We start from the raw sequence: 288,358 nt of genomic DNA on the forward strand, positions 1-288,358 counted from the left end.
TTTCATAGCTATTCCTAGTTACAAGGGAGTCTGGGATGGTGAATATTGTAGACTTCTAGTTTCCTCAGTTGAGGAAGGCAAGGGAGAAGGGGTTTGTCAATGGCTTTTGGAAGCCAATTTTCAATGTTTACTACAGAGCAGAGCTCACCTTGCCAATGGAGCCTTGATGTGAGGAAGGGGATGGAGGGACATGGCAGCGGAATATGATGCTCAGGAGGGCAACCTAACAGTGAGCAAAGAGCAGAGCTCTGGGCCCTGTATGACTTGGACCAAAACATCTTGGCTGTCCCCAGCCAAGGAGCCCAGCCCCAAGACTTGGCTTCTCAGAAAGTCAGCTCTAACCAGCTGCTGCCAAAGGGGTAAACACATTCCAAGTCCTTGAGTCCCTGCTGACTGTAACTGTGGTTAAGGCACACACACCCCCACCTCTACCCCATCTGGTCTCACGGAAAGTTCACCAGAGTCAAGTTGTTTTAGTGATGACTTGTGGTTATCTGTGCTCCTTCTCATTGATGGGGAATTGAATACTTACACACTAATGTTATCTAACTGTACAAGCAATTTGCATCTCATGTGTATCCTTTTTAAGTTCATTCTCCAATCCTTGGGATCCATAAGGGATAAAGCATTACACTCTTTTTTGCCACTCTGGAAGGATGGCCCTTAAACCAAGTGATTTCCCTAGACCCCTTCAGCTAGGTGGAGAAACAGACAACCATCAGAATCCAGACCTGAACACCTAGAAAACTCTACATGGATCATCACCCAGTGTGGGCACCATCTTCTTGCAGGCTCCTAGGAGTGTGAGGGAAACAGAGATCAAATACTTACCCTGAGGATGGTGCCAATTATGGAGGAGAGAGTGACTCTTGACTAAGGCCATTTCTAGTCCGGTCCAGGAGATGGATCACAATCACATTTAAGAAAAAAATTAAAAGCAATTTTTAAAGGTATGAATAAGAGCTATTGCAAACAGCTCAAACCCTGTATATAAGCAATGAAGTAAGATAAATTGACTGGCGCTGAGTTGGAAAAGCTATACAGAGGTAGGGAGTGTGGAACATAATTTAGTAAAAATAAACTTTTTTTTTTTTTTTTGCATACACACTCCCAAAGAAGAAATGGAAAAGTTGTTAGGGCGTGGACCAGGGCTTCTAATGAGCTGTTCTGGTCTGCCCGATTCGTCTTCTTTCTCGCCCTGGCACCTTCTGGAGGGTGCTTATTGTCTCATGAAGGGACACTTTGGGGGAAGGAGAGGGTATTCCGCAGCACCTGACTCCCAGCCAGCTCAGACCAGCCCTTTTTGCTCGTCGCCCAGGGAAAGAGCGAGGAGAAACCCACTGCCCAGGTGGCCACTTTGGCCTCCTTGACCCTTACATGTTTCCCAAACAGAGGGAGCCCTGAGAAGGCTCCTTGCCAAAGCTGGAAACAGCTACCCTCATTGTCTGCCTCGCCCTGCCGGCTGCGCTCTCCCTTCCTCTCTCCCCTCCTTTCTGTCTGAAAGTGTGAAAATTACAAATCCCAAGGAGCTGCAATCAGAACTCTACCTAGGGAAAATTCAGAGTATCCCTGCCATAAATATCCCGCTCCAAGACGCCTGACGTCAGAGGGGAGGGCGGGCGGCAGCGAGGCCGGGCCGGGAGGGGAGGCGGCGGCGGCGCTCCGGTTACAGCAGAGTGCAGAGCGGCGCGGGGAGAGCGGCCCGCGCGCGCCGCAGCCGGGGGTCCGGGCTGCAGGGACGGCGGACGCGCCATGGGGGCCTCGGAGTAAGTGCGCCTGCCCTGCCTCCTCTCTACCTCGGTCCGTGGGGTGGGCGCCGGCCGCGGGACGCTCTCTGGCGGCACTGCCACACTTTTCTCCCCCTCTGCTCTCTTTACAACGCTAAAGGGGATTGGGAAGGCAGCGACTCCGCAGGCTGGCTGTTTTGTTTCTCCAGAGTGTTTGCAGGAGCCGCGGATACTTGAGTGGGCTCCCAGGGCCTGTGTGCGTGTCTCTGTGCATGGGTGTGATTTGCGTGTGTGTGTGTTGTCTGTTTTGGCCCATCTTGACACAGGAAGTGTCTCTGGAAAACTTTAAAAAAATGTTTTTGTGTGGCTTTGAAATCTGATTCCTTGTTGTCACAAGTGGACAAACATAGCCGGTACCCCCCAAACGGACAACTTTGTGGTGGTGGCTTTTCCCGGTTCAGCTTGTGTCTTCATTCTGTGATTTAACTCTTCACAAACTCCCAGCTCCCACTTGCAAGCCTGGCCTCCAGCCAGCAGGCAAGGCAGTGGGAGCCTGAGGTTCTTGCTCTCGGTGGCAGTAGGACCTTGGGCCAGGGAAGCAGCATCCCAGGAGAGGGGTCCTGACTCTGGGGACCTCAGCATCTGGGGCCACTGCCCAGCCTCCTGCAGTGGCCCTGACATCGCCAGGTGATGGGACTTTGGCTTAACGGAGGAAGGAAGGATCTGGTGTGGAGGCAGGTAATTGTAAGGAAGATGAGGAGGAGGAGGTGGTGGCCGGGGCTGTGCGCCTCTGTGTCCAGCCCTGCCCGTGGAGTGGGATGGATGTGTCTGCCACATGTGCCCACGGTGGGGGCCGTGCCGGGTTCTCTGGGAGCACTGTGGTGCCCCAAACAAGATGCAAGCCCGTAACATAGAGAGACATGTCTGAGCTGTGGGGTGGAGGAGGGGGGCGGTGGGGGAGAGGGAGAGAGATTTTTATCAAAATTGAACACAGATTGCTGAGGTCTGGGCTTGATTTAACTCTTCTCTCTCTGCTTTGGCCATGTTTCCACAGTTCTGTGGTGGATTTGCCAAGTTCCTGGGAAGGTGGGAAGGAAAATCACACCTCTCTAGGAAAAAGTCCCTGGAGGTTCTCCTTGAAGTCTACATGGGAATGAAAACAACTTCCCATCTTTAAATAGTTTCAAGTTTTGTGTGTCCCTTCTTCTCCGTTTGGGTCAGTTTCTTGGATTTCTCTGAAAAGTTGGCTGATGGTGGGAATGGATTTTCCCTAGGACTCAGAGGGGGATTGTGCTCACGGAGTGTGGGAGGAAAGGGGGTGTGGGGCTCCGTGCACCCATCAGCCCTGGATTGCCCAATGCGCTGTGCTGGATGTCAATAGCTGGGGTCAACAAACGAGTGACCACAGAGTCCTTTCAGCCTTGCCCTCATCAGGTCTCTGGTTTTGCATTTTGCAATAGAGCCAACCTACAATGTTTGGGTGGGAGGAAGATTACTGGACTCTCCCTGTGTCCTAGACAAATGAGCGAATGAAGGGACAGGGAGGAAATGTGGATATAAAAACGGACCCACAGGAAGTTCGAGATTTGGGAAGGATTTTAGAAATTATACAAATAGACCCCTAGGGAAGCGCTATAAAAGATGGAGCAGACAGCAATGTCAGAAAGAGACTCATTTGACTTCAGGAGTCTGTCTTCAACTTGAGTGTAATAAAGATGAAGGAAATCACCGAGGGCAGTGTAAACAAAAGTGCCTGTAAGCAGGGGTAGCCGCGTACCGTGAGATGCGCGTGCAGGCGCATGTTTATGCCTTCGTGACCGTGACCGTAACCGTGTGGGGATGGTCGTGGCCTCAGGCGTGGAAGCATACACGGCCCGTTTCTCATCCGTGCTGGGAGCTGCATCCGACCCCCATTTCTTCTTTTCAAAAAAAAAAACAGCTGTGCTGTTATTGTCTTGCTGCCTGGTAGTTGCCGGCTCTGGCTCACAGCTCCTAGGCAAGTTTTCAGAGCTTCTCCTCCAGATGCTGGGGTGCTGAGGGAATACTCGTGCCCCCATCAGGAGAAAAAGAGGAGAGAAAAATCTCCTGGGCGTTAGAACTTAGAAGCGAGTCAGGAGTTCAGGAAAGGGAAGGCTGTGAGGGCAGGACCAGTAGGAAGGCCTGCAAATATTTTTTTTTCTGGCAAGTGTGGGGGGAGTTTGAAAGACTCCTTCTTTCTGTGGGAACATGTTCTCTCCCCAGTCTTCTTTCCCAAACCCCTGACCCCAAAGTTTTTGACGTAAAACAGGTTAAACTCTCCTCCTTACTGAAGAGCCTTGGATCCAGGGGTAAAGAAGAGGGCAAGTCTAAGTACAGGTGATTGGGAGGGTGCAAAGATAATCCACGAGGCTGAGGCTTGCTTCTTTGATTCCAGCGGAACCAATGGAAGTAGCGATTTTAAATGTTTCCACTCATTCCTGCTATTTACAAATAGAAGGCTGAATACCTGGGGACAGAGGGAACCCATCGGAGGTAGATCCCAGAAATGCTCTTGTGCCAGCACTGGACCTCAGGGAGAGCTGAGGGCAAGGACTGGGGTTTCAGCTCTTTCGGCCTGGAGGGTTTCTCTGGAGGGTCAGTGGAGTCCTGACCTTCTGGGTGTGTGCTGGGAGACATGTCACCAACTTCAGCCCCAGGACGAGTTCCCTGGGGCTGACTCTTGGGCTGATATTGAAGCCTTCTCCTCGCCCCTTCTATCAGCTCAGGCTTCTGGCCAGCTCTTCAGTTGTCTCTGAGATCAGAGTACTTAGAGAGGAGGCATTCTCACGCTCTCCTGAAGGTCCAAAGGGCAAATGCACTTGGCTGAAAGACCAACCTGGAGGGCGTCCTTGGCTTTGACAGCAGGTGACCCTCTAGATCTCCACAGCCAGAGTCTCTGTGCTCGGGAGCCTGTGTCCTTCAGCTCCGGACTTCCAGTGCAGCCTGGCACAACGGAGAGAGGGCTGGCTTCAGAGCAGACTGGCCTGGGAGAGAAATCGTAACCTGGGTTACATTACTGATTCCTTCTGAGCTGCAGCTTCCTCATCTGTAACATGAGGATAACATTTACCTCCCAAGGTTATCACGGTAATGATACTTCTGCAAAAGGACTAAAACAGAGCTGGGAGTGTTGTAGACCCTGAATAAAAGGAATATCATAATTTCATTTTTCAGTGTTTCAGCCATCAGGAGCCCATGTTGTTTGGAAGGGACCTCTCCCCAAATCTGGCTACGTGTTTTCCATTATTGATGGCCAATGGGTGGAGTCTCGAGGACTCAGGTCACCCTTACCTCCTCCCTCTAGAAAAGGTGGCCAGCGGGGATCATCCATGAGCAAGGCTGGTTCATTATCCGGAGGGGTGGGAGGAGGCACAGGCATCCTGCATATCTGGCCTGGAAACCACTCCTGTGTTTGCACTCTCTCAGAAGGGAGAAAGGCAGCAGAGCAGGTTGTATGTCTATGTTGGGGGTGGGGGGTGGGAAGGTGGGGGCGGAGCAGGGAGGCTGCCCCCTGGTTGATACACTGTCTTGGGAAGTGGCTATTCCATCTGATGCTGGAGAGAGCAGCTGCAGGTTCTCTTGGCCCATCTCAGAGCTTCTAAGTTATCCTTCAAGTTGACATTTAAGACTTTGAAGATCACATTTGTTTCTGTTTTGTTCAAGCTCTCTCTTGAACCATGGCCTGGGATAACTTTTCAGCTTTTAAGAGGCTCAGCCAGTGGCCAACTTCTCTGAGATGGCCCAGACTGGGGGTCAGTGAATTCCTCACTCCTGGCAATATCTATTTCTCCAACTCTCTTCACATTTTTTGGTTTGTTTGTTTTTTGTTTCATCATGAGGTTATAAAACTGTACGGCCAAGAGGCTGTGCAGGGGGGAAATGCCTTTTCTTTGGACCTGTGTATCATTATGCTAGTGCTGTGCAAGGCTTATCAGACTATGGGCATTAGCAGGTGTTGTGGGGTTCTTTCTGGGTCTCCCCCTCCAAAAAAAAATAAAATAAAATAGAAACCTGGAAAAAATAAACTTTAGGAAGTTTGGTATCCTTTTGAATCCTGGCTGAGGAGGAGCTGAATTATTTGTAGTGCACCCCAGTTCCGTGCAGAAAGCTTCAGAATCAAGTAGATCCAGGGTTGAGATCAGGCACCACCAGGTCACACGCTGTTTAACCTCTCTGAACCTTCTTCATCTGTTAACTGAGAACAATAATTTTCACTTCTCAGGATTGTTCTGAAGATGAAATGAGATAATACATGGGAAGGACCTAGCAAACTGCTCAGTGCTCAGCAAAATGTGAATGCCTTTCTTCTCTCTAGGTCTAAGCTCATAGAAGTACGTGGTTTTGAACATTTGTCCGTAAGTCAAAGTAAATAAGCCACTTATTCAAGGCTTAACGGCAGTGCCCCAAGGTCAGCTGTCTGGGCCTGGAGATGGAGACCTTTCATATGAAAGTGAGGCACAGCTCAGCACTCCCTGTGCCAAACAAATGGCAGCCCCGCATGATCCCCTCCTCCAACAAAAGAAAGGCCACCAGCTCACTTACCCATGAACCTGGGCTATTAGTGAGCTCTCTAGAGAGCTTATTTTAGAAATCCTAAACACCACCTTGATCCAAAGAATCAAAGTCAAAACTAGGGAGAGGGAAATCATTGAGGCAGTACCTAACATTAACATCTAATAATAATGGCACAATGACAACAGTACCTTACGTGTGTAGAAGCTCAAAGTCTGAGGGCTTGAGAGACTTACCCTACGTCACACAGGAGGTAAGCAGAAGAATTAGGAGGCAAACAGCTACCTAGGCAGTGGGTGGCAACCCTGTCTACACATTTAAAGCATCTGGGGAGCTTGTAACAGGGTCAATACTGGGCCCACCCCAGCCGATTAAATTAGAGCCTCTAGGGAGTGGGGCCCGGGCATTGATGGTTCTACAAGCTCTGGGGTGATCTGAAGTCTAAGCTGAGAGTCTAAGGGAAGAGTGAAGAGTGCCAAGGTTAGGACCCAGGGTATCAGGCCTGGGCAAAACAGCCAGGATTGCTAGGATTTAAGCTTCATGAGGGTGGAGACTTGTGTGGGTCTCTCTGTATCCCCAGCACCTAGAACAGTGCCAGGCACCAGGTAGACACTCAGTAAACGATAGTTAAATGAATGAGTGATTGACCAAACTGCTATAGTTTAGGAGCTCGCAATTCAAGAGCCAAATCCAGCCTGTCACCTTGTTTTGTAAGTAAAGTTTTATTATAACACAACCGTGCCATTTGTTTTTCTATTGTCTATGGCTGCTGTCAAGCTAAAGGGGCAGAGCTGAGTGTTGCTGTAGAGACTGTATGGCTTGCTGAGCCGAAGATATTTACTAGCTGGCCCTTTAACAGAAAAAGTTTGATGGCTACTGCTCTGGATGTCAGACAAGAGCAGAGCAAGCATAGCTTAGGGAGGGTCGTTACAGCATGGGGGTCAAGAATCTGGGTTCTAGAATCAGATAAACCTGTGTTTGAATTCTGGCTCCGCCACTTCCCTGTTGTAAGACCTTGTATATTATTTCACTTCTCTGAACCTCAGTTTTCTCATCTGAAAAATGGGGATGATAATAACTAACACCTCCCTCGAAGGATGGTTGTGAGGATTGTCAGCACTTGGCCTTGAGTAAGCACTCAACAAACGTGAACTATCACTATGATGGTTGCTGTTGTAGTTACTGGCAATTAACTAGATAGAAGGAGAACTAACTAGATTCAAGTCAAAATCTAAATCCAGTATCATGGACAGAATAAGGGATATGGTAGGAAAAAATAATCAGTTGGTAAGCTGGTGGGAGGAAGGAAAACTGATGTGAGGTTTCCGAGGTAAAGGATGTCTTTTTAAGACAACACAGGTCAGGCTGGGATGTGTAATGAGGTGCTCCTGCATGGCTGACTGCCATGTCGACCAGCAGTCCCCATCAGTCCTCAAGGGTTAACTTGGGTTTTATGGCACCGAGTCTAGTCACAAGCATGTCCCACCTCTCTACCCGTGTTTGTAGTTCTTTCTACATGGAAGGCCCTTCCTCAATCCTTATCTCTCTTCTACTTGTCCTGACAGGCTTGCTTAGGTGTCCTCTTCTCTCTCAAACTCCCTTTGCAAGGCTCCTCGTAATCATGCCTTCCTCCGCACGCCCATGAACTTGGCACACAGCTCTGTCATAACCTTTAACACACTGCACTTCGGTCAGGGAAGGACTGAGTCGTCTTCGTGCCTTCTCCATGTTTGGAGCTCATAAAAGTGAAATTGCACTGTAGAATCCACACCTGGTAGGCAAACAGGGTCAATTAGACCCTTGATTGAACTCAATGATATCTGAGTTAACTCTTAAGGAATGAGCAGGCCTCGCCCAGGTGCTGATGGGGTTGCAAGAGAAAATCCTCAGAGCCCACCAGATAGAGAAGAGCCACCCAGTTCATAGGCTGTGTGGACTCCTTATGTCCTCATCCCTCTGTTCTGTGGTGGCTCCTGCCCTCTGGAACACCTCTCCTAAGGGGTAGCCAGGGACAGGGAAAGATGGAAGCAACATTAAACCAGCTCTTTGACTTCTTGTCAGCAGATGTGGTGAAAAGTTGGGTTTTGGCTTCTCTGGGCTTTGCATGTATATGTGCCAAGATAATTGGGAGTTGGCTCGGTATGGTCAGCTTTCATGAGCATGGTAATAGAGAGAAGCATGGTCATGCATAATAGCAAACAGCAGATCGTTCACAGCATTGCCACTGGACTACAGAATGTGTTGCATCATTTTTATAGATTTTACTGGCAGATTTATTTTGGTGGCAGATATATATTTTGTGTGGAATAATATTAAGATAAAGTCCTCTTCTAATGATAAAGGGAGGGCACAGAAAAATCTTGGCCTTGAATTAAATATTCCTTTTGATCAACCCCACATGGACAACTAAGAGCTGCCTCCTAAGAGGAGAGGGAGGAGACGGAATGAAATACTACTTTTATATCAGTCCCCACTATGCACATGGTGCAACACTCATAATTTTTTAAAACATATTCTTTATTTGATATTTCCAAATTATGAAGGTAATTCTTCTTTGCTTAAACAAGTGAATCAATATCATGCAGAAATATGAAAAGACATGGAAAGAATGACATCTCTACCCACCCTCCACACCCTGGTAATTAATGTCAGTAGCCTAGATTTATATCCTTCCTTATCTTTTCCTTTGTTCATACAAACACTACAAGTTTGTATACAGGTCTAGTGGGGTCTTGTTGTTTGAGTGTGTTTTTTTCACTGAAATGGAATCTGCAGCATACTTTTCTTTCCCTTGACCGTATGGTAAGGTCACCCCTCCAATGGATCAAGCTTTTTTTTATTTTTCCTGATTTCTTTATGCCTAGACTCACACAGCTCTATATATCTCAGATCATGCCACTCTTGTAGGGGTGTTTATTTTCCCATCAGTCAGTTGTTCAATCTGGTTTCATCCTGGATGCCCACCGGTTTGGGTCCCTGATCTGATGCACCAAGCATCCATCACCCAGGAAGGCTTTGCTTTGGCACTAGCCTGGTGACCATCCTGGGTATCATGACATGTTATGTGTGGTCATAGGGAAGCTATTGAGCATCAGGCCCTGTGGCTGCCCCTACCCACTTCTCATCAGATTTAGCCTTCCCTCCTTGGGTCTCCTTAATCACTGAATATGCAGGAAATGCAGCAGGAAATATCCAAATGGATTGGAGAACAGTCCTGATGGAGTAAATCAGGCAGTGTAGGATAACGCTCAGTTGTGTGGACTCTGCATTCAGATTGCCTGGCTGGGTCCAAATCCCTGCATAGTGGACACTGGGCTGTGCCACCCAGACCTCCATTCCAGACTGACTCCCAGTGGAAGGCAGTGGTCAGCCGTCTTTGGAATTGCCTCAGCTAAAGAGAGTTGCCCTCCCCACAGTCACTCCTGCTGATGCTCCCCTCCTGGGTCACCTGCATCCAATGATTGGTGGGAGTGATGAAGGCCTGGCCCCTCTGTACAAATATGGGGAAATTCTAAAGGGTATCCCAGCTTCAGGGCTCCTCATGGGGTTGGCTGAGGCCTTCATAGAGGCTGCATGGCTGTTCTACTTCTCCCTCTGCCCAGCACTGCTTCCTCTCTGTCCCTCCCTCCCACAGGTGGTTGATTCCAAGAGCCCTTCCTAATAACCCCCCGCTTGCTCCAGAAATTTTGACTGTTTTATGTGACGTTGTTTTGGAGGAGTCCATTATTTTCTAGGTAATTATTGGTGGCCATGTTGGAATACGACAAAGTGTACTTTTATCCTGTGCTCTATTTTGTGTGTTTTCTAGGTGAGATCCAACTGATTTCTCTACAAACAGAGTATGTCATAACTTGGAAGACTGAGCAACTGTTTTGATTTTATTGCCAAATTTGTATTTACCCCTGCCCCCACAAACCCCAGTGCTAGGCTGAGGGGTGTGGGTGTATCTCAGTGGAAGTGTGACCAGATGGCTTTGTTGCCATCCTGCCTGGAGACAGGGGGCTGGACAATTTGACCTTTGGGAATTCCTCTTCATCTTACTAGTGCATATGTAATATAAAGGGAGTGGTCTCAGAGGACCCACTGCTGGCCCACTGGGAGCCACCTTCCTGCCTGCATAGGTACTCACATCGTGACTGCACGGGTCTCTGCCAGATCTGAGTCGTCCTGATGGGTGTTGTTTGTTACCGCTTTGTCCCGAGCATGGGCGGTCTTTGGCATTGTGTGTTGAACATTCCGCTTTTCAGGTTATGTACACTGATCGCCCGCCCGAGTGCCAGAGCAAAGCTTGCCTGTGTGATGGATGCTCGATGTGCCAGACTCGGGGACCCAGACTCACAGCTCTGTGTCTGACCACATTGCTGGGGGTCAGTGTCAACACTCCCTCCCTCACTGCCTCCTGGACACCACAGCCCCCGGCCTCAAGATCCCCTGACCAGGCAGCAAGAGAAGGGAGTGATTCCAGGTCAGTCAGTATTTCCACAGGGCCAGAGGCAGCTTTGAAGTTAGTTTGAAGCAAATTCAGAGTTTTTGTGGACTTTGGACAGTAGAGGGCCCAAGCCATTTTAACTCTTTTAATCTCTGTCAATATATTTATCAGTCTGTTCCCTATCATTTGGCATTGGGCTGGCAGCTGCCCAGAGACAGAGTTAGCAACTGCCTCTGCCTTTCCGAGACACAGGGTTGATAATTTACCGTCACTGCTGCCCTGAGCAGAGGTGGGGTTATTGAGGTCTGTGGCTGCCTACATGGAAGATGGGGCTGCCAGAGCTGATAAACAGATCAGATGTCTGAGTATAAGGCTTTGGTTCAGAGGACAGGCCCTGGCTTCAGATTCTCGCTCTACTTCTCGCTAGCTTTGTGGCCTCGCATGAATTACTTCCTCTCTCTATGCCTTGGTTTCCTCATCTGTAAAATGGATTTTTATGAAGATAAAGTTACTGCATGATTTGGTAAAAAGAAAAAATAAGTACTTGAAACCATGGCTGGCACATAGTAAACACTAGGAAGGTGTTAGGAATGATGGTGATGATGATGATGATGATGATGATGACGATGACAATGACGATGAGGATTGATGATGATAGAGTTGCTGATGGAGCACAGGGACCATGTCTTGTTAGCTCTGTTGGCCCAGCATCCTACTGCCTTTTGTGAAGTGTCTACTGCCTACTTAGTCTGCTCAACTCTCTACCGGAAATACAACTGTCTTACATTTAAAAATTTTATTTTGACTTTTTATTGAAGTTCAACATGATTCAGAAAAATACACAGTTTATAAGTATATAGTTCAATGGATTTTCACAAAGTGAACACACTTGTATAACTAGCATCCAGATCAAGAAACAGAACATTCCAAAGCCCCCCACCTCCCTCACCCCCAGAAGCCCCACATGCCCCCTTCTGGCTCCTACCCTTCAATAATCCTGACTTCTAACACCATAGATTAGTTTTGTCTGTTCTTGAACTTCACATAAATGGTATCGTACAGTGTGTACTTGTTTGTGTCTGGCTTCTTTTGCTCAGCGTGATGTTGTTGGGTAGGTCATTCATTCCCACTGTTGTGTAGTATTCCGTTATGTGACTATACACACTTTATTATCCACTCTTCTGTTGAGGGGCGTTTGGTTGGTTTCCAAGTTTGAGGCTGTTGTGAGTAGTCTTGCTGTGAACATTTGCGCACTTGTCCTTGGGTGAACATATGAATGCGTTTCTGTTGGTGTGTCCCAGGGGTGGAACTGCTGGGTCACGGGGAAGCATGTGTCCAGCTGTAGGAGACACTGCTGACCAGTTTTATGAAGTGGTTGTACTGTGTATTCCATTTTCTGTAAAGATGAAGAAGTAGTTCCAACTTGGTAGGGCAGGGGCTTGAGGCTTAATAATATGCTGGGGTTCCTGGGATGTTCATATCCTCCACATTCTTTGTGTCTTATCTGAGAGGTCACATGTTCTAGAAAGCCTGTGGGTGGTAAGCGGGTCCTCCATACCAGGCACTGTGCTAGGTGTTTTCACTTATACTACCTCACCAAGTCCTCACAGCAATCCCACGAGGTGAGATGAGTGTTGTCACCCCCTTTTACAGATGAGGAAACTGAGGCTCAGCAGGGTTGGGTGACTTGCCTAAGATCATACAGGAAGAAACTGTCAGGGTCAGGATATAAAACAGGTATGCTTGAATCTAAAGCCCGTGCACTTTGGGATCTGATGGTGAATAGTTTTGGCTTCAGTGCTAACGCTAGAGAGAAACACAGACACACATGTGGGAGTTGCCCCCCTAGAACCTGTGCCAGCTGTGGGGTGGTGGCTGTGAGGAGAAGCTCTTTAAAAAGGAGTAGAAATAAGGCAATTCAATGACCTTGGGAAGGCAGATTGTTTTCCTGCCCAGGGGCTGTTGGAGAAAGTCATAAATTTCCTGGAAGGCAAGGGCGAGCATATAATTTACTGTCTAAACCAAGACTCTTTCAAGAGTGAACAGGGCACTAACCGGATGGGACGGGGGGAAGCAGGCGTCAATTGGGACTGTCCCTGGGGACACTGGACAAATGCTCACCCTCTGGGAGTCGGAGTGGGCCTCACTCTCCTGGTCAGTGGGGCTGTACAGGTTCTTTTTACTGTGTGAGGAAGATTAGTCCTGAGCTAACATCTGTTGCCAGTCCTCCTCTTTTTGCTGAGGAAGACTGGCCCTGGGCTAACATCTGTGCCCACCTTCCTCCACTTTATATGGGACGCCGCCACAGCATGGCTGGACGAGCGGTGCATCGATGCGCGCCCGGGATCCGAACCTGCGAACCCCGGGCCGCTGAAGCGGAGCGCACGCACTTAACCACTGCACCACCGGGCCAGCCCCCTGTACAGGTTCTTTTTAACTCTTTCAGAACTCTGTCTGTCTGGAGTTTGCCCTGATGCGATGTACTTCTAGTCTCCTCTGTTTATGCTGCAACAGGGTCTGGCTTTCTTCTTCCCCCCTCCACACCACTCCCTACCCACATGGGGCTCTGACAAGGGGAGATTCCATGGACAGATCCGGTTACCACTGAGATGCATGTGCCAGTGGACTAGAAGCTCCTAGAAGGTTAGGGCCATGCCCTTGTCACTGTGGTATTTACGGCTCCTAGCCTGGTGATGGGCACAGGGTTAGCACTCAGGGAGTACTTGCTGACTATATGTCACTTATCCACATGCCCATTCATTCATTCATTCATAGCATAGGACAAGAGCTCAGTGTATATTCTTTCCTCTCCTTTTGATCTGACTCCTATTCCACTGGTCCAGAAGGAGAAGTCAGTTGTGTATGTGTGCATACATGCAATGGATAAAGAATAAAAGGGATCAACTTCACCAGGAGCAAAAGATGTATCATGAGATTTGGTGGCAGGATCTAGGTTTGAATTTCAGCCAACCACCACCTAGGTGAACTGCCTTCGACAAGCGAGTTAGCATTTCTGAGCCTTGGTTCTAGTCCTGTGTAGAACGGAAATGACAGTAATACCTGTGGAATAGGACTGCAGGGGGTCTCTTACGTAGGGTACGTGAAAAGTGCTCAGTACACTGCTGCATCATTGTGAGTTGTTAATGGTTATGGTGGCTCAACAACTATTTGAGACGCCCCGGTGTGTAATGCATTGTGTGCAGAGGCAGGTCCTGTGGAATGAATCTTGGTGAGCAAAATTCACTCCCCTCTGGGGCCTCTAGTCTCTGAAAGTGAGGCAGACAGTGATGTGTGGCTAGCCCATGTGACTGGGAGCTTTTATTAATAAATAAGGAAGAATCAGCAAATTCTTCAAGGCCTGAGGGATTGGATGTGGGTGTCAAAGATAAGGATGCAAAGGATAATGAATTTCTCATTAAGCCCACAGCTGCATTTTCACTAGAATAACAGCAGGAAGCATTTAAGGCTTATGTGTGTCCAGCAGTAGCTTTGGTATAGCATAGTGCTTCTACAGATTCTGGGGTCAAACTGCTGGGGTCCAAATTCACATTCCACCACTTACTAGAATTGTAGCCTTGGGCAAGTATTTATCCTTTCTGAGACTCAGTTTCCTTATCTGTAAAATGATGACAGTAATAGTACCTACCCCCAAAGGAAGACAAAATTAATACATGTAAAGTATTTAGAACAGTGCCTGGAACATAGTGTGTACTCTGTAAGTCTTTATTATTATTATTTGCCAAATAATTTGTTTTCCATGGGAATACTAGGTACTATGTAGTGCTGATGCAGTACATAGAGGAGGAAAGATCGTTTTGAGATGGGGGAAGTGGGGAAAGACTTCATGGAAAAGCATTCAAAGGTATTTTTTAGGTTTCTTTTACACCCTGAGCAAGAGGGTTTGTTTGTTTCCATGATTAGTCTGTTCTTAAAGCTCAGAAACTTCCGTATGGAAGAAATTCCTTCCCTTAAGAAACATAAGTCGAATGCCTCCTGGAACTTTGGCGTTGAATAAGATGTGGTCCCTGCCCTTATGCATTTCCAGACTAGTTCATCCATCCTGGTGCCGGGGACAGGGGTTATTAAGATGAATCCTCTAAGTACTCACAGTGTCGTTGGGGAAGGACCTAGAAGTGAAGAATACTATTCCATGTCATCAATGCTATGAGAAGGAGATGCTCAATGTTGAGAAATTTAGATTCCATTTAAGAGTGTTTGGGAATGTAAGGAAGTTATGGAATCTCCTTCTAGGTTGCTATTATTAGAGGAGCGATTTCATCTGTTGGGATGGTAAATACATGGTGTTTCCTGCAGCAGGAAGATGGACAAATGGTTCCTACAGTTCCTTCAGCCCATTTGTGCTGTCCATATAGTTGTGTCCATGTAGTTGTCTTAGAGGCAAAGGGCACAATGAAAACTTTCTGAATTATTCCTAGACAATGTTAACAAGGTCTTAAAAAATGTATTCCCCACATTGCCCAAGGATTGTTGGAATTTCTGCTTCACGTGCTTCGTCTCTAATGCTATGACTCGTTTTAAAAATCCCTGTCTCAAAGCAAGTATGCAAAAGGAAGTCTTCTCTTTACCTCCATCCACAGCTCTGCTTCCCTCTCCAAGTTTTCCAATGAAAGCCTGATGAAACACTCAACATGTTCAAATTTTTATAAATTAAAGGAAAAACTCTTCTGTTTTTTCAAAGCACACAAATGTAATTCTAACACTAAAATGATACTATAGAATAATAAACATACGAAAAGATGTTCAACCTTACTTGGAATCAGGGAAATACATAAATTGAAATCACAGGGAGACATCATTTCACACTCGTCAGATTGACAAAAAAATTATACTCATCAGATGGATGTAGAGCCAAAGATAACTCGCATTCACTAATGGTGGCAATTAAATTGGTATGAGCACTTGGGAGAGCAAATTGGTACTATCTAGTAAAACTGAAGATGCACTTACCCTATGACCCAGAAATTTCCCTCCTTGGTAAGTCTGGAGAAACTCTAATGCATATGAAAAGGAGATATGTTCAGGAAATTCACTATAGCATGGTTTTTAAGAGCTAGAAGGCAACCCAAATGTCTATCATCAACCAGAAGATTGGTTAAAGAATTTGATATGTGCATGCAGTGGAATACTATGGAACACAGTGGGAAAACAAAATGAAGGAACTAGATAGATTGTAATAGCAAGGTATAATCTCAGAAACAATAGTAAGTGGAAAAAGCGAGTTGCGGAAGGATGCCATTGCTGTTAAGTTTAAAATCGTACAAAATAATACTCTCTTTTATTTACAAGTACTTACATGTTTAATTAAAGTGTAAAAACAAGTTTGAAATAACCGCTAAACTCAGAGAAGTGGCTCTCTCTAGGGAGGCAGGAGGGAAGACCAAGGAGGGGTACACAGGGGCTCCATTTATATCTGTGATACTTTATTTCTTACATGGAGTGATGGGTACACATGTTTATTTTATTATTATCTACATTTGATAGATAACTAAAATATTTTTTAGTTTAAAAAAAGTTAACTTTTATAATGGGCACAAGCTCGTAGTCCATTTCCTCTGCCCATTGGCAAATAGACATGCCAAAGAATGGGTTTGAAGCTGCTCCCCATTTGCTCCAGGTCCATATGGGAAATTTTAGGTAGATGTGAGCATCTTCAAGTGCGCTGTTCTCCAGACATCTACACTGGACCCCATATGCACATGGTAATCACTGTTTTTGAACTAAAAGTCTTGACCTGTTTTTTTATGATTTGGGATTCATGGGGATCATATTTGATATGTTGGTGGAGATGCAAAACAGGGTCGTAGTAATAGAAACCACACAGCGACTTTCTGGCTCATTCTCCATATAGCATATTGCTGGAGACTTGTCTCGGCCCAGCCCTTCATCGGGAGTTATTGGGACTTTTTGCTAGTGCTGGCAAGGGACCACAGCCATCATCCTTTGATAAGGACAGGGGACCGACGTCTCAAGTATTTCTCATTGCCCAAGGGTGAGAGAATCTCCCTCTTCCCACCGTAACTGCCTGGTTTCGGTGAAGTTCTCCCTCCCTTCTGTCTTCCATGAATACAGCCACTGCTCTGTTCCTCTTGTGAACATCCTGCCCTGAAGCGGGAAAGCACCCACCGCTGGGAACTGCTTCACTGCCTTTTACTTGACAGTGGAGCCATGCTGACTTCTTCTCGGGATGTCTTAGTGAAATGCAGCTGATTCAGCTCTTTCACGTGTCTTATTCCTCATTACAGCCCCCTCTCCCTTGGAATCTGGCCCGAGCCCAATCCGAGTGACACACACTGTGTTGGCCGTGAGCGCCCTGTCCTCTATTGTGCAGCCTCTGCCCTTGACTGAGCCCTGAACCTCAACGCTCCCTTCCACAACAGGGAGCCCCTTCTCTGGCTGGCATGGTGCTTGCACTGGGGACTAGAGCTGGATTGGCTTTCCCCTCTGCCTCCTGCTCATCTGTATATTATATATTTCACCTTAATTAGGAGGAAGACAAATCACATGCAATTGGGACTTTTTGAAGCAAACTCTGGCATATGGGTGCTCTGAGAATGTACACTGTGGTCTGTATCAGTCAGGCTCTGGGCACGAAACAGTTGGCACTCGCAAAAGGGTTTAACTGAGAAGAATGTAATGGGAGGACTATTTGCAGAGAGATAAGGGACTAGAGGAGATGTTGAGGCACCCAGGGACGAGCAACAGCAGGAAGCTGTTAACACTCCTACACCTGGAGGGGTGAGGGGGAGGAATGGTACAGAGCCCTGTGCCAGCTGGAGCAGAGGAGGAAGGGCCACTCGGCAGAGGCTGTGGCCCTAGAGGAACACAGCGACTGCAAGACCCATGGCTTAGCGGAGAGACAATGGGGGAATAAACACCCTGAGGTCTCTCTCCTCCACCCGCCAATCACCTGCTGTTGCTTTCCACTGGTCGAATCCCACTGGGCACCAGAAGCCCAGGAATCTGGGTGATGCATTCTGGGAAGGTCAGCCCCGTGGGCAGGAGGGTGGCAGGGAAGGAGAGGGAGTGGAGGTAGAGAGGCAACAGGGAATAGTCAGCATCTGATATATTTCTACATGCATTCATCGTGGAACTGGAAAGACCAGGCGTGATGAGGAGTTCCCTTTGATTCAACCTGTAAGAGCTTTTGGGCAGTTTGGGCTATATTTTTGGACTGCTTGGCTCCAGGAGGCTTAGATGGGTAAGCCAGGAAGGGGTCTGGGAGGGAAAGGGACTGACATTAGTGATTATGGGCCTGGTACATTGTTCTATGCTTTGAAAAGGAGGACGTTTTGAATGAGACTTGGCGATTGGCTATTTGTTATGCCCTAAATACTTTGCAGTCCAGAGAATGGATGTGTCTACCTGAAGATGATTGAGCCTGGTGGTCTGAGGTGGCAAGATGAGGACTTGAGACCTGGTCCGGGCCCAATCCAAGTGACGCACACAACGTTGGTCTTGAGCGCCCTGGTGGATAAGCATGTGAAGCTGCGGATGCCCTTAGCTGGAGCTCATTTTTCCAGAGTTTTCCTCTTGACTCCACCTTCACCCACATCACTAATCACCCTCACCCTGAGTCTCACCTGAGCACATCTCGCCTCCTGTGAAGGCTGTGATCAATGTCAGGGAGGCAGCCTCCACCGGGTGGCCCTATGTTGTGGAGACCTGGTCTCTAAACACTGTGATAAGGTACAGAGGAAGGACAGACTAACATATCTGAACTCCTAGGGGTACAGGGCCTGCCCTTGAGGATTCTCAGTCCAGTATGTAAATCAGGATACACACAACAAAGGTAGGGGACACCTGGAAAACAGCATATCAAGAGAAAGTTCACCATATACAAATAAAATGTGTACTTGGCAAAGGAGAGTGGGGGAATGGACCCCTTGAAGTTGGGGGGCCTTGGGGGCAGAGTCCCTGTTCTATCATGTAGTAGCTGTGTGATCTCAATAGGCCTCGATTTCCTCATCTGTAAAATGGACAAACTTTTTCTAGTTTTCTAGAAACTGTATTTCTTATTAGGCAGTTGCAAGGATTGCAGGGGATCATCCCTGTAAAGCACGGTGCTGAGCACATCATAAATGCTCAATAAGCGTTGGCTATTATCAACACCATTATTATTCCTGGAGTGAATGCCAAGCACTGCTTGGAAAGAGGAGTGGGTACCCCCAAAATTCCAGAAGACTTGGCACCTCCTTGAGTCTTTTATCTAGTTCACCGCTCTTTTCTAACCAACCTCAAAGGCCCCAATTCTTTGCCTCAGACTCATGTCCCACGAAGGGTGAATGCTGAGGCTGCTGGGGGACCTGGCCTCCTGCTTGGTCCCCTCCAGCTGGGGCATCATGAAATGTGCAGGAAGAGGTCAGCTAGTCTAGTGTTTCCCAAACTGCGTTTGGTAAAACCCCAGGTTCTCACGACGACCCTCTAGGAAAAAAATTTCTGTGGCTAAAGAAATTTAAGCAACGGTCCCTCCTCCCCTATTCTTACCCTCACAGAGCCCCATGCTCAGAGAAGCACTGCAGTAAGAAACTGGTCTCCCATTGTTTAAACTAGTATTCTCTCAGTTTACTAAAGAGGACTTTTTCCATGGGACACCCCACAGAACTAGTGTTTTGAGGTGTATATCAGAATTTGTGTTCAGTGACGTAGTCAGAAACCCGACTAGAGTGGTTCTGTCAACAAGTCCAGCAGACACAGTCTTGAGTTGGCAGAGTGACACCACAGTGCCATCAGGGACCTGGGCTCCCTCTATCATTCTACTTCAGCCTTCCTTAGAATGAGACTTTTGTCTTTGTGCTCATTGCCTCATGGTTACAAGATAGCTGCATCACCTCTAGTTTTACATCTGCATTCCAGGCAGGAAAAAGGAGAAGCACAAAAGCACAAAAAGTGCATACCAGCTAATTCTCTCTTTCACAAACTTTTCTGAAAGCCCCCTCCAGAAACTGGCCAACACTGCGTTAAGGAGAGACCTCAAACTGCAGCAGAGTCTAGGGAGAAGCTGAAAATTTTAAATGGGCATGTTGCCTCAAACAAAAGCAGGGACCTGTTAGCGTGGAAGAAGGAGAGAAGAGAGATTAGGTGGGCAATTCGCAGTGTGTGCCCCGTTGATCAAACCTTTGCTTCTCTCTTCGGCAAGTCAATTATAAAAGCATTCCATGCAAAAGAAAATGAAAACAAAGCCAACAAACCCAGAAACCAACCCTTGTAATCAATAGAAAATACAAATTCTAAGCGACCAGGCCTTTGGGCTGCAGACCCCATATAGAAGTGGTTGTTGAAGCCCTGTGCGTGTCCCCGGCTGCTGGGGGTGCTTCAGCTAAATGCTGACCCCTGCCTGCACTGCCCTTGGGTCATTGAACCCCGTCGCCCAGAGGCACCTGGAGTTACACCATCTTGCCCTGCCCTCCCCCTGCATCCTGTGGTCAATGACTAATTGGAAAAAGGTACAAAATCCCCACTCCCCTGCCCCAAGGAGGGCCAGTGTGGCCGCAGACTTGCCCCCGCAGCTCCCCCCAGGATCAGGCTGAAGCTAGACCCCACTGAAACCACAGTCTTACCAGGTCCTTCCTCTGCCCTCTCTGGTTTCTCCTGAGAACCTGGCCTCAATAAATGACAGATGGGCTCTGTTCGTAGGGGACCCAAGCTGAGGTGTCCCGGCTCAAGCAGGGTGCTCTTTCCCTCCTTCTAAGGGAGTTGGTCTAAAACGCTTCCCCTCGGTCTTGTGTGCAGCCCTGGTGGGCTTCGACTTGGCCTGGGTGTTGTGGGGACAGCTCCACATCCACCCTGGTGACAGCTGCAGGACGGCTTCTTCCCAAGTCCCATCGGAACGTTTGAGGAGGCCTCAGTGCAAGACACTGAGCGAGGGGAGTCTAGCACTGCATCTTCTCAAGGCAGATAGATATTCTTAGAAACACTGATTTGCATTCTTAAGCCCATGAACTGTTTGAAGGGACTTGTCGAGTGTGTGTGTGTGTGTGTGATTTTCCAGCTTGTGGCAATGGCGGCTGGGTATTTATAGCTGGATCTACAGGGCTGTTCTCACGTGGCTAAAGAAAATGAAAACCTCATGTGGACTCTGTTTTGTTTTCCCTCTGCCTTTGCCATTGCAAACTCTCCGGTTCTAAAACCCTTGTTGTTTTAACTAGAGCCGCGCGGAGCATCGCTAAGATTGCGAGGTTATGTAAATTTACTATTTCAGGCAAAAGTGCCTGTTCTCCCTCAGTCAGGCCACAGGGTCTGAGGCGGGACTTTTGGGGAGAGCTTGTGGGTGACACGAGGTGGCAACCCTACCCATCACGGCTCTCTAGAAAGTCTCCCCGGATTAACCCTGTGGAATGTTGATTCCTCAGCTCGCCTCACGATCCCGCTGCATATATGAGCTCCTTTGAAAGAAAACGATTTTCTTTCCCCCTGTTTTTCTGTATTCTTAAAAGTCTTTCATGTCTGTGTTTTGCCTTCCCGGGTAGACTGAGAACACACCGGGGGCCTGGTCTGTTTGCCCAGGTTGCTGCAGCTCTTGGCAGGGGCTGTGTGTGGGGAGGTGGGGGTTGGGGGCGGCAGATGCTCAGGCCCCTGCTTTCTCCAGGATGGCTTCAGAGCTCATGGACTTCTCTGCACAGCGAGGTTGGGTGGTTTGCCTGATCTTTATGAGAGGCCAGTCTGCTTCCTGATCATTTTAAGCCGAGGAGACCAAGGGACCCAGGACCCCTGTAGACCCTCCACCATGTCATTCTGGTGATCTGGAACCCAAACGTTCTCACTTTGGATTATGCAGCTGAGGCTGCAGAGAGTCTGCAGCTGGGCCGTGGGGAAGGGTGGCGTGGCCCCAACCTGCCAGGATACACGAAGGGCCCTGGCGAGCACACGGAGGAGGGAGCTTACGTTTAGCTGCTGTTACCCCAGGGAGCTACGTCTTCTCACTGCCCGGCCCCAGGACTGTCTGCCCTTCTGCAGCTGGCCCACTACACAGAGGCTTTATAAACTCCTGCCCTTCCAACTCTCCAAACAATACCTGCCATCTGTTGAAGGCCTACTATGTGCCAGGGCCGGGCCAAACACTTGCTCAGTTCAGCACATCTCATTCTCACAATAGGCCTGCAAAGTGGGTGTCATCCCATCTTACAGAAGAGAAAACCGAGGTTCTGAGCACTTAGGCACCTTGCGTGAAGTCTCATAGCTAGTCAGAGACACGGAGGGCCTTGCAAAGAAGGTGTGTCTGACTCTAAGACCCACGCTCTCTGTGCGGCACCCTCAGATGTGGCAACTTTCTCCCTTTGAGATAAGCTCAACAGCTAATTTCCTGACTTCCACAGTGTTACAACTCTCTAGTCTCGACAAGCATTAATCAGTATCCCCCACCTCCCCACCCTGCCTGTGTCAGCCTTCTAGTCACAGAGTAGAAGGTGACTTCTGATGTGGGGGTCCATGGTGGCTTCCAGAGTGCCTATAGCTTGAACACTGTGATCCTACATCTCAATCCTGCCCCCTCCTCTCTGCCGTGAACACACCCGTACCCTCTTGTCCCGCCTCCTTCCTCCCCCAACTCCTGTGAGTTCTAGAGGGTTTCCAAACCTAGGGTAGAGCCAGCAATTCATTAGTCATTGTCCTGCTTCCAAGAATCCCAAATAGACAAGAATTCCTCCCTGAAAAGTCAAGCATTCTTGAGGAAAGTGTGTGTCACCAAGAGAGAGCGAGATGCCTCATATTGGGAAATGGGATCCTGGTCCGGTCCAGGAAAATAAGTGTGGATTTCAGAGCCAGATGGAAGTGGATTGGCTGTTCCTGACACGGCCCCCCCTCCTCAGCTACTCAGCCCCTCACAAACCACAACTGGGGAATTTGCCTTCCCAGTTCATCTGAGGGCACTAACCGGATGACATTTTCCTCAGGATACAGGAGGAACGAAGAGGCAGATTGGGGTGCGTGTGTGAGTGTGTGTGTGTGTGTGTGTGTGCGCGCGCACACAGTTCTCACCTGTGGTCTCTTTCTGTGCAGTTCCTCTTGGCATAAACCACTCACTTTATGAAGAACTTTCTAGTGAGTTTTCTGGGGGTGGGAGTGGATCCCAGGTCAGGGAATGGTAGGCAATGAGCCTGGCCACTCTTTTGTGGGAGGAAACATCTCCCACTTTGGGACAGCTCCACTTACTAGAGGGTCTTAGGCACAGGCATAGGACATCTGCTCAAGGATATTGAGAAAGCAGCCTCTCATGGCCACATACGCAAACTCATGGGCTGAAAATAGAAGACAAGATCCAAGAGGCAGTGTGTGTGTAGAGTGGGCATGGAGTGGGTTATAATCAAGAAAAGCTTTGGAAGGATATGATGGTGTAAAAACAAACAAACCAACTTTCCTTCCTTGATTGCAAGAGAAATGCAGGTTTATTATAGAAAATGTGGAAAATACACAGAAGCAGAAAGACAAAAATACAATTAGATTATAAGCCCATCACTGGGGGACTGAAAGGGGCTTGGATCTTTCTGTCCCTCCACCCCTGCCCCCCAACTTCCCACCTGGCCACAAAGCACACTTGGGGAACTTGCCTTCCCAGTTTGGTTAACATTGGGTAATTCACCTTCCAGTCTTTTCTCTCTGCATACATTTTTAAAGCAAGGTTGAGTACATGTTGCACGTGTAGATGTTAGACAGTTTTGTATTCGGATTTTGTCCACCCCGTTAGTGTTACCAACTTTGTAAATGAGACAAGTTCTGAGTGAGGTGTGGAAAGGGGTCATTGGGCATGGTTTGGTGGAGAGCAAGCTTAGAACTAGGGGAGGGCTCCAAAGCACTGGCGAGTGCCCATCGTGATGGAAAATCTTTTAAATGATAGAGAGCAGGGATGATCTGAAATTCATATTCCAGCTCCTGCATGGGCTGTGGGCAGCAACAAAGCAAGTCCCCGACTTTCCCTGGCTGCAGTGATAGCTCCAGTGCCATCATTGAGGCTTAGTGTAGGGTAGGCACTGCAATGAGCACTTCACATACCATTGGTTTGTACAACTTTGAGATTTAGGTTGTTAGTTGCTCCATTTTACAGATTTGGAAACTAAGGCTTAGAGCAGTTGAGTCTTGAGCAAGGTCCACACTACACAGCCGTAGAGCTGTGATTTGAACTTGTTCTTTTTCTTCTAACTACTGCCCTGCACAGCTTCCCAGTTCATGAAAGAAGGTGTCTCCTGGGCACACATTTCTTGCTCAGACTTTCTGGATGGACTTATCAAGAACAAGGGGGCACCCACCCAGCAGTTCCAGAGATTACGAGTAATCTGAATTAATTGCATTTCCCCTAGGGAAGGGTCGAATGCCTGAGCCCTGCTATCTGGAGTGTGCATCAAATCAGTGATCCCAGTGTGGCTTCTTCTCACCACTTGGCTCTTCCTCCAGGAAGTCTTCCAGGTTGAATTCCACTTGACATTATTCCCTCCCCTCCTCCATTCTCTTCAGTATTAGCCTTCTCCAATTCCCAGATACTCAGTGGGTGATCTTGTGCCCAGATGCCACCTGAGGAGCCCTGTCTTTGAGATTCAGAATAAAGTAGCTGAATCCAGCCCCCACAAACAGACAAAGCCTCGTATCCCTCCAAAGGAGCAGTGGTTCTCAAGGAGTGGTCCTCTGACCAGCAGAATCAGCATCACCTGGAACTTGTTAAAAATGCAAATCCTTGGGCCCTGCCCCAGGCTCAATAAATCAAGCTCTGGGGGGTGGGGGTGGGGTGCAGCCCAGCTGTTTGTGTTTTATCAAGCCAGCTAGGTGGTCCTGGTCAATGCTAAAGTCTGAGAACCACTGGTCTAGAGATTCTGAAGTGAGAAATGGTGGCTTCTAGTTTTCCTGTCACCTCCAGCTCTGAGTTCCTATTTCCATCCAGTTAGTCAAGATTGTTGGTTAGCGCTGGTCACAAGCAGAGTGTCCCAGAAGTTAAGAACATGGACTCTGGAGCCAGACCACTTGGATGTGAATTCTGCCTCTACCACTCACTCCTTGTGTGTCCCTGAGTGAGTGGCTTAAGTTCCCTCTGCCTCAGACTTCTTATCCCTAATATGGGATAGCAGTGGTTTCCTCCATAGGGCAGCTGTGAGCATCCAGCGAGACTGTAGGTTAAGTACTTGAACAGTGCCTGGCTCATAGTAGGCCTGCAGTAAAGGTTAACTGCTATTACTGGTTTCATGCAAGCAGACTCTCTTGTGCAGTTTGTTGACCCAGATGTGGAATTTAGTTCCCATACGCTGAATTACACACACACACACACACACACACACACACACACAGCATTGACCCAAGCGCTTTGTGAACATGGTAGACTTAATGAGGTTTGGGGAGACCAATGGTGTTTACATCACAACAGTGCAGACAATTTGAAATGGAGTGTTGGACAACCTTGTCCTAAAAAAGATTGATTGCCTGGCTTAAGGTCATGTTTGGCCTTCCTCCTCTCTTCCTTGGTGCTCACCAGCACCTCAAATAAGCGATTCTCCTCTTTAGTATGCTGAGTACTTCAGCTATCTTTATTTTCCAGCCCCACTCCTAAACTTTGCTCCTTGTCTCACATTCCAAATCTAAAGACAACTTCTAAATAATGGGCCTTCTTCTCAGATTCTCCTTCTGGCTTCCTCCCTCATCAGGGAGGAGAGAATAGCAATGCAATTTATTTCCCTACTGATATGAGCTATGCTACCTCTCGGAATGCTTTAGTGGTCCAGTCACTTTTGGTTTATCTATATAGGTATGTGAATATGTATATGGGTATGCATATCTGTATCTTTTTTCCCATTGGAGTTGCTCCATAAATGTTCTTCCTGCTCTTTGTTCTATACCTTCACACCCTCATAACTAAAGATTTAGTCTCAACCAGGGTTTCTCAACCTTGGTATTAGCCTGGATAAATCTTTGTTGGGGAGGGAGGGTGCTGCCCTGTGCGTTATAGGATGTTTAGCAGCATCCCTGGCCTCTACCTATTAAATGCAGTACATCCCCTAGTCGCAACAACCAAAAATGTCTCCATACATAGCCAAATGTCCTGGGGAACTGCCCCCATTTGAGAGCGACTGGTCTAAGCTAAGTTCTTTCTATAATATAGTTTAAATCTATTACATCTTAGTCTATCCCAGAGTTTATCTCTGTAGTGTATTTGAGGTCAAGATGATTGGATTTACCCATTGAGAAGAAAGATGCAGAGTCCCAGCAGCCTCTGGGTCTCCATTGATTCCTAAGGAGAATTGTCAACACTTTGTAATTGCATTTCCTCAAAGGCTCCACACTTAACCCATCTGCATTTGAGCCAAGGACATCGTGCTCCCTTTCCAGTACCCTCTCTAATCTGCTTGACTCTCCCCATACAGCAGGAAACCTCACAGGAACCAGAGAATAGCCTTTGGGTTTTGGCTTATAAATACTCATAGTCTCATTTTTCTTACTGAGAAAAAATTTTTTATCATGTTTAACATTCTTGTTGCCGTAGTGGAAACTTTTGTTCTTTGGAGAGTTTCCCATTCCAGGCCCAGGGTCAGATTCCTCAGCAGAACTCTGAACATTTTCTAGGGAAGTTGCTTTCAGCAGTGAGAGTGTACCTTTGATGCATTTACATGCCTCTGGATTCTGCTTTAAGATGTCCCAGGATCCCAAGATGGACAAGGAAGGAAGCTGTGCAGCTGGAGGAAGAACCGTGTGTCTGGGACTCAATGGTCAGCCAGGATCAGAATCCTTTTATGGTTCCATTACTTTTTTGGATTTCTTTCCTCACACTTAAGCATCTCAAATCTAGGATGAACAGCCGGTGCTTCAGTCAGTCTGAGTTAGATTTTGCTGTGGTAACACACACTCCCTAAATTTCAGTGACTTACAACAACAGAGGTTTATTTTTTACTCATGCTGCCTATTCGTAGTGGGTCAGCACAGGACCTCTGCTCGTTACAGCCACTGAGGAACCCAGGCTTGCAGAACAGGCACCTCCTTAAATGTTGATAATTGTCGTGCCAAAGGAAAGAGGATCTGGTCCTGCCGAATAAATACTCTAGACCACTAATTACACTTGTAGGAGGCAGGGTTCTCCAGAGAAACAGAACCAATAGGGTGTATCTCTATATATTGCTTCCTTCCTCCCCTCCTTCCCTCCTTCCTTCTTTCCTTCCTCTCATCTTTATCTATCTATCTATCTATCTATCTATCTATCTATCTATCTATCTATCTATCTATCTATCTATCTATCTAGATTTATGTTAATGAATTGGCTCACCTCACTGTGGAGGCTGGCAAATCCAAAATCTGCAGGGCAGCCCTGTAGGCTGGAGACCGAGGGAAGAGTTGATGTGGCAGCTCAAGTCCAAAGGCAATTTGGAGGCAGAATTCTCTCTCCCTCAGGAAATATCAGTCTTTTCTTTAAGACTTTCAAATGAGGAGATGAGGCACACCACATTATGGAGGGTAATCTGCCTTGCTCAGAGTCTACTGTTAAATGTTTATCTCATCTAAAAAATACCTTCACAGTAACATCTAGTTTGAACAAATATCTGGTACCATGGCTTAACCAAGTTGCCACATAAAATTAACCATCACAATACTCAGCTTCTACTCTTAGCTTTTGGGCCAGAATTAGTCACATGGCCCTACTCCAGCACAAGTGGCCAGGAAGTAAATCTGCTATGTGCCTGGGTGAGAGGTGGGGACCAGTGATATTTAACTAAGCACCAATAACTATCACAACTGTCAATAATGTTACCTGAGGATGAAAGAAAGTATCAGACTGTGGTAGCCCCATTTCAATGCCTTCTGATAAGTCAATGCAGAAATAATTTTAGACTGAGACCCACATGCCCCCTTTGCACATAGGAGAGGATATGGGTGGAGCGGGGCAGTGGTCATGACATGGCCTGGCCTCTAGGGGTACTAAATTTTATGACTGTTACCTTCCTCTGTTTTTTTCTGTACTGTTTTCTGTAAGTGTTTTCTGTGTGTGGTGTTGCATTCAAGAATCTTTGTATGTCTTGTACTTGAAGAAAGCCCTGCAGAATCATTTGGCCTTTGTGCTTTCCTTTTAGTGTAAACCCTCCAGGTTGTGTTTTTCTTGCTTGGGTCAGAAAGGGCTCAGGTGTCAGGCCTCAGTTTGCCACCATCTCATCTGTGCTTCTGACACGTTCCCTCCCCATTCTGGGTCCAGTTTTCCTGGCTGTCTAGAGGGGGGTTGAGCAATGGGATCTCTGTTTCCTTCTGGCTCTGACACTGTGCACCTTCGGTCCACGCCCTCTCCCAGTGACCCCCGATGCCAGAGTTTGTGGACTGGCTGCCTGGTTGGGTAGATCCAGGGCTGCATGACAGAGTTTTCCTCCGTGAAACTGGCAGGATCATTCTGGGTTCTCACTTGAAGCTCTGGCCTCATTAGTGCCCTGGCGGTCCTGCATTCACTAGCCCAGAGAGAATGTGTGCTACACACCAGCTAGGGAGCCTTGTCTCTGTGCCCACTGGCCCTCTGATGTCCCGCAGCCTGGCTGGTGGGGGAGTCTAGGGCAAGCATATGTGGGGATGGAGCACTGGGAAGCATGCAGAGAGCAGGGGCAGGAGATGGGAACAGTCTAGCCTAGCTGAAAGTGAGGTCGGGGAGCCAGGCCAGCCCTTCCAGGCCATCTGGGCAAACCTGACCCCCAAAGGGCAGAGTTTCAAGGACCTCAAGTACTATTGCTTCCTCCAGTGTCCACATTGGACACTTCTAACACCCACCCCAACCAGTTATTTTGAAGCTCAAATGAGATATTGTTGGAGGAAGTAGCTAGAAAACTGTACATGCTCTTCATAATAATTATTATTATCATGTGCTGCCTTATTCCACAGATATTTTGGTACTAGGTGTTAGGGATAGAAAAGTGAGCAAAGACACTAAATTAATTAGAATACAGTGTGATGTATAGCATGCTCTGGATGGGAAAACTTGTGGGAGCTCAGAGAAGGGAGCAATGAAATCTGCTTGTGGGGATAGAAGGCTCCATCAGAACAGTGACAATTAAGCTGAGTCTTGAAGGATGTCAAAGACTTTATAGGAGGAAGGAAAGGGCAGAAGGCACTGCATGAGCAAATGCCAGAGTGCTGGATAGGCTTAGGGAAACCGCTGGAAGTCTGGCCTGGCTGCCGGGTGGGGTGGGACAAAGAGAGGGGAAGCGGCAGAGGGGGTTGGTGATCAAATTATGAAGGGTCTGGAATAACATTTGACGAGTTGGGTCTTAACTGAGTTTTTTAAATTACTAGGTTAGAAAAACTTTTTATTTCAATTTTGGCTGAAAGAAAAAGCTATTGCTTTAATTTTATTGAAAATGTGTCTATAGATTTATAATGGGCAATACCTAACTCACGTAGATTTAACCACAGTATTGCTGCACTGTCCTGTGAATTTTGCTGTTCTCCTTCATCTTAGAACTTCTGTGTGGAATACATACATCTTCCTGCTCTAGTCTTGGCCATGTGAAATACTTGAGTGGGAGATAGGAAGTGGAATCTTTTTTTTTTTTCTCCTTATAAAAGGAATTACTGCTTATTTTAGAAAGTGTGGAAAATAAAGAAAACTGTAAAGATGAAAAAAAAGCACAAGTAATTCCACCCTCCAGACAAGTTTGGTGTTACCATTTGGGTGATTCCTTCCAGCGAGCGTTTTGAGGGCAGACACCTTGTCTTGCGTGTTGTCTTTTCCATGGCATGAACTTGACCCTGGGAGGGGCTCCATCTGCAATTGTTGATTGACATCGTGAGGCTCCTCTAGAACCTTTAGGGAAAGCTTAGTGGTTGAGCTCCAGTAGAACCACTACCTTCAAATGCTAATGTTTCCATTCATTACCTGTGAGACCTTGGCAATTTACTCTCTCTAGGCCTCAGTTTCCTCATCTGTAAAATGCGAACAACAATAACGGTACCTGCATCCTCAAGAGTGGGGACCAAATAAGTTCCTCTGTGCAAAGCACTTAGGAAAGGGCCTTGCACACAGTAAGTGATTAATATTTGTTATTGGTTATTGTAATTGTCCTGCAGTCTGGGTGAGTCCAGTCTCAAGGGGGGCTGCATTTCTGCCTCAGTGTCCCATACATCAGGAGAGGGGATGAGCCTGTCAAGTCCTCAGGAGTAGGCAAGCCCCAAGCCAGGGTCCTGGGGCTGGTTCACAGCTTTTCCACAGAGAAGCCTGGCTCATCCTTGCTAGCTCCTCCTGTCTAGTTTTTCCCCACAGGCTCTCTGGGTCAGGCTGTCCCTTTAAGAAAGGCAGCCACACACTGTGCTGCTCCACCGGGGGCCTGCCTCCCCTGCTGAGTGCCTGCTGGGCTGCAGCTGGGACCGTCCTGGGCTGGATTTGAGTGCCGGACCCTCCAGAGGAGGGGGGCTGCTTCGAATGAGGTGCACATCCCCCAGGAATCCATGCCCGAGGAAGGACTCCCTGTCCCCAGGCCCCCACTGTGGCCGGGGCTCCAGCCCCCAGCCCTGGCTGTGGGACATACGAGGATCATTCTTAAGGACTGAGCTCAGGATCTCTAAAAAGAAAGTTGGAAAATAGCTGGATGAGCTTGGTAAGTGAAAGAAACCCACATTGCATCCTCCTCCTTGGATTGTGGATCGCAGATTTGGGGTTGAGTTTGGTGATTCTTGCCTGATGGAATCTGATGGGCAAATGTGGGAAGGACACAACGGAGGTGGGGCTGGGATTCCCAGTGGGTAGTGAGCCTTGGACTTGGGGATAGCCCCTCACCTCCTCCTCCCGGTGGTTGTCACCCTTGAGGCAGGGAGCTGAGGGTTGACACCTCAAAATATCTGGAGTCTGGGCCAAGGGGCAAAGATCACGGAGGGGCCGATGTCAGATTTCTCTTTCATTCACGGGAAACAAAGCGTGGCCAGTGAGGTCTATTTATGACGATGCCTGGGGCCAAATGACATTTGCAGCCTGAGGGTGAAGTGGGTGACCCTCTGATCCCTCAGTGGGGGACTCGGGCCAAATTCCTCTTCCTCCTGGGGTGAGGGGACAGACCAGGCCCTGGGCGTGTTCTCCAGGCCCCAGAGAGGTCTGTGTTGGCCCCTTGGACTGGGGCAGCTGCCCGTGAGCAGCAGCGGGCGGTGCTGCAGTGGGAGGAGGCAGTTCTGCCAAGGGCAGGGAAGAATGGAGGGACTGTTGTTGGGAAGCTTGGGAACGCTGCACTGGGGGGAGGCCCACGCTGCCGGAGCTCAGTGTGAGAAGGAATGGGAGGAGAGGTCTGTGCAGCAGGCAGAAGGGGGCTGAGCTGGCATCCCCACCCTCTGCAGAGCAAATGGTCCCCCAGCCCCATTTCCTGTGCCATGGGCACAGGTGAGCTCCCTGGCCTTGAATGCCCAGGTGCGGTTTGCAGGGCTGGGGTCTGTGCCTGAGGAGTAGCCCCGTGCAAAGGAGGCAGGGTATGGTAGCAGCCTCAGCCCCTACACTTACCCGAGGCCGTGAGTTCTGGATCAGAGAAGCTTTCTGCTGAATTCTGCTCCAACAGCTCCTTCCTGTGCACCCACGTGTGCCAGGCTCTGGCTTGGTTTATGGAAACAAACAGGCCATGATGGAACTGGGAGGCTGTGTAGATCTGGAGAGATGTTTTGGACATGGGATTAAAGCCGTCTTTGAAAAGTAGCAATAATAGTTACCATTTATTCTGTACCTTAAATGTGCCATTCACTGTGCCAAGGGCTTTATGAGTACCATCTCATTTAATTCTCACAGTAATTCTTTGAGTCACGAATAATTTTGGAGATTTTACGGATGAAGAAATTGAAGCTCAGAGAGGTAAAGGACCTTACCTGAGGACAGAGAGCTGGTAAATTGCAGAACCAGGACTCAGACTTCATCATTCACTCATGGATTTGTTTAACAAAGTTGGGCTAATGGCCTACTATGTGCCAGATGTTCTGGTGGGCACTGAAGACAGGACTGGGCATAGGACTGGGGAAGGCTCCAGCCAACCTAACGCTACAGCCTGAGTCCTCAACCCCTGGCAGAGTCTTTCAGATGGGCCCAGAGACCCTTGTGGGAGAACTTGGAGTGTCTTGAGAACTCTGCTGGAGAATGTTCTTTTTCCTTAAGAAATGTTTTGTTTGTTTTCATTTTAATAATAATCTAAAAATTGAATGTATTCATCCTGAATCATCTGAACGGCCATCATATAACCCACTACTGGCATGAGATTTTAGTCCCAGAGTTTATGTTTCTGTGCAAGTTGGCACCAAGTGGTTTCCTAAAATGACTGTTTAACTTTTAACGCTTTGTTTCTTAAACTGGGTTCTACTTGTGTGCTTGGAAGGCCCAAAGTACCAGAGATTAAGAAGGGCTACACTGAGTCTACTGTAGGAAGGGAGAGGTGCAGTAGGGGTGTTGCAAGAGGAGATGGTTCCACATCCCCCTCTCCTCAGGGCAGAGTGACCTGGACTCAGCTGGGGCAAAGCAGCGTGGGAGTTCTGAGCTTCCAGCCTCCAGGTCCCCAGGATCAGGGTGGACTCAGTCCAGAGACTCAGAGAGGAATGTGCAAGTCAGGAAAGAGGAAAGCCCCAAATTAGGTCCTGGGAGCCCCTCTTGTGACATAGCATCTCTGACCCCCAGCAGATGGATGTTTCTCTCTGGGCCTTCACAGATGGGACGACTCATGTTGAGGCTGGGAAGTAGGAGTGCAGGGCCTCCCAGGAGTGCTGTGTGACTTCCTCTCAAAGAGAGGTGTTTTCTGCTTGTTCCAGAACTTCCAACCTCTGCTGGGATCCAGCTATTAGGTGAGAAGACCATGGCAGGATCCCTGATGTAGGGACCTGTGGGTGTGACTCAGGCCTCACCACCCTGAGGGCTCGCAGGCACATCACGCTGACCTGGAGCCTTGGCCCTTGGACGGGGCTGGGTGACCAACACGCTGTGTGGATCAGATATCCCACCAGTGCAGGTGACTAGAGACCAGAGACCCAAGACCCAGATCTCCTCTTCTTCCTCTCCCATCTCCCTCTCCTCCTCCTCCTGCTGAGGTTTTGGTCTTGCCATGAGGCACCTTGTGGTCATACCTACTTGTGAGTAATACTCCAGTGTATCTTCACTCTTAGCTTACCGTCCCTCTCCTGGATCCTGGGCAATCACTGTGGTCTTCCTTTCTCCAGACCCCTCTCTACCCTTGTCCATCTTCTATGTTAGGAGTTGGCAAATGTTTTCTGTAAAGGTCCTGAGAGCAAATATTTTGGCTTTGGGGGTCACAGGGTCTCTGTTGCAATCACTCCACTCAAACACCAAAGGAAACCCTAGACCATATGTAAATGAATGGGCGTGGCTTGTTCCAATGCCTTCATATTTACAAAAACTGGCAGTGGGCCAGATTTGGCCACCGCTGACCTGGATGGAGTTAGCCTCTACTGAAAAACATTTGCTAGTTCCCCATGGCCTGCTTGACTCCTTGACATGATGGGCCCCACCCCCTTCTACATCTCCAGGTGCATCTCAAGTCCTACTCACGCCCCGTTAAGCCCCACTCTAGCCACACCACCCTGCCTGCCCTTCCTTGAGCATGCTCTTCTCTTTCGTGCCTCCTAGCCTTTGCTTGTGCAGTCCCCTCCACCTGGAATGCTCCCCTCCCCCCCATGCATCCTATCTACTCCTAAGGCTTTGCTTCCTTGTTCAGGTCAGATGTTCCCTCTTCATGTCCTGCCATGACCCTCCACCCCTCCACCCTCTCCAACACAGTGAGTTCCTCCTCTCCTCTGTGACCTCGTCACTTTGTACGTGTCTTGGGAGTGACCCTTCTTATGCTACACTTTAGTAATTTGTTCCTAACTTTATCTCCTCAAGGGCAGGAATCAATAGGACTTGGCTATCTCTGCTGCCTCCTCCATCCCCAGCTCCGTGCCTGGCAGGCAGTAGACACTCAGGAAATAGTGTTGGCTTAAACACCCTCGACCTCTCCCTTTTCCCCCTACAGCCCCTGCCACAGCAGGTGGCTCTTTGGGGTCTAACCGAGCCATTTTGGGAAATCAAGATCTCATCACATGTTGGGCAGTGAAGAGTTTTGTAGCTAAATCCATCACTGCCCTGTAACCTGAGCCTGCCCGTTCCCTGGGCCTCATGATCGGGTGTCCCTGTTTATTTTGACATCCTGTGCGGGGCATGAGGAGGGCATGAGAGATCCAGATTTCAAAGCAAGAATTTTCTCTAGCAGCCGCTGAAGGCCAGGCCCCTGCCAGCTCTCGGGCTCCCATGTTAGCATTTTCAGTTAATTAAGAAAACAAGCCTGAAATCCCTGACAGAGATGGGTCTGCAGATTCAGGACAGAGGATTCATGTCAGCATGCAGGAGCAGGCAGGATGAGCTGGAAGAGGGGAATGTGTGAGCCGGAGAGGACCCACCGGTGCCTTCTCAGCAAGAGAAGCAATCATGGAAGTCAGATCATGGGGAGTCTGCTCCAGGCAGGGCCCAGAGAACGAATTTCTGCTCCTCCTTCCTCTTCCAGGGCGTTTTCTGAGTGGGGGGAATGTGGAGCAAGTCCAGCTGGGTGAGAGTAGGAGAGGAGGATACAGGAGACTGGGATTTGCCAGTCTTCTTCTCCAGAACCAGGTTATTCCAACTGCCTGGCTACTGGAGGACAGTGGTGAGAGGCGACCTGGGGATGGCTTCAGGTGGGGACAGGTAGCTGACCTGCCAAGGGAGAGCCCTAGTCAGGGATGCTGCTCTCCATACACAGCCTTGGTGTGACTTTAAATAGGGTGTTTTTCCTTAAGGGAAAAGTAGTTAACCGTGTTGCTGTAGAAGCAGTCCAGCCTGCCCTCTACCTGCCCACACACTCTCTGTGGTGCCCGGGAGAAGATGCTGGGCCTCCACCAGCACCGCGCCCTGACACGAGTGTCATATGGCAGGAGGGAGTTGGCATGGGCGTCTGGGAGGTGCAGAAGCACAGGTGGGCCTGGCCCCGCTGCACACAGGTGTTGGTGTTGAGTGTCCGGCCTGTTTTCTCCCAGGTGTGCATGCCCTGCAGGCGGGGTGTGTTCACATATCCACTTGCAAGTGGGATTCTCGGGCAGTTCACAGCCTGAACACCGCATGCAGTGGTCCTGGCGCCTCAGCCAGAATGCAGTGGGAGAGAGACCCAGTCCTGCTCTACCACTGCTGAATGGCCCGGGGCAAATTATTTGGCCTTTGTGAATCTCCAGTTTCCAGTGGGAAATGGGGATGAAGCTCACTTTTTATGTGTTAACCAAAAGTGCAGGTGTGTGGGTAAATACTGGATAAGGCATATACCATGCCTGGCTCGATGAACCTGGTTTCCTTCCACACTGCCTGCTGGCTCAATATCTGGCTGCCTTAAAAGATAAGAGGGGGAAATAACAGAAGTGATTAGCATCTGCTCAGCTGGGGGAGGAGTGTCCTGGGCAGGAAGTGGTTGTAGGGCCAGCTCTTGGTATCCAAATAACCGACAGTTGGTGGCAGATACTTTTTGACTTTTGAGAGCCTTCCTCTTATTCCCCTGGGAATCTCAGGGCTCCCTGCCTTCTGTAAGTCATTGCTTCATCACAGGACAAGGCCACATTCAGTAAACGGGGCCATTTCGGGAAAGCATCTCTCTGAGGCTCTAGAGCTGGAGAGAAGTCATTTGGGATTTTTTGGGAGTGTCAGATCTTTCTCTCTCTTTTTTATTTCCAATGGAATCCTCAAGTTATGTAGCTGATATGACCAATAGCTCTTATTTCCTGGAAAACATATCAAAATGCCACCTGATCCTCTTAAAATTTCTAGATCCCTGGACACGGGACTGATTTGTTTGCTTTCTGCTTCTGCTGCCGATTTTTCTCACTTCATCTTGGGACTATTTGCACACAAAAATTAAGGAAAATATACACAAAAATCAGGTGTGGAATATGAAAAAGCATACTAATGGTAGGCAAATAATGATAATCGTATGCACAGTCACAGGTTTCTGTAACTTCGACTTGGCACATCAGAGCATTTTGGACTGGCTGTTGGGAGCACTTTCCCTTTTTAAAAAAAGGATGTCTAAGTGTTCTCCAGGCTTCAAAGAGAAAATCTGAAGTAAAAACCAGGAGAAGTGGTGAATTTGTTTCTGGAATATTAGGGAACATCATCCAAAGAGAGAGCCCTGGGCCCTGGCAGGACCCATAATATTTAGGGAAATATTCACTAATGAATCTTGGCTAAGACTGTTGGAGGTTTTTGTGTGTCTGTGTGTGTTACATTTTTGTAGTTATTGTTTTTACTACATACACTATCTTCAGTAGAAACCATTTAGAAACCAAGAACCAAACCAGGGTTTGTCTGCCACTGTTCTAGAGGAAAGAAGGGTTCTGTGCTGAGAATTTGAGGATGGGGTTCTAGACATGGTCTGTCATGAGTTTGGTGTGTGTCCTCGGGCCTTGCTTCTTGATCCTCAGTTATCTCCCCTGTAAAATGGTCTTGATAATGATAGTCACCTCTGTTCTCAACAGCCTGTGCCTCTAAACAGCTGTGGGGGAGCCCCCGTGCAGGGCAGCCAGAGAAAGGGGTTGAGTTCATTCACACAGAGGCTGAGGGAATGACATTCCAAGAGAGGAGGTGGGGCCATGCAGGAGTACAATGTCTTTTCAAGTCAGATTTTTGCACCTGAGCTTGTGGAACAGTGCTTAGTTGCTGCAGAGAACGGCGGCCTCGTGCCTTGGCTCTCTGTGTGGGGAGTCCATTGAGGCGTCCCTGTGCCTGGTGGGCTGTGGCAATGGGGCCTGGCCTGCTGTTCAGGGCCTCTGTCTCTGTATGAAGTGTGCTTCCCCTTGACCTCCTTGGTCTGAGGATGGAGTCTCTGAATGGACCAAAGGAGAATGTGGAAAATCCCAAACCCAGTTTCAGACGCCAAGGAGGGTGGTTCCCTTCACAACCAAGCCCTGGACTACTTCTCGGGTCTGACCTCCTGCACTGGCTGAGCCCAGCTCCGCACACCCACCTCTCACAGTCTGTGTCTTAACTCTCGCTCTTCCCTCTGCCTAAAGGGTGGTACCTGGTGAATACCTAGCCAGCCTTCGAGACTCAGTTCAAACACTACCACTTCTGGAAGGTTTCTCCAACGCCTCCTCCCCCCAGTCTCCGGGAGGTGAGGTTCTCCTTCATCTCTGCCCCCTCTACCTGCTTCTGATGTATCACTTAGCACAGTGTGTGAAGACCTCTGTCCTGCCTGGCTCTCACTAGACTGTGAGCTTCCAGAACACAAGGCACCTGAGGGTCCAATTGTGGATTCCTAGTCCCAGTGGCAGGTCTAGTGTATAGTAGGTCCTTATTAAATATGGCTGAATGAAAAACAAGGGGAACCTGTGCTCTTTACAGTTTTCCACTGAGCAGCAAGGAAGAGTGGCTGGTGTTTGGGGCCGGCTTAATTCTGGTGCCTGAACAGAGCGCTCTCATGGGCACGTCCTCCTTGTATATCTTCCATGGTGGGGGCGGGGGAGCAGTGTGCAGATGGGCCTGCGTTGAGCCTGGACCAGTTGTGGGTGGCAACACCGTGCTGTCTTCTGTGGAGACTGAGGTATGGACATTGGTGCCAACTGTCTACTCTTTCTGGCCTTTGTCTAGAGTGGCCTTTGTCTAGCCCCTGGGCATGGCTGTGAGTGTGATTCTCACAGCCATGCCCAAGGCTACGGCAGGAATGTGACTGTGTGGGGACGCTGGTGGCTCTTTGGGAGTTGGACAGAATCCCACTGCTTGTGCCCATGAAGGGTGCTCATCTTGGAGGCTGAGGAGATGCCTTATTTGGCACCAGTTGGAGACTTACAGCGTGTGAAGCTTTTTATGCTTTACCAAGAGGAAATTGGGCAATAGAAATGTTTGTGAATGCCAGTGGGATGAGAGGGGAGCAAGGGTTCCCCAGGGTCAGTAATGATCTCACCTTCAGGGGGTTTATTTATTCACCGGCATATTCAGGCACATTCGCTGAGTGCCTCCCATGTGTGTGTCCATCACTGGTCTGAGCACTGAGGATGCAGACTGACCATGTCCCTGCCCTCAGAGGACTTACTCTCCAGTGAAAGTCCCCGAATACTGGGAGGATGGGAGCTGAGGCCAGTGTCCCTGCTGGAACAATTCTGAGCTGGCCCTTTGGGGAGGGGTATCATTTCTCCATTCATGAGCTCCCATGTTCTCCCACAAGACATTGCTTGCAGAAGCACGTTGGTCTCCCCCTTCCCTGATTCCTGGCTCTCCCTCCTTCCCCAGGCTGAGTCAGAGACCCTTCACCTAGACTCCCATCATGCCCTGTGCAGCTGTACCCCACATGGCTGCCCATCCCTGACCTGCTCGCCAGTTTACCCCTTCCCTGGTGGAGAGCATTTTTGATGACCAGGTCTGTTTGAGTCCCTGCCACATCCCTACAGTGTGTAGTGCCTGGCGCAGAGTGGAGGTTCCATACACCATTGTGGGATGGATGAATCCGTGGGACAAGCGCTGGGTTTCATTTACTCGTCTTCACCATCCACTAGGCTTGTGTGTCTATCTGTTTTCATCTCCTTCTGGGTCACCGGTCATGGAGAAGGACCCTTGGGGAAATTACTGGAAAGCTGGAGAATTGGGAGAAATGGGAGAAGAGCTTGGTTGGAGTCAGTTCTTCAGTATGTCCTCTCTGTGACTTGGCCACTTGAAGCTCATTTGCCTTTGAACACACTCCCTCCCCCAGGCTGGGAAGGCGAGTGGGCTTCAGGGCTGACAGGGCTGAGCTCTGAATCCTGACCTTCCTGGTGCTGAGGCCTGTGTCTTCCTCCTTGTGGGTGGGGACAAGGCGATGCTGAGGGACAGACCTGCCCCTACAGCCCTCAGGCTCAGTCAGCCCAGCTGGCCGGCAGGAGAGCAGGCCGCCTGGGAATGGCTGGGAAGCAAGTCCAGGCCTGGGGCCCACCTCCCCCAAGGCCAGGATGTGGCGTGGGACCCAGGCGGGCGGAGGTTCCCACCGCTCGGCTCCTGCACTGGCTCCCAAATGCTCCAGGCCCAGGCCGTGCCTCTCAGCAGGAGGGGGTGGGGAGAGACTCCAGCTGCCTGGGTCAAGACTGCATCAGGAGCAGGGAAGCTCTGCAGGCACCCACCTCTGACATTTATCCTCCACCTGCACTGCTGCCAGTGGAGGGTAGAAACTCTGGATGAGGGGGTGAGTCTCAAAGGCTGCATCTCCCCTGCCCTCCCCTCTTCACCAGCCTCCCTCGGCCCCACTAGGACTCAGATCTGAAACAAGTAGGATTCTTTCTTGCTCTATCCTCCTCTTCCCTCCCTTCATGTCGATCTGAGAATAATCTATTTAGTGATGATGATGATGATGGCAGCTAATATTTACTGAAGACTTAATGAAATGGGTGGTGAAAATGTATCCAACTCACAAGTGCAGGAAAAAGTAATTATTCCCTATAATTGATAACTTGCAATAAAAATCTTAGCTTAATAAACGAGGGCACTGTAGTCTCTTCTGATGTGAGACAGTGGCTCGCAAGTTCTAGTGAAGTCACAATTCAGACTCCCCGGGAGGGCGTTACCTCTGGCCCTCCTCTCCAGGTGGTCTGGTGGCAGGGAGGCTCCAGTATTCTCAAGGCTGTCGCCAGGGAGGGCCTTGGGGCTGCAGGGCCCCTGCTGATCTCCACTGACTTGTTTTGTGTTTCCTCTGCTTCTTGGGCCCCTGTGCTGAAATCCACTGAAGGGGCCAAGTCTGGTCCTGTCTCTGGGGCTTTTGAAGGGGGACCTGGCACCCACTTCCTCAGGCCCCCTGGCTCTCCCAAGACATCCACCTGCCCCTGGAGGGCCTGAGTGTCCAGCTGTTGCCTGGATGTGAGGGCTCTAGATGGGTGGGCCCCAGGGCAGCACCCAGTCCTTGCTAACCTGCCTCTGGCAGAGCCCTGTTGCTCTGAGCCCAGCTGAAGGCAGAGCTTCTCCTAGGGGCTTGGCATTTCCCAGGTGCGCATCCCTGTTCTGGGATTCTCCAAGTTGTTGGGTCATTTCTAATGATGTCCCTCCCCCACCCCACGTGGGGAAGGGATTGAAATCCTGGCCACTAACTTCCTTTCCCTCTTAGTCTTAGAAAGGTGTTTTATTCTCTCTTTCTGTCTGCAGAAAACAACATTACTTCTTAGCAACAATTCCCCTCTCTATGGACCTCTTTGTTCTGGGGGCTATCGATCTTCTTTGCCCTGGCGAAAATAACGTCATGGCTTAGCTCTGATATTAGAGGGTACAAGACAAAGAAAAAAAAAAAATTAAATACATGGATTTCCCAGAGGCAAAATATAATTGGAAATATTTTATTTTTTTATTTTTTATTTTTTTCTTTTCCCTTCTCAGATCAGATTGGAAATATTTTAAATATTTTTCTTGTAAAATACTCTGTATCACCCATTCAGGATTATTCCTGAATTGTCAGTTACTCCTCATGACTACATCATGAGGTATGTCCTGTCATTTTCTCTTTTTGTAGATAAAGAAAATAAGACTTCAAGAAGTTCACTTTCCCAAAGTCTGACAGCTAGTTAGTGGCAGAGCCAAGTTTAGAAGCTAAAATTCCAGATTCTCGGCCCCCTCCTATTCCTGAGGCCTTTGCTGCTTCTCAGGAGGCAGTCTTGGGGTCAAGGTTCTTTAGCTAGCTCTCAGTGACATAGAATAATGAAGAAGCCCCTAGAATAATGTATGAAGTGCCCAGAGAAAGGGGGATTGGCTTCAGTTGACTCGACCAGGGGTAAGATCAGGGCATTCCCCTTATGTTAGCCAGGGCTGTGGGTCTTCAAATTCTCTCCCATTCGTATGTATGTGAAAACTTTCATCTTTCTGTTCTTATTCAGTCTCGACACAAACAATGATTTTCACGACCTGTTTGGATGACTGTGCGTGACGAAAAGTGTGACACCCTCCTCCCCACTCTGCTTCCCTCGTTAAAGAGGCCTTTGACTCGCAGCTGTGGCTCCTTTTTGCAGAGCCTGGTACAGCCCTGACTCTCAGCCCTCAAGTTGGCCAAAGCCCTGCCTTTTTTGGTCTTCCAGGAGCTGTTTTCCAGCTATTAAGGGCCGTGGTGCAACGTTTGAAGACTCAGCTCTGGCCTTTGGTGGCACCGGAGCTGAAAGGCCAAGGCAGATGGCTGGGCACCACCTAAAAATAGCCAGGGGAAATAACCTCTTGCTTTATATATTTGGCTTATGTTACATAATTAGTTACTGGTGTTATAATATTAACTCTAAATAAAAGGAGGGGAAACATCCACCCACAATCACACCACATGCACGTAGATGCATTTTTCCAAAAGCCCCAGTGTCCTGGGCATTCTGAGATGGGGGACAAGGAAGGGAAGGGAGCGCAGTCAGTGAGAAGTGATGAAGATGACCTGAAATGGCAGGAGCCAAGCCAATGCACAGGCCCAATTTCAGATTCACTGCGCCTCTTCATTGCCTCCTCCAGGAAGCCTCCCCTGGTGTCCTCCTTGTCAACAACCAGGCTGTGTTAGATGCCTCTCTCTACTCACATCACGATGCCTTACCTGTGTACGTCTCATATTGTATTACGACTGTGTGTTTATGTGCATGGCTCTCCCACTAGACTGTGATCTCTAGGTGCTCAGGAATATATCTTATTCATCTCTATATCTCCATGTCTGGTACATCCAAGCAGGTCAATAAGTGTTGCTTGAGATGGTCATTAAGTTAAGATACAAGGTGTAGAGGTCGAGGTGGTTACTGAAGATGACACACACTGAGGCTCAGACAAGTTTCTAAAGTCTACAGGATGGAAAGCAACATGGAAGCATGATGTGTGTTATCCATGTCTGATACAGGTGTGTTTTCTTTGGTGTGTTTTGTGTGTGCAAGAGACAGAGGAGGAGGATTTGGCACATCCCACCAGTGGCTGGGAGGTCCCTTCTCATGTTAGAGAAGAGGAATGAAGCACATGAGCTTGAACTTGAAGAGCATGACAAGGCAGCCGCATTTTGTCCTCTGGGCTGTGTGAGCTCCAAATCTAGTGCTCTCTTCCTTAGCTTGCAGGAGGGTGGGGACTGTGTCTTTTTCATATCAGAATCCCTGCTGCCCGGCATGGTGCCTAGTCAGAGAGTAGATGCTCAGTGGACCTTTGTGGAATGAATGGGTGGATGGATGAAGGCACATATGGAGGAAGGAACTCATGCAGTCAAGTGAAGTTCATCAGGAAAGACTCCAGGGAGATAAGCATTGAGTCTAGCTATGAAAGAAGGCAGGGGGGCGTGGCTGCAGAGATGGCAGGGACCACTTTGTGGCAGGGACCAGGGAGGTCCACTGTTGGTGCCCCCGTTGGTGTAGCTACGTCTAACCAGATGCTGGCTCAGAATGGCCATCTCCTGGGGAGAGGAAGACTGGGGGCTTTGGGAAGCCATACAAGACACAGGTCTAGAGAGTGTATTTTCCCTTTTATTTTGCTTCTTTTCCTCTAGTGCTTAGAATTGGACACATTACTAAGATTCTTTAAGTCCTTAGGGCAGGGGTGGGGGTGCAGTGGGGGGGCAGTTCTAACAAATGAGTCTGGATAGAGGCATGTGGAGTGTGGCCCAGAGAGATGGCGCGCAGGGAGTAAATTGCGAGCTTGGAGAGAAGGAAATTCTATTTTGGGTGACTTTGAATCCAAGCCCCTCTCCCAGCCAGATCTGCAGCAGACCCCCACCCTCTGCACACAAATTGCTTGTCCACACTTATGTGCACTGGCTTCTGCTCCATTTCTAGCTCCCCTCCCTGCATCCTCTAAGACTTGGCAAATTCTCACCATGGTATTTTTGCCTGCATCCAAACCTCGTCCCAATCTTTTCAAAGATGCCATCCCTAAATAACATCTACAAATAGTAATCCCCATCTACCATTTATCCCCATTCCTACTATGTGCCTTGCACACACTAGGTGCTTTGTATGTCCTCGTTCAACTCTCACGTGAGGTCATTATTCCTGAGATCTCTATTTGGCAAATGAAGAAACAGCCTTAGAAAGGTTGAGTGAACCAGGCAGTGGCAGAGCCACAGCTAGAACTCAGACGTGCCCAACTCAAAAGCCTGTGCTCTTCTCACAGCTACACAGCCCTCTCTCTGAATCAGAAACTCTGGAGGGGGCCCCAGGGAGCTGCATTTAATCTCCTCCAGGAGATTCTAGAACTGCTGGGTTAGCTGATCTGACTCCAACCTGGCTGAGAAAACCTCCACGTCCACCCGAGATTTCAAGAAAGCTGATCCATTCACTGCCATTACTCATCCTTGCACTTCTGTCTGCTAGTTTGGGGCATAGGGCAGGATGCTCAAGGTTGCTGAGCTGTCATTTCTCTGGTTGTGAAATAGGCAACCCTTAGAAAGGAATGTCCCATTTTCTCGTTTCCAGGAGAGGATCTCCCAAGAGTGGTTACTCAATACTGTCGGCATCTTGGCGTCACTTGGGGAGCTTGTATAAATGATCAATACCCAGCTCCCTCCCCTGACTGGGTCAGCGGCTCTGGGGAGTGAGACCAGGGCATGACAGACTCTAATATGCACTGGGGTGGAGAACCCTGGCTGTCCACTTGCAGGCCTCTCCCTCCCCATCACTTCCTCAAGGGAAGAGGAGAGGCTTCTCTAACCAATCACTCTGGGAGGAGTTATGAGCTAGACCTGCCAACACTCCCTCCCCTCTCTAGGATCTGCCACCTGCAGGGTGGGTGCATCTGGCCAGCTCTGGTGGTAAGGTCAGGAGCCTGCTCCTATGGTGAGGTCCACGGTTGCCCTCCTATGCCAATGACTGGACGTGTGAGCTGGCTTCACTGGTGAGTAGAATATTTGGATGTCCTCTTCACCAGAGATATAAAGCTACATACTCCCACAGCTTTATCAGGAAGGTGGCTGATATTGTGACCTCCATCTGTCTGCTTCATGTATCTATTTCTCAACTGGTCCTGAACTCGAGCAAGAAGAGGAAAGTTTTATGTATGGACCCCACAAAACCCTGACACTTGACAGGGTTAGCGTTGAATTTAATGAGATGGCGTAAACAAGCCAGCTAGTTAGTTAGTGGTCAGTAACCATTTGTTGCATCTGAATCAAAACCAAGCCCCCTCTGATCACCTCTACACCTCCCTGGGGACTGACCTTCCAGTCTCAAACCACCTCCACCACCAAGCTCGTGCCTGACACTTAACTCCTTTATTCCCACTTTCCTCAAGTCGGTAAATGTCGATGGCTCTTGGTAGGGATTTGCAAAGGATCTGTCTGTAGCTGAGAGAAGAGGAAACTTTTTAGAATTGGCTCCATGTTTTTTTGACAAGTTCTCCGTTGTTGCTGATGCTGCTGGTCTAGGGACAAATTTTTGAGATCACTTGAGCTAAATGAAAACAAAAGGCAGGTAAGCTCTGGCTTTAGGGATGCTGGGGGAGTTGGCTGATTGTAGGAGGTATCTCTTGACCAGTGTTTTGCAAACTTGGCTGCAAATTAGAATCACCTGGAGAGATTTACAAGTGCCAGAGCTCAGTAGGGTGGACTGTTCTGGTTTTCCCAGGACTGAGGTTCCCTGGGATGTGGGACTTTCAGTAATAAAACTGGGACGATCCTGGGCAAACCAAGATGAGCTACTCACCCATGCCTACCCAGAGACTCTCGTTTAATTGGTCAGCATTGCTCTACGCATCACTGTTTTTCAAAATTCTCCGTGATTCTACTATGCAGCCGTGCATTAGAACCTGAGGGGTTTGATCATGACTCTGGAAAGAAGGGGTGCATGGTGAAAAAGGTTGTTACAGATGCTGGTGAAAGAGGAGTGAGGAGAACGAAGGGTGGATTAGACTACCTGCATCCCAGTCACTTGGGGAACTTGTTCAAAGATAGATTCCTGGGTCCTCACCCGAGATCTGCTGACCCAGAAGCTCTGAGAGCAGGGCCCTGCAATCTGCATCATTGAGGAGCCCCTTAGGATGCACTGTCATTGTAGATCTGCTCAAAGTGGGAAAACCAAGAGCTAAACTGGGGGAAGAGAGCTGGGAACCCAGGATATGGTCCAAGCGGGTAGCTTGTGGAGGGGTTTTGGCCTGAGGCCCAGAGGATGAGTGAGAGGGGGACAGATGGAGCCCAGAAGAAAGGGGTCAGCCCTAGCCTGGGCTGGAGATCAACCAAACTGGTAAGAAAGGATGGTGCTTTGAAGAAATGGTTCCAAGCCTGGAGCACGTACCAGCTCACTGAGTGAGCGTGAGGCGAGGCCAACGCCACCAGCCACACATGCAGGACTCGCACTGCTGGCCCCCTGACTCTGTGCCCACACAGCCATGCCGTGTGTGTCGGAGGGGGGCCTGAGTGTCCACACAGGAGAGCGCAGGGCTCGTGTAGGAAGCATTTCTGAGTAGAATCAACAGGGAGTGGAAACTGATTGGATAATTTGTAAAGGAGAGAACTGTGCGTGTGTGTGCTGAAGCATTGGGACAGGTGGCCAGATTTCACATTCTTCCGCAACACTATGAAGAGGGAGCGTGAAGAAAGGGTCTCTGGATGGGTGACGGGATGGAAGGAGGTGATATCCAGGAGTGCAGTTTCCAGGGTGAGGAGGGTCATGGGCCTCAATGACTGGGCACTGAGGAGGCAGACGATGGGGAGAAAATGAGTTGCCCTACTGGGTGGATAAAGCCCCTTCAGTAGAGAGAATCAGAGTGGAGCGTGCAGGCTGCCAGGATCAAAGAAAGTTGATTTAGAACTGGAGGAGTCCATGCCAGGACTGCTCCCAGGGCCTGGAACTGTTGGGTGGGACACCCAGGTTCTGAGAGGAAACCCGGCTCCTGCAGCCTGAAGTCCTGGAACCAGGGTCTCATTTCCCTTGGAGGAAACATCCCATCCCTCGAAGCACAGAGAGGAAAAATCTCTCTCATGCCTTTTATGTGCAAGATGCCTTTCATTTGCGGGGAGGAGGGGAAAGTAGAAACAGAAATGAAAATGCCCTGCATTTTATCTGGGAACGCCAAGATCTGGTTTAACCGTGCAGGTTTATAAAGGAGCGTGCCTTTGCCTCTTGCTGAGGATCACTTGAGACACTCCTTGAGGGTGTCTGGCCAAGGTCTGGATGCCTTTGACCTCTAGTGGGCTCTGAAGAAGAGAAAAGGTTGAAGGACCTGGGTTCACTGGGTTTGTCATGAAGATTTATCTCTGAGGAGTTAATAACTTTCCCCTCTCTTTCTACCCCCACCCCACCCACCACTATTAGATGCCTTTCATTCAGGAAGAGGACTGTTGCCTATGTGGCCCTGTGCTGGGTACTCTGTTGTCATGGGGCCCAGAGTCTAGATGGGGGAGAAGCTCATTGGTATAAAAAATATAAATGAAACAAGAAATAAAATAACATGAAGTGCCAAGAAGTAGTATATAATGAAGTGTCAATAAACTGAGCAGACAAAAAGCGCTCTGGGTTTGTCTGGGAGAACTCAGGTAGATGGGGTGGTCAGGAGGGCTGCTTGGAAGAGCTGGGATCTGCATAGGGGGTGGCGAGGGAGAGGAGGAAGCAGAGGTAGGCATGGGGAGGGGGTGGGGGATAATACTGTGAACTCAAATGTAGAATGAGCAGAGAATTCTGGGCATTCTTCACTACATTTCAAAGCTAAAACATTCTCCTGTCTTTACTCCTTATCCAATTGCAGAAGGATATACAGTCTTCGTGTATGAGTAATGTAATGTCATCACATTGATGATATGTCTTATAACCGATAGGGTCAAGAATTCAGGAAGTACTGCAATTTATTTAATTCATCCGCTCTTAGCGAGTTCCTGCTGCGTGTGCAGAAAGAGCCCCCTGGGGAGTTGGAGATAAAAGCCGAAGTGTCCGTGCCCTCTAGGAATTTCAATCCCTCGAGCAATGGTGTGTTTTGGGAGGAGTGAGTAGGACAATGTGGTCAGAAGCCAGGGAGCGTGGAGCGGAGGGGTGAGGTGGGATAGGAGGGGAGACCAGGGTGCGGAGCAGCCCAGCAGTTACTGAGTTGCCCGTCAAGGCCATTCGGGCAGGAAGCCACCCCAGATTAAAGTAACTTGTCTCTATTCCGTCCTGACCATTCAGGCAGGAAGCCACCCCAGATTAAAGTAACTTGTCTCTATTCCGTCCTGACCATTCAGGGACTGTGCGTAACATTTTTGGAAACACACAGGGAGTGGCTGGCTGGGCTGCTCTTCCTGGGAAAGACGGCCTGCACTGGCTGCCATAGAAGATGGGCAGGACCAGCTGCATGGTTTGCGGGGCCCAGTGCAAAATGGAAATGCGGGGCTCCTTGCTCAAAAATCATTAAAGATTTCAAGACGGTGAGCGCAGAGCCGTAAAACCAAGCAGGGGGCCCTTCTGAGGGTATCCAGCTCGCACGCCGAAGGGGCTGATTCAGAAGATGGGACAGCCTGGACCTTTCTGTGACTCAGTGTGTGTGGTAAGATGATGGGGCTGGGTTGCCGTCTGTGGCTGGGGGCAGGGTTTCTCTATACTAGTGCTGAGTTCTTCCCTGAGAGTCGCGATGGGGTGATGGGGAAGGGATGGGGCACCACAGGAGGCTGCCATGGCTGTGGGGGCGCCAACTGTTTACCATGACGCCGCCATTTACACGCTGCCATCTCTGTGCAGTGGGAAGGCTAGATCTGAGCTTTGGAATCAATCAGACCGAGGTTCACGTGTTTTATGAACTTGACTAACTTGGGCAAGTTGCTCAACTTCTCTAAGCCTTAATTTCCCTACATGTAAAAATGCAGATCATAATACCATCTTCTCAGGATATTGGTATAATTAAATGAAATAAAATATGTGACGGTTTGAGCCTGGCCTAGCTCTTAGTAAATGTTAATATCCTTCTTTCTAGAAACATATACGAACATCTGTCTTGTAAAGTGTGGAGCATGGAATAGTTTGGGGATACATTATCATCAGCAATTTGTTTTTCTCTATCTCAGGCTTGCTGGGGAAGCAGCTAAATACAACACCACAATTTCAAATAGCAGGGGCAGAGGGAGTGTATGCCCCATCATAATATACACCTAAGGGAAGCCCAGTTACTTCTGCTGGGCACACACATACACACAGGCACACGTGCACATGTACACACACACAGCTGAGTCGAAACTTGGTTGGAATGAGATGGTGTGTTACAGGAAAGAGCCCTAGTTTGGGTGTCATCTCCTGGTTTTGAACCTCAGTGTCCTCATCAGTCAAAAATCCTGACCTTACTGGGTTGTCTTGAGATTAACTGAGATGATGATGTGAATACTCACTCTCTGGTCCATGGCAGGTGCAAGCATCTTTTGAATAGGTCTCAGCTCCCACGCCATAGTGTGGTTCATGGGCAACTGAAGTCAAGACATTGCTTTCCCCACAGTAACATTTCCTAAATGTTATGCTTGGGCAGCTCCTTATAAACTAAGGGTGGGCTGATTTGAAATTGGCTTGGGGGCTGGTTTTCAGTGATATTACTGTTTCTTCTGCTCATATACTTTGGGGGGCTAGCTGGATCTTCTTTCTGCTGAGACTTGAAAGTCAGTAGAATCCTGTGTATTTGTTTCCTGGAGATGAACACACATATATACACACCACCCATACACACACCACCTACACATACATACCAGACCACATAGACTCATAAACACACTCTACACACAGCACACTATAAACACACACATACACACCACCCCACACATACACCTCCACGTCATAGAATCAAACCCTCTCACAGGCTGACACGCATTAATTTCTTCCCTCCTTCCGTCCCTCCCTTTCTTCTTGGGTCATTTCAGAGCACCTCCTACACTTGCTTGTCCAGGGCACAAGGGTCAGGTATGTCCCCCACCCCGCCCAACTCAGTCACATCCCTCCTGATGCCTTGTCCTGAAAACTCCATCATGGCCACCATTCTCATCCCCTGTACCATCTCACCTGCCTCTAACAAATTCCAGCACTATAACCCAGGCTGTGCGCACCCTTTTTTTACCCACCCTGAGGCCCTGGGCTGCTGTCATTTCAGCCCTACCCCCAGAGACCCAGATGGGACCAGGTTTGTGCCTGTTTGTGCTTCACTGGGCTCCTCACCCCTTCCTCACTTGGCTCCTGGGAGCCCTCAGCTTCCCTCATGCTTTGGTGGGCTGAGCCCTGAGCCTTAGCCACCACTGTAGGAGCCTGGGGCTGTGAGAGTGGAGGGAACTCAGTCTGAGGGCCTGTGATGTGCCTGGTCCTGTGCTGGCTCCTTAGTACTGCTCTTCATTTGGTGCTTACGGTAGCCCTGGGAGGTGGGCTTTGTCATCTGTGTGCCCATGAGGAAAATGAGGCTCCCGGGTACTAAGTCCCTTAGCCACAGGCTTCATATGAAAGCATACACCCTCTACGGTGTACCATCCCACCTCCTGAAGACGAGACCAGACCAGCTGAGCCTTGGGCCGGGGAGTATTGCTTGTTCCCCATCCCCCGCATCTGGACTATGGGGACTTTCCTAGAGTCTGTAGAATAGTTTATAATATTCGTAATCTTCTAGAGAGTAGCCAGTGGCAGTGGCCACAGCCTTTGGTGGTTTGTTATTGTGAGGCTATGAATAGACCTGTTTTGTTTGTTTTCAACAACTTTATTGAGATATAATTGACATACCATAAACTTTACATAGTTAAAGTACATAATTTGATACATTTTAACATAGGTATACACCTCTGAAATCATCACCACAATCAAGATCATGAACATGCTCATCATTCCCATAAGTTCCCCTGTGCCCTTTCATAATCCACCCCCTCCCTGCTCCCCCCAGTCCCCCCCAGGCAACCACCCACCTGGTTTTAGCCATTGTTGATAACTTGGCATTTTCTCAAAATTTAGATAAATGGAATCATATAATATGTACCCTTTTTTTCCTCTGGATTCTTTTACTTAGCATAGTTATTTTGAGCTCCAGTCACGTGTGGCATGTATCCATAGTTCATTCCTTTTTATTGCTGAGTAGTATTCTATCATGTGGATACACTATACAATTTGTTTGTTGATTCACCTGTTGATGGGCATTGGGTTGCTTCCAGTTTGGAGCTCTTACAAATAAAGCTGCTATGAACATTCATGAATAAGACTTTATAGGGACATATGCTTTCGTTTCTCTTGGGTAAATACCTGGGAGTGGAACAACCAGATCATACAGAGGTGTAGGTTTAAGTTTTTAAGAAATGGCCAAACTATTTTCCATTATGGGTGCACCATTTTACATTCCCGCCAGCAGTGAGGAGAGCTCCAGTTCTTCTGTGTCTTCACGAGCATGTAAGATGTAGATCTGATTTCAAGCCTTGGTTGGTATGGAATTTGTGAGCCTCACCAAATGGCCAAAGCTAAAAATTGAATCAGGTGGCTTTCATTCTGGACTGGGAACCCTGAGGGATGCTGAACCGAGGAGTGCAGAATCAGGTGCTCCTAGAAACATTATTCTAAGAGCTGTTTGCAGGACGCTGGGAAAGGAGAGAAAGGAGAGGTCAGTACTGGTCCCAGCATGAGGTCCTGTGGGGCTGGACCAGGTCTGGAGCTTGGTGTTTGGGAATGAAACAAATGCGCTTGAGGCATTTTGGAAAAGAGGTGGCAAGAACCATTAACAGGATGGGGCATTAGGGATGGAAGAAAAAGAGCAGGGGAAGGGGACCCCGAGTTGGGAGACTGTAGCTCTGTGAGGGAATGAACAAATGAGTGAATGATGAACTAATGGGAGCTCAGGGGATATGATTCCATTCAACCAGCATCCTTCAGCACCTCATGTATTCTATGGCACAGAGCCTAGTGTCAGGGGTGGAAGAAACTCGAGAGAGCGTGTGGTTTGACCTGCTCGTTTGCGGTCAAGGCTCAAAGAAATCATGCTGTCTCAAGGTCATTCCTCTCTCATCCAGGTAGCCTGCTAGGGCAGAGTTGGGCTCAATCCTCAGTCTCCTCAGTTTTAGTCTGAGTTTATCTTCTTTTTTAAAAAAATAACATTATCTTTTCTGATGAAAATAATAAATGCTCATAGTAGACAATTTGGAAAAATATAAGAAAAATAATCCTAAACTCCAGAAACCCAAAGATAATAATTCAGGCTGTCGTATTTGTGTGTGTGTAGATATGTCTCTATGTCTGTCTGTCTACCTATCTATCTAAGCAATCCCTATTAACCAATCCTTATGTTTTAGTATTTTGGGTGTTTTCAGCCTTTTGTAGTATTAGTAGCCCTGGGATGGATGTCTGGTCCTGAATCTTTGACAGCATCTCTGATTATTTCCCAGTGTTCCTCTCACTATACGATGCCCTCTCTAAACCCTGTGCCTGAGCAGAATGCTCAGGGTAGAATGGAACTCCCATTGGGAGGGAGTTCTGCAAACATTCCTCAGAATCAAACATTGTACCTCCCCAGTCATAACCATGTTTATGCTTTATTATGTTTATTTGCTTAATTGTCCTCCTTCCCCATGAAACTGAACTCTTGTTTACCGCTGTATTTTTCCAGCTCTTAGCACGGTACTTAGGTGTTCAACAAATATTTGTTAGAATGAATGAATGAATGGATGAAATTGTATGAACAAGAGTGAGGAGCAGATGAGAGGTCACCCTGGGTCTGCATTTTCAATCACATTTGCCTTCCAGAAGTCAGCTCAGCTCCCTTCCCCACCCCCTGCCCCAGCCCTTGTCTTCCCCCAGTCGGTCCACCCTGGAGAGATGGAATGAGCCTGCTGTCCAGTATTTATATCCAGCCAGGCTCTGAGGCACATGCAGGGCCTTTTCTGATGTGAATGCAGGGTGCTGAGAGAACCTAGCAGGACTGTAAGGAGGGCACTGGGTCTGGGGAAGACTCAGCTCAGGGTCCAGAATGTGACCGTGTGCACAGGCCCAGCTGGGGTCCCGGGCCCAGCTTGCTCTAACAGGACCTCAGGGTTCTGCCCTCACAGGTGACGGAGTGCCTTTGTCCTGGGAGTCCAGGAGGAGAGGACCAGGAGGAGTGGTCAGTAGGGAGCTTCTCCCAGCCCCGGGCTGCGTAGAATGGTGTGAGTTCTCAGCACACTGGGGTGCTCTGGTGGGAGACCTGGCTGGGGGCACAGGAGGAAGCTGTGGGCTGCCCCACCTTTTCCCCATCTGTGTGAACTGTGGGAGGGGCTTGGCTTCCAGGAAGCAGGAGGGGGTGGGACACCACGTTGTCACAGTGGGGTGGTTTCCCCTTGGCCAGCAGCCCCAGACCTCTGGCTCTAAAGGGTAGCAGAGACTTGGGTGTTGAAATTCCTTCTCTTCTTTTACTTCACAGCTGTTGCCTAAAGAGCTCCCCACCACTCCCTCTCATTCGCAGCCCAAGTCCTTGTTTTCCGTGCCCAGGACACGTCTTGCCAAAGCCTCCTCATCCGCACGCACACCCCTCAGGGACATCTCTGGCATCCATCCCCTTCTCTCTGCCCATTCTTGGCAGTGCAGGGCCTCGTTAACTCTTGCTCAGACAGACAGAGCTCCCTCCTAACTCTTGCCTCTTCTGTCTCTCTCTCCTGTCATCCACCAGATAGGGTGCCACCAGAATTGTCCCCCCAAATCCCAGCTCTAATCAGGCCTCACAAACTCTCTCCAACCAATTAGCCAATAAACCAACCAACCACCCATCCTTCAGTGGCTTCCTCCTCCTTGCCCGACATTCAAGGCCTTCCTTCGTCTGGCCCCAATCTTGTTTCCCACTGCACCTCTTTGAGCCCTGCATTCCAGCCTGGTAAAATGACTTCCCTTTGCTTCTCACTCACGTTGGGCTTTTCTTGACACCAGGTCCTCACTCTGGCGCACCTTTGTTGTCAATGCTTTCTTGGACCCACGCTGGCATGTACCAACATCCTTCTAATGAGACTCAGCTTCAAGGCTACTTCCTCTGGGGAATGTTCCAGATCACCCCCTCCAGAAGTCACTCTTCCCTCCCTACAGTCCTAGGGCCTGGAGCTGCACCTCCTCCCCTCCCTGCACCCTGGTTGGTTGTGCATGTCTATGCATATGCCTCCCCAGAAAGACTGTAAACCCTGTGAGGATAGGATGTGATGTTTGGTTCATCTCAAACACCCAGAAAATTGCTTTGTCCACGGCAGTCACTCAGGGGATGAATGGATGGGTGAATGAATGAGTGGATGCTTGACCCTAGCTTTGGAGAGCTATTATCTGCTTGTTTTCTGCCCTAGTGAGACAAAGAAGCCTATATTCTCTTTATCATTTCTCAAAATGAGAAAACCAATTGGAAAATCCACAATTTCCACACTCACCCCCAAGTCAGAGAAATGTCACTTTGGGGAATTTTCAGTTTCACTTTCCCAGCAAGACGCCCCTTTTTCTTCTTCTCCTTCTCCCCTCTGTGTCTCCCACCCCCCAGCCTGTACTGAGGGGACTCTGGGACTGAGAGCGTTTACTTTTGCTTTCTCTGTCTTTCTCAGAGCAGAGGGGAAACCATAATTTAGGCGGCTGCTAAAAATAGCTCCCCCAGTCCTGGAAAGAGAGCTTGCTTTTTTCTGAAAGTGCTCCCTGCCCCCTCCCCAGCACAGCCTGAGGCTCACAACTACAAGACAGATGATTCTGAGTCCTGTCCGGAGGCTGACAGGGAAGTCACAGCACTGGGCCCCAGCCCTGTCTGGGAGATAAACCGGCAGAGAAGCGGGGAGATGGGAGGTCTTTATGCTCTCCATTTCTTGTCCTGTTCAGAGATGAATCTCCCTCCCAGCAACCTCTTAGATAGCAGCCAGTGGGGACAGCGCAGCAGATATGGGGTCTGGAGACCTGGTTTGAGTCCTAGGCTCACACTTCACATCCTTCTGAGCCTCGTCTGTAGAAGGGGGCAGCCGTGATCATATTTACCTAGCAGGGGTGTGGCGAAAGTTTGAGATAAATCTTGAACATGGTAGGTGCTCTGAAAATGGTAATTATAACGTTGTTATGATTAGAATCACTGAATTTAAAACATAGAACTCTTGTTTTAATGAGAAAAACAGGACATGTGATGAACCAGTATGCTATACTCAATCGAACTATATGAAATTGATGATTTTGTAGATTAAACAGAATTGAATACTGTCAGTTACTTATGATTCAACCTAATAACACAGTGATCAGCAAGCTTTCTGTAAAGGGCCAGGTAGTAAATATTTTTGGCTTTATGAGCCGTGGGGTCTCTGTTGTGTGAAATCCGCGCTAGACAATACTTGAACGAATGGGTGTGACTGTGCTCCGATAAGACTGTATTTGCAAAAACAGGCTGTGGCTGGGTTTGGCCCCTGTAATATTTGCCAACCCCTGTACTAACATGTCAGATTCATTTGTATGTACAGAGAACCTTCTGCAATACATACAGTCAACATTCATGTATCTTCATAATTATAACAGTAGCTTATCTATATAGCTATTCATGGTGGTTAATTAGTACTAGGCACTATTCTAGGTGCTTTACAAATATTAACTAATTTAACCCTCTGGCAACCCTATGAATCATGTTCTATTGTTATTTCCTCAATTTATAGATAAAGAAACTGAGACTCAGAGAGGCTAAGTCACTTGTCTGAAGTCACATAGAGTTGAATAGAACTCAACCGACTTTGTAGAGTGGGGTGTTGGTAATTCAGGTAGCTTCAGGGTGGAAGCGGGTGTGGATAGGGTTGTGAGGGACCCCATGCCTGTCTGCTGCCCACAAAGCATGAGGGGATGGTCTTCAGAGGCTCAAAGTGGGAGCAGCTGTGCGGTAGATGGGCAGAGGGGAGATGGATGGGCAGAGGCCCAGGTAGGTTAGCCTGGGATGGAAAAGCATAGACTCTTCCTTGGGAAACCAGGTCCCGGGTAAGCCGGGCCTGGGGCCATTTCCTAGGTGACCCGGGGTGGTGCTTGAAGGGTCCATATATAGGGAGGAATCTCCAGCTTCTGGAGCAGGAAATTGTTTACATTCCTTCTGTTCCAGGCCCCATTCTCAGACCCGGGCCCCAGGGGGCCTGGTGGGAAGAGGAGGGCAAAGGAGCAGCCTCCTCAAGATCCCTGAGCTCTGCCGTCAAGCCAAGGTGCTTGTATACCCTGTCCGTTCCTTTTGCTTGTTAATTTAGCCACAAATTACTAGGTCATGGTCAGGACTCTGCTCTCGTGCACCCCATGCTGTCTCTCTCCACGCCTTTGCTGATGCTGTTCCCCTTTTCTTGGAAAGCCTTTTCCCACCTCTTGTACCCTTCCTTAATTCCCTCTCTTTCAAGACTGGCTCAATGTCACCTTCTCCAGGAAGCCTTCCTTGCCTTCCTCTCCCCCCACCAGGCCGGACCAGGTCCCCCTTCTCAGTGCTGCCAAAGCACCTGTCTCGCTAACCCTTCTGTGTTGTCACTGCCTCAACTCCCCTGGCTCCCCCACTAGAAGGGGACCTCCTTGAGGAAAGGAACCATGCCTTGTTTGCTTCTGTGGCTCTATCATCTAGACGAGTTAAAAGTATGTGTTTGAGTGTGACACGACTGTCCTCAAAACCCAGCCCCTCACCTATAGGATGTGGTCCTTGGGCAAGTCGCCTGACCCTTGAGTTTTCAGGTCATCATCCATAAGAAGGGATAGTGATGCTATTGGAAGGGTGCGGGGAATAAATGAGATAAAGCAGAGAGCTGTCAGCACAGGGCCTGGATCCCAGTAGGCACTTTGCAAGTGGCCAGGAGAGACCCAACAGCATATCCTTGCCCTATTACCCCGTGTATGGAGGTGGGGAAGGAGATGGGAGAAGGCAGTTTGAATACCCCAAAGCTGCAGCATTGGCCACAAGAGCTAAACGACAGGTTTATCACTCAGCTTTGGTTCTGTGATGAGAGCACTAGACCTGGAGTTGGAACATCTGGTTGTAAGTTCCAGCTCTGTCTCCTAGCAGCTGGGTGTCATTGACAAGCCATGTGACAGCTGCTGAAGGCTCAATATCAAAATCTGTAAGGGGGGATAATAGTAACAACCACTTCGCAAGGTCATTGTGAAGCTGAAATGAGATTGCAGAGCTATGGAAACATTGGCCCAGCTCACAGGAAATGCTCAATCATGAATTATTGAGTCTGAATCTATAGAACACTTGAGAAAGCTCTGAGCAGGGCTCAGCTTAGGGTGTTCCTTGGACACAAGCCCTATGGCTTAGTGGTTTACAGCTTTAGAGTCAGACAGTCATGGGTTTGAATCCTAGCTATGCCACTAACTAGCTGTGTGTCCTCAGGAAGTTGCTTAACCTCTCTGAACTATGGTTTGTTTTTTTTTAAACTTCCTTAAAATGATGCCACCTGTCTTAGAGAGTTATTGTGGAGATGAAAGGTAGGTAGAGCCCAGTGTCTGGCACTTAAAGTCTCAAGTATTAATAATATTCTGCTTTTACTTAAGACTTAGGAATAAGCACTAATGATATGGGGCTTTAGAAGTCCTAATGAATGCAAAAACTGGTGTATAGAGGGGCTAGGGACCAGAGTTTGGGGGTAAGGGTTAGGGTTTTCATCTTTATAGACCAAATGGGAATACTGAACTCAAGTACTAGGAAGTACTTCTTGGCTTGGAGGGGAATGTGGGAGGAGTGCTCAGTGCAGGCGAGGGAGAGCCCTCAGGGAAATCTTTGGGACTGGGATTGAGCCAGACAGTATGGAAGGTCAGGGCTCTCGGGGCCCTTGGAGGGCTTCAGACCTTGGAGGTCTTCTGCCGTTGCACGGAGAGGAATCCGAGGCCCAGAGAGGCCAACGCCATGGCCCCCTGGCCCACAGCTGGCTAGTGACAGAGCTAGGACTAGCCCTAGTCTCCTGAGCTAAAGAAATCTGTTTTCTCCACACGTGGAAGGACATGACAGTAAGGAGGTGAGGTCTGGTAGGAGGTAGAGGACTGGAGGAGACCCCTTCGAGGAGCTTTATTGGCCCAGGAGGGCTAACTGGTGGTGACCTGATGGTCTGGTGTCTTAGGCCAGTCACTCTGTGTTTAGGGACCAACAGTCCTTGGACCTTGTCCCCACAGGGAGAAGGGGAGGGGGCGAGGAGACAGGATGTGGAGGGAATGGAGCTGTTGGTCTTGGGCAGTTTCCATAGAGAGAAAGGTATGTGTGTGTGGCGGGGGCGGCGGGGGGCAGGTTATATCCCTTTGGCCCAAGTTCAAGTCACTGGGTTTTGCTCTGCTGATGCTTCCCGTTCTTCCATATCGCTTCTGAAGTCTCCTCTGAGGTGGGAACCTCTGTTGCTCCTCTTTCCAAAGGGATTTTCAGAAATGGATCACTCTGTTCACCTCCACCCTTCCCACTTCCTGCTCAGGGTCAGTGTCGAGGGTTCACCCTTCCAACCAGAGATGGCTCCGAGTCCGAGGAGAAGCACAGCTCCTCTGGTCCAGACTTCCCAGTTACTGACGACAAAGTTGGGCAGCTTCTTCCCAGCTTTGGGGCTGAGCAAGTCCCTACAATGCCAGGCTTGGTGGCCCCATCTGTGCCTGGAGCAGGGCTCGTGGTTGCAGGCTCTGGACAGGGCAGGTCTCCCCTTGTTGGTGATCATGATAACGAAGGGCCGGCAGCAGTGCTGGCTGCCTTTAGTGAGTGCCCAATGTGCTCCAGGCTTCTTACGTTACTTCATTCACTCTTCACGGAAACCCACGAAGGAAGGTGCTGTTATTGTCTTGGTCTCACAGATGAGGAACCTGGGGCTCTGAGAGGTTAAGACCTCATGCAACATGCTGAGGGTCCCCCAGCTGGGAAGGCAAAGCCCCGAGTCAAATCCCAGTCCGTCTGACTTGGAAGACTCTGCTGGGGTGAAGGGGTCACAGCAGGGCTGGGTGAGAAATCGGGGTGGTGAGAGGTGGAAGCAGCTCCTCCTGATGGAGGAGAAGCAGGGGGCCTTTGGGATCTCCATCACCTGGTCTAGGGGGGACCCCTGAGACTGGAGCTATTTCTAAACTAAGCTGTAGAGAATGGTCTTCTCTGGTGGAGGGAGGCTAGTGGAGGGCTGGAGCAAGATGGCAAAAAGGGCCATTGACATGGGAAGATGAGCTTGGTGGGGTAGTGACCAGACCACATTCTGAATGCTGCAGAGACCTGGGTTTCAGTCCCAGCTCTGTCCCTAGCTGTGTGGTCTCAGATAAGACGTTTCCTCTTTGCACCTCAGTTTTCTGATCTCTACCATGAAGCTAGAAGATTCCCAGCTGAGAGCCTGTGGTTTTAGTCTTGGATGTTCAGATGAGGCCCTAACAGACCTAAGAGGGGGTCATGGGGAGGAGGGTGTCCTCAGAAACATAAACACGCTGGGGAGCTGTCAAACAGGCCTCCCCTTAAAAGGGCAAATATGCAGCGCTCCCCCGGGGCTCAGGCCCTTCTCTGTGGGGACGGCACTTCCCGTTTGGAAGGCCTGTGTCTCCTTCATCCCTCCTCCCGAGGCCACTGCACCTCACTCCTCATACTCAGGGGAGAGAGACATTAAAGATATTTAGTGACAGGTATGGCATGGCACGGACCAATCAGAGCAGTCAGGGCTGCACACGGCTGGTGTAAGACTAGCAGGGGGTGCCAGCTGTAGGCCAGCCCTGCCCCTACCCCGATTCTCCCTGTAAAGCCTGGCTCAGGAGCTGAAGGGCAAAGATGGACAAGGAAGGAGATTGGGGAGCAAGAAGAAATTGAAGAGGTGAAGGCAAGAAGAGAGTTCACAGGTCCTCCCAGACGTTGACCGTCCCCCACTCCAGCCCCATCATGCAGTCCACCAGCCTCACCGTGGCCTCTGGGAGTCTCCTTCCCATGCTTTATGCCCTGAACAAGGCCTCTGAGAGTCTCCTTCCCATGCTTTATGCCCTGAACAAGGCAGTCTTGCCCACCAGCTGCAGCTGCATTTTGGAGGCTGATGAAATAAAAGGGACTTGGTCTATATTTTACATCATCATCCCAAACTTGACAATGGGAAGGGGACCCCGCAGGATAGTCCACCCCTACCTGCCTGCAGAATTAGTGCTTTACTAGGCCTCACAATTGGAGACCAGGGCTTTGTTTCACCCACTGTTGGCCACTGGCTGTCGTGTCCCATAGAAGACCCCAAAGCCTCCCTTCCTCTTGTTTTCCTGAGCCACCAGCCTATTTCAGGTCTTCACCACCATGTATCAGGATTACTGCATTAGCCCACTGGCTACTTCTCCTGCCCCCAGCCTCAGGACTGTCCCCTTGTTGTTCCCTACAAAGGTTTCTGATTGTGTGTCAGCTGCTAGGAGTCAGAGATCTCAGTCCATATTTCTCTTCCTCCTTTTCTATGAGTTCAGGTCATTTCCCAATTGACCAAGAAATATTTATTGAGCACCCACTAGGTACAAGGCATTTTACTAATCTTAGAAATGGGGGGACTGTCAAAGAAGCAGGAGGCATGGCCCCTGCCTTCAAGAAGCCTTCAGTATTGCTGTAGAGAGCTAATATGTAAACACAGAAAAGATAACCCATAACACAAGGCAACCTCAGATTGTGTATTTGAGGCTCTCCTGGGTCTGTTAAAAAATCTGTCACAAAGTTTATGAAGAAAGATAAAATGGAGCCAGTGAAAACGCTAGAATGACAATTAAAATGCATCATGACTTATATGAGAGGCCAGATCAGATCACACTGTTATTAGCTGGATTATTAGGGTTTAGGAAATAAAGCAGTATTCTCCAGAAGTTACGTTGGGTTCACTAGGAACAAGTTATGCCACAATTATCTTTTTTGATAAGGTTCTAGAGTTTGGTTCAAGGGAATTCCTTAGATTTGGCATATCTCAAGTTCCCCAAGGCTTTAGGAAAAGTCTTGTGTAGTGTCTTTATAGAAAAGAGGGCAAGATAAGAGCGTGGGTTCATGGAGTCAGAGCTGATTGAAGGACTGTCCCCTGAGAGTGTTGATGACCAGTTCTTTGGCATTCCCAGAAGAGATAGCTATGTCATCTGGTCTGTCTACATCCTTGTTGTGGTCAACATTTTGAGCAATGATGTGGGTAAAGACCATGGCGACATTCTGACCATTCTGTTAATGACCCAAATCTAGGAGAAACAGCTAAGAATCAAGACTCAAAAATATCTTGAAGCCAGCCCTGATGGCCTAGCGGTTAAGGTTCACTGCACTCCACTTCTGTGGCCAGGGTTCAATTCCCAGGCACAGAACCACCACTTGTCTGTCAGTAGCCATGCTGTGGCAGCGGCTCACGTGGAGGAACTAGAAGGATTTACAACTAGAATATACAACTATGGACTGGGGCTTTGGGGAGGGAAAAAAAAAAGAGGAAGATTGGCAACAGATGTTAGCTCAGAGCAAATCTTTCCCAGCAACAACAACAAAAAAATGTTGACCCCCTCTGGGTATATACACAAAAGAATTGAAAGCAGGGACAGAAACAGATATTTGTACATCCATGTTCATAGCACCATTATTCATAATAGCCAAAAGGAGGAGGCAACCCAAGTTGACGAACGACCAAGTGTTCGTCAAAAGATGAATGGATAAACCAAATGTGGTATATACATGCAATGGAATATTTTTCAGCCTTAAAAAGAAAGGAAATTCTGATACATACTGTGTCATGTTTGAATCTTGAGGGCATTATGCCAAGTGAAATAAGCTAGTCACAAAAGAACAAATACTGTATGATTCTATTCTTATGAAATACTTAGAGTAGTCAAATTCACAGAGACAGAAAGTAGAATGGTGGTTGCCAGGGGCTGGGGAGAGGAGGGAATGGGGAATTATTGCTTAATGAGTACAGAGTTTCTGTTTTGCAAGATGAAAAAAGTTCTGGAGATAGATGGTTGTGATGGTTGCACAACAATGTGATAAAGCCACTGAACTGTACACATAAAAATGGTTAAAATGGTATATTTTATGTTATGTATATTTACCAATTAAAAAAAAATCTTGACCCCAAACTTGTGATATAATATTCAACAGAGATAAAGGCAGAATCTTATTTATGTCTGAAAGTTTAAGATATATAAAGGATGAGGAGAATATGGCTGGGCAGCAGTGTGGTGGGTAAGCTATGATCTCTCTAGTGAACCCACCCAGAGTATCTGAAAGCCTGTTTAGGAACCAGTGGTCAAGGATGGTTTTACGCTTTGGGGAAGCCTATGTGCAGATAGTTGGGCTTAATCTATCTAGAAGCTGTGTGGCATCAATACCTAGGGCCAGTGTTCCTCCTCAAGCTGGACACCATTGAATGATGCTCTCCCAGCGGCAAGCCAAAGACTTAACCTTTTCTGCTCCACTGACCACCCAACTGTTGGGTGTCTGTCATTTCTGGTCTCTGGCCAGAGTAGTACCCTCTGTTCTTGGTTGATATGGAAAGGAGGGTTGACCAGATTTCCTTCAATATTGGTTGAGCACCATTCCAATGATCAGCCCCATTTCCTTAACCAGGGTTCACTCTAATGACTTCTCCGGGTCACCCTTCCTTCTAGATGGATGGGTGAACCTGTGCCCTGTTGATATTTCCCATCCATCCAGACATGCCTGGGCACAACAGATGGGGCAGAAAACTGTGCAAGCCTTCCATCTTCTACTCCCCTGGAGGCCCCTGCTCTAGGAGCCATGCCATATAATTAGCTCTGTGTCTCTCCTGCCAGCTTACTTCAACCCTTCCCTCCTCTTTGGATGAAACCTTTAAACCAGGCATCCACATACCCTAAAAGGAATCAAGTGAGTGTGTGAGCGCTGCTGGAAATGGCCAGAGGACAGGGAATAGGATTCCCATCTGCACAGTCATGGAGAGGATAAGACGAGTGCCAGCTCTGACCTCCTGGAAGTCGCATTCTGTGTCTATAGCCTTCCTCTCTTCTCTGGGGCAGGGAGGGAAAATCTGAAAGTGTTTGTGGCAGGAAACACGGGGAGCACATGGTACGGAGGACATGTAAATGGCTCCAGATGGAAGGTGCTGGAGGGAACAGGGAGAAGTTGTGGGCAAAGGGAGGGGGCCTTGGCTATTGAGTTGAGGGCTCCTGGCAGTTGGGCAAAGAAGTTATGGTGGCAGAGTGACCACTGCTCCTGCCCACCTGGCTGCCATGCCTGACCACTCTGTGCTCTCTGTTCTCCTGCCCAGTTCACGATGAGGACCTAGGGCATCTGCCTACTGACTGTCCCTCTGGCCTGCAGTGACCATGGCCCCCCGCAAGAGGAGCCGCCATGGCCTGGGTTTCCTGTGCTGCTTTGGGGGCAGCGACCTCCCCGAGATCAACCTCCGGGACAGCCACCCTCTGCAGTACATGGAGTTCTCCAGTCCTATCCCAAACCCAGAGGAGCTTAATGTCCGCTTCGCAGAGCTGGTGGTGAGTGAGGGGGCAGGGAAGGGAGGGCGTTGACAATGATGAGGCACGTGGCTGGAGCAGGCAGAGCAGGACAGAGGGTAGGGGCCCACGTGCTGGGGTCTCAGCTTGGGGCTGGGGTGGGCCCCCAAGGATATGTCAGCCGTGTGGGAGAAATAGAATCACTCACTGGGGTGGACACCATGAAATCTGTCCCCAGAAGAATGGACCTGCTTCCTCATATCTCCACTGGATTCTAGACCTCATGGGGCAGCAGTTAAGTCACCACGAAAGGAGCAGGACCAGGCTTTTGTGAAATAAGGCAGTGAGGAAACTCAAAGAACATCAGAACACTTGACACCTTTCTCTTCTACTCACTGGAATTTCCCTGGGATCCTTTTATCTCAGATACAGGAAGAAGGGACAGAGTGGGATTCCGTAGGCAGACACCAGGTACCTCAGAACAGAGAAGGATTGGCTAGAAATATGGAGGTAGAGATGCCTATATCACACCTGGAACACACTGGGAACCTGGGTCCGGGATGATTATATCCCGTGTCTACCCTGGGGTGTGTCATTCACACTAAGGTAGCAGCTCTTCCTTACTCTTTGTGGTGCCCATCCACCCGTCCAGACCAGAGCAGCTGTACGCCTTTGTGAGAACCCCTGTATCACAAAGAGGCAGGACGGGAAAGAAGCATGATTCCTCTCTTTGGAGGTCCGATGGTGAGACAAAGCCAAGGAAAGTTCAGATCAGGGATGCAGGACCCATGCCCAGGACTCAGGCCTGAACCCTGGCCTAGAGTGATGAGCACAAGTCCATATACCATTAGCTCTTGGTCACTCATTCTTGTGGTTGGCCAGTAGTCAAACCAGTAGAGAAACAATGCTGTGTGATTTGAAATGGGGTTTCATACTTATTCGATAATGGATGTATCTGACTAAGGTGGTCTAGCCCTTAAATAACAAGGCCACTATAAGATGAGACCACGCAGGTTATGTGAAAAAGTTGTCCACCTTCCTTCCTCATGACATCAGGTTCAGGAAAACTCATTGTTGTCCTGATTTATACCTTTCCTCAGGACAAGGCACAGGGTGGGAGAGAACAAAGTGTTTCCTAGTATAGAATAATGTTTTGATCCTGATGGGTGTTAACCAATACTACTAAGATCTGATTTTTACTTAGAATGCTGCTGACACCAAATATGTGGTGTCAATTCTCCGGTTCTCTGAGGTCACCAACTGGATGTCCTACAATTTAACTCAATTCTAACATGAACTACCCAGAGTTAGTGCAGACCCCATAGGTTAAGGGCTAAGACCCACAAGACTGCCCTCCACTTTAGACACCAATCACAAGTAGTAGGTCCCTAGGTTATCCACACTTCTGTCTGACTTGCCTACAAATCAGGGGTTCCCATGGTCCCCTCCTCAGGTTCGATAATTTACTAGAATGGCTCACAGAACTAGGGAAACACTTTACTTACTATTACCAGTTTATTAGAAAGGGTATTATAATGAATACAAATGAACAGCTAGATGAGGGGGTACATAGAGTAAGGTGCAGATGGTCCCGAGTGCAGGAGCTTTTGTCGCTGTGGAGTTTGGGGTGCACCACCCTCTCAGCATGTGAATGTGTTCTCCAACCCGGAAGCTCTCTGAGCTTTGCCATTTAGGGGCATTTATGGAGGTTCCATCATGTAGACAGGACAGATTTTTAACTCCATCTCCAGCTCCTCTTCTCTCCCTGGAGTTTGGGAAATGGGGCTGCAAGTTCTAGGCTTCTAATCAGGGCTTGATCTTTCTGGTGACCAGACTCCATCTGGAAGCTATTGAGGGCCCCACCAAGAGTTGCCTCACTAAAATAAAGAGGCTTCTATCACCCAGGAAATTCCAAGGGGTTTAGAAGCTCTGTGTCAGGAATAAAAGATGTTCCTACCACTTCTATCACTCATGAAATTCCAAGGGATTTAGGAGCTCTATGCTAGGAACTGAGAACAAAGATCAAAAATGTATTTCTTACATTATCACAGTCAGGGATGTTTTCTTGATCACAGCATGAGTTTTGAGAGAAGGATATGGCGAGAGGTATTCTTTCTTTGGCCCTTTTATTGAACAAGTATTTATTGAGCATCTTCAGTGGGCAGGGCTCCTTGCAAGGTACTTTGGCAAAAGCAAGGATGAGTCAGACAAGTCTTGTCTGCAAGGAGACTAGCATCAGGTATTGATCAAACAAATGAAAAATATTTCTTGAGAGATTGCTCTGTGCTGGACCCCTACGGGGGTCCCAAGGATTTAGGGAGGAACCAACAGGCATGGTCCCTGCCTCCAAGAACATGAAGTCTAATAGGAAGACTGATCTTAAACAGTAATGGCAAATGTGGGGAGTGTTTGGAAAGGGAACGTTCAGGGGCTGTGGGAGTGTCTAGCAGGGAGCTTTATTCTAGACTGGAGGTCACGATGGCCTCCCTGAACTGGTGACATTGCCACTGAGATCTGAAAGTAGAGTGATGATTAGATAAGTGAATGGGGGTGCAGAACCGTGACAGAGGGTCCCATGCAGAAGAAGCATATGTGAGAGTTTCAAGTCAGGAAAGAGCCAGGTCCTTTTGGAGGACACCATGAAGACAAGAATAAGGATTTTGGATTCAATCCTAAGGGAGATAGAAAGCCACTCACAGCTTTATGCAGGGGTTCGAGGTGATCCAGTCTGCTTTTCTGAAAGACCATTCAGGGTACTCTGTTAAAGAAGGATTCTGGCTAGACCAGTAGGAGGCTATTGGTGCAATCCAAGCTAGGGAGAGTGGTGGGTTGGACTGAAGTGTTAGCAGTGAGGATGGAGAGAAGTGGAAAGATTCAAGAGCTATTTAGGAGGAAAAATATTAGGACTTGGCAGGGTCGGTGAGTGAGTAGGAATCAAGGAACACTCAGGTTTCAGACCTGAGGAACTGGGTGGATGTTGAGCCCCTGTACAGGGCAGGATATGCCAGAGGAGACTCAGGTTAAGGGGGCTTGGGTGATGAACTCAATTTGCATATTCTCTCTGTGCATCGGTTTCCTCATCTGTAAAATGGGTTGTTGTAAGTTTTAAATAAATTAGTAAACATTAAGCACTTAGAACGGTGCCTGGCACATAGTAGCACTACATAAGTATGTGAGGTACCTGAGGGACATCAAAGTAAGTAGGTACAGGAGGCAGTTGGGTCCCAGGGTCTAGAGCTCAGAAAACTGGTGGGCTGGAAGTACAGGTTTGCAAGAGTTTGGGGTAATATCTGAGTCCTTGGGAATGGCTAAGAAGGCTTCACCCAGGGAAGCACAGGGAGGAGGGAAAAGGACCCAGGATGGTGCCCTGAGGGGCTTCAATATTTAATGGTGGGAGAGAAGAGGAGAGGTCATCAATGGAGCCCAAGAGGAACACAGAGGGACCACTCTCTGCCCAAGGGTGTGGTTGTCAAAGAAACCAGAGAAGAGAGATTCAGTAAGGAGTGAATGGTCAGCAGAGTAATAGGCAACCTGGGCTGAGAAAAATCACCACGAAATGTCCATTGATTTAGTGACAGAGGCCACTGGTGAGACAAGACAGTGCATAAATATCTAGAATACAAGGTTGAATGTCACTGCTCTGGAGTTCAGGAAGGGAGAGGTGTTCTTCCCTGGGAACAACACCTTTTCTATGGAAGGCTTGCTGGAGGAGGCTGACTTTGAGCTTGGGCATTAGACCAGGGTCCACGGGGTGGGTGAGAGGGCAGTCCAGGTGGAACTAACCGTGTAAGCAAAGCAGAAGAGATGCAGAGTTTGTGCTGGGAAATGTAAGGTGCACATAGCTCTACTTTTTCTTTTGCTTCTGAATCTTGACTGTGGAAAAAGAAATACTGCAGGAACCTCAAGCAGGGCTCTGGGAATTTTGATTGAGGATATTCCTGGGCTATGTAGAGGGTGGTTCTGGGGAAACCTTTGATTAACATCAGATCTGGAGAAGTCTTTATTTCTAAAAGCAGGTGAACTAATGGACATTGTTTCCAACTATCTTTGTGTGTGCTGGCCAAGATGGCGGCCACGGGTCACATGGGGATGCCAGACACTTGAAATTGGCTGGTCTGAACAGAGATGAGCTGTGAGGGTAAAATACACATCAGATTTGATGTAAAATATCTCACTGATAATTTTTTACATGGATTACATGTTGAAATGATCATATTTTAGATTTTTCGGATTAAATAAAATGTAGTGTTAAAATTAATTTCACCTATTTCTTAATTTTTTAATGTGACTGGAAAATTCTTCAAATGCATGTGGCTCACATTATATTTCTATTGGACAGTTCTGATCTAGGCGAAGGAAAGTCTTTAACGTTCTCCCTTGAATAAAAGTATAGGGACAAGAGTATAAATATTGGTATTTAAGACCCTTATACTTTCTTAGATATTACTTTCACTGTTTATCATTTTTAAAAATAAAAAGGTTAGTAATATTATGCGTTATTATCCTAATGTGAGTTCTGCTTTTGATTAAAAAACCCCTCACAGGGGCCGAACCCATGGGCTAGTGGTTAAGTTCGGTGCGCTCTGCTTTGGTGACCGGGGTTCAGTTCCCAGGCGCAGACCTACACTGCTCGTTGGCAGCCATGGTGTGGTGGTGACCCACATACAAAATAGAGGAAGACTGGCACAGATGTTAGCTCAGGGAGACTCTTCCTCAACAACAACAACAACAACAAAAACCCTCACAGTAATTGAGTTGAAAGCACTATGTTCCCCACGGCCCAATAACTATTTTCTTATTGAGCCTGAGCATCACTCATGAATCAAGAGAAGAAGCTTCAAGAAGAGAGATTTTTAGGGGCCATCCAGCACAGCCAAACCTATAAAGTCACCCCAAACTACCTATAGAGATACCCTAATTTTGATGACATCAGAAACTGCCCAGTTCTACTCCTTGGGAAGTGTGGGCTAGCCTGGTAGAGCCCCGAGTCGTGTGCATGCAGGCACACTTCCATGGGAAGCAGATCCGTACCTCCTTTAGTATGGCATGCCCTTCTTGCCAGGAGAGTTGCTCAGGTCCTCCTCTTCACCAGCTCCCCCTAGCCTGTGCTGGGATTCATACTGAGGTTGGGCAGCCAAAGAATTTCTAGTGGAGAGACTCAAAGGGCAGGGAGACTTGAAGGATGGGGGCGAGGACTGGGTCTGTAGACTGACTCCTTTCTTTGTTGGGCCTTGACTTATGGTGTTGACAAGCTGAAGAAGGACAAGGGATGGAAGACAAGAAACCACAGGCAAGAGGATTAGGGCTAAGCAGAGCAATGCAGGAGATGTGCAGGGAACAGGGGACCTGGAGGAGGTGGGTAGATTTGCAGAGCCAAGCTGGGCTGAACGGGAAGTAAGGAAAGCAGGGTAGAAGCAGTGCAGGCTTGGGTAGAAGCAGGGGGCTGAGGGTGTATTTCTAGCAGAAAAAGAATTGCCCTGTGGTATCTTTGATGCTCTTTGGAGGAAGATAGTAGGCTGGGAGATAGGTTTGGGGGAATTATAATTTCCTGTAGGGCTGAAGATCCTAATGTCAACCATCTCTGGGTTTCAGACATATTTCTTGTTGTCTTTGCAGGATGAATTGGATCTCACCGACAAAAACCGGGAGGCTGTGTTTGCACTGCCCCCTGAGAAGAAATGGCAGATCTACTGCAGCAAGAAGAAGGTGCCCTCTCTGACCCCTCCCACTGCCGTCTCAGGGTCCACGGCACGGGGCAGCTCTTGCCTCCATGCTCGCTCATTCATTCAACAGATATTTATTATACACCAGCACTGTTCTAGGTTTGGAGGAACAACAGTGAAAAAATCAGGAAAAAAAAATCCCTGCTCTCATGCAGCTTACATTTGGGGAAATGGGATTCTGTTTTTCAAAAACCCTTTAAGCAGGTACCCCCTGGGTTCTAGGAGTGGTGCTGGGTCAGGGAGATACACAGATGACAAGTCTAGACTCGCTTCTTGCGCCTGTGCCCATGCCTGGAGGGTGTGCTGCCCTGAGCCATTCCTGGGGCAGCTCTGTTGTAAGGACTCAGTTTAGGAGTTGGGAGGGGTGGTGTCTTCTGGATGTTTAGCCCCCGCCATGTCCCAGGCTCGGTCTTAGAGGGCAGCATGCACATCAGGGTCACCTGTCAGTCCCCGTTCTCCCCATCCTTTCCTGCCTCTCCTCCTCTCATTCATTAAAAGATGTCGTCAGCCTCCTGACTGTGGTCCTCCCTAGAAAGGATGTACCAAGCTCCACTCAGGGCTTAATTGGATTTTCTCTCCTCCCCTCTGCTTTCCCAGAGGCTGTGCTTTCTTCTCTCTTCCTCCGTCTTTCTTCATCTCTGTGTCTCTTTTGCTCATGGCTTTCTGTGCCTCTCTTGCTCCGTTTCTATTTTAGCCTGTTGCTTTCATTCTATTTTTCTTTTCTCTGCCCACCTTCCTCCTCTCCCCTCCACTCTCCCATTTTTCAGACTTGCAGCTTGTTCCTTTGACCTCAGAGACAGGTGTTTGAGAGGTGGAACCCAGTTATTCCTGCGCCTGGGGCTCAGGCCTCTCCCTCCTGGGAGAAGACAGGCAGGTCTGGGGCGGTGCTGAGTGGATTCTCCTTCATGCTCCCTGAAGCCCATTCAGGGCTCTTTTCTTACTCTTCTCGCCCAGGATATTTGTCCCATCCAGTGCTCCATACTGAACCAGACCAACCTTATAAAATTGGAGGATTAGAATCATACACATTCTAGAGTTGGAAGGAGCTGAGAAAGAACTCAGCCTAGTCCTGTATTCTACATATGAGGCAAGGACAACCTAGAGAGGCAATGGATTCACCCAGTCACCACCAGTTACTGCGAATGGCTGCACAGTTGCTAGAACCCCGGCCTGCTGGAGTCTGAGAACCTGTGATGAGATGCCTGGACTGCATACACTACAAGCCATTGTCTAGTAGACTCAATGCACATTTATTAAGTACCCACAGAATACTATGCTTGGTGTCCAGGAATCTCACTATGAGAAAAGCAGGTCTTTAAAAAGCTCAAGTTATGAAAGAGAGGAGGGGAAGAAGGAGAAAATAAATTTCAGGAGTAATTACTCATATCTCATGATTCTCCACTTTCCAAATTGATTTACTATGGAGTTCCCTTAAGTTGATCTCTTATACAGCTAAAATAAAAAAGTTATTAAAATGCAAGGACGTCTCTGATTTCCAAAAACAAAATGTGTGTAATTTGCCCTACACTTTCACACCCCCCTCCCTTCTCATATGGTACTTCTCTCTGTGACACCCTCCCACCTGTCTTGGCTTTACTAATCTTTAATAACTCATCCCGGTCCTTTCAGACGCTGGCCCCACCCCCCTCACAAGCTTTCTGTGTTAGATCCCCACCTTCCCCGGTTTCCATGGCTCACTATGGATAGTTCTGCCACAGAGCATTTATCACCCTGCCTCTGGCACTAGACTATTTGTTGGAGGCAGAGACTCGGACTCTGTGCTCTGTGCTTTCAGGGCTCAGTACAGTGACTGGCATTGAGTAGGTTCTCATTAAATGCATGTGGACTGGATAAGTGATGAGCCAGTGAAGGCAGGAAAGGATGTGTTGGCTGCTGCATTTGTCTTTGGTGCTGTGATCACCCCCCCACCCAAGGTAGAAGATAGAATTTGGGGGCTTCAGTCATGGAGATGTAACACATACAGTCACGTGAAGTCACAAAGACCAAATCAAGGCAGCCTTCCCACTGGTCTCAAATTTGAATTTTATGAAACAAAATCGTGAAGCCCGAGTGGATGGAGCTGAGAGATGCAGGGCAGAGTCCAGGCCAGCTGGCAGACAGCCGGTTGGTTAGGGAGGTTCTGGAGGAGGTAAGTTTTCATGCCGATTTGGAAGCTGGAGATGGGCAGAAAGCAGATGAAGAGGCACAAGCCAATGGGACAGGGACAGGAACGGGCAGGTTGTATGTGATGCCCAGAAGCAGATCCACTGGCCGGAGGAGAGGGCTGGATTTCCAATCAGCATTAATATTTATCCAATTCCCATCATTCTTGTCCATACTTGGGGAGGGGTTGAGGCTTTCTCTTGAGACCTGAGGGCTGGGCCATCGAGCTGCACAGACCCTTGTGAGGGGCTCCTAAGTCTTTCCAAAACCCAGGGTCTTGGGAGTTTCTATTTCCCTCTTTTTGTAAAGTTACTCTTTATTGAGCACCTACTTGTGCCAGGCATTGCACCAAATGCTTTATATCAGTGCTTCTCAAACTCTCTGAAAGAAAGAGTAAGTTTTTAAATTTCCCAACCATCACAGGCCAATATTTTTGTAAAATACAATGAGAATATTATCAGAAAAATAAAATTTGAAAAAACATGTATGAAATATAAGCACAAATTTTTATTAGATTCAACAGATATAAAATTATATTTTATTAGAGTCAGAACAAATATAACAGAGAAAAATATATTTTTAATTGTACATATTGTTCATTGAAAGTGTATATAGCTGCATGGTCTCTGAGCAGGTCATTGGCTGGTCATGAGAGTCAATGTTCGTTGTCTGCATTTTACCGAGGAAGAAAGGGAAGCCTGAGGGGATTTTGTAACCTCCTGGAAGTCACCCCGTCCAGGCGGGGCTGGGAAGTGAATCTCTCTGCTCACAAGGAATGAAGCTCAGGATCTCAGGCCATGGGTCTGTCTTGCCCGTTGGTCCATACAGTCTTTCTTCTTGTTCCAGGAGCAGGAGGACCCCAACAAGCTGGCGACCAGCTGGCCTGACTATTACATTGACCGCATCAACTCCATGGCTGCGGTGAGCAGCGCTCCTCTCCTGCCCTGCCCCCACCTGGAAAGGCGGTGGGGAGAGTGATCCTCCCTCATCGTCTCCTGCACCGCACATCCCGCTCCCCGGGGCTCAGCAGCTTTGCAGTTACTCTTGAGATTTTTTTGTAATCCCTCCCTCCTCGGTGTGGATTTAGAGTCCCCCAACCATTTAAATATTTATTAATCATTTGTATATCACACAGGCTTGGGAATTAGGCTGGGTCAATAATTCTCCCATTTTATAGATGAGGAAAATGAAGTCTGGGACCAGAACCTGGGTATTCTCAGAGTCTGACACTCTGTCTTAGTTAACCATCCCCTGAGGCCTCACCCTTCCTGAGGCAGGGGTGGCTCCTGGGTCACACCTGGGCTGGGGGTGTAGGGGGCTGGGAGACAGGCCATCCAGCCTGACCTCCACCCACTTCTACCTACCTCAGATGCAGAGTCTGTACGCATTTGACGAGGAGGAGACGGAGATGCGGAACCAAATCGTAGAAGACCTGAAGACAGCTCTTCGGACGCAGCCCATGAGGTGATTCACTATTTCCTCTTCCTCACTTCCTTCCATGTCCCTTCCCACCGTTGGTTCCTCTCCACTTCCTGAAGCTTCACACAGTGCGCTGCTCCCATCTCGTCCCCATGGCCAACACCACTCCCCAACATTCCCTGGAGTTCACTTCACTTCCAGCTCCTACCCCCTCTCTCTGAGGAGCTGGGAGGCTGCAAGCAGTGGGCATGTAGGAGGAGGAGAGATGAACACAGGAAAATGGAATAAACCACAGGTCCTGAAGAGCTATCTGAAGAGAAATTGAGGGCAGGTACTTGTTTTTCTTGGGAGGATAGAACAGGAGGGAGGATGGCCAAACAGACAAGGTATATAAGAAGAGCTTTCGAAGAATGAGGGGCTGGTGGGTGCCCCAGCCAGGAGGAGGGGACGGTGGGTGAGAAATACTCCAACCGCTAGGGGGAGGTGTGGTGTCTTTGGATGAGATTTCCCCATCTAGAGTGGGATCAATGCAGCCAAGAAGAAGGGGGAGATGTCTCAAAGGTCCTAGAAGAACCCCTCCCCCCTTCCCAGGCCACGCTGTGCAAAGGTCCAAAGAGGGAACAAGAGCCACAGGCTCTTCTTGTGTCTGGGAACCAGCTTGTAAGGGCCAACTGTTAAATTTTTGGCAGTTTGGCAAGTTGGTTGTTAAACAGAGTTATGATTAAAATGTAAATTATATAAACTTATGATTAAATAAATTATATCAAAAACAAAGGTAATAAATACTTGAAACTTATCACTCCCTAATTACCTAATGATTTTACTGCATCTTACCTTTATATATGCTCTTCACTATTATGTATGCTCTTGAGTTTACACCTGTTGTATACGCATGGTGGAAATACTATAAATGGTGTATCTGTTTGCAACTCCACGTTCAATGATGTCACATTGATAGCTTGAAATTGGCTTTGCTGGGAGTATTTATACCATGGAAATTGGCAAACAACAAAATAAAACCTTTTTTTTCTTTCTCCAGGGAACCGGTTGTTATAACATTTACCAGCACACACTGGTCTGCCTGCATATGTGTGTGTGTGTATGTGTGTGTGTGTGTGTTGTTTGGGCTGAGCTCTCTGCCCCAGGAGCCTGGAAATAGAGCATCAAGGAGAATGAGAGCACTCGAATCCCACTTTGTCACTCAGGGTGTGGGTGGAGGTCTGGTATAGGAAAGGGAAGCAGGAAGGATGAGGAAGTCAGGAAGTACAGGGTTGAGGGGAGGTTTGTCTCCCACCTCAATTTATTTTTCTTTCCCTTAACAAAATTCTGATCACAAAAGTTACACATGGTCATGGTGGAGATTTTGTGGAATACAGAAAAGCATATAATAGAAAAAAGTAAATAATAACTATTTTTAACAACTTGAGAGTATATTTTTCTAGTCATATTTGTATAATGGTATAGAAATACACACAAATACAGCTGGGATCAACTGCATTAATTATATGTAGTGGTTCTCTGAGCTCCATTTATGACATTACCTCAGATCATGAATTATTCTAAGACTATGTGAGTGCGCACACGCCATGGATGGCTTTGGCTCCCAGATCAAACCTATTGACTGCTTATCAGAGTGATGTTTTTAAATAATAAAATAAAATAGATAAAAATAGGTAGGATTTATAACCTATCTATTTTTATGACCTACCTAAAATAAAGCAATTACATTGAAATACAGTTACCAAATATTAAAAATTTGTGAGGTAGCAATAAATGTGCTTCTTTATGCCTTAAATAGCAAGAACTAGCAACCGCCATCATTTTGAAGTGCTAATGAGTGTAAATGATATTTTGATATACCTGCAACAACTGTAATGTGATATGAAAATAGCTGGGATTTCTTTGGGTGACAAAGTCACAGATTCTGCTCATACCACTGTCACTTATTGCCTACATTTATCATTGAAGGAAATGCTAAATGTCAGTTAGAGGTTACCAAAAATAAAAGTGTAATTTTCTTTTCATGGATCCCTAAATATTAGCCATAGACCTTTAGGGGAACTCAGGCTCCAGGTTAAGAACCCATGAACTAAATGGTTTTTAATGTTTTCTGCTAACATTCAAGATAAGTTGTTTTCTTAAGTATCCCTTAAAGAGTACCATCCCCAGCCTTGGTCCCTTGACTAAGTGACTCTGACGGCACCCCCGTCTGGAAGTCCTCCTTGTCTACTGACTGTAATTCTCTTAATTATATCCTCACTGGGGATGAGTCTTCAGGTTTAACAGCTGTAATAATTATCATGATCATCTCCTTCACAGACACACCATCATAGCTATGCAACTGACAGTCAATAACATGAAAATGATGGTATTTAAAATGCAAATAAGATGCAAGTTTCCTGTGAGGGTGTTAGGATTTCAGTGCTTTAAACTTTATAGATGAACCAAGTGGATACTGTAGATGAGGCAAGGTGGTACGCAGGTAATGGGGTAACTGTTTGCAGAATGTATAATACACAAATGCAGGATACGTTTTGCTAATCCTCTGGTCTGGGTAGGTTTGTGACTCGCTTCATTGAGCTGGAGGGCTTGACCTGTCTGCTGAATTTCCTCCGGAGCATGGACCACGCCACCTGTGAGAGCCGCATCCACACCTCCCTCATCGGCTGCATCAAGGCTCTGATGAACAACTCCCAGGGGCGGGCGCACGTGCTGGCACAGCCTGAGGCCATCAGCACCATCGCGCAGAGCCTGCGAACTGAAAACAGCAAGACCAAGGTGGCCGTGCTGGAGATCCTGGGCGCCGTGTGCCTCGTGCCTGGCGGCCACAAGAAGGTGCTGCAGGCCATGCTACACTACCAGGTGTATGCGGCCGAGAGGACGCGCTTCCAGGTGAGGAGCCTGCGGAGGGTGGGGCACCAGCTGGGGATGGGGCAGGAGCCTCATATCCTGGGGGTGAAGGACTGAAGATTCTTTGTAGCAGAAACTAGGGGGGAAGGGGAGGTTATGCAGGTTGCATGCCCTCTCCTGGAAGGTAATAGGCAGAGAATACTGGGAGCCAGAGGGTTTATCTAAAATGACTTGAGGGTCCTTAAGACATAAGTTTGGCTGGGAAGACAGACTCCTCACTAGAACGTGGGTTCTTTGAGGCTGGCATATTGCTCTGCTTCATTTTCGTGGCTCTACATATCTGAGCCCAGCGCCTAGCTCATAGGGGCTCAGTCAAGAATCATTGAATTGAATGCAATTGCTGGGATCAAGGTTTTAGACTCTATGCCTGGTCCAGTGCCTACTGTGTGGACACTAAGACAAGTCCTGGGAGCTCAGGCCTTGCTAATCTTGTTTCTTATCCTTGACCTGCCCCAGAGAAGTACTGAGATAGACAATAAGTATAAGGTGTCTTGGTACAGAGTAAGTCTCAATAGATGTGGGCTGTCATTGCAAACTCTGTGGTTTGTCCACCAGTATAGGTTATTTGTTTGTGCTGTCATCAAACACTTTTAAGTATCTACTCTGTGCAGAAAGTGGCCCCTGACCCTTTGCAGGAGATGCAAAGGGATACAAGGCAGTGAACATGTGTCAAGGAGCTGGGCAGGGATATGTATGAGCTGTAAACAGCTGTGAAGAGCTGAGCAGCACTTCCCACAGTATAAACCAACTCGGAGGGCTGAGTGGGGAGGAAATAAGGCAGGACTGAGACTGGAAAGGGTGAGTTTTAGAGGAGGTCCATGATAAGCTGGAGAGATTGGGTAGAGAGAATGGATGGGGCATTCTGGGTGTTTGGAATGGCAGGAGCAGAGGCGCAAGAGCTGGACTTGGATCCTGAGCCCTCCTCTCCATATCTGTCCTGGCTTTCCTTCCAGACACTGCTGAATGAGCTAGACCGAAGTCTGGGCCGATACCGGGATGAAGTGAACCTGAAAACGGCCATCATGTCCTTTATCAACGCGGTCCTCAACGCCGGAGCTGGGGAGGTGAGGCACCCCCACTTGCCCTTGCTGTGCTCTGACTTTCTAGACTTGGGGTAGAGTATATGAATACGTCCTGGGGAAGAGGCAAAGGGAAGGGGCCAGGGCATCTGGTTGGTGTGGCTGCCACCGCTATCATCTTCAGATGATCTTTATCACTTCTTGCCTCCTTTACTTGGGGCCAAGAAAGACTAGCTTGTTATGAACCTCACTGTCACGAGGGCAACACCACGTCAGCCAGAGCAGTGTTACATGTAACCCACATATATCTTATCTGTGGCTCTTCAAAGTTGTGGTGAGGGCTAATGCTGGCTCCGCTTCTCCACAAAATTCTTCTGGATTTTGTCTAAATCTGGGAGGGCTCCTAGGGAGTTTCTTACGTAGGTGGTGACATGCATTATGTGTGTTGTGGACAAACCCCGAGCTTGCTGGCTGATGATGGCTCAGGGTGGTGGGAGGTCATATATGGGAGGAGGGCAAGTGTTGGCCCTTCTTTCTAGAACTTTCTAAAGACCTGCTTCTGGAGTGGTTTCTGGGTTGGCTGGTCATGCTCTGCTAGCACCTTCTGTTAGGAGGTGTGGCTTCTGATTTCCATTCCTTTGGGGTGCAAATGGGATTCTCAGAGCATAAAAATAGCAATGATTGAAGAACTTCAAGAGCAGGTGAACTCCCCAAATTCTAAGACAATCAGTTGTCCCGGTCAAGGTCAGCTGGTTGAAGAACAAAAGGGGCAATCTAATGATCTCCACTTTTCCTTCTTTTCTGCCAGCATTCTATTTTTTTTTTTTTTTTGCATCCAGTCTTGATGACCTTGAGTTAGGTGAGCTGGATTGTGGGAATAATCTGTCCCTAAGATGCTGACAACGCCTTTGTCAGACTAGCCATTTATGGCTGACATCTGTTCTGATTAGTTGGTAGCCATACCTCATCAGGTAATTTTTATGAATATCAGTCCTGCAGGTAAGTCAGACCATGCCCATTTTACAGATGAGAAAACTAAGGCTTTCCCAAAGTCACAAAACTCGTAAGTGGCAGAGCAAGGATTTGAACCAAGATCTGTCTGATTCCAAAGCTTGTGTTCTATATCGCTCTACACCACTACTCTTTGATCCCAAAACCAGTAAGGGACTTAAAGGAAGTCAGGCAGAAGACCCAAAAGGAGTAAATAACAAGGTCAAAGGATGTCTCCTCTCGCTCATTCTTGGAACTGTGGGGCTTGAAGCAGCTCCAGATGAGTTTGCTGCAGGAGGTGTGGTGGGACAATGACTGGAGTGGCAATGAGGGGTCCACTGCGGACTCTTGTGGAAATCGAGACCAGCCAATGAGTGTGGTCCTCCCTTGGTGACCCCCAGGATAATCTGGAGTTCCGCCTACATCTACGGTACGAGTTCCTGATGCTAGGGATACAGCCTGTGATTGACAAACTCCGGCAGCACGAGAATGCCATCCTGGACAAGTAAGGCCCAAGCCACCCGTCCCCACTGCAAACCTCTGCCTCGCTTGAGGATTGTCAGGACCTTCGTGGAGGCTGTCCTTCCCACTGGAGACCACCTGCCATACCCAGCATCGATTCAGGATCAGCTGTGGGGGGAGGTGGACAGCTCTCCCACCCTCTTGTCCCACGTCTTACCTATGCCCCTGCCTGTCCTCTTTGCTGACCTGCCATCTTATCTCTGATATTAAAGACAGGTGGGCCCAGTAGTCCTCAACCATGGCAGTACTGCCCCCTAGGGGGCATTTGGAAACATGTAGGGGTGTTCTTTGTTTTCACACTGGCTGGTAGGGGGCACTACTGGTATTGGTTGTTGGGAGCCAGGAATACTGAATGTAGCTTTCAGATTTAGTCAGTGGGGGGCTTGAAGGGGCTGTAACCCTCAACCAGGGATGTCCTGGCTGTAATGTCTGTACTGTCTATACCCCATCCTATCTAGGCATTTAGACTTCTTCGAGATGGTCCGGAATGAGGATGACCTGGAGCTAGCCAGGAGGTTTGACATGGTGAGGAGCCGCAGGGCTGGGGGGACTGCAGTGGGGTCCCAGGTGGCCACTTCGCCTGATCCTCTGCTGGGGTAGGTCCAGTGCTGGCTGGGTTCCCTGGTAGGTGCCCCCATGGCCACGTCCTGCTTTGGACCCCTGGTAGTATGTTGGCTCTGATGAGCCTCACCTGGTGGGCCTCACCTGGTAGGGCATCTACCCCTAGGAGACTGCAACCCCCAAAGGAAAGAGAGCCAGTTCTTGTACATCATTAGTCTCACGTGCCTCTCCTGGGCTACTTTCCCCCTGTCTTCTAGCAGATTCCTGAGTCACCTCTCTCCATCACTAACTGGATCATGCTTAGCAAACAAATTCATATTTTTATTTTAGTCTTAGTAATCCTGAAAATACACAACTCTGCTGCTTAAATCTTGTATTATAGAATCCCTATCCAAATCGAAACCTACTTTGGGGCAGTGCTTCCGTCACCAAACACCATCCCATTCCACGCTCACAAAAGCCCTGGATTTATCGATAAGGAAGCTGACGCCAGTCAGGATAAGGAGCTTGCCTGTTGTCACACAACTCGACATAGACCTGGGATTTGAACCCAGGTTGTGGACCTATGCCACACGCTCCTTGAATCATCTATTCCCCTGCCTCCTTCCCTTCATTTGGATCAGAGGTTCTCAACCAGGGGTGATTTTGCGCCCCCTGCCCCTGGTGACATCTGCAATGTCTGGAGACATTTTTAGTTGTCACAGGTGTGGGGAAGACGCCACTGGCATCTGATAGGTGGAGGCCAGGGATGCTGCTAAAAACCCTGCAGGGAATAGGACAGCCCCCCACCACAAAGAATTATCCAGTCCAAGATGCCGGTAGAGCCAAGTATGGGAAACTCTGGTTTATAGAATTAGCACGTCTCCCTCCTCCTCTTCTCTCTCTCTTTAAGCCTGGGCCAGAGGCAAGGGAAGGAACGCTCTCCTAGGGGCCGGGGCTTAGTGGATGGAAACAGGGTCTTCTCTCCCCTGTTCTCCTCCGCTGCTTCCTCCCTCCGTATTCACTGCGCTCTCCGCTCCCCCAGGTCCACATTGACACCAAGAGTGCTTCCCAGATGTTTGAGCTGATCCACAAGAAACTGAAGCACACGGAGGCCTACCCCTGCCTGCTGTCTGTCCTGCACCACTGCCTGCAGATGCCCTGTGAGTAGCCCACACTCGCCGCTTCCCTCAGCCGGCCTGAGCCCTGGCCCGGGGCAGGTTGAGACAAGGCGTGGGGACCTCCCTGGGTTGGTGAGTGTGACCAAGTCTCCCTCTGCACACGCCCCCGGGAGGCCAGGCCGCAGGACTTGGGCCCCTGCTCTTTGCAGCCAGGCTTTGCAGACATGACCTTCTGCCTTGTAGGCGTGATGGTTTGACTTTGAGGTCAGGATCGATTGTACTGGCTGACCTCTCTTGGTGGTCAATAGAGACGAAGTGCTTGAGATCAAGAACCAAGGAAGAGGAGCTTGTGGCTGTCACAGGAAAAGAAAGTCCATGTCCAGCCAGACTATGATTAGAGGGGATGTGAGGGGGACCTTGTGAGACCAGGCACAACACAGCCTTTGCCTTCATAGTTCAGGGTCACCTTCACCAAGAAATCTGCCTGGATTCCATTACACTTCGCCAACTCATTCGATTCCCTCTCAGTGCATACCTGTAATTAGTTTCCATTCATCTTTCTCTGTAGAACAATAGCATAGATAATCCTAAAACCTTTTGTTTTTTCAAAATTTCCCTGGAGATGTCGTTATTCAGCATGTAATATTTTGGAGCAGATTTACTTTCTTAAAGGTGCTTTTTTTAGATAATGTAAAAAGCAATTTGCATTCCCAAGGCATAGGATGCTCTGGGTACCAACAGGGAAGAAAGGCAGCCAGAAAGCATTCCAGGGAGTAGAGAAATATGTCAAAAGAGTTGACACATTCATAGAAAGTCAGTTGCAGATAATCAAGAAATAACTGGATTTGTGAGTCTCTGTGATCAGCCACTGCGTTGCCTGTCCCATCAGACTGGGAGCTTGCCAAGGGGAGGAAGGGTGTGCCTTACCAGCCTGGGCCCAGACAGTGACTCTAGGATGGGGCCCCAGGGGTTCCAGGGCCCAGTAACGATGTGATAACCTGTTGTCCCTCAGACAAGCGGAATGGTGGCTACTTCCAGCAGTGGCAGCTCCTGGACCGCATCCTCCAGCAGATTGTCCTCCAGGATGAGAGGGGTGTGGACCCTGACCTGGCTCCCTTGGAGAACTTCAACGTCAAGAACATTGTCAACATGTGAGCAGTGGCCAGCCCTCACCTGTCTTCCTCCTCCCGCCTTGTCTCTTTCCTACTCGGGGCCTCACCAGGGAAACCTCAGCTCCCTCTCTCAAACCAGACACTCCAAATAGGTCTGAGCAGCAATGCCCAATAGAACTCGGTGAGATCACAGACCTGTTCCATGTCTGCCCTGTCCAAAGGTGGCTACTGAGCACTTGACGTTGGCTAGTGTGACTGAGGAACTGAATTTTAAATTTATTTCACTTTAGTTAAATTCAGTTATCCACATGACATATGGCTAGTGACTACCATATTGGACAGCACAGGTTTCTAGTGGGTGTATTCAACTCTGAAGGATCCACTGCACAGAGTGGATAGAGAAGGAATTTAAACACATTATCGCAGAGGAGGGATCAGCAAGCTATGGCCTGTGGGCTAACTCCAGTCCTCCAGCTTGTTTTTGTATGGACCATGAGATAAGAACAGTTTTCACACTTTAAAAGAGTTGTTAAAAACACACAAACACGAGAATATGCGACAGAGACTGTACATAGCATGTAAAACCTGAAATGTTTGTTCTGGCCCTTTACAGAAAGTTTGCCGGCCGTGACACAGAGCATGGCTGCCTAACCATGAGGCTGTTGGACAGGGGGTCAGAGTCTGCTCGCCTGGCTTATCATCTTTGACTGACCCCGGGTATAGAGAAACACAGAGAACTATATTTCAAGTCAATTAATAATCAGACCTTATATTAACACACTGATTTTTAATTTTAAACTTTTACTTAACTTTCAGTGTGAGTCTGAGCCAGTTGCCCTAAAGGAGGTAAATTGGCTCTCACTGATTCATTCTATTGCATTCCAAAGCCAAGCAGAAAATGATTGTTGAACTAGTCAGGCTACTATTTTCATTTGCACAAGTAGTTGGGTGTTGATGTAGTTAAAATCCTAGTTGGACAAGTACAACTAGTAAAGTAATCAAAATGCAGCTGTATTTTATTTTCTGCTAATTATTTACACTATTTAGTGCAGAAGCTTTTCCTCTTTTCCGGATGAAAACTCCTCAGGTGCAGTGAAGTTGCTGCTTCTTGGGCAATGGATGTCCTAAGATTGCTTTCAACTGCCCACGTAGTCCCAGACCTGCTACTAGAAGTGCTAGTCCCAGATGTGAATGATCATCCTAGATTTGATGTAACCTAAATCTCTCTCCTCCCTGGGCTGGGGCTGGGGCTGGGGCGGTGCAGTGGGAAGGGTGTGTGTGTGTGTGTGTGTGTGTGTGAGAGATGGTTGGCTTCTTTTCTCTGTTCTGTTTCTCTTCTAACCCCTTCTACCCACCTTTCCACTAGTAACCACTAGTATAGTTTAGACATATCCCTTTTCAGCCTCAACACACTCATTCTGTGTTGATGCGGTGGGTGATATCTCTTGCTCTTACACATCAGTCTTTGGAAGACTGGACCATGGTTGGGCCAATATTTTGATCTCTCTTGGGGGCGAAAATCTATTTTTACAAAGGGGTACAAGTCATTATGCAACTATAGGAAGTCTGAGGTTTAGTCCTAGTTCTACCATTAGTTAGCTGTTGTCTCCATCTCTGGTCTCAGGAGCTTCAACTGTGTTACAAGGAGTTGGATTACAAGGTATCTAAGGATCCTTTCAAGCTCTCGCCGTCCATGAGAGATATATAATGAGAGCTGGGCAGGGATGGGGACCTGGAGAGTTAAAATCTTAGCCTCAATGTGGCTGGATGAATTGGAGATATGGGCACCAATGTGGGGAATAAGAAGATGACATGTCTTCTGGGAGGCTGTGAGCCAGCTGTCAACTGTCACATTGCCCCTTCCTTCTGCTCCCCACCAGGCTCATCAATGAGAATGAAGTGAAACAGTGGCGAGACCAGGCAGAGAAGTTCCGGAAAGGTGAGGGGTTCTGCCTGAACCTGCTGCACGCTCCGCACACCGCCTCCCCTGCCCAGCCAATGACCCATCCCTTCCTTTGGAGAAGGACACACACATTCACATTCTCTTTTCTCATTCCCTCTCCTGTCCCACCCCTATTCCAGAACATACAGAACTGGTGAGCAGGCTGGAGAGGAAAGAGCGAGAATGTGAGACAAAGACATTGGAGAAGGAAGAGATGATGCGGACGCTGAACAAGATGAAGGACAAGCTGGCCCGCGAGTCCCAGGAGCTGCGCCAGGCTCGGGGACAAGTGGCAGAGCTGGTCGCCCAACTCAGTGAAATCTCAGTACGTGGCCATCCTCCTCTCCTTTGACATAGTTGAGCTGAGACCTTCAGGATAGGGTCGAAAGAGCAGGTGTGGGGAGGCGTCGAGGACCCCTGGATGAGGGAGAAGAGAGAGGGGATCTCGGGGCAGGATAAGGGGGACCCCTAAGGCTGTTTGTGTTAATTAGAAAAAATAATGCTCCTTCCTCTGAGTGACACTGTCCTGGGAAACACACCTTGGAAGCAGAGCACAGGTGGGATTTTGGCTCCCCTGCCCCTCTCTGCTGGATGCCCTTGTGCAGGCAGTAGCCTACATGACTGTGTGTACCAATCCTACTCTTGCAGCTCTTGTGATGACGATGACTTTGTCCAGTGTCTGTGTATGGGTGTTTGACTTACGTGTCTGTGTTGGATGTTTATAATACAGAGAGAGAAAATGAGGGGCTAACTGTGTGTGGGAGGCGAGAGCAAGATTTGGGGTCTAATGTAGTGGAGAATAGGGTAAGGAGTCGGGAGTGGGGGCGCTGACAGGCATCATTGCTGATGGCTCTGTTATTTTGATTTTCTGGTCTCCCACAGACAGGACCTGTATCTTCCCCACCTCCCCCTGGGGGCCCGCTTACCTTGTCTTCCTCGATGACAACCAACGACCTGCCTCCACCCCCACCCCCTCTACCATTTGCCTGCTGCCCCCCACCGCCACCACCACCCCTTCCACCTGGGGGGCCTCCCACTCCCCCTGGTGCCCCACCTTGCTTCAGCATGGGCCTGCCTCTCCCTCCAGACCCCTTCCCCAGCAGTGATATCCCACTCAGGAAGAAGTGTGTCCCCCAGCCTTCCCACCCACTGAAGTCCTTCAACTGGGTCAAGCTGAATGAGGTGAGTGACAAGGAGGAGGTCGGTGGATCCATTCTCCTACAGCCTGTGGCAGCTGGCCCCGTGGATTGACTGCCCATTGTCTGCAGATCTCCACCTGGGGTTCTTTCTTTGGTGGGGGTAGGGTAGACACAGTGGTTGCCGAAGATGGGGTTGCTGATGACGGGCAGCTCACTGTCCCCTGGAAAGAGCATCTACACTGGGAGGAGATGGCTTGGCATGTGGTGGTGCTTGCATTGGCAAAGCCATGTACAAATGGATATGTGTGTTCTGAGGGTTAATGGAGTAATAGAGATATGGGCATGGGCCAAGCAGGAATGCTTTCTAGCTAAGACAAGGGCTTGGCTAGAATTTTAAGGATAGAGTTGATTTGAGGGAAAGGGTGGAAGATGTGGGTAGAGGTCTTGGGCTAAGGTCTAGAGATGGTCAAGATCAGGGCAATGTGTACAAAGGATTGAAACAAAGAGGCCGTGACAGGGTTAACAAGGCGAGGGTGCTGAGGCACCCTTACAATGAAGAGTTTGAGGTCAAGATGTAGCCATTTTGGCATCCTCCCAGGGGGAAAGTGCACACATTGACTACTTTTCTAGACTTCTCAGCAGTGAGAGGCCCTCATGAATATTATCCACTGATAATCACCAATCCCAGGTCCATGGGTGGGAATTGATTCCTCTATTGGACTTTCGTGAACATAGAGTAGAGATGCTCTGGGTCACATTGGACCCCCAGTAACTGAAGGCCAGGTCCAGCCTGGGTCAAGCCCTGCCTCTTATTCTGTACTATGTCCTATTAAGAGGACCAGTGGCTTTGTTCTTGAGGTAAACACATACAAGGTAACTGAGTTCAGTTAGCCCGACCCATACTCAAACTTCAACAACAGTTTGAAGCTGGGACTAAAGGATCCCTCTGATCTTGTCGTATAGGCCTGTGGACTAACTCTTGGGGATTTCATAACTATACCATTCTATGTGAGCTTGAATTCGCTCATGGTGGCTTAAGTGGTAAGAGAGGCGAGATTCCTAAGTAGGTGGTCAGCTATTCGTTAGGTGCCTTCTCCTCATGGTAGACCAGCTAGCCCGTCAATCTGAGGTCTGCTTTGTGTAAAGCTTTTTCTAGGGGCTGTGACAGATGATAATAAAAGGTGAGACATGACATTGCCCTGTAAAAGCTTTGGATTTGGCAAATCAGGAAGTGTGTTCAAGGAAACACCTAGAGATACTGGGGATGGATTGAAGGAGATTTGGCTCTAACTAACTGTGTGACCTGCGGAAATCACTCATTTTGTCTCAGTTTGCTCATCTGTGAGATGACCTCTAAGATTCCTTCTACCTCTGGTTTCATAATCTAGGTAGAAAGATGAAGCATGAATACTCTGATAACATCTCCAATCTGAGTTATTAAAATTTTAGAGCCACCTGTTAATAGCACTTTGAAGCTACATTGTTAAAGTTTGTGACAACTGCACCGTTGTGCCCTGTGATGCTTCTCCATGGTCACAAGGCAAGCCAGAAAGGCCAACGGCACACGAGCAAAGAGCTCTGCAGAACCAAAGCCATAGGCTACGTGGAAACGTTCATTGTTCATGATCAGAAATAATATTTTTTATTGTAATAAAAAAGAAATTTTTTAGTCTCCTGTACTTATACCTTATCTTTAAGGTTTTAAAAATGTAATTAAAAGTTGATTAGGCACCTCAGCAATTAAGGAAGACAGACAAAGCAACTAATATTTTTGCAGCATTTTCATCATATTGTGCTTAGGATTTTCTCTGGGGTCCAGTGATAATAAAATCTATGTAAATTCCTCTGGGACCCAGAGCAGGGCAGAGTTTCATTCCTAGACTGGAAGGTATAGATTTGGTGGAATATGCAATGGGGAGCTTTTGTAGGAGTTGCAGACATTTCTCAGCAGAGTGGAGTGGAGGGGCATCAGGTAATATTTGAGAACCTGTTACCCAGACCAAAACTTTTAATTGTGTGGCTAGAGGCAAACCATTTCATCATTTGGGCTTTAGGTTTCTGATCTGTAAAATGGTGGTAACTATGATATCTGTATAAAGGATTGTTGTCAGGATTAATTGACTTAATACATATGAAGTGCTTGGAACAGTGACTGACACACAGAGAGCCTTAATAATATCAGATTAATTATTGGTGGCACTGCCACGTGTGCTTTAAAGTATGTTATCTCGCCGAATCCTCACTTCAGCTCAGTCAGGTAAGCATCACTGAGACTCAGTTTCCTTTTATGTGACATGGGAAAAGAACAGCACCCCACACATTGTCCAACAGTCCCACATCTTGACGAGGCCGGGAGAGTAAGCTGGCTAGGTCTGTCTGACCCCAAATGCCCTCTGAAGGACACAGAATGAAAAGTGTTTCTCAGAAAGATTTCCCCGGCATGTAAAGGTCGTCTCTAGAAGCAGAAGCCCCAGGAATCTAGACTGGAGGTGATGAGGTCTTGGCCAGAGAGAGAGGTGTAACAAATTTGAGAATTATTATACAAGGAGGGCACATCAGGAGGACTTGGTGATGTTTAGGATGTGGAGAGTACTAGGAATGATGTACCTCTCTCTGGCTCCAGACCTCAGCTACACCTCCATGAGGAGACCCGAGTCTTTCTGGCGAGTACGGGGAAAGGAGAGTGAGAAGAAGTGAGGGAGAGCCTGGATGTTCAGCCTCTTGTCTCATGGGAAATTCTTCCTGGTGCTGACCATCCAGCTCTCTCATTTCAGCCCTTTCTTCTTGTGCTGGCCTCCCCAGGAATGAAGAGCAGTGGGAAGCTCTACCTCTATGGGCATTCCCACTGCACCCACCTCCACCCCAGGCTTAGTTTTAGATGGGGAATGAATTAGAAGTTTCCCCTCCTTGCCTTCCCCAATTCAATTCCCCTTACCGTCTCCTCTCTGCCTCCCACGCACCCTATTCCAGGAGCCTAGCTCCTCTCCCCAGGCTCCTTCGCCGACCCCACGTGTGCTCCTGTGTACACACACACACACATACACATACACACACACACAGTGGTTATTTCTGCCATGAAAAGAATGCGTCTGTGTTGGGTTTGGCCAATTGCCTGTATCCCTTGCTGCTCCGAGCTTCCCAGCCCGGCATTCCACAAGAGGGTCCCTGGCCTTAGGAAGGCCACAGGAATGTCCCCACCCCCTGCTCTGGCCTAGCCTCCCCTTTCCAGAGTTTAAGAAAATAAAAGTGAGTGAAAGGTATGTTTCTCTCTCCAAGCCTTGCTGAGGGGGAGATGGAGGGAGGAGGCGGCGGCATTGGGAAGGTTCCCTGGCTGCCCTCCAGGAGGAGGAAGGTGGGGAGATTCTATTTTAGAAGACAGCAAAACTCTGGATGAGGTGAGGATTCCTGGGAGGAGAGGGGTGGAGCATCTTGGAGGGGACCCTGCTCTCTGTCCTCTAAGCCATTATCAAGGTGTTATAAGACCACTGGGGGATTCTGGGCTTGGCTAACAGCTCCTCCGCAGATCTCTGGGGTCAGGGTTCAATGCAAGGGTCCTACACAGAGGTGGGCGATGCCTAAGTTGAGGGACCTTGGAATAGAAACCCCTGGGCCCATCCAAATCATAAGGGGTGGGACACCTTTCCCAGGTCTGACCGACGGGGAATTGTGGCAGAATCTTGCTGGCCTCAGCAGTCACTATAGGGTCCAGCATATTCTAGCCTTTGGCATTTGTCCACCTTCTGGGAATCTGGGACAGTGGGAGGAAGACCCCCGGGAGAAAAAATGACCATCTCAGACACAGGAAATGGAGTCAGCCCTGAGGCTTTGAGGATCCCAAGTATGTGTGGGCACTATTCCTTCTAATGGTTCCAGCCAAGCCTGACCTCTAGGGAGAGTGCCCTGAGAACATTGGTTTTGTTTTTATTTTTCTGGAAGGAGTGTAGCGCATCCCCCTTTCGTACTTACCCACCCATCACTCTTGCAGTCCCGTTGATTTCCGGAACATGCTTACATATGGTCCCATGCGAAGGGGAGGAGAAAGAGGTTGTCTCTGGCCTCTACCCTGGAGCAGAGTGTTGGTGGGGGGAGGTTGAGGGGAGGAACTGACCCCCTTCTGAAGGCCTGAAAGCCTGGCTGTCATACATGTGCAGTTGAGGGGCAGGTGGGGTTAGGAGGCATTGGCCATATCCATAATGAAGGAGTTGAGTCAACCATGGGGCCTTCTCCATGCCCTCACTCTTAGGAACGTGTCCCTGGCACCGTATGGAATGAGATTGATGACATGCAGGTGTTTCGGATCCTGGACCTAGAGGACTTTGAAAAAATGTTTTCAGCCTATCAGAGGCACCAGGTAAGACCCTGCCCCCTCTAGTGTCTTGTGTCTTGACTTCTAGTCTTGACTTCACATACACCTGTTGAACCCAACCCTCAGCCCCTCCCTCCCTCCCTCCCTCCCTCAGATGTATACTGAATGATTTCATTCTTTGTCAGGTACCACATGCTTGCAGGGGACATAGATGTCAGTTAGAGGTGTGCGGTGCAGTAGGGGAAACATCCCATTGGATTACAGTTTGTTTTCACACATCAAGTGATGAAATAGTGTTTTTTCCATTTCTCTCTTTCGTCCTGGAGCACTGGAGGTAGAGTCGCAGGGCCTGGCCACTGTTGACCCTGATCTTTCTTTGGCTCCGGGATTTAGGGACTGTACCTAGAAGGCATGATAACTTTTCAAACCACTTTCTCCACCATACTCCCATCTCCCAACAGCCCCACAAGTCAGTTAAACAGAAGATGTTAATATTTCAAGGAAGGTGGCGCTGCCCCACATCACATTAGGGGTTCAATGCAAGGGTCCTACACAGAGGTGGGTAATGCCTAAGTTGAGGGACCAGGTCTGGGGCTCGGCCTGGGCAGGTCAGGAGAGGCCCTGGGCTTTGCTCTAGAGACGCTGTGTACAGACGGCTGACCAGTAAGCCTGATCTTCCAGCGGCAGTAGGGGGAGTGGGGTTGATGGCGGGACATAGGGCATCCCCGAGGCAGTACCACGGGGATTGCCACAAACGCTGATTCTCAGACCTCATCCTCAAATGAACATGAGTCAGGAGATGAATTGAGGCCCAGGAATCTGCCTGTAGCTTACACATCTGGGGGCCTTTCCTCCAAGTCCAATTTGGGCATTACTAGCCTAGAAGCCTTAGAATGTTCGCTTTCTCTCTGGCCTGCCTCTAAGGGGTTGTCTCCTCTCCGGGTTGTGCCATTTTTTTTTCTGTGTTTTCTCTGCTGAGCCCAGGATCCCAGCCCTGAGAACTTTCCCAGGAGCCAGTGAAGGGGGTCTGTGCCCTCCTGGGCCCTGGGTAGCGGCTGGATGTTATGGCCAGGCTCCCTGCTGCTTTCTGCCAAGTCCAGACCTGTGGATGACCCTTCCTGAGAGCAGACAGGACTGAGGGCACATGTGACTATCCCTAGGGGGCTAGCCAAAGGGGGTGGGGTGCGGATGTTTTGGAGTCCTAGAAACCCTGTTTTGGAGTTCTAGAAAAACCAGATGGTTGTTTATTTAAAAAGTAGGTTCTCAAGCCATCTGAATCTCTACCCCTAATTCTAGGAAGCGTTTTTAGCCCCACGCCCATGTCAGGCTGGCAGGGCCACGGGTGGCAGCTGTGGCCTGGCTGGAGCTGGAAGGAGTTCTGAGCTCTTGGGGCTCCTGTGCATCAGTGCTGCGGGTTGGGCACTGGGGATGGATGGAGTGTGTGCAAGGGATGGATCAGCATGGCCAATCAAGTCTCCTCCTGGCTTGAGAGTCTTCCTCTGGGCCAGGGTTCCAGCCCAGCCCACCTAGTCTCCAAGGCTCTGAGGTGGGGCTGGGATGAGGGCCAGTGGGGAAAGAGGGGCCATGGGGTTTAAGACAAGCTGGGCCTGGTGAGTGGAGAAGAGTTAAGATGGAAACTATTCTGTCACCTCTCGCCTCTTTGAGCCCACTCAGTCCAGTCCCCTGTTTGGGGGTTGGGCACACCCAGACTACTGTCATTCAACTGTAGTCCAGACTCTGGGCTAAATTCATAGTGGCAGAGCTGGAGAGATCCCGGAGGCCATGTTGCCTTGGTCCCTTCCTCTCCCTGTCTTGGGTCCCTGGGTGCGTGGGGCAAGGGTGGTCCTATGAGCTGTGGTCTTCCCTCTGTGCCCTCTGCAGGTCCTGAGTTAGTGACTTCAACTCCATCAGGGTCAGGAAGGGAGAACCAGGTGTGGGCTCTGCACCCTCAGCTCCCTTAGAGATCAAAGGACAGACAAGGGGTGAGGGGCAAAATTCAGGGACGCTTGCCCTCCTCTGCCTCAGTGAACACGACTTTCATGTGCTTCCAGCTCAAGTTCATTTGTGTCTCCTCCCCTGATAGAGAGATGAACTCATCCAGGGGCAGATTCTCAGCAGAGGAGAGGGAAGAACACAGTCAAGGCCTGGGGTGGGGGAGCTCTGGGGCCTGGTCTGCCCCAGCTGGGAAGTGGTGGTGCCCCTGGGCCTGGGGCAGGTGGGAGATGCTGCCTGCTCTCCGCTTTGTTTGGCTTCTCTGTGAGCGCATGTCTGCTAGACGCAGCTCCTGGTCAGGGCTACTTCCAGGTCTCCGTCTCCAGCCATGGGGGTCTTATTGGGATGAGGCAGACAGAGTAGATGCTGAGGGTCCCCCTGTCTCTCCTACTGTTCCTGGGTCTCTGAAACTCTTGGCTAACATTGTGCATGTTTAATTCTCTGTTGGCTGTGGCTGCTGCCTGCCTAGGAGCTGATAACTAATCCTTCTCAGCAGGTGAGTCACTCCTGGGACTCTGGATCTCCAATTTTTAACTACTGTCCTGGGCTGCTGCCCTGTTCTGGGCCCAAAAGAGAGGGCTTGTCCATCCTTCTTTCTACGTTATTACCCATCCATACATGGAGGCATGGGGGTGGGTCCCCAAAGAGAAATAAGAAAGGTAGGAGAGGGAGATAACATAAGCAGACCCCTGCCAGCAAGGAGGTGAATATTGGAAGGAGGAGAAAGGTCTAGTCTAGATCTATTGTCTTACCCACTGAGCCCAAGGCAAGGCCATCCTGTAAGACTGCACAGGCTGGGCACTGCACAATTTCTGGGCACAATTGACAAAGACAGTGATGTGAGTGGCGGCCTCTGGAGTTGTGTAACATAGAGCATGTGCTTGGTGGGACCTCCCAGAGTAAGGACTAGCCTCCTGTCTACCTCACCAGCGGCCCAAGAGAAGCAGGGGGAATCTTTGATTTCTTGGGAAGCTGCCTGCTGGAACCCCAGAGGAGAGAATTCTACATGGAATTCTGCCTTGGTTTCCCCACCTCTGAACTTGTGGATGCCCTGTACTCTGGGCCCATTGGGTTGTGCCTGAAGTCCCAGGGGTCCGGGAACTGAGGCCATGTGGGGACTTAAAACCAGCTTCGGATCATCAGCTTGGGGAGGCTCTCTGAGTGGAGTGGTGGGAGGGGAGGTTGATTCTCTGAGGGTGTGGTAGATCATATCACATTCCCCGAAGCCACAGGGATCGGTCACCCCCTCCATCGGAATAGCTCCTTCTCTAGTTTGCCCAGAGAGGGAAATCTCTAAAAAAAGAGGAGTTCCTCATTGCCCCCCCCAACCCATTCTAGCCCATGGAAAGTCCCAGATGCCTCCCACTAGAGTGGGTTATTAACTACCCTCCTCTCTTGTTCCTTTTTCTTTTCCTTTCTTTCTTCCTCTCACACCAGGAGCATTCCCTGGTTGGTAGGGGGTGGCTCCTGGGGGGTGGGCAAGAAGAGGATTGGGGAAGACACACACCTCACCCTTCCACTTGGCCTGTCGGTTGCAGAAGGAGTTGGGCTCCACCGAGGACATCTACTTGGCCTCCCGCAAGGTCAAAGAGCTGTCGGTCATTGATGGCCGGAGGGCTCAGAACTGCATCATCCTTCTCTCCAAGTATGTGCTCGCCCTGCCTCTTCAGCCCCTGCCCCATGATAGGTGGGAGGGAATGAGCCCCCCAGGAAGCAGGGACCAGAGATGGGGCTAGAGCAAGGACGATGGTTTACTTGAATGCCTGGGGGAGAGAGGTGGCAGAGGAACAGGGAGATAGCAGCCTCTGGTCTCTCCCTCTCTGCTGTACCCTGGGAATTGGGGGGAGGGGCTGATCTAGAACCCTGTCCCGGAGCCCATGTTGAGCAGCAGTGCAGGGCTCTGCAGACAGGAAATGACCCATCACAGGCCCTGACCAGCCTGGTCAGCGTCTAGCAGTGGAGTTGCTCTAAGCCCATGGAGGGCCTCGCTTGGCTTAGGCCACAGAGCAGCATGATCTCAGCCCCCAAGCATTTCCCACGGCTGCAGAACAAACAGGGCAGTATCTGTGCTAACAGCACAGCTTCTGTGCGGGCCTCCGGCCTGAGTCAGGGTCAAAGGGCACCACCTCCCATGCTATTCTTAGTACTGCCTAGGCCACCTCTGGGACATCCACCCCCTTTTCCTGCCACAAAGCCCCAGGCCTCAGTTTCTCCCTTTTGATGGTGGGGAGAGTTCTGCATCCCCAGGGCTCCCAGTGAGTGTGCATCGGGAGCGGATGGGGAAGGGCTGTGTGTGTGCACGTGCACACACGCATGTGTGGGAGGTGGCTTCTCCCTCTCCCAGACAGCAAGACGGACTGGAACAGCTGTGTGGGAGCTGAGGTGCTGTCAGATGACTGAAAGCTATTCTGTCTTCTAAGAATGGAGGAAGCAGGAAAATGCCCCCCGAGTGGCCTGCCCAAATTCCCATCCTCCCATGGAGCTGCTGTAGATACCTCAGGCATGAAGAGAAGGAGAAGGATCAGAAATCCTTTGCCCTGTCTCTCAGTCTACACTCAAGATGGCCCTTTTACTTCCAAATGTCCCTATCAGCTCTGACAGACACTCAAGCAAGAGACCAGAGACTCAAGACTCAGGTCTCCATTTAGACACTAAAATAGCTCATTATGGAATCATGGAGTGAACCACGTTAGTGTATTCTGAGGAGGCTTTGCAGAGGAGGTGAGGAGGGAGTACTGTCAAATGTTCACGTAAGGGAGAGAGAAGGCTGGGGCTCTGTCTTCAGGAGGAGAAGGTCTGGGGTCTATCCTGAGCAGAAGGGCCAGGCCGGGCTGCTCAAGGGATGGGCTGTTGCCATAGGTTGAAGCTTTCTAATGAGGAGATCCGGCAGGCCATCTTGAAGATGGATGAGCAGGAGGACCTCGCCAAGGACATGCTGGAGCAGGTGAGGCCCCGGGCAGGGAGGGGGGCTGAAACTAGGGGGGCAGCTATTCAAGGAGAAATCAGGCTATGGGCTGGAGGAGCGAGGGGAAAGGTTTATAGAAACTCCCCTGTGCCAGCCTTTCTGAGGGGAGGCCAGAAAAGGCATCTTTTCCAGGAGATTGAGGCCCCCGAAAGGAAATATGAGGTATGATACCCCACAGGTCTTAAGGCAATGTCAGAGTGACCCATAGTCAGATCTTCCCCAAATCTCGTCCACCTCAATTTGTTGTGTCCTTCAAGAGAAACCTAGATAACACCAAACAAAATGACCATCAACTGGACTTTTAAAAGAACTCTGCTCATCAAAAGGCACTATTGCTAGAGTGAAAAGACAAGCCAGACCTTGGAAGATATCTGCCTTATGTGTATCTAGCAAAGATCTCATATTCGGAGTTAATAACTCTACAAATCAGTGAGAAAATGACAAAGAGCTCAACTTAAAAATGAGCAAAAAACTTGAACAATTACTTCATGAAAGAGAATTTCCAAATGGACATATTATTAGTCATCAGAGAAATACAGTAAAAGATGCTTAATACTATTAGTCCTCAGAGAAATATGGTAAATCACAGTGACGTAGCACCACACACCTACTAGAACAGCTAAATTAAGAAGATGGACAATGCTAAGTGTTGACAAGGACGTGAAGCAACTGGAATTTTCATTTGGTACAATGATTTGGCAGGCAGTGCACACCAAGGCTAAACAGGCACCTACCCTATTGTCCTGCAGTCCCGCTCCTGGGTACACACTCAGGAGAAATGAGTACACATGCTGGCTAAAAGACATACATGAGAATATTTATAACAATTGTATTTATAAAACCCCCAAACTGTGAACAACCCAACTGTCCATCAATAGGAAAGTGAATAGACCATGGTATATTCCTACAATAGAATACTACTCAGCAGTGAATAAAAACGAACTACCAATACTTACAACATGAATGAATCTCAGATGTTATGTTGAGTGAAAGAAGCCAGACACCAGGAGGACACACAGTATGAGTCCATTTATATGAAGTTCAAGAATAGGCACATCTAATCTAAGGTGGTAGAATTCAGTTGAGAGGCTATATTGGGGGGAGGGGGTGGGTTGGCTTATTGAAGTAGTGCAGGAGAACTTTCTGGGTGGATGGAAATCTCCTGTATCTTAATCTGGATGGTGCTTCAATGGGTGGATAGTTTTGTTGAAACTCATTGAACTGCACAATTAAAATGGATGCATTTTATTTTATGTAGATTAGAGCTCAATAAAGTTGGTTTAAAAAAATCACTGAGCTGTACATTTAAGAATAGTGTACTTTACTGTATGTAAGTTATATCTCGATTTTTTTGTTTTTTTTTAAAGAAGCCTAGAGCTGGGTGCCCTGTCACCTCCTTCGAGCAGATGACATGTAAACCATCCACAGGAGGGTGCCTCTCTTTTTTAAGGGGACTCCTCCCCATCTTGAGCCTGGTCAGGGTATGGGCTTCCATGTGCTGCACCCCCATATCACCTTCTCACCAGTTTCCCTTTTGACCTTCACCTGTTCTTTGCAGCTCCTCAAGTTCATCCCGGAGAAGAGCGACATTGACCTCCTCGAGGAGCACAAGCATGAGATCGAGCGGATGGCCCGTGCTGACCGCTTCCTCTATGACATGAGCAGGTCTGGGCAGCGGGCATGGCAGGAGGGGCTGGGGGGGAGCAGGCTAAGGAGGAGGCTGGCGCTGGCAGCTGGGGCTGAGGGGGCCAACTCATGATGTAGCTCGCCCTGTCCACAGGATTGACCACTACCAGCAGCGACTGCAGGCCCTCTTCTTCAAGAAGAAGTTCCAGGAGCGGCTAGCTGAGGCCAAGCCCAAAGTAGAAGGTACGGCTGAGGGTGTGGAGGAGGCCTGGAGGGGAGAAGCATCTGGGGAGGCCCGGGGGTGGGAGTCAATGAGCAGGGGTGGAGGAAAACTCTTTCCTTCTTCTTGATCCGCCCAAAAAACCACAGTGGAGGACAAAATTTAAAACTTTGATTTTTGTAGATAATTGTGCTTGTTTATATTAGCACATGTGCCAGCCATGCAACACATTCCCTGTACCTCGGCATGCCAACTCTCCAAGGTGGGGGGTCTGTTGACATCTGCCCCAGCATGGGACAGAAGTGCTGAAAAAATGATGATAATAGCAAACACCTAGAACAGTGCCCCACACGCAGTGAGCTCATCCATCTTTACCCTGCTCGGCAGGTACTAAACTCATAGAGGACCTCTGGACACTAAGTGCGGGCTCTTCAGAAAGTGGGAAATTGAGCATCTGATTTTCTGGGTTGGGGAACCCCTCCTACACAGGCCTTTTCCAGATAAGAACTTTGTAATTAAATGAGAACCACGTGCCAAGAACTGTGTGGAACAATCCACATGGATGGTCTTATTTGGTCCTCACAACCCTATGGGTGCACCATCCTGTGATCTCTAAGTGGCGATATGATAGCTGCTCAAGGACCTGTTAACTCATGGGTGGTAGACCTGGGATTGGAACACAGATGTCATTCTTCAGAATCCATCCTTTCTCTCTTGTCCTGCAGCACTTCCCAGAGGGCATCTCCCTGGAACTTCCTGTGGGGATGGCTGAGGACGGAGGGGCAGGGAGCCAGGGAGCTAGGGGAAAAGGCAGGTGGTTATGATGGTGGGCCGCCATGTGGGCCCAGGAGGGGAGAAGCAGGAGACGTGGTAAGGACAGGATCAGCAGAGTGGGACAAGACAGCCTGTGTCCAGGATGCTGGGGGACAGACTGGGGGCAGAACAGAGCATGGGCCCCCTCTGCTGGACACCAGGGCCGGCCAGCACTCTCTGGGATGCTCAGTCCAGAGAATGGCCCTTCCTGGAGTTTGACGGGCTGCTTTGGGGAGGATTCTGGGAGTAGGGTGGGGCGTGATAGAGCTAGAGGCAAACATTTTCTGTAATCTGGATCCCGACACACGCACACAACAAGGGAACTACAGACTGCAAGCTGGCTGTGATCACAGAAAATCGGTCTGAAGGAGAAGGGTAGAGATCAGCAGGGACTCTGCGGGTCTAAGGTCTGGCGGCACCTCTTGCCCTGGTGATGAGTGAATCCTCACCATCACACAACTTTCTTTGTCTTGCTGCTGACTGCCTTTGGGGCATGAGGCACAGATAGGGATTCATTCCAACACATGTGCTCAACTATGTGTGTGTCTTGGGTCCGTGGAGCAAATGTGAGCAATTGCCATTTGGAGCTATGGAACCGGAGTAGTTTAGCCACCGGGTAGGTTTAATCTCAGATAACTTCCTGCTCCCAGGAGACCACTCCTAAGCTCTCCCTAAGAGTTCGTGGATGCTCAGGAAGAGTCTCCCTTTAATATCAAGCTAAGCAGAGTGAGACGTGTTTGGGATGGCAAAGCCTGCTGAGGAAATTAATAATTGCCCTACAGTCACAATGGCTCCTATTCTAGAATGGTCTGGAGGTCTCTTCCCTCCAAGAATTGGGAAGAGGTGGCTGAAGTTGTATCTTATGGCATCAGGTCCATGGGCTTGACTGGAGGTGGAGACAAGAGGCTTGTGCAGGAGTTGGGGTGCATATTCCTGTTTCCAGTTCTGCCAGGAAATATTCCTGGAAGAGCTGAATGGCCCATCCCAGCTGGTTGGTGAGCTGCTGACACCCGCCCCACCCCACACCCCCTAACAGGGCCTCTGGGTCAATTTGCCAAAAGCCAATTCATCAAATTTGACAAATTTACCAATTCTTCTATGGATATATTCATGAACATATTCTTATGAATGTGTTCGTTGCTGAATATACCAAATTTACCGATTCTCATTATGAACGCATTCACTGAATGTAGTTAAGAGGAATATAGTTTCAAATGTAAACATATTCCTATGAGTACATTCATGAATATGTTTTTCTTATGAATATATCTAAAATGTCTGCATTGCATATGGGAGTTTTCCAATATACACTGATTTCCTTTGAACTCTTGTCATCTTCTGTTTGGCCAACATTTTAGCTTTTTTTTTTGGAGGATTCCTTTGCAAATTTTTCAAGCAGCTTATCAACCTTAGAAAAACTATCCCGGCCAACATAAATTGCTGGAAACTTTCATAACTAGTTTTTTAAAGTAAACTTTTTATTGAAATATGCACCTAGAAAAGTTCAGACATCATAAGAGCCCTACGAGATGGAAGATCTTAAAGTGAATTTACCTGTGCTGTCAACACCCAGATCAAGATATGGAATGTTCCCAACCCCTAGAGCCTTTCGCCATGTCCCCCTCCAACCATAGCCCCCTCCCTCAAGGTTCTGTCTGTCTTGAACTTTATATAAATGGATAATATAGTACAAATAATTATACGCTGGTTTCTTCGGCTCAGCACTGAGGTTGTAAGTCATCCCTATTATTACATGTAGCAATGGTTATTCATGTTCAGTGCAGCATTTTATTCCATCGTATGAATATACTATAATCTATTTACCCAATCCATTTGTAATTTTTTTTAAAAGCAAACTAGAAACCACTCAAATATCCGTCAAGAGTGACACTGCTGTTAGGTCACAGAATATGCATATATTCAACTTTAGAAGCTACTGACAAATCTTACTTGTTAATAATTTTTAACAGCTTTTTTACAATTTTTAATTACTTTTGAAGATTTTTGCAAACTTTGAGTCAAATGGTTCTCATGGTGTCTTCATATCAGCATCTTAAAGAATGTCCAGTTTGGCATAAGCCAAAGATCACCAGAATGGTTTGGTCTTTTTATCACCGAATTTAATAATCAAAAATTATATTCTATAACTAATAGACAAAATTTCGGTGTAGGATTTGTATCCCAGTTCTGCACATCCGCCATAAATACAGAAAAGCTCAGGAAGGGCTGGAGCATCCACATCAGAATGAAATACTGAAGTTTTGCTTACTGTTAGCCTTAGTTTGTATTTCTAACAAAGGTGTCAGTTAAGGCTTTGCGGGGAAATGGTTAAAATGCCTAAAGCTTAGGAAAATTTTTAAAATCATATAAATTGTTTCTCAAGGGGGCCGGCCCCGTGGCGTAGCAGTTAAGTGCACGGGCTCCGCTGTTGGCGGCCCAGGTTCGGATCCCGGGCGCGCACCGATGCACCGCTTGTCAGGCCATGCTGTGGCAGCATCCCATATAAAGTGGAGGAAGATGGGCACAGATGTTAGCCCAGGGCCAGCCTTCCTCAGAAAAAAGAGGAGGATTGGCATGGATGTTAGCTCAGAGCTGATATTCCTCACACACACACACAAAAAAATTGTTTGTCAAGTAACCTATTTAATCAAAACGAAGACACCATCAACTATAAAGCACACCATTATCTTATAGAACAAAAATATGGAAATATAATTGATGACATGTTATAATTTGATTGATGGATTTTTTTCTTTCCAAAAAATCAGTAAAATTCATCATTTCAAAAGAGTCAGGAATAGTCCCATAATCTATAAAATGCTGCAATTTAAATTTTTAATCACTAGGATTAGAAAAGTAAAAGTATTATATTCTTGCATATATTCATAGAAAGACTACTAATCTTTAAATATAAGAAAAGATTTTGAGAGAGTTGGCACATTCTGAGAATGGGTTATTGGGCAAATTGGGTTTTTGGCGAGTTGTTCTGCTTCCCCTGGAGGTGGGCAGGTGTGGAGCAGATGTGGAGTTGTGGGTACCATCTCTGCCCCTGAGAGTAGATGACATTTGACAGCCCCTGTTCTGGACCTTGTGGTGGGATCATTCTGGGGTGCAAAGGGACCAGCTGCCCTGGCCCAGTCTGTGCAGGGCTCTGACTTGTCCCTCCTCTCCCAGCCATCCTGCTGGCCTCCCGGGAGCTGATCCGCAGCAGGCGTCTAATGCAGATGCTAGAGATTGTCCTGGCCATCGGCAACTTCATGAACAAGGGGCAGCGTGGGGGCGCCTACGGGTTCCGGGTGGCCAGCCTCAACAAGATCGCCGACACCAAGTCCAGCATTGACAGGTGGGACCCCGCCTGCTTCCTTAGCCCTCCATCTCACCCCATTCTGGCCTCTCCCCTCCTCCCCCTTCAACCTTTCCTCCATCGCCAACCCAAACTGGTCACCTCTTTCCCCTAACACCTCACCCAGTTTCCTCCTGACCTTCGTCCCCAAATTCCCCAATCCCTTACCCCTGACCTGACTTTCATTTACAGAAATATCTCTCTGCTCCATTACCTGATCATGATCCTGGAGAAGCATTTCCCCGACATCCTGAACATGCCCTCAGAGCTGCAGCATCTCCCAGAAGCCGCCAAAGTGAAGTAAGGGGTCTCTGCGAGGCTTCCTTCTCCCTGTGATGATACACACTTTTGTCTAAATTTCCTCCTTCAGGGCTACTCTGGGCCAACTAGGAATGGGCAGCGTCTCAGGGTTAGCTCTGGGAGAAGCAAACGAAGACATATTTGCTCTCAAATCCTTATTTCAGAGGTGGTCCCGGGAAGCACAGTAGATAGTCCCCAGGAGTGAGGAAGTGAGCCAGGGCTGGGAGGAATGCCCAACAGGAGCGTTATTAAGCCAGTGACCACTATAGGCAATTGGAGTTTAATCCCTCCAGGGGAGTCTGGGAGACAGTGTAGGACACTTGTTCTGCTTATCCCACCCAAGGGGCGAGGGAGCTGGGACATCATATACCATCTCCTGTCAGTCACTGGCTGAGGGGTTCTGAGGGGCCAAAACTTTCTGACCATGGGTACAGGCTTTGACCCCCAGAAAAAGTACTCACACAGCTGGAAGTCAGGGCTGTGACTACAATGGATGGTCTAAGGAGATAGTGTGGGGCACCAACAGTATCTGCTACAGGCAGGAGGTCAGACCTGAACAGATATAAGCTGATAGAAACATCTCCAATAGAAGTAGAAATGCGGTGATAAATGGTTAATGTTGTGTCAAATGCTTACTGCATGCAAGATACCATGTTAAGAGCTTATAAACATTATCTGGTGGTGATAAAAATAGATAAACCCAAGACAGAGGCCATGTGTTGGAAGCCTTCTAAGACACAGCATGACATTTCTGATCTGCGGGGATCTAGAGAACATAAGTTGCACCCCTGTTATCTTATAGAAGCACAGACAGAGCATGGAGGGGAGGTGATTTGCCAGGGCCACATGTTAGTGGCCAAAGCAGGGCTGAAGCCCAGGTCTAGTGACTCGCAGGCCATTGTGCTGGGCACTGCCCTCTCCCTGAACCACCCTCAGCTCCTCTCCCTCCCTCCGTGTCCTCCCACAGCCTGGCAGAGCTGGAGAAGGAAGTGGGCAACCTCAGGAGGGGCCTCAGAGCGGTTGAGGTGGTGAGTACACCTGTGTCTACACCTGCCTGGGTTTGGGGGGATGCTTTCCCTGCTGCCTGTGTTGGCTGCTGCCTGTAACCGGGTCAGATGGTGGATTCCTAGATGCAGACCCTGTCTGAAGCATTTCTGTGACCCAGAGCTCCTGGCTGGGGTGGTAGAACAACTGGCACAGTGGGTGCAGCCTCTGGCACAGAGTCAGCCCTCAGGAAAGGATGATTGGATTATCTAGGGCTTAACTTGAGGCTCTTGAAGAGGGGACATCTGAGTCCAGCCAAGTCACTGTTCAACATGTCTATTGGGCAGTGGAGTGGAATGAACCATAAATTGGCCACATGCTTAAGTTTGATCAAGTGGACCTGAGAGAGGATCCACATCCTTGGAAGCTGGCTAGGGGCAGGTAGCACATAGTGTGACACCGGGGGCCGCTGTCCCCAGAAGTTCCTGTCTTATGTCTCTTCACCTCCTCCTTGGGCCAGTAAAGGACCCAGGGGCTTCATTCTTTGCTGGAGACCCAGGTCTCTGGTCAGCACCATTCCTGCTCTGATAGTATCATCTGAGGAGCCATCTCTGGCCCCGGGCTAGGCTGGCCCAGTATGGGGATGTCTCCAATCCTTTGTCCCCCACACCCAGGAACTAGAGACCCTTCCCATCTTCATGGGTTTAGGGAGGTAGGCGGGTAAGGGGAGAATGGGCTTAGAGAATGAAGTATGAGAAAGAACCTTTCATTGCCACTATGGTGGGGGGCAGGGGTCGTTTCAATTTGTAGCCTTTTGAAGTGCCACCCAAAGCGCGGCCCGTGGACCAGCAGCGCTGCATCAGCTGGGAGATTCAGAAGTGCATCTCACACTTGAGTCTGCACACAAATCACCCGAGGGTCTTGTTAAAATGCAGATTCTGATTCTGCAGGTCTGGAGTGGGGCCTGAGAGTCTGTGTTTCTTCATATTTCCCAGATGATGAGGAGGCTGCTGGTCCCAGACCACATTCTAGGTAGCAAGGATCTAGAGAAAGAAAGATGGCCATGGTGGCCGAGGGAAGGATAGAGGCAGGGTGGACTGGCTGACAACTCTCAGTCTTTGCCACCCTTAGAATTTGGAGACTTGAGGTGTTCCCTCTGCCAGAGGAAGGCTCGATCTCCTGTGATGGGCAAGAAGGGTGGGAGATGTGGTGACCCCAGGATGCCTGACTTTCATCCTGGCACCTGTCTCACCAGCACTTCACTCTCCCTCCCCAGGAGCTGGAATATCAGAAACGCCAGGTGCGGGAACCGAATGACAAGTTTGTCCCCGTCATGAGTGACTTCATCACAGTCTCCAGCTTTAGCTTCTCAGAGCTGGAGGACCAGCTCAGTGAGGCCAGGGACAAGGTAGGGTGCCCCAATCCCACCCCCACTCCTCTCCAACTCAGCCCCTTCACCCATCCCTACCACAGATGGGCCAGAAGGGACAAACCCAGAGTGCACAGGGATCCAGAGAGGTTAAGTAACTTGCCTGGGGATGCCCAGCTATGATAGACAGAGCTGGGTTAGAATCCTGACTCCGGAGGTGGGCTTTGGTCTCAGTTGCCATGCATCTTCCTGCTTCTTGCACTAACACACACATGGACCCCATCTGTGGGGGTCTTATTAAAAAGTGGGTTGTCAGGGGCCGGCCCAGTGGCATAGCGGTTAAGTTCGTGTGCTCTGCTTCCGTGGCCTGGGGTTTGCTGGTTCGGATACTGGGCACAGATCTACTCAACGCTCATCAAGCTATGCTGAGGCGGCATCCCACATAGAAGAGCTACAACTCTACAACTGTGATACACAACTAGGTACTGGGGCTTTGGGGAGAAAAAAGAAAAAGAGGAAGATTGGCAACAGATGTTAGCACAGGGCCAATCTTCCTCAAAAAACCCCAAAAAAACCAACAAAAAAAAACAAAAATAAAAATGGGTTGTCATTCAGGAGTCTGGGGCAGGGCCTGAGAGTCAGCATTTCTAACAAGCTCCTGGGAGATGCCATGCTGCTGGTCCGTGGAGCTCACCTTTGAGTAGTGAGGTCTTTCTTAGAGGATTTTGAGTGGGTTGAATTAGAGGTGGCAGCTCTCAACAAAAGTCAGAACAATGCCTGGCACATATAACACATCTATTAACCCATTTAACCCCCACAACACCACTACAAAGAAGTTCTATTATTATTTCCATTTTACAGATGAGGAAACTGAGGCACAGAGGGGTTAAATAACTGGCCCAATAACTATATGATCTCTGAGGTCCTTTTGAGTTCAGACCAGGCAGTTCCTGACCTTAGGAAGTGCTTCCCAAGGTCTAGCTCCTGATCCCATACCTACACCCTAACGGACTGATGTAGCTCTGGGCAGCCTCTGTCAGCCAGCTTAGATCCCTCACCTCTCCGGGGTGTCGGTCTCAAGCCTTTCTTTCAGCCTTGTGCCTATACTGCTGATAATGGGGTCCCCTCCTCAGCCCTGCCCTCCATACCAAAAGTCCCCAGCCTCAGACTGGGCTCTGCTCTGGCTGGAACCCAGCCAACCCCGTGGGTCGGGCCCACCATGCTCTGGGGTGACTCTCCACCACCCCTTCTCCCCGAACAGTTCTCCAAGGCCCTCATGCACTTTGGGGAGCACGACAGCAAGATGCAGCCAGACGAATTCTTTGGCATTTTTGACACCTTCCTGCAGGCCTTCTCGGAGGCCCGGCAGGACCTGGAGGCCATGAGGAGGAAGAAGGAGGAGGAGGAGCGGAGGGCGCGCATGGAGGCCATGGTGAGGGGGCTGGGCGGCGCGCGAGGGGAGAGGCTGGTGGGAGCGGGGTGCTGCTGAGAGAGAACGGTTGGGGTATACGAGGAGGGCAGGGGCCGAGAAGCACTGTAGGGGCTGATGTCGGCGCCACAGGGAGAGAGCAGTGAGGCGGGGAGGCACGGGCATCCTGGGAAGGAGGAAAGGGGGGCCAGTTGGTAAACACGAGCATCAAGGCGCACAGCCTAGGAGTCTGCCCCTGGTGGGGAGGGCGTGGTTTGTAAGTCCGACTGTGGGTGGCTGCTCTGGCCTCCGCCCTTTTCTGGTGCCAGCCTCTCCCTCCCTCCTCACCCCTCCAGCTGAAGGAGCAGAGGGAGCGGGAGCGGTGGCAGCGGCAGCGGAAGGTCCACGCGGGCAGCGCGCTCGAGGAGGGAGGCGAGTTCGACGACCTGGTGTCGGCCCTGCGCTCAGGAGAGGTTTTTGACAAGGACTTATGCAAGCTGAAGCGCAGTCGCAAGCGATCGGGGAGCCAGGCCCCGGAGGTCACCCGGGAGCGGGCAATCAACAGGTTGAATCATTGACCTGGGGCCTGGCCACAGCAGGAGGCGGGGAGACAGGGATGGACAGAGAGGTGCTGAGTGGAGGAGACCATAATGCTTAAACAACTCGGTGCTCGGTTCAGGGCCCTGGGGTGGGAGCTGTGTGTGGCAGGACCAGGTCTCCCCACACTTACCTGAAGGAGCTCCTCTCCCTTCCTCTTCCCGTTGTTCTTTCTGTATCCTGGCCCCTAGGGGTCACTCTGAGGCTGACTTGGACATCCTTGGCCAGCCCAGCTGAAGGAGCCCTGCTCCCTGTCCCCAAGCATGGGCACCCACGTTGGCACAGAACTTTCCAGATCTAGACTGGACTGGTCCACCGACCTTGTCCAGATTTCATGTGCACTGGGAGTAACAGTGGGGTGGGCGCCCTGACAGCCAGGGTGAGAATCCAGGCTCCCATCCCTCAAGAGGCGGCTTCATGGAACATTGATCTGGGGGTGAATTTTCCTCTTGGATGGAGAAGGAAGAGGCATTATATATTCTAGCTAGGAATGTTCCAGAAAAACAAAAACAAATGCTGGGAGGATGATGCAGGGACCAAGTCATCAGGACAGAGTAGCAGTGCCCATTTCCTTCATCACAAGTCCTATGGCCCCTCAGTTTTGCATGTCCTAAGTCTCTCTCCCTTTCTTTCCTACTGCCACCTCCATCCTATCTACTAATCTAGAATCCCAGAAAACTCACCTTTGGGTTCCCACGACTATGGCTCACTATCCAGGTACTTGATGAATCTGGTAAGGGAAGGAGTTCAAGAAAAACCCCCACTCATCACACCTTGTGCCTTGGGCATAGGGACCCTGGAACAAAACTCTCCCCACCTCCCTTGTAGAGCCAGACCATTGTCTTGAAGTGAGACAGTGACCTCACATGTTGCCTAGGAGTTCCCAATAGCCCCTCACCAGAGGGCAGCACTTGAATGCCTAGCTCCACCCTGTAGCTTCTTGGTCTACCATTTAATGTTACACAGACCCCAAACTCTTTCTCTAATATCTGCCTCAGAGCAGAAGCCACAGTTGACCTCCTACTCTGTCCAGCCTGCAGGAGACCACTTCAAACTATCTGTATCTGGCTGAAGCTGGCCCTGGGGCATCAGGTCCTGAGAGGGTCCCAAGGGCCAGAGCTGCCCTCTGCATTTACATGCCATCTCTGAGGGTGTCTCCTCCTCTGAGGCATTCAGACTGGGGGACAGTGCAGGCAGGGGAAACTGGGGAATGCACTGCCTGAAGGAGCCAAGGGCAGAAGGCTGGAGGCGGGCTCCACCCCCTCATCTCTGGTACCAGATTTGGTTCTCCCACCTGACTTCCAAGGGGCCCATTCTGGTCCTCCTGTTCATTCCATTCTGTCCATCTTGAGCTGTCTTTGGGGGGTGGGGCAATGGCTGTCTCTAAACAAAGTTTTCTGTCTTCTAAAAGAAGGGAGGTGAGGTCAACTCTGTCAAGGCTTATTTTCAAAACCTTTCCTCCCCCAGAGTTGACCTTCCATCCTCTGTGTCTGTGAGACCGGCCTCAACCTTTCTCCTTGCCCTTCTATCCTCCTGCCCTTCCCTTTATGCTTCTCACCTTCCAACCTACTCCTCCAGCTCAGGGTTATTGCCAGTGGACAGACTGGCAGGCTGGGCCTACTCTTCAGCTGCCTCTTTTTCCTGCATCAGATTCCTAGGGGTGGAACCATAGTAGCGGCAGGGGAAGAAACACAGGGTTGGTGAGCCCAGCACGTGTGTTGGTTCGAGGGGGAGGGATCTGAGCAAATGTAGGCCTGGCCAGGACAGGTGTGAAGAGGCCATCCTGGAGTCCAGGTGAGGGCAAGATGAAGGCTTCCAGGAAGAGCAGCTGCAGAGAGCTTCGTTATGCCCATCTCAACACCCGAGAGCCCCCGATGATGGAAAGGTTGTGGGTGGGGTCTCTGAAGGTCCTCTCCCAAACTGGCTGGGCTGAGGTCAACCTAACCCAGGGGGACAGGGAACAGGGGAGGGCTTCACTTCTACCCAACAGGCATGTCCAAATCCTGGCCTTCCCGTCCACCATGGAAGACTGGATCCGCACCAGGAAAGAAAGCATACAGAAGCTGTTCAAGACACGTTGGATCCGCAGAAAAGTAGTTTGGTTTAACTGTTTACAGAGGACACATACATTGTTCCAGGGCTCAGCCTCCTCACCCCCAAAGATTCTTCCATTTCTATTTATTATTTTCTAGATCTGGCCAGTTGCTCTGGCACCAGATGTCATTGTAGCCAGATCTCCAACAGTGCCTTGGACCATGGACCATCAAGGCTGACTCAGCAACGGCTGAGTTGGTCCTTGATATGCTAAATGTTTACGCCTATTATATTTGTTCCTTGGTTTTTCCCAGTGCCCTTCTCACCCCTCCTGCCACCTTTGGGTAAATTTCTCCAGCTGTCTAATTTTGTGTCCAATGTAAGCTTCAGTTAACTATGTCACCTGTCCCCTTCTCAGCAGCAGCGCCCACTCCTCCCCTGTGATGGAACTAAGATGTGTTTAGGGCAGTGGGAGGAGAAAGTTCTCCAGATGGGGAATGGTCTGGTCCAGACTCTCCTCATCCGATTTCCACCCACGGGGGAGCCGTGACCATCTCCCCTCACCTCTACCAGGGACACCTTCATGCCAAGGCTGCTCTCACCAGCTGTCTCAGACCACAAAGGAGGCTAATGTACAAAATCTGCAGTGTCCTTTTTACCTGCACCTTTTTTTTATAAGAATATATTGTAACACTAAAAAATATTAAATCCATACCATCCCCATCCAGCCTGCCTTGAAACGTGTGCCTTCTTCCCACGAGGGGATTGAGGTGGGCTGGGGAGCAGGCACAGCCCATGGTGTGCTGGAGCCAGCTTGTACCAGCTCTGAGGGCGCCAGCTGTTACATTTTTAAGAATTTTGCAAGCCAGTTCATGTTGTATGGTAGCTTGAAATTGGCCATGGAATTTGGCTTTTTCTTTTCCCAAGAGCTGGTTGTTCAACAGTTGCCAGCATACCTGGGTGTAGGGCAGAGGGGAGGCAGCCGGGGAACAGGGGGTGGGGGGTGAACTGAGGATAGACCCAAAGCAGCCTATCCACACTAGAGAACCCAGCGAACGAGTCCAGTGTTTGAGGATGTGCATACAGGAGCCTCTAACTGCACCCTCCTGATCTCTGACAAGGTCGATGAGCTTCGGACACCCCCACAGGGCAGTTTTACTGTAGATGGTGCCTCCCACTCCACTCCTACCTTCTCCCACAGGGAAGACGGAGAACATGCGTCTCTCTGGCTCCTTCGCCCAGGGGAGTGGGCCTTGGGACGGGGTTGGGGTGGGCGTGAAATCGTGCCCCTCGGTGCCCTCTGCACAGACACAGACCTCACTCTTGCATCTCCAAAGTTGACATCGTGGCTTTATTTGTGTGCTGTGAGGGTGAAGGCAACCTTCAACTCTTTTTTCCCTGATATGTTCTAGAATAAAGGGGTGTGGGTAGTGGATGGGACGGCAGTGCACGGGGCCAGGTGTGGGATGTGTGGTTGGTCAGGCATCCTCAGGGCTGCGGCCCAAGTGTATGTCCTGTTTGAGAGGAGGGAGCCGGCAGTATGGGGCAATTGTTAAGCGAGAGCCTGCAAGTTCAGTGGGACGTGGGCTCAGGCGAAAGGAGCGGGTAACTGGCTCTTTCAAAGGAGGGATGGTGGAGCGGGACAGCGAGGCGGGCTGTGGCTCCAGACTTGGGGAGGCAAGGCTGCCAAGGAGAAGTCGTGACACGTTCTAATGCAAGCTGTGCTTGTCCCTCCTCAAAGTGGGTTCCTCTGCTTAATGAGCCCTTATTCTCTCCCCAGGGAAGTAGGAGAAGAGAAAACCCACCATGAGAAGTGGAAGTTATGGGCTGGATCATCTGAAACGTGTTGTCTGAAATAGTCCACAGATAACACGATGTGGCCTTTTGGTTATCTAGCATTGCTTGCTGTGACCCCCTCCTGTGACCTTCGTGTCCAGGAAGGCTGAGGGCCCGCTGTTTCCTCTCTGAATAAAGGGAACCCCACAGGTTTATAGCTCATCCAGCAGTAGGCAGTGGGCCGACCTTGGGTTCCTACTGGTGAAGGTAAACAGTGACGGAGTTAAAGGAACTTGACATCTGTCAGTTGGCCCAAATTGGATCCCATCGCGTGATCCAGCTGGGCCATGGGCGAGAGGGGGGCAGGAGCTCTAAGTCCGATGGAAGTCCCCCCGCTGACCCCCAGTCTTGCTAATGAGCTTGATCTCCCCCAACACGATGTCCCTGCTGACGGCCTTGCACATGTCATACAGGGTGAGGGCAGCCACAGCAGCTGAGGTCAGGGCCTCCATCTCCACCCCAGTGGGGCCCCAAGCCCGGCAAGACGCCTGGATCACCACGGCATGGCGCGTGCTGTCCAGCTCCAGCCGCACCTGGATGTGGCTCAGGGCCACATGGTGGCACAGAGGAATCAGCTGGCTGGTCAGCTTGGCCGCCTGGATACCAGCCAGCTGGGCTACCACCAAGGCATCTCCCTTCTTTAGCTGGTTTTCTTGGACGAGCTTGAAGGCCACGGGCCCCAGGAGGACCACGGCTGAGGCCACAGCCACCCGCTCTGTGTCTGGCTTCTGGCCCACATCCACCATAGCTGCCCGTCCTTCAGTGTCCACGTGGGTTAGCTGGTCCGAGGTTGGCAGGGGTCCTGAGTGGGCAGCAGGAGCCGGGGACACCGGGCTAAGGCACTTTGGGTTGGTATCTGAGTCTAGGTGGGAACTGTAGTGTCTCTGAGGGGAGCCAGACCCCAGCCACCACTGGGCAAGGGGAGGGGTCTGGGGGACCCAGCATCCTTTCCACAAAGTTGCCACCTGGTTGGAGAAACTCATTCTGTGTCTCAGACCCTGAACACGGAGAGGGTCCCAGGAAGAAAAGCTCAGAAGGGCTGGCGGGGAATCTTGGCGCATCAAAAATAACTCTGGAAGGAAAGAGAAAAAAGACTAAGTCGAAACAGTAAGTGTTTCTCCCACCTCTTCCCCCAACCCTTTCCCTACCAGACCTCCAGCTCTCTCTCTCACACTGGGGAAAGAGGAATGAGGAGCAAAAAGCATAGCGAGAAGAGAGAAAACAGAAGACACATAGAGAGTCCCCAGAATACAGGTTTGCAGCCCTTCCCACCAGGTGTGACACCAGTTTCCAACTGTCCTGCAGTGGTGCTGTGGGGGTACTCCTGGGCTCCCCTCTTCACAAAAACTTTCTTGTTACCAAAGTTCTCTTAAGAAAGGCCTAAGGTCTGAAGACTGAAGCCTGGATAAGATGACCTCTCCATGGCCCTTCGTTTCTTAAAACTATAGTGAGGTTCAGCCTGAATTACCAATTACTTCCATCTTCATATTCTCTGTGAAGAGTTAATAGTAATCATGTAGTTTATAGACAGTATACTAAAGGAACTATTTAATCTATTGAAACAATGTCTTTCAAGCCCCTCAAGCATATGAGAATGCACACAAAGTGACAGACTGATTGAAATGGTCCCGAGGGCCTTGGGAACCTTGCAGGCTCTTGTTACTCAAACGGTGGTCCAGGGACCAGCAGTGCTAGTACCGTCTGAGAACTGTTAGAGATGCAGAATCCCACTCCAGACCTCCCGAATCCAGATCTGAAATAACAAGATCCCCTAGTGATTCATACGCACACGGAAGTCTGAGAGCCCTGTTCTAGGCGACTCTTGGTTTTATAGAAACCCAACTACTTTAGTTACTCTATATCCTCCAGAGTAATAATATTCCTTATGAAGTAAATAGGTCTCCCAACTTGCAGCTTTCCATCATGCCCTGTGCCCCCTACCTTGTCAATGTCAGAGGCACAACCTCCCTTCTAGGGGGGCCATCAAGACATCCCCCACTCCTTGCCATCAAGGTTTGTCAGCATGGACCAAGGCCCAACAAGAGGACTCTGATGCTGGAGGTGGGAGGAGACAAGAGATGATCAAGTTTTCTTCCCAGTGGAGTGCTTTGGGGAGCTGCCTTTCCTTCTGTGGGTGGCTGGTACGCAAGGGTGGTCCTTGGGCTGTCTCTGGCCCACTCCAGCCTGTTCTCCTCTAGCCCACTGGGCTCACTCAGCTCCAACCTCTGGAGACAAGAATCCCTTCCCTTAGTTTTCCTCACTGCTTTCTCTTGTCTAGCGGTACAATTCAGAGGCCCAGATCTGGCTGCGGCTAGGGCGGGGGGCGAAGCGTCACCTATTGTAGTCTGGGCATTGTGCCAGAGGGGTAACAGCATTCCTAAACCTCATGGACCAGCCCAGTTCCCAAGGGTCGAGACCACATATGGCTTTATTAAAAAGGTGTTTTTCGTTGACACATCCAATGCACATGAGAGATGTCCTGTGCACATAAGCTCCCAGGAGTTAAGGAATTAGAAAGTTGAGGTCCTCGCTGTCTCCTACCTGAAAGGATGAGTAAGATTCTTAGCTTGCTGCCTCAAGCTCTGCCTGGCACAGAAGCGGAACAACACGTTACAGGTGCTAATGATCCAGAGACACGCATGGACTAGCTCACACTACAGAGGAAAAGGGACGCCTGTGATTGTATCCAAGCTGGCAGGTTCTAGAGCTGAGGACAAGCTCTCTGTCTTAACAAGGAGCTCCAGTCTCGGGAACAACTAACTTAGTGATCATAAATCTGGAGGACTTCCTGTCCCGATTTCTGGTGAGACGGATGATTTCTGTGGCATGTACAGTGAGGGGGAGCCGTGGATGGGGAAGAGCAGGACCAGTAAAGGCTTGAAAGGGTAAGAAAAGATGAAGGAGGTACAGAAGAGAAGTAAGGATGAGAACATCAGGATGAAACGCAGGATCTGGGGGTGCCTTATGGCAGGGGCCCCACCCCATGGGAACGCCAATGACAAGGGTGAGTGGTTACGTACTGATGGATCACCCACCGATGAGGATCATGGGCCGGTTCTTCATCTGGGAAATACTGAACATGCCTGGGGTGAGGGAAAGATAGGGAGGGAGAGGAGAGTTCACTGAAACCAACGATGGACAAAGTGCACATCCAGGGACATGCACTCACGTGCACCCACACAAAGAGCCCCCTGTACCCTGCAAGGTCCTGGGCCCATGACAGAGCCCAGAACAGTTTGTGGACACCCAGGACCCTGCCCTCCCTGACAGAAGGCAAGGTGTGGGATGAGACAGAGGCAGTGACACCCCTCTTCCCTTGACCCAATAGAACAGCCCAAGAGAATCCGGGGTCCCCTCTCCTGTGCAGTCTTGGCTATGCCAACTTCCCCTGGGAAGGAGAACCATCACCGCATCCCAGTCTAGAGGTCCAAGCGGAGGGACTGGGAGCAAGGACAACACTAGTCCCGCTGTCTCCACGCCAGGCTTTCCTTTGTCCTCTCACCCCATAACTATGGCCCTCCCTCCTGACAATGGCCCACCCACCACCCAGCCTGGCCTTCCCCACTCCTGCCCCTCACCTGCATGCTGCCGCTTCTTCCTGCCCACGGCAGCCCCGATGATTCTCAGCAGCTCCTCTTCAGAGGCCCCGGCCCGCAGGTGATCCCGTAGAGAGACTTCCGAGTTCCCAAAGAGGCAGACCTGCAGGGGGTCACTGTGGGGGTGAGGACGACATGCCTCCTGGGTCCCTGAGCCTTGGCCCCCCCATCCCTACAGTCCCCCATGGGCCGAGCACCAGCACCCAGGCCTCCCATGCTGGGTCATACTCAAGGCAGGGCTTCCAGCAATGAGAAGCAGAAGGTGCTGGATGGAGGAGTCAGAGAGGCTGGAAGGGCAGTAACCAGAATGAGACATCCCAAGGCCCGTCTGTGACTCATGGCCATGTTTCCTTCAGCTGGTAGAGCGTACTTTACAAAATTTAATAGTTGCCAATAGAGACAGCACATAAAGATCCAGATCCATACCTTCTCCTGAGACATTCCATCGAATGGCCTCTTTATTGCCTTGAGAATGGAGCCCAACCAGTTAGAGCCGAGTCCTGACAGTCCCCTCCAGACGTGGCATGCACATTCCACTTCAGCTCAGTGCCCTGCTGGTGCCTTCACTCACGGACATTATCTGCCTGCCCTGCACCTACTCCAGTGTGTGATCCCTGACGGGTGGTGGGACAGCAGAGGCTGGTGGGGATGGCATCCTGAGCTCACTCAAACTTGACTCAGTGCTGCCCAGCCTCTGTGAGAGGCTGGTGCTCCGGAGGCTCAGGGACGGGTGAGGCAGTCCCAGAAAACATCCTCCCAGAAAACCTTATAAAGCACCTACTATGTGCCAGCTCTGTACAAGGCACTGTGGACACAGAGACAGAAGAATGTTCGAGAAGCCCGTGACGGCAGAGACCACTAGAGAGGAAATCTAAGCAGAAGGTATACCTACTTCACCGTGCTGGTTAGTGCCCATTCCTCGCTCCCCTACCAGGCCCCAGGTTCCACTCTCTGCCCTTCTCTGCAACCAGGAGGGCCCCAGTGGATGCCACCTTCTGGGCTCCCCTCCAGCTAGCTTCTGCTTGGGCTTGGCTGATGGCAGATCAGAGGGTGAGAAGAAAGGAAGGTTGGGCATTTCCCCCCTGCTTCCTCCCTGCTCTGATGTCTCCAGCAGTGGCTGCTTCCCTCCACGACTCCAGCACCAACCAGGTGATCACTCCACCAGGCTCCAGCTCTCACTGGGCCCCAGTGACAGCCCTCCCCTCCCCCAGGGGTGGGAACAGCTGTTTGCTGCTGCTCATTGAGTGCCTCAACACCCCTTACAGGTCCCTTAACCCTGCACTATACATAGCCTTTTCATTACACTCTCTTCAACATCCCACCCTCGGTTTCCCGCATGGGCCCTGACTGACACGGATACCACCCATTGTCTAGGTCAGTTTTACATCTCCAGCCCAGAAAAACCCCTTAGTTTTTACAACTGCTAAACAGTTCCTTTTGGATGTCAAACTTGATGTATCTAAACCCAACCCACCATCCCCCCTCCCCCAATCCTAAACAGCCCAAAAGCCAACCAGCCACCTGGATGCCTTTCTCCGGCCCCCACCTGTGTTACCACGTGCCTTCATCCCTCCTTCCCACCCTCACCTCATACTCTCACGTGTTTGGAACATCTCTAAATGGCGATCTAATCGGTCTTCCTATTTCCAAATTCAACCTATGGGTTCTTCCTAAAACATTAATGGGGGACCCGTCTCCCCCTTGTCCAGAAAATTTGCACAGCGCCCTACTGTCCACAGAACACACTCTGCACCCTCTATCTGGGCATTCAAGCCCTCTACAATGGGGTCTCCCATATCTGACTTTAATCTGCCCTAGCCAAATAACATGAACCCCAGATATGCATCCTCCCCTGCTCTTCTCCTCCTTTACCCATCCTCAAGGCTCACCAAGGTCCACAATGCGCTCCCTCAAGGTCCACCACCCTACGGCCTGTCCAGCCACTCATTTGACAAAGAGTCAGGCACTGACATGCATTAGCTCTTTGTCTGGTCTTACCATGAGCCTTCACGCCCCCACAGGAAACAGGCATGTCTACGCCTCCCTCACATCCCCCACAGGCCTGAACGCACAGTGCGTGCTGATTAGATATGAGTAACGGATGCTGGTTTCAGAGCAGAGCCCCTGGCCTGGTGGACAGGGCCAAGCAGGGTGGGGGCGGGGCAAGTGCACATTGATCCTGCACCCCACCCCTCCCCTCTGGTAGCACCAAGTGCTGGAAAGTAGCTTCCAATCAACCGGAAGCCACTTCAGGGACCCAAGGAAGGAAGGAATCAGGGTGACAGTTCCATGGGGACCATGAGTTCACCTTCACCTGCTGCTCCCATGATCCCTCCAAATCTGACACTATTTCACCATCCACCCTATATGCCCCACTGGTCTCCCCTCCAATCAGGGGGTGCAGGTGGGAAGAGATATTCAGAACACAGAGGTGGCAAGGGGGCCCTGGGGGAAGGGGACAGTCACCTTGAGGTTGCCGTCAGCTGTGATTCGCAGCCGGTTGCAGGTCCCACAGAAATGCTCAGACATGGACGTGATGAAGCTGACCTGGCCTCGGAAGCCAGGGATTTTAAAGGCCTGAGGGTGGGGGAAGAAGGACAGTGGAGGGGATGGGGATGCGGCTGAGCCCCGGCTCTCGCTCCGACATCCTCTCCCGAGGAGGCCTGCGGAGGGCAGGACCCAAGGCCCTCAGACAACAGAAGACTCCAGTAGGACGGATGACGCCTGAGCTCTCGGCCTGCACCTGGCCTGCCCGAGAGGAAACCTGCTAAGGATACCGGGACCTGAGGGCAGCACGTCCAGAGAAGGCCACCGGGGAGCGCAGGCCGAGCGCCCCCTCCAGCACTTACTGGAGTGCGTCCTACAAGTTACTCAACCCCCGCCCCACGCTGACCCTGCTCCCTCACCCAGGAAGCAGGGAGGCTGTTGTGACGGCGCCGTAATGCTTCCTGCTTAACCGGTGCCGTCCTGCATAGCTGCATTCTGATCTCAAGGCAGCCCCCGCCAGCTCTCCCGTCCTAGGGTCCTAGGGTGGAGACCCGACCTTCCTCCCGGCCCCACCCTCCTGCCCCCAACCTTGGCTGTGCTGGATTCTTCCTCCGGCAGCTGCTCCAGCTCCGGCCACTGCTGCCGGAGGGTGTCCAGCATCTCCTTGTAGCTGACCATCTTCCTGAAGTTCCACTTGTTGCCTGTGTTGGGATGGGAGCTACTGAGTCACAGAGCTGCCGGGGCCCAGGGTCTTCAAGTCCATCCTCCCGCACGGCCCAGGATCAGTTCCCCTGCCTCTCAGAGGGGAAGTCAGGAGGCCCTACCTAAACGGGGGGATCAAATCACACCCACACTGGATCCTGAGACGCCGCCGAGGCCCCATCACAGCCCTGGCCTGGTGCCTGCCCAGGCCCCTCCCCACCCACAGGGTGAGCCAGCCCTTGCCCGCCCCCTTCAGCCCTTCTCAGGGTCCTCAGCAGCCCCCGGCCATGCTCTCAGCGTGGCCCTGGTCCAGCTCTGCAGACAGGCCCCGCATCCTCCCCTCTCCCCCACTCCGTCACTGACCATCAAAGGGCATGTACTCTATGAAGCGCACGTCCAGGGGGAGGCCCTCGGTCAAGGCCACAAAGTTCAAGAGCTCGTCCTCGTTCAGGCCTCGCATCACCACACAGTTCACCTGGCCAGGGAACAAGGGCCACAAGGGCTGTCCCCTCCATTCTTTGCAGGGATGACCTCCAGGGGTCTGACACCTGCCTAGGCTCTCCACTGGGGGTCCCATTCTTTTTGTCTCTCCCTAATTCTCCTTCCTTTGGGGGCTTCCACGGGGTCACTGATTTTCTTTCCTCCCTTGTGGGGGGTGGGGGTGGGGCTGGATGCAGCAGGCAAGGAAGGGGTGAGGGGTGCCCTGCGGCTGCACTGGCCAGGGCTGGGAGCTATCATGGCACCAGGAGCTGGCAGTGGAAGGCTAAGCCAAGGTGGAGGGGGAGGGAGTCAGGGTCAGCAGCAGCAGCACGTCATCACCTTCACAGGGTTGTAGCCCAGCTCGATGGCCTTGTGGATGCCCTCCATGACCTTGTGGAAACCTGTGGGGAGGGAGAGAAAGAAGGTTCCAAGCACTTCCTCCCTCTCCCCTGCCCCTCACACCCATAGGAAAGCATCAGAGCTAGGAGGAGCCTTGGAGACCACTGGGTCCAGGGACCAGATAGTAAGTATTTTAGGCTTGGCAGGCCAAGAGGCAAAATTAAGGATATTATGCATAGGTCATAAAGATTTTAATGACTACATTCAGAATATGATAGTAATTAAGCATAATTTTTGGTAACATAGCTCTACAAAGAGAAGGGAAGAATGGAATTCTTTTTGCAGGGTTAGTACTTTGCTTAATTGGAGTTCATAGTTAATGTTCCCTATCATTGAACTGATTGCAAAATGCTATCTGCAAAATCCACTCTTGGCTCACAGCTGTAAAAATAACAGGCAGGGGCCGGATTTGGCTGGCGGGCTGTAGTTTGCCGACCCCGATCCAGGTGAACCTCTCACAGTCTAGATGGGGAAACTGAGGCCCAGAGAAAGGCAGCGCCCTGCTAAAGGCCTCACCCTCCACCCTTCAGAACGCAGGTTTCCCGACCCCCTTGTCAGGGTCTGCTCCTCAACGCTCCGTCCGTCCATCCACTCGACATATTCTCATCGAGCTCCTACTACATGCAGCTTCTTGGCCGGGGCTGATGAGCGATTACTATGCGTGTGGTTCTCACCTAACTCTGCGGTTAACGTACAGTAAACGTGACCCCACGGTGGCTTCTCCTCACCCCCAGCTCACTCTCAGCTCACTGTGCATCCAAACATTTGAGCGCCTACTGCGTGCCGGCCCCTCCCCCCAGCCCACACAGACTGGTGATCACGGGTGATCCACAGCTGGGATGTCACCCTGAGGGAGGGTGGCCCAGTGATGGCCTCCGTGATTTCCTGGCAGCATTTTTGGATGGCCCAGTGAGGGAGGGCAAAGGGAGGAAAGTCTAGCTTTGGACAAATGCTGTTAGGATGATCTAGAATTTTCTCCTCTGTAAATCACTCCCTCCAAAAGGAGGCAGTGGACACAGGAGTGTGAATGGGAAGGCAGATCTGACGTTAGGATAAACTGTCTCCAATCCTCACTCCAGGAAGGGAGACAAGGAGCCAGGGGCTATGCGGATTTGTGTGTGGGGGGGCGGTAACGCCCGCAAACACACCTTCCACTTTCCTACCTCAGAGCCCTCGCAGGGTCTCCACTGACATTCCCCCTCAGAGTAAGTTCCCTTGATCCCAATCCCCTCAACCTGGTTCTTCAAGGCCCACTATATATGCTTCCTCCTTGAAGCCCTCCTGGTCCTCCCCTGCTAGGAGTTCTCTCTTTCCCTCTGTAGCGCTTTGATCGACACCACAAGACAAGCAAAGGTGGTCCAGTGGCATCACACCTCTTGGCCCTTAGTAGCCTGTAAGGCAGGGCAATGTCCTGTGTCTCTCTGTCCCTTCCCCAGCACCTGGAGCAGCCCTTTACAGAGGGCAAGGACTCCATGAGTGCTTCCTCAGCACATGGATGGGTGTAAACAGGGAGTCACACGCTGGGATGAGAATGTCTGTGCCCATGCAAGGCCCATGGCCCGAGACATCTGGGGGCGGGGCATTGGTCTAATGAGAGCTGGGGCTCAGGCTGCTCTATCTCCCCACCTCCGCCCTTCCTGATGAAGCTCAGTGGGAGCAGGCCGTGGGTGTGCTTGCTGCAGTGGGTGAAAGAGGCTCATATCCAGGATGGACAAGGAGCACCACTCGGGGCACAGGGGGGCCCCACCTGGCAGTGCTGGCCCTGACCCTGGCATCTCAGGCTAGCTGCTTCCACCCTGGGCTCCCCACATTTCCTCAGACTCATTATAAGGTAACCAACTCATCTCAGTTTGCCAGGTACTGTCTTGGTTTTAAAACTGAAAGGCCTGTGTTCTGGAAACCCTCTCAGTCCTGGGCAAACTGGATGCAGGGTAGAGGGGTTTGGTCACCCTAGCTCTTAGCATCTGATCCCAAAAAGTCCCCAAGGGTGTGGCTACAGTGATGAGGGACATTTGGCAAGGGTGAAGGGTGAGGAATAAATGCCTAGGCTTGTCCATAGCCCAGACACCAAGAGGGAGGGACCAGGCCCCTCGCCTAGCACCAGTCACATGCTCTCCAGCTACGTGGGACCTAAGAAGGACACCCTCTACTGTGTGCCACATCCAATCACCTTTCCTGCGGACGATGAACTCAAACTTGGCTGGCACCAGCGTGTCCAGGCTGATGTTGATGGCACTGAGACCAGCTTTCTGAAGCCGAGGGAGCAGCCGGGCTAGGTTGATGCCATTGGTGGTGACGCCGATGGTCCTCAGTCCTTCCAGCTGGTGGAGCTGGGCTACAGAGAGAACAGGAGGGGGCGTCATCCTGCTTGTTCTTGGTGAAGCTGGGAGAAGAGCTGGAAGGAGATTCTGAGTCCAAATGAGATGGATGGAAAGGGGGCTCTCTGCAGACCTCTATTAATCAGGCTTACCTTAATAAGAAACATAAGAATAAAAACAACGATAAAAATAACCAAAAGATTAAACACTGAGTGGTCACTCTGCTAGAGGTTCTGCTGAGGGCTTTGTGTGCCTCAGCTCATTGAAGCCTCACAACAGTGATTATCCCCATTTGATAGAAAAGGAAAGGGAGGCTCAGAGAGATTAAGAAAAGTGCTTAAATTCACACAGCTAGTAAGAGGAACAGCTGAGATTCAAATCCATGTGTACGTGACTCCAGGACTCTGCTCTTAATAACCAACCCATGGGTCCTGATACTCTGTATAATAGAAACAAAAAGTGTTTGAATTAAATATTAAATTGACTCTTCTACTCCACCAAAAATCCCCAGAAATAACAGAAGGATAAAGAATCCACAATAGCATTGGAAGATAAGAAAGAATGTCTTCAATGGCCCTGAAAGGTAGAGAAATACTGAAAGACAGCAAGCAGATGAGGATCAGATGGATTGAAGAGACCACAGCCCAAAGCGCACACAGGAGAAGGTTCTGTACAAAGTGGGAGGGTAACTAGCATGCACCAAGCTTGGCAGTCACATAGACAAGGAGTAGAAGGGTCCTTGGTTATGCCAAGGAGGTTGCCTGTCTGGGGAATTGTATTCAGAAAAGCTGGGTGAGTTGGCCTCCCTCCTATTTCTATGAGCAGGGAGAAGGCAGCAGCTTTTCCTAGGCGATAGCACTTAAACTAGCCTAAGGATGAGGCAGCCCAGAGTAGCTGCTGACACTCAGGAGACATGGGAGCCCTGCAGCCCAGCAGGACCTCATACCCCTCCTCCACAACCTCAGGGGCAACCAGCATAAAGAGAAATAGCATTGACAGCCAGGCCAAGAAGCCTTAGGCTTCTTAGCCAAGAATCAGCCAACAATTAAGGAAAATTCTGAGAAAGAAAGATATATTCCACAAATAGAGGAATGAAAGAGGAAGGAGAAGTGACGGAGATAACAGAAGATAATTCTTTTAAATGAACAGAGATGAACATAGATGCAAAAATCATCAACAAAATATTAGCAAGCCCAATTCAACAATACATTAAAAAGATCATACACTCTGATGAAGTGCGATTTATTCCAGGGATACAAGGATGGTTCAACACCCACAAAATCAATGTGATATACCACATTAACAAAACATAAAGGATAAAAATCATGATCATCTCAATATACATAGAAAAAGCATTTAACAAAATTCAACATTCATTCATGATAAAAACTCTCAACAAAGCGGGCATAGAAGGAATGTTCCTCAACATAATAAAAACCATATATGACAAGCCCACAGCTAACATCATACTCAATGGTGAAAAGCTGAAAGCCTTGCCTCTAAGATCGGGAACAACACAAGGATGCCCACTCTCCCCACTTTTATTCAACATAGTATTGTAAATTTTTGCCAGAGCAATAACACTAGAAATAAAAGGAATCCAAATTGGAAAGGAATAAATCAAACTGTCACTATTTGCAGATGACATATTGTATAGAGAAAACCCTAAAGACTCCACCAAAAAACTGTTAGAACTGATCAATTCAGTAAAGTTGTTGGATATAAAATCAATATACAAAAATCTGTTGCATTTATATATGATAATAACAAACCATCAGAAAGAGAAAGTAAGAAAATAATCCCATTTACAATTGTGTCAAAAAGAATAAAATACCTAGGAATCAATTTAACCAAGCAGGTGAAAGACTTGTACATTGAAAACTATAACACATTGATGAAAGAAACTGAAGAAGACACAAATAAAGGAAAGATTTCTGTGCTCATGGATTCAAGAATATTCTTACAATGTCCATACTATTCAAAGTAATCTACAGATTCAATACAATCCCTATCAAAATTCCAATAGCATTTTTCACAGAAATAGAATAATCCTAAAATTTGTATGGAAAGACAAAAGATCCCAAATAGCTAAAGCAATCTTAAGATGCTCAAGTCCCTTATATAAAATGGCGTAGTATTTGCATATAACCTATGCACATCTCCCCTATACTTGAAATAATCCCTAGATTACGTATAATACCTAATACAATGTAAATATAAATAGTAAAGAGTTATACTGTATTGTTTAGGGAATAATGACAAGAAAAAAAAGTTTGTACATGTTCAGCACAGATGCAACCATCATAGGCCTTTTAATCTGAAGTTGGTTGAATTTGCACATACAGAACCCACGGATATGCAGGGCTGCCTGTATATGGAACTTTATAAAGCCTTTGACCTGAAATTTGACTTCTAAGAATTTAACCTAAGGAAATAATCATGGATGCGAACAATATTAATCTACAAGATGTTTATTAGAGAGCAACACATAAAAAAAGGAAGAGAAATCATCTAGATAGCCAACAATTAAAAGCTGGCTAAATTATGCTTTCTCTGGATGATAGAATATTATGCAACAAAAAACGACTCTGTAAAATGCCAGGATGTTGGGAACTACACATGTTATATTAAGTCGAAAGGGCAGGTTACAAACAGTAGTCAAAAACTAGATGCAAAGGAAAAAGACAGGCAGGTCACCAAGCCAAAATGCTGACAGTGGTTACAACTGGGCAGTGGTGATATCCTTTGTGCTTATCTGAAACAAGCATGTATTACTTTTGTAATAAGAAAATGAAAGTTTAAAAATAAAAGTTGTTGTTCTAAAAGGAAAGACAAGAGCTTCCCTCTGGGGGTTTGCCAACATGGAAAATTACCAGTAGTTGTTGGCTCCCTCTGCCAAATCAACCCGCGAGAAACACGGATCCAGAAACCTTAAAATAAGAAAATCTTGAGGAACTCATTGGAACATGGACTCTGAACTCGTATGGGGGAGGGGGTTTGGAGCCTGGGGTTGAAGGCCACTGGCAGAGGATGTAGCAGTTCAAGGAAGGCAAGGCAGTTCAAGCTCTATTCTTGCTGTCACCCACTGTCACCCTCAGAACAATCATTACTTGTCCCCTTACCGAAGAAATCGGTGGCATCGGCCCCAGAGAACTAGCTCAGGAATCCACTGGAAGAAAACTCAGGGAAGCTGCCAACACTCTGCTGGAAGAGGAGCTGAAGAGAACAGGTGGGGCTGAGCAGCCTCAGGCACTCATTTCTCAACTTTCCCCTCCAAAGCCCCAGGACTGGTGGATTAAAATCAAGGTTGACTGTCTCCTTCCAAATCAGCTTCTCCCTGAGGGTTTGAAGGTGAAAACCTGCAGTCCTGCCATGTTATATAACCCCAGGAGGTACCATTCTCATCATAATCTAAATGAAGAGTATCTCCTGGAGTTGTAAAGTTACAGCCTGTACAGTCTTATCTGGCAAGGCTTGTCATTTGGTGGGGAGACTACAAACATGAGTGAATAATTGATATTCTCGGATCTTTTTTTTTTTTGTGAGGAAGATCAGCCCTGAGCTAACATCCGATGCCAATCCTCCACTTTTTGCTGAGGAAGATTGGCCCTGGGCTAACATCCGTACCTATCTTCCTCTACTTTATATGGGACACCGCCACAGCATGGCTTGACAAGCGGTGCGTTGGTGCGCGCCCGGGATCCAAACCTGCAAACCCGCGGGCCGCCAAAGTGGAGCGCGCGTACTTAACCACTACGCCACCGGGCCGGCCCCAGATATTCTGGGATCTCGAGCTCCCTGGGCCCATCAAAGACTAAGATCTGGCCTTAAACCTTTTCCATTAAGCAATGCCATACAGAATAGCTAACATCCCCAGGGGAACCATCTTACCAGTTAAAAACTAAGGAGATACTTAAGAAGTACAACTAATGCCCTCCTGTCTCCGTCAAAAAACAAAACAAAACCTGTGAAATATATACCAATAGCAGAAAAATTATTAAAACTGACAGACCAGATTTAAAATTAAAAGATGGAATGTAAGACAAACATGATAAATACAGTAAAAGAAATAAAAAAGGATATTAACAATATGAAACAAAAATTTTCATGTAGAAAAAGAACAAGGAGAAATAGTATGTAAAAATAATTGTGAAATACAGAACACAAGATATAAGATAAATAGTCACATGGACACAGAAGGAGAAATTGGTGAGTTAGAAGAAAGATTAAAGGGCTCTCCCGGGAAAAAGAAGACAGTAAGAAATCAAAACACAATTTAAGAACTGTGGAGGCTATAAGTAGAAGGGCCAATATCCAGATAATAGAAGTCCCAGGAAAAAAATTAAAATGGAGAGAAGGAAATATCTGAAGAAATAATGGAGAAAATTTTTCCCAAATTTAAAACAAATGGCTTAGTACTGAAAGAAAAATTGCACTGAATGTCAACAGGACAGATGAAGAAAAGCCTATTTTAGACATATTATAGTCAAATTTAAGAAAATCAGATACAAAGAAAACACTCTACTAACTTTCAGAGAAAACTACCTACCAAGAGCAAGACCCAAACTAACATCAGACTTTTTCCAGCAGCAATACTGGCTATAAGAAGACAAGGCAGTGATGTTCTTTCCTTAATGAAGGAATGAACCTTAAACCTAAAATTCTATATGCATTCAAGTAACATTATAAATTTACTACTCTGCTACTTCAAAACATTATAAAAACTACCTGGCATGCCAGATTTAATTAGATTCAACATCAAAATTAGATTCACCATTAGACCCATGTTGAATAACTTTTGGAGGAAACAAATTCCGGAGATGCTGCAAGAATTATGGGAATTATGGGTGATCAAATACCTTGGTAAAATTCCTTATTATCTTAAAAGACAGAGAGTGTGCTTATAAGAAACACCAAAGGGCAGACTATTCATAATAACCCAGAAGTAGAATTCTAGAAAATATCAACAATAAGGGTGAGGGGGGTGGGTTGGCAGATCAGGGTCCTGAGAGTGTGTTAAAGTTCTCATCTTGTTAGGGAAAAGAAGGAGGGATCTTTTATTTAAAAGCCAAAAAGGAGGAAAAGGAAGCATAGGAAAAGTATAACAGATTAAAAGATTATAGAAACAAGTCCCAATATTTCAATAATTACAATAAAGATAACTAGAATAAACTCACTAGTTAAAAGTCAGACATTGTCAAATTTGATAAAAGAAACAAAAGTAACATCTATGTGCTGTTATAAGAGGCATATCTAAAGTATAAGAATGCAGAGGTTTAAAGTAAAAAGATAAAAACAGATAAACAACAGTCTTACTAAAGCCAAAGGCAAGCTGACATAGCTTTAGTAAAATAAAATACATAGACCTTAAGACCAAAAGTATTATTATGGAGAGAGACCCACTACATAGTGATAAAGGATCCAATTTATGAAGAAGACATAACAGTTCTAATCACATATGAACCTAATAAAATCACCTCAACTATGTATAAAATAGAAAGCAACAGGACCTCTGGGAGAAATTAACAAATCCACTACTTATTTATTATTGGCAGGCCAAGCACACAGAAAGCCAGCAAAGATAGAGATAACCAGAGGTTTGAACAATAAAATTAACCAGCTAGATCCAATGAACAAATATAGAAGTCTCCACACAGTAATTAAAGAATAAACATTCTCCTCAAGCACACAAGAATATTTATAAAAATGGCCAATCTACTAGGTCATAAAGCAAGCTTCAATAAATTTTAAAGAATAAGGAGCATACACATAAGATTCTCTGACTACAATAAATTATAATAAAAACAGAAATGAAAAATCCTCATATCTTTGGAAATTAAAAACACTACTTCTAAATATCTCATGGATCAAAGAACAAATCAGAATAAAAATTAATAAAACTAAGTGTTATGAAAGCAATAGGCTACACCAAGATAGAAGCAGAAATAATGTAACAGTATACAAATATATATTAAGAGGTTCAACAAATCCAAAAGTTGGTTTGTTGAAGATCAGCACAATAGACAAGCCTCTGGCAAGACTTATCAAGGAAAAAAAAAAGAGGTGAAAAAAAAAAAAAAGAGGTAGGGCACAAATAAACCATACTAAGAATTAAAAAAGACAAAATTGCAAGTAAAACTGAGATTTTAAAAATAAAATATTAACAATTTCATACCAATAAATTTGAAATTAGAAATAATGACAAATTTCTTAAAAAAAAAAACCTATCAAAACCGATTCCAAAAGAAGTAGAGAACCTGAATTGTGCAATAACTACTAAAGAAACTGAAGCAGCAGTTAAAAATCTCCCTGCAAATAAAATACCAGATAGAGACAATTTTACAGGTGAGATCTACCAAACTTTCAAAGAAGAGATTACTACAGATTTATACAAACTCTTGCAGATAAAGAATAAGAGGGAATACTACCTGCCATTGACTGAATGCTTGTGCCCCGCCTCTCTAAATTTACATGTTGAATTCTAATGCCCAATGTGCTGGTGTTAGAAGGTCAGGCCTTTGGGAGGTGATTAGCTCATGAGGGTGGATGGATTACTGCTCTTACAAAAGAGATCCCACAGAGCTCCCTAGCTCCTGGCATGTGAGGATACACTGAAAAGTCTGGGACTCAGAAAACAGCCCTCACCTGACCACGCTGGCACCTTGGTCTTGGATTTCCAGACTCCAGAACTGTGAGAAATAAATGTTTGTTGATTATAAGCTACCAAATCTGTGGTATTTTGTTATGGCAGCCTGAATGGACTAATACACTAACTAACTCATTCTTTGCAACTTAATACCAAAATCAATTAAGGCAGGCATGAGAAAGGAAACCTACATGCCCATTTCACTCATGGATATAAATGTAAAAACTTAAACAAAATATTAAAAAACTGAACCTAAGAGTAGATAAAAACATAGTATACCACAACTAGGCTGGGTGTACCCCAGGTTTCACATCAGAAAAGCTATAAATGTCGTTCAGAGTAATAGAGTAAGGAAAAAATCATAGGTAATCCTAACACACATAAAAAAGCATATAATTTTCAAAAAAGCTTAGTAAAATAGGAAGGGAACTTCATTACCTGATAAAAGTTATTTGTGAAAAAAACTTATAAGAAACATCATTCTAAATGGAGAAACATTAAGAGCACTCTTCTATTACCACCACTATTCAACATTGGACTTGAGATCCTAGATATTGCAACAGGACAAGAATAGGAAATTAAAGGCATAAAGATAGGAAAGAAAAAATAAAATTGTCTTTAGTTGCAGATGATACGGTTGCTAGCATAGAAAACTCCAAAGAATCTAAACAGACATATTATAGCACAGACAGGAGAGTGAGGAGAATATATTAACAACAACAAAATTAGAAAATGTAATCTAAAAATGATACTGTATCTGTCAGGATTATAGCATAAAATAGAATTCATCCCAGATGTTTAAAATAAAGAAACTTTAATGAAATGACTACTTACAAATGTGTGAGCAGAATTAAGGGCCCCAGTGATGAATAGTATAGCACTCAGACTAGTAACATTGGGGATCCATTGCCATGCCTAGGGCCAAAGGGATATTGGGAGGAAATTAAGTTAGGAGTACAATTAAGTCACTTTGGAGGCGAACTCCTGTGGGATTTTTTAGCCAGAGGGAATTCAGCTACTGTCAAAAAGCTAGTGTAGAAAGAGAGCAGGAAATAATTAAAAATAACCTGATCTCATTGGCCTAACCCATCATGAACCCAACTGGGCAAGGGACCCTGAGTGATGTAGTCCTTAGGAGTCAGCTACCTAGAGCAAAGAGCAGGGCAAAGGAGGGAGAAGGCTATGGGAAGACAGGGGTGTGAACAAAAAAGATGATAATTCTCCCCAATTTGATATATAGATTTAACACAATTAAAATCCAAACAGATACACAAACAATGAACAATCTGAAAAGGGAATTATAAAAACAATTCCAGTAGCATCAAAAAGAATAAAATATTTATGATTTAACTTAACCAAGAAGGTGAAAGACTTGTACAATGAAAACTACAAAACCTTGCTGAAAGAAATTGAAGACATAAATAAGTGGAAATACAACCCATGTTCACGAATTAGAAGACTTAATATTGTTAAAATGTCAACACTACCCAAAGCGATCTACTGATTCTGATTCTAACACAATCCCTGTCAAAATCCCAATGATATTTTTTGTAGAAATAGAAAAACCCATCCTAAAATTCATATGGAATCTCTAAGGACCCCAAATAGCCAAAAGAATCTTAAAAGAGAAGAACAAAACCAGAGGACTCACACTTCCTGATTACAAAACCTACTACAAAGCTACAGTAATCAAAACAGTATGGTATTGGCATAAAGACAGGCATATAGACCAATGGAATAGAGAGCCCAGAAATAAACCTTCACATATTCGGTCAAATGATTTTTGACAAGGGTGCCAAGATCATTTGATGGAGAAAAGATGGTCTTTTCAACAAATGGTGCTGGGGAAACTGGATATCCACATGCAAAAGAATGAAGTTGGACCCTTACCTAACGCCATGCACAAAAATTAACTCAAAATGGATCAAGGACCTAAATGTAATTCATAAACAATAAAAATCTTGGAAGAAATCATAGGACAAAAACTTCACGACAGTGGATTCGGCAATGATTTCTTGGATATGACACCAAAGGCACAGGCAACAAAAGAAAAAATAGACAAACTGGACTTCATGAAAATCAAAAAATTTTATGCATCAAAAGACACTATCCAGAGAGTAAAAAGGCAACCTACAGAATTGGAAAAAACACTTGCGAATCATATATCTGATAAGGGATTAATATCCAGAATAATAGAGAACTCCTAAAACTCAATAACAACAATAAATAAATTTTTTACTCAAAAATGAGCAAAGGATTCAATAGACACTTTTCCAAAGAAGACATATAAATGGCCAATAGGCACATGAAAAGATGCTCAACATCACTACTTATTAGGGAAAGGCAAATCAAACCACAATCAGATACCACCTCACACCTATTAGAATGGCTACTAGCAAAAAAAACAGAAAAAAACACATGTTGACAAGGATGTGGAGAAAATGGAACCCTTGTGCACTGTTGGTGGGAATATAAAATGGTACAGCTGCCGTGAAACACAGTATGGAGGTTCCTCAAAAAATTAAAAATAGAATTACTATATGACCCAGGAATTCCACTTCTTGGTATATACCCAAAAGAACTGAAAGCAAGTCTCAAAGAGATATTTGCACACCCGTGATCTTATGAGCATTATTCACAATAGCTAAAATATGGAAGAAACTCAAGTTGAGTTGCTTCAACTCAATGAATGGATTGGATGGATTATGAAGTGAATCTAATGAATGGATTATCAAAATGTCATACATTCTGGGCCGGCCTTGTGGCTTAGCGGTTAAGTGCGCGCGCTCCGCTACTGGCGGCCCAAGTTCAAATCCTGGGCACGCACTGACACACCACTTCTCCGGCCACGCTGAGGCCGCGTCCCACATACAGCAACTAGAAGGATGTGCAACTATGACATACAACTATCTACTGGGGCTTCGGGGGGGAAAAAAAAAGGGAGGAGGATTGGTAATAGATGTTAGCTCAGGGCCAGTCTTCCTCAGCAAAAAGAGGAGGATTAGCATGGATGTTAGCTCAGGGCTGATCTTCCTCACCAAAAAAAAAAAAAAAAGTCATACGTTCATACAATGGAATATTATTCAACCTTAAAAGAAAATTCTGCAATATGCTACAACATAGATGAACCTTGAGGACACTATGCTAAGTGAAGTACGCCAGCCACAAAAATACAAATTTCATATGATTACATTTACATGAGGTTCTCAGAGTAGCCAAAATCATAAAGATAGAAAGTAGAATGGTGGTGGCCAGGGACTGGATGGGGAGGAGAATGGAGAGTTATTGTTCAATAGGTATAGAGCTTCAGAGTCACAAGATGAAAAGAGTTATAGGGATAGATGGTGGTGATGGCTGCACAACAATGTTAATGTATTTAATAACGCTGAGCTGTACGCTTAAAAATGGATAAGACGGTAAATTTATGTGTATTTTAACACAATAAAAGAAAAGAAAAAAAATCTCAGCAGAATTTTCCAGGGAACTTGATAAGCTGAATCTAAAACTTACATGGACAAAGCTTAGTATAGCTAAAGCACTGTTGAAAAAGAATAAAAAGGACTTGCCCTACCAGATAATGGACTTATTATAAAGTGACAGTGATTAAAACTGTATGATATTGGCATAAAGATAAACAAACTGACCAGCAGAACAGAATAGAACCCAAAACAGACCAATGCACACATGGTAGATTTATGGAGGAAGTGGGGACTATTCAAGAAACCGAACTAGAAAAAATGACTCTCCATATGGAAAAAAATGAAATTGGATTCCCAAAAATCACCCACAGATTAACTAAGGACTTAAATGCAAAAAGCAAAACTTTAAATCTTTTAGTAGAAACATAGGTAGTTGTTCTGACCTTGGGTGAGATGTTTCATTAACAAGCTATAAAAAGCACGAACCATAAAAGACAAAACTGATAAATTTAAGAACTACTATTGGTCAAAAGAATTGTTACACAAAGCGTGGCTCGTTTTTTCCAACTGGGAGAAGACATTTGCAACATACATAAAGAACTTTTACCAAACCAATATGGAAGGACAAGTAACCAAGTAGAAAAACGGGCAAACGACATGATCAGGTATTACACAGAAAAAGAAATATATATGGCTAATAAACGTGTGATGAGATGCCGCACCTCATTCTTAAATCGGGAAATACAAATCAAGGCCACAATAAAATAGCATTTTACACCTGTTCCGCTGGCAAAAATCCAGAATGATAATAATGCTGAGTGTTGCAGGGTATGTGGTTCAAAAGGCTCTCTTACGCACTGTTAGTGAGAGTGCAAACCGGCACAACCACTTAAAGATAATGCTAAATTATTTTCCAAAGTTAAACATTCACATATTCTATAACCCAGCAATTCCACTCCTAGAGAAACTGTACACTAGGGTACATGAATGAGAATAAAAATGTTTAAAGTAGCACTGTTTATGATTATCAAAAAACTGGAAACAACCCAAATGCTCACTAATAGAAGGAAGTGTGTTACATTCATATAATGGAACAGCAGACTGCAGAGAAAAGGAATGAATTACAACTCAGGATGACGTGTGTGAATTTCAGTTGCATCAAATGAGTAAGCCCTGAACAACTACACACAGCATGATACTTATAAAGTGTAAAAACACTGTATCTCATTTTTAAAAAGCAAGGGAATGATAAACACAAAATTTAGGAGGGTTCCTCTCAGAGGGGGAGGTACAAGCTAGGGAAGTCCACAGAGGTGGTTAAGTTATTGCCCTTGTTCTTATTCTTCCAAAAAAAACTGACAGGGTAGAAGGTTTCCTTAGGAATTCATAACATTATTAAAATATATAAATTGGTATGAATAAAGTAAAACAGGCCAGGCATGGACCAACGATGAGACAATCTCATGAACCAAGGATTATGATTTAATCTAATTCCAGGTAACTAGAGTCCATCAAAAATAAAACAAAAACTTCACCCCTTTTCAAAAACCCTCAACGGCTCCCCATTGCATTAAGCCCCTCATGGGGTTTAAGATGTGAGATCTAGATGCTGCCTATTTCATCATTTCTTCAACATAATAGAAGGAAGGGAGGAAGGGAAACAACAGAAAAGGAAAAGGCCGCAGGACTGAGTGATTCTTAGCAAAGCAACACGTCTCACAAGAACAACTCATTCTTGAAGTCAGGATCCAAAACAAATGCTCTGCAAACTCCTCCAACACTATCATATGACTATGTGTTTAGTTCCCTTTATTCATATTTCTTTTGGAAAATCTCAAACTTTCAATATCCAACATGCTAGCCGTGTGTGGCTATTTAAATTAATTAAAATGTAATAAAGTTACAAATTCAATTCCTTGGTCACACTAGCCACATGTCAAGTGCTCAAGGCTACCCATAGCCACACTGGCCACTGTACAGATAGAGAGCATCTCCATCACTTGGTTTCACCCCATCTCAGCTGAAAAGAAGGGGCAGAGGAACCTGCACACACACAAGCCAGGCCGGAGGAGGGGATCACAGAGGACTGCAGACAGCTAAGCCTGAGCGGCTGACCTACTGCCACGGGGGGTTCTGCAGCACCAGGCCCAAGGCTGACAGCGTTCCAGGCAGGGGCCCGAAGTGATCAGGACAGCAGGCTCAGGGAAACCTGCAACCCTTGCACTCTACCCCCGGGTGGGTCCCTCGAAACCCTCGCGGGGAGGGTAGGGACATGCATCTGTGAACATCCCAGCTCTGACTGCTGTTCCCTCCCCTCTTCCTCACTGGCACCACCTGCCCTGCCCTTCAGGGCGGTTTTGCTCTGCAGTACCTCTGGGGAAACCAAGGGAGCTAGCCTGAGATGTCAGTGTTAGCAAGCATAGCACCACAGGAATGCAGGCACTGCAGTCGCCATTCGTTTTGGAGCACTGGGGGATGGAGGGGTAGTCTTCCCCCCCCCATCAACCCACGCCCTTGGAGGCAGGAGGTAAATCCTCTGAAGCCGGTCACTGTAGCCGGAGCCTTGTCTTAACTGGCATCTATGCACTGATCGACATTTGCCCACCCCAAGCTATCGGCCAGGACCAGTCACCATGGACCATCACAGGCCCTTGAAGTGGCCGATGCACAGGTGAGGAAACTGAGGCCCAGGTAGGGAAGGCACCTGCCCAAGTTCACATGGCCAGGCAGTGGCAGAATGGAAACAGGGCTGCCAACTTCCCTGGCTCATGTTCTTCCACTGTGCAAGGTGGAGGCTTCTGTGGAGACCTCTGCGTCCTCACATCTGTGGTCAGTCATCCTTCTCGGACCAGCAGCGATCCCCACCCCTTCTGCTCTGCCACAGGCCCTGGCACGGAGCACAGGGATTTAAGGTGGAACCTGTGCCAGGGGCAGAGGCAGTGGCCTGAACAAGCGGGCTGGGCCTCGCGGGCAGCTGAGTTCGGCAGATTCAGCCCTTTCCTGGAACCCAGTCTGCCCTTCAGCTCTGAGAAGCTGCCTGGAACAGGGGGTCAGCTCCCCTGGGCCAGCTTGTCCAGCCCAGGAATGATGGCAGGATCCCAAGTCAAGTGACCAGTGGTGGCTGGCGGGAGCTGGCCACAGGGAAGGAGGGAGGAGAGGGCTGTCAGGGGTCCCTGGGTCCCTCCTAAGGGCTCCCACAGCACCTGGGCTCCCTAGATGGCCAGCTCCAGTGGCTGCTTCTGTCAATGGGCTGTGGGTCCTCGACCACAGGGCCTGCAGCTCATTCACCTTTGTGCCCCCAGCACAGTACAGGCACATAAGGCTGCACTCCAGAGAACATTCACTGAACCAGCAAATGAGCCAGAGAGCTGAGGGTTGGGAGAGCCCACTCAGAACAGCGGGGATGGGGGTGGGGCTCAGCAATCAAGAACATGGAATCTTATTTTCCTCTGATTTCATCATTTATAATTACACGAGCAAAGGTCTCTCTCTGCCTGACCTTGGGGCTAGAATTAGTGCACAGCAAGCGGCTCCCAGGGCCGCCCCTTACAGAGCATTTGCCACGTGCTGGGCATTCCCTTGTCATCTTCCTCACCAGGTCAACCCTATAAAGTAAGTACTATCTCTTCCCGGAGGCTTAGGACGGATTTTAAAAGTTGTCCAAAAGTATGCTGCTAGTAAGTGGCACAGCGGAGACTCACAGGCGGGTATGTCCTATCTCAGAGAGGGTACTTTGGACCACTCTTCCTTCATCCAGCAAATATCAGTGAGCACCAACTATGTGTCAGGCACGTTCCCAGGTGCTGTGAACAAAACCTGGCCAGCTCCCTGAGAGCTGTCACAATAGTTAATGGAGGAGACAGACAATACAAAGAAAAAATAAACATACAACCAAACAACGTAACGTCAGGATGAGACAAAAGCCATGAAGAAAAATAAGGCAGGCAAAGGGGACAGAGTACGAGTCGTCACACTTTTTCTGCAAAAGCCCAGATAGTAAATATTTTTGGCTTTGCTGGTGGCCATGTGGTCTTCATTGCAACTATTCAGCCATGAGAAATACGCAAATGACTGGGTGTGGCTATGTTCCAATAAAACTTTAAAAATAGACAGTGAATTTAGGATTTCATTTAATTTTCATGTGTCACAAAATGTTATTCTTCTGATTTTTTTTTCAACCATTTAGAAACATAAAACTATTCTTAGTTTGCAGGCCACTCAAAAACAGGTGACGGCCCAGATTAGGCCTGTGGGCTGTAAGCTTGCCGACTCCTGGGACAGAGAGTGGCTGGGGTGTGTTATGTGGGGATGTACCTTAGACGGAGTGGTCAAGGAGGCCTCCTCAGGGAGATGATATTGAGCAGAGACCTGAATGAGGCAGGCAGTGGGCCCCGTGCTCCCAGCGAAGGGCCCGGCAGTGTGACTGGAGCAGGGGGGAGGGAGGGAGGGAGGGAGCAGGGCAGGTGAGAGGTGGAGCAGGTCAACAGGCGCCAGATCACATGGACCTCCGGGCCCTGGTGAGGACTCTGGTCTTTGTGATGGTAAGCCACTGGGCTTAGCTTTGTGTCCTTGGGCAAGTTATTAGACTTCTCTGTGCCTCATTTCTTAACCAATGGGAATAATAATAGCATCTGTCTTGGGGCAGTAGGACTGAGGGAGCATAATGCTCTAGATGAATGTTAGCTGCGATATTAACACTGGAGTCCAGCTGGATGAGGTAGGAGCTGGGAGAAGTGGTGACAACTTCCGTGAAACTCACCCACAATGTCCACCACGTCTGGCCGGATGAGCGGTTCTCCACCCGTGAGCCGGATCTTGTCTACACCTTCTTTCACAAAGAGCCGTGCAAGGGTCAGAATCTCCTCCGTGGTCAGCAAGTCAGCCTTGGGGGTCAGCGGGACACCTTCCTCGGGCATGCAGTATTGACCTGAGGGGAAGGGAGGGAACATGAAGGCAGGAAATGACTACAGTAGTCAGGCTTGCAATGTCTCCAGTCCCCAACTCTCCCACCAGGCTGGAAGCTTCTCCTAAACCCCATCCAGACAGTGAGGAGAGACCACGCCAAATCTGAAGTGGAACAAACCCTGGGCCAGACTCTCTCTGGGCCTCACCTTTCTCATTCATAAAATGTTAACACCCCCTCCCCATTTGGCCTTAATATCCCTCGGTGGGGAAACTGAGGGCATGAGTTAAAGAAGATGAACTAGGATGAGAGCAGAGCCTGGCTTGAGGTAGGGGCATGCCAGGTCGCTGATTCCCTTAGCTCGAGGGGTGGCTGAATGGGCCATTGCTTCTGGCATCGTCGATCCTCCTTCATTTCATCTGGTTTTGGCCACCAGTTACCCCTCTGCGTGTGTCATGAGGTGAGGGAGGCTGGGAACTCCTCTTTGGCTTGGTAAAGCTGCTCTCCTCTGGAGCTACAAGTGTTCTCATATCCAGTATATCTATTTCAGGTTATCAAAAATCCCATTTTACAGGTTTGGAAAACTGAGGTTATATTTGCTCAGGGTGAGGTAGCAGAATGGGGTAAATGAAGTGAGCCCTGGCAGGGGAGTGGGGCACCAGCCCCTACTACCAGATCCTGTGGTACAGTTTTATCAACGATTGGGTCAAGATCTGTTAGAGGGCCATTTAGTCAAATTAGTGAAGGGTCCAAAATTGGTCTTTTAAGATAGAACAGAATAGGTGAAAATATCAGAACATCAGTACCGCATGTAATAGGTATTATTTGCTTAAACATTTACTATAAACAAACACATGTATTTATTGGACCATGAAGTAAATGTATTACTTATTGTGAGCTACAGCGGAAGGAAGGAAGGGAGGGAGGGAGGAAGGAAGGAGGGAGCGGGGAGGAGCAAAGACACTTTGGAAGTCCCCCAGCAGTGGATCCGCCCCAGAGCCCTCCACATGGGATTATGAAATGACTACTCTGTCAGCCTGGCCCCAGACGACTTCTGTCACGAGACTGGGGTGTTAGCCACGGGCACTGCTGTGTAGTTTAGAGTGTCCAGCACCCCACACCCACGGGGGCTATGTCCTGAACTATGGGAACTGCAGGGAAACAGGGGGGAGAAAGAGTCCCGAAGAGTGAGAGATCCAGGTCCTATCTTAATCCTAAATCCAACAGAAATTCTGTTTTTAAATCTAATCCCAAGTAGAACCCAGCTTCCAGGATCATAAAATTCAACCTTTACCCCTGTCTTGCCCCTGAACCCCGTCTGGCAAGCAAGGAAGAAGTGGGGTGGAGACGTTTGAGAAAGAGGAATTGGCAGGATTGCGAAGGATTCCTGGGTGTGGGGAGGTTTCAGAAGCCGTTTCAGCAGATGGACAGGAGCCCAGAGAGGGCCCAGGGAGGTGACTCACATCGGAGGTTGCACTTCTCGGTGAGGGAGATCCGCAGGTAGCTGTGTTGCCGGCCGAAGCTGTCGGTGAGGAAGGCAGAGAAGGGGGCTGCGTGCTCCCTCAGGAACTGCCTCCGCCTGGACAGCTCCTGCAATGCCAGGGACGGGGAGATGTGGGCCTCTGCTCCCAGGCTGGGGGACAGGAGCGAGGAGAGCCCATCTGGGGAGACAGTCCCCTCCATCAACCGCCCCTCTCTCATCTCTGACATCTGTACAGCACTTCCCACCTTGCCATCCCTGTGGGCTCCGCAGTCCTGGGGGAGCTGAGATTCTCCCTCTCATTCGCAGATTGGGAAACAGGCCTGAAGGACCTGCCCTCAAAACCCCAACACTCAGCCCTGGGGCTCAGGACCTCTGTAGGCACGTAGCTGCCTGCCAGCCAGGCAGCAAGGCAGAGGAAAGGGCACTAACCTCTCCCAGCCCCCACCTCCTCTCCCTCAAAGGAAGCCTGTCCAGGAAGAAGCATCTCCAATACCTCTTGGACGGGTCAGGGCGAGAGAATGTGCCACTCCACACCTGGCAACCATGCCAACTGGCAACCACGTCCAGAAAGGAGAGAGGCAGTGGGTAACTGAGAGGGATGGTGGCCTGGGCCACCGCGGCTGTGCTGCCTGGGACATGGTGAGTCACCTCTCCAACCCAGGCCTCCCGTTCCTTACCTTTGCAACAGGAGACAGAACAAGCTCAAAGCAAAATCACTAACTGCGGAGGCTGGGTGTCAACAAGCTGCCTCCCCCTTAACTACCCCCCTGTTGGTTGGGCTCCCTGGGGCCTCCCCACTGCCTAGGAGGACCCCACAGGCCAAGCCATGAGGAGCAGCTGAGAGCTACACCTGGCCGGGGAAGGTATATCCATGGGAGGGCCCCCCGAATGCAGAAGGCATCTGGGCAAGGACAGCACAACGAGGGACACCTGCAGAAGGACTGAGGCCACCAGCCTCAGGAAGGCAGAGTGGAGGGGCCAGGATGACCATCCCGCTAAACCCACGCAGAGACTGTTCTAGTACTTATCCTTCGCCCTACCCATTGCTAGAAGGAAGGATTATGCACCCATCATCTGGCGCCAAAGCAGGAGGAACTTGCTGGAGGCTCCCTGCAAGGCCCAAACTCGTCCTGGGGAGAGAGGCGGCAGCCAACCTCACCCTTTCCAAGTCTGAGCTAGTCTGATCTCTCTCCTCCTCGAGAGCCAACCCTGGGTCGTGACAGATGCTGACGAGATAATTGCTCCATAGAAGTAACATCTGCAAAGCATCTTAATGGTTCCAAAGAATGTTCTCTTTTTAATTCCCACACCTACACCGTAAGGGATTATTATAACTAAGGCTCGGATGGGGTCCAAAAACATCCTTGGCAGAGCCAGGATTCAAATTATTCAAATTCAGGTCTTCTGATTCTAAGTTCTAAATTCTTTCCTCTATTTGCACAGGGTGAGTCCAAGAAGGTAGAGGAGACAGCACACAGGGTGGGGAGAAGTCATTTCTCTAGAATCTTTAGAACAGAGAAATCATGACCACAGCAGTCTACGGACAGGGCTCTGGATTGGGGGCAAGAACTCCTGGTTTCCGGGCCAGCTATGACCTGACATACTGAGAAAGTTCCCTTACTCCTCCAGGACAGTTTTCTCAGGTGTAAGATAAGAACACGGTTATGGATAAAGTTGTGGCTATGGTAGGGGATGGGGGGCAGTCAGGATGCTGGTAGGTAAACACCCAGGATTATTATGATCCTGTAATCTAAGACAGCAGAAGGCCTCAGGCCCTCCTGAGGTCCAGGGTAACTGTCCACCTGCACTCAGGAGGAAGAAACATTTACTTCAGTGAGCTCCTCAGCCCTAGCAATGCCTTAGAACCATCTGGGAAGCTAAGGACAAAAATTCCACGGGAGAACAACTGAATTCGGATCTTGTTTTTATTCGGCGCTTGTAATTTTAATATCTCCTGGTGATTCTAATATACAGCCAACAGCAAGGGCCACTGATTGACTCAGGAGACAGAAGGGATATGAGCATGTACGGGGGTGCTTCCATGATTTTCCTGGGTCCATAAAACTGATCTCATTCTGCCCACCACACGACCAGTTTCCCACGTCCTCGGAGAAACCCTGCTCACAGTCCCATGAAAAGAAACCAGAAGTCACTTCTCTGACCTGTTTATAGCAGACTATAATCATAACAGTAACTTCCTCCCTCCCTACGCACCCACCGCCTTTCCACTGGTACTCTTGGGGATGGGACAGGGGACACTCCAGAGTCAAGAGCCCCATCGACCACCAGAGTCCAGGAGATCTGACACCTGGGAATCTGGATTTATGGCAGAGTTGTACCCTCTTCTCCATCAATAGCTATTGGCAATTCGGTAATTAGTTAGTCACCCTAGATCCCACCTCCTCACTTGCCAAGATGCCCCCCTCACCCTAATCTTAACATACTAGGGGAGCTGGTGAGGAAGGAGCCCAAATAAATCCAGGAATTGGGAGCGAGTGAGAGGAATAAGGACTATGACTCAGCAGAAACCAGAGAGCAAGCAGTGTAATGGGACAATTAAGAGTGGAGTTAGGCATGGCGGGGGAAGAGGCAGGCCAGGTTTCACTTTTAAAACATGCAGTAATCTTATCCAGCTTCATTCAGACTCTGTACTTCCGGCCAGTACCTGACCCAGCCTCCTACACACACATTCTCACCCTGCTAGGCTTGCAAATGCCTCACTTGGATATTAACAAGCCTCATCCCTACCTCTTCTCTCCTCCAACACTGCATGTCCTACTTTCTTTCTTCATTTTTTTTTTCCCCCTTTCCTTTAAACCCCATGGAGGCAAAAAATACCAGCACCAGTCAAAAGAGCCTGGCCCCCAGAGAGAATTACCAGGCAGGGTTGACAGCGATGCCTCACCCAGGAACAGATGGGACATGTCAGAAGTGATAGAAGGCCTTTAGGTGCTCATATTCCCAGGGCCCCAGCCTGGACCAGGCTGCTCCCCCTGTGTGGAAGCCTTCCCGCCTGACTCGGTATCCCAGGGTCTACACAGTATGTCTTAGCAAGTGTCGAACCCCTGTGTCAATGAACAAATAGGCTGGTCCCTAGTCCAAAGAGAAAAGCAGTATGTGCAAAACCTAGTTACACTGGGGTCATCGTTCATCTCCAGGCTGGTCTCTACTTTCAAAATGGTTTGGCCTACTGCAGGGGTTCTCAACACCGGCTACACTTCTCCATCACCTGAAGAGCTTCTAAGAAGCACTGATGCCAGAGCCCCACCCTGAAGATTCTCACTCAACTGCTGTGGAATGGGGCCCTGGCTTTGTTTTTGGGGTTTTTTTTTTTAAGTGCCTCAACTTTTTACTCTGCAGCTCAGGATGAGAACCACTGGCCCAGCCACAGCAGGATCAGGAGCTATTTTAGCCCGGGGAGAGCTGCTGCGGTTCTCAGCGTAGGCTTTGAGAGCAGGTAAACCTGAATTACAAGCCTGGCTCTGTTACTAACTAGCTGTAGAGCAAGTCGCCAAAATTCTTTAAGCCTTAGTTTCCTCATCCATAAAGTGTGGATAATAATTCTACCTAACTCAACTAGAGGAGTTCCTGGCACATAGGAGGTATTCAATAGAGATCACTGCCATTTTCTTAATATAATTCCTACTTACATATATTCATTCATTAAACAGATATTCATGCAGGAGCACTGGCTATGTGTGCTATGACTAGTTTTCCCACTCTTGTCAGCTTCGCCAGTCCTGCATGGCCTTCCAACCCTACTTAATGGCAGATGGCCCAAGGCTGGGGTTTCAGACCTGCTGTCACACCACCCAAAGCAGGACAAGTGGGGTCTGGGCTCCCCCAGGACCACAGATACTAGTGCTAGGAACCAGGCACTGGGCAGCCTACCATATGCAACTGGTAACATCTTATCTACATACCCCATGAAGCTTGAGGTGGAGGGGAGTGGTACAAAGAAGTTAGTTTAGGGAAGGATGCTGCCCTCAAAGAACCTTCCAGAGTATTTAGTCCCTAACCTTGGGCATTTGATTTGAATGATAAGCACCAGCCCCCAAACTGCTCTAGAGTGTAAAGAGAGTAGCAGGATTACTCAGGGGTAAAAGAGCACATTTCAAACTCAAATATCAGTGGCCCCAATTTACTTGCCATTTGGGAAGATATATACCAGGGGTGACTTAAAACTAATCTATCAAATGAGAGGACCTAGTGAAGTTTCCAGCCCCAGACCTAGATCTCCCATCTCCCTCCATCCCACCCTAAGGGTGGAGTCTCTACACCTCTGGTTCCTGGCACAGACAGCCACACTTCACTGAAGGAGAGATTTTCAGGAGATGGGCAGGATGGGAGTCAAGATAATCCCCTGAAAGGTCTTCTTTCCCTCCATGTGTTACTGCCCCAGGCCAGGCCTTGCAGTCCCCTCCTACCTTCTTCTACCCCCAGTTCCTTCCTGCATGACCCGCTCTCCAACATTTGTTCTTTCTGGCCCCCTGAACAGCTGGGTGCCTTTACCCTACAGAGTCACCCTCTCCCTCACCTCTGCCCCAAAGCAGCACACCCAGGACCTGAGGCCAGCCCCCTGTTGCCCCAACAAAGCCTGCACGGAGCCTGAGAGGGAGAAAGAGGGGTGTAGCGCTTCTGGACTGGGGTAAGCCCTGCAGGGATGATTGTCTGGGCCGCCCCCGTCAGGATGGCAGGTAGCTGTGTCTCCCCCACCCACCTCCCCTTTCCACCTATAGAAGCGGCTCCACCTGTCTTTGGACCAAGCCCAAGGCTCCCTTTCCACTGTCCTCACAGCCAGCTCCCATTCCACACCTCACATCTCTCTCACACCCACTCACTGACACACAGATAACACCCAGTGGCTTTTCCCTCTGTCTCTCCAAGCACCTCCCATCCCAAACCAGACACCCCGGGCCCTGGGGGTGGGGGGGTGTGGGGATAGGCACCCTGCAGGAAGGGAACAAGGGACAGAGGTTCCAGATGCCCCACCCCTGCTCCTGCCAACTGGCAAGTCTGTGGAAGGCTGAACATACATAACTCTGGACTTGTCTCACCTCTAAGATTCTCTTCAAGACGTGCTGTGCTCTCCCCGACTGTGTAAAGATGGGCTGGTCCACCCCTCGGTTTTAATGACATGAAGAGAGGGGAAATGACAGCCCTGGGAGCCAGGTGAAATTGGAGGCAGAGCAAGGGTGAAAACTTGGGCTCCCAGTCCAGTGCTCTGTCTACTATTCCATGTGGTCCCTCTCTAGTGGGGGTTCAAACAGCCAAAAATACCCGCTGACTCCACTGCCTGCAAAGCACCATGTTAAGCACTGTGGGGAAATACCTAGGAGGCAGGGAGCACCCAGCACTCAAGGAGCAACCTGTCTGCCGAGGGTAACCCTAGTGGGGAATGTCCAAGATGGGAGATCTGTGACAAATAGCTGACAGAATGATTATCTTGAGTGTCCAGGTGGGAGGGGACTAACGGGACGCAGCACGTGCCAATGGTAGCAAGGATAATAAAAATTACAACAAACATATACATAACAGACTTAAGCGTGCCAGGCTTTGTCTAAGTATATATTAACATATGTTACCTCTTGATCCCTATAACTACCCTATGAGGTAGACACTATTATTCCCATTTTACAGATGAGACCGAGGCACGGAGAGGTGAAGGAACTTGAAGTTCACACACCGAATAAATGGTAAATCCAGGCATTCTGCTCCAGAGCCCATCTTCTTACCTGCTAATTGCACCTCCCCTCACAGCATAAAGGAAAGGGTAGGGTCAGCCTCTCCCCCGTTCGCCCCACAGGTTAACTTCAATGAGTCCCCTCACCCAAAACATAGACTCTACCTACAGCACATGGTTTACTGTGAGGACTAAAGCACTTAGCACAGGTCCTCTCGTGAAAGGTACAAGATAAATCCCTTCTCCTGAATTCTTTAAAGATCTCAGCAATTTTTGCTTTCCTATTTTTCCCTCAGTGAAGTTCAGAGTTCAAGAATACTGAAAAACTTCTCCACCTCCCAGCAGTGGGGCCTGCTAACTGTAGATCCCAGAGGGCGTCAGATTTGGGAAAAGCAAGTTAGGCTGAGGCCCTCCCCCACATTGAGCAATAGTCGGGGGATGGGGGGAGGGAGCATGATCCAATGAATCCCAGGACATGAAGCCGTGTGCTAACAGATGGGAAAGAAAAACCACATTGGTCTAGAAAAGAGGTTTCACCAAATGAAACAAGACGCTTCTCCCCAAATTATTCTTTCACCACATGGGCAAAAGAACAAACCTAACACTTGTTATAACATGAATCACTCTGAGGGGTGCTGTCAACCCAACCCTAAAGAGACACCAGAATCCCTAACTTGGAAGAGCCCAGGGTCTGCTCTGTTCTGCTCTAGAATGAGGCTGAACCCTCCTAAGGGAAATGAAGATGAAACAGAAAGTCAGCCAAGGGCAGGTCACAGAGCCCTGTGACTACAGAAGTGACAACTGACTTGGTGGCACCAAGGTGACATTTTTACTGTCACACTATGAAGCAGGGTGTCATAAGAACATCTGATCTCACACAGACAACCTCCCCTGGGAGGATAGGGAGGAAAATGTTTAAGGAAGAGGTTGGGTGTGAGGCAGGGCTGGGAGGGGTACTAACATCTCATTGGACCCAAAGCCCTACCCGCCTGCTCGCCCATCTCTGGTGGTCACTCAGACCCGGAAATGGGTGGCATGGCTGGGTGGCCAGGGAGGTTTTTAAGCGAAACCCCAAAAAGCCCCGCACCCCCACCCCCGGCTGGGGTATCTGGTGAGACTGGGCAGTCTCTCTAGAGGACATCATTCCACTGCTCTCCCTACCCCCAATTAAGCACACAGAGGTCCCTCCCAGAAGCACCGGACGGGCCAGGGTGCTTCTCGGAGTAAGGGGCAGCTTGCCAGACCACCCTCTTCCGGGAAAGGTGTGGATGCAGGGAGGCTCACCTCTGCAGCATGCTGGGAGGGCTCCCCGGGGCGGGGCTGTGTCACCGGGGCCCCCGAGCTGCAGCTCCGAAAGCTGGACCTGAGGACTCGCCGCACCATCCGGGACACCGGCCGCGCCGCCATGAAGCCTGCTCCCCTGGCGAGGCTCCACGGGGTAGCCGGCTCGGAAGCGCACTAGCCGGGACTCGCTGCCCTGGGTCACAGCGGCAGGGGCGGGGCTGGGGCGGGACCCACGCAGCCAATCAGCGAGGGCGCCGCGCAGCCTTCTGGGAGTTGTAGTCTCCTCCCTCTGCTCCTTTCCTGGGCTGGGGAAGCGTAGGGCTCGGAAAGCGCAAGTTTAAACTCAACAGGAGATCTCAGTTCTTACCCTCCAGACCTCTCTGGCTGCTCTGGTCCCAGACTTAGGTCGTGGTGTGACTGGCACAAAGTGCTGTAGGCAGATGAATGGTGCATTGCCTTGGGCGCAAAATTTAAGGGGGTGCCAAAAAGGTAGCTTATCAAATAATATTTTAATGCAATATTTTAAAAAGTCAGAATCAATGCAAAAAAAATCCCATGATGAACAAAATTTCAACACTTTAGATAAAAACAAGATCCGACCCTGCATGTTTAAGATTCATTTCACTTCGTTCATGGTGGTCTAGGCCCTGGTTGTAGGATAGTCAGCTGCCTCTTTCAAGATACCCTTCTCCAATTGTGCCCCAAAAGGACATTAACAGTCTTGGCCTCTCTGTTTAAAAAAGGAGTATACGGGAAGAAGTCACAGAATGAGTGGATATCATTTCTGGAATGCTTCTGACACACCAAGCACCAGGCTAGACATCATTCAATACTTGCAATAATCCTGCAATTGATAGAATGTCAATTTTGCAACTGAGGAAACTGAGACTTAGAGAGGTTAGGTAATTTTCCCAAAGACACACAGTTGATAGGTGGCAAAACTGGGGTTTAAACTCGGGACAATCTGACTCCTAAAGTTAAGATTCAGTATATATCAGGAATTGGGGAGGGGGGAGGTGTCTTTCTCTCTCTCAAAAACAAAGATGGATGGTAATGAAGATTCATTAATGAACCTATGTACTAACAGTCATTATGCTCAAACCAGCCTATCTGTTGTATCCAAAACTCTTTTTGCCATGGAATTGCGAGAATCAAACATTGACTGGAACATACTAGCTGCCAAGTGTACATTAGGAAATGGGGATACAGTTCTCGGTCTTGAAGAATTGACAGACTAGTGCAGAGGAAAGGATAACTGACTATAGCTAATTGGTACAAATGCAGCAAGACTGGCAGAAAACCTGGGATAATTTTAGCCTTAGATGCAAGGTGAGTTTCTTATGATGTTCTTCAAAGTTCAGACAATACATTGCAGGGGGTGAGGGTGCGTCTGGGTATGTCTGAAACTGGTGGGACAGGCCTGATAGAAGTCTATTTGCAAAGGGCCTGAGGCCTGTTCAAGCTCTGTCCACTGCTAAGTTTGATGTCTGGATTTGTCAGGAGAACTGGGTGTGGAGATGAGAAGGACAAAAAGCATGTTTTTTGTAGGTATGAGGCCTGAAGAGCTTCCAGGAGAGGACTCAACCTCAAGGAAGGAGCCATCTGACATAATGAACTTGATCCGGTCGTGAGTCCTTAGAGTTTGGAGGAAGCAGAGATTCTGAGTCTGTGTCTTAGTTCTTAATCAACTCTGTCCCCAACTATAGTGGTTTCTAATGACTACTGTAACAAATTACCACAAACTTCGTGGCTTAAAACAAAATTTATTTTCTTACAGTTCTAGAGGCCAGAGTCTGAGATGAGTTGTACCGGGCTAAAATCAAGATATTGACAGGAACATTCCCTCCAGACACTCTATGGGATAATCTGTTTCCTCTGCCTTTTCCAGCATCCACAGCTGCATTCCTTGGCTCGTGGTCCCTTTATCCTCAAAGCCATCAGCGTAGCATCTTCTTTCTGCGACTCTGCTTCTATCTGCTTCCATCCCATGGCCTGCTTCCCTTCTGTCTTAAATCTCCCTCTGCCCCCTTATAACAACACTCGTCATTGCATTTAGAGAGCACCTGGATAATCTAGATGAGTTTTTCAATGTGGATCCTTCTTGGGGGCTGAGGGACAGAAGACAGAGAGAGAAGGTGGTAGTGTATGGAGAGAAAGATCTACCTGTTGGCCAGAAACCAAATCACTGGAGGGAATTAAATTGTAGGTGTTAAACCTTTTAAATGAGCCCCTCAAGATGATCTTGTGCCCTCACTCAGTAGCCCCACTCTTTGAGCCCATCTAAAATGCCACCAGATGCATGAAGCCTTTCTAGATTCCACCCTCTTCATCCAAATTGTGTGTGATTGTTTCTGCGCTTGGGCCTTATCGTCACTTTCTATAGAACCTTGGAACTCCAGGGCTGAGCAAAACCTTACAGCTCATTCAGTTTAGCTTGTAAGCTGAAATGTCTATGTGATTGTGAATCTATGTGGACACATTCAGTGCTGGGAAACTTTCTGATTTCCTGACATTGTTCCACTTAAATACCTCTTTGGCTATTAAAATTCTTACTCGTATTGAGCAGAAATGTGGCTCTTTCTTTCAACATATGGTGATTAAGTGTCATCCAGGCCACACCCTCTGCTAATGACTGTGGATAAGGAAATACCTTCAGGAACTCACAGTCTAGAATAGGGCTCTGATCTCAAGAGCCCATGGATGGATTTGGGAGGACCCATAGACCCCCGAAATTGGTTGGATGATATTATATATGTGCATTTTTTCTGGGGAGAGGTGGCTTTCATCACGTGCTTAAGAGGCCCATGACCAGAAAGAGAGAATACTGGTCTAGAAATTACCCTTGTGTGATATCCTCCTATTGGCCCTATTTTTACCTTGTGGGGCTATTGCATCTACCCTCTCTTTCATTTGAGAGCCTGAACACAATTTCTCTCCTCTTCAAGGTACACTGCAGCAATTATTGTCAACCCTTGTACACAACATCATGTGAGTCACTGTGCCATTTTAGTCCATCTTCCCAAATACACTTTGGTTTGTCAAAGTCCCAGGGGCAGATTGTATTTTTAAAGGATGGCTGCAGGGGCCAGCCCAGTGGCAATAGCGGTGAAGTTTGCATGCTCTGCTTTGGCGGCCCAGGGTTAGCATGTTTGGATCCCGAGCATGGACCTACACACTGCTCATCAAGCCGTGCTGTGGGGGCATCCTACATGCAAAATAGAGGAAAGTTAGGACAGATGTTAGCTCAGGGACAATCTTCCTCACACTAAAAGAGGAAGATTGGCAACAGATGTTAGCTTAGAGCTAATCTTCCTCACCAAAAAAAAAAAAAAAAAAGGCTGTAACAATATCTCCTGTCTCAAGTTCCGCCTGAGCCGTGCTGTCCGATAGAACCTTCTGCAATGATGGAAATAGTCTAAGTCCTCATTAGTGACTTTTGAGTGACTATTGAGCACTTGAAATGTGGCTAGTATGACTGAGGAACTGAATTTTTAATTTCATTAAATTTTAATTAAAGAGTAAACAACCATGTGTGGCTAGTGGCTACTGGATTGCTCAGCATTGCTCTAGAACCTTGTTTTCCCCATCAGGAAGTAGAATTATTTCTCCTCTGCTTGCATCTAGGTAGGTTTGTAACTGGCTTGTAACCAATAGAATATGGCAGAAGTGATGCTGCATGACTTCTGAGGCTAGATTAGAAGAATATGATGCAACTTCCAACTTAACAATTTACCTCTCGTGATCTGGTCTCTGGCTGGCTGGAAGATACTTCCCTGCTTATCCCCCCATCCCATTCTCTCCCCACCTGTCTGCCATTTCCCAACTCCTAAAAAAGATCCAGGACAAAATGTGGAAGCAACCAAGACGTCCTTCAGTAGGTACAAGGATTAATAAACTGTAGTACATCTAGAAAATGGAATATTATTTCAGTGCGTAAAAGCAATGAGCTAATTGAGCCATGAAAAGACATGGAGGAAATTGAAATGCGTATTACTAAGTGAAAGAAGCCAGTCTGAAAAGGCTACATACTGTAGTTGATTCCAACTATATAACATTCTGGAAAAGGCAAAACTATGGAGACAGTAAAAAGATCAGGGTTGCCAGGGCTTAGGAGGGAGGGATGAATAGGTGGAGCATAGAGCTTTTTTTATTTGTGAGGAAGATTAGCCCTGAGCTAACATCTGTTGCCAATCCTCCTCTTTTTGCTGAGGAAGACTGGCCCTGGGCTAACATATGTGCCCATCTTCCTCTACTTTATATGTGGGATGCCTGTGTCAGCACGGCTTGATAAGTGGTGCACAGGTCCACGCCTGGGATCTGAACCCACAAACGCCAGGCCACCAAAGCAGAGCACACGAATTTAACCAATATGCCACCAAGCCGGCCCCCCGGAGCATAGAGCATTTTTAGGCAATGAAACTATTCTGTATGCTAGTACCTGCCATTATATATTTGTCCAAATCCATAGAATGTACAACACCAAGAATGAACCCTATTGTAAACTATGGACTCTGGGTGATAATGATGTGTCAATGTAGGTTCATCAGTTGTAACAAATGTACCACTCTGGTAGGGGATGTTGATAGTGGAGAAGGCTGTGCATGTATGGGGGCAAGGAGTACATGGAAAATCTCTGTACCTTCCCCTTAATTTTTCTGTGAACCTAAAACTGCTCTAAAAAATAGTTTTAATTAAAAAAAAAAAATCCCTGATGGGATTTCTAGCCATATGCCCATTGCTTCTCTCTCTTGTAATAGGAGCCTCAAATATCTAGCCCTCTATGCTTATTCCATCAGTAGCTGTGGACTCTCTTTGCAAATTTAGGCATTTTAATTAATCAATGAAATAAAAAGTCTTAGAAAATATTGTTTCAATTCCTATAGTTTCTCCCTTTTTGGACCTTGTTCAGAATATTCTCCATTTGCCTCTCCAGACCCACTCCCTGACTCTCCCCATCCTGCTCTGAGGACCAGGAGGTTAATCTCTACCAACTGCTTTGATGGCATCACCCTTGTCTCTGGTTTCCAAATGGATCTGGCCAGTAAGAGGCACAGGCAGGAGATCAGAGAGCAGGAGGAGAGATAAGTCAGAGTATTTATTCCTCCTACTCCCTGTTTTGCTATGATTCTGGCAATGACTGCCCTTCTACAACTATAGCTGTTGTTATATGGCCCCTCTGCCATGAGTCCACCTCTCACCAGGTCCAGGTACACCATTTCTAACACCTGTCCCTTCAGGCTGGGGTGGGGTTAGCTTTTCTCTGTTGATGGTCACAGATGCCGCAACATCCACATTGGCCACTTGAACCCTGCCCACACCTCGAAAATGGTCCCTTCAGCAAAATGTTCCTTCAAAGATCTCAGCTAAACATGCTGTCTGTTTGTTGCTGGTCCCATGACTGATACAAGATTCAAGGACTTCTCTCTCCCATGGTACCCTCAATATACCTTTGTTAGTAGTGGCACTTACAACATAGTGACAGTTTATTTATATGCCTTCTGCACTATAAGCCCTTTGAGGGCTGGTGCCAAATCTAAATTATCTGTAATCACAGCATCTAGCTTGATATTTAATGCACAGTAAGCTCCAATAAATGTGCATGAAATGGTGCATTCCGTATCTCTGACTTGCCTTTGCAATGCGGTGGCTGTATCAGTCAGGATAGGCTAGATCATGCTGTCATAACAAACAACCTCAACATCTCGGTGGCTGGAAACCACAAATATTTGTTTCTCATTTGTGCCACATGTTCAGCAAGAGTTAGCTGGGGATTGTTTCCCATCGATGTTGTCCTCACCCTGGGCCCCAGGCTGATGGGGCAGCACATAAACATTGGTGGTTACCAAGAGGGAAAGAGTGTGCCAAACTGGCTCTTAGAGAGCTTCTTCCTGGAAATGCCACACATCACTCTGTTCCAAGCAAGTCACGTGGCCATATCTCCTTTCAAAGGGAAGAGAAGCTGAGCCCTCCCGCAGAGGGGAAGCAGATACTGGTAAACAGTAAAAATCTTACCACAGGAATAAATTTCCTCTTGTGGTCTAATGTGTCACCCAGGCTTTTCCATTTCCCTGGACAACTCTTTCCTTTATTCATCCCTGTCACTTCCATTGCATGCTGAAACAGCCAGGGTGGCCTCACGTGTCTGCATGTCAGCCATAGTTCCAGAGCCATTAAGTGCTGATTTCAGCACTCTCTTGCTTAGAGTCTGCCATCAGCAAAATTAAGAGGAAGAGAGTTTGAAATACCTCTTTAAATGCAGCAGTTCTCAAACTGTGGGTTTCTGAGGTCAGCTGTTTTTATAATACTAAGATATTATCTGCCTTTTCCACTCTCATGCTCTAAGTCATAGAGTACAGAGGAATCTTCCAGAGGCTATTCAGTTGCGATTTCACAACAAATTGAATGCAAAAGCCGAAATGAGAATCCAGCTGCCTTCTACTAAGCCCGACATAAAAGAGAGTTGCAAAAATGCAACACAATACCACTTTTCTCCCTAATTTTTTTTGAAATTATAGTTATTTTAATAAAAGTGTTAACATGTAATAGGTATTATTGACTTTGCTATTTTTAAGTGAGTTAAATATTTTCAAAATTTCTGTTTTAATTTGTAATATGGTAAATATAAACTAAATAAATTGATATATTAAATAGATATAACACATATAAGCACACATTGTTTGGAGTCTTTGATACTTGTTAAGAGCATAAAGGGTTCCCAACTAAAAGTTTGAGACTTGCTGCCTTAATATATACTCTCTCATCTTCTGCAGACCCAGAGGCATCCTAATAGTGCTTTGTAATTGCTCTATGTCCACACCATCCTCCCCAAACCATTGAAAATAAAATAAACTCATGCCAACTCCCTTACTTCCCTGGGCTCCTGGAGTGGACTACCTGTTTTGCTAAAGGGATCATGGTGGGCTGATGGCTTCAAGAGGCCTCCCTAGCGATCAGGTTCAAGGCAAGAGCCCCATGCTGGGAATCAACCCCATGCTTCATGTCTAACCTCTGCCATTTAGTCACTTTCTCTCTACAGGTTTAGGTTCCTTGTCAGTTAGAAATCTTAAACTGGTCTACAGTTTTGGGGGATAATTAAGTCATATAATGCATAAGCAAGTGCTCTTTTTTTTTTTTTATGATATTGTTTGAGAGCAAGGAGTGCCTTACTAGTGTCACTGAAACCATCCTTTCCCCACATGGAAGAGTTGATACAGATTGATTCCTTTGGGTCTATTAAGTCTCCAGGGCAGCTTTTATTAGAATTCGGTAACCCTCATAAGGGATTTGTGGGTCCATTATAAACCACGAATACCTTAGATCAAATTAGTTTAACTGTTTTCCAAGAATAGGTAACCAAGAGCAATAAAGGGAAATGGGGCAAGTATAATAATGAGTTGGGAAGATTGAGAAAAAATAGGAATGGCCAAGAAGGATGGGCCCCAACCACCAGGGAGTCTTGAGACCCTGGTTATGTGGGAGAAAGGAGGGTGTGGGAAGGCATTGAGAACCTTTCTCTGAGATCTTCCCAGATCTTTTGCAGACTGGCTCCTCACCCCTATTGTGAAATCACCCTGAAATATTTCTCCTCTTCATCTCCTTCTGACTGTATTGTGGTTTTAAATAGGTCCGTAAATTCTTAATTACTCCTCACTTCAAAAGGTGGAGCCTAGTTCCCCTCCCCTTAAATGTGGGCTGAACTTAGGAACTCTAACAAATGGACTGTGGCAAAAGGGATGGTATCAGACTTCTGAGCATAGTTAATAAAACACACTGTGGCTTCCTCCTTGCTCTCTCTCTTGAATATCTCACTCTAGGAAAAGCCAGTTGCCATGCATGTCATGAGCAGCTCTTTGGAGAGGCCCACAGTCCAGGAACTGAAACCTCCTGCTGACAGCCAGTGAGGAACTCAGGCCTCTAGGCAGCAGCCATGTGATTGAGCCATCTTGGATGTGGATCTTCCAAACCCAGTCGAAGCTTCAAATGACTGCAGCCCCTGTGGGTATCTTGACTGAAATGTCATAGGATCCCTGAGCCAGAACCACCAGCTGGCCACTGCCAGACTCTTGACGTTCAGAAACTGTATGAGATAATGAATGTTTGTTGTTTTAAGCCACTTCCTTTGGGATAACTTGTTACACAGCAATGGATAATTAATACAGCGTGTGAATTCCTCCTGTGAGTTACTATTTCCTTAAAGATATTGTCTGTCCCCGTTACAGGAAAGGGATGCCCTTTGATATCTGTGTTGGTGGAATTCTGGGTTGCTGTTCTCCATATGCCCCACCCTTACCTGTGATCCATTTTCCACCTCTCTTTGCCCTGCTCTCTGCTCTAGCAGGTCGATTCCATAGACTCCCTTGCCCTCAGGCTTCAGTTTGGTTTCCATCCGTGGAAAGCACTGGTAGGGGAGCAGAGGGCAGGACAAGAGAGAGGTCTGGACATTTACCCTCTGACTCTGCTTCCCTTCCGACCAAGCCTAGGAAGGCAAGAGATGATATCACATGTGACCTTATTTTACTCATACCTACAGAGTTGGAATTCACTGTGGGAAGGCCAATGCATTTAGAAGAAAAGCCGCTCACTCTTGGTTCTTCCTTTGAACTTGAAAATAGCCTCTAATTCCCCTAAAACAATCAAATCCACTTACTCAGTCCTGATTCTTCTGCAAGCAAAATCAAGTTGCACCATCTGGATTATGTGATTGCTGTTTGCTATATCCAGTTGGGATAATTATCAGGGTGGAGATAAGAAACAAGGACTGTCAAAGGCTGACATCTCTGGAAACACCTCAGAAGCTCTTCCTGCTTGTTTGGTTGGGAGAGGGCCGAGATTGGCTGGGCCGAGAACATGACGTGATGCTCCCCTCCTGGAGCAGTCAGGGAGGGGCAAGCCTCTGTGAATAGGCAGGTGATGAACCAGAAAGGGCCCAGCTTGGCACCAGGGACACCCGCCAGTCCTCACTTGCTGTGTGCGCACTGCCTAACCTTGGGCAAATTACTCAACTTCTCTGGTCTCCTCATGTGTCAAATGGAAACTTGCCTCTCTCATCTACTTCACAGGATGGTGGTTGTGAAAAAATTAAATAAAATTTTGCTATATTTTTAAAATATAAGATGAAGCACAAAGAGGTTAAGTAACTAGCCCAAGAACACACAACTAGTAAGCCGTGAAGCTGGAATTTGAACCCAGAAGCCTGGCTCTAGAATCCATTCTCTTGAGCGCTATCCTTTGTTGGTGCCCTTGACCCTGACCACACCCCTCAAATAGTCCCTTCAGTAAATTCTCTTTGAATATCTCTTTAGAGCTCTCATCTTTGTCCTACTGTAGTTCTGTGCGATAGTCTATTGTCTTTCATAACCTTAAATGATATTCAAAAAGGCAGGGAACTACTTAAAAAAATAACTTTGAATTAAAAGAACTTTATATTTTCTATCAAAGTCAAATTCTATGTAAAGAAAGTCTGTTAATTATAAATGAAAAACATTCCCTATCTCTTTTCTAAAGAATACTAAGGAGCTAAAATGAATGAGAACAGAAGTCCAAAATCTCTTATCTGAAAGCCCAGGGGCCAGATAGATTTTGAAATTTAGAAATGTTTTGGAGTTTTGAAAAGTCACGTACTGTGTATTATATACACTGTATGTGTATTTGAAAGTGTATGAATATATTACATAACACAGGGTCCAGGGAAGCCTCCAGTAATCGTGATTTTTCTGCAGGAAAACAGACATATTCACACTAAGTGGGATAGATAATGGTTATAAATAATTCATGTCAGTAGGTCATGTTTTGCTGACAAATGAAGTATGGAAAAACCTTCAGTTTTTAGAAGTGGTTTGGATTTTGGAATTACAAATAAAGGATTGTGGACATGAGGTAATACAGAATTGGGCCAAGGGTAATCAAGATAAACTTAATCAACTTTCATCAGAGAGAGGAGTACACACTTCTTCCTCCTAGTTCTAGTTACCTCCTCAGAAAGGAGGATGGAGTTCTACAGCTCTGTTCCCTCCCAGGTCAAGATCATAGGGATGATTATTTTTTTTCTCTTGAAGTTTGTAGACTAGGGCAGCCCATATGCTATGAAACGCTGACCCTGAGAAAGGAATCAGGGTTTTGCTTTTCAGGGTGGGGATATCTTATGTTTGCATCTCTGGACATCCTCTCCATCTTCTCCACCTTGCTCTGGGCCTCAGAAGGCTGATCTTTGTGCTCTGGCTTCTGACTGGGCTTGTCCAGTGCGGAGCCCTGGCAGGAGATCACAGGCGGGAGAAGAGTGGTGTCTGGGTGCTAGTTCCTCAGCTCCTTCCCTGAGTGGCTGCCCTGGGATGGCTGCGTCCTTCTGTTACAGTCACAGCTTCTGTCAAGGTGGTCCTCCCCACGCAGATCTCTCTCCTTCCTGAGGTCTGTTATCTGTTCCCCTCTCCTTCTCCTTCAGGCCTAGGAGTGGTACCACCCGCCCCCCCCCCCACCACCACACACACACACTGTTACCAGCTCCAGATACTGCACTTTCCTTTGGGATTTCCCTATACCCAGCCCTTACCTTTATACATATCACTTTATTAAACCCTTCCAATTTGAGTGTATCCTCTGGGTCTTGACTGAACATTGACTGGTACAAAAGCCAAGATCAATTAAAAAGTGAAAACAATTCAACCAATCTGTACCTAAGAGTTAAATTTATTTAAATATTGTTTTCAAATGGTAATTTAATATAGAACCAGTATCACTTAAAAAAACATGTATTAAAGAATAATAATTTTATAGAAAATTCCTTATAAACTCAACTTTCTCAGTGAGAATAAACTGACTCCACGCATGGTCTGTTTTAAATCCTTTCTGGAACAAGGTGGGATACAGACGTGGTGCACAATGAGCTCTGTAGTGGTCTAAGGGCTTGTTGGTATGGCCCCAGGAGACATCTGGGAATCTGGTCCTTGTCCTGCTTCAACAGTTCTCAGTGCCAGAAAGTCGTGCATGGACCGGGCTGTACTATCCCATAGAGCATGAGGATCGTGCCCTATCTGTGCAGTGTCCTCAACAATCACATTGTACACTTTATCATCCCAGGAAAGACAAGGCACAGTGGGCCCAGGGGAGGAGGTTTCTAGCACAGGTACAGATTACATGTGTGTAAGGGCTAACCTGGCCTGGTGTGTATAAGGCTGGGCCTTGGAAGGGAACGATTTATTCTTCCAGAAGATCTGAGGGGCCCTTACTCCTGGCAAGGTTTTGCGGGCCAGTAAGCTTACAACCCTTCCAAAGTAGAAAGGCAGTATAGTACAGTGGTTATGAGCGTGGACTCTGAAGCCGGGATGCCTGGGTCAAACCGTGTTCCCACCATTTACCAGCTGTGTGACCTTGACCAAGTTAGTAGTCTATGCCTCCGTTTCTTCATAATTGGAAGAAGACAATAGTATGGACTTCTTAAGGGTGTGTGAAGGTCAGATGAGTCAGTCTAGAGTGCTTGGGCTTAGAGCTGTGCCTGGCACTTTGGACCAGTCAGGACTGTTACCTACCTATATTGGAATTGGTTGCTGACCTCTCTGTGGTGTCTCAGCTGCTGACTTCTATCTATAGGATCTATGTAAGTGCATCTGGGTGTGGCCTTTCAGCGACTCTAACCTACATCTGACGTCCACTTGTCTATCTGCTGCCTATCTTTTGGGCCTTCATCACATCCCTGTCAGGAACCACCAGAACCCCCCATGACATCCATGCAACATGCAGCTGACACCTAGACAGAGCTAGTCAGCTTTTAGGGGGAGAGCCCTGCAATTTCTCTCCTGTAGTTATAAAAATGGGCGTTTCCTACGTGAGATGCACAAACCAGAGAGAATATAAAAAAATAATACAGAGACCTCAAATGAGCTCATAGGGAGGATAAACTCTGTTCTTCAGTTCTGATGGGTCAATGAGTGGGGAGAAGTGACAATGAATTTGCTCTTTTCCAAGCACACCTTTTCCTCATCCGTGTCCCATTTTGCTAGCAAATCAAGGCAAATGTCATAGAGCTGTGGTTTGAGTTTTTTCACGAAGGAAGGCAGAGAGCTTGGAAAGCTAGAAGGAGCAGACAGTGTAAGCCGAGAGTGAAAGTGGAAGGAACTACAAAGGCAACACCTGAGCAAATGGGGCACAGGTGCTCCTTGCAGAAAGAAAGGCAAGCAGGAAGGGGGCTTCTGCTCGAGGGTTAAGGAAGGAGAAGAGCATGCCCTTGAGCAGTGAGTGGTATCATAGTCATGGGGGTGAGAGTTTGACAAGAAGAAGGTTAGACTTGGAAGCAACCCAAGTGCCCATCAATGGATGGATGAATGGATAAGTCGTGGTATATATATATGTACACACACAATGGAATACTACTCAGCCATCAAAAATACAAAACCCTGCCATTTTTGAAAACATGGATAGATTGAGGGTATTATGCTAATTGAAATAAGTCAGAGAAAGACAAATACCATGTGATTTCACTCATATGTGGAAGATAACCAAACACATAGATAAAGAGAACAGATTGGTGGTTACCAGAGAGGAAGGGGGTGGGGGTGGAGCGAAAGGGGTAAAGGGGCCCATATGTGTGATGACGTACGGAAACTAGACTTTGGGTGGTGAACATGATGCAGTCTGTATGTAAGCTGAAATATAATAATGTACGCCTGAAATTTATACAATGTTATAAGCCAATGTGACCTCAAAATAATTAAAAAAAAAAAAAGAAAGAAAAATGTTCATCTCCAACTCTAACCACAGACCTTAGGCCTGGCATAATCTTCCCCTCCACTTCTAAAGCAAGTCCACAAGGATTTCTTCCTAAATGCTTATGAGTCCTGTTTCCCATTTCCCAGCATTTGAAACTCCATAAATATGCATGCTTCTTCCCTGTGTGTTGTTATCCGTGTGACCTTCTTTTCAGACACAAGAAGGGCTCACTCCAAGAAATGTGTGAGGGGGCTGGTGATCAGGCAAAGATATCAAAAGTGAGATCATCCAGGGCAGACCCAAGATCAGGGATGTCCAATTGTTCAGCTCCCTTCCTGTGACCACCACAGGGATCACTGTTTCCAAGAGCCTACCCCTAGGTGGCCTGGCTCTGCCATTCTTAGGTCGTTTCCCCCTCCCCCAGGGGGTATATTCAGAAGGCATAGTGTGCCCTCACAATACTGCATCTACAATACAATAGAAGCAAGACATAACTCTGTACAACTGGAGATTGTTCCTGGGACTCACAACTCTACCAAGCTTTAGCTCAGCTTTAAGCACTGCCAGCCTCTTCCAGCCCTCTGTTTTATTCTTTCCCTAGTCACACCTTGTTTTTCTTCCACTACTGACCTTTGGGGAAAGGAATGAGAGTGGGGAGGGAGGAAGGGAGGGAGGGAAGAGTAGTCTTGGCTGCTCGTCCAGTCCACCTTACTTCCATGCTCACTTCAAGACTGCTATCTTTTTAATTATAGCCATTCTGACAGGAGTGAGGTGATATCTCATTGTAGTTTTGATTTGCAGTTCCCTGATAGTTAATGATGTTGAATATCTTTTCATGTGCTATATATACACAATGGAATACTACTCGGCCATAAGAAATGATGAAATTCAGCCATTTGTGACAACATGGATGGAACTCGAAGGTATTACACTAAGCGAAATAAGTCAGAGGGAGAAAGTCAAATACCATATTATCTCCCTCATAAGTAGAAGATAAAAACAACAACAAAAATCACATAGAGGCAGAGACTGGATTGGTGGTTACCAGAGGGGAAGGAGGGAGGCGGGAAGGGGAAAGGAATGATTAGGTACATGTGTGTGGTGATAGATTGTAATTAGTCTTTGGGTGTTGAATATAATGTAATCTATACAGAAATTGAAATACAATGATGTACAACTGAAATTTATATAATGTTATAAACCAATGTTACCAAAAAAAAAAAAAAAAAAAGACTGCGCTATCACAGTCCCACAGACAGCCATTTCTTGTCTGGGTCTAAGAGTCATTGCTCACCTTTAGGGCAAACTTTTTCCCCAGCTCCTAGCACGTGGTGCACGATCAGTAAATGTTGAAAAACAGTGATGGTACAGGTTCATACAAGAAAAGAAAGGTCAAGTCATTGTGCTCTCTATTTTAATACAGAGTGCCTAGAGCTCAGTCAGAGAGAGGAAAAGTGTAGTAAGATGACCTAACAAGGGGTTGGCCTTGCCCCTCCCAGGCTTCTACAACAAAGTGTGGAGCCCTGTGATAACATCTGCACCTCTCCCTACTCCCGCCCTTCATTCTGGCCCCCATTTCAAGAAGAGAATGTTGGCTTGAGAAAAGTTTTTGTGTACAATACAATCCGACCTCTCCAACCTCTGCAAGGATCAATCTCCTGCTGGCACACTGCATTTCTCATTTCCTCTATTACGCTAGAAGTCTCTATCTCATGTCTGCTTTGCATTACATCTTAAAAGGCCCCCTTCTATTCCCTTAGCCATGTGACTTGGTGAAGGAGTGAAGGGGTCATGGGCGGGGTTGGTGTGGCCGATGCCAGGATGATGCCCCACCCCATGCTCCCTGGGCCCTCCCGTGTTCAGGGAACCATGGTTTTCAGCTCCTGCAGAGTGAATTCTTCCCACCTGGAGCCTGCGGGTTTTCTCAGATGTCACAGGAGCTCGCTTGGCAAGTGTGAGGGGGTGAGTGTTGCTGGGCAGCATGCCTCCAGAGGCAACCGGCAAACAACAGAGCATGGGAGTCAGTGGGTCCACGTCCAGGGGAACAATTCTGAGACCTAGTTCGCAGGGTGCCCCCATTGTGCATGGCAGTCTTGCCCCTTAGTGCCCTCTTTACTGCCTTTACTCCCTTCCTGGCCTCCCTCACCCTACTTCACGTGTGCTTCCAGAGTTCACCCCCCAAATAGACTGCCTGGACCCAGTACTCCTCCCGGGTCTATTTTTGGAGAAATCGAAACTAAGACAGCTGGAAAGGAAAAAACATCATCTCTAGTTACTCTCTCCTCCTCCTACCTCTCCTTTACTCTCCCACCCCACTGAAAACTGGCTCTGTCCCCGCCACTCTGAAACTCCAGATACCGCCAAATCCAGCGATTCTGTCCTCTCATACTTGACCTCTCCGGAGCAGCTGACTGACGATTTCCTTCTTGGAGCACACTCCTCTCTTGGCTTCTGGGACAGCCTTCTTTCGGTTTTCTTAATTTTTTTTATTTTTTTATTTATTTATTTTTTTAATTTTTTGTTTATTGCAGTAACATTGGTTTATAACATTGTAAAAATTTCAGGTGTACATCATTGTACTTCTATTTCTGCATGGACTACATCATGTTCACCACCAAAATACTAATTACAACCCATCACCACACACATGTACCGAATTATCCCTTTCACCCTCCTCCCTCCCCCCTTCCCCTCTGGTAACCACCAATCCAATCTCTAGGGACAGCCTTCTTTCTTATTTTCCTCTTACCCCTGAGCTTTCTGTCATGGTCTCATTCAAAGATGCCTTTTTTGTGCTCTTCCCTCTTAAGCATCGACGTCCCCCAAAGCTTTCACTTTAGGCCTTTTCTGTCCACACTCTTCACACTCACTCACTGGGAGGTCCCCCCAGCCTCAGTGGCTTCCATTATAACAAATGCCAGTGATGCCCCGATCTATGTCTCCCACCCAGGTCTCTGAGTCAAGCCCCCCTCCTGTGCAAACCTGCCTACTGGGTGGAAACCCTTGAATGTTATATGAATCCTCATTTAAGCATGGCACCAAATGAAGTCTTTGTGGCAGGACATATTTTCCCCCAAAAAATTTGATGGAGAAGGATAAAAGAGAGGCAGGAACGTGAGGAGGTGGAGTTGAGAAAGGTTACGACTTCTTTTTTTTTTGGTTTATTGTGATAACATTGGTTTATAACATTGTATAAATTTCAGGTGTACATTAATATACTTCTATTTCTGCATGGATTACATCATGTTCTCACGTTCACCACCCAAATACTAATGACAATCCATCACCACACACATGTGCCTAATTATCCGTTTCACCCTCCTCCCTTCCCCCTTCCCCTCTGGTAACCACCAATAGGTTATGACTGTTTTTACGTTGGGAAGCACTCCAACTGGAATGAAAGGTGAATGGAAAGAACTAGAGGACAGAAAGTAGGCAAAGAGTCACGAGAAGCTGAGTTTCTGAGAAGGTGGAGGGAAAAGACTAGAAGGAAGGGGGAAGATAGCTTTAGATTCAGAAAAACATGTAGTTGCCAGGAAAATAAGTTGATGGTGTTCCTGCTGGCTGGCCTCTGTTTCCTCCTTGAACCAGGAGGAAAGATCATTCGTTGGAGGTGGAGTGAAATGGGGGATTTGAGGGTGGAGGTGAAATCTGGGAGTGGGGCATGAGTTAGAAGGCAAGCAATGGAAAGCTCAACACAAACTGGCTTTAAAAAACCAACTAGGAGATTCAGTGACTGACGCATCTTGATGGTCTAAAGGTGGACCTGGCTGCAGGCATAGTGAGACCCAGCAGCTCGGGATTCCAGCTGGCTCCTGCGATTCTCTCGTCTGGGTCCTGCCACTTGAGCTTCAGCAGTTATAGACACCACATCCACATAGCAACACCCAGAGGGAGGATGGAGAGGAAGCTCACTTCCCAGAAGACCCTGCCATTGTCTCCTTGTGTCTCATCAGCCCAAATTGGGTGGTGTGCTTATCTGTGAGGAACCAGTCGCTGTGGTCAGAGAACCCAGAGAGCTGATTACCTTAAGCCCATTCGGGCACACCCCTGGAGATGAGAATGAGGTCAGACTCACCCAAACAGCATCAATGAGAACGGGGGAGGGGCACTTCCTCAAAGGAAAATCTGGGTGCCTTTGAGAGGAAAAAGGGGAATGGATGCTGGGACGTCAACCAACGACGTCCACCATAGTTTGTTTCTGAGGAATACATGAGAAGCAACTGTTGACAGGTTGGTTAAGGTATGCTTGTGCTGAGGTGGGGTTCTCACGAGTGTGGAGCAGAGAAACATGTCGCAGCTTCATGCCTCGTGGTTTTATGACTGTCACAGCAGCCCAGAGTAGGCTAGTGGTGGGAGGGGAGAAAGTGAAGGATTGGATTGATCCAAAGTGGAAGTGTGCCAGGTACAAGTAGGGACAACTGGGCAAGATTCCACTTGAGGGTAATAGAGTACTTAAAGTGATGGATGGGGGAAGAAGAGAATTCGGAAGGGAGCTGATAGATTAGGATAAAATGGAGTGGTTCAGGGACTGAATATTCAGACGAACTCAGCGAAGGTTGGGTTGGGGAAGCGGGGCAGTGTGAGTGCCCACAGGAGACAGCAAGGGAGATCAGTGAGCTAGAGAGAAAGCCAATGAGAAAGGATGAGGGGAAGATATTGGCATTTAACATTCAGAGGGAGACAATGATGGCAAGGGGCTTCCTGGGTTCTATTTTCTAAATAAAGGCATGATACATGTGTGACAAGTTATAGTGGACTGATAGCAACACGATAAACATCTAAAAGCCCACACCAGCCTCAGAAATCTAAGACATGTCCCCAGGGTTTCATCTGCCTGGGTGTCATGTCCCCCAAATGTCAGTCCAGCTGGGCTCTTCGGGCAGAAGGGCACTGGGGCCTCTGGCCATCCCCCTGCCTTCACAATCGAGCCCATATAACTCTGAGACCACCTCACCTCACAGTTTTCCTTCAGCCACGGGCAGTGAAAAAGGTTTTTTTGGTTATTATTTTGTCTTTTTCTTCCAAGGATGGGTCAAGGCCACCTTGGTTCTTGGGACAGAAAAGGATGGAAAGGAAGGAGGCTTCCTACGACACACTGTATGCTCTAATTTTTTTTTAAATCCAACATTCACTCTGGGCTAAGGAGACATGCACAGAATTGCTACAGCACGAGCAGGCAGAAGGAGACTTAGATGGAATCTAAAGTCCCAGTCGACTGACTGTCTTGACCACTGACGTGCTTTGTGAATTAAATCCAGTTATTTAAATACACAAATCCTCAGTTTCTACATGTAAACGGTGAGTAATTATGAGTTTTATACCAGAGATCAGCAAAATTTTTCTGTAAAGGGCCAGAGAGTAAATATTTTCATTTTGTTGGGTCATACAGTCTCTGTTGCAACTACTAACACTGCTGCTATGGCAGGAAAGCAGCCATAGACAATATGTCAATGAATGTATGGCTGGGTTCCAATACAACTTTATGGACAAAAACAGGTAGTCACAGATCTAAATGTAAGATGCAAAACTATAGACCTCTAGAAGATAACATAGGAGAAAACCTAGATGACCTTGGGTTGGGGACCACTTCTTAGATATAACACCAAAGACACCGCCTGTGAAAGAAGTAATTGATAAGCTGGACTTTAAAATTAAAAACTTCTGCTCTGTTAAAAACAGTGTCAAGAGAATGATAAGACAAGCCACAGACTGGGAGAAAATATTTGCAAAAGATATCTGATAAAGGACTGTTATCCAATATATACAAAGAACCCTTAAAACTCAATAAGAAAACATACAACCCGATTAAAAAATGGGCCAAAGACCTTAACAGACACTTCACAAAAGACACACAGATAGCAAATAAGCATATGAAAAGATGTTCCAAGTCATATGTCATCAGGGAAATGTGAATTAAAAACAATGAGACACCACTACACACCTACCTACTAGAATGGCTAAAATCCAAAACAGTGACAACAACAAATGCTGGTGAGGCTATGAAGCAATAGGAACTCTCATTCATTGCTGGTGGGAATGAAAAATGGTACAGCCACTTTGGAAGACAATTTTGCAGTTTCTTACAAAACTAAACATACTCTTATCATATGATTCAGCAATCACACTCCTTGGTATTTACCCAAAGGAGTTGAGAACTTATGTTCACACAAAAACCTGCACATGAATGTTTATATTAGCTTTATTCATAATAGCCAAAACTTGGAAGCAACCAAGATGGCCTTTAGTAGGCGAATGGATAAATAAACTGTGGTACATTCACACAATGGAATATTATTCAGCACTAAAAACAAATGAGCTATCAAGCCATGAATAGACACGGGGGAAACATAAATGCATATTACTAAGTGAAAGAAGCCGATACGAAAAGGCTGCATACTGTATAATTCCAACTATATGACATTCTGGAAAAGGCAAAACTATGGAGATAGTAAAATAAAAAAAAAAAACAGTAGTTGCCGGGGGTTGGGGGGGTGGGATGGGGTGGGGTACATAGGCAGAACACAGAAGACCTTTAGGGCAGTGACAATACTCTGTATGATGCCATAATGATAGATACATGTCATTATACATCTGTCCAAACTCATAGAATGCACAATACCAAGAGTGAACCATAATGCAAACTATGGACTTTGGGTGATAATAATGCGTCAATGTAGGTTCATCAATTGTAAGAAATGTACCACGCTGCTGAGGGATGTTGATAATGGAGGAGGCTGTGTATGTGTGGGAGCACGGGATATATGGGAGATCTCAGTATCTTCTCCTTAATTTTTCTGTGAATCTAAAACTGTTCTAAAAAATAAAGTCTTAATAAAACAAAACAGGAAGCAGGTAGGATTTGACCCCCTAAGGTACTAAAAGAGTGGGGAAGAGCGTGTAACCTGTGTGCCTTGAGTCCCTTTGACCTAGCTTTGGCCGCTAATAGGGACTCATCACTATTGTGTGCTAAACCAATCTCTCACCTAGGTATTTCTGGAAGGCCCAGTAGATGTCTCAAAGATGCTAATGAAAACAGACAATTTTTCCCCTGTTCATCTCCACAACTCCCATCTTCATTTGATGTTAGTAACCAAAGCCTGCTCTGCCAAGTGAAAAACCTTCAGCTCTGCTTCTGCCTTTTATAGTTTAGATGGTCTTCCCTGCCGTCCCCCCACCCCATCCATCCAGTATAACCCTGCACCACTAGATGGTGGCACTGTGTGCTGCCAAAAATTACACAAATTACAGTGTTCAAAGTGAATAGGGTTAAAAGCTTCTCTCTTATGTTATTAACATTTAACAGAGGGCTATTAAAAAACAACAGGTAAACTAGTGTCCATGTAGGCCTGATGTAATGGGGAGAGAGGATTCAATTGGGGGTGGAATGAGGGCAAGGCTGATGTAATAGAGTATCAATTATAATAGCTAGCAATACACAAACTTTTATTATCAAGCCACTAAAAATTTATTGGTTTATTTTTTATTTATCTAACAGTTTGATGCCTATTGAGGCAGGCAGGAGAGAATCACTGCTCCAAGCAATCATTTAAAGACCCAATCTTCTTCCATCATATGACTTCACCACCTTCTAGGAATTTGCCTCTCTCTGTATTCAACCAGGGTTGAAAAAATAAGGGAAAAGAAGAGGCATAAAGAATTGTGTGGGGAGATTTTATGGGCCGTGCTTGGAGATGGCACATCACTTCCATCTAGTTTCATTGGCCAACTCCTTCATACAGCCATACTTAACCACAAAGGGGGTTGGGAAATATAGTCAAACTGTGGGTCTAGACAAAGAAGAAACAGGTTTGTTGCGCGTATAGGCAGTCTATGACAGCTGGGGACAAACTGAGTGACAGACATTACTCTCTACTCAGTTACTTTTCCCGGTTGACAGTTGAGACTGTTTTTCTGTTGGGATACAATTCTCTATGGGCCTCATCTTCTGAGCAGAGGCACTGCCAGCACTCTGGGCTCTCTTTTCACAGATGTCCTACAAACATCCTTGGAAGATGGAAATAGTGTCTTTCTCCAGAGCACAGGGTACATTTGTTTGATGTCCAGGATAATAATGTCTCCCTCTGGGGCAAACGTTAGACAGGTTTGCTTGCAAACCCTTTAAAGATTGTGGTTTCCTAAGTTTGGGGTTTCTCAGGTGTGACACAAATCTATTACGTGCTCAGTGTCCACCTGGGCCCAGCCCTGCATTGCCCCATGGCACTTGGTGGGCAAGGAGAACCAATGCAAGCATGAAGCTCATGCTGCCTGCTGTGCTATGAGTAAGAGAGTCCTTTGTCTGTCCAGGCATTCCGTGTCTTCTGAAAACACCATAAATTTGTGCCAGGCTAACTTGTTAGCTTTCAAGTAAGGTAAAACCTCAGACTGCTCTGTTTTTGCGAGTTACCTGATCAAATTAATCATGATCAATACCTAGTAGATGCCTTTGACTCATCAACTCTCTCTGAGAAAGGTCTGCTACTTGGGGTCCCATAAGGCTAGACTTAAGTTGAACCCTCCTTCAGTTAACTGAACCAGGCTCAGGCTTCAGTTAAATGAAATAATATCAATGGTAGCAATATAAACTATGCAGCCCCTGGGCACATGGAACCTAATATCAGGACCTCCACCTTACAACTCCAGGGCCCTATTCACATCATAGTCTATGAATATGCAATGTGGCTGCTCCAACTATTGCAATGTTTCATTGTATCTAACACCATCGGTGGAAAAATACACCATTATTTTAGGTGCCACTGCTAAAGAAGCAAAAAGCTGCCAATTAGACCATGAACATTAAAAATGTTCTCATTTTTTTACTGTATATTTATCAAAAGAACTCTTATACTTATTGAAACATTTATCATATATCAACCTTGTGTATACATAAGGAGGAAAATAACTATTCTCATTCAACATTATACTTGAGGGTCTAGCACGTGCAATAAGGCAAGACAAAAGTAAAAGTCATACAAATTGGAAAGAAATAAAACTGTCTCTATGTACAGACAATATGATTGTCTACATAGAAAATCCCAAAGAATTCTAAAATAAAAGCTGCTAGTGAGTTTATCCCAGTTGGAGGATATCAATTTAACACACAAAACTCAATTTTATTTCCATAGATTACCAATGAACAATTATACATTATACACTTATACAATTATACATTAACAATTACCGTTGTAATTACACAATTATACAGTTATATTATAAATACAATTATACATTTAAAAAGAAATGCCATTCTTAATAGCACCAAAAAAGCCATATTTAGAGATAAATTAAACATATGCAAGATTCATGCTGAAAACTACAAAACATTGCTGAAAGAAATAAAAGACGACCTAAATGAATGGAGAGAGATACTCTGTTCATGGATTGGAAGACTCAATATTGTTAAAATATCAGTTCTCCCCAAATTGATCTATAAATTCAACACAATCCCAAATCCCAAAATTCTAGCAGGTGTTTTTTTTTTTTTTTGTAGAAATTGAAAAGCTGATTCTAAAGTTTATAAGGAAAAGCAAAGTGACTAAAGAATAGCCAAAACAGAGCTAGCCCTGATGGCCTAGTGGTTAAAGTACAATGTGCTCTGCTTCAGTGGCCTGGATTTGGTTCCCAGTCACAGAAACACACCACTCGTCTGTCAGTAGCCATGCTGTGGTGGCAGCTTATATAGAGGAACCAGAAGAACTTACAACTAGCATATACAGCTATGTACTGGGGCTTTGCGGGAGGGAAAAAGGAAGAAAAAAAGGAGGAAGATTGGCAACAGATGTTAGCTTAGAGCCAATCTTCCCCTACCAAAAAAGAAAAAAGGATAGCCAAAACAATTTTGAAAAATAAGAACAAAGTTTGAGGACTTACAGTACTTGATTTTAAGATATACAATAAAGCTACAGCAATCAGGATAGTGTGGACTTGACAAAAGGATAGACAAAGAGATCAGTGGAACAGAACAGAAAATAGACTCACTTTTATGTTTAAGTGACTTTCAATAAAGATTGAAAGGCAATTAAATGGAGATAGGAGAGTTTTTCAACAGACAGTAATGAAACAATTGAACATTAACCCATACCTTGCACCATATACAAAAGCTAACTTGAAATGGATTATAGAACTAATTGTAAAAACCTGAAACCATAAAACTTCTACAGGCAAACAGGAGAAAATCGTTGTGACCTTGGGTTTGGCAAAGATTTCTTATACAGAACACAAAAAACATGAGCCATAAGAGAAAAAAAATTTGACAATTGGACTTCATAAAATTAAATATTCTGCCCTTTGAAACACACTGTCAAGAAAATAAAAAGACAGGTCACAGACTGAGATAATATTTGCAAAACACATATCTGATAAAGGATACCTAGAATATAGAAAGGACTCCTAATTCAATAATAAGAATATAATCCAATTAAAAATGATTCAAACAAACATTTCATCAAAGAAGATATATAGATAGCAAATAAGCCCAGGAAAAGATGCCATCATCAGGGAAATGCACATTAAAACCACAGTGAGATATGACTACAAACTAACACAATGACTATAATTTTAAAAAGCTGATCATACCAAGCACTGGTGAGGTTGCAGCGTAACTAGAACTTTTCGTTGTTGGTGGGAATGTAAAATGCTGCAGACACTTTGAAAAACAGTTCAGCAGTTTGTTTATAAAGTTAAATATACAATTACCATATGACCCAGCAATCCTAATCCTAAGTGTTTACCCATGAGAAATGAAACTGGATACCCATACAAAAACCTGAACTTTTATAGCTTTATTCATAATTGCCATAAACTAGAAACCATCAGATGGTTGTGAATGCATAAGCAGATTATGGTAGAATCAGATGATGGAAGACTACTCAACAATAAAAAGGAATGAACTACTGATAAATGCAGAAACATTATGCTGCATGAAAGAAGCCAGACTCAAAATGCTGCATGACATTACAGAAAAGGCAAAGCAATAGAGACAGAAAACAGATCAGTGGTTCCCAAGGGCTGGGAGTATGGGCTGGGGATTAAAGGGCGTGAGGAAACTTTTCAAGTATTCTCTCTCTTGATTTCAGTGGTGGATACAAACCATTATACGTTTCTACCAATTCATAGAACTGTATACCTAAAATGGGTGAATTTTACTGTATGTAAATTATACCTCAATAAGTCTGACTTAAATTTTTAAAAATTGGTTAAAGTATCATTAAAATTTTTCCTATAGAATCCAAGTCCTCTGAATCACTTTCAATGGAGAGTTGATATCAGAGTTTTTTCACGCTCTGTTCTCTGGGTAATCAGGAGCTTTGGTGAAATTCTTAAGAGTGCTCCAATATTGTCTCTGGGATTTGCTTCCAAGCTGCGGATGCTCATTCTATAAGTTTTGATGCTGGCACTTGATTATCTTGCCGAAAGATGTCAACAAAAGGTTTACAGACAACAACCAGGACTCGTAGTTCTGGTGACATGTTGGACAACAGCAACTCTTCTACATTTCAGTCAACAAACCATTTAAAGACAATTTGAATGAAGGCTAACATCGAAGTTTGTGCAACAACAGCTATGTCCTGGCTGCCACCAGGATAACAGCAATTGCAAGATTCTGTCAACTTCAGAAGTATTGAAATGTGAAAAATGCTCATCTTCAAATCGATAAGATATATAATTACTGGGAGAAGTCTACATGGAGAATCTGGACTCTAAATGCCCTTTTGAAAATCCTGTGGAGGACAGTGACATGGTAGAGTATTTTTAATTAATCTTTTAATTTTTTCAGAGAACTACATTTTCAGTTATTTTGGGTAATATGTATACATGGTACAAAATCCAAAATGTGAAACAGAGAATACAGTGAAAAGTCAGTCTCCCTACAACACCAGACCCTTAGACACCAAGTTCCTTCCTGGAGAGAGAACCACTGTTGGGGACCCCTTATGTCAGAACTATTTGAGAAAGATTATTCTGGAAACAAGGCAGAGACTGAAGGAGGAGGAACAAAGAGCCATTTTTCAATTAAGAAGAAATGACGATAGTCCAGGGAACGAACAATGAAGACAAATTCCGATAGTGGGGATATGTATCATTGAAAATTGTATTTAGCTACAAATATAAGCCATCTGAAAAACAGTGACTTAAGACAAAGATTTATATTTTTCTCATATAAAAGAAGTCTGCAGTAGGCATTTCAGGGCTGATGTAGTTGCTCTAGTAAGTCAATAATGCTCAAGCCTCTTCTATACTTCTACTCTATCATCCTTAGAAGGTTGCTTCCATCTTCAAGGTTGCCTCAAGGTTTCAAAATGGCCAGCGCTGCTCCAGCCATCACATGAATGTACCAAAGGAGAAGGAAAAAATCAGAAGGGAAGGCAAAAGGGCATGTGCTTGCTACCTCCTATATATCTTAATTCATATCAACTCTCTGCCCTTCTCCTTCTCCATCTGCTCTGCTTCAGGAGGCTGGCGTGGGTGGGCTACATCAGTGGCCTTCTTGCCATTGGCTTTCTGATGGGTTCAGCCAACAGGGACCATGAGAGTGAGAAAAGAGAATGAGTTAATGGTATTTTTTCCCCCTGACTCCCTTCCTACAAAGTCACATCTGGCTGGCTGCATCTCTCTATGTGAAGGCCACTGTTCTCCAGACAGTCTGCTCTACCTGACTCTTTTCTTATCAGTTCAGATATAAAGATGGGAACAGCTCGGCTGATTCTAATGTGGTACTCCTATGCTATCCTTCATGATTCCCACACATTCGGCCCACACCTTTGTCAACAGTCCCATTATATATAAAACCTCCCCAAGTTACCCAAATTTCAGCGTGCCAGCGGTTTCCTTGCTGGGACCCTGAATGATACAAGTCACAGGCCAGCTGAATCAGCCCCTTTTATGAAGATTTCCCGGAAGTTTCCCCCAAGAATTTTTACTTATAGTTAGAAGTTAGATGGCCATCCTGAAGAAGGGAGGTAGGGATATACGGATGGCTTACTGTTGTTGGTTTTTTGGGGACTGGTAACCAGTAATGAAGGAAAATTGGATACTAAGTAGAGAGCTAAATCTCTCTGTCATAGGAAGGAGTGGAGGGAAAAATAAATATGTCCCATGTGAAACAATATTAATTTGTAACTGACCAGATTGAGGAGAGAGGGACAAGGCATCAATAATCATTGAATTTCCAGTAACACAGTCACACTTTAAAAGTTGCTGTCAATTTCATAGGCCCCTGCCCTTAATGGTCCCAAATTTTGCAGCTCTTTTTAAGTGTGTATATGTATGTGTTCTTCCTTCTTAGAGAACCTCTTGTAGAATCTGAGTAAAAATAGAACTTTGAGGGTGACGTCAGCATCATGGCAGACTGAGCTTTCCAGTAAACTCTTCCCACAATAAGATACAACAAAAGGGTCAAGCATAGACCAACAAGAGACACTCACACTGCACATAGAGACATCAGAAAGACCCACACTGCCACACATCTGAGAGTGGACATGCTAGGGGCCCTCGGAGGAAGTGGGGAGAGGTAAGGAGAAATCCTCTCCCTCTCCACCGGGTCGGCGACTCGGTTGGCGAGGGTCCCAAAGAGAGGAGAGGGGCGGCCCTCTGCAGGGAAACCGTAGCTCTTCAGGCTCTCTCAGCCAGTGAGAAACTCCACACAGAGGACTGAGAACTGCTGCAGGGGTGCCATCAGCATCTGAGCACCCCAAGAGAGTGAGTAATGAGGGGCGAGTGAGAAAACCCCCTCCCAGAGACCCAGCAGGCAAGGGAGAGAGCCCTTCGCCACCCCCAGGCCTGACACTACAGCTCAGCTGACCAGTCTAAGCAGCCCCAGCGGAGTGCCAGCGGCATGTGGCAGCAGTGGAGTAGCTGGGGCAGAGCCCCGGCAGCCCACAGCAGCGGAAAAGCTGAGGCAGAGTGGAGCGCGGTCGGCGGTGGCAGTGGAGTAGCCGGGGCAGACCCTGGGTGGCCTGCGGCAGCGGTGGAGTAGCCAGGACAGAGCCCAGCAGCGGAACAGCTGAGGCGGAGTGGAGCGTGGGTAGCTGTGCAGCAGAGTAGCTGGAGTGGAGCCCGGGTGGCCCGTGGCAGCGGAATAGCTGAGGCAGAGCACAACGGGCTCAGATTACACAGCCCTTGACCCCCACACGGTAATGGCAGGTGGAAACCGCAACCAGATTCTTCCAGGATGAGGAAAAACAAAGCCAATACAGCAACCACGATGCAAAAGTACATTAAATCACCAGACAAGAAGGAAAATGACAAGCACCCAGAAATCAACCCTGAAGGCACAGAAATCCATAACCTAAACAATAGAGAATTCAAAATAGCTATCGTAAAAAAGCTCAACGAAATACAAGAAAACACAGATAAACAGTTCAACGAGATAAGGAGTTTCTTCACAAAAGAGATTGATATCATACAAAAAAAAACAGTCAGTATTGATGGAAATGAAGAACACAATGGAGGAGATAGAGGAGAATCTGGAATCTTTAAAGAACAGAGCTGACAATATGGTGGCAAGAATTAGCATTGTAGAGGGAAGGAATACAGATATGCTCCAGATGGAGGAGGAGAGAGAACTAAGACTAAAAAGAAATGAAGAAAGTCTTCAAGAAATATCCAACTCAATTAGGAAATGTAAGATAAGAATTATAGGTATTCCTGAGGGAGAAGAGAGGGAAAGAGGAACAGACAGCCTATTCAAGGAAATAATAGCTGAGAACTTCCCAAATCTGGGGAAGGAGCAGGAAATACCAGTAAGTGAAGCCAATAGGTCACCTAAATATGTCAACAGGCAGAGGGCCACTCCACAACATATAGTAGTAAAACTGGCAAATGTCAATGACAAAGAAACAATATTAAGGGCAGCTAGACAGTAACAAAGAATAACGTATAAAGGAACTCCCATCAGGCTCTCAGTGGATTTCTCAACAGAAACTTTACAGGCTAGGAGAGACTTGAATGATATATTCAAAACACTGAAAGATAAAAACTTTCAGCCAAGAATACTCTATCCAACCAAAATATCCTTCAAATATGATGGAGAAATAATAACTTTCCCAGATAAACAAAAGCTAAGGGAGTTCATGGCCATGAGACCCCCACTACAAGAAATGCTCAAGAAGGGCCTCAGACCTGAAAAAAAGAAGAGAAAGGGAATACAAAGCTTAGAGCAAGGAGAAAAATAGGTAGACAAAATCAGAAAAATAGTAGATCTTCACTGGACTAGGATAGCAACCATTTAAATACCAAAATCCAAGATCAAAGGAAGGAAATCATCAAAAATAAATATAACCTCATCACTTTAAACACACTTCCACAACACAAGATAGAATAAGCTGTGACAAGAATAACTTAGAAGGGGAAGAGGAAAGAGATCGAATTGGCTTAGTAAAAGGGAATAAGAGGCCATCAGATAATGGATTATCTCATACACAAGATTTTTTATACAAACTTCAACCACTAAACCACTAACCACTAAACAAATAATCAGAACAAAATCACATAGAATAAATAAAGAGAAAACTAAAAGCATCATAAGACAGAACAACCAAACTGAATTGGCAGTCCGAAACACATGGGACAAGAAACAAAGGAAATGCAAAAGATCCAGAAAATAACTGATAAAACAGCAACATTAAGCCCTCATATATCAATAATTACACTAAATGTAAATTTATTGAACTCTCCAATCAAAACACACAGAGTGGCAGGATGGATTAAAAAGCAAGACGCAACAACATGCTGCCTCCAGGAAACACATCTCAGCTCTAAAGACAAACACAGGCTCAGAGTGAAAGGATAGAAGACAATACTCCAAGCTAATGGCAAACAAAAGAAAGCAGGTGTTGCCATACTCATATCAGACAAAGTAGACTTCAAGACAAAACGGGTTAAGAGAGATAAAGAGGGGCAATATATAATGATAAAAGGGACACTCCACCAAGAAGATATATCAATTATAAATATATATGCACCCAACATAGGAGCACCAAAGTACATAAAGCAACTATTAACAAACCTAAAAGGAGATATTAACAACAACACAATAATAGTCGGGGATCTTAATACCCCACTTACATCAATGGATAGATCATCCAGACAAAAAATCAATAAAGAAACAGTGGACTTAAATGAAAAACTGGATGAGATGGACCTAGTAGACATATACAGAGCACTCCATCCAAAAACAGCTGACTACACATTCTTCTCAAGCATGCATGGAACATTCTCAAGGATAGACCGTATGTTGGGAAACAAGGCAAACCTCAGTAAATTCAAGAAGATTGAAATCATAACAAGCATTTTTTCTGACCATAATACTATGAAACTGGAAATCAACCACAAGAAAAAAACTGGGATAGTGACAAAGATGTGAAAATTAAACAACATGCTACTGCACAACCAATGGATCATTGATGAAATTAAAGGAGAAATCAAAAAATATCTGTAAACAAACGAAAATGAAAATATGCCATACCAACTCATATGGGATGCAGCAAAAGCTATCCTGAGAGGGAAAATCATAGCAATACAGGCCCACCTCAACAAACAAGAAAAAGCTCAAATAAGCAACCTTAAATCACACCTAACATAACTAGAAAAAGAAGAACAAACAAAGCCCAAAGTTAGCAGAAGGAGAGAAATAATAAAAATTAGAGCAGAAATAAATGAAATTGGGACCAAAAAAATAGTAGAAAGGATTAATGAAACAAAGAGTTGGTTCTTTGAGAAGACAAACAAAATTGACAAACACTTAGCTAGACTTACTAAGAAAAAAAGAGAAAAGGCTCAAGTAAATAAAATTAGAAATGAAAGAGGAGAAATTACAATGGATACCACAGAAATACAAAGGATCATGAGAATATTATGAGAAACTGTATGCCAACAAATTGGACAATCTAGAAGAAATGGATAAATTCCTAGACTCATACAACCTCCCAAAACTGAACCAAGAAGAAATAGAGAATCTGAATAGACCGATCACAAGTAAAGAGATTGAAATAGTAATCAAAAACCTCCCAAAAGATAAAATCCAGGACCAGCCAGCTTCTCCGGTGAATTTTACCAAACATTCAAAGAAGATCTAACACCCATCCTTCTCAAACTATTCCAAAAAACAGAGGAAGATGGAACACGTCCAACTCATTCTATGAGAACAATATCACCCTGATACCAAAGCCAGATAAAGACAATACAAAAAAGGAAAGTTACAGGCCAATATCACTGATGAATATAGAGGCAGAAATCCTCAATAAAATATTGGCAAACCGAATACAGCGATACATTAAAAAGATCATACACCATGATCAAGTGGGATTTATACCAGGCACACAGGGATGGTTCAACCTCCACAAATCAATCAACGTGGAATCACCATATCAACAAAACGAGGAATAAAAACCACGTGGTCATCTCAATAGATGCAGAGAAGGCATTTGACAAGATCCAACATCCATTTATGATAAAAACTCTCATCAAAATGTGTATAGAAGGAAAGTTCCTCAACATAATAAAGGCTATTTACGACAAACCCACAACCAACATCATACTCAACAGGGAAAGTCTGAAAGCCATTTCAGGAGAACAGGAACAAGACAAGGCTGCCCACTCTCACAACTCTTATTCAACATAGTTCTGGAGGTTTTGGCCAGAGCAATTAGGCAAGAAAAAGGAGTAAAAGGAATCCAAATAGGCAACAAAGAAGTGAAACTCTCACTATTTGCAGATGACATGATTTTATATATAGAAAACCCTAAAGAGTCCATTGGAAAACTATTAGAAATAATCAACAACTACAGCAAAGTCTCAGGGTACAAAATGAACCTAAAATATCAGTTGCATTTCTGTATGCTAATAATGAACTAACAGAGAGCTCAAAATGATAATACCATTTATAATTGCATCAAAAAGAATAAAATATCTAGGAATAAATCTCACCAAGGAGGTGAAAGACCTATACAATGAAAACTACAAGAAATTATTGAAAGAAATCGATAATGACATAAAGAAATGGAAAGATATCCCATGCACATGGATTGGAAGAATAAACATAGTTAAAATGTCTATATTACCTAAAGCAATCTACAGATTCAATGCAATCCCAATCAGAATCCCAATGACATTCTTCATGGAAGTAGAAAAGAGAATACTAAAATTCTCATGGGGCAATAAAAGACCCCAAATAGCTAAAGCAATCCTAAGAAAAAAGAACAAAGCTGGAGGCATCACAATCCCTGACTTCAAAACATACTACAAAGCAATAGTAATCAAAACAGCATAGTACTGGTACAAAAACAGACACACAGATCAATGGAACAGAATTGAAAGCCCAGAACTAAAACCCACATATCTACAGACAGCTAATTTTCAACAAAGGAGCTAAGAACATACAATGGAGAAAAGAAAGTCTCTTCAATAAATGGTGTTGGGAAAACTGGATAGCCACATGCAAAAGGATGAAAGTGGACCATCTGGTATCACCGTTCACAAAAAGTAACTCAAAATGGATCAAACACCTGAAGGTGAGACCTGAAACTATAAAACTCATAGAAGAAAATATAGGCAACACACTGTTTGACATTGGTCATAAAGTAATCTTTTCAGATGCCATGCCTAGTCAGACTAGGGAAACTAAAGAAAAGATAAATAAGTGAGTTTTCATCAAATTAAAGAGCTTTTACAAGACAAACGAAACCAGGATCAAAATGAACAGACAACCCACCAGCTGGGAGAAAGTATTTCCAAAACATATACCTGACAAGAGGTTAATCTCCATAATAAATAAAGGACTCACACAACTGAACAACAAAAAACCAAATAACTGATCAAAAAATGGGCAGAGGAAATGAACAGACAGTTCTCCAAAGAAGATATACAGATGGCCAATAGGCATATGAAAAGATGTTCCACATCACTAATCATCAGGGAAATGCAAATCAAAAGCACACTAAGATATCAACTCAGGACCGTTAGAATGGCTACAATCACCAAGACAAAAAACAATAAACCTTGGAAAGGATGTGGAGAAACAGGAACCCTCATACACAGCTGATGAGAATGCAAACTGGTGCAGCCGCTATGGAAAATGGCATGGAGATTCCTCAAAAAATTAAGAATAGAAATACCCTATGATCCAGCTATCCCAGTACTGGGAGTGCATCCAATGAACCTGAAATCAACAATCCAAAGAGGCTTATGCACCCCTATGTTCATTCCAGCATTATTCACTACAGCCAAGAAGTGGAAGCAACACAAGTGTCCCTTGACTGACGATTGGATCAACAAAATGTGGTATATATATATATACAATGGAATACTACTCAGCCATAAAAAAAGACAAAATTGTCCCATTTGCAACAACATGGATGGACCTGGAGGGTATTATGTTAAGTGAAATAAACCAGAAAGAGAAAGACAAACACCACATGATTTCACTCATATGTGGAATATAAACCAACACATGGACAGAAAGAACTGTATTGTGGTTACCAGGGGCAAATGGGGTGGGAGGTGGGCACAAGGGGTGAAGGGAGACATGTATATGGTGATTGACAAACAAAAATGTACAACCAAAATTTCACAATGTTATAAACTATTAAGACATCAATAAAAAAAAATAGAACTTTCCCTCTGAAAAATATATCTAAATTATATGTGCAATTGTTTAACTTTATGTTCTTTCTACACAAAGATCCAATGCAATAAAATTTTATTTAAAAAAAATATTATAGCAGAGTTGTTAAGAAGCTGTGTCTTGGAGCTTAACTCCTTAAGTTTGAACCCTGGCTCCACTATGCACCAGCTGTGTGTCCGTGAGCAAGTGAGCTTGCCTCTTTGCATTTGTTTCCTCTTCCATAAAGTGGATGTGCTGGCCGTGAGAATGCACCTGGCAGACCTTCTAGTGCAGGGAGCATCATCAGTGAGGGCCCCAGCTGCTGTACTTGCAAATCCATCCTGGCATCTGTGACAGGGCCCCATCTCTCATGGGCTTCTCCCCGCCTGTGACTGAACATGGCAGGGATACTAAGGCAGACCTGTTCCTGGAAGACATGGGACTCTTGTCAGCCCACTTTGGCTCAAAGACCCCTGACAGCTTTGCTGAACTTTACTGAGACTGCTCTGCAGTCTAAGACACTTCTACCGGATCTTCCCTCCTCTCTTCTTCACTCAGGGTTATATTTGAGTTCTGGTCTAATGACTCTCCCAGCTCCCCCCAATTTCTTTTTTCATGGGCATTTTCCTTAATAAAATCCTTGCATGTTTATTCTAGTCTTGGCTTCTGCTTCTCAGAGGACCCGGACTAACACGGTGGGGATAATAACGGTGCCTACCTTGCCGAGTTGTTGAGAGGATAGAGTTAATTCATTTAATCTGCTTACAATAGTGCTTAGTAGTAACTCAATCCATTTCAGTTATTTATTAAAGACAGACAACATCTTACATTTTTAACATTATAGCAGATTGAATAATCCAAAAAAAATTCCATTGTAAAATACCATAAAAGTATGATGAAATATAGAAAATTGTCTCCCAAATGCATAGCTTAGCTTATAAGAAAATAATATAAACCCTAGGGGAATAACTGGAGAGAGGCCTACAACCCAGAGCAGTAGTCTTAGTTCACACTGCAGCTGTCCCCAGGGAACTTGATGAAGCCTTTGCACATCAAGCTGAGAACTGTCAAAGTGCTACTATACCTTTAGAAAAAGGGTGAGAACTAAAAACAAAGTCAAACCATCAGAAAAAGGGTGAGAACTAAAAACAAAGTCAAACCATCAATAAAGAGGGATATCAAGGAAGCTCATCTGTCTTCACTTGTATCTGGATAAAGGGAAAGGATCTCCGAAGACACCTGTCCTCCCTGAAGGCAGAGTTTGGCATTTATACCACTCTTGTGGCCGAGAACTCCCAAACTGATAATATCTGTGACAAGGTGAATACAAGTCCTCCCTGGAGGTACAAACCCTCAGCGAAGGAGTCTCAGGGTTCACTTCAATATAGCCCTGCTGAAGATTAAGTCACAATCTAAAATCACAGAACAAACAAGGAAATAATCCACCATGAATGAGAGAGAGAATACAAAGGGCAGGATTAAATTCCCAACAATTTAAGATAGCTACTTGAAACATATTTTATAGTCTCTGGCTGGTAGACATATTAATAACATCAAAGAACAGAATTTTTAAAAGCATAAAGAAAGATTGAGATTCTCGAAAAGAACCAAACAAAAATTTTAAAGACTCTCTTAGCTGAGGTTCTCTAGAAATCAGAGCCTGAGGCAAGGATTAGGATGCTGATCCTTTATTCAGGACATGAAGCCCATTGAGATGAAGGCAAGGAAGAAAAGAGGAAGTAGGGCAAGGAAAGATGTGAAGCAATGTGATGTGATGTGATGCATTACAGCACTGGCCATTCTCTCGAGAAGCCATGAAGAGAGAGCTGGTCACTTAGCAGGCACTTTGCTTGTACATAGGAAAGATTTCAGAAAGAAACAGCACCTCTGATTGGAAGGGAGAAAGTAAGGAGAATTTACCTGCCCAGCTGCCTCCTGTTTCTTATTGCTCAAATTCCTTTCCATGGAGAGCTAACCTTAAGTGTTGTATTATTCATCCTTTGATGCCAGTCAGGAAACCAGATCCTCTGTCCAGAAGTAAAGGAGCAACCTGGTGCAGACAGGCCTGTCATGTGGCATGTGAAGCAATGCAACCCCAGACCTCCAGCCAGCCTGCAGAGCTCAGGAAATGCGGCAGAGTGCCCACACACTCCAGTGAGTTAGCGGGAGTTGGAAGAATTTTGAGAACACCAGAGGCAGTTTGACTGAGGAGGTGGACAGGTTAGTATCTGATGTGAAATGAGAAATAGAGTCACTGAAATGAGGAAACAATTCCCAGTGGAGAGATTAAACAGCATATCAGATCCAGATGAAGACAAAATTGTGGACTGAAAGAGATAACTTAAGAAGTTATATCTCTGTGCTATATTCCAGAGAAAGAAACAAAAAAAAATCAGAGGCATGAAAGACAGAGTGACAAGGTCCAATTTACACCCAAAAGGAATTTCAGAAGGTGAGATTAGAGAGAATGAGCAAGAGATTACATTGATAAAGGACATGAATTCTTAGATTCAGTTTCTATGTGAGAGTTTTGATGTCCAGGGGCAGCTTTTGTGCACAGAGATTATTTCCATTAATTTGGGTTTGATTTGTTAAATTCATTGAAATTATAAATTTAAAAGCCTAGTTTTTCTTAAACCTCTAAATTCATTTTATAAGTTTTACTGTACTATTTCAAATCCAGTAAATTTCATATAAAGTAGAAATAATTTTCAGAGAACCTTTAATACAAATTGAACTGATTACTTAAGGGAATTTGATTTCGGTTAATGTTAAGTAAACTTGAGTTGAACAGAATAATTACCTTTAAATACTTTAAATAATATTTATAAATTTAATGTATTCAGTTTTCTTTAAGAATTTAAAATGTCTAAACTCAAACTTATGACCCAATAAGCTAATCCTTTCCACATTAAGCAACTGTTTAATACAAGTTCTCTTAACCACTCTGACACTGTTTATAAACTAAGTCACTTCCTCTTACACCATTCACCTCAAATCAAGCATTTAATTTGGAATCACAGGCTAATTTGTCATATACTTGTAATATATAATTGAATTTGACATATTCAAGTATTTTAAGTACCAAACAGAAATTATCTTGAATGTAATACAAAATGATCAGTGCCATAGGTTTGGTATACTTCATAATTTTTATATTTCTGGGATTAAGAGACACAGCTTAACTTAGCTTTACTATGACTTTAGATTACTGAGCCAATAATTCATGATGACAATATGATTGTCACCTGAGGCAAGTTCGAATTGCTTATTGGACACATTTGGTACAAGGATGCCAGTCCTGGAGCTGCCTATATCCTGTATAATTCTTCCTGCATCGCAGATTGACATAGTGAGTCCAGTTTTAGTAATCTCAAAATTATAGGAGATGCCAAGTCTATACCTTTCAGGTGGGGTTGATACCTCCTGTTTCAATTATACAATCACAACACTTTTTGTAACCTCTTCAGTTTTTGTTACCTAATTCGATCATCTGAAATCTACAACCTCCAACCAGATTGTAGCTAATTTTGTTCACTAATCTCATTACTACCTCACTGAACTCTATATTTTCTTTTTTTTTCCTATGTCTTTGGGCCACAGGGTTTTGGAAGAATCCGGGCAGACTCTGCTTATCTATTTTCTTTGACTGGCTCTATGATCACAACAATCCAGAATGGCATAAATAAAAATAGATACACATTTAGACACATTGAAGTGCAGAAAAAACAAAGACTAAGAGAACATTTTAAAACAACCAGAGTTTTCTGTGCCAATAGCACTCCTGCAAACATGGTACATGTTCCTAAAACCTGCCCAGACTTTCTGTCAGAAGTGTGGTAAGCATCAACCCCACAAAGTGGCACAGTACAAGATGGGAAAGGATTCTCTGTATGCCCAGGGAAAGTGGTGTTATGACAGGAAGCAGAGTGGTTCTGGTGGACAGACTAAGCTGATTTTCCAGTAAAAAGCTAAAACAACAAAGAAGATTGTACTGAGGCTTGAATGCATTGAGCCCACTGCAGATCTAAGAGAATTCTGTTTATTAAGAGATGCAAACATTTTGAACTGGGAAGATTTAAGAAGAGAAAGGGCCAAGGGATTCAGTCCTAAGCTCCATCTTTTGCTTTACTATGAAGATAAAATCTTGGGGCTATGTTAAAAAAAAAAAAAGAAACAGAAAAATGACATATTACCAAAGTAGAATGACAAATAGACAGATAAAAGACTTCTAATCAACAACACTTGAATAATATCTTTGAAGTACTGAGAGAAAGTAACAATGAACCTACAATTTTATACCCAGTCAAGCTATCATTCAAGAATGAGGAAGCAAAGTCATTTTTAGAAACACAAAGACTAACTTCACTAACAAACACTTATGGAAAAAAACTGCTTAACTACATGGAACATTTGGAAAAAGCTGCTGAACTACATGGAACATTCTCTGTGAAACCTCTTGCTATTTGTTATCTGAAACTCAGGAATGAAATAGATTAACATAACATGGTGTCCTTTTCAACCTCAATATCCAAACTCATCTGAAGCTAGGAACTAAAAAATTCAAATGGTGAAGAAAACTTACACTAAAGGAAGAAAGAAATTAATCCACAAAGAAAGAAGTGAGGCTCAAGAAGGAATGATAGCAAGGAAATAGATAAACATCAGGATAAATCTAAGTAATCATCGATTGTTTAAAATAAAAAATAATCACTATTTTTGGAGGTATACAAAAAAGATGTAAATAAAATATATACTAACAAACATGTAAAGTAGGATAGGTGATGAGAATGGAAATGTTCAAGGTTTTGGCAAAGAGCAGGAGGAATTTAGGAATACTGGTCATAGTAGACAGTGCTGATATCCTTCCCACCTCCTCTCTGCCCACCCAAGTTCACTTACAACTGTGGTAGACAGTTTTCACCAGGCTGCCAGCTGCTGCTGAAGCACATGTCTCTCTTCTATGTCTCTTGTCTTTCTCCTGCACCGTAGAACCTTCTGATTTAAGCAGGTGTAATCTGGAAGTGCACGGGAGTTAACACTTTCAGGGATAAATTTTGACCAATGGGTGAGTCAGTAGATAAATGCCCCAACCTCCTTGTCACCTGGTGGGACAATTCTGAGCCAAGTTCCACTTGGTTGTTCAGAGGGTTTAAGCCCCTGTTACCCACACAAAAGTAACCTGTCATGAGTGTTCCCCATGTTGGCTTTTCTCTTGTTGCACCTCACTTTCCTGTTCCCTCATTTCTGCCTCCTGATGTCACTTCTCAAATGCCTGTACCCAAGTTCTGGTCTCAATGGCAGCTTTTGGAAGAATCCAACCTAACACACTGATTAGTTTTAGAATTTAATTCAAGTATGCTTGTTACAATTTTAAGAATAATCACTAAAATGATACGGGTAGAATGTGTAACTTCTAAACAAGTATAGGCAAAAAAAGGAAGTTTAAAAAGTAATACCTTAATCAAGTCAATAAAGATAGCAAAGGGATGAAGAGAGAGAAACTTAAGAGACTAAATGTCATATTTCACAGAATCTAATATGACATTACTTATAAAATACACCTAAATTTTACGTGTTACAAAGGAAGAAAAAAGCTGTTAATTACAACATTATAAGAAGTATTCTAATTTCAAAGATGTTAAAATGTAGGGAAAAATGTATGTTTTACAATTGATGAAATTTGGTAATACAAAGTAAGAAATAGAAATGAATAAGTATTTGATAATCATAGTTAAAGGGGCTAAAATCATTTAAAAGATCATATTGTCTAATTAGATTATATTTTAAAAATTAGCTGTAGCCTGTTCAAAAGAGACTTACTTCAAACATAAAAGGATAGAAAGGTTACACATAAAAGAACAGAAAAAGGTAACACCAGGCAAATACTAACCAAAACAAAGCTGATACAGCTATCTCAAAATGAGACACAGACTTTATCTCTAGAAATGCTTTTTGCTTTAAGGAGGTTCACTCCATAACGATAAAATTTCAATACATAAGGAATATATGACATTTATAAATATTATACACCTAAAATATAGCCTTAAAATATACACAGCAAAAAGTCAAGAGAACTACAAGAAAAAATGTCAAATCTACAATAGAAGGGGAAGTTTTTAACATCTTTGTTTTGACAGATTAAGCAAATGAAAAGTTAATAAATGTTTAGAAGATGTTAATAACAGTTGTGATATAATGAGCCCTATACCCCAAATTAAGAAATATAAATTTTACTCAAACATAAAGGGAACATTTATGAAAATTAGCTACATATTAGGTCACAAAACAAATCTCCACAAATACTAAAATAATCAATATCATACAGAATACTTTATCTGACTACAGTACAATTAAGTTAGAAACAATAACAAAAAGAATACAAAAATACATTTGGAAATTTAAGTAGTTTTGGGGTCAGAGGTGATATTGTAAGGGACATTAGGAAATATTTCAACTGAACAATAATGAAAATCTACATATCAAAACTCATAGGTTATGGCTAAAACAGCACCTTTAGAGAAATTTACAGCCTCATATGCTCAAAGAAGTCTGAAAATTTGTGAGTTAATCATCCAACTCAAGAAATCAGAAAGAGAACAGAGTCCAAAGTAATTAAATTGAGGATAGTAAAGATAAGATCAGTAACTAATTGTGGTAGATTGGATTATTGGTCTCAGTTCTTTACTCTCCTGTAATAGGATTATACATCCACATCCTTTACCCACAATAGGAGGATACTGCAAGGTTATCAGGCAGAATATACTTTCTTCCCCATTGAAAAGGGGCTTCACCATCAACTTGCTTTAGCCAATGGAATGTTAGTAAATTTGATCAAAGCGGGGGACTTAAATATGCTTGTGCAATTTTGTTTGGTTTCTTGCATGCCTGCCATTCATGAGAAGAACATGCCTCAGACAGCTGCTGGTCCAAGGAGGATATGACCTGAACACAATCTGCAACTTGGAGTCTGGATCCTGGATTTCAGCCTAGCCCAGCTGAGTGCAGCTGACTCACACATACTTTGTAAGAAATAAGTGCTTGTTGTTTAAATGCTGAATTTTGGTTTGTTACGCAATGCTATTGTGGTAACAATGCTATAGCTAATTCACTCATGAAACAGAAAAAATATGGGAGTGCATCACCAAATCTAAAATTTGATCTGAAAAGAAACTATCACAAACCTTTGCCAAGCGTAATGGAGAGCTGGGGAGGAGAGGAAGGGTGATTGGGGGTGAGGGTTGGGGGGAGGGGGAGGGAGGGAGGAACAAATGAGCAAAATGATGAATAGAAAAGGAAATACAACTACAGATCTATCAGAGAACTTTAAAATGAAAGAGTGCTGTGAACAATTTTATGACAATAAATTTGAAGGCTTAAAGTAGACAATGTCCTAGAAAAACAATTTATTGAAATCAATTTTATTGAAAGAAAAAATAGAAAATCTGAATAAGCTTACAACTATTTTTAAAATGAATCAATAATTTAGACTTCTGATGGAATAGATGGAGTAGATGATGGAGTAAATGTGCTTTTCCCTATTTCTTACTCAAAGTATAACTAACAACCCTGAACATTAAATATAAAACAAACATAAGATGACTATGAAAGGTGGGAAGAAGAAGACAGACCAGCTAGGGATCCCAGTACCCAAGGAAGGACAAGGTAGTATGCTTCCTGGGTTTTCTTTTTGCCTCATAGATCCTGGATTTGTAGCTGAAGATCCCAGAAACCAAAGAGCGAATTGGTGAAAACCAAAAAACAAACAAACAAACAAAAAAACTCAACAGTACCATGCTTTCTCTAGCCACAGGACCAGAAAAGGGCCAGCCTAACAAGAAGGAAAAGTTTTAGACAACAGCTGTTCTACTCTAGCCAAACACCACAGAAAAAACTGTGGCCCCACTCCACCCATGCCAACAGAGGCTGAGTGGGCAGCCTTGCCAGGCTATAAGGAGGCACCAGAATTCCCCCTCCCCTCTGCTGGTGCTAGAGGAAGCCTAATGGAGAGTTGGGGCTTTTACCACTGCCCAGTTGGTACTTTTGCCACCATGGTGTCAGTGGACAACATTTGGCGAGCACTCATGAGGCACTTCTACCCTCCCAACCAGGGAGGTCTAATGGGGAGTCAGAATTCCCACCCCTACCCAGCAGTAACAAGGAGCCCTCCCTCTCAGGTATTAATGGAGGCCCAGTAGGAAACTCGGACTTCTTTCCCCACCTGGCAGTAACAAGGTGGCACTCCTCTTCCCCTACCACAGCAGTGTCAAAGGAAGCTAGCTAGAATAGAAGCTTTAAATAAGATCCAGATTCTCATGACACAATACTTCAAATGTCCAAGTTTCAATCAAAAATAATTCCATCATATCAAGATCTCAAACCAAATGAAAAAAGACAATCAATAGATGTGATACCAATGACAGAGATGTTAGAATTATCTGACAAAGAGTTTAAAGTAGTTATCATAAAAATCAACAAAATCAAACAACCCAATTCAAAAATGGGCAAAGGGCTTGAATAGACATTTCTCCAAAGAAGATATACGAACAGCGAATAAGCACATGAAAAGATGCTCAGCATCACTAATCATTAGGTAAATACAAATCAAAACTACAATGAAATACCACCTCACATCTACGAGGATGGCTACTACCAAAAACCCCCAGAAAATAACAAGTGTTGGCAAGCGTGTGGAAAAGTTAGAACCCCTGTGCATTGTTGGTGGGAACATAAAATGGTACAGCCACTATAGAAAGCATTATGGTGGTTCATCAAAAAATTAAAGGTAGGGGGCCAGCCCCGTGGTATAGCGGTTATGCGAATGCACTCCGCTGCTAGTGGCTGAGGTTCGGATCCTGGGTGCATGCCCACGCACCACTTGTCAGGCCATGCTGTGGTCGCATCCCACCTAAAGTGGAGGAAGATCGGCACGGATGTTAGCTCAGGGCCAGTCTTCCTCAGCAAAAAGCGGAGGATTGGCATCAGATGTTAGCTCAGGGATGATCTTCCTTACAAAAAAACAAAAAAAAAGAAAATTAAACGTAGAATTAACATATGATCCAGCAATTCCATTTCTGGGTATATAGCCAAAAGAATTAAAAGTAAGGTCTCAAAGAGATATTTGAACACCCATGTTCATAGCAGCATTATTCACAACAGCCAATAGGTGGAAGCAACTCAAGTGTTTATTGATGGTTGAATGGATAAGCAAAATGTGGTATATATACAGAATAGAATATTATCCAGCCTTAAAAAGGAAGGCAATTCTGGGGCCGGCCCTATGGTGCAGCTGTTAGGTGTGCGTGCTCTGCTTCAGAGGCCCAGGGTTCGCATGTTCTGATCCCGGGTGCGCACTGATGCACCGCTCTTCAAGCTATGCTATAGTGGTGTCCCATCTAAAGTAGAAGAAGATGGGCATGGATGTTATGCCCAGGGCCAATCTTCCTCAGCAAAAAGAGGAGCATTGGCATCGGATGTTAGCTCAGGGCTAGTCAGGGCTAGTCACCTCACCAAAAAAAAAAAAAAGGAAGGAAATCTGATACATGCTATAACATTGGTGAACCTTAAGGACATTGTTATGTGAAATAAGCCAGGCCCCAATACTGTATGATTCCACTTATATGAAGTATCTAAAGTTGTCAAAATCATAAAGACAGAAAGTAGAATGGTGATTGCCAAGGACGAGGGAGTTATTTAATGGGCATCGAGTTTCACTTTTGTAAGATGAAAAGAATTCTGAAAATGAATGGTAGTGATGGTTGCATAACAATACAAATGTACTTAATACTACTAAACTGTATGCTTAAAAATGGTTAAGATGGTAAATTTTATGTATTATGAATATTACAATAAAAAATAGAGAAAGCCAAAAAAAGCAATTGTGAGCAATTATGAACATGTCTGAAACAAATGAAAAAATAGTCTCAAAGAAATAGAAGATTCAAAGAAAAATCAAATGAAAATTTTAGAATAAAATAAGTTAAACTAGGAATGGGCTCAACGACAAAATGGAGGAGACAGAAGAAAAAATAGTAAAATTTAAGGTAGAATATTAGAAATTATGTAATCTGAAGAGACCAAAAATAGATTGAAAATAAGGAACAGAGACATTGAGGGTATAATGCAAAGTGAAATAAGTCAGAGGGACAAGGTCAAATACCGTATGATTTCCTTCATTAAGTAGTAGATAATAACAACAATAAACAAACACATAGGGACAGAGATTGGATTGGTGGTTGCCGGGGGGGGAGGGGGGGAGGGAGGAGGGTGAAGGGGATGGTTCGGTACATGCGTGTGGTGATGGGTTTTAGTTGGTGTTTTGGTGGTGAACATGATGTAATCTGTGCAGAAGTGGAGGTGTAGTGATGTACACCTGAAATTTTTACAATGTTGTAAACCAATGTTACTGCAATAAACAAAAATTAAAAAAAAATAAAATAAAATAAAAATAAATAAATAAAATGACAAGACAAAATCAAAAAAAGAAAAGAAAATAAGCAACAGAATCTCAGGGACTTGTGGGACTATGAAAAAAGATCTAACATTTATATCATTGATGTCTCAAAGGGAGAGAAGAGTGAGGGTGAGACTGAAAACATACGTGAAAAAATAATGGCTAAAAACTTCCCAAATTTGACAAGAGACATAAAACTACAGATTCAAGAAGGTGAGCAAACTCTAAACAGGATAAACTCAAAGAAATCCACACCAAGCCCTGTATAGTCAAGTTTTGGACACTGAAGACAAAGAAACAAACCTTGAAATCAGCAAGAGAGAAACGATACCTTACGTATGGGGAAGAAACAATTTGAATGATAGTGATTTCTCATCAGAAACCACGGTGGCCAGCAGGAAGTTGTGCAGTATTTTTCAAGTATCGAAGAAAAGAACTGTCAACCAAGAATTCTACATCCAGCCAAAATGTTCTTCAGGAATGCAGGAGAAATCAAGACGTTCTTAGATGAAGGAAAACTAAGAGAATTTGTCATCAACAGACCTATGCTAAAAGAACAGCTAAAGGAAATTGTCTAAATAGAAAGGAAATGATAAAAGAAGGAAACTTGGAAGATCAGGAAGGAGGAAAGAACCATGGAAAGAGTAAAAATATGGGTAAATATAATACATTTTCCCTCTCTTGAGTTTTCTATATGTAGAAGAAATATTTAAGATAATTTATTATAAATGGAGAAGGTGAAAAAACATAAAGGAAGCTAAGATTTTTATACTTCATGATAAAAACTCTCAGAAAAATAGGAATTGAAAGGACTTTCTCAACTTGGCAAAGTGTATCTACCTAAAAACCTACGGCTAAGATTATATTTAGTGGTGGAAGATTGAGGGCTTCCCCCTTGAGACCAAAACCAAGGCCGGAAAGTCCCCTCTCACCACTCCTATTCAACAAAGTGCTGAAAGTTCTAGTCAGTGCAATAAATTAAGAAAAGGAAATGGAACACACCCAGAAAAGGAAGAAATAAGACTGTCCCTATTCGCAGATGATGATATGGTCTGTGTAGAAAATACCAAGGAATCGAAAACAAATACAAAACTCCTAGAATAAGTGAGTTTAGCAATGTCATATGATATAAGATAAACATACAAAATTCAATTGTATGTCAATGTAATAGCAACGAACATATGAACACAAAAATTAAAAATGTAATACTACTTACCATTGCTCCTAAAAGTGAAATAGTTAGCTGTTAATCTAACAAACCATGTACAAGACTTTTATACTGAAAACTATACAACGTTGATGAATGGAATCAAAGATGATCTAAAAAATGGAGAGATATACTGTGTTCATGGATTGGAAGTAAAAGACATCAACAGTAAATGGATGTCAATAGTAAACAAGTAAGGTATTATTTGTCTCTTGCTGCTTTCAAGGTTTTTTTCTTTGTCTTTAGTTTTCAGAAGTTTGACTATACATGGCTTGGTGTGGATTTCTTTAGGTTTATCCTGTTTGGAGTTTTCTCAGCTCCTTGAATCTGTAGTTTTATGTCTTTTGCCAAAATTTCTTCAGGTATGACTTTCCTCTTTCTATTCCTTTCCATCTTTTATTTCCTTAGATAACTGACAGCAATACCCACTCCACATACTTTGACCATGCCCATATCCCGCAGAAAAAGCCCTTAAAATATTGGAAACTTCCTCTTCTAACATTTTCTTTTTTTCTAGAGTAACATTGGACCTGGGGCCTCAGTCCAGGGATAAGCTTTGCCTTTCACCTGTGATTATTTTTAGGATTTGATACCTGCATGAGATAAAGATATGCCCTCTGATCCTTTGTGCTGTTTTCTGTGTGCACATTCCAGGAATTACCAACAGGAAATCATAAGCAAGCCTTTCAAGAACAATTCAGAGGCAGATAAACTTATTCATAAACATCTATTTAAATTGTATTAAGGTCATAGACCATCTCAAGTTAAACCCAACTAGTAATACTAAATAGACCACTTACCATTTCTGTCTAATGTAGCCTAAAATGTCTGCACTCAGGTTAAGAGTGACTTCATTTTTTTTTCTAAGGATGATAGTTTCTTGTTTCACATTTGAGTAACTAAAAGTTCTATTCTTACACTTTTTCTAAAACAAGATAGTTTTTTAAAATCTCTAGAGGGCCTTTTAAATACTTAAAATCTTAGAATAATAAAAAGTAATCCATGTACATAGCCCAGGCAATGCAGAATAGTATAAAACAAATTAAAATCTCCCTCCCCAACCTTATTTCCCAAGGAGAACTACTTACATTTCTGACTTTACTTCTGGGTTATATACATATCACTTTAAGGAATAAAATATTCTTACTGCTCACACTTAGACATACCTATGTTATGAAAGGTGAGAAAATCAGTGAGCTCACGTTTCCCCCCACCTCCCTTCTCCCTCCCCCTTCTGACTTGCTGTGTTACCCTTTCCACTTTGTCAAGGTTTACAACATTTTTGCTCTGTCCTTTAAATTATTTCTTCTGTACTCTTTCTGCAGATTGATTCTGAAAACTGAAACCCAGTCTATTTATTTATAAGACAATGATTTTTTAGCTTTTATTTGTAACAGGATCCCAAGCAGTATGATTGAACTCTTAGTAGAAGGAAGGGTAATGCTTTATCATCTGTGCCAGGTGCGATGGTTACACAGGCTTTCTTTTCATTTTCATCTTTTCAATTATTCAGTTTTCTTTGCTGGGTCTGGGATGTACTCAGCTCCTTCTCTTTCTCTTATTTCACTCCATCTTCTTCTTGGATTCCTCGTTGTAAAATACATCCCTCATTTTCAACACACAGAGTTAGTGGGTGGCAAACTTTCTGAACCTTGCACATCAGAACACATTTGTGGCTGCCATAAGCATGCATCCCTCCGATCTCCCACTGTAGAATGTAATTGACCCACAGCTGTGCTGCTGCCTCTAAAATCCATCAGCGAGTTCATGCTGAAGCTTCTCATAGGCTGCCCCCAGCCAATGATGAGCAGGGAGACCCGGGACTCCACTTGGGTTTGAGGACTTCCTGAAAGCCTTTCAAAACTCTCCTAAAATTGCATGGCAGTCTAAGACACTCCACTCACCCTTTCTTTCTTTCCTCGCTCCTTTACCTGTAGTCAAATTAGCATCACAGCCTACAGCTCACCCAACCTCCGAGGCTCCCTTGTCTCTTACAGGTGTTTGCCCTAATACATTTCTTTCACACATAATCCCCTCCTGGCATGTTTCTCACGAGACCTGGACTTGCACAACATCTTTATTTTTCCTCACCTTTGCTTTGGTATTTTGCACCTAGAATTCCATACTCAGCCATTTTCTCTCCAATATTTCAAGGCGTTGCTCTATTGTCCTTTAGCATCCAGAATTGCTGATGAGGTCTTATATCTTTTTTATGCTTGGTCCTTTGTAAAACATATATATTTTCATCCCTGAAAGCTTTTGAAATTTTCTCTTTATCCTTGAGATACAGGAATGTCACTAGTATATACGTAGGTGTGTGTATTTTTAGGAATTTTTCTGCTTAATACTTGAAGCACTGTTTCAATTTAAAGACGTATTCTTAGCTGTCGTTTTCTTAATTATTTCCTTCCCTCTTGTCCCACCCTCAGTTTCTCCATTCTCTTCTTCTGAGACTTCTATTAAAACCCCTACTACACTTTTAAACTCCTGAGAACTGTGTGTTTTGAAGAAAGAGCTGGGTTATTGTTTCTGTGGTAGTTGGTTGTAGAAATATGAGAAGCCCAGGACAGGTTGTAGAACCAGAACGGGATTTGCCTGGGAGAGAAGCCCTGAGAAAACCACAGGAAAGCAGATCCCAGGCCAGGTGTGTGTGGCTTTGGGTTCTCACCAGGTAAGGCTGTGAGCTTAAAAACATGCTAATGCCCTTTGTGGTTATGGGTAATTTGTTTCAGTACAAATTGTCTTTATTTTCTATGTTTATGGAGATGACAATATATAATTGTGTAATGGGGAAAATTCATTGTATTTGAAAGCTACCACACCCACCTCTTTTCAGGACCTAGTGAGTCTAAACTTTTCTGGGGAGGAGATGGTCTAGAAAACATCAAAAGTGGTAATGGTTGACCTGGCATCTTGAAGCCTTCATGGTAAAATCCAGGCATAGGGATTAACTTGGCCTGTGGTCAAGAAAGTACATGATAATTTTGGGGAGGATTATGTTCCCCCTATGTAATGGGGCATTTGTGTACAGCAGGAGATGAGGCTGGGATAGAGGACTGGGGAGTCAGGCTGCAGCAGGTCCTTACTTGAATGCCATGTATTAATTGTGGACTTTCTTCTGAATGAGCCTCTGAAGGTTTTTGAACAGAGGAACACTATGACCACCAGATCTGAGTTTAATAAGGATGCTGCTGGTGGAAGGCAAATTTAGAGTGAGGGAGATAGGAGACTGTCCGCATTAGGGGTAAGCCAGCATTTCTGTTTCCAAGGCTGGGACTGGGCAGCTGGTTGAGGGCAGGGTGAGTAGTTGGTGATCTGTCCAGGATTTTAGTAACTGGAAGACTAAGATACTGAGAATCTACGTGGAAAATGTGGGAAGGCCCAGAGAAGGAAAGCACCACTTTGCTCCTTTGACAGAGAGAGAAAGAAGTGAAGGAAAGTGGGTTATCGTCCTCTTTTCTGATGAAGAAGGGGCTGTTTGTGGGGTGTAAAGGGATCGAGGATGGAGAACGTGCAAGAAATACTGTGGGACCTGGTCAAGAAAACTACCCAGTGAAGACTGAGAGGAGAACCCAGGAGCCTTACAGACCACTTGGGGCATGAAAACATGAACATGTGGGATGAGCAAGCTCCCTGGCTCTGTGAGTGGCCCGTGATCTTAGTGGCTGGCAGGCGGGTGTGGAGACAATCACAGGCCTCCTTTCCGACGTGCTTCTCCTTTGCTTCCAGGACATCAAGTTCATCTGGTTTTCTTTCTACCCCTCTGACTGCCTGATCTCAGGCTCCTCAGTTGGTTCTTCCACCCTCCAGACCTCCAAATGTCAGGGTATCCCCAGGGCTCAGTCCTTGGACCTCTTCTCTTCTCTATTTACTCCCACTCCTAGGATGACCTCACCCAGCATCTTGGCTTTAAACATCGTTGGTAATCTGATGATCTCATATTTATGATGTCTATCCAACTCCCTACTTAATATCTCTACTTGGATATCTAATAGACATCTCAAACATGTAAAAGAAACAACTTTGGATTCCCTCTCCATCCTCTGCCAACCTACCCCTTCCCCCATCATTCCCCATCTCATAAAAATGACAACTTTCCTCACCTTGAAAGACCTATCTGAGCTGGCCCCTGGCTTCCATTTCTTATCCCTCTTCCTCTCAATTAGCTCACCCAGGCACACCGGTCTTGCTGTTCCTAGAACATGCCAACCACGTTTTCCACCTCAGGGCCTCTTCCTGGAATGTTCTCCTGGCTCACTCATACTTCATTCAGGTCGAAGAGTCTTTTCCTGACCACTTATTACCCTATTATTTTTCGTAGCCCTCATCACTACATGACATTACATGTTTATTTATTTATGTTGAGGAAGATTGGCCCTGCACTGACATCTGTTCCCAATCTTCCCTTTTTTTTTCTCCCCAAAGCACCAGTACATAGTTGCATATCATAGTTGTAGAGTTGTAGCTCTTCTATGTGGGACGCTGCCTCAGCAGGCTTGATGAGTGGTGAGTAGGTCCGTGCCCAGGATCCGAACTGGTGAACCCCAGGCCGCCAAAGTGGAACGTGCAAACTTAACTGCTACGCCACCAGGCCGGCTCCTACATGATTATTTTTTTCTATATGAAAATTATCTACTACCACTAGAAAACAAGCTCCAGGAGGAATTGTTCCTCACCGATGTATCCTCAGCATCTAGCAAAGTGTCTGGCCCATGGTAGGTACTTAATAAGTATTTATTCAAAGAAGGGAAGAAAGCATGGGTTGGATCAAAACTGGAAACTGGCAGCGTAGAGAGATCAAAGGTTAAGGGCATTGCAGATTTGAAGGAGTTGGTGAGAATGGATTCCAACTTCTCTTCCTCCATATCTACGGAGGAGAGAAGTCAGGAGGCTGGGTAAACTGGGAGATGGGTGGTGGGCAGGGTCAGGGGACCAGTGAGTGGGTACAGCAGGAAAAGTGGAAGAAAGGAGCTCCAGTCACAAAAGGAATGCTGGCGTTGGATTTTCTGGAGAAAGGGAAATGTGAGTACACTGAGTAATTATAAATTTTCCTAGAACAGGAGCTACATTTTACTTAGTTTTTTGTCTTCTGTGCTCAGTATAGAGTTTAGCACATAGCACACACTCAACCCATTGGTGAATGAGGAGACCCAATTTCCAGGCTCCTCAGGTGCACGCTTTTATTCTGGTTCTTTGTATTTTCCAAATGCTACAAGGAGAACATATTATTCTTATGCCGTATTCATGTCTTATAATCAATGATTCCTTCCATTCGTTGCCACATGGGCTCCTCCCTTCTTCTCACAGGGACTTGGGCCAATGCCAATCAGGCCGCTGGAGTTGGAGGTAGAAAAAATTGTCTGATGTTGCCCAGAAACTGGTGGCAGAATCAAACCTCAGCCACTTCATTGGCACAATGAATAGATTCCACTAGATATTCCTCGATTTCTGACACTAAGATTCCAGACTCACACTAGTTCTAAATGCCTCTGTGGGACTTCCTCTTTTTGAACCTGCCCTTTCAATTTCTGCTGTCCTGGTCCACCTATCCCCTCAACTATTGAAGAGCTTCCTCCTTCATTGCTCCTACAGTTTTGCATATTGCATCCGGATTAATCTTCTAGGTATTTCCCTGTAACTATGACACTTTCTGCTAAGTTGTAGATTTCTTGCACCCAGCACAGGCCCTGGCACACAGTAGGCATGCAATGAGAGCTCGCTGAATGGAATTGAACAGTGTTCAACACAGGCACAGTGATGCAAGAGAAAAGCTAAATCCAGGCCTTCTGCTTCATGTACCTGGGCCATTTGCCATCTTTCAGGCCGGTTCAAGTTCTACCTCAGGAAACCCTTCCAACCCTTCCCTCCCTCCATGCTCTTTCCCAGATGATGGGTGGGGAACACAAGCCCAGCTTCTCAGAAAAGCAGGATGGAGTCTTGAGCTGTCAGGAGAGAATAAACATAATCCTGGGGATTTATACTGACAACAGCAACCTTGCAAAATGCAGTACCAAAAGTATACACAAAACAAAGCAAAATGAAAGCATCTTTTCTCTCAGTTTCACTGCTGGCAGAATTGAATGAGACCAAGTCAGTCAATTGCAATGATTTCAATTCCACGTTATGTGAAAGAAGTCAGGGAGTCATGCTGAGAGATCACCAAATGACCTGAAAATGTGGACTTTTTTGTTCATGGAATTTTGACTGTGTCCTCCTTGCTCTTATCTCTTTCTTCCTTCTGCCGACTGTTCTCCTCCTTCACTTGGGGTCCAGGCTGAAGTGGATGATGTTCAATGAATTTCCTGGTTCTAGAAATCCATCAAGAGTGATGGCAGGGGTCCAGACGAGTGAGGAACAGACCACTAAGGCATGGTTTTCTGGTTGCTCTTCTCCTACCCAGTCTCAGACCCGGCCACACTCCAGATTTATATTTTGGGGAATGGAAGAATCGCAACTTGCTTGGTGGAACTGTGCTCAGGGTTGCTTACAGAGGTATTGCTATTGTAGCCCTAGGGTTGAAAAGACAAGTGAGTAGAAGTTGGGATATAGAAGTAGAAGTGGAAGTAGGAGTAATTTTCTCCTTTAGGAATATTTTGCTGAAATTTGGACGGTAGAGCAGAAAGCTTGTCTTCTGAAGTCTTCACAGGACATTGGGTGTGTAAGAGTGTTCTTGATGCCAGCTGTTGGTGGTGAGGAGACATGGGGCAGGAATAGCAACTTTGGCATAGCCAGTATCCTTGACAGTGGCACCAGTAGCTCAGACATTAGAGGGCATCTGGTGCTGGGGACCCAGTCAGCATAGACACCAGTGCCCCTAACGCCTCACATGGGCTTTGGTATCTCATCAAGCATGTGTGCTGTGCTGACACATCAAGGTGTGTGCTGTGATATTCAGGAATGAACTGCTAAAGGACAAAACAGCCCAGGGAGCTAGAATAGTTTTTTTTTTTTTTTTTTTTAGCAAACATGGCAGATATTACAGTCACCAAGGTGACTGGAGTTGTCAACTGGCACTGACAATTCTCAAAATTATTAAGGAGAAATATGAGGGGGCTGGAGGTCATTCAAAATAGACGGTGATGGAGCCAGAGAAATGCCATGTTCTGACAGTATTGCCATCCTAAGTTTATGGCTGCTGTTTTCTGTGAGGGCCATAGAGGCTGGTAAACGAGCACAGCTTGCAGGTTGTAGATCCCTATCCCACGTAGGGAATTGTGTTCACGTGCATGGCAGTGGGAAGACTAGGGGCAAAGAGACTGAATTTAGAAGACACAATCAATGAGGCACGAGGCAGAGAGGACAGGTTGTCCCTGTATCCTAGGTTGATGGGGCACAGAAGCAGTGGGTGATCCTGCGAGATAATTTCCAAGGGTTCCCACTAGATGGCGGTGTTGGTCAGCACGTGAATCTGCAAAGGTGTGTGAGACCAGAGCGTGGGCTCCATGGGAAATGTCATTTCACAGATGAGAAAATAGAGCATCAGGGAGGCAGGACAACTTGGTCCAAGATCACCAATGACTAGCACTGTCCCATTCTCCTTGCCTCAGACTCCTAGGGACAATTATCTCAGGTTCTGCTTCCAGAACTCTTGAAGTTATTTTTTAACATCTAATCTCCCCTCTTTATCTACCACCTAAAACAAGAAACACCCACCTAAGACGGATCAGTTGCTTTGATTAGAATAGAGAGATCAGAGGTCTTGGATGGCAGCTAACTGTGGCTCCCCTTGGCCCGTGGGATAAAGTTCAAATGCTATAGCATGGCTTGTAAGATATTCCCCATGCTATAGAATCTCCTCACTTTTCCTACAGTCTCCACAGAAATGCCCACACACCCTCCCCTAACAATCCCCAATCAGTCAAGACTCTCTTGTTGTGACAGAAATCCAATTAAGTCTACCCTGGACCTAAAGGAAACGTTATAGACTTCAGAAAGGGTGCAGGTGCAACTGGGGAAGATTGGAAGCAGGGATTACATGCTCTCTCTGGAACATTCTTGCTGATTTTCTCTGTAGCTTGAAGTGTCAAATTCAGTCTCTCCTATAGAAGACTGACTTTGTCCTGCTGGACTGGTGGAGGACATGGATCCTAACTGCTTTATGCTCATCTCTTGCCCACTTCACTACCAGAAAGGAAAAAGTTCTCAATCAAGATTCAATTCAACAACGATAAGGAATGATACTTGCTAAAGATGGGCATATGATCAAAGCAGGGCCAATCATCACTGTTGTCAAGGGATCAGGTGCCTTGATTGGTCTATCTTGGGTCATGTGCCCACCCATAGCCTATGATTGACAGCCTTTCACTCAAACTGAATGATTGGAGAAGGGGAGAAGAGTTTTTCAAAAGGAAAGTGTTCTTACCAAAGGAAAATGATAGTTGGGAGGGGGAAAGGGTGCTGGGCAAGCAACAATGAAAGCCCACTCCCCAGCCCCCAGGTACCCAAAGAACATTTCCAAAAATGAAAGCGGAATTAAACTGGGAGTGTCTTTATTACTAGCTAGGTCAATGGCATATAGCCCTCTTCACAGAGCTCTGAATTATGCACAAGCCTTGGGTTTAAGGCTTGGATCTGAGGCTTAAGCAGGGCTTGCTACCTATCCCCTAAGCTTCAAAGTCATAGATCAGTAACCAACATGCTTAGGAAAAGAGAGCAGAGCTTCAAACTGCAAGGAAGAAAGAATTTGGTGAAGTCACCCACACAGTGAAGACCTTGAAGATTCCTGGAGCGCTCTCTAGTTCCAACAGAATCAGTGCACTGAGTCAGGAACCCCTTAGGTGGCCTAGCTCTGCCCCAACTAGTAAATGAGACACAGTCAACATCTCAGCAATCTGGCTAGATAACAGGTCCTCCCTGAACAGTGAGGAGGAGTTAGGAAGGGGTGGGTTGATTGGTGGAAATGTTTCCTCCTCTACATTTACCCACTTTGGGTTCTGTTGGTCCAGTGAGCTCAAGGTTATGGTCCTCGCTCAAATCTATGGTCAACCAGGAATGAGACAACCCTTTCAGTGGAGGGGTCCAGCAGTCATCAAGAGAAACCCTTGAGGCTGCCCCCTAACATTTGCCACTAATTTTTATAAATTCCTGGGACCAGAGAAATGGGCAGTTCTTCTGTTGAATCTAGAAACTTCTGAAATAGATAGAATAAGACATTTGGCCCAAGGCCATAGACTCACCAACCACTGACTCCCTATTTTATTTCTCAACACAAATAATTCCTATCCTTATAGAAGAATCTGGTTCACTGAAGCAGTAAACACTTGAGTAGCACACATACAATGCCCACAATATAAAAAATGCCCAAATTGAAACCAGATGAATCCCATCCCTTTATTAAATTCCCTCAGAGATATTTAAGTTCCAGTAACAAACTCTCCCTTTCTTTGTTGCCATGGAGAAAATAAAATCTCTCTTCCCTTGGGGAAATTAAAGTCCCAGAGAAATTAGAGGCCAGAAGTCTCATTGTAATTTTCTCCTTTTGCCCAGTCCCAGCTAGAGACAGCCTCACTGTGTTGATTCTCTTTATTCCTCTGCATGCTCCCTCCTCTGACACATCTTTCTCAGATCCTTTCCTGTCCTCTCTGCCCTGGGAGGCTGGTCTCTGGGAACCGCATCGTTTGAGTTCCATTGTTAGCTGGCTTCTCATCAGGTTCAGCCAATGAGAGCCATTGATAGGAGATTGGCAGGTGGGGAGAAAGAGATTAGAATATTTCTGCTAGCTTCCTCCCTGCTTTGGGACACATTTCTGGCAGTGGCCATGTACTTGAATTACAGACTCTGCCCAGTAGCTCCTTCTCCCTAGTTCTATCTCTCACTGGGCTAAGATAAATAATAAGAAGAGAAAGGAAAAAGTGTTAAGAGTATTACCAGGTTTCTGCCATTGTGAAACTTGGGTGCCTGAACAACCCCGTTGATTCCCTTAATTCTGTTCACACCTTTGACAGTCCTTTAATTAAGTCCTCTTCCTTTGGACCATTGGAGTTGCATTCTGTTTCCTGCTGTGACCTTGACTTCACACTTAAATACCTGGCACCAGGCAGCCTGGGTAGGGTGGGCCCTTCTGTAACAGCAGCATTCTAGGATGTCTTCCACAAGAATGGATTGTTGAAATAATTCCAGCTTCAAGTCTCATCTGTTCTACTTTTCCAGAGCTCCAAAGGCTAAGAGGACATATGAATGTCGTAGCACCAATCCTAGACTCACACCATTTAGTTACAACAGCAGCATTTCCTAAACAAGAGTGATGTTTCCAGAACACAGTGCTTATTATAGTCTCTAGACCCACATTGCTGTTGCCAGCTGTGGACACTAATACAGATGAAGTACTATCCAGGGCAAGAGAGCAAAAGAGAAGGGAAAAGCTAGGTTTCAGCTTCACTGGGATGCCAATTGTGGTTGTCAATATTGCTGTTCACCAAATACTCACCCATCTTCCCCATTCCAGGCACTGAAAAGGACTCTATTTCCTGGTCCCTTGTGATAGGGTGGGGTCTTATGACTAATTCAACCAATGAATCATGAGTAGAAATGACTAGAAATGATATGTGTCTATTTGTGGCTAAGCACTTAATACCTGGTGTGAGACCCTCCAGAGTGTTCTTTCCTTCTGGCATTATGACCTGCCAAGTTCAAAATGGTGGATGCTTCACCAGCCCGGGTCCCTGAGTGACTAGGATGAGCAGAACACCCAAGTCAATCCATTATGGACATGAAGTATGAGAGAAAAGTAAATCTTGGAGCCACCAAAATTTGGAAATTGTGTTACTACAATGCAGTCTAGCTTATCCTGATATAAAATATTTTTTTAACGTAGTAGAAACCCAATGAACTCAATGACATTTACCACTTCATTCCTGAGTTTCGGAGAAGCCCAACTTGAACAACCTGTGCCCAGCTTATACTTCAAAAACCTGATGAAATACCCCAGGACCTCTGTCCCACACTCTCTAAAACCTTGTCTTACTGTAGCCTTTGGATCCCCCAGGCCTTGGCTGATCTTACTACCCCAAAGGCAACACCCAAATCCCTTTCCTCTACCAGTTCTCCTGCAACATCAGTTCCCCTAGAGAAGAAAACAACCTTCTGAGCAGCATTTGAGGTGAGGGAGGAGGAGTTGTGATAGCAAAAGCCATTCTACCCAAAGATTAAAGGCCTTGTTGTGAATTGCATTTGCTCTGGTCCAGGCGAGAGCCCTGCCCTCTCCATTTGGAGTGAGGTTAGCTAGCAAAGACTCATTATATGTGCAGCCACTTCCACAATCTAATGTCCCAGAGTGAGTCTCCCCGACCCTAGGAAAGACATTTCTAATGCAGGCCAAGAAAAGATCCAAACTCATTCATTTTAAGGTCCTGAACCAGCTATACACCAGAGACCTCAGCCTTCTACTATAGTGCTTGGCTCCCAAATTCTGTGAATGTACTCACTTGATTTGCCATGATTACCCAGTGTTAGAAATAGAGGGGCAGGAGTTTAATAGCATTAGATGGTATTTTCATAAGACTCCAGAATGTCAGTCATCTCTCTAGTTCACAATGTTCCATAGAGAAGCACAAGGAACAGGAGCTGAATTGAAAAGCAATTACTGCCTGGTTGTTAGCTGGAATAGATCCTCCTCCTCCCCATACTTACTCTTTGAAAAGCTAGGTAAGAGGTCTGAGAGTGCAGGGTAGCCAGCTTCCAGTATGACCTGCGATGATCCCCACCTACTAATATTCACACTCAATCATCCCCAATGATCCCTGCCTCGTGGTATCCGCACTCTTGTGTAGTACCCTCCCACTTTGTATCAGCATTGGTCTGTGTGACTAATAGCATGCAGAAGTGATAGCATGCCACTTCTAAAATTACATTATAAAAGACAATGCAGTTTCTCTTTTGGGCTCTCTCTCCCTCATGGATCTCCTTCTTGGCTCTGGGAGAAGCCAGTTGTCATGTGTTTTGAACGCTCAGGGACCCCTGTGGAGAGGCCCATGTTCCAACAGCCTAGGAGAAACCAAGGCCCGCCAACACACGTGTGAGCTTGGGCACAGATCCTCCCGCCCCAGACACATGGTGCCCCAGGCAACAGCTTGACTGCAACCTCCTGAGCCAGAACCACCAAACTAAGCCACTCCTGAATTTCTATCTCATAGAAACTATGTGAGATAATGTCTATTCTTTTAATATGCTCAATTTTGAAATATTTTGTTACAAAACAGTAGATAATAGAAGGCCAACAGCTCTCTGAATCATGAGATCTTCCCAAACTCCTGGTGGCCTGCATTGTACCAGAAATTGAAGCAACATTCAGCCTCTTGATTATGCATCCTGGGGTTGAGGGGCATGGCTCTGGCACTAGTAAACATGGCCACCTATCAACTCTATTCTTTTGGGAGCAGAGGGGCAGGGGAATAGGAAGGGAAGGAGTATACAAACAGAGCTGCAATGGAGAAAGGGGCTTTGAGATTTATTTTCACTTTTACACATACCTATACTAATACTTCTCTTAATTATCCGTGAATTTTTTGTTGCTGGCAGAGCTGGACCTTGCTCATTGCATAGGTCATGCCTTCACTTCCTCTTTCCCAAATGTACCTGTCTCTGTGCATAGACACAGGATGAGAGGTTTTTGCTTTGTAATTTGAGGGGGCAGTTTTGGTTGGGGAGGAAAGTCTAGGAAGCAGGTGTAAACAAAGATAGTGAAAGGTCTGAATCCTGACTAGCCGACAGAGTGAGAGAGGGTAGACCTGCTCTTCAGGAGGGACTGTGATGCAGAGTGAGGCTCTGGGCCAAGGAGAACCACTCTGGAGTTGGGGACGAAGCTTTTCTCCCTCTTCCTGCTGTAACTAGGAACTCAGGCATCTCCAGGATGGAAAACCCAGGATGCATGCCCTGCATGCATGCCCCGGGAGGTTGTGTGCCCCCTGTCCCTCACAGACAGACACAGGGTCAGGCTGGATTAAATCACCAGAAATAGAGCAGCTGAGACCTACCTTGAGTTAAATCCCTCCTTTTGAAACACCTGGACTGGTTTATGTTTTCCTAATTGGACCTTTATTGACAGAGGCTCCATTACCTAGGAAATCAAAAGAGGAGGAAGATGAAGGAGAGAATAAACATGGGTGTTTCACTTTTCACACCAATTCTCTGACACCAGCTGGGTGTCCAATAATTCAATTCAATTCAATTCTGACACTAACAGCCAAATGGATGAGATGCAAAGGGCAAGGTATGGGGGTGGGGGTGGCCCAGAGCTTCCATGCTTTCTCTAGGTGCACCACCCTTCCAGCACCTCAACGTGTTCACCAACCGGGAAGGTCCTTGGACCTCATCATTTAGAGGTTTCAATGGAGGGTTCATTACTTAGGCATAATTGACTAAATCATTGGCCATTGGTGATTAGGCTCAATCTCCAGTCCCTCTCACTTCCCTGGAGGTTGAGGGGTGGGGCTGAAAGTTTTAACCTTCTAATCATGTAGTTGGTTTTTATGACAACCAGTCCCATCCTGAAGCCATCTAGTGACACCTCCCCCCAACCCACGAGTCATCTCAGCAGCATACAAAAGATAGTACCTTCCAAGTGTTTTAGGAGTTCTGTGCCAGGAACCTGGGGCAAAGATCAAATATGTATTTATTATACCCCAACATGAGACTCTAGAATAAAGTGGCAAAGAGTTGGAGCAACTTTTGAATCTTACCAGGAGTACATAGAGCCCTAGTGCTGGGACTCCAGCCCCCTGCCCAGAGTATCTGAAATGGGCTGCTCCCGGTTGTAGGCCTATGTCTGACAGATCAGCTTTATCATCGCACAGAAGAGTGAGGGAGCCAGAAACAGGAGACATTTTCAGAAAGGAGTCACTTCAGGCAGAACTGAACACTTTCAAAAATGCCTTGTACTGCCTGCTTAGGGATTACTTCCAGCAATGTCCCAAATGACAGTTTCCTTTGCGCTAGGCCAAACCTAAGGTATGGAAGGAACACAGACTCTATTACCTTGCATAATTAATATTTTTCACTGGGAGTTTTGAAGCATAAAGAAAAAATGAGAATGCACAACACATGAAGCAAATGATTCTTGGCTCCAGGAAAAATCAGACTAAGCCTACTCTGAGTTCAGTGCAATTGACTCAGCTTTATAGTTTAGCAAACACCCCTATAGGAAACCTATAATTTTCCTTTTAAAAGGTGGTTTTATTTTTTTCACCTGCATATTAATTTTTTTAAATCTGATGTTGAATGCTCTATAAGCAACACCAAAACCCGTTTATGGTTCTTTGGTACATTTGATTGGATGAAACTGATCACTTGGGTTTCTCATGCAGCCATATTGCACATCTAGAGAACCAAGTTTGTGATAGCTGTAGGGAGGAGTTGTCTCATCCTTCCCTGGGAGCAGGACTGTCTTCATTTGAAGATAAGGTGGATACACCGAAGTGGAGGGAAATAACTGAACTTATCTCACTTACTTTACCAATCTTATGCAAAGCAAAATGTCCTGGAAGCAACAGTTGAGACTTGTCCTAAGGCATTCCACTGCATACAAGCTTCTCAAAAAAATGAATCAATAAACCAGAGTTACTTTTTTATGTCCATTTGGGGGAAAATGTACAAAGCTATGGTAATATATATACTCACAAGTTCCAAAATGTGTGTATTACAGTTGGTAATGTTTTTATACACTTGCAAATGTTAAAAGTCGGAAGTACTTTAGTCCTGTACTATGTGTATATATGCAAAGTTTTGTATGTGATTCTTTTACTCATTATTAAAAGCCTGTGGTTTTTAATATGTGGTTTGGAGGACTTATTTCTTGTTTGGGGATTATATATATTTACATTTTTGCCTCCCAAATCTTGATTTTATTGTTTTTAAGGAGGCTGGTCAGGACATTGAAACATTGAAATGTTTTTAGAAATTAAAGAAAACAGAAGTACAGAGTAAGGTCATATAAAAAACTGTCTAAGCCAGGCAACAGGGTTGCCTGGTACATTTAGGCCACACATATCTGATTCCTTATCAGACGATGACTTATTAAATACTGACTAGGTATTGGCACTGAATAGTCAAGAATGTTTAGTGTATTGAACAAAGAGAAAGAAATCTAAATTCATTCAGCTGTTTGGCCACTGAATTTTTACCTTTCAGGACTTAGTTTCCTCATCTGTAAATTGAGAGTCTCAGATAAGACTTCTAAGGCCAGAGAGCCTGTTTTTAAAACTAAAGATTACAGCCTCCAACATTGAGTCAACCACTTAACAGTTTCATCTCTATTAGCTCTAGGTCAGGTCACTGGTTTTCAAAGTTGGCTGCACACTGGAATCACCTGCAAAGTTTTAAATGTTCTTGATGCCCAGATATCATGCCTAGATTCTGATTTAACTAGTCTTGGGTGTGGCCTGAGCACCGGGAGTGCAGGAAGTGGATGGGGAGTGACGGGGTGAGGGTTAGATGCTGCTCAGGTGATTTTAATGTGTAGCAAAATTTGAGAACTACAGGCCTAGGTCATGTGTTAGAACCACCTAGGTTGTTTCTTAAAGGTGCAGCTATCCTGCCTTCAGGTTCAGATTCAATGGGTACAGGATGGAGTCCAGAAAGCTACCTTTTTAACAGGTTCCCCCCGTGCTTGGTGCAGGGGTTCTCAGAGCCACACTTTGAGAAGCACTGCTTTAGATAATAATCTTGGGTGCTCATTTATGGTTTAGATAAGTGGGACCACCCAAGGAACAGCTCTTCTAAATTGGGGTTGGGAATTCTGGAGAAGGTGAAGAGTATTGGGGTAAAAGGTCATTCTTTGTAATTGTTATAGATTGAGATTTACTTGAGAAAAATTAGAGACACTATTAAGGCAATAGGCTGAGAGTGGGAAAATCCTTCCAACCACATGAAATCCCCTGTAAAAAGAGGGACACAGATCTGGACTGTTTAGACATGGTCACAGGAGACCATACTGTAGTAGGCCAGAGTGTCTGGGGCTCAAGCCACTTGTTTCTGCTTCATGAAGAAAGAACCACTCACTTCTTCTGGTTCTCACAATTTTGGACATAAGCGAAGTGCTCAGTAACATCCTGCAGTAAACTCCATGGCTCAATGTCACAGTCCTTGGGTGGACTCTATTCTTGGAGAGCTCATCATATCAGGGTACTCAACAGGCTGTACTTTCCTGCTGGTCTGATCCAATATAATCACCAGTGTCCTCCTCTGTCATCCAGGACACTCATTCTAGCAGGGCCTCTATATAATGGTAGAGAGGACAAAGGTGTCTGGTTGGGTGTAGCAGATGCTGTTGGTGCTCTTCCCAGACTCTTTCAGCCGTTTCCATTTCAGTGCACGTTGACCCGACTTTCATCTCCCCGTACCTGCTTCTCTGTCTGACAACTTCCTCTTGTTCTATCCTCAAACACAGTAATACACACACATAGCCACCAATTAATGACTGATGGGAGTGGGCATTAGCTCCCTTGCCTCGTGGCTGGGATAACTCAGAGGCACGTTTCCTACAGTGGGTCCTAGAATTCCTCAATGGGATTAAGCTTCAGGGCCCACAATGGCAAGTAACACCCTTTTATAGGCTGCTACCCTTACTTGTCTCACTTCCCCACTCCCCAGCCGGTGTTTCCCAGGATCACATCCAAAATAAGCTACTTGTACTTGAATCTTCATTTGGGTCCCTCCACAAATAGATGCTGAGACAAAGACATTGGGATTGCCTGCTTCTTGTAACTAATCCCCCATATTTATAGCTCAGCTACTTCTGCATATTTAAATGTGATGCTCTCGGCTAGAAATAAACATTATCTTTAGTTACAGAGAGGTTTTGGTCCTCAGAATCTGAACTAAACACCTTTAATTGTCTACAATACTCAGAGGGGTTCTTGAACATTAAACTTGATAGAAAGACAAGAGGAATATTTTACAAATTGCAAATATTTTATGATATGCATAGACAATCATTTTTGGAACAAGTAGGCATGAATAAATTTAAAGTGGCTGGTAGGTTATTAAGCTTGGTTTACAAACATATTATTTCAAGCTACAGATGTTTGGCATGAACCTAGTATTGCCAATCCTTTGTGCTAGGAAATTGATGAATCCCACCCAGGTCCTCTCCTTTCCCACCCTCGTCTGCATTACTTGCTGATCTCTTCTGGGCCCATGCTGTTCCATGCCCCATATAAGTTTGTGTCAGATCCTATCTGTTGCAGTGCAGAAGACAAGCACAAGGTGAACTTTGCACATATAAGTGATTATTTACACATGTGCACACATAATATATAATGGCTCAGTTTCATCAGCTATGTTTTCATAGTTCTACTTATCCATAATATGCTACCACAAACCTTTGTGATTTGGAACACAATTTACTCCCCTTCAGTATACTTTGTGAAATGAGTGGGAGCCACCAGTGATGATGTGTCTATACTGTTGCTCTCCTTTTTGGGCAAAAAGACAACTTCTTGACTGACTACTACCTAAAAGTCCTCCCTGCTGTGCAGGACATAAGTGGACATTCACTGGTTGAATGGTGAACTCCTGGCAGGTTCAGTCAGAAGCCCATGTGACTAGTATCACAACAGATGTGTGTACAACCCACAGCAAACACTGTGGGCTTCGGGGGTGTCATTCATTTTTCAAATTCTCAGAACCAACTAGAAGGTGAACACCAGGGACAGCCCAGTAGAGATCAAGCTATAAGCTTTATTGCTGGTAGTGGTGGATTGGGGAATACAACGTGGAAATAAATCCCACTCAGATTTCCTAAGATCTCCTGTCCTCCAACCCTGCAAGTCTTGACCTTATGCCCCTAGAGCAGAGATTAGACCTACAGAGCAGATACACACGCCCAGAATCACTAGGTGGAATATACGACATGGTCATAGGAGGGGCCGTGGCTCAGCTGACCAATTCCACCCATGGACAAGGCTGGCCAGCCTGTCTTAGGAGGCTGCTGGATGTGAAAAAGAGTGAGGGAAAACCATATCACGTAAGAGCGTTGACACAGTGACCCTGCCCGCTAGTCAAGCACGGCCCTGTGAATGTCAGGTTCTGAACTATTGCGTTAGCCATTCCCCTCCTAGGGAGGAGTAAGGTGGTGCTAAAGGGCAGTAGACATTCTTGTGTTCTCCTGATCCCATGTGGAGCAGGAAGGGAGGTCCCTTCTTCTATGGTCCATGTCTGTAGTGCCACTATGCCCATTCCTTCATTGATCACAAGTCTACTAGTTGGATGGACTTATTAAATCTCTTTTAAGTCTTCCCATTTCTCTTTATCTCCTGGGACATGCCCCTAGCTCAGGCCACCATAATGCTGGGATCACCACTGGTGCCTCATTGCAAACTTTTCTTCATTTGCCCCTGCACATCCTTCTCTGTGCCCCAGCAGGCTGACCTCCACAGACTGCATCCCCAAGGTTCCCATACCATGTCTTCCGGTTAGGTTAGGCTAATGCGGAACATGGGCTGAGGTCATGGGGTTGGTGTCTCCTCTCCCTACCTGCTGGGCATGGTTTTTGGCAGTGGTTGCATTTCTCTACAACCACAGCTTCTGTTAGGTGGCACCACTCATGGTTCCAGCTCCCTTCCCTAGACCCTACCGGCTTGGTGTGGGAAAGGCTCTCACTGTTGCTAGTTCCCCAGTGCTGCATTCTCCTTTCTGGGTTGCCTTAATAGGCCTGCTCACCCGTAAATAGCCCTTCATCAAACTTTCTTCAATCAAACCCTAGGAGTGTGCCATGTTTCCTGTGAGAACCCTGATACACCCTCTAAATGATCTCCCTACAATAAGCCCTCTAATCCATTCTGCACACAGCCACATAGAACCATTTTTCTAAAATGCAGGTCTGCTCCACTCCTCTGATTAACCCACTTCAACTTGACTAATTGCCCTCAGGCTAAAGTCCAAACCCCTACAAGGCCCCTCATGATCTGTTTATTCTCACATTTCCTCTTGTCATCCTCCCTGAAGCCAGACTGAACTTTATGGTTGCTCAAAACCTCCCTAGCTTGAATATTTACATTTACTATTTTCTGCCTGATAAACATTTTCTTCCTCCTTTATCTTCCACCCCAGTTTCCACAATCCCAACACTTTATCTGGAGAGATCCTACTGATATCTTAAGTCTTGGCTTGAAAGTTGCCTCTTCTCCCATCAACAGCCTGGAGTAGGGACTTTTAACTTCCATAAGCTTGCATTTATTTGCCTACATGTCCAACCCAACTATGACTTCTCTGCCTTCCAGGGCTTTCCTGTGTACCATCCTGTCCTCAGTCCCAGGAACAATGCTTGGCAAAGAAATAGGAGCAAAGGAGTAGGATGATCAACAGGTCAACAACCACTACATTAATTCATTGTTCCTGATTCATGCAAAATCTCTCACACTGATTGGGGTCTTATCAAAAAGGAAAAAAAATGATACTTCAGTCCTAGGTCACCCCACTTTCAGTGCTTAATGCTGGTGGATGGTGCGCATCCATATTTTAATTCAATCCCTGGATGACTGAGAAGCCCTCCATGTATATGGCCCTCTTTTCACCAAGATAATGACAATAGGACAATTTCCATCATCATGGTTTAAAATCTCAGGTGTATAGAATTGGATTATGGATTAGTGATAATCTGGGCTTATAAAGCATTCTTTATCAATCCATGAATAACCTGCCATTTGGCTATATTTAATAATATAATACTTATACTCTCCACCCTCTACCCACTCTGTTAAGATCCTGACAATGACCTACAGCTAACAATGCAGTCTCACCCATCCCCTGCCCCTGCCCCTCCTGCCTCAGGTAATCACTACCCCGAATCCTGTGGTTGTCAATTTTCTGCTTTCCTTTTTTGGTGATTGTATTACACCCATATGTATTTTTAAAGTGGCTTTTTTTTTGCATTTTAGTGTTTTTATTTTATAACAAAGTCATCTTGATATGATTATATGTAATCTTTTCTTTTTCTTTGTGAGGAAGATCAGCCCTGAGCTAACATCTGATGCCAATCCTCCTCTTTTTTCTGAGGAAGAGTGTCCCTGGGCTAACATCTGTGCCTGTCTTCCTCTATTTTCTATGGGACGCCACCACAGCATGGTTCGACACGACAAGCAGTGCGTCAGTGCGCACCCAGGATCCAAACTGGTGAACCTCAGGCCACCGCAGAGGAGTGCGCACACGTAACCGTTTGTGCCACCAGGCCAGCCCCTGATTATATGTAATCTTTTGGGTTTATTTTCACTTTATTTACATAGCTAAAGCTCATATGTATGGTTATATGTCACTGTAGTTATTTTATTCTTGCTGCTGAATAACATCTCAATTAGTAAATATACCACACTTTATTCATTCTCCTTCAGGGGACAGGCATTTGGGTTCTTTCCAAGGCCACTGTGAATAGCGTGCTACAAACAGTCTTTTACATGTCTCCTATTGCATATGTATCAGTCAGAATAGGCTATGACATGCTGCAGTAATAAACAACCCTCAAAATCACAAGATCTTAAAACTACAAATGTTGATTTCTCACTCATGCTATATATCCTTTGCAGTCAACAGGGAAGGCTCTTCTTACTATAGTCACTCAAGGACCTAGGCTGACAAAATAGTCACCATCTCGAATGTTGATAATAGCTGCGCCAGAGGGGGATAAAAGAGCCCTGAAGGATGTGGCATCAGCATTTTAGTGCTCTGGCATGGAAGTAACATATCACTTCCACTCACAACTCATTGGCCAAAACTAGACCTATGGCCCCATCCAACCACAACGGGCCAGATGCACATTTTCACAGAAGAGAGGAGAACCAGATGTTTGAAAAAGAGTTCAAATATTCAGTTTTAGGAGATAATGCCAAATACTTTATAACTCATCAATTCCTCTGCTGCACATATATGCGAAGAATTTTGCACATTGTGGTGTTTATTAATGTTATCTTCAAAAGTAATTGAACCAATTTACACTTCCACCTGAAAGATAACAGAAATCTTGTGGATACACAGCTTTTCCAACTCTTGGTACCATCAGAAAAATTTTTGCCAATTGGATGGATATGAAATGGTATATCGTGATCTAGATTTGTATTTTATGATCACTTATGAACATCTCTTCATATTTTATTGGTTATGTGTGTTTCAACATCTGTGAAATGCTCATTTATGGCTTTTGCCCATTTGCTGCTTATTTACTTGTAGGACTTCCTTCTATATTCTGAATACTAATCTTTTATAATTATGTATTGTATTGTATATGTATTGCAGAAGTCTTCTCTCAGTTTGTAACTTGTCTTTACTCTTTCTTTATAGATAAGCAAAAGTTCTTAATTTCAGCGTAGTCAAGTTTACCAATTTTCTTTCATGGTTAATACTTTCTGTGTCTTAAATTTTCCCCAACTCCGAGGTTCAAAAAATAAAACTTTAAAACTCTCAGTAGAAAATATGAATGAATTCTTTAATTCACGTGAAGTTATTGAGTGTGTGTGTACGTGTTTGTGTGTGTGAGTTGCGAGAGGTAGGATCCAATGTAATTTTTCTCCATATGGTTAAAATTTTCTCCCTATATTTGTTGAAAAATCCTTTCTTTTGACCTATGACATTCCACTGTCATTGTCTGTTTCTGGGGTTCCCTATTCTACTCCATTTGTCAAAGTGTTCTGTCAATACCACCCAGTTTAAATTTATAAAGAATCATATTTGGTAATTATATCTCATACAGAAAGACTACCTCTCTCCCGTTCCTTTTTTTGGAGAATATTTTTGGCCATTTACTATTGCATATAAAATTTAGAATCATCTTACTGATTTCTATAAAAACACCAGCATTAAACTATCAATAAATATGCTAAAATTCTCCATTTGTTTAGATTTTTAAAAATGTATCTTAAGGTTTATTTTCCCTAGAGAGGTCTTACATATTTTTTGTTGTATTTATTCTTAAAACCTTTATATTCCCTGATAGTGTTGTAAATAGTGCCTTCTCTTCAACTACATTTTCCAATTGTTCACTGCTATTATACAAAAATACAAGCAAATTTGAATATACGATTCTTATACTCAGACTTCTTAATGTATATTGTTTCTAATAAACTTAAAGGAATCTACAGGCAAGTTATCTTCTGTAGACAATCACAGTTTTATTTCCTCCTTTCCAATTTTTATGCCTATATTTTTCTTGTCTCATCACACTGGTGAGAACCTTCAATACAATGTTGAATAAATTCATTATAGGAAAAATTCTTATTTCTAATTTTAAAATGAACACTTTTAGTGTTTCCTTAAGAATTTTCATCATTAGTGGTTATAGAATATTATCACATGCTTTATCATGACATTTTCAGATGACAATTGCCATAAACTGTGAACGGTCTGAGATTTTACCCTCCTTGGAAGTTAGTAAGTTAGCCTGCCATAGTTTTATAGATGCTGGCAGAAGACATGAGACTCCTGGGTAAGAGATAAAGGACTATTACTCACGGTGCAGCATGCAGCAAGATCTTCATGTTCACATCAGTTTCCCTTGCCTCTCAAGCCCCATGGGAACAACATAGGGCAGCCCAAGTGGATGCTGCACATGCAGTAGATTTGCAACACAGCTGAGAAAATCTGAACCCTCTAGAATGGGCTACAAGAAAATCTGTCCAACATTTGCTGTGAAAAGAGATGTTATCTTTATTATACTGGCCACTAAAAAAGCTACCATCTGCTTCAGAAAGAGACAGTATATCTTTCAAGGCTATTTTCTATATGATCATCTTTGAAAAGGTAGTCTGGAACAAAGGTTATGCGAGCTTCTGCTCACAAGATGTGGAGAAAAGTAAGATCCATGGAGAATTGTCAATATTTGTTTTTTTTCTGTTAATCTATTGATATGGCAGATTATATTGATGAGTTTTCTAATATTAAACCATCTTTGTATACACCAAGCTTGAATATGGAATTTTTTATACCCTGTTGGATTTAACATACTAATATTTAGTATTTTTGCTTCTAAGTTTATAAGGGTAATGTGCCTGTAATTTTCTTTTTTCATAATGTTTTTACTAGGTTTGGCATAAAGGCTGGCCTCTTAAAATGAGTTGGGGAATACTACCTCTTTTTCTATTGCCTTTAATATGAAATAGAATGAACTGATCCTTGAAAATTTGATAGACTTCATCTGTAAACCACCTAGGCCTAGTCTTTTCTTTGGAAAAAGACTTCAGCCATTGTTTCAATTGCCTGAAGAGGACAATTTGAGCCTTCTATTTCTTCTTGGGTCAGTTCTGGTCAGTTGCTTGTTTCTAGGAATTTACTCATTTTGTCTAAGTTTTCAAAATTTTTGGAATATAATTGATGGTATTTTCTTATTATCTTTTGAATCTTGACTTTATCTGTAGCTATGTCCTTCATTTTATGTATATTATTTGTATCTTGCCTCCTATCAGTCATATCAGAGGTGTCTAGTGTTACTCACTTCAATAACCTCACTTCGGCTGTGTTGGCTGCTCTTATTGAATATTCGTTTTCTATTTTATTGATTTCAGTTCTTAAGTAATATATTTTTAATTTCTTTGGATTTTTCTCTTGTTCATTTTCTAACTTCTTAACTCATTTCTTTTGAACATTCCTCTTCTTAAAATATATTTAAAGCTATTGGCTTCACTCCGTATGTTGCAATAATTTTTATCACCATTCAGTTCTAGGTATTTTTAAATTTCTATTATGATTTCTTATTTAATCTATAGGTTTTTAAATAGTTTTGTTTTTTATGAGGAAGATTGGCCCTGAGCTAACATTTGTTGCCAATCTTCCTCTTTTTCTTTTTTCTCCCCAAAGCCCCAGTATGTAGTTGTATATCCTAGTTGTAGGTCCATCTAGTTCTTCCGTGTGGGATGCCACCTCAGCATGGCTTGGTGAACAGTGAGTAGGTCCGTGCCTAGGATCTGAACTGGTGAACCCCTGGCTGCTGAAGTGGAACCCACCAACCTAACCGCTACACCACCAGGCCAGCACCCTAAAAAGTGTGTTTTTAAACTTCACATATGTGGGAATATTTTAAATTAACCTCTAACTTATTATTTATGGTCAGAGACCATAATGTTTATAAAACCTCAGTCTTTAAGTGTTAAATTTTATTTCCTAGTGCACACTCTTTCTTTTGAAAATTTCCCTGTATGGTTGGAAAAAAAATGAGTATTATCTAATTATTGGAAGTTGGTCTAATTATTGACTACTAAGTCAACCTTATTAACTGAGTTGTTCACTTACATCCTTATATTTTTTCTGTCTAACTTATCTCAATAATTGCAAGAGGTGTATAGAAATCTTCCACCGTGGTATTCAACTAATCAACTTCTTTCTGTAGTTCTATTACTTTTTGCTTCCATAGTATGAAGCTATTTTAATACATGTATGAGAATTTAAAATTAATATATCTTCTTTATGAATTTAATCTTTTAAGGTTATGTAGTATCTTCTCTATCCCCAATTGTACATTTTGTCTATTTTATCTGCTATCAGTATAGCTATACCAGTTTTCTTTTGCTTCAGTTTTGCCTGATATTTCTTCACCATTTTACTTTAAGTCTTTATCTTTATACATTAGGTATTTCTCTCGTAAATAGCTTATATCTGTATGGTTACTGTTTAATCCTATCTATCAACATATCTCTTAGCTGGTGAATTTTGTACATTTGTATTTATTGTAGTTGATACTAATTCTGATTTCTACCACCTTATTTTTTCAATCTGACCCACTTATTTCTGTCTTTTACATCCTTTCTTATTTTTATGTAATTAATATCTATATCTTCTTCATACAATGACAAAAACTTTATCATGTTTCCCCCTCATTTTTCACTGTGCCTACACAACCCACAGTATTTTAATATCACAGACTCTTAATTATGGGTTATTTAAAATAATTTTTCCTTTTTCTTTGTAAGGCTATTGTTAACTTAAAAATCTTATTGTTATCTTAAAAAATAACTAAGACCAAAGGCATCTGATCATTTTTATTTCATTTCTGTCCTACAACATCTCCTAGATTCATCTCTTTTCTTATGTAAGTACTTTGTCCAAAGTTATTTTCAATAACTATTATTTTTATGGAAAGCTTCTAAGACCTTGATTGCCTGAGAATATTTGAACATGTTAGTTTGACTGGATATGCATTTCTAGAATATACTTATTTTACTTTAATACTTTGACATCAAATTTTTCAACAGAAACACTAAATGCAAGATGACAATGAGTCTCTGTCTGTAAGCTTTAGATTTTGTACTGTCTTGTAAAATCTTATATTTCATTATAACTTGCCTGGGTATGAGTTTTTCCATCTCTCTTCTCTTTGGCACTCTATAGATCCTTTCAATCTGAGGTGTTTCATTTTATTAGTTCTGAGAAATTTATCTCTACCGTTTCTACAAATGTTTTCCCACTATCCTTTTCATTGAGCTCTCTTTCTGGAATGTTAGCACTTCTATTTCTATTCTCCGTATATTATAATTTTTAATAAATATTTTTATATTTCTTCCTTCTCATGTTTTCTTAATCTGATCTTCCAATTTGCTAAATTTCTCAATTATATCCATAATGCTCTTTATTTCACCTATTGTGTTTATTATATAATGTGTTTGTTATCTTAGTTATTATAGTTTTCATAAAAAATATTACTGCTTTTTGGTATTTTCTTGTTCTTGTTTCAAATTGTGAAAACTTTCCTTATCTTTTTTAGTATATTTATCAAGCTAATTTTAAATTCTTAGTTTACCTTTTCTAATATTTCTGCTTTTGATAGAACTTGTAGTCCTGTGTGTGTGTTTTAAAAGTTGGCTCCTGAAACTTCTTACTTTGACCTATGAGCTTATTTTTCCCTGGGTTTTTCATGCTTAATGTTGGTCAATGTTTATGAGAAAGACCAAACCCCAGTCCAGTACAGCCCCAAAGAGCTCAGGTGTTGTGGAGGGGATGCCTCTTGTGTGGAGCACTCCAGGCACCAGAAAAACTGAGCCAGCCTTCACCCTTTGCTCCCTAGAGAAAAGCAGCAGAATGAGGAGATACTCTTTATATTAAAATTACCAGTCCTAGTAGATAGCACAATGAAGTTGACCGGAAACGTTGGCCCAAGGTCAGTTGATCTCCTATTTTTCCGCAGCTTCTCACAAGCCCAGGGCTTCCACACTGCCCTGGTTTTAGTCATGAGGACACTGCACATTTGGCACGGGGAAGATATTATTTGCTCCAAGGAAATAGCAAGAAAATGCAACACCAGGATTGTAATAGTTTTTTCCCATTTGTGCTCTCCTACTTCCTCACAACACACACATTCTCTCTCTCTCTCAAAAAAGCACCTACCTTCAACCCCATAGGGTTTCCTCACACTTTCCTCCTTTCTTGGTGTTTCCTGCTTTAGGATGGTGGCTTCTCATCCTTCAGCACAGCTGCAGAGGCTCTCTGTCCCTACTAAACCTTGTGTGAGAGGGTCAAGTATTCCTCACCCAACTTCAGATGGGGAAATTAAGGCTCACAGGTTTCCATGACCAGCCCAAAGGCCAGGATGACCTCTACACTCACACTGTCCCATTTGAGGTCTGGGCCAGTCCTTTCTGACATTCCACCTGCAAAGGTCTTGAGCACCTCCCTTCTACTTTCCCACCCACCCCCAAGGTAAAGAAACACGTGGCTTGGCAGGCAACCATATTCCTGTCAACTCCCTCCATGCCCCACCCACAGATGTCAAGATCATGCCTCTTCTTACGCAGTCTTAATTAAATTTCCCAAGCAGGCTAAATGGAGTACCGAATAACCGTCATGGAGCTCTGCCCCAGCCAGGTTTCCAAATGAGGTACATGGACCAGGCCCAGCCTCATAAGAATGAAAGCAAGACAGGAATAGACAAGTAAGTATTTGATGAATTCCAGCCTATCAATCTCCATTGCATGATCTTCCCTATCTATGTAGAACACTCAAGCCGCAAAACCCTTCCTAATTCAGCATCCCATAGCCAAACTTTTTTTTTTTTTTTACCTCCCTCTCCTTCCCCTTTTCAAAACTTGTCAGTCCCTGATTCTATCTTCAAAACAATTTAAAGAACCATTTGTATGACTAGGAATAATAGATGCTTGTAGGTTAGTGACTTTCATCTTTAATACAGGTGTTTTATCAGGTGTTATCTTGTTAAAAGATGCTCATAATTTCATAAGAGTGGTGAAAATATTTAGAGATAGATAAGATACCTAGGAGAAGTATGTGTTCTGGATTGGTATTTTTCTTGCCTAGGATTGATTCCTAGATGATATAAACTACTGGCATGGGAACTAGAGTCAGTAGGAAAGGCATTTGGGGTCTTTAGCACACCTGCAGGGACTGGGGATGGGAGCTCATGAGCCTGAGCAAAGGTAAGAACTACAGAGAGGTTGTGGTCTCCCATCTCTAGACCCCCACGGCTGCTCACTCTCATCCTGCACAAACCTTCAGTCTTTTCATATCTGACTATCCTCCTGGCTTGAGAGACTCCAGGAAGGAAGTGGGAGGAGGGCTGGTGAGATTTAAACTGCAGCCTAGAGCAGTTAATGCAAACTTTTTGGGTTTGCCATCAGCTGCATGGGTGCATAACCACACAGTGGGTTTGCCAGTAACTCTCCTCACCAAATATCCCCTCTCTCATTAAGGTGGGTAGGAAGGAGGGGAAGATCAATTTTGGATGTGTATCATTGAGTGGGGCGTCTTCTGTTTTCATAACATCTTTGCAGCCTTGTCAAAAGTCCAGCCATTCCCAAAATATGTCACGTAGTCAAACACCGCCAGGTGTATACAGACACTGCTCCTTCCTATACCTAAAATTCCCTTCCCCATCTGATCAAGGTAACACCTTTCTCCTTTCTTTCTCATGCTCTTCCCAAGAGTGAGATCTGATCACTCTCTTTACTGTTTACTAGAGACTTTTACAAAGTGTAAGACGTAGAGTGCCCTCATACTGTACCACCTTTGGTGGCTGCCTCCCTTTCTAATCAGAGTTTCTTGAAAGCAGGGAATCCCTTCTTCATCTGTGTGTCCCCAGTGCCTAGCTCAGTAGCATTCTATAAGTTTGTTCACAGAACACTTCCTCAGGCAGCCTGCAGGATATGTCTCTCTTTTTCAAGGTTCCTCGCCTCATGCCATCAGGCCTAGGGATGGTAACAGCTCCACTGTTACTAACCGTAGCACCTCACACTATCCTTTGTGAGTCCCTTATTCCTCACCCTCTCTTTGTAAAGAGCCCCGTTACAAATAAATCTTCCTCCAATTCTCCTAATACCAGTGAGCCATATTTCAGATGGAAACTTGACTGATTTTTATAACTTTATAAAATATGTTTTTAAAATAGTTTATATAATATCATTACAAATATACTCCTTATATTTTATAAATATAGTTTAATATTTTATTACTGCATTGGTAAAATTTTTCTTCTGAAAAATATTGCGTTAGGGGGCCTGTAATCAGACATAGCATATCAGAGAGACAGAAGATGAAAAGCCACTTGGCCTTTTAGGGGGTGCTAACCCCCACCCCAGGGCACAAGCAGCCCTGTGTCTTGGGTGGTGAGCAGCAGTGTTAGCATCTTGCCCCTGGAACCTACTAAGCACAGGGCCGAGCTGCATGCGGTCTCTGGGGTTTGATGGAGGAGCTGGGCACCTGCTGTGATCTGGCTCAGCTCCCGGCCAGCTGAGGCAGGCAGCCCCACTCAGGCTCTGGGTGGCAAGGTAGCTGAGCAGCTGCCCCCTCCCAGGTCACACGCTCCAAGTGCCTGGTCACCCGGGGCACACAAGGGAGAGGAACAGGCCTGCTCTGACTCAGTCATGGACTATGCAGACCCTAGGAAGTTTCTTTCCCTCTGAGGTCTCATCTGTTGGGGACCCACAGCCACCCCAATGGTGCTGACATCCTTGTTAAATATTTAACCTTCATTTGCTGGAGCAGCAGGGAAGATGCAATTAGATTTTATAGGACAAGATGCTTCTGAGGAGAGCGAGTTCTTTCTGTATCTGTGGACACTACTCGCCCTTCTACTTCCCTCCCCAACGCAGCATCTTCTGGGAGCCTTTAATTCCCCCTCAGGCTGGGCCTACAGCTAGCTTGGGACAGGAGATTGGCTGGAGGAGATGCTGTAAGGCCTGATGGGGATAGGAAAGGGGCTTGAGAAGGGGGAGGGCCATGTGCTAGAGATGAAGGGAGCAGAGAAACGGTGTGGCAGGTGCAGGGCAGAGGCGCAGATGTGGAAAAATAGGCTCCTGCTTTGGGGCAGATCGCATACACCTGTGGAAACACTAGCTGATATTTATGATGTTTTACAGTTGACGAAACACACTTTCATTCTAACTGAATCCTCAACAGACTTGAGGTCAGATTATCAGTTATAAATCTAACGAGCTTCAAGTTTCGAGAGCATTTCCCCAGAGTCTCAGAGCTGGTACTCCAATCCAAGTCTGAGGACACTTCTATGTCTGATATGGGACCCTCTGCCTCATATCCTCTCGGCCCACCTCGTACTCCAGCCACTGTTGTGTTCTGTCCCTAGGTGTCTCTCACTCCTGACTCCTGCACGCACAGCTGGAAGCATGGGCACTGAGCAGTTGATGTCTAAAAGGATAACTGTTGACCAATAGAGGAAGGGATCCAGGAAATAAAATGCTCCCCTATTTTGTCCCTTAGATGGACAATTCTGGGGGGCCCTGCTACAGCTCCTCCGAGTCCCCAGTGAGAACCACCTCCATTGCTCACGGCGGTGACCAGCTTGATAGTTAACACATGCTTGTTTTGGTGTCCCCTCCTTCCTGATTCACTGAATCTGTTTCCTCACTTGATTTCTTGAACTCACTTTTCAGACAGAATTGCCTACACATGAGCCCTTGCTTTAGGCTTTGATTTGTCTTTCAAGCTAAGACAGTCACGATTCCTTCTTCCACTAGGTCAGGTGGTAGGGGTGGGAGAAAGACTTGGCACAGATGGTTTGCTGATTACTACCTGTATTTGTTTCCTGGGGCTGTTGTAACAAATTAGGCGGCTTAAAACAACTAATTCATTCTCTCACAGTTCTGGAGGGCAGAAGTCCAAAATCAAGGTGTCAGCAGGGCCACACTCCCTCTGCAGGCTCTGGGGACAATCCTTCCCTTACCTCTTCCAGCTTCTGGTGGCTCCAGGGGTTCCTTAGCTTGTGGCAGCACCACTCCAAGCTTTCCCTCCACCTTCACGTGGCCTTCTCCTCTATGTGTCATATCTCCCTCTCGTTTCTCTTACAAAGACAACTATCATTGGATTTAGGGTGGGCCCTAAATCCAGGATGATCTCATCTAAAGATCCTTAACTTAATTACATCTGCAAAGACCCTACTTTCAAATAGGGTCACATTCACAGGTTCTGGGGTTATGATTTTGACATATCTTTTTGGGGGCCACTAGTCAACCTACTAGAACTGGTAGGAAGCTCAAAGTTCAAGCCTGAAAGAAAGCACAACAGCATCCTTTTCTGGACTAAATGGTGGCAGAGTGTTAATGAGGTGGAAATACCAGGCTCCTGGGATTGGTCCAGAGTGAAAGGAAGAGCGCAAAATTGACAGCCTAGGTAGAAGGGAAAGAAATGGAGAAAGAACAGGCTTTGAGCATTGGCAGTCTAGGCCCTAGGCATTGTGGTGGGTACCATCCCAAGTGTAATCCAAAATGCATAAACAATTAGGTATTTTAAAGTAATAAATGCTGATTATAGACACATATTCTGCTATATACTCTACAGAACTCAGAAAAGCATGTTGCCTGTAATAAAACTAACCAAAAAAGCCACTGTTGTATTTAATGTTTGCAAAAATGAGATTGCACTGAATAATGTTTTTAATTCATCACATTTTAGGTTTTCACATGTCAAGGTATATTTTGACATTACTTTTTCATGGCTGTAGAACAGTCTATTATATAGAGCTACTATAACTTAATCACATTGCCGAGCGTTTAAATTGTATTCCTATTTTTTTTCTACTATAAGCACTGCAATGACTACTTCTATATACTTGTCAAACAATAAATTCTCTGAGTGGAATTTGCTAAGGTGGGTAATGTGTATTTTCTCCCTTCAAGCCTAATTTTCTTTTATTGGAGTGAGATTTACATATAGATCTCAGGTATAGAACCCAGTGAATTTTGACAGAGGTATACACGTGTTTACCTACCGTCCACTCAATACATAAACCATTTCCATCACCTGAGAAAGTTCCCTCAGGTCGCCTTTTAGTAGTCAATCCTGTCCCAACCCTTCATAGGCAAACCCCATTCTGATTTCTTTCACCGTAGATTAGTTTTGCCTGTCCTTGAACTTCATCAATATAGAATCATACAGTTTTTCTTTGTGTCTGGCTTCTTTCACTGAAACTGTTTATCCAAGTCATCCATATTGTCACATGAATCCGCAGTTCATTCTTTTTTATTACTTTTATATTAATTTGTCCATTATTTTTATTATGCATTGTTTTTATTCCATTGTAGGAAAAATACCACAATTTTATATAATCATTGTTATTTTTATTATACTGTTTGAACATAACACAATTTGTACCACTGCCCTGCAATCCTGACTTACAGAGAGTGCACAGGAAAATGTTTAAGTCTTGGAATATCAGGGTCTAAAGGATTATCTTTGCCCCTGAAAATAAGTAGTTGGAGATGATCTAACACCCAAAAGGATGGCACTGTGCTGGTGACCACACAGTTCTACAGGATCTCTGAGAGTCTTCGGAAGCTTTGGGGCAGAGATCACTCATTTACAACTTCCTTCACAGGAAGACAGAGAAGGACTGGAGGAGAGAACTGGGAATATGTAAGGATTGCGCTTCTGGATAATAGAATTTTCCCCTGCCTGGTAATTTAACGACTCCAATACTCCAGGGGGTAGTAACTCTGGAGGAAGTTGGTTAATTACTGCCAGGCTACAAAATGAAATTTCCCCAAGACCCCCATTTTCCAGGCTGCATTTCATACCAATTAAAAGTCTAATCCAGTGGGACTCTTTCCTGGCAAATTAACATCATGCACTTTGATGAACTGATGCTTTTAACAGACTGTGGTATTTTGGCGGACTTAGTCACAGCCTAACTCCTCTCCTCCGCAGTGAGGTCAGCAAGACTAGATATGGGGGATTCGGGCCATTGGCACAGGTGGGCCAGAGCAGCGAGGGCGAAGGAAAGTGAGAAGTTCAGTGAGAAAAAGCACTTTCAGTGGGCTCATTCATTTTTCATCTAACTCTATTTATGATCAGAAGCAACTGACAGGGAATCAGTTGTGCTGTAAGAGTTTGTTCAATCATTTGAGATCTTATATGCCAAGCAGTGAGGATAGAAAGATAAATATGACTTTTCCTACCCTTTAGGAGCTAGAAGTCCATAGGGAAAAAGACCTCCTGCCCCCACATACACTCATTTACGCCCTGGATCATGCTCTACTTCCTGAATTTATAGTTGTTCCTAGGAACTAAAGCTTTACATCTAGAATGTTCTGGTTAATAATCTACCCCTTCCAAGGAATATTTCTACCTTAAGTTACGATCTGGCTGGAGAATCTCGATAGGTGTGCTGGAGTAGTGGAGACCAAGAATGGGACAAATGGAGACAAGGACAATCAGAAAGTGTCAGGAGTCACGTGGTATTTCAGCAATGGCTTGGGTGATACCCCAATTAGTATGATTTGATTCTCACTCCCCAACAGAAACAAAAATATCTTAATGACAAAAATGCTAGAGTGGACAAATTCTAAGCACTTGCTATTTTCTTGCCTTTTGATTTCTAAATAAAGTTTTAACAAGTATTTATGGCATGCCTGCTGTACCAGCACTGTGGGGTGGAGGAGGGAATGCAGAAGCAAAGGAAACTTGTTAAAAGAATCACCATCTCTTTGGTCTGGAGGATGGTCTTATAAAATCTAAAATATTTTGCCTTAATTTCAGATGGACCCCTGCCTACAAATTATTTCAGGGCCCTTGTAAGTACGATCAGACATCAGGAGATTAGGTTGATAAGATTGAGAAAGCTCATGGGATTCTAGCTGTCAGACTTTAAATCATTTTAACATTGTCCCCTATTTTCTGAACCCAAAGCAGAGACCTAGGGTCTAAAGTATTGTTTCCTTCTGCTACAACTTCAGCCCATTCCTTCCTGTTATAAAACTGACTCAGGCAAGAAAAAACAGCCAAGGACGCTACATACCTCACTGGCGATAAGGTGGTGGAGACCTCTATCTAGCTCTCCCTCATTGAGAAGTCCATAGAGGGGTCCAGTCAGCTCAGGGATCTAGTAACTTATGTAAAAAGATCTTGGAGGAAAATATTGGGAAATCCTCACCTTTGCCAACAGAAAAATCTGGGGTTTGATTGCCCTGGACTTTCTCAGGCTAGGGTCTCCCTCTTTACTGTAGCAGGTGCCAACATGGAACCACATGACAGGTTGGACAAAAACAAAGTATGGAACAAAAGACCATAAGTACCCTTCATTCCCAAACTCTCACCTTGGGGTATGAACTCCATCAGAAGCTTAAATTTAAGCTTTGCCTTGCATTGTCTTGCACAGTCGCTCAAATGTGAAGTGAATATTACTACTCTATCCTAGGCTGCCTTCCCCGCCCACACTGAATGTCTCGTTCCTTGAATTCATGCAGACATTTACATGTTCCTTTTTACAGAGAACACTCTTCCCTCTTTCTCCCACCCTTCTTTCCTTGGCCAACTGCTACTCATTCTTTAAGTTTTAAGTCTTCCAGACTTCTGGGAAGTCTAATACCTTCCAAGGTTTTGGAAGATTCTATAGCAGGGAAGGTGCAGCAGATATTACACTGTTCACTGACATCCTTAAGGATAAAGTGGGATTGTACTTCCCCATCCCTTTGAAGTTAAGTGTGACCATGTGACATGATTTGGCTATGAAATGTGACGCACAGCACTTCTGGGTAGAAGCATTTAAGTGCCCATGACTGACTCACAACCTGTTTCCCTGTACCTCAGTAATTGTGGAAGCAAGTGTTCATGTGGAGGTACAATGTCATTAGGAAGAGAGCTACTCTGGAGAGTCACTGAGCCCCAAAGTGGATTTTACATGAGTGAAAAACACTTATTTCAAGACCCTGAGATTTTGGGAGATGTTTGTTACTACAGCACAATCTACCATATCCTGCATACTACATAGTATTAGACTCCAAATAGTCTAATTAGCAATCAACAACTCAATGTCTTACTTCCTGTGGCTGCCGTTGTCTCTACCTTGAATTGTCCATGCGTGATTTTATTTCCCAAAGCACCACAAGCCTATTGTATTAGTCACATCAGACAAACGCTGAAATCTCAGTTGCTTAATACATTAAAATTTTAACTTGCTCACATAAAGTGCAATGTAAATCGGGTCACTTCTCTAAATCCTGCAGCTATGGCATCTTGACCTTCAACATTACCATGGCAGGAGAAGAGACTGATGGAAGAAAAACATCTTAACTACTTCACCCCAAAAGTTACATATGTTATGTCCACTCACATTCCATTGGCCAGAGATAGTCCCAACCTCATTGCGAGGGAGGCTGGGAATGTTGGAGAGCACGTGGAATATTTGGTGAAAACCAGCTGTCCCCAACTCACCTATTGTCCATCCTTTACTGAAAAGTTAGGATTTCAGGATGAGGGATTATATCCCTGCAGAGCTGGAAACAAAATGAATGTTAGATCCTTCTTGAAATCCTCAGCCAGCCTCATCCCAGGAAGTTCTTCGCTGGATATCTTTCCCTTGGAACCCATCTGCTCCCATCCCCTGCAAGTATCCTTCTCTCTTTCCCCTATTAAACAAAAGTCAGTGGATGCTCATCCTTCACCCCACACTATGCTCTGGGGTACATATTTTGCCTTTTCAAAGAAGAGATGTACTGATGCTCTTGCCTAAATGGAGCCATCTGCCACAATCTCAACTCTTAACTGGATTAATGACACACAAAAGCTTTAAAATTCATTTTTCCAAACTTGGATTAGATAAAATTCTCCAGCAGAGTTCCTTCCATAGTGGTTTCTCAACAGAAGAGGATTGATAGAGCATTTATTCTTCCTCTGTTTAAGGCAGGATTTGAAAACTATGGCCCCCCATCTAAATGCAGTCACCAATGCTACCCGTTTTTGAAAAGTTTTATTAGAACACGGCCAAAGCCACTCTTTTCTGTATTGTCCATGGCTGCATTTGGGCTATAGTGGTGAGGGTGAATATTTGTGACAGAGACCAATTGGCTCTTTAAGAAAAAATTTGTTAATCTCTGGTTTAGAACAAACTCCAGGGAGGGTGTTTTCTTCTTCTGTATACACTTGACTTTCTCTTGAAGCTCTCTAAATGCCCTCCCCCTCCACGCCTCACAAGCTCCTTTCACCATCTTTCACGTTATTTTGTGACTGCCTTGTTTACCTGCTGTGAGGGCCAGGGATATTCCATCTGCTTCATCGGTTAATCTCCAGTCCCTTCACAGCAACTTTCTCATTAAAGGTGCCCGATACATTTGTTATCTCATCAAGTTATCTCATCAAGGTCTGGCCTGAGAAAGTGTTGCCTTTCCTCTATTTTTTCCATGGAAATGGGGGTGTTGTGGGAACCACTAGAAATGAAGACTACTTAGAGGGAAGCTTTCCAATGGAGGCCTGGAATGGGTTCCCAGGCAGCTGACTAGATTCCCTCAGCCCTTGGTACAGTTGGGTGGAGTTTGAGCAGCCAGAGCCCCCAGGCCAGTGGCCTTCAGTGACCTCAGTACAAGGATCATTTTCTATGTGTTCCTTGATGTGCGAAAGGATGGGAAGCACTGACTGAGAACTGAGCACAAGGGCCAAAGATGTGCTGGTAACCAGATCTAACTAGGGTAGCCTGAGGACCCCAAAGGCATCCTTTCACAAATGAGGCAGGTCTGGACTGATGAGAACCAAGAGTGTGGACACCTATGGGTGGGAAGCCTGGGAGGCAAAACATAAACAGGAAAATGAAAGAGACCCATCCCCCTTCCCCGCGCAACTTGGCTGCCCACTCCACTCGGCAGCTTTCAGAATAGTTCACTGAGCCGGGCACTTTCATGAGCTCCGCCTAATGTTCCAAATGTCGGGACTGTAATTACTTCTCCCCTCCAAGGACCCTGACATTTACAGAGCCCAGTTCTCCAAGCTCGCCTCCAACGGCCCAGACAGCTCCCAGGAGCTCCTTTACTTGTTCAAACATGCATTTTCTGAGGACAAATATGTATCACATTTATCAAAACATCTTGTCACCAGGGAATAAAGATAGATAGGACAGTCCTGCCTTCCTTGAGGCAGCTTACAGTCTTACACTGAAGTTTGCAACCTGGCACAGCTTCCTGGTGCTGATTTGGTCATCCCTGGCTAAGCTCCACAGAGCTTCACCTCAGCGTCCTCTGATGGACCGCATGAGGCCGTGGATGATAAAGATTCCCTTGTGACCCTAGTCACATATACCTTTCTGGAAACAAATGGTAAACTCCTTGTCATCCCGTACAATTTACCCCAGGTCCTGAGAGATATCCCTTCAGCAAAGCTGATCTTTCCCTCCTTCCCCCTCACGACAACACTTGCTCTGATATTTTTTAAATTGGTGAGGAATTAAAGAAAAACAGAAGTTACAGGAGCCTGGTTATCCAGGTGGGGAAATCAGAAATTAAACCAAGGACTCTAAGCTTATGGCATCTTATTACTCTCTCAGCATCCCCTGCATGCCACGCCTCTCTACTTGGTCCCCTTCCTCTCTACAATGCCACCTGAAGTGCTACCTCCTGTTACAAGTCCCCTAGATGCCGAGTAAGGAAGGTGGAGGGGCACTTCCCAGTACCCGTGAGAGCAAACAACAAAACCAAAGGGAACTGATGGGTATATCTGATGCCATTGCATATAACTTGAAACTGGTAGCAAATTGTTTATAAACGATATTTACTTATACAGGACTGGATACCTTTTTCAAATGAACAATTCAGAGTGTCCCTTGTGAAGATCACTTGATTCTCTGCTCCTTCTGACCAGCTCTGTATCCCTAAACCACTGTAAACCCTACACCTACAGAGTGGGAGAAGGAGCCCACGAAACACAGTCATCCCACCAGCTAGGAGACCACTATTTTATCCTCCTCAAAAAGATGAAATTCTAAATGCTCTGGGTGATCTGCAGTGTATCATGGACGGGAGTGTGAGGGGCAAGGGAAGGAGAGAGAATCCATCGACACTGTGTGAAACTGCAGCCAGGCCCAAGTCCCAGCCTGGGCCAGGTCCCAGGCCCTTCCACATGAGCTTCAGCCCCACCCCTACCCAGAAGAAACGGACTTTGCTACTGAGTTTTACTTCTGTTGAGACGGGGGCAACTGATGTGCCTTCTGGGTTTTGACCAAGAGGCATAATTACTGACTTTGTCCACAGCGACTACCACAATGAGCAGAATCAACATTAATGATAGAAGGAAGAAGGCTCAAGAAGTGGACACCTTATATATGAAAAGGTCAGTAAGAATAAAGTATTTTGATAACTTTCATGTAAAGATGCAACTGCCTAAGTTTCCCTCAAACTCTTCCCAATAGGCCGTGACCCACCTTGGGAGAAACAATGCATTAAAAGCTAGGCAAAACTTTGCCAATCCTTGAATCAACAAGAAAAAAAAGCACCCCTTCCCAAATTCTATGGGTATAGGGAGAGGCGGGACTGTCTGGAAACAAGAAAATTCTCACGAAGAAGGCAGTAGCAGACATCCACTCAGCAGCCCCCTCAAACGGACTACACCAGGGCAGACGCTAAAGACTCACCTTAAGAACTTTGAATAATCCTCATACCTTTCTGGGACTGATGCACAGGTATTTTTCAGGGTAAGGTGTCAAAGAATAAAGACCTTGTCCTCCTGTACTAATCTATGCCCTGGTTTTGAGAGGTGAGCCTTCAGCAAATAGCCAAGCGGACCCTTGACAGCTTCCCAGAGCGCAGCTTTCCGGGACCCTCAGACCCTCTGGCCTGATCCCACCCTCACAACTCCACCACCTGCAGTGTGAGGGCTGGGGTGTGAGAGCAGCCTTGCTGCACTGCTCCTTCTTGTGAACTTTGGAGACAGAGAAAGTGCGTGTGTGTGTTCGCACATACACACACGGAGCGCTGGTATTCAGTAACCCAATGCACTGCTAGTTAGGAATTTATAAAGCTGATGTCTTAGTTTACATTCCCCTGGAAACAGGCCCTAAGACAAGGATTCAGTGTAAGTAGTTTATTTGAGAGGTGCAGAGGAACTGGTTCAGGCATATGGTGGTGATATGGGGAAAAGGCGGCAGCCAACAAAGCCGCAGAGGGCAACTGGAACTTCATTCCACTTGGAGATCCTGGGTAATGGTACAAAACAAATGCCTCGGAATTTCCCACCCAGGTGGAGGTGTGTGTGTGTGTGTGTGGGGGGGGTATTTATACTCCTGTCAGTCACTAGTTGAGGGCAGCTTTTAGGGAATGTTAATTGCCCCGCAATTTCAGAAAAAACTGTCAGGTACAGGGGTGCTGGTACTGGAAGTTGGAAGTCAGCCCCGATCCTCTCAAGGTCCAAGGGAAATGGGAGGCACACTGACAGATTCTGCCTCAACTGGTAGCAAGTCAGGTATACATAACCAGATGACACCCAAAGAGGGAGCTAGCGAGGGCACAGGCCAGACCTGCAGCAAAACCAGGATCTACAGGGCTTCACGTGTCCTTTTCTAACGCCCTCTCCCACTCTTGGCCAATGATCCTAGAAATCCCCCTGCAAGAACATAACTCTCATTTCATAAATGTAATTCCAAAAATGGTTTTCACTAGTCACTTTTAATCTAATACATACAAATCCAGTCATCTTATTACGAATTCTTTTCCATGAGAACCATCTTCCAATGTAAGTTAAACAGCAAGCTGTCTCCTGGTGCATTTAAAATGACTTAATTTGCACAGGTTCAAGAACATGTCTAGGGTAGGAATGACTACGCACAGAATCTCAATTTGTAATAAATTTGCTGGAATGTAATTTCGGTTTTTTTTTTAGATTTGAAGAAGAAAGTCAAAATATTTTTCATACCTGTTATCTACCTCATTTCTAATGAAAATCCCTGATCAGGCAATGAGATACAACAAGGTTTAACCAGGAAAGACTTAGACCCAAAATTGTTTTCAGAGCTTTTGGTCAGAACAGGGTCCCCTTGAAGTCTAACAAGTCTGAAAAACAAGATTAGCACACATCACTCACAGAGTTTGAAGTGACTTCAGAGTCTCTTATTTGACCAACCATCGAAGGCTGTCTCAATACCCTTTCCAACTGTTTAGCCAACGAATGAGCCTTGGATGGTGGGTCCCCTGATTTCCAGGAGATCCACTCTATTATTTTTACAGCCCTAAGAGCCAGAGCATTCCTTCTAAGGCCAAACAAGTCTGCCTCCCTATAACTTCTACTGTCCAAGACCCACAGAACAATTGTTGCCCTTCTTCCACAGGTCAGCCTTCAAACATGGAATGATAATGGCTGTGACCACCACTTGGTGACCACTGAGTGCCAGGCACCATGCTGGACAGTCTACCCGTGTTGGCTGCTGTAATCCTAATACCTCTAGGAGATAGTTGTGAATTCACATTTTGTATATTAAAAAACTGATGATTAGAGTGGAAATCATGAAAATTGCCCAAGCTCTCTCAGGTTGTAAGTTGTTGGGCCAGATTCAAATCCAAGACTAATTTGAAAGCCACGTGCCTTACGTGACCATCTAGTCTTGTCTTCCGCGAAGTCTTCCTGAGGTTCTCAAACTCTTCCTCATAAGCCCTTTGGCCATACTCCTATTTCCTCCAGCCTTTCTCCCTCAGTCCCATCCCTCTTTATTTCAGGCTTGTTCAATATTCCTCACCTCCAGAAATCCTTCTTGGACTATATCCTATCTCGAATTCTCATCTGGACTCTTACTTTATCGATCCACCTTTGAAGGTACGATCCTGCCTCCCTAATTGGCTCTGACATTCCCTACTATGAAAGACCATTATCCTCAACCCCTTTCTTCCTATAGCCCTCACCCTAGCCCCTAGGATGGGGTGTTAATCTCAGTGCCAAGATGACATTTTGTGGTTCTACCCAGACTTCAAATTACGGAGTAGTGTTAGATCAGCATCTATCAGAATAGAATTAGCATGTGTTGTGGATTGGCTAATACAGTAAAATTAAGATTCCCACAATTCAATAATTCAGTCAAGGTACATTATATTCCAGACACACCAGATACTTCTTGTGCCACTGACTTACAGACTTCTCTCTATTGTGTTCTAAAATTCCCTGGAATGCCCCTTCTCATTCCTCCTTCTTCCTAAGACAACACCGGTAGATTTGGCATCACCATACATGGAACTGGTGATAGATTTGGCAAGTGGAGTTTCCCCCAGGCTTGGGCACCCAAAGAACCTCCTTGGAGCATATTAGTATCTTGAATTCAAGAGGAGCACTGTACGCATTGTCAGTTCCAGCCACTTGCCCCAGTAGAGGTGAGGTGAGCCTAGGGCTCCTCTGGAAGGAGGAAACACTCAGGGGCTATTTTCTCATCATTGTCCTCTCTTGCTTGATCTACTTAATCACCCACAGGGCAGCACTCTTGACCACAGCACTGATGGAAGGCAAAGGGTTGGTGGTAATTTTGCCCAGAGAGGGGCCAAATGCAGGAGACTCCATGTCAGGGTCCAGACTCGGGGGATTCATGTCAGAAGAGCTCTTGAGGATTTCTGACTAGTCTCTGATTAGTCTCGTTCAGTCAGGATTTCAAGATGTGGCATTCCCATTTTATGGATGAAAACTGGGCAAAATCATTCCGCTTTTGAACCAAAGTCCCCCAGCAACTAAGTGGCAGAATCAGCCATTGGAATCAGCTGTCTGGGCCACGGCTAAGACTTTTTCAGGCCACCTCAAGTAGAAGGGCCCAGTGTCTTAGGTTGGGTTCTAACAGAAGGAGATCTAAGATAAAGATTTGAGAGGAAGTTATTTACTTGGAAACTGAGCCCAGGAAAACACCAATAAGGGAGTGAAGAGAGACAAAAGTAAGGCAGTCAATGAGTGGTATGTTACCAAACTCATTACCATGGTGGAGAATTCAGAGAGCCAGGATAGCACATGCATCTCAGGGAGCTGGGGTGTTCATACATCAACTCCTGCTAGTCATTGGCAGAGGGCTGCTCCCTGTGGTCTTAATTCCCTGCGCCTTAGAGACTGCCACGTCAGATTTCAATAGCCAGAGAAAGCCCTTGGGTGAAGCATAGGTGCAGTTGGAAGTCAAACTTGAGTGCACTGAAGTGGTAAGAGCCACGAGATGTGGGCAGGCCACTAACATCGTCTGAAACACGGATTTCTCACATATAATGCCAAGTTTGGTAGCACCTATTTAAAGTGCACCGTAGCATGTATTTCAGATATTCAGACTGCAAAGCCTTGGAATCCCTAGCCAGATGATATTCTGAGACTCTCAGAGAGCCTGGCCTAGTACCTGAGGGGCATTTGGGGGTGTCTACTCACCCAGACACACAATCTGCTACAAATGTGGAGGTTGAAAGGTTTCATGTCTCCTCTAGAGTAGATTTTCACCATGGGCCTATGTCAAGGGTTGGCAAACTTTTCTGTAAAGTGGCATATCCTAAGTATTTTAGGATTTGAGGGCCATCTGGTCTCTGAACTATTCAACTCTCCCATTGTAGAATGCCACAACAGCTATGGCCAATATATAAACAGTCAAACTGGAGAAAGTTGGTCACCCTAGCCAGGAGTGTGTGTCTGCCAATCTCAGGAGCAGATCCTCCAGCCCCAGTCCATCCTTCAGATGACTGCGACCTCCTGAGATACCCTGGGCCAGAACCACCCAGCTTAGCTGCCGCAGATTCCTGATCCATAGACACTATGATATAATGTTAAGCTGCTAACTTTCAAGGAAATTTGTTGCACAGCAATAGGTAACGAATACAAGCACATAATCAAGAACCAGCCTTTTAGCCAACTCTTGGAAATAAGCTTTGATGGAGGCACATAGCTACTGAATGAAGAGGAAATTAGAGGAACTCTATCCCAGATGTGTTCCACTTGTTCCTCAAGATACCCTCTCCACCATTCCCCACCCTCTCTGCCCTGGGAAGCTGAGCTGGATGCACTCCATGGCTGCCCTCTAGTCATGGCTGAGTTCAGTCCATGGGGAGGTTGGGTGGGATATCAGAGTAGGGGAGGGAAGTCATCTCCAGATGTCTGTGCCCTTGGCCAAAGTTCACTGCTCTTCTCAAGACTACTTTCTCTTCAGGACTCACTCTGAGTTCTGGTAACCTCTCTTTCTTGGCCATTCCCCACCTCGGGGCCGAGGGGTGGTAACAGTTTTACTGCTTGTTACTGACCACTCCTGTGGTTCCTTATACCCCACCCAGCTTTGAAATGAGCTCTTTTAGAAATAAGCCCTCACTGAAAGATCCAAGTTTAAGGGAGACACCTGTTCCCCATTAGGACCCCAGTGGCATAGAGCCAGAGATGTGAGATGTTGTGGAGCTCTGCCAGGCTCAGCAGCAGCAGCGTCACCTGGCAGGCAGCCTCCACACCCTGACAGAGGCAGGGGGATTTGGGAGTTGGTCACAACTCTGCTGACAGGTATCTCTGGGAGTGAAATAGGAACAGTCTAGTGTGGGTCAGCATCTGTTCTACTGCCTCATTCTGATAAGCAGTATTTTAGGCCATGTAAGGAGCCCCTGACAGCAGGACATACCATGAGAAGTGGCATATGGCATGGCCAACTGCAAGTCCTGGGAAAGGGTGGCTCTTGGGGGCAGAGCCCGGGCTATGTCCAGGCCACAAAGATCCCCAGCCAGAGGGGATCCTGAGTCTTGGGGGAGTTTGGCCCAGTGCCTGTGGGAATGGGCTAAGCTCAGTCACAGAGGGCATTTGGGGTGTCTAGTCGCCCAGGCACTCCTCCACATGCCTTCCCGACTGGAGCTGTGGAAAAGGAGGCAGTGCCTCACCTGTCCAGATTGCATCTCAAGGGGACAAGTGACAGGGCAGTTAAGTGGCTGCAATTGGGGCCGGGTGGGGGACAGAAGCAAACAGGCCCTGAAGTCTAGCTGCCACACAGCACATCCTCTGATCAAGCGCCCACAGGTAGAGAAAGTCAGGGTAAGTCTATGGGAATCCTGAGGCATCTGCAGCTGCTCCTAAGCTCAGTTAGTTTAGCCATTCCTTGGCCTTTGGGCCAGACAGCAGGGTGAGCATGGTTCTCCTGTTCATGACACTCTCAAAAGCGATGGCACAAGAGCAGTGCCTGTCAAGAGTGCTCATGGATGAAGGACTGACCACGGGCTCCAGCTCCCCCACCCCCAGAACTGTAGAACCGCTGTTCTAGATGATCAGAGAGGGGAAACGTAACAGAGAGGGGGAAAGCATTCTGCCCTCCAGGAAAGGCTGCTGTTTTCCTAACTCTCAATTACTCACTGGTGTTTATCTAATTATCTAGTTCCTTAATGCGTTTACTGCTCTGTAATCACTAGCTCTGCCTAAGGAGGGTTCCCACAGGCCTCTGTCCCACTAACTCAGTCTCAGAGTCTGGCTGTTTCAGGAAGTAGGAGGAGGTGGATGTGGCAGAGAAGCCTGCGAATTTGGTTCCAGTCCATCCTTTCAAGACCAGTTCAAGTTGCACCTCGGCCCAGACCACACGGAACCTATGTCTAGTTGGAACTACCGTGATCCATCGCAGGACCTCATCAGCTCACATGGGAGGAGCAGGGGCCTTACCCGCTCCCTCCTCAGAGATTCAGGGGTTCTCATCCTTCCCCTCTATGGCCTAGAGTTGGAATAGAATTGGCAAAGAACAGCCTTGTGCAAGACAGAGAGTCTGAGTCATGGAGATGCACCACCCAGATTCCCAGTCAAGGAGGGATGTGACGTCATGCCCTTCTGGGGACGTTTGTGCCCAGTGACAGAGGGGTGTGAGTATAAAGGCCTAATCATCTTGGCCCAAAACAGATGGACTCCAGTGGCCGCAGAGCTCTCCGCAGGGCTGCTCTGGGCTTTGTCAAGTCTGCATCACACTTCTTTCTCTGCCCCATCCTGCTTCCTCTTCCTTTCATAGGTGGTGATCCCTAATCAACACATTGCACCCCAAATTCTGTCCTTGTGACAGGGAGAAGAGAAACTTGACACAAGGAGGAGATATTGTCCCATCCTTAAAGGAGCTCCCCGTGTGATGGAGACAGGATCCAGAGTAGAATTAAAAAAAAAAAAAAAAAAAGCTGTTTAAAGGCAAGAAAATCTGGATTAAATACAGATTTCATATGGCTCTTGTTCCTTACCCGCTGACCTCCTGTGGGTGCCTTCCATTGGTCGAGTCTACTAAAAGTCAAAGGGCAAGCATAGAAGACACAGATGTGTCCCTTTCAAGGACAGGCTTGCTGCCCAGTGTGGAGAGCCATTGACTCAAGATCATACCTGACCTGAAGCAGCCCATATTCAGTGACTGAGCAAGATGGCGCTATAAAGGCCCAGCTATGTCACCCCACTGGGGACACTGAGATGGACAAGACTTCAGAAGTTCCCATCAGGCTGGCCAATGTTTGTTGGGCCCGCGTTGCAGTTTGATTTCTCTCTTAGTCCCACTTTCTCGCCTCCTTTCACAGGTGTTGATACCTAGTAAGCATCTTGCATGCCCAAGTCCACTGCAGTGTCTCCTTCTAGAGAAATCAACCTCTGACAGCAAGGGAGATGGGTGCTGTGGTCCACACAGGTCAGCCTCCTGTGTGCAGAGCAAGACAGAATAGCTCTGGAGGAATAAACACTGAGTCACCAACGAGTCATGACTTACCTCCCACTCCTGTGCTCTCAACTGTTCTGTCCCTTCCCTTAAAGTGCCCTTTGATCTGAGGGGCCCTTGGCAGTTTGGGGACATGGTAGGGATCCTGGAGCTGTAAGGATAAGGTGTGCATATCCGTACATCCCATTCCACACACATAGTCCCCGCCAGGTGTGTGAGAACCTGTCTGTGCACGTGTCTCCAGTGGCCTGCGTGCATGTCAGCCCTGTGTGCAGCTCCCCTTATGTGCTGTCAAGGAAAACTCCACAACGATGCTAAATGGTGCAGCTCTAAGTGAGGTGATTAAGCAGTTCAGTGATAGTATTCTCCCGGGGAGAGGCGGCAGCTTCTGAGGACATGCCTGAGTGAGTTGGAATGGGGTTCTAGCAAAGGGAGCTGGCTGACAGCCCACAGAGGTGACATGCTCCCTTGTACTGGGAGCATGGCAGCCTGGCCCACTCCTGGGGGAACAGGCTGTGCTCAGACCTGGGGGTGTTGGGGAGCCCCTGTGGACTTTAGGCTAGAGGTGGGAGCTGTTGGATTGAAGCAAGCTTAAGGTGTAGTAACAGTTCTCACTGCTTTGCCAATTGTTCTGATCCCCTCTGGCTCATCGGAGGGTCACAGGAGATCAGAGGGTGGGAGGAACAGAGGTTGGAGTGTTTATTCCCCATGCTTCCTTCCTGACAGGCCATCTTTGGTGGCAGCTGTGTTTCTCTAGCTAGAGCCACAACTCCTGCTGGCCGACCTCTCTCCCACGGCTGCAACTTGTGCTTGGTTCCAGTAACAACTTCCTCCTCACACCCCTCCAGGTCCTGGTGGTGGTAATGGCTCCTTTCTGTTGATATTCCCTTGGTTCTTCATTATTCTTTGTTGGTTTCCTTAATCCTACCTCTGCCTCCTTAAGCAGTCTCTTTATTAACCCCTCTTATGTTAAATCCATGGAATATGCCATCTCTTTCCTCCTGGGATCTGATTGGACCAGTAATCAAGGGATTTTCTTCTCCATGTTCCTTCTTCTCTTGTCCTCCATTCCTGTACATTATCTAAGATCCTCTGCAAATAGGATAGGGGTTTAAGAAAAACCTACTTTTTAAAACTATAAAATGAAAAGTTTAATGTCGAGTACCATGCAGTTTTTGTTTTTTAATCTTGATAAACTACAAGCTGCTGTTTGTAGAGGGAGAAATGCAATACATACTTTGGATCTTAGTTGTGTTTCCTAGAAATGGGTCCTGAGATGAGGATATGTACAAGTGATTTATGAAGGGAGTGTTGAAAGGAGAACAGTAAGAGTCTGGGAAGCAGGACAGGGAAGGAGAAGAAATCAAAGCAGGTGTATGTATGAATCAGGTAACTTCCAGCAGATGGTAGCTGCAGCCTGATCCCACAGAGGAACTCTAGAGTGGAAGCTATACCTCCAAGTTTGATAAGTGCAGATATACGAAAACCCAGCTCCTTTGCCTCAGGTGGGGACAGTCATTGGCTAAGGACTGTCCCAGGGAGACAAACTCCCAGAAGCTTTGGGCTTTCTGTGCCTGCAGATGGGGTGGTTCCAAGTTTAAGGTCAATCCTTCAAAGAGGAGATACAGGCACAGGCTATTGGAGGCAAAAGCTCAAAGCTGGGGAGAGACACACAGAAATGGTAAAAAGGAATTGGAGAGTGACATCGGCAAGATGGCAGAATAGGAAGCACCTGTCTTTCATTTTCCATAGAAACACTGAATAAATAATATATAGGCCAAAGTAGCTTTGCAAGAACTCTAGAACCCAGTTAAGAAGCTGCAACAACCAAGCTAACACCTAACCAACAAAAAGCTGCACTCAAAATGAAGCTGGGTACCTGAAAGTTACTGTGAATATTCAAAAAGAGCATGGTTACCCTTTGACCTTGTTCCTGACAGATGAAAAGAAGTTAATCCACACATCATTATAAGCTTGTTAATTTGCTGTTTTCTTGTTTAACCTGAGGGGCAACTCAAGGGTCACAAGGATTTATGAGCTTGTTTTGCTGAAGAAAAAGAATGCCTTTAAGGAAGTTATGACTACTAGATAATCAACCCCCAGCTGCCGTTGATGCCCAGAAGTCTGGTTGCCCAAGGGCTTATCTGAAGTGAAAGAATCGTAGACTTCCCCTTTCTCTAAAACTCTTCCCCCCTGCCTTTTTCTTTCATAAAGACGTATTTGAGAAAACCTATCCTCCTGCTTTCTTGTTTTGGCCAATTCAAATAAACCTTAATCCATTTCCAAGCACTGGTGTCTCAGTCATTGGCTTATTGCACATCAGTCACACAAACTTGAGATTAAGAGGTTCATTATCAATTTTGGCAAACCAGCCAGGAGTCTTGTGCCCATGGCTGAAGGAACCCTGGTGAGGGTTCCAGCAGTTGGTGGTCCCCAGAAGCTGTCCAGGCATCTTTGCCCAGGGGACTTCCTCTGCTGCTCCCCACCTTCCTGCCAGCATGAGCTGCCCTTGGAGCAGCGCTCGCTTGGACTGGATAAATGCATTGGACCTCAATCTACTTTCAGATTTGCATTTGCTGAGTGAATTGCCACAACATGCATGATTGTGAATCCTCTGTCTCTCCATTTGCATTTTGTATGTTGGTAAGAGGTACCCTTGTATGGGAGAGTTCTAGAGGATTATTGGACTTCACTTTCTGTTTTTGTCCTGCAAGAGTAGGAAAAAACATTGTCTTTGTGTATGTGAACTTATCTTGTGAGTCAGCTATGGGGAACACTAATTCGCCCCCCGCAGATGCATACTCCAAAAGTGGATTCACTTTTAGTTATGAGCCTACGAAACATGAAAAGATGATTTTCCTTTGTAAGATTGCCTGGCCACAGTACTCCTCAGGCTTTGGAGAAAAGTGACCTGTTAATGGATCTCTAAGTCATGTTACCATCTGGCAAGTGGAGTTGTTCTGTAACAGAGAAGGGAAATGGGATGAAATCCCATAGGTGCAGACTTTTATGCTATTGCACCAAAATGAGTCGGCACCAAGGAGGGGCAATCTGATGGTGCAAAGGGCTGAGAAGCCCAAGCCAGTTATGCTGGACTCCAAGGGCATGATGCAGAAGGGTGAAATTTTGATCAATGCCTTAAATCATCCCACAGTGCCCCCAGCTCCCCTGCTGGCCTCTGTGCCACCTCCTTTTCAGTTGGCACCCCCTCCACCAGTTTACCCTCCACAAGCAGTGGACCTTTTGCCCATGGTAACCTCTGGCCCACTCTCCCCACGTGGGGGCAGGTCAGGGGAGCCACACAACCCCCAATACTTGAGGGAAGGCAGGATTCAGTCTCTCCTTCCTGTTCCTGGCAGGGTCTGCCATTTGGCCAGGGAGCAGGGACTCTTCAAGCAGGGCAGTTTCCACTCCACCAGTTCCTAGTCAGATAACTGAATGGTAACGGCCAAGTGGCAGGCACGATATGGGTGCCTCCCACCTTTTCTACTTTGGATCTTTTTAATTGGAAGAACAATAATCCATCCTACAGGGAGGACCCCAATCGTATGACTGAGTTATTCTCCATTTTTTGACCTGTCATCCCACTTGGGCTGACATCCAAGCCTTAATAAATATTTTGCTCATGGCTGTGGAATACTGTATGATTATTGAAAAGGCATGGGAGGAAGCCCATTGCCTCCATCTGGAGGATAGGAACAATTGGCCTGATTCCACTGAGGCTGCCCCCACAGTTGAATCAAACTGGGATATAAATGAGGTGGGTATGCCACTCCTAGAACACTACAGGAATTGTATCCTGGAAGGAATAAGAAAAGGAGTCAATCCCACAACTTAAAAGTTTAAACAAAGTTCAGGAAGTTCAGCAAAAACCACAGGAGGAGTCTTTCTAGTTTTTAGAACAGGTATATCAGGCATATAGGAAGTATACAGACGCTAATCCTGAGGCCCTGGAGAATCAGAAAATGATCAACATGACCTTCATCAGTCAGAGTGCTCTGGACATCAGGAGGAAACTACAGAAGGTAGTTGGAGCTGCCCATCTCCCACTTGGTTGAGCTTGCTTTTAAGGTTTGCAACAGTAGAGATCAGGTCCAGGATGTGAAGGAACACTGGAAAATGAAGCAGCAGACCTCTCTACTGGTAGCGGTGCTCGACTGACGAGCCAATGGAAAGACAAAGAGGATCAAAAGAGGGACAGAGAAAGATAAGAGGAGAATGTCTACCCCTAGGGAAATATCAGTGCACATATTGCAAGGAGGAAGGGCATTGGAAGAAGGAGTGTCCCAAGTTGCAGAATTCAAAGAAAGAAGGTAAGACACCCTCAACCCAGATGGTGGAAATAGAGGGGGAAAGATATGGATGAAGAATGAAGAAGCCCAGTGGGTCCGCTTAGACTAGAGCAACCTATCGTCATATCCCCACAGGAGCTCCCAGCTTCAAATGACAATGGGAAATGAGTTAATTGACTGAATGAAATAGCAATCAGGTGGCATTTAAAAGTCTTAAATGAAATTCTAACTTCTCTTCATGAGTTTGCCTCTCATAGGTCCCCCTTCCTGTCAGATGTTCCACTCCACCACATCAAGGCAGGTGATCAGGTTCTCCTTTAGTCTTGGAAGGAGTGTGGACCAGAGGATCAACTAACCACCAAGTGGACTGGGACTTATGAAGTCCTCATGACCATCCATTCACTCTAACTGGCCACACTCAAGCTGTGGATTCATCACACCCGAGTGAGTCTCACCCCCCAATGACCAGAGCACCCAGAAGCTGAAAAGGGAAAACAGTGGTCTTGTGAGCTGCTGAAAGACCTTAAGCTGCTGTTCTGGGTTAAGACAGCTGACACCAATCAATCAGATAAGTAAAATGAATTGGGTTCTTAACATTTTAGGTTCTGACCACACTGCGAACATTCTCTTCTGCCTGGAAGGATTATTCATTAGCGCAAACTTTGGGAATTACAGCTAATGAAACTGCTTCTGCTATCGCAGTCCAACAAGGGGGCTTAGATTCCCTGGCTAGAGTGGTTTTGGATAATCACATGGCCATTGACTATCTGTTGGTGGAACAGAGTGAGGCACCTGTGCTTGCTAATTCTCTGTGCCGTGCTTACATCAACGTCTTGAGAGAAGTAGAAAAACACTTAGATAAAATCCAGGAACAAGCTTCGTGGTTACAAGTTCGGGCTCATAGGCCAGAGATAAGTGATTGGTTTTCTGGGTTATTCTCCTGGACTCCAGAAGGAATTCACTCTATATTTTTTAGTGTCTTTAAATTTGTGTTATGCGTCTTGCTGATTATCATTGTAGTTTATATCCTGATTAATGTTATCAAATGCGGGATAAAGTGCTGTTCTAAGACTACAGATAAAGGCACTCAAATAATGATAATGCAAAATGCAAAATATAAACCCAGTACCAGCACGTACTTTCAGTCTCAGTTTGAAAAATTTCACACCTCACAATTTTCATCTTCACCTCCTTTCAGCAGGAAGTAGCCAGAACGATCGATGCTCCACTTCCTACAAGAATGAAGGGAAAAAATATAGTGGAGATTGAAACCAGGTACCTGAGGGTTACTATAGATATTCAATAAGAACATGGTTACCCTTCGACCTTGTTCCCAACACAGACACAGATGAAAAGTAGTTAATCCACACATTATTATAAGCTTGTTAATTTGCTGTTTTCTTGTTTAAAGTTAATCCGCACATCATTATAAGCTTGTTAATTTGCCATTTTCTTGTTTAACCTGAAAAGCAACTCAGGGGTCACAAGGATTTTGAGCTTGTTTTGCAGAAGAAAAAGAACACCTTTAACGAAGTTACAATCACTAGAGAACCAGCCCCCAGCTGCCACTGATGCCCAGAAGTCTGATTACACATGGGCTTATCTGGAGTGAAACAAACACAGACTTCTCCTTTGTTTCTCTAAAATGCCTCCTCCCAAGCCCTTTAGCTCTGCTTTTTGCTTTTGTAAAGGTAGATTTGAGAGAACATAACCTCCTGCTTTCTCACTTTGGCCAAGTCGAATAAAACTTTCTGCATCTCCACGCACTGATGTCTCAGTGATTAGCTTACTGCATATCAAGCACACAAACTTGAGATTAAGAGATTCAGTACCAAAAACAAGAAAACTACCTGGCATTTTTTCTTGCCCTTGGCCCACACCCCCTCTATGGGCAGTTGAGAGGAAGCTGCCCACTTCCTGGCTCTTCCCTTGGGAGTGAAGGAGAAGAACGGAACTTGTTTGCAACATTGTGGTTTGTCTGGGGGCTGCCTGAAGGATTCGTTTCTGTCTCACTTCACTTGGAGCACTGAGGGAAATGGCAGCATAGTTTGGATATCAGATTGGAGGCCCCAAAATGGGTCGCAGGCACCACAATGTGAGAGCTACAGACACATGAGATCCTGCGAGGTGACAGGTTATGGGCAAAGGAATACAATAGAATATCAAAACCCCTGTTAAGAAGCAGGAGTGTGACTCTTAGGGAAGTTAAGACATTTAGAAGCAACCATGTATATGGGGAATGGGAATAAGAGCACACATAGGCCCAGGGAGGATGCATCACCAAAAAAGGTTTGAGAGGACCCTAACCCTTTATGCTGGGCTGATTAGTGAAGTTCTTCCCCTGCATGGAAGTCTCCAAAGACTAGGAGAGGTGACTTTTCAAATGCCCAGTTTTCAACAAGACATCATACACATATGAGGAAACAGGGAAATGTGGCCCATTTAAAGGAACAAAATAAATCTCTAGAAACTGACCCTAAAGAAATACAGTCCTGACTTAAAGACAACTTCAAAACCACCACCCTAAGTATGCTCACAAACTAAAGGGGAACAGACAACTAAACTAAATGAGAAAAATGATATATGAACAAAATGAGAATATCAGAGATAGAAATTATAAAACAACCAAACTAGTTCTGGAGCTGAAAATACAATAACTGGGTGAAAAATTCACTAGAGAGATTTAACAGCAGACTGAACAGGGAGAAGAATCAGTAAACTTGAACACAAATGACTTGAAATTCTTTTTTCCCGTCAGATTCCATAAAGAAAAGTGAACAGAGCCTGAGGGACTGATGGAGAAATATCAAATGGACCAATATTTGCATTATGGGAGTCCCAGAAGAAAAGAAAGGGACAGAGCATTTATTTGTAGTAACAATGGCCTAAAACTTCCCAAATTTGAGGAAATGGTTGTACAAATACAAGAAACTCAACAAACTCCAAGAAGGATAAAACCAAAGAGACCCACACTGAGATATTATAATCAGACTGCCAAAAGTCTAAGAAAGAATCTTGAAAGCAGCAAGAGAAAAGTGACTCATCACATATGAGTCTCTACAATATTATGCAATTTCTCAGAAAATTTACAGGCTAGAAGGCAACAGGATGATATATTCAAAGCCGTGAGAGGAAAAAAAAATTGTCAGAGTATACTATATCTGGTAAATCTGTCCTCAAAAAAGAAATGCATTTTCAGATAAAAGCTGAGGGAGTTCACGACCACTAGACTTGTCCTATAGAAATGCTAAGGGGAGTCCTTCAAGTTGAAAGGAAAGGAAGCTAGACAGTAACTCAAAGCCAGATGAAAATATAAAGTTCTCTGGTAAAGGTAAATATATGGATAAATAGAAAAGCCTGTACTGTCGTAAATTTGGTCCATAACTTTTGTTTGTTTTATAAGATTTAAAAGACAAAAGCACAAATATTAAGTCTATATTAAGTGGTATACAATGTATTAAGGTGTCATTGTGATATAAGATCAAGTAGGGAGGTGGAACTGTGAAGGAGTAGTTTTTGTATTCAAGTGAAGTTATCAGTTTAAAATAGATCGTTATAGTTTAGGATGCTTTAAGTAACCATTATAGTAGCCACAAAAATATCCAATATACACAAAAAGAAATAAGAGGGGAATATGATATGTCACTACAAAAAAATCAACTAGACACAAAGGCAGGGAGTAAGAGAGGAAATGAGGGACAAAAAAAAGCTAGAAGACATACAGAAAATAAAATGGCAATGGTAACTCCTTCCCTATAAGTAATTAATTTAAATGTAAATGGGTGAAACTACTTGATCCAAAGACAGACTGGCAGAACAAATAAAAACACAGGATCCAACTATATGCTGCCTGCAGGAGACTCACTTTATTTTACCTTCACATATTTGTTCTTTGATATTCTTCCCTTTTTATGTAGATTCAAGATTCTGACCTACATTTTTCTTCTCTAAAAAACTTTAAAAAAGTTGCATTTTTAGTCTGAAACAAATGGGACAAGAAACAAAGGAAATGCAAAAAAAAACAGAAAATAAGTGACAAAACAGCAACATTAAGCCCTCATATATCAATAATTACCCTAAATGTAAATGGATTGAACTCTCCAATCAAAAGATACAGAGTGGCAGGATGGATTAAAAAGCAAGATGAAACAATATGCTGCCTTCAGGAAACACATCTTAGCACTAAAGACAAGCACAGGCTCAGAGTGAAAGGATGGAAGACAATACTCCAAGCTAATGGCAAACAAAAGAAAGCAGGTGTTGCCATACTCATATCAGACAAAGTAACTTCAAGATAAAACAGGTTAAGAAAGACAAAGAAGGGAAATATATAATGATAAAAGGGACACTCCATCAAGAAGACATATCACTTATAAATATATATGCACCCAACATAGGAGCACCAATGTACATAAAACAACTATTAACAAACCTAAAAGGAGACATCAACAACAACACAATAATGGTAGGGGATCTTAACACCCCACTTACAACAATGGATAGATCATCCAGACAAAAAGTCAATAAATAAATAGTAGACTTAAATGAAAAACTGGACGAGATGGACCTAGTAGACATATACAGAGCACTCCATCCAAAAACAGCTGACTACACATTCTTCTCAAGCGTGCATGGAACATTCTCTAGGATAGACCATACGTTGGGAAACAAAGCAAGCCTCAATAAATTTAAGAAGATTGAAATCATAACAAGCATCTTTTCAGACCATAAGGCTATGAAACTGGAAATGAACCATGAAAAAAAAACTGGGAAAGTGACAAAAATGTGGAGATTAAACAACATGCTACTGAACAACCAATGGATCATTGATGAAATTAAAGGAGAAATCAAAAACTATCTAGAAACAAACGAAAATGATAATATGCCATATCAAACCATATGGGATGCAGCAAAAGCGGTCCTGAGAGGGAAACTCATAGCGATACAAGCCCACCTTAACAAACAAGAAAAAGCCCAAATAGGCAACCTTAAATTACACCTAACAGAACTAGAAAAAGAAGACAAACAAAGCCCAAAGCCAGCAGAAGGAGAGAAATAATAAAAATCAGAGCAGAAATAAATGAAATTGAGACCCAAAAAACAGTAGAAAGGATTAATGAAACAAAGAGTTGGTTCTTCGAGAAGATAAACAAAATCGACAAACCCTTAGCCAGGCTTACTAAGAAAAAAAAGAGAAAAGGCTCAAGTAAATAAAATTAGAAATGAAAGAAGAGAAATTACAAAGGATACCACGGAAATACAGAGGATTATAAGAGAATACTATGAGAAATTATATGCCAACAAATTGGACAATCTAGAAGAAATGGATAAATTCTTAGACTTATACAACCTCCCAAAATTGAACCAAGAAGAAATGGAGAATCTGAATAGACAAATAACAAGTAAAGAGATTGAAATAGTAATCAAAAACCTCCCAAAAAATAAAAGTCCAGGACCAGATGGCTTCTCCAGTGAATTTTACCAAACATTCAAAGATTTAATACCCATCCTTCTCAAACTATTCCAAAAAATAGAGGAAGATGGAACACTTCCTAAATCATTCTACAAGGCCAACATCACCCTGATACCAAAACCAGACAAAGACAATACAAAGAAAGAAAATTACAGGCCAATATCGCTGATGAACATTGATGCAAAAATCCTCAACAAAATATTGGCAAACCGAATACAACAATACATTAAAAAGATCATACACCATGATCAAGTGGGATTTATACCAGGGACGCAGGGATGGTTCAACATCTGCAAATCAATCAACGTGATACATCACATCAACAAAGAATAAAAACCACATGATCATCTCAATAGACGCAGAGAAGGCATTTGACAAGATACAACATCCATTTATGATAAAAACTCTCAATAAAATGGGAATAGAAGGAAAGTACCTCAACATAATAAAGGCCATATATGACAAACCCACAGCCAACATCATACTCAATGGGGAAAGACAGAAAGCCATTCCTCTGAGAACAGGAACGAGGCAGGGCTGCCCACTCTCACCACTCCTGTTCAACATAGTACTGGAGGTTTTGGCCAGAGCAATTAGGCACGAAAAAGGAATAAAAGGAATCCAAATAGGTAACGAAGAAGTGAAACTCTCACTATTTGCAGATGACATGATTGTATATATAGAAAACCCTAAAGAATCTGTTGGAAAACTATTAGAAACAATCAACAACTACAGCAAAGTTGCAGGGTGCAAAATCAATCCACAAAAATCAGTTGCATTTCTGTATGCTAATAATGAACTAACAGAAAGAGAGCTCAAAAAGATAATACCATTTACAATTGCATCAAAAAGAATAAAATACCTAGGAATAAATCTTACCAAGGAGGTGAAGGACCTATACAATGAGAACTACAAGACATTATTGAAAGAAATCCATGATGACATAAAGAAATGGAAAGATATCCCATGCACATGGATTGGAAGAATAAACATAGTTAAAATGTCTATATTACCTAAAGCAATCTACAGATTCAATGCAATCCCAATCAGAATCCCAATGACATTCTTCACAGAAATAGAAAAAAGAATACTAAAATTTATATGGGGCAACAAAAGACCCCAAATAGCTAAAGAAATCCTAAGAAAAAAGAACAAAGCTGGAGGCATCACAATCCCTGACTTCAAAACATACTACAAGGCAATAGTAATCAAAACAGCATGGTACTGGTAAAAAAACAGACACACAGATCAACGGAACAGAATTGAAAGCCCAGAAATAAAACCACACATACACGGACAGCTAATTTTAGACAAAGGTGCTAAGAACATGCAATGGAGAAAGGAAAGTCTCTTCAATAAATGGTGTTGGGAAAACTGGACAGCCACATGCAAAAGAATGAAAGTGGACCATGTGCTATCGCCATTCACAAAAATTAACTCAAAATCGATCAAAGACCTGAAGGTGAGACCTGAAACTATAAAATTCATAGAAGAAAATATAGGCAACACACTATTTGACATTGGTTTTAAAGGAATCTTTTCGGATGACATGCCTACCCAGACTAGGGAAACTAAAGAAAAAATAAACAAGTGGGACTTTATCAGATTAAAGAGCTTTTATAAGACAAATGAAACCAGAATCAAGATGAACAGACAACCAACCAGCTGGGAGAGAATATTTGCAAAACATACATCTGACAAGGGGTTGATCTCCATAATATATAAAGAATTCACACAACTGAACAACAAAAAAACAAACAACCCGATCAAAAAATGGGCAGAGGAAATGAAGAGACACTTCTCCAAGGAAGATATACAGATGGCCAATAGACACATAAAAAGATGCTCAACATCACTAATCATCAGGGAAATGCAAATCAAAACAACACTAAGATACCACCTCACGCCCGTTAGAATGGCTATAATCACCAAGACAAAAAAACAACAAATGTTGGAGAGGATGTGGAGAAACAGGAATCCTCATACACAGCTGGTGGGAATGCAAATTGGTGCAGCCTCTATGGAAAACGGTATGGAGATTCCTCAAAGAATTAAAAATAGAGATGCCCTATGATCCAGCCATCCCACTACTGGGAATCTATCCAACGAACATGAAATCAGCAATCCAAAGAGGCTTATGCACCCCTATGTTCATTGCAGCATTATTCACCATAGCCAAGAAGTGGAAGCAACCTAAGTGTCCCTCGACTGACGATTGGATTAAGAAAATGTGGTATATATATACAATGGAATACTACTCAGCCATAAAAAAAGACAAAATTGTCCTATTTGCAACAACATGGATGGGCCTGGAGCGTATTATGTTAAGTGAAATAAGCCAGAAAGAGAAAGACAAACACGGTATGATCTCACTCATATGTGGAATATAAACCAACACATGGACAGAGAAAACTGGACTGAGGTTACCAGGGGCAGTCGGGGTGGGGGGTGGGGGGTGGGGGGTGGGCACAAGGGGTGAAGGGAGTCATATATATGGTGATGGACAAACAAAAATGTGCAACCCAAAATTTCACAATGTTAGAAACCATTAAAACATCAATAAAAAAATATATACTATTAAAAAAAAGTTGCATTTTTATATGTTAATTATACTTCAATAAAGCTGAAAAAATAAACCTCAGGAAATCTATATAGTCTTTTTAAGGTTAAGGAGAAAAATATTCAAAATGATGGCGGTGCTTCCAATCTCCCAGGGCTTATTCTTCTCCCACAGAGGTCTTGTTAGGGGTCTCTGGGAAGGATTCCCCTAGCCCATCCCGGCCATTTTCACAGCTGAGTGGTCTACAGGAAGCAGCTTGGCAACTCTCCTAGCTGGCCTTTCTCAGGCCAGCCTCACAGAACCAGTGATAGGGCCTCAGGAAGAGACCATTCCACTTTCTATTAGAGTCAAAGTGGGCACAATCCTTGTCACTGCCCAGCCATGCCCCTCCCATTCATCTGGCTGGCCTGGCTTCCAGTTCTAGAAGTTGGTCTCGGTCTGTCCTATCCACCTATTTCTAACCTTTAGCTGTTCATTAAATCAATTGAGGAGCTTGGGGATTTAAACTTCTATTAACTTTTGCAAGGCAGGTCTACTGGCAACAAATTCTCTTAATTTTTGTCTGAGAGTCTTTGCTTATTCACTTTTGAAATATATTTTGCATATCTTTCATAATTCTAGGTTGGTGAGTGTTTCTCTCAACATTTTAAATATTTTGGTCCATTCTCTTTTTGCTTGCACGGTTTCTGAGGAGAAGCCAGGTGTAATTCTCATCTTTGTTCCTCTATAAGTAAGGTTTTTTTCTTCCTTTGCCTTCTTTTAGGCTTTTATTTGGTTTTCTGTAGTTTGTAAATTATATGCCTAGGTGTAGTGTTTTGTTTTTTTTTTTTTGGCATTTATCCTTCTTGGTGTTCTGAGCTTCCTGGATCTGTAGTTTGATGCCTGACATTTGTGTAGGTGAAATCCTCATTGTTTCAAATATTTCTTCTCTTCCTTTTTCTTCTCTGATATTCCCATTATACATGCTACAATTTTTGTAGTTGTCTCACAGTCCTTGGATAGTCTGCTTTTTTGTACTCTATGTTTTTGCTTTTGAGGATAGCTTCTGAGCTATCCTCTAGTTCAGAGATTCTTTTTTTTTTTGTGAGGAAGATCGGCCCTGAGCTAACATCTGCCAATCTTCCTCTTTTTTTGCTGAGAAAGACTGGCCCTGGGCTAACATCCATGACCATCTTCCTCCACTTTATATGGGACGCCACCACAGCATGGCTTGCCAAGCAGTGCGTCAGTGCGTGCCCGGGATCCAAACCGACGAACCCTGGGCCGCCGCAGTGGAGCGCACACAATTAACTGCTTGTGCCACTGGGCCGGCCCCTCAGAGATTCTTTCTTTAGCCGTCTCTAGTCTACTAATAAGCCCAAAGACATTCTTCACTTCCATTAATGTTTTTTTTTTTTTTTTATCTCTAGCATTTTTTTTTTTCTCCTTAGGATTTCTATCTCTACTTACATTGCCCATCTGTTCTTGTATACTGTCTACTTTATCCATTAGAACCCTTAGCATATTAATCATAGTTTTTTGGGGTTTTTTTTTGTGAGGAAGATTAGCCCTGAGCTAACTTCTGTTGCCAATCCTCCTCTTTTTTGATAAGGAAGATTGGCCTTGGGCTAACATCCATGCCCATCTTCCTTTACTTTATATGGGATGCCACCACAGCATGGCTTGACAAGTGATGCGTTGGTGCATGCCCAGGATCTGAACCTGCAAACCCCGGGCTGCCAAAGCAGACCACTCACACTTCACTGCTGTGCCACCAGGCAGGCTCTCTTAATCATAGTTTTTGAATTCCCAGTCTAATATTTTCAACATACGTGCCATATCTGGTTTCAATGCTTGTTCTATCTCTTCAAATTGTGTTTTTTGCTTTTGCTATGCCTTGTAATTTTTTCAAATTGAGGTATAATTGACATTAGTTTTGGGTGTACAACATGATTCAATATTTGTATATATTCTGAAATGATCACAATTTGATAGCCAGATGATGTACCAGGTAAAAGGAACCACTGTAAATAGACCTTTAGTAATGTGGTGGTGAGGTATGAGGGGAGAGAGTGGGCGAGCATTCCATAGTCCTATGATTAGGTCTCAGTTTTTCTACATCATTAGGTAGGACAGGTTGACCCGAGTGGGCTGGAGCTGGGTATTTCCTTTCCCCAGATCAGTTAGGCTCTGATAATACTCCAGCAGGCTAAGCTCTAGGTAACTAGTTTCCCCCAAGGGCAGACCTTAAGAACACAGTAATTGGGCATGTTTTAAAATGGCTTTTCTTCCTCCTCCCCAGGCAGGAAGCCTGAGGAGATTTTTCTCCAATATCTACTGTGGGAACCTTGTTGAGCTCCAGAGGTAAATCTCACAGTACTGTGTCCCTCTGGAGTTGTCAACTCTCGGTTGTCCACACTAAGCCTCCAGCAAGTTGTCAATTACGGTTCAGGCTTTCCTACCCGGCACTGGTTCTCACCGTTTCTGCTTGTGAATCTTGGCCCTGGTAAACTGTGACTACCTATATTCTCCTGTCTGTCTCTCCAATCTTGGGGGCAACAGTTTGCCTGTGTCCTCCCCTCTCTTTGGATCCAAGAAGAGTTGTTAATTTCAGTTCATTCAGCTTTTTACTTGTTAGGACAGAGTGATGATTTTCAAACTCCTGACATGTGGAATCTGAGACTCATTTGAGATCTAAGGATATGCATAGGTTGAAAGTAAAAGGAAAAAGATATTCCATGAAAGTAGTAACAAAAGAGCAGGGATAGCTATAGTAATATCAGACGAGATAGACTAAGTCAAAAACCGTTGTTGACACCAAGCAATGGGCTCTCTCTGCTCACCACGATCTGAGCCAATTAATCACAAGTTAGAGATCAAGAAACGAAGTTTAACTAGATTAGCTGGCAAATTGGAAGACAGGTGACTAATGTCTCAAAAACGCATCTTCAAAGATTACAGAATCTTGAGATAGTTATATAGGGAAAATGGGCAGTAGGGAGGGGGTGCAGGGATGTTGGTCTCCAGGCGTGTCGGGCTCCAGGCATCACATTGTTCCATTCATGGATACCTTGTAGGTGTGTTTCCCACCTGTGGTCAGCCTGTTCCTGGAGAGAAACTCATAGAACAAAGTTTTTAATTTATCAAGCTATTGGGGTGTATATACCTAAGTGGAGGCCATAAATCAAGAGAACATGTAAATATTTTGGAGTACGTGCAGCACAGCGAGTAGTCACACGGAGGAGGGGCTGGGGCCATTTAGTGTAACAAGACGGTCTCACTTATGCTCACTTACATTGTTACAAGAAACAAAGAAGGACATTACGTAATGATAAAGGATCAATTCACTAAGAAAATATAACAATTTAAACATATGTAACAAATATCAGAGCTTCTAAACATATGAAATAAACATTTACAGAGTTGAAGGGAGACATAGACAGCTCTACAATAATAATAGCAGACTTTAATACCTCACTTTTAATAATAGATAGAATAAGACGACCAGTAAGGAAATAGAGGATTTGAATACTATAGACCAATTGTTCCTGACAGACATATACAGAACACTACACCCAACAAGAGAACACACATTTTCCTCAAGTTCACATGGAACGTTCTCCATGATAAACCATGTTAGTTACAAAACAAGGCTTAATAAATTTAACAGAATTGAAATCAAACAAAATATCTTCTTGTCACAGTGGAACGCAACTAGAATACGGCAGAAGAAAAACTTGAAAATCCACAAATGTGACAATTAGACATGATCTTAATCAATGGATCAAAGAAGAAATCACAAGGGAAGTTAGAAAATTGAGACAAATGAAGACAAAAATATACCAAAACTCATGGGATGCAGTGAAAAGAGTGTTGAGGGAAATTTACAGCTGTAAAGACTTAAATTAGAGAAGATTTCAAATCAACAACCTAATTTTACATCTTAAGGAACTAAAAAAAGCAGTAAAAACTAAACCTAAAGCTAGCACAAGGAAGGAAATAAAGATTAGAGCAGAGATAAATGAAATAGAAAAATTAAGAAATCAATGACACCAAGAGTTGGTTATTTGAAACCATCAACAACATTGACAAACCTTTAACTAGATTGACTAAGAAAAGGAGAAGACTTTAACCAAAACCAGAAACAAAAGAGGGAACATTATAATCCTTTTTATTCCTGTAAAATTGGTTGTAAGAAATACTATGGGCAATTATATATAAAAAATTGAATACTCTAGATAAAAGAAATTTCTAGAAACACAACCACCAAAACTGAATCATGAAGAAACAGAAAATCTGAACAGGCCTATAACTTACAAGGAGATTGAATCAAAAACCTCCAAAAGAAAAGCCCAGGACCAGATGGCTTCACTGGTGAATTCTACCAAATATATAAAGAAGTATTAACCAACACTCCATAAACTCTTGCAAAAAATTGAAGAGGAGGGAACATGTTCAGACTAATTCAATGAGGCCAGTTACCTTGATACCAAAACCATATAAAGATACTACAAGAAGAGAAAGCTACAGACAAATATTAAATATTGATGTAAAAATCCTTAATACTACCAAACAATTCAATAGCACATTAAAAGGATTATACACCATGACCAAGTGGGATTTATTCCTGGAGGTCAAGGAGAGTTCAGCATACGAAAAATCAACATAATATACTACATTAACAGAATGAAGAGGGGGGGCTGATGCATAAAAAGTTGACAAAACTCAATATCCTTTTATGATAAAAATATTAACAAACCAGAAATAAAAGAAAACTCTCTCAACATAAAGGCCATGTATGAAAGCTTACAGCTAGCATCGTACTCAATTGTGAAAGACTAAAAGCTTTTCCTTTAAGATCAAGAATAACACAAGGATGCCTGCTTTTGCCACTTCTATTTAACATTGTGCTGGAAATCTTAGAGCAATTAGGGAAGAAATACAAGGCATCCAAATTGGAAGAAGTAAAATTATCTGTTAACAAACATGATCTTACATGTAGAAAACCCTAAAGATTCCACACAAAAATCTGTTAGAATAAATGAGTTCAATAAAGTTGCAGGATACTAAATTAACACTAGAAATAAGTTGTATTTCTATAAACTAACAATGAACTAACAATGAACAAATAAAACTAACAGTTTATATTTCTATAAACTAAAAAGGAATTTGAAAAAGGAGGAAAGCAATTCCATTTATAATAACATCAAAAATAAAATATGTAGGAATAAACTTAAAGGAGGTGAGAGACATATACTAAATACAAAATGCTGCTGAAAGAAATTAAAGACACAAATAAGCAGAAAGATAGCCCATGTTCATGGATTGGAAGATTAATATTGTTAAGATAGTAATACTATCCAAATTGATGTACAGATTTCATGCAATTTGTATCAAAATCTCAATGTTTTTTTGTAGAAGTAGAAAAAATCCATCATAACATTCATATGGAATCTTAAGGGACCTTAAGTAGCCAAAACAATTTTGAAAAATGAAGTTGGAGGTCTCACACTTTCTGATTTCAAAACTTATTACAAAGCCACAGTGATTAAAACAGTGAGATACTGGCATAATGATGGACATATGGGCCAATAGAATAGAGATCCCAGAAATAAAATTTTGCACATACAGTCAAATGATTTTTGACAAGGGTATTAAAAGCATTCAATGGGGAAAGAACAGTCTCTTCAACAAATGGTGCTGGGAAAACTGGATATCCACATGCACCTTACACCATAAGCAAATAACTCATAATGAATCAAAAACCTAAACATACTAAGAGCTAAAACCACAAAACTCTCAGAAAACATAAGGGGAAACTTCATAACATTGGATTTGGTAATGATTTCTTGGATATGACAAAGGCAAAAATAGGTCAATTGAACTACATCAAAATTTAAAACATCTGGGCAGAGGACGCAATGAACAGAGTGAAGAGATGACCCATGGGATGGGAGAAAATATTTGCAAGTCATCTGATAAAGGGTTAATATCCAGACTATATAAAGAACAATAACTCAACAAAAATAGGCAACCGAATTACGAAATAGGCAAAAGACTTGAATAGATTTTTCCAAAGATGATACACAAATAGCCAACAAGCCCATGAAAAGATGCTTAACATCACTAACCATTAGGGAAATACAGATCAAAACTACAATGAGATACCACCTCATACCCTTTAGGATGTCTACTATCAAAAAACCAGAAAACAAATGACAGTAAACATGTAGAGAAACTGGAACTCTTCCGCATTGGTGTGAATGTAAAATGGTGCAGTCACTACGGAAAACAATATGGTGGCTCCTCAAAAATAGTAAAAATAGAATTTTTTAGTAAAGTAAAATAGTAAAGATAGAATTACCATTTGATCCAGCAATTCACTTCTAGGTACATACCCAAGAGTTGAAAGCAGGATCTTGAAGAGATATTTGTCTACCCATGTTCATAGCAGCATTATTCACAATAGCCAGAAGGTGGAGGCCACCCAGTGTCCATCAACAAATGAGAGTAATGCGGTATATGCATACAATGGAATATTGTTCAGCCTTATAGAAAATTGACACATAACAAATTCACAAGATTCAACATAGTTGAACCTTGAGGACATTATGTTAAGTGAAATAAGCCAGTGACAAAAAGACAAATACTATATGATTCTACTTATGAGGTACCTAGAATAATCAAATTCACAGAGACAGAAAGAATAGCGGTTGCCAGGGGGAGGGAAGGAGGATAAATGGAATGGGAAGTTGTCTAATGGGTATAAAGTTTCAGTTTTGCAAAATTAAGTGGTTCTGGAGATTGGTTGCACAACAGTATAAATATACTTAATACTGAACTGTACACTTAAAAATGGTTAAGACGATAACCATGTTATATTATGTATATTTTACCACCATTAGCAAAAAGAATCAAGAGTCTGGATGGAGCAGTGAGTGTCCACTATACTTAATTTTTTTCCTGTGAAAGGAATTTTGTAAATAAGAACTTGGGATAGTCAAGGGTTGCCCTGGGGTTCACTTGGAACACGACCTTCTGCAACACAACTCAAAGGGCCACTCTCTCTTTGGTGTGCAGAGCTGGGAGATAAATGTTAAGAGATCTCTTTGGAAGTCCCTGGGCTCCTCACACAATGTCACTGCTGCTTCTCTCCTAGATTAAAAGGAAGGTTTCGAAAAAGCACAATGAGGTTCCTGAAATAGGATTTCCTAGAGAAAGAGGAAATTCAGGCTGATAGTCTGGGATCAAACTAACATTTGATTCATGCTGGATGTTCCCCTGACACACGAACACCATGTTTTGGAAACAGTGGCTGAACACAGGAATGTGAATTTTAAAAAGCTGTAGCTTTTGTATTACAACATAGAATTCTGTTGTATCTTTGACTGGACCTGGATCAGCAGAGTAGAAAGGTATCCAAGATGGTCTTCAAGAGCCCCATCCTGTGGAACAAGAACTAGCAGGAGTGGACAGGACTGACCTTCCTTCACAGGGCCAAATATATCCCAAGGGCTCTCAGATAATCTGTGGCCAGCCTCAAGAGGTAGATACTGGTTCTTCTGAACAAAAATGAGTATTAGAAGAGACTATTGATAAGAACTATCTTATATTCATTTTTTAGTTACACAAGCAGACAAAATACAGGATAAAGCTATTTTCAGTGATTAGTATTGCAGCTGTTCCACCACAGGCTGCTGAGGTGACCTGAACTCCAGCACTGAAGGGCACTTAGCCCCTTCTTGTTAGAGTCCAGGCACCACTCCTGGCACCTCGATGAAAACATTTTTCACAACTCCGTGACACCAAGCTCCAGGGCACCATGTTCCCCTGGATTCTCTGTCCATCAATCTTTCACCAAATACTTAACTAGCCTCTTTCCCCTTCTTGAGTTCCAGAAGAGCCTCTATAGTTAAACCTTGCCTCTTTAAGATCTCGTGCCTGGCTGTGGCTCCAGCCAAGGAGAGCTCTGATATCTATTCCATCATGCTCTAACCAATTTTTAACCTCTGCCCCTCTCCCCCAACTCCCCACATTTACATTTTGAGCTGTCATTTTCCTGAAATGGTATTATGCCAATTCAGTTCTTAACCTTAAGACATAAAAAGGCAGAATTGGACAATGGTTAAAAGAGCTTTTAGATAAATACCAAGAAGTGGAACAGCTGGATCATATGGTATTTCTATTTTTAATTTTTTTGAGAAACTTCCATACTATTTTCCATGTATGAGTGTTCCTTTTTCTCCATGTCCTCTCCAACACTTGTTATTTCTTGTTTTTTTAATAATAAACATTCTAACAGGTGTGAAGTAATATCTCATTATAAATCTCGTTTTGATTTGCACTTCCCTAATTGTGGATGAATAAAGAAGATGGAGTATATACATATACAATGCAAGACTACTCAGCCATACAAAAAGATGAAATTGTGCCATTTGCGACAACACGGATGGACTTTGAGGGTGTTATGCTAAGCAAAAGAAGTCAGACAGAAAGACAAATACCGTATGACTTCAGTCGTATGTGGAAGATCAACAGACACATAGATACAGAGAACAGATTCGTGGTTACCAGAGGGGAAGGGGGGTAGAGAGACGACAAAAGGGGTACAGGGGCTCATATGTCTGGTGACGGATGGAAACCAGACTTTTGGTAGTGAACATGATGCAGTCTATACAAAAGCCAAAATACAATGATGTACATCTGAAATGTACACAATGTTATAAACCAATGTGACCTCGATAAAAAATAAACAGTCTTTGGCTTGAGACAACTGAAAGGGATCAGATCATGTCACTCCAGAAATATGCCAGTTGGCATATTATTTTGAGCTGAAGTCACTTGAGAAAAAGCAGACACAGGAAGGGCCCTCTGACCTCCCCCTTTCTACATAGAGGCAGGGCATAAAATTCTGTGAGAAAGGTATCTTTCCCATGCCAGGAAGAGGAGAACATTCTTATCACTGGAAACAGGGAGTCAACATCGAGATGAATCCGCACAAACAAACCTACTAAAATAACCTTTGTCTTCCATTAGTTTTCCCTATGCATTCCTAATCACTTTCCTACAATTTATTGCCCCTAGCCCAAGCCCCTTTATCCTTTGTCTTATCTCTACAATTTGCCATTCTTTCTTAAAATGGTATATAAAGTCTCAGTCCTATTCGCTTCTTTGGTCTTCATTTCTTATGTTTGATGGCCTCCATGTACATGTAAAAATATTATCAAATAAAGTTTGCATTCTTTTCTCATGTTAATCAATCGTTTGCCAGTTTAATTCTCAGGCCCAGTCACGGAACTTAAAAAGGTAGAGGAAAAGTCTTTCCTCCTCTTCAAAGCCCTGGGTGTGCCTTTTATGAGCTGCTACTTATAGCAAGGAGTCGGGGCAAGGCAACTGCTCAACCTCAGATTTCTCACCTGAAAATCTGCCTCAGAGCTGGAGAGGATGGAAAGAATCCACAACAAGCACACAGCACTATCAGACCATCATGGTGCAGCCCCAAAGACCCTGGGTCTTGGGGTCTATTCAAGGAACGTAGTCTACCATAGTCAGGACACGTACTTTGTTTTCTTGAAACTGAGTAAAATCTCCAAGTGTAAACTGAAGTCTGTTGTTCAGCCCGACGTCTTAAACATTCTCCCCACTGATGCCATTCACCATCCCCCGCAGCAGGCAGCTCCTCCCTAAACCTCTGTTCAGCCTCCAAGCAGACTCACTCTCAGTATACTCATCCCAGTATTTTTTCCTGTTTAACTTCTGCAATAATTTTCCTCTCCTGGCAGTAAAGTCACTTTATTACAAAGACAACTTCCTAAATTCTCATGTTTTCCTCTAACTAATTACCCAAATCTGAATGAGCCCCAGGAGCTTGGGGGATGGCAGAGATGAGGGAGGAAGAGGAGGAGGCAGAGCACACTCATGCACACATCATTTGACCCTAATACACTAGGGACTATTTGCTGTAAGTTAGCCACAGGTTGTGCAGGATGCTGCCAGGACTGTGGGTTACGAAGAACATATGGCGTATGCCCGGATATCAGAGTTTTCCCTCAAAAACCCATCGCTTGGAAAAGATGGAGTCAAATTATGAGACTTTACAATGACTTTGAGCTTTAAAGACTGAGTTTACAATGACTCACATTTTGGTGCAGTCTCAGTTGAGACTATATTGAGAATATTTGAATACAAAGTGCTGTGTGGGGAAGACACGTTAACCAGAAGACTCCAATCAATGTGGGTTCAGGACTGTGCTAGAGCTCACCTGACAGAATTGGGAAAGGCAGTGAGCAGTTGTGTACACAAACACAAACACGTGAGCACATACACACAGTAACACCAGTTCATTAATTACTCCTGAGGTATGCCCTGTGTCCTCACAACCAAAGTTTAGATGTCGCTATAAACAAGCCTTTTAGAGATCGCTTTTCAAAGCAACAGAGTAAGTTACACCGTAGGAAACAAATATCTGATCATTGGAAGAACAAGGGTAAAGATTGATATTACATTATGTAAATAGATCCTCACGGCTTGGGATCAAGTTTCCTGTAGTCACATCTGATTCAAATATTATAGTCTGTTATGTGACTAAGCACATGAGCTCTGGAAAACTTAGATGACTCAGTATGTCACTAGTGATGACGACACTAACGTTAAAGCCACGTATGAAGATCAAGTTGTTATATAACGTGACTAGAAAAATATTTCAAAAATGCCTGCTGCTTTTAAATCTAACCCAATTAGTAGACATTTGACAGTTTTTTCCAGCTCTAAAAGTTTGTATATGCAAGGTGTGCAGAAAATGTTTGCATTTTCTCACTGGAAGACGGAAGTGCCTTGCATTCGTCACTGTCCTATATTTTGGGCATTTAGGGCACTTGTTTGCCTGTATGAGGCCCAGAGCCTTACTCTGCCCTTCTCTTTTGGTTGCAGGATCTCTTGGCTACTCCAACCGTAGCTTTTGTTTTCATAAACCAGTTCTTAGAAGAAAGACAGGTAAATATCCTGTAATTGAGTAGAAACTAATTTGTATTCTTTGTTAACTCTCATTACATAGAGCGGCTGTTGCAATTTTGTGTTTCTCTCCACAAAACTTCTATTGCCCCTTTCTTTCATGTCTCCGCCTCCAGCTTATGAGCTCCTTCAGCGCTCCGTCCTCATTCCCAAAGTTACTTACATCTTCTTCCGCCGCCCCCCAACTTCTTTACTTATCAGGACGTGGCCTCTGAGGTAGAAGGCTAATCCTTCCCACATTTTCTAAATCCCAGGCTTTCACTTCTTTCTCTGTGACATACTTTATAGATTATCCCTCGTCCTGCACCTTCAACTTCCCTTCCAGTGGTTCCTTCCCCCTAGCTTAACACTCCTGTCTCCTCCACCTAATTAAAAAAAGAACTTTCCTCAATTTATTTTCCTAATTATCACTGATTTCCTCACAGATTAGCTCATTGAAATGTTTGTTCATTACACCAGTTGACTCTAAATTGAGGGGGATGTACCTTCTAACTACTCCAATAAAAACTACTGGGGTGTGCAGAGACTCCCATTAATATTGGTAATTCTGACAAGGACCCTGGACACACAGGTTGACACTTGATCATCCGTCCAATGGATGGTCAGGGGGCACCTGGGACACATGCGACATGGGCAGAGAGCAAGTTCTCCAACCTGGTTGGAGACGGAGGTTTCTTCAGGGACAGTGCTGCCTTTACCCCTCCATGTGTTGCTCTAAGTGGACTGAAGGATATTTAGTTTTAACTAAACTAATCCTCACAACACAGTGTGTGATTTAGACTGCTATCGTGAAACAACAGATTGAACTAATATAAGCACCTGAGAATAACAGTTGAAAAATGGATAATTTCTACTCCTAGAATGATTCTTCAATAGCCATGTTATGAGGTAAAACAATCAGCTCAAGAAATCTGCAAAAGATTTTCATTGAAGTTATCAAGACTATTAGGGTAATATTTGTCATTAACAGCAGAAAAATCCCTTTTCCTAAGTATATACAGTGACTTGAAGTGTTATTTTTGAAGTATTGCTAATCCTGATAAATTTATACTAAGCATGCAGAACATTTAGAGAAACCTCTACAATTCTGTCAGTGCTTTGGAGAGTTATGCAATTCTTATTCCAATACTCCACAAGACTTCACTAAATGTAGCAAAAAATGTTTAGGAATGAAAGATAAAAATCCATTTACCACCGAGGAAACACTTGGCTCTTCCTATCATGATAGAAATTGCTAGATACACCAGAAACAATAGAACAAACCAAATGTATTCCTTTATCACCAAATACCATTGGCAGATGCACAGAAAATACAGAAGATTTGAAGAAACAAGGTTTAGAACAAATTACATAGTGTGGGAGGTTGCTCTACAGTTGGATGAAAGTATAAATGTTTTGAACATGTCTCAGATTGTGCTGCCAGATTCTATTTCAAAAATGATATATACCTAAAATTACTTTTGTGAGCCATATTCAACATTAAATGACTCCTTCATGGAAAATATAAGTAACCACTGCGGATACCAGAGTAAGTTTACAAATATCACACCACATGTGCAATTCATCCATCACATCATTCACAGACAGGGAGTTGCCAGGAGGAAGTTGAAAACAGTGGACATAGTGTTAAGAGACTAATTTTATGAAAAAGAGACTTCTAAACCATAGTTGACTCTGATACTTTGCAATAGGAACTATGAAACTAAAGGAAACCTCATTTAAAATGGAGTCAGGAAGCCCTGAAGGGGGAGCTCTCAGGCACTACCACTCAGACCCCAAACAGGAGGATGCTTACTTTACTAGCCCAGCAGGAGGAAGGAAGAATTTCTTCTTGCCCAGCAACAGTCCAGCCAATGAGATATTTCCATGCTCAGCCAATGAGAATCCGTCACCGCTCTGAACTCTTCAAAACAGCCCCTCCTCCCAACTTCCTCTTTTTCCTCTATAAAAAATAAGCCCCTCTCTTGTTCTCAGGACTTGCCTATGGTTCACCATAGTTTGTTTGTCCTGAATTTCAATTCTCTGCTATTCCCAAATAAACTCATTTTGCTGGTAAAATAACTGGTTCTTTGGTTTTTTAAGGTCAACATGTCATGGTGACCACAAAGATAATTGAAGGAGATGAGCCCCTGAGGAACCAGTGACCCCCAGAAATGTGTGAGGTACCCACTTGAGCCGTTCATGCCCTCTACTTCTGTGAGTCATCTTTTTCCTTTAGGTTCAGTAAGTCTCCTCTTGGATATGAGCTCCTTCTTGGGTGAGCTCTTCGACTTTATTCGGGATCTGTTGTGGTTTGTTTTTGTGAAGACAGTGCCCTTCCTGGTGAGTACTCTTCTGTTTTCTGAACCTCTGGTTTTGAGTAATGGATCCCAATCTGCTAAAATTCTCAGGAAGATCCTCCTTCTGGGACTTTGGCTGGTTTTATGTTTAAAAATAAAGGTCAATTCTTATATACATTTTTAACTAATTGGACCAACTTAATCAAAAATTATTTAGAACTCCAATGGCCACTATGGGTAACTTTTGATCTCCCCAAACTTGCTTTTCTTAGAACCAAATTAGAAGACCATGGCTCTAAAACAAATTGAATGGGATGCTTATTTCAATTGGTGTCTTGAGGTTTCCAAGCACATTCAGGACTCGAAAATGGCTTCTTTACAAAATACCATTTCTAAATTGACTGAGAAGATAAAAAGGCACCGGGGGTCTTTTTATTTTTTTCTTTTTGTGAGGAGGATCAGCCTTGAGCTAACATCCATTCCAATCCTCCTCTTTTTGCTGAAGAACACCGGCCCTGAGCTAACATCTATTGCCAATCCTCCTCCTTTGTTTCTCCCCTTTTTCTCCCCAAAGCCCCAGTAGGTAGTTGTAAGTCGTAGTTGCACATCCTGCTAGTTGCTGTATGTGGGACGCAGCCTCAGCATGGCCCAACAAGTGGTGCATTGGTGCGCACCCGGGATCCGAACCCAGGCTGCCAGCAGCGGTGCGCGCACTTAACCGCTAAACCATGGGGCCGGTCCCCCGGAGGTCTTTTTACCCCCTTGACTAACTTCCTCTTCCCCTACTGTACCTCCTTTATACCCTCTGCCTCTTCATTTCAACCCTTTTGCTGAACTCTCCCTTTTCTCTGAACTTCTCCCTACTTCTTCCTCATCTGAAACCACTAGAACTTGCTCCTTTAAAATCAGTCCCTCTGAGGATCCTAATGCAAAGTCCCTCATTTCCTGTGTCCCCTGGACTAAGGGGAAACTATAGCCATATTCAAAGATTTTCCTAGAGTTACTGAAAATCCTCCTAGAATTGCCGAGAAATTTAATATAATCCCTGTGATGACTTATAGGAAACTCCTCTGGATAACATTGACTTTTTGTGGTTTACTGATGGTTCTTATTTAAAAGGTGAAAATGGTAAATATCATGCTGGGTATGCTATTGCAACCCCTTTTGAAGTCACTGAGGCAGCACTTTTGCCCTTATCCACCTGGGCCCAACAAGCTGAATTGTACACCCTTACTCAGGCCTACATTTCAGCCTAGAGCAAAATGTCTATACTGACAGTAGGTATGCCTTTGGAGTAGCTCATGACTTTGGAATGCCATGGAAGCAGTGAAGCTTCCTCACTTCCAGCAGGAACAAAAAGGTGGCCTCTATGTCGAGGAATTATTAGATGCCATATTCTTGCCAGCCACTTTGGCCATTATCAAGGTCCCTAGGCATTCCAAACTTGATTCCCTGGAGGCTAAAGGAAACCATCTTGCTGGTATTTGACACTGCTCTCAAAGGAACCAACCACCAAACCTGTCATGGCCCAAAGGGATGTCGTCCCAAATGGTAATCTAGAAAATTTGACTCGAGATCCCAGAAATTGGCCCCAGAAAATAAAAAATATTGGAAATAAAAAGAGAACCCTGAGCCAGCCCTGATGTCCTAGCGGTTAAAGTTCAGCGTACTCCGCTTTGGCGACCTAGGCTCAGAACCACACCACTTGTCTGTCAGTAGCCAAGCTGTGGTGGCAGCTCACGTAGAAGAACTAGAAGGACTTACAACTAGTTTGCTAAGTTTACTAAATCTAAAGTGGACAAAGTTTCCCATTCCATCCTGGTTCTTTTAACTAGAAAGGAAAGATCTCAGTTCAACCCATTCATGAACATAAAGGCTGCCCGAGTGGGTTCAACACCTACATAGGAAGGCCAGAATTTTCCTTAAAAACAATTTAGAGTCAACTGTAGAAGTCTTGCACAGGCTCAATGGGTTTCTGAGTGCAAGCCTGAATCTTATTCCAATCAACAGGTTTTGGGAAAGCCCTAGCCTTACAACTAGAATATACAACTATGTACTGGAGCTTTGGGGGGGGAAGAGAACCCCTAGCTTGGGCCAAATAATCCAGCCCTGCCAGTAACTCTTAAATTGCATATGCGTTGAATCATTGGTCTCAATACTGGTGGGGAAATATTAACAAGGCCGCAAAGAGTGCCCTCTTTGTTTGCCCCACCTGCCTGAAGTACGATTTAGGAAAACCTGTTTGCACTGCTCCTGAGCACTTTAAATTGCCTAATGGGTCATTTGAGGTTTCGCAAATGGGTTTCATACAGCTATCCTCATCTCACGGGTGTAAACATGTCTTGGTAATGGTTTGTATGTTTTCTCACTGGACTGAAGCCTTCCCTTATAGATAGGCTACTGCTACTTCTGTGGCTAAAATCCTACTAGGAAAGATCATCCCTACCTAGGAACCCCCCTTGAACTTCATAAGGATTGGGGAACTCACTTTCTAGTTAAGTCCTTTGACAGGTCTGTGCTGTTTGGCCAGTTTTCATATACCCCAGAGCCAAAGGCACTCTCATTAATTAGTCCTTCTAAATCTCTGGTCTATACCTTTTGGCACTTGGTTCCTGATTCTTTTGATCCACAGCTGGTAAAAGCGGATATACTTCAATAGTGCAAAAGTGGATATACTTCAATAGTGCAAAAGCCTAATTCTTCTGTTGAGAATAACCAGGCTTTAGCAGAACCATCTTTCTGCATCATGCTCCCAGGAGACAAAGGCCTTAAACATCATACTTTACAGCTCAGAGACTTTACCTATTGGAAGAGCCCAGAAAGACTCTTCAACCCCATTGGAAAAGCCCCTATCAGGTATTGCTAACCAATCCTTGTGCTGCCAAACTCTAAGAAATAAACTCTTGGATCCACGTGTCACATCTAAAGAAAGCACCAAACCCTGACTGGACCTCCACACCAGATGACCCTGGAAATAAAGATTTCCAGGAACTGAAGTAGGCAGCAGCTGAAGGAGATAGCTTTCCCAAGATGGCCAGCTCAGGCCTGTCTACCTTTTTTTCACTATTGCTCCTTATCTTATTTCCTTCCTCTCTTTCTTGGACCAATCTATTGCAAAAGAGGGAAACGTTTCCGACTGTTGGATCTGTCACTAGAAACTGGGATCTGTTCATGATGTCAGATCTCCTTTGGTCTTTGATTATACCTGCAGGCCTATAGGTGTAACCTATCGGGTGAGGCTGTTACAGCCAGGTGGTCCCATGCCTTGTTTCAAGCTTTCTCCAACCATAACAATATGAGTTCAACTTAAGGGCCTTTCCACCTTTGCCAATGGTCATCTGACAATCCATGGTCTTTCGCCTCTTTAGCAGGTGGCCTTTGGGTTTGAGCTCTGGTTTTGGACTATTATACAAACTGGGGTCATTATTCTGCTAAACTTTGTACCTGTTGCCTATCGAGTCTTTGCAGAAGTGATGCACCTGAGAATGACATTAGCTCAGCACTTCGAGATGATCTCCAATACTTAAATCAGACGGAAAATGACTGAGAGTTCTCCCTCCTACCCTTCCTTGTTACTCAAATGTGGCCTCAACACTTTCCCTCTGATGTGGGACAGAACCAAGAAAGGTCCTTCCTGGCACCAAGGGACACAGCCACCACTGAAAATGAAAAATCTTACTCTTGATCAGTGATGCTTTTGAGGAAAGATCTTGATCAAAAGTGGTAATTGTGAACGTAAGTAAAGGAAACCTCATTTAAAATGGAGTCAGGAAGCCCTAAAGGGGGAGCTCTTACACACTACCACTCAGACTCCAAACAGGAGGAAGCTTACTTTACTACCCCAGCAGGACGAAGGAAGAATTTCTCCTTGCTGAGCAACAGTCCAGCCAATGAGAAACCACCATACTCAGCCAATGAGAAGCTGTCACCACTCTGAACTCATCAAAACAGCCCCTCCTCCCAAGTTCCTTTTTTTTCCTCTGTAAAAGGAAGCTCCTCTCTTGTTCTCCTGTGGTTGCCTACAGTTCACCATAGTTTGCTTGTCCTGAATTTCAATTCTCTACTAGTCCCAAATAAACTCATTTTGCTTGCAACATAACTGGCTCTTCAGTTTTTTAAGGCCAACAGAACCCAACGTTTCTGTGGCATGAAAAAATTCATCATCATTCCTTATCTCATCAAGGAGAAAAGTCAAGATGAGTTATGCATTTGTCTTTTCAAAATTTCATATGTTTCACATTTGCTGACCTTGACAGTAGGAAGCTGTCTTGGAGAGGTGAAAGTGAAGTTGTAGCAATGATAAAGGGACAAATTGCTTTTGAAGAAATTCATGCTGTGGACTGTATTGTAAAAGCACATTTTTGGACGTCATTTCAACATTGAGATATTTTTCTGGAAAAAAGTGTCTAAAATCTCGTGTCTGCTTACTAAAATCTGAAAGAGTTTAAACAGATTAGAAGATTCTGTTTTCAAACAATCTCAGCAGGTTTGGGTTGATTGGTGAAAAATATAGAAATGCAACACCTTCCAATTATTTTGCAACAGGTGATTGACAGAGAAGATGGGAATTTTCCAGAAGTGTCTCAAAAACTAAGTTTTGCATAATTGGTAGGTGAAACAAAACAGTGAGTTTCACAATTCCATAACAACCGAGAGTGTAGTTCCTTCACTTGGAGGTACCAGTCTTTGCAAAATATCTTTCTCAGCTGACAACCCTTAAAACCAAAACTCAAAACAAACTAAACTTAGGTCTTCAAAATGCTGTATCACAGAGTGTTAAAAATAAACTTTAGAAAATAGAGCACTTTTATTCACATCACTGACTGATTAATGCTCTCATTTTCAGTGAAGAAAATGTTTTCTATTAAGAAAACGTTAAGTATTTTGTGACTACTTTTTGATAATATTTAAAGATGCACATCCTACATTAATAACTGTAGTTTGTTCACATAATAGAAGTATATGGACATACCAATGTCACTGGTTTACCCAGATCACAATCCATTTACTGCATAGTATGTTGTGGCTTTGAATTTTTTCATTTCAGGATTAGATACTCCACCTTTTTAAAAACTCCTCTCCCTTGAGTTTTGTGGCAACTTTTCCTCTTTCCTTTACTATTAATCCTTGAAGTCTTCCTCCAGGCACCTTGTTCTACCACCTGTCCCTTAAAAGTTAGTGTTCTCCAGAGGCTCAACTGCATTTGTTTCTCTATATACTCCCTGAAGTGGATTGTAAATGTTGAATGCTGAATTGGAATGCTCCACTTCAAACTCTTTGACTTCACCTCTCCTTTAAGCCATTGCTACAGGGACCAGTTTCACCCAAGAGCAACCCAACATCTCACCCACCTGGCATCCTGCCCTGGAGCTTTTGACACTGCCACATAGATACTTGTGGGAATCTGCTCACTGTTTCTGTTTATGCACATGTAACCCAGAAGGCTGTGGAGTTACACTTGGTAATACTTGATCAACAGGGGCAATGAAACCTCCCGGATGAATGCTTTCCTCTTTCTTCCTGTGGTAGACAGTTTTGAGATGTTCCATGAAGTTCCCATGGGATGGAGCAATCAGTTGCCCATAGTGATGCCCAGCTCAATGCATCCTTCTATCTTCTCTTGTTTCCCACTACCTCTCACCTCTATGTTCCCAGTAAACTACCTGCACAGCAGCTTAGCTTTGGTTCTCCCAAAGCAGGATCTACAACAGACATGAGGTAAGCTTAATCACTAACCACCTTGCACTCTTCATCTGCAGGTCCTCTTCTCTACCTAGGCTTCTGTCCAGGCTTTCTTATTGCCAATGTCCATTTCTACCTAAGTTACCTGCAGGAATCTCAAGCTCTAACAGAATGAAACTTCTTTCCCTCACCTTGCCCCTTATTTTCGTGAGAGAAAATCATCTGAGTTGAGCACTTCTGAGGACCTTGAAGTTGTTCTTGAGATCTCCATTTACTCAAACCTTCAACAGGTCGCAATTCTGAATGTTGTACCTCTCATCAATTCTGTTTATTCCTTCAGCCCTTGAAGCCTTAGTTCGAATCTTCTTCTTAATTAAAAACCCATTGCTGCCCTATCTGATTTTTCACCTCCATTTTGACCTGCTCTAATTTCTTTTATGAAATGCGATATTTATGACATAATTTTAAGTAATTAAGTAACATCTATGTGTATAAATAATTCATCTCAAGAAATAGAGTTTTACTAATAGCTTTGAAGCTTCTATTTTCAATTAGGATCCAAATCTAAACTCATTCAGTTTCTTTGAACTAACAGTTCCTTGAAACCGGATCATCTGCTCTATAAATGATTCCAGAATCTAGGTTTTGCAGATTTTATTCCTATGGTGTAATTTATCATGTTCTTCTGTCCCTTCTATCTTCTATTAATTGAGAGTTAGATCTAGACACTTCAGATTCAATTCTGTATTTTTGCAAGAACAGTTAATAGGGGACTGTTTTGGGCCAGGTGTTCTGGGCAGAGCCTGAGGCAAAAATTATTGCAATAAAATGTCAGCAAATAAGTACAAACCCAAGAAAAACAGGAAGGGAAAGGGCAGGGAAGGAGGGCTGGCAAATGACAAGGTATATTTGAATTGGCCATAGCTTCCTGATAAGCTGATTTCTCAGTCTACCCAAAAGTCTTTGTAGAGGCCAAGAAAATTATTTCTTCCAAAATCCTTCTGAGTGAGGGAGAGAGAACAGTTTATTCACCAGCTCCTTTCTCCCGCTGTCAAAACTGCCCCGGAGACTGTTAACCCTCCCATACTTCTGTGTGTTCAGAGGGTCTCCAATGGTCTCATGTTCCCAGAATGAGGCACCATAAGGAAAGGCCATGAGCAACCTGAAGACTCACAGTGCAGCCCTTACAAATCCCTCATTCTGTGGCAGTGGCTGTGGCAGCAACAACCTTTCTTCCCAGACTACAGGAAAAACACTAACCAGTGTTAGAGCCATTGGAACTGGACTCAGGGAAGATGAATGAGTCCAGCAAGGTACATATCTGAATCCAGAACTTCTGTGTTGTGAACTTCTATCAGAAGGCACATAGTGTCTGGTTGTGTCTCTTTTTCTGACAAGACATGGATGATCATTTTCTAGAACCATCATTTTATTTGTGGTACAACAAGATTCTGGTAAATCCTTCACTGTAAGCTTTATCCATGTTGTTGACTATGCTTGTGGTTAATTGTCAGTGCTTATCTCAGCCTTCTCAGACACCAGGGTGCCCAGATTGATAGCTGCTCCTTGACTTTGGGTGTTATTAGCAGGAAGCTGGGTATCCTAGTTCCTACTATTAGAAACCATCCAGGCCACCTACAAGCTAGTCTCACTCCAATGATCAGGATGGCCCAGTGTAGTCAGGCCAAAGAATTCTAACACTGGGCCCTGCAGTGAAGCCATACTGGAGTAGGAAAAAGACTACCAATACCAGGTGAGGAGAATGATCCAAGGTCATACCAAAGAATAAGATGGATCAGAGAAATGAAAAAATAAATATGCTAACATAATGAGGCAGATGGCAGCCTCATACTTACCAGGCCACAGAAGAAAAGACAGCAATAAGTGGACAGCCTTGGTAGCCTAGCGGAGAGCAGGCCATGCTAAGTAGGAAGGTAGGCAGTTGGGAAGTACAAGCACTTGGTCAAGGCTACTGATGTGATTTCCATCCATCTCAGGCTTTTCACATGACTTCAGCTCCCCTCTGCCTGCCGCTACGGTGACCTAGCCTGGCTGACAGACACATATTTCCGTGTGTCACCCAGCCTAGAACTGGAATCCACGAGTTCAGCACCTACTTCAAGGGTCTGCACCAGTCACAGAGCCTCCCTGCTCAATGTGAGTTTCTTCCTGGGGCAGCACACTGACTGAGTGGAGAAGGGAAGTAGGGCCACAGTCATTTAAGGCACAATATGGGACACTGATGGGCAACTCTCACACCAGAGCACATCAGTGGGTTGGTTGAAGCTTTCTCTAGCATACCTCACAGTTGGACTTCATTTGCTCAATCTGCTTCCTCCTGTTCCTGTCACAGGTGCCAATCCCTGATAAACATCTTATACCCCAAACTATATCAGCACCTATTTTGGGAGGACCAAGCCTGCAACAGGTAACTCAATATTATGTTCCTCCCATACTGTCCATTCTATATTTCTCTCACCCTCAGATCTCATTTGTATGGTCTAGGCCACTTGCAGAGTGGGGTTACCCGGTTTTCATTCCTGAGGATTCTAACCCTGGCCACCAAGCTCTTGGTTACTGAAATTCATGGTTGGTAGTCATGGAAGCACCAAGAGGTACCCAGTGATTCCTTGACAATAGTGGGGAGGCAGGAGCATTTCTAACAGTAGGCTTAGGTCATCACCACAAACAAACTAAGTTATATAGAAATTTCCTTCTTGTGTGTCCTTGGGGAAAAAAGTTCTCTTTCCTTATACTGCAAAATATCAAACTGTTTTTCCACCAGAGCAAAAAGTTGTGACAAGTTCCCCAGGCAGGTCCCAAGTAGGAAAAGAGGAGCCGCTCCTAAATCCACCACTTGGTGATATGTAGGAGATGAGGTGATTCTATTGGTTGCATCAAGTAGTTCCTGTGGCACAAAGTAAGTACCCATTTTTAAGAAAGAGTGTCAGAGATACCAAAGCTGATGTACCAGCTCTGGGTAAGAGACCATACTCAGTCTGCCATGCTGGCATCCTCTGGACTATGTGGTATACAATAGTAATGTGTTCTTTTGGTGCCTATTGTTAGACTTAGCCACCATGCACAATGAGTCCATCTGATTACTGAAGGTGCCATACACATGCACGGAAGGGGGATGTGTTTGATGAGGGCCACGACTCCCACAACCATTAAGACGTCAAGGGAACAGTAGTATGTACAGTTGAACCCACAGATGGTATTAATTCTGGTTATCAATCTTGCAGAGGGAGTAGTCTCCCCTTTGAAAGGTAGGTCTCTTCTACATTTATAACTTAGTCCACATAGCTAGAAGCAACAAGAGGGCTTTAGAAGTAGACCAACTAGAAGTAGGTCCAACCCTCTCAAGTCTTCAGCGTAAGGAAAAATGACCCAGAGTGGATCCAGAGACCCATTGGATTGAAAGCAAGACCAACTTAGGGGGCAATGTCTTGTACCCCCATATACCCTACTCTAATAGGAAAGTCATGCGAGTTTTTTGGTCCTTCATATCGGTAACATATCTAACCCTGTATCCAACAACCCTTGTAAGATCTGAGTAGTTTCCTTTCCATAGGGTGGTGTTCCTCAGATGAGTGACTTTAGATAACTTTGGGGAAGGAGTTGGGGAATGGCTACTCTGTGTACTTTTCATTGTATTGTGGGGTCCTTCCACAAAAGGCCTTAGCCAGTACCGGCTCAGGTGTGAGAACTGAGCAAGGAATAGTGACTTTCCACTGGGGCAGCTGGTCTCAATATTCTGCTCATTCACTCTTGAGCCCTTTTGATTAGGTAAGTCAAGTGGTATTTTTGTTGGCCAGCAATCTTTCTCACAACTGCATGGATCATGGTCTAGTAGCCCTGTGGAGCAGGGTTTCTGCTTGCCATTGTGGCTCTATGGCTCTTTATGGCAACCCTCAAAGGCAATATGAATGTGATTAAGTGCTGGTGTTAGGCTTTTCCTTCTCTGGATCCTACCATCCCCATGGACACTACGGAGCACAGCACCGTATATCCCCTAGCTTAAACCTTGGGTTACTGAGGACCTCCCCCACCTGCTTCTCAGACTCTGGTATCCTCCTCGCTAGTGCTCTCATTTAGTTCTGGAAAAAGGAGTGACTCCTGGGGCATCCTGGGGGAACACAGCACATGACTTCTCTAGCCCAATATTCAAGCCATCCAAGGCACCTACAAAAACTCCCCACACCCATTGAGCAGGATTACTCAATGTAGTTGAGCCCAGAAATTCTACTAACACTGGGCACTGCAGTGGAAGTATGCTTGAATAGGAATAGGGCTATGCCTACAAAATGAGGCTACAGCAATGGGAGACCACAGGTCATACCAAAGAATGGGACAAGTGGGAGAAATGGGTAACACCATCCAGACTTCAAGGAGAGGCAGTAGTCGGCCTCATACTTAACAGGACATGATTCCTGCAATGGTCTGGTTTTTGACAGCCGAACCAAGGGAAATAAACGATGGTGACAGTTGAACCACCTAGGTAACCCAGGAGAGATCACACCACACCAGGCAAGCAGGAGGGAGCCATGGGGACATGCACAGACAGTGCTGCGGTTGCCGCTGCCATCTTCATTGCCCTCATTCTTCCCTTACACCTTATTCGCTTCTCTGCCCAGCCATTCTTGCACACCAAGCCCAGTGGACATGGATGCTTCTGTCACCTAGCCTACAATTGGAATCAGCAAGTTCACCCGCTTCTTCAGTGTTGGGACCAGTCAGACTCCCTGCTCAAGGTGAAGTTCTTCCCGGGGCAGCCCACCCACTGTGACTGACTGAAGAGGAGTGTAAGTCACGGCTGTAACCATCCAAAGTGGGACATGGATGAGCAGCTCTAGTGCAAGTATGCCCATCAGGTCAGTTGAAGCTTTCTCGGGCCTGCTTCACAGTTTGACTTCTCCATCTGCCTATCTGTTCCCTCCCCATTCCTCTCACAGATGTTGACCCCCAATAAACATCTTAAACCCCAATAGTATAGGCCCTTGCTTTGGGAGGATGCCACCTGCAACAGGTCGTTGCCGATATTATGCTCCTCCCCTACTGCCCATTCTAGATTTCTCACTCTGAGACCTCACTTGTACGGTCTAGATGACTGGCACAAAGGGGTAACACAGACATTCATTGCTAAGGAGTCTAAGACATGGCTTACCAATCTCTTGCCAAGTCATGGTTTCTGAAATTCCTGTTATCCCAGGCATGGAAGCTGCAAGAGTTGTCAGTGAATCCCACACATGCTCCCTTTGTGCTCTCATTATGCAGCCCAGCCCTAGCTCGTCACAACAGAACAGTCAATCATATCATCATTACCATCATTGCCTGTTGGTGCTATAGGATCTGGCATAATCCCGTGCTTCTCTTTGGTGGAATTTATGTGTAGCTTAGTAGGAAACATGCCCACCTTCCTTCCCTGTTAGGAACCAGTACTTCTAAGATTGTGTGGCAAAGTGAAGCAGAAGTTCCTAAGTGCATCCAGAGAGGGGATGGTACGAGTGGCCACTCGTGCCTCCAACCATCGAATAGAATACCCTTGCATGCTACCTACTGGTGGCATCAAGTAGTCGCTGTTGATTCAATGTATGCACACATTTTTCTTGACAGTAACGTGTTGAAGGCACCAAAGCTGAAGAACCAGCTCTGGACAGGAGGCCATACTCACGTCTGCCAGGCTGGCAGCCTCTAGACTATGTGGTATACCAAAGTAATCTATTATTTTGGTGCCTATTGTTGGGCTCAGTCATCATCCACCATGAGCCCATCTGATTATTGCAGGTGCCATACACCTGCACTGAGGGGGATATGATTGATGGGGACCACGACTCCAGCATCTTTCAAGACTTCAAGGGAACAATAGTTATCTACTCTTCCACCCACACATAGTATTAATTCTGGTTTTCAATCTTGGATAGGGAGCAGTTTCCCCTTTGAAAAGTAGACTAAGTTATAAAGCTAAGAAAGAACTATGTATCAGGAAGCAACAGGAGGGCTTCACCAACTGCAAGTAGGTCCAACCATCTCAGGCCTCCAGTGAAACGAGAAATGACACAGGGTGGATACAGAGACTCAAGGGACCGCTAGCAAAACCAACTTGGAGGTGACTTTAAGTACCCACACATACCCTACTCTAAACAGGAAAGTCATGAGTGCTTTTGGTCCTTCATATCAGTAACGTATCTAACCCTGTATCCAACAACTCCTGCAAGATGTGAGTGGTTTCCTTTCCATGGAGTTCCTCAGATGAGTGACCTGAGATACCTTAGGGGAAGGGTTTGGGGAATGACCACTCTGTGTACTTGTCATCATATTGTGGGGTCCTTCGTCAAGGGGTCTTAGCCGGTACCAGCAGTGAGAACTGAGCATGGGATAATGACTTTCCACCGGGGCAGCGGGTCTCCATATTCTGCCTCATTCACTCTTGAGCCCTTTTGGTTAGGTAAGTCAAGTGGTACTTTTGTTGGCCACCCATCTTTCTCACGACTCCATGGACCATGGTCTAGTACACCTGTGGATCAGAGTTTCTGCTTGCCATTGTGGCTTTGTGGCTCTTTATGGCAACCCTCAGAGGCAATGTGAATTCTAACTAAGTGCTGGTGCCAGGCCTCTGCTTTTCTCAATCCTACCATCCCCACGGACACCGGGGAGCCCAGCTCCATATTTCCCCTACCTTCAACCTTGGACTACAGATGACCTCCCCCATCAGCTTCTCAGAGGCTGGTGTCCTGCTCACTTGTGTTCTGGAGAAAGGAGTGACCACTGCGGCATCCTTGGGGAACATAGCGCATAGCTTCTCTAGCCCAATGTCAAGCCAACCAGGACACCTGCAAATACTCCCCACGTCCACTGATCAGGATTACCCAATGTGTTGACCCCAGAAATTCTGCTAGCACTGGTTACTACAGTGGACCCACGCTAGAATAAGAACAGGGCTACGCCTGCCAGATGAGGACACAGCAATGGGAGGCCATAGGGCACACCAAGAATGAATAAGAACACCCAGACTTCGAGAGGCAGTAGTCTCATATCCTGAGACAGCCAAACCAAGGGAAATAAAAAACAGCCACAGTTCAACCATCTAGGTAACCCAGGAGAGATCACACCATGCCAGGCGTGCAGGAGGGCGCCACGGGGACACGCATGGACAGTGCTGAGGTTGCAGCTGCCATCTTCATTGCCCTCTTTTTTCCCTTACACCTTATTCCCTTCTCTGCCCAGCCATTCTTGTATACATGGCCCAGTGGACATGGAAGGTTCTGTCACCTAGCCTACAATTGGAATCTGCAAGTTCACCTGCTTCTTCAGTGTTGGGACCAGTCAGACTCCCTGCTCAAGGTGAAGTTCTTCCCGGGGCAGCCCACCTACTGTGACTGACTGAAGAGTAGGGTTAAGTCACGGCTTCTTCCATCCAAAGTGGGACATTGATGAGCAGCTCTGGTGTGAGTATGCCCATCAGGTTGGTTGAAGCTTTCTCGGGCCTGTTTCACAGTTTGACTTCTCCATCTGCCTAATCTGTCCCCTCCCTGTTCCTCCCACAGCTGTCGACCCCCGATAAACATCTTAGACCCCAAGTTGTATAGGCCCTTGTTAGAGGATCCAACCTGCAACACATCACTGCTGATATTGTGTTCCTCCCCTACTACCCATTCTCGATTTCTCACTCTCAGACCTCACTTATACGGTTTAGATGACTGGCACAGAGGTGTAACACAGACATTCATCGCTAAGGAGTTAAGACATGGCTTACCAATCTCTTGCCAGGTCACGGTTGGTGAAATTCCTGTTATCACTGGGCATGGAGACCGCAAGAGGTGTCAGGGAATCCCATGCATGCTCCCTTCCAGCTCTCATTATGTAGCAACATAGCGCCTAGTGCCTCGCAACTGTAGAGTCAATCATATCATGATTACATTCTTTGCCTGTTGATCCTACAGCCTCTGGCAGTATCTGCACTTACATTTACTGGAACTCATGTGTCCCTTGGTAGGAATATTAGCCACTCTCCTTCCCTGCTAGGAACCAGTACTTCTAAGATTGTGGCAAGGTAAAGCACAAGTTCCTAAGTGGATCCCTAGAGGGGATGATAAGAGTGGCCAGTCCTACCCTCCACCCTCGTGTAGAATACTCTTGGATGCTACCTATTGGTGGCATCAAGTAGCGGCTGTTGGTTCAATGTATGCATGCATTTTAAAGACATTAATGCGTCAAAGGCACCAACGCTGATGTACCAGCTCTGGACCGGAGGCCATACTCAGGTATGTCTAGGCTATACGGTATACCACAGTAATCCATTCTTCAGGTGCCTATGGTTGAGCTCAGTTATCATCCACATGAGTTCATCTGATCATTGGGGGTGCCATACGCATGCACTGAAAGGGGATATGATTGATGGGGACCTCGACTCCCACATCCCTGAAGACATCCAGGAAGAGTAGTATCTACTCCTCCACCCATATATAGTATTAATTCTGGTTGTCTCCCTTGGACAGTAGGTAGTTTTTTGGGATTCCCCCTTGAAAGTTAGGTCCTTTGTACCTTTATAACCTAGTCCACATATCAGGAAGCAAAATGAAGGCTTTACCAACTGCAAGTACATCCAACCGTCTCAGGCCTTCAGTGTAATGAGAAATGACACAGGGCGGATACAGAGACTCACTGGACCACAGCAAAACCAACTTGGGAGGAGACTAACATACCCTACTTTAACAGGAAAGTCATGAGTGTTTTTGGTCCTTCATTGCAGTATCATATCTAACCCTGTATCCAACAACTCCTGTAAGATCTGAGTAGTTTCCTTTCCACAAGGTGGTGTTCCTCAGATGAGTGACCTTAGATACCCTTGGGGAAGGCCTTGGGGAATGGCTACTCTGTGTGCTTGTCATGGTATTGTGGGGTCCTTCCACAAAAGGCCTTAGCCAGTACCGGCTCAGATGTGAGAACTGAGCAAGGAATAATGACTTTCCACTGGGGCAGCTGGTCTCAATATTCTGCTCATTCACTCTTGAGCCCTTTTGGTTAGGTAAGTCAAATGATACTTTTGTTGGCCACCCATCTTTCTCACAACTGCATGGATCATAGTCTAGTGGCCCTGTGGATCAGGGCTTGCCATTGTGGCTCTGTGGCTCTTTATGGCAACCCTCAGAGACAAAGTGAATGTGATTAAGTGCTGGTGTTAGGCCTTTCCTTCTCTGGATCCTACCATCCCCATGGACACTAGGAAGCCCTGCTCCGTATATCCCCTAACTTCAACCTTGGCCTACTGAGGACCTCCCCCACCTGCTTCTCAGACTCTGGTATCCTCCTCGCTCGTACTCTCCTTTACTTCTGGAGAAAGGAGTGACTTCTGGGGCATCCTGGAGGAACACAGTGCGTGGATTCTCTAGCCCAATATTCAAGCCATCCAAGGCACCTACAAAAACTCCCCACACCCATTGAGCAGGATTACCCAATGTAGTTGAGCCCGGAAATTCTGCTAACACTGGGTAGTGCAGTGGAAGCATGCTAGAATAGGAATAGGGCTACGCCTACAAAATGAGGCTACAGCAATGGGAGACCACATGTCATACCAAAGAATGGGACAAGTGGGAGAAGTGAGTAACACCATCCAGACTTCAAGGAGAGGCAGTAGTTGGCCTCATACTTAACAGGACATGATTCCTGCAATGGTCTGGTTTTTGACAGACGAACCAAGGGAAATAAAAGATGGTGACAGTTGAACCACCTAGGTAACCCAGGAGAGATCACACCACACCAGGCAAGCAGGAGGGAGCCATGGGGACATGCACAGACAGTTCTACGGTTGCCGCTGCCATCTTCATTGCCCTCATTCTTCCCTTACACCTTATTCGCCTCTCTGCCCAGCCATTCTTGCACACCCAGCCCAGTGGACATGGATGCTTCTGTCACCTAGCCTACAATTGGAATCGGCAAGTTCACCCACTTCTTCAGTGTCGGGACCAGTCAGACTCCCTGCTCAAGGTGAAGTTCTTCCCGGGGCAGTCCACACACTGTGACTGACTGAAGAGGAGGGTAAGCCACGGCTGCTTCCATCCAAAGTGGGACATGGATGAGCAGCTCTAGTGCAAGTATGCCCATCAGGTCAGTTGAAGCTTTCTCGGGCCTGCTTCACAGTTTGACTTCTCCAACTGCCTAATCTGTCCCCTCCCTGTTCCTCCCACAGCTGTCGACCCCCGATAAACATCTTAGACCCCAAATAGTATAGGCCCTTGCTTTGGGAGGATCCAACCTGCAACAGATCACTGCTCATCTTGTGTTCCTCCCCTACTACCCATTCTAGATTTCTCCCTCTCAGACCTCATTTGTATGTTGTAGATGACTTGTGCAGAGGGGTAACACAGACAATCGTCGCTAAGGACTTAAGACATGGCTTACCAATCTCTTGCCAGGTCACGGTTGGTGAAATTCCTGTTATCACTGGGCATGGAAGCCACAAGAGGTGTCACTGAATCCCACACATGCTCCCTTCGCGCTCTCATTATGTAGCAGCATAGCTCCTAGTGCCTCACAACTGTAGAGTCAATCATATCATGATTACCTTCTTTGCCTGTTGATCCTACAGCCTCTGGCAGTATCTGCACTTACATTTACTGGAACTCATGTGTCCCTTGGTAGGAATATTAGCCACTCTCCTTCCCTGCTAGGAACCAGTACTTCTAAGATTGTGGCAAGGTAAAGCACAAGTTCCTAAGTGGATCCCTAGAGGGGATGATAAGAGTGGCCAGTCCTACCCTCCACCCTCATGTAGAATACTCTTGGATGCTACCTATTGGTGGCATCAAGTAGCGGCTGTTGGTTCAATGTATGCATGCATTTTAAAGTCATTAATGCGTCAAAGGCACCAACGCTGATGTACCAGCTCTAGACCGGAGGCCATACTCAGGTATGTCTGGGCTATACGGTATACCACAGTAATCTATTCTTTTGGTACCTATGGTTGAGCTCAGTTATCATCCACATGAGTCCATCTGATCATTGCAAGTGCCATACACATGCACTGAAGGGGGATGATTCATGGGCCCCACGTCTCCCACATCCCTGAAGACATCCAGGAAGAGTAGTATCTACTCCTCCACCCATATATAGTATTAATTCTGGTTTTCTCCATTGGACAGGGGGTTGTTTCTTGGGATTCACCCTTGAAAGTTAGGTCCTTCCTACCTTTATAACTTAGGCCAGATATCAGGAAGCAAAATGAGGGGTTTACCAACTGCAAGTACATCCAACCCTCTCAGGCCTTCAGTGTAGTGAGAAATGACACAGGGCGGATACTGAGACTTACTGGACTGCTGGCAAAACCAACTTGGGAGGACATTTTAAGTACCCTAACATACCCTACTTTAACAGGAAAGTCATGAGTGTTTTTGGTCCTTCATTTCAGTAACATATCTAACCCTGTATCCAACAACTCCGGTAAGATCTGAGTAGTTTCCTTTCCACAAGGTGGTGTTCCTCAGATGAGTAACCTTAGATACCCTTGGGGAAGGCCTTGGGGAATGGCTACTCTGTGTGCTTGTCATGGTATTGTGGGGTCCTTCCACAAAAGGCCTTAGCCAGTACCGGCTCAGATGTGAGAACTGAGCAAAGAATAATGACTTTCCACTGGGGCAGCTGGTCTCAATATTCTGCTCATTCACTCTTGAGCCCTTTTGATTAGGTAAGTCAAGTGGTACTTTTGTTGGCCACCCATCTTTCTCACAACTGCATGGATCATGGTCTAGTGGCCCTGTGGATCAGGGTTTCTGCTTGCCATTGTGGCTCTGTGGCTCTTTATGGCAACCCTCAGAGACAAAGTGAATGTGATTAAGTGCTGGTGTTAGGCCTTTCCTTCTCTGGATCCTACCATCCCCATGGACACTAGGAAGCCCTGCTCCGTATATCCCCTAACTTCAACCTTGGCCTACTGAGGACCTCCCCCACCTGCTTCTCAGACTCTGGTATCCTCCTCGCTCGTACTCTCCTTTACTTCTGGAGAAAGGAGTGACTTCTGGGGCATCCTGGAGGAACTCAGCGCATGGCTTCTCTAGCCCAATATTCAAGCCATCCAAGGCACCTACAAAAACTCCCCACACCCATTGAGCAGGATTACCCAATGTAGTTGAGCCCGGAAATTCTGCTAACACTGGGTAGTGCAGTGGAAGTATGCTAGAATAGGAATAGTAATAGGGCTACGCCTACAAAATGAGGCTACAGCAATGGGAGACCACAGGTCATACCAAAGAATGGGAAGAGTGGGAGAAATGAGCAACACCATCCAGACTTCAAGGAGAGGCAGTAGTTGGCCTCATACTTAACAGGACATGATTCCTGCAATGGTCTCGGTTTGAGACAGATGAACTAAAGGAAATAAAACACGGCGACACTTGAATCACTGAGGTAACCCAGGAGAGATCACACCATACCAGGAAAGCAGGAGGGAGCCATGGGGACATGCACAGACAGTGCTGCGGTTGCCGCTGCCATCTTCATTGCCCTCATTCTTCCCTTACGCCTTATTCCCTTCTCTGCCCAGCCATTCCTGTATACATGGCCCAGTGGACATGGATGCTTCTGTCACCTAGCCTACAATTGGAATCAGCAAGTTCACCCGCTTCTTCAGTGTTGGGACCAGTCAGACTCCCTACTCAAGGTGGAGTTCTTCCCGGGTCAGTCCACACACTGTGACTGACTGAAGAGGAGGGTAAGTCATGGCTGTAACCATCCAAAGTGGGACATGGATGAGCAGCTCTAGTGCAAGTATGCCCATCAGGTCAGTTGAAGCTTTCTCGGGCCTGCTTCACAGTTTGACTTCTCCATCTGCCTATCTGTTCCCTCTCTTTCCTCTCACAGATGTCGACCCCCAATAGACATCTTGGACTCCAAATTGTATAGGCCCTTGCTTTGGGAGGATCCCACCTGCAACAGGTCACTGCCGATATTATGCTCCTCCCCTACTGCCCATTCTAGATTTCTCACTCTCAGACCTCACTTGTATGGTCTAGATGACTGCCACAAAGGGGTAACACAGACATTCATCGCTAAGGAGTCTAAGACATGGCTTACCAATCTCTTGCCAGGTCATGGTTTCTGAAATTCCTGTTATCCCAGGCATGGAAGCTGCAAGAGCTGTCAGTGAATCCCACACATGCTCCCTTCGTGCTCTCATTATGCAGCAGCAGCCCTAGCTCGTCACAACAGAACAGTCAATCATATCATCATTACCATCATTGCCTGTTGGTGCTATAGGATCTGGCATAATCCTGTGCTTCTCTTTAGTGGCACTTATGTGTCCCTTAGTAGGAACCATCCCCACCTTCCTTCTCTGTTAGGAACCAGTACTTCTAAGATTGTGTGGCAAAGTGAATCAGAAGTTCCTAAGTGGATCCGGAGAGGGGATGGTAAGAGTGGCCACTCGTTACTCCAACCCTTGAATAAAATACCCTTGCGTGCTACCTACTGGTGGCATCAAGTAGTCGCTGTTGATTCAATGTATGCACACATTTTTCTTGACAGTAACGTGTTGAAGGCACCAAAGCTGAAGAACCAGCTCTGGACAGGAGGCCATACTCACGTCTGCCAGGCTGGCAGCCTCTAGACTATGTGGTATACCAAAGTAATCTATTCTTTTGGTGCCTATTGTTGGGCTCAGTCATCATCCACCATGAGCCCATCTGATTATTGCAGGTGCCATACACCTGCACTGAGGGGGATATGATTGATGGGGACCACCGCTCCCGCATCTTTGAAGACTTCAAGGGAACAATAGTATGTACTCTTCCACCCATACATAGTATTAATTCTGGTTTTCAATCTTGGATAGGGAGCAGTTTCCCCTTTGAAAAGTAGTTCTTTCCTACATTTATAACTTAGTCTACGTATCAGGAAGCAACAGGAGGGCTTCACCAACTGCAAGTACACCCAACCCTCTCAGGCCTTCAGTGTAGTGAGAAATGACACAGGGCGGATACTGAAACTCACTGGACTGCTGGCAAAACTAACTTGGGAGGAGACTTTAAGTACCCTCACATACCCTACTTTAACAGGAAAGTCATGAGTGTTTTTGGTCCTTCATTTCAGTAACATTTCTAACCCTGTATCCAACAACTCCCATAAGATCTGAGTAGTTTCCTTTCCACAAGGTGGTGTTCCTCAGATGAGTGACCTTAGGTACCCTTGGGGACGGCCTTGGGGAATGGCTACTCTGTGTGCTTGTCACATATTGTGGGGTCCTTCCACAAAAGGCCTTAGCCAGTACCGGCTCAGATGTGAGAACTGAGCAAGGAATAATGACTTTCCACTGGGGCAGCTGGTCTCAATATTCTGCTCATTCACTCTTGAGCCCTTTTGGTTAGGTAAGTCAAATGATACTTTTGTTGGCCACCAATCTTTCTCACAACTGCATGGATCATGGTCTAGTAGCCCTGTGGTCCAACGTTTCTGCTTGCCATTCTGGCTTTGTGGCTTTTTATAGCAACCCTCAGAGGTAATGTGAATGTAATTAAGTGCTGGTGTCAGGCCTCCCCTTTTCTGAATCCTACCGTCCCCATGGACAGCAGGGAGCCCAATTCCATATGTCTCCTATCATCCAAGTTGGTGTACCGAGGCCATCCCCCACCACCTTCTCAGAGGCTGGTGTTCTTCTCAGTAGCAGTCTCCAGTAATTCTATACAAAGGAGTGACCACTGGGGCATCCTGGGAAACAGACATCATGTGGTTTTCCTTGCCTAATATTCAAGTCATCCAGGCCACTTACTTCATAACTTTACAACTTAGTCCCCCCATCAAAAAAAAAAAAAAAAAAAAAAGAGGGCTTTTCTAAGTATACCTTCAGATTTTTACACATTAAGGATTAGGGAAATAACCACAGGGGGGTACCAGAGACTCATTGGACTAATAGAGAATCCTCTTTATTGGAAGACTTTATTAACTGACCCCATACATCCTTAGTCGAATTGGAAATTCATGAGTGTTTTTTCCATCCTTCATATGACTAACAAGTCCAATCCTTTATCTGACACCTCCTGAAAGTTCTTAGTATTTTCTTTACCCTAGTATATAGTTCCTCAGATAAGTGATCACAGGTTCCTTTTGGGATGGACTTTGGGGAATCACTACTGTGTACTTATTTAGTATTACAGATTTTTTCCTCAATGGGAGTTAGCTAGTATTGGCTCAGGTGTTAGAACTGAGTAAGGGATAGTGGCTTTCCATCAGAGTAGACAGTGCAAGTCTTCTCACCTAATCTTGATCTCGTTATACAGATCAAGCAATACCTTTCTGGCTGCCAATCTTCTACACTACTAGATGCATCATGTTCTAATTGCCTTGTGGATCAAGACCTTCTGTTTGCTATCCTGGCTTTATGGCAATGTGGATATCATTAAGTGCTGTTGCCTGGCCTCTTCTTTTTCTGACTGCTACCATCCCCATGGACACCAGTGAGTCCAGTTCAATGTTAACCTCTACTGCCATCAACCCTGGCTTACAGATGACAGCCAACCTTGCTTCTCAGTGAGGCTCGTGCCTTCCATAACTATTGCTTTCCTTGTTTTAGAGAAAGAACTGGCCTCTGGGGCATCAGGAAGAACATCTTGTCCTCTCTGGTTTTGTATAGTAAAGCTCTTTTAGCAGGCCCAACTCTGAGCCGTTTCTCAAAACTTTGCAGATGCAGCTCTGCCACCTCCTCGTTTGCTGTATATCAGTGGCTCTTTAACTTGGTTGCAGTTAAAATCACCTGGGCAGTTCTAAAAATACTGATGCTTGGGCTTTATCTCCTGAGATTTATCTCCTGATTTATTTGCCAAAGAGTCTGGGAAGTTTAAGGGTCAAGATTTTTAAAGAAATCTCCCCATAGGATTTGAATATACAACAATGTTTGAGGATTGCTGCTATAGGCTATCTTTCCATATCTCCACCCTTGCTCAAGAGAGCTTCCTTGCCCAACAAGCTCCTGATGTTTATACCAGCAGCATGTTAAGAGTGGTTCCATATGTCTTTGCCAGGATGTGAGTCCTGTGGGGGTATTCCATATCAATAAACTTTTCATCGTCGAGCCTTACATTCTGCACCCCTTGTTCCAACACCTTCAAGATTCATTCCTAAGTTTGCTCTGTCAGTTCCTACTGACACAGAGTAGCCCAGTCCTATAGATCCTTTGGTGAATAATCCCTTCTCTTTGTTGCAAGGACAGACTACCCCATTTGGGCCTGTGGGATTTGACACCAATAATTGGCCTAGTAGCTGTGAGTGATATGGGGCATATCTTACAGGAAGCAAATATCTGCTTGAGAGATGTGCCTCAGGTGAGGTGTTGGTATTATCTCTAAGCAAAGGGAGAGGCCCAGAGGATTCTGGGGCAGTAGATTCAAGGATCTGAAGTACATCCGTCCAGATGTCCCTAAGCCAGTATCCTACTCCCTCTTTATCCAGGCCTAATGTTAGTGTTCAAGGCTTGCCAGGGGTGACAGTTTGACATCCCTTGTAACTCTGCCATTGTGCTGATCATATACTGGGCCTGCATTTCAGCTACATGTGTACTTTGGCTGCAGGAGATGAACATTCTTTTAAATGATGCCCTAGTTTGTAGTTGGCTGAACCCGAGCTTCCATTTTCTTTCTTCAGTGCTACTCTGGCCATTAACAACCACTTCTCAATCCTGTCATCACTATTGCCTCCCTCTCTTTCAAATGCTAGAGAAATTTTATAAGCCAGTATATCCGCTTTGACCTCTATGTCACCCCCATTCACCACAGAGGAGACATCTTAGTAATTATGATGCTACAATACAGAGGTTCTCAAACTGAGTATCAGAATCCCCTGGAATGCTAGTAAAGCTCAAAGGTCTAGGCTCATGGAAGCAGGAAAGTGTCTGGCCTGTATTTGTTCACCTGGTTCCCCAGGTGATTCTGATTCCCACCAAAATGTGGGAATCATTAGTAGAGTATGCTGGGGGTTATTACCACTCCATTAACATCTGCAATGTGGTCTTGTTGACAAACTGGATGAGAATGATTTAATTCCAGAATCCCGACTACTGGTAGAGGCTTCCAGTGGCTGAAGATACAATAATCTAGACATCAGTAACTATAACCTCAATAGATTGAAACACCTTAAGTATGTAAATTGTTTAGGTAGAGAGCTAAGGTACTGATCATCATTAGCCTTTAGTTAATGCATATTGTAATTTTTAGCATGACCACTAAAATCACAGAAAAACATAACCTCATTAAAAGAAGGAAATAATGAGACAAAAATGTCATCAGTTCAAAAGAAGGAAAGCAGGGAGGGAAAGGATCAGACCATGTGGAATAAATCTTAAATCCAAATAGTAACAAACATAAAGGGCTAAATGCTTCAGTTAGGATGTGAGGCTTCATAGGACATCTAGTTATATACACACACGAGATCTAAAATTTAAGGATGCACAAAAGTTGAAGATGAGATAGAAAGATACCAATTAAACAAAACCAAAAGGTATATTAACATGTCAGACAAAACAGACTTTGAGATCAATTTTGTGTACTCAAATTGACAATGTCTTTTGAAGTGACTGTCTCTAATACTTTTGACCCAAACATATCAGCCAAAATTTGTAGTTCTCTCAATCAAGGTGAAATAGATTGGGATATTAAGACACATCCCTCAGTAATGGGTAGAGAAGTAGAGAAATCAGTAAAGATAAAGATTTGACCACCACAATGAATAAACTAGAACACATATATAGAACTCTGCACCTGGTCAATGCAGAACACATTCAAGCCCAGGCAGAACTTTTGCAAAATGTAAAACAAATAAAATTTCAAAAGGCAAATTATACTGAGTGAACTCCAATTAAATGCAAATAGACTGGAAATCAGAAACAAAAACGACTGAAAAAAATCATCCTGTATTTGGGAATTAAGAATCTCACTTGTAAAATAAACCATAGGTCAAAGAAAAACTCATGGCACAAATTAGAAATTTTGGGATGAAGTATTGCTTCTGTTTAGAATGTAGAAAACCTCAAGGGAACACTCTTTCCCTTAAGAAAAAGCCAGATAATCTACAGAATTTTAACTTTTCTTGAGCCCAGAGAGCCGAGGTTGCAAGAGAACCAAGTGAATTAAATTCCAGAGTGCTAAGCCCCTCTGAGGAGAGAAGGACCCCACACAGTCTCTCATTTGGCAGAGCAAAGGAGGAAGGGATCACAGCCCCCTCACAGAGGTGGGTAAGGAGAAGTCAGGGAGGATGTTAACGAATTCTCAAAAGCCAAGCATAGGCTCTAGTTTGGAATAGCTGGGGGCCCGAAACATGTGAGGTACACATTCACTCTCAAGCCCTTTGCCAAGGGCCTCCTCCGGCCCTTCGTGAGAAAGACAGGCAGAGAGCCCTGCTTGGTGGTGCAGGCATGCAGGATAGGGTTGGCTGCTCCTGGAGGCCAGGTACAAACTTCTCTTCATCCACTGAATCTTCTCTCAGAAGGAACGAAAGCCTATGTCAGTGGAGAGGAGTGGGAAATGCTCTCCCCCTAGAGCCTGGAAAATACCCAAAGCTTCTGGAGGAAGAGAAGCAAAGCCCATCTGGCCTTTGTAGGATGGAAGGTGTTCCCTTCTCTCCTATTGCCCGGACTAAAAGAGCCACACCTTCTGGGAGAAAGGAGGAACAGAAAACCCCATAGCCTGCCCCCATTCCTACACCAATAGAAACAGGTGTTCTGCTGCTGGGGGAGGGGTAGGATGTGTGCTTTCCTGACAAGACCAGGAGGAGTGTGGCTGCCCTGGGGATGGGGCAGAGTTGCTCAGAAACCACCACCCCAGAGGCCCAGGCATATAGGGCCTGACTGAGAGTAAGGCTGATAAAGGAGAACGGAGGACACTTCTGCCACCACCCTAAACCTAGCACTGGTCACAAGCACCACAGTCTACTGCTGGGGCAGGGCAAGGTCACGGAGAGCGACCCTTTCTGTGGCACAGGTACGGAGGGACAGCTGAAAGCTGAGGCTGGGCAGGAACCGAGAAACCTCTGTCACCAACAACACAAGGAGAAGCAGACTCCACTGGAGAAACTGGAAGCAATGAAGGTAACAGCACCAACAAAACCCAAACCCAACTCAACATCTGAGGAGGCTGACTCACTACCGACTCCCTCCGCACATCCTACTAACAGCCTAATAGCCCATTTCCAGGTGTAAATTTCATATCTGTCTTTATTGTTCACAATAGCTGGCAATCAAGTTTTGAGAATGGAAGAGAGAACCTATTGTAAAGGGAGGAAATAGTCAACAGAACTAACTCAGCGATGCCTCTGATGCTAGAATATCAGATGGAGACTAAATTATGATTAGATAATAGATTTAGTAGAAAGGGTAGACAAGATGCATGACTAGATGAAGGATTTCAGCAGAGCAAGAAACTAAAAAATAAACAGAAAAGCTAGCAAGAAGCATGATATTAGAAAAGATGGTCTTCAAATGTCTCATCAGAAGACTGGACCCAGCTGAAGACAGAATCAGTGAACTTGATAGTTCAACAGAAATGATCCAAAATGAAACAAAAAAACCCAACCCGGCATCCAAGAGCTATAGAACAGTATCTCATGATTTAACATTATGAAAGTCCCAGAGAGGGAAGAGGGTAAAGAGGGCAGAAGAAGGATTTAAACAAGAAAATTAGGGGCAGGGGGTGCCATGGGAACGTGCTATACTTTCTGCTCAATTTTGCTGTGAACCTAAAACTGCTCTCAAAAGTTCTGTATTTTAAAAAGTAAGGAAAAGAGATAGAAAGGCTGTGAACTTTAAAAAAATGACAGAAAACCACAAAGCCAGGAAACTCCAAGAACACGTGCAGAATGCCAAAATAAATACATCCATGATCAGATTTAACATAATCTCAAACTCCAGAAGTTTTGTTTTCCATAGCTGTAAGTTCCAAATTGGTTGTCAATTTACATGGAAAAGCAAAGAGACAAAAATAGATAACGCACTGCTGAAGAAAAACAAAGAAGAGGAATGTTCTACTAGACTTATAAAATGTAGTGATGAAGACTTAATGGAAAAGAACCCAGAATAGACTCAAGTACGTGGAAGTCTAAAATAACACAGCTACTTCCGAGCAGGGAAGGGGTGGGACGGGAATGAATGCTTCAGTAAATGAGTCTAGGGCAGGAAGTTATTCATATAGGAAAACTTGAGTATGGGCCCTACCTCTCACCATGTGCAAAAAGTATATCAACTCTGGATATATCCAAGATACACGTGTAAAATCAGTTCATTCTCTATTGTCTTCTAAAATTTTATGACTAGGGTAAGGTAGAAGAAATCCTTGGATAAGCAAAAAGCACATTATAGATTAATTGTTGCTGTATTAAAAGAATTAAGAAGGCGTCCTAGATGTCAAAATTGTAAATTGGAGAAAATATTTATACCATATAAACCAAAAAAGAGACTTGTGTTTAGACTATATATCCTGTTGATCAAGAAGATAAAAAATCCAATAGGCAGGTTGTCAACAGAGTTCACATAAACAGAAATAACCAGTAAACATGAAGATGGTCAACAGCATTATCAATCCAGGAGTAGAAGTTCAACACAAGATTACAGAAGCACTGGGTTGGCAAATATTAAGAAGGTAAATACCTGGCTTCAGTTTGAGTCTGAACAGAAAACAAATGGCTCACTCAGATTAGAATAACAGGAGGGTTTATTTGCAAAGCGTTTCTTCACATTGTTGCTGGCAGGGTATAGGGGAAGCACACTGGATAGTGTAGTAACCAAGAGGAGAAGCTTATCTACCCCAGAGGGACCAGGGGAAGGAGTAGTTACTTTCTTTCAGATCTACTTGCCAGTGTTCCCCATTGGTGGGACCAAACCAGAGACTAGAGGTCCTGGGAGCCTGGGTGATGAAGTCCATTCAGGTCAACCTCTGGGGGACAGAAGACGATGGAGAAAGGAAGAGAGTCTGGAGGAGCAAACAGAAGATCCCTGAAACTCTGGCATGGCTAGGGATCAGGAGCAATGAGAACTTTAATATGTAGCTGGGAATGGAAAACATAAAAGTGCTTTGGAAAACAGTTTGGTGGTTTCCCTTAAAACACAAGGTCCATGTGCCCAACAACTCTTGGATATATACCATAAAGAATCTCTTAAACCTGTGTACCAGGAGACACATTCAAGAATGCTCACTTCAGCATTGTTCAGATAGTAGAAACCTGGAATGAATCTCAATGTCTGACATTTGCTCCCAGTTTCCGTCTTTGCCCTTCTGTTCTACTCAGGGTATCACAGGGGGCCTGACCCTCGTACATACTTGCAGGCTGCATTTCCCAGGCTCCTCATTCAGCTGGCTCTCAGCTGCTTTTGGCCAGCTAAAGGCCTGGTGAGGGATTGGAGGGTGGAAGAGCATCCAGGGTATACCTTACCCCCTTCCTTTTTGTCTCAGGCAGCTACTCAGACTCAGGTAGGCCCACCTTGGTTTCTGCTTCTTCAGGTGCCCCCCCCCCCCCAGGGCTTCCTAACACTGCCTTCCCAACCCAGGGGTGGTAGTTGGTTCCTGCAGCTGTTAATTTCTCCATTTCCTCACATCTCCATCCCCTGTTCGGCTTCTAGCATCTCCATCTTCAGAATAACTCATTATCTGGATTAAATTCCCTTTGTAGTAAATACTTGAAATGCTTTCTGTTTTCCAGGTTTAGACCTTGATTGATGAAAGTTAGAGGATACATTGCATACAGAAAGAAAATGCCAAAATAAAGATGAAGATTGCCTAATTCATTTTATGAAGATAGCAGAATTTTGGTACCATAGACAGAACGAGAAAAAGCAAGCCATATGTCAACATCATTAACAGACGCAAGGAGTCTCAAAATATTAGAAAAATCAAATACAGCAGTGTATTAAAAGACTATAAGGACGAAGTAGAATTTGTCTCAGAAATGCAATGATAGATCAATATTGGGAGGAATAACTAACTCACTGCATTAACAGGTTAAAGGAGAAAAACCACATTATCTCAAATTTCAAAGAAGCATTTGCAAGTTTATGAATAAGTGAATTTTGTCAAGCTAGGAATAAAAAGAAACACCTCTAACTTGATATAGGGAATCCTACAAAGGCTTAGAGCGAACAACATATTTAATGAACTATTAGAAGAATCCAATTTAGTTAAAAAAATTGGCATTGCTACTGTTACTATTACTTTTCACCACTGTAATATTGTCCTAGCAAAGTAAGAATAATGCTAATATTAGGAGGGAAAAATTTATACCTATGATCATATTTCAAATTCAAAGTGGTAAACTGAATGCATACCGAGAACATTGCTGTTACTCACCTTACATGTCAAGGTTTTAGAAACAGAACGAGTTCATACACTATGGTGTAGCCATGCTTAAAATGGGGAGGTCAAAAGGGGTTAGGTTTAAGTCAGTGCTCCGTGTAGAGCTCCTGGGACATGAACTCTAGTTGTGATGGGTGACATGATTATCCTCTGCCCTGCTACCTCCAACCCCCTGGGGAAGGATACAAAGACAACTTCCTGTGGTCCATACTCAAAAGTGAGGAGTGGGGGAGGGATCTATACCAAACAAGATAGATTCAGTTGCTCAGGCCTCTAGACATCTATGAGCTCAGATACACTGGCTCCTTAGTTTTGAAGTCAAAATTAGTGCTAGTATTTACTTAAACTTTATGTAGTCAAACCCTTCCCCTCTTGCCTCCCTTTCTTTTCCTCTAGTCTCATTTTAGCTAAGAGATGGTAAGCTTAAACAGAGCAGAGAAACTGTTTGTCCAAAGCTAAGTGACCAGTTAATGGCCAGGTCTCCTGATCTAAGTACCACTCCCTTCATTATCCAACACACGTCTACTCCATAACCAAAAAAAAAGGCTGGTGGAAGTCTATTCCTCTCCCATCCCAGCACCAGAAGGGCCAGTTCTTATGTTTGTCAGCTCTGTGTTTTATTGCATTAATTTCTGTTTACTTCTTATTCTTTAGTGACCTTAAACAAAAAAATTGTTTATGGAATTTGGCTAAAGCTGTAGTTACATTTGAATTTTTTGTAATGTTTTTTAAAAAAACACGTGTTTTTAACAAATATTTAAGGTTATGAGTTTACTTCTGGGTGTTTGATTTATTCTTTGATCCAGTAGTTATGAAGCAGAGAATTTTAAATTGGAAGGGTATGGGAATGTTTTTTTCCCCCTTGTGTAATTTATGTTTTCTTACAACAATGTAATTTCTGCTTCTTGAAATTTAAGATTCTCTGGCCTGGTATAGAATTGATTTTTTAGTCTTTCATGGATGCTTATAAAATGTATACTCTGTTAACAGGGTATAAAGTTATATGTGTAATTATCAATTTAGCACAGAGCTCTTCTACTCTAAAAAAAAAAAAAAAAATCAGATGAAGAAAAGTAACCTAAGAATCACATTTCTGAAAATATCCCAGAGTATTCCCACAGATTCGTAAATATTCTAGAACATTCATTTTGGTGTTAAGGAAAGTTGGCAAAGAATCTAGATGTTCATTACCAGAAATGAAAAATAAAATTATAGAAGTTAGAAACCATCAACTGCACATAGTATAGCAACCACTAATCTTGGAATGTTAAATGAAAATGAAAGATCTACAGCACAATATCATTTATGTAAATGAAAAATACATATAACATTTTGTATTACCCAAGGATAAATGCATATTTTCAGACACTTCACACACATTACATTGATTAGCTATGGAAAAGGTTGGAATGGGAGTGAAAAAAAATCAAGGAAAGAAAAGCAAATAGGAACGGCTACAATAGTTCTAGTTTATATCATTTGATATTTGGTACCTAAAAGACCATGCTTACGCAAGTCAGTTGTTTTGTTTTCAGATCCTTTGCCTCCCTTCCCCTGCAAACCATACTTTCCAGGTTCTTCTGCTGTGATGGACAACCTCTAGATAGCCCTCATAATCCTTGCCCCCTGGTATTCCACATCCTTGCATAATACATTCCCCTTGAGTGTGGGCAGGACCTATCACTTGCTTCTAACCAATAAGATAGCAAAAGGGATAAGCATAAAAGTGACATGCTTATCTCACATAAGATAGTATCTGCACAAGATGAAGGTCACAATTTCCCTTTTTGCTTTAATGAAACAGACTTCTGTGTTGGGGGAAGCCTCTAGAAACTGAGAATGGCCTCCAGCCAAAACCTAGCAAATAACTGAGGCCCTCAGTCCAAAACCACAAGGAACTAGATCTTACTAACAACTGTCTGAGACTGGAAGTAGATTCTTCCCCAGTCAAGCCTCCAGATAAGAATATAGCCCAGCCCACATCTTGATTGCAGCTTTATGAAACCCTGAAGCAGAGGACCCCAGTTAAGCTGTGCCTGGACTTTCACTCCATAGGAAGTGAGATAATAAATATGTATTGATTTAGGCTGCAAAATTCACAGCCATGTTTTCAGGTAGCAATAGATAATAAATCTGTCAACAAGCTTCTGGCTAGGTTCAGCAAATGGCACACACTAACAGGATATTGAGCAGCAGAGAAACAGAAGCTCAAGTATTTCCCTTTTCTCTCGGCTCTGAGCACCATCTCACAGTTACTTCATGCAGCCTGGTTCCTGGGCTCTGGGAACACCACATCCTTACTTTGTCTCATTAGCCTGCAGCACTTGTGGCTACCTGTCGTTCTCAATCTCTGGGTTACTGCATTGATCCCTTTTTGCTTATCTGTTTTTATGGTAGCTGTGCAACTCATTCTTTTGAAGTCTTTCTATTGGGCTACTTAAGGCCCAGTAAGGAAAAATGAGCCAAGATTAACCAACACAAAACCTTATATTCACTGGATTTGTTGATTTCTTAAGGAAGTATCATAAGAGTATATATCTAAAATATTGTTGAGAAAAAGGATCCAGGTAGAGTGACATGTCATTTACGGATTAGATAATTCATATCAGTAACACGCCCATTCTCCCTCACTGATCTATATAATACAATACCAAACAAAATGCCAGAGTTTTTCTATAGTAATTGACATTCTAAAATTCATATGGAAATGGAAATAGCCTCTAACAAAGTTAGAGGACATTTACTACCTGATTTCAAGACTTAATAATGCTACAGTAATCAAGACAGTGTGGTATCTGCATAAGATAGACACGTAGATCACTTTTCACGTTAGGCTTTCCGGGAAGCAGACGCTGAGAAAGAGTTAGGAATGCAAACGTTTTGAGGAAGTAATACCTGTGAAAGGAAGAGGGAGGAAAGATAGGAAAGGAGAATCCAGCTGCTTGCAATGTGGACCCGCAATGAAGACCGGACAAAGTCTCTGCAATGGAGAAATTTTGCTCCTGATGGGAGGTCCCTAACGGATAGAAATAGCTAGGTCTTTGGCCAAGGCAGTCATTGGTTGGGGGCAACCCTGCAAAGAGCATAACCTCACTTCACAAGACAAGGCAGACCCTGAAGAACTAACAGCTGGAGGATGTCAGATCACCATCGTCCTTGTACTTGGGCATTGAGTCCTTTCCTGAGTACGTCAATAGGGAGGCCAGAAACAGGTCCACATGTATATTCAGTCTTTAACAAAGGCACCAACATAATTCAATGGAGAGAGAGTATTTTTATAATAAATATAACAAACAACTAGATATTCATATAGAAAAGAGTTAACCACAAATCCTACCTCATACTTCAATCTATACATAAAGGTTAATTTGAAATGGATCACAGACCTAATCTAAAAGCTAAAGCTATATTTGGGTGGTGAACATGATGTAGTCTATGCAGAAATAGAAGTATAATGACGTACACCTGAAATTTATACAATGTTATAAACCAATGTTACTGTAATAAAAAAAGCTAAAGCTATAAAAATTCCTGAATTTATATAGGACTGCTGCTGACCTGTTTATCTTCTGTTCTGGAGGGGTCTATGGCTGCTTTTGCATTACAATGGTAGAGTTGAGTATTTGCAACAGAGAGCATATGGCCCATGAAGCCTAAAATATTTAGTACCTTCAGAAAAGGTTTGCGCAGCCATCCTGTAGGATTGCTAGGTTATCTGGCCCAAGTAGCATAGGCTGGACCTACTGAAGAGCCTGTTTTTTCTCTGGGCCCCACTTGGAGTTTGCAGGCTTTCTTGCAGCTCAGTATATTGATCAGAGCAGTAATTTCAAGTATAGAATATACTGCCTCCAAACCTAGAGAGCCCTACCGGCTATTATGCTTTCTTCATGGTAGAAGGTGCACTAATTCATTTTTTACTTTGCATGGACTATCTGAACACACCCTTGACCACTGGACTTGTAAGAATCTTACTGATGTGGCAGGTCCTAGAATCTGAATGGTTTGTCTTTCACCCCATGAAGCACTGTGCCTTGCCAATACCTCCAATGGGTAAGCTCCTTCCTGCTCATCCAGTCCAACTGGCATGCGATCAGTAGAGTAGATCAATATGATGTTGTTCAGTACATTCAGATGGTCGTGATCTCAAATTATATTATGACAGAATATGGAAGAGCTTACATAGCTGAGGCAAAATTGAGTTTATAATGTCTATTCTATGTAAGTGAGAGCCAATTCTGATTCTCTGACAGAAAAGGACATTTGCCATATTAATGACTACATACCATGTATCTAAGGCCAAGTTGATCAATTCTAGCAAAGATATCATTGCAGCTGCAATAGAGGCTAGTATTTACAAGACCTAGAAAACTCACTGACTCTTTGGTTTTTGCAGCCATCAGACTGGTGAATTAAATGGATATGTTGGACACCATTATTCCTGTCTCCTTTAGATGTTTATAAGTGGCATTAACCTTCACCACTTTCTCCTGGGATGTGATATTGTTTTGATCGACTATTTTGGCTGGAAGGGGGTAGTTTTAGAGGCTTTCATTTGCCTCTTGGGTAGAAGCTATGATAGTTAGGGAAGGCCAAGGGCTCAATGTAGAAGTGTGCCAACTACTAAATCAATCTATTCTGATTAATACCCTTATAAAATTGACAGCGTGTATAAAGTATGATATTGGGTAGGGATGGGCAAATAGACCAATATAATGTAACAGAATTTACACACGAACCTATGTATATATGGCAACTTAACATTGACTTAGCTATATTGCTGGCCAGTGGGGAAGGGATATACTATTTAATAGGTTATCCATAAGGAAAAAATTGGAAATTTAATTCATCCAGTTGATTTGTGAATTGTGTACGGCTAATACTTAAGCGTGAGGTGGAGCTTTATGATTTTTAGAAGAAAATTTAGGATATCTTTATGACTTCAGTAAGAATGGGTTTCTTAAATATATAAGGTATTATCCATAAGAGAAGAATTTAACATTGAGAACTTCTGTTCAAAGGACATAAGGGAATGAAAAGCAAAACTACAGTTAGGGAAGAGATTTGAGATATAACCAATATAGGATTAGTACCCCAAATACGAAAAATGCCTAGAACTTAGAACCTAAAAATAAAATGGTTAAAATACCATGAATGAAACCTTGCCAGAAAAAATTTGAATGAAGTTGAACACATTTTTATGTATATAATCAAGGAAATAATGCTTGTACTATTCCATTGTAGATTTGTCCAATTTAATTTTTTTTTGCCAATGCCAAGAGTTGGCAAGGACATGGAATGAAGGGAAATCTTTGTATCCTGCTGGTAAGAATGTATAATTGGCACTGTAACCTCAAAAAAATATTTACCAAAAATATGCATACTCTGAAAGCCGATCCCAGGTATATACCCTAGAGGAATATTGTAAGCCTGTATAAGAAGTGTCCAAGAATGTTCAAAACATTGGTCATAAAAAGTATCTGAACCCAAACAAAGTCCACCAACAGGAAAATGTATGAAACTATTCCAATGGATAAATTGTGATAATTTGGTAATGAAAAATGAGTAAACTACAGCAACATACATGGATAAGTCTCACAAACAATAAGTTACAGAAGGATTATAGTAGTTCGTTTATACAAAAGCCTGCAAAACTACTACCAATATATGGATCCACAACAATATATTGTTCAAAGATATGAAAACAAGGAGTTGGTAAGCAATTCCGAAGAGGTTACCAGGGAGTAGGGTACTAGAGTTACAATGAAATGAATTGTTGAGTCCATTTTAGCAAATTTTTTGTTTTTACTTCATTCAACTAAAGATTTTTTACTTTAAAAAAATCTTGAGATATAAGGTATATACAATAAAATGTGTACACTTTAAGTGTATAATTTGACAGTTTACACCTACCTAATCACTACCCCAGGCAAGATATAGAATATTTCCATCACCTGAGAAAGTTCCCTCCTACCCCACGAAACAATTGATCTGATTTCTCATAGATTAGTTTGAATGTTATAGAACTCCGTGTAAACAGAGCTGTAAAATATGTACCCTTCTTGTTAATCTCTGGGTTGCTTCACCTTCTCTGTTTAGCTTCTCCAGTCTTCCATCCCCTATGTAAAAATCAGTTGTATTAGAAACCACTCGATTTTTCAAGCAAAAGGAATCTCTTTTCCTGATTGGATCTTTACCTATATGCCAACTTTGAACCAAACTTACATTCCTGGAAAAGTGAGTTTTATAGTGTTTTTATGTCCGTATGTATTGCTAGGTCAGATTAGCTAGTCTCGTTTCGGATTGTTTATGAATACCAGCTCCAAAGTTTTCTTCTTGTGCTGTTCTCTAGTTTCAAAAATAAGGTTGTTAGGGCTTTGAAATGAGTTGAGAAGTGTCTCTTTTCTCTGGAAGACTTTGTAAGACTGGAGTT

The 288,358-nt window shown here is 45.2% G+C and overlaps 2 protein-coding genes and 1 pseudogene across 6 annotated transcripts; 2 read left to right on the forward strand and 1 right to left on the reverse strand.

Moving 5' to 3' along the window:
* The first annotated feature begins 1,671 nt into the window (after positions 1–1,671).
* Positions 1,672–105,117, forward strand: DAAM2 (dishevelled associated activator of morphogenesis 2). Of its 2 annotated transcripts, XM_014782743.2 has the most exons (26): positions 1,672–1,766; positions 61,650–61,875; positions 67,450–67,539; positions 70,566–70,640; positions 71,089–71,183; positions 73,697–74,030; positions 75,002–75,112; positions 76,459–76,562; positions 77,038–77,104; positions 78,165–78,282; positions 79,253–79,391; positions 81,233–81,291; positions 81,435–81,619; positions 82,177–82,476; positions 86,677–86,784; positions 89,201–89,227; positions 90,270–90,376; positions 91,591–91,675; positions 93,255–93,361; positions 93,477–93,565; positions 97,530–97,698; positions 97,891–97,998; positions 98,966–99,026; positions 100,259–100,390; positions 101,613–101,783; positions 102,116–105,117. In XM_014782743.2, exons 2-26 carry the CDS (start codon positions 61,708–61,710, stop codon positions 102,335–102,337), a joined length of 3,231 nt encoding a protein of 1,076 aa, XP_014638229.1. In that variant the 5' UTR covers positions 1,672–1,766; positions 61,650–61,707; the 3' UTR covers positions 102,338–105,117. The 2 variants fall into 2 exon arrangements, with proteins under 2 accessions (XP_014638229.1, XP_004424237.1); XM_004424180.3 differs by lacking the exon at positions 89,201–89,227.
* A 605-nt stretch (positions 105,118–105,722) lies between these two features.
* Positions 105,723–139,803, reverse strand: MOCS1 (molybdenum cofactor synthesis 1). 4 transcript variants are annotated; one of them, XM_087438552.1, is made up of 12 exons: positions 139,627–139,803; positions 132,640–132,766; positions 131,033–131,200; positions 116,061–116,225; positions 113,831–113,892; positions 113,375–113,486; positions 112,898–113,010; positions 112,289–112,399; positions 110,249–110,287; positions 109,805–109,925; positions 109,262–109,309; positions 105,723–107,298 (listed from the first exon to the last, which is right to left on the reverse strand). In XM_087438552.1, the coding sequence occupies exons 1-12, from the start codon at positions 139,747–139,749 to the stop codon at positions 106,538–106,540; spliced, it is 1,950 nt and encodes a 649-aa protein (XP_087294678.1). In that variant the 5' UTR covers positions 139,750–139,803; the 3' UTR covers positions 105,723–106,537. The 4 variants fall into 4 exon arrangements, with proteins under 4 accessions (XP_087294678.1, XP_004424234.1, XP_087294679.1 ...); XM_004424177.3 differs by lacking the exon at positions 110,249–110,287; XM_087438553.1 differs by lacking the exon at positions 132,640–132,766 and having other exon boundaries at positions 139,627–139,760.
* A 35,914-nt stretch (positions 139,804–175,717) lies between these two features.
* LOC101403743 (large ribosomal subunit protein eL42-like) lies at positions 175,718–176,038 on the forward strand (annotated as a pseudogene).
* Positions 176,039–288,358: the final 112,320 nt, after the last annotated feature.

Source organism: Ceratotherium simum, chromosome 13, assembly GCF_057802395.1.
Source record: "Ceratotherium simum simum isolate JZ-2026a chromosome 13, ASM5780239v1, whole genome shotgun sequence".
Lineage (NCBI taxonomy): Eukaryota > Metazoa > Chordata > Mammalia > Perissodactyla > Rhinocerotidae > Ceratotherium > Ceratotherium simum.

Bases quoted from the DNA above. Each gene is read 5' to 3' on its own strand.
- MOCS1 (XM_087438552.1), bottom strand. From the start codon at position 139,749: ATGGCGGCGCGGCCGGTGTCCCGGATGGTGCGGCGAGTCCTCAGGTCC. The intron at 112,400-112,897 runs GTTGGGGGCAGG...CCCCACCCTCAG, and splicing joins AAGAATCCAGCACAGCCAAG to GCCTTTAAAATCCCTGGCTT. The intron at 109,310-109,804 runs GTGAGGGGCAGG...CCCTCACCCCAG, and splicing joins GAAGAAGCGGCAGCATGCAG to GCATGTTCAGTATTTCCCAG.
- DAAM2 (XM_014782743.2), top strand. From the start codon at position 61,708: ATGGCCCCCCGCAAGAGGAGCCGCCATGGCCTGGGTTTCCTGTGCTGC. The intron at 81,620-82,176 runs GTACGTGGCCAT...GGTCTCCCACAG, and splicing joins CCCAACTCAGTGAAATCTCA to ACAGGACCTGTATCTTCCCC. The intron at 93,566-97,529 runs GTACGGCTGAGG...CTCCTCTCCCAG, and splicing joins GGCCAAGCCCAAAGTAGAAG to CCATCCTGCTGGCCTCCCGG.